The sequence below is a fragment of the Pseudorca crassidens genome, chromosome 2 (assembly GCF_039906515.1).
Source record: "Pseudorca crassidens isolate mPseCra1 chromosome 2, mPseCra1.hap1, whole genome shotgun sequence".
NCBI lineage: Eukaryota > Metazoa > Chordata > Mammalia > Artiodactyla > Delphinidae > Pseudorca > Pseudorca crassidens.
The window spans coordinates 77,739,414-77,974,861 of NC_090297.1; the positions used below are offsets into that span (position 1 = coordinate 77,739,414).

The following is a 235,448-nucleotide window of genomic DNA, read 5'->3' on the forward strand; positions in this document are numbered from 1 at the left end:
ATGAACTGACAGTGAAAAAAATTATGTTTAAATCTTAGTTTTGTCCAGTATGTACCCATGGCAAATTCTGGACTTCGATTCATAGCTCATACAATGAAGAAAATTCCTGCCCCACTTAACTCTCATTCTCTCATCATTATTACAAAGAGCAAGTTACTTAACTTCTTGTAGCTTTAATATCTCATCTATAAAATGGGAATAATAATAACCATGTTTAAAGTTGTTATGAATATAGGAGGAGACAAAACATTTGAAATATCTGGCCACACCACCATTCAAAAAAATATATTAGTTCTCTTTCACTTCTGAATCCCAAATTCAACTTCAAACAATACTGCTATATTTCACAGTGTACAATCCATGCTATGATTTTCTCTCTCAGGTATTCACAACAATCTGGAAAAGTAAATAGCTCAGGTGGTGTGTAATCCAAGGCTCAGAGCGATTGACAGACTTGCCCAAGTGCACAGATGTTAAATGATGGAACCAGAATTTGCATAGAAAAAGCTCCTTAATCTCCTGTGTCTCTTCTTCTTTTGAACCTGTGACATCAAGTGAAAGCTAAGTTTTACTCTGAATGTTCGTTCACAGAGGCAGGTATATATAATAGTCTTAAGGAAAACTTCCATCTAAAATGATTATATATTTAAAGTTTTTTGAACTAATGGAGAAGACTAAGTTATCTCAGAAACTCATTTCTTAGGTGTTCAGGACACCAGAGGTTTCAGTTTTACTCTATGTGAAAAAGAGCCATGTGAAGGTTTTAAAAAACTTAATTACATTGAAGCTCAAGTGTCCAATTGGTTACATATTTAAAGTGCAATTTTTTAAAGCTGAATGTCTATTGGCCTTAAATAAATAATCACATTTTAAATCTATCAATGAGAGTCCACAATGATTTTTAATTTCTTAACAAAAATGCCTATATTTTCTCGTAAAATAAAACTAAAAACTATTGCCTGCAAGGAACACCGCAACCTGACCGAATGCTCATTATAATTAGCATGTCTATTGTAATTTGGATTGCAGTAATTTGGGTTGTAATTTGGGATACCTTCCAAATACATCTTGATTTGGTGTATCTAGAAAGTAACAAGTCACAAAGTGGTGTGGCTTCCCAACAGCAGCTCTTCCTCTAGAAACACCAGCATCCGTTTGCTTAACTCACTCACTATAGTGCCTCCTGGGTGAATGCTAAGTCCTTCTCAGCTACAAAACCTGTAAAAAAATTATTTTATAGCTCAATAGTCCTGTATTTTTCTTTACATGAGTCTCACATGATTCTTCTTAAGGTTATTGCTAGGTATTTTATATAGTTTGTTGCTATGTGGATGAAATTACTCTAAAGGAATTTTCTCACTGATATTTGCTGATATGTAGGTAAATTATTGCAAACTTAGTGTGAACCTGGGTGAGAAGATAGAAGTGATGCTCCCAAATATCTCTGGTTCAACATCATTAATCATTAGAGAAATGCAAATCAAAACTACAATGAGATATCATCTCACACCAGTCAGAATGGCCATCCAAAAAATCTAGAAACAGGGCTTCCCTGGTGGCGCAGTGGTTGAGAGTCTGCATGCTGATGCAGGGGACACGGGTTCGTGCCCCGGTCTGGGAAGATCCCACATGCCGCGGAGCAGCTGGGCCCGTGAGCCATGGCCACTGAGCCTGAGCGTCCAGAGCCTGTGCTCCGCAACGGGAGACACCACAACAGTGAGAGGCCCGCGTACCGCAAAAAAAAAAAAAAAAAAAAAAAAAAAAATCTAGAAACAATAAGTGCTGGAGAGGGTGTGGAGAAAAGGGAACACTCTTGCTCTGCTGGTGGGAATGTGAATTGGTACAGCCACTATGGAGAACAGTATGGAGGTTCCTTAAAAATCTACAAATAGAACTACCATATGACCCAGCAATCCCACTACTGGGCATATATCCTGAGAAAACCATAATTCAAAAAGAGTCATGTACCAAAATGTTCATTACAGCTCTATTTACAATAGCCAGGAGATGGAAACTACCTAAGTGTCCATCATTGGATGAATGGATAAAGAAGATGTGGCACATATATACAATGGAATATTACTCAGCCATAAAAAGAAACGAAATTGAGTTATTTGTAGTGAGGTGGATGGACTTAGAGTCTGTCATACAGAGTGAAGTAAGTCAGAAAGAGAAAGACAAATACCATATGCTAACACATACATATGGAATCTAAGAAAAAAAAATGTCCTGAAGAACCTAGGGGTAAGACAGGAATAAAGACACAGACCTACTAGAGAATGGACTTGAGGATATGGGGAGGGGGAAGGGTAAGCTCTGACAAAGCGAGAGAGTGGCATGGACATATATACACTACCAAACGTAAAATAGATAGCTAGTGGGAAGCAGCCGCATAGCACAGGGAGATCAGCTCGGTGCTTTGTGACCACCTAGAGGGGTGGGATAGGCAGGGTGGGAGGGAGAGAGACGCAAGAGGGAAGGGATATGGGAACATATGTATATGTATAACTGATTCACTTTGTTATAAAGCGGAAACTAACACACCATTGTAAAGCAATTATACTCCAATAAAGAAAAAATATATATGTCTCTGGTAATGGATAACCATTAGCCAAAAGGTTGCATCAGAATTCAAAATGACTTTGGATAATTAGAGAAGTGTTAGAAACAAAGAATATAGTATTAAGTGGAACAGGTGCAACACAAAACAGCAACAACCAATTTTTTAAAAAGAAAGGGATTGTGGCTATACAAAAGCATGTCAGCAAAACATGTAGGGTCAAAGTGAATGAGTAGCTGACCATGAATAAGCAATGAAGCCCTCCACTTCTTTCTGATCTGTAAACTGGAATCTGGTACGTGAGGAACACCAGGCAAACTCCCTGGTGTGTTCGGTGCTAGTGCAACCTCTACCACGAGACACACTAATGCTGACAGCCACCACTTTAAGAGCAAGGTAGAGATGTTAGAACCTAAGTTGACGTGACAACTCTGAGGATGCATATAAAGTTTAAAAAAAATTAGAAGATGGAATTCCCGAAAAGATAAAGGAAAGGTCCTATAATAATAGGACAGAGACCAACTGTAACCATGTACACTAATGACAAAAGATAAAACAGGCTTAACCTACAACTTGAAGTCTTGCCATAAATGGCAATGTTTTTGGATAGCAGGTTTATTAGTTGTTAAAATGGATTAACTCATGAGATGGTCAAATTTTCTGTTCTGGAAATGTAATTTATTAAAGTTTTCTACTGTGCTCCTCGATTCTAAGAATACTGACAACTTCAGTGACCTCAGGCTGTTTTTGAAGATGCTAGTGGCTAAGCTATCCACAGCTAAGAAAGTAAATAATTCACCTTGTTCCTGAATACAAACAAAAGGACTTTATAGTCCAGCTAGTGAGTGACTGGTAAAGAACAGAATGTTTATCTTACAGTGCTTAGTGGAAGAGGGACACGGGGTTTTGTTATACCCAGCAACCATCCAGGTCTAGTCTGTGGTGTCTGCTGTGTTTCACAAGAAAAGACAAAGAGAAGCAACTTGGAAGAAGGTAGGACCTTACTGGGTCAAATACACACCTACCGGGCTTCCCTGGTAATACAGTGGTTAGGAATCCGCCTGCCAATGCAGGGGACATGGGTTCGATCCCTGGTCCGGGAAGATCCCACATGCTGTGGAGCAAAGAAGCCCAAGCACCACAACTATGGAGGCTGAGCTCTAGAGCCCGCAAGCCACAGATACTGAGCCCATGTGCCACAACTACTGAAACCCAAGTGCCTAGAGGCTGTGCTCCACAACAAGAGAAGCCACCACTATCCACAACTAGAGAAAACCCACATGCAGCAACGAAGACCCAACACAGCCAAAAATAAATAAATAAAATTTAAAAAAAAAAACCTACCTGCTAACCAGTTCAGAGAACAGGCAAAAAAAAAAGAGACCCCCAGCATGTGAGAAACAAGCCCCTAGTTGAGAGGGACAAATTCATTCAAAGAGATTTGGGACCAAGGTATGTGAGTTTAAGGTTGGTGTAACCTCTTAGAGAAAAATGCTGAGAACTGGCAGGGGAAGACAACAGCAGTGCTAAAGATGATAAGAGAGCCTAGGGCTTCCCTGGTGGAGTAGTGGTTAAGAATCCACCTGCCAATGCAGGGGACACAGGTTCGATTCCTGGCCCAGGAAGATCCCACATGTTGCGAAGCAACTAAGCCCTTGCACCACAACTACTGAGCCTGCGCTCTAGAGCCCACGAGCCACAACTACTGAAGCCCGCATGCCACAACTACTGAAGCCCGCATGCCACAACTACTAAAGCCGGCGCGCCTAGAGCCCGTGCTCTGCAACAAGAGAAGCCACAACAATGAGAAGCCCAGGCACCGCAAGGAGTAGCCCCTGCTCACTACCACTAGAAGTAGCCCCTGCTCACTATCACTACAAGAGTAGCCCCTGCTCACTACCACTAGAGAAAGTCCACACACAGCAACAAAGACCCAACGTCGCCAAAAAATAATAATAAATAAACACAAACAAATAAATAAATTTATTTTAAAAAAAGAGAGAGAGAGAGAGAGCCTAAAGAATTATTCTATGCTCCATTTAAAAATAAAAGGATTGTACCTTTTCTTTGATGGTGTATTCAGGATTATTTGAGATATGGCATCTTGAACTGCCCTAGGTCAGTACTGACGCTTTTATTCACCTCCTTCTAGACCCCCATGATGACCATTGTTCAATTTTTTGTACATACTAGTATATTTTCCTTTCCCATAGTCCTATATGTTCTTTCGTTTGCAATATGCTCTCTTTCCTTACTTACAACTTATTCCACAATTCATTACATTTATGCTAAAGGCTGCTTCCTATTGTCTTAAACTTAGCCTCATGAAAATGTGCAGACAAATCTGTAATGCAAACTGACTCTTCCTAAATTGGCTATCTTACACTGTTCCCACTTTATATCATGTCTTGACCTATAATTCACTACATTAGCAGTGCAGAGCAATGACACTGGGTAAGGCTGGATGAGAAACTGGAAATACATGTGGAAGAGTCAGTCTACTACTTACAGAAGGAAACTGTACCTAGAAATCCTACAGTACAGAGGCTTAAGTTGGTGTAGGTTGGAACAGAACATGTGTTCCCATCTTGAATACATTTCTTTCTCAAACTTTTCAGAAGACATCCTTAGAATATCAGATTAATGCTGACCTGAGACAGCAGAGAAGGGTTTCCAGTTCTTACTTCCTGCTGACAACAGATCTTTACACAGGGATAAATTATAGGATGTCAACATAACTTTTCTGCATAGGTAACAGTGGCACAGTTTTGTTTTGTTCACAGGGAGTCCTTGGTTTGGTATGAGTTAGGCTTTAATCATTTTCAAAACATTTTATAAAAGCCCCAGATTTTACAATTAATAAACATTAACAAGATATTATTTTAGGGCCATTTAAAAAAGATGAAAATAATACAATATTTGATAGTTCCATGAACTTTAAAACTATTGTATTTGAATCATTTGAGATTTGGCAGAAATAGCAATAGATTATTACTCTGAATAATCTAGATCACAAGGGGCCTTGTATGACATACAAATGAATTGGACTTTAACTGGGAGGTAATGGGGAGCCACCTTAGAAGGAGTAGCAAAACCTGATTTGCATTTTAGAAATGCATTTCCAGCGGCAGTGTAGAAGATAGATTACAGAGAAAGTGAGGCTAGAGACAGGAAACCCTTTTAGAAGGCTACTTCAGAAGCCCAGAAGAGGCAACAAGCATCTGAGGGAGGACCCAAAGGCAATGGCCATGAGGATTATGAGAAGAAAACTAATCTGAGGCATGTTAGAAGAGTAGGTTTGACATGACTAGTATTAGATGAGAGGTAAAACACAGAACTGAGGACAATTCTGAGTTTTCTGGCTTGCCCAATTAGGTGGCTAGTGGTGCCGTTCACTAAAGTAGATAATACAGAAGGAAAAGCAGATTTGGGAAAAACAATAAAATGAGCTTGGTTTAAGATATGTGGGGTTTGAGCTAGAAATACTTGGTTGTTCTTAGAAATATTGTGTTGATTAGAACAAAAGTACGAGCAGGATACAGATATGCATAAGTATTAGCCTAATTAATAGGAGTTGATGAGCTGGCCCAGGTGTGAAACACTGGTTCCTAGCCATTTCCCAGCCCAACACACCTGCATGATATATCACAGCCCCATTGGTGACTGTGGCAATATAGTGACTTTATAGGCACATGCTCTCAGCAGTCTTCCCTTTGAATGTTGAGAAACATAAAGTGACAGAATCCCTAAGACTGGCAATACTTAAGGCACTACTGCTTCAACTTCAGTGTGTGTAGAACACCCAGTAAGCTTGTTAGAACGAACATGCTTAGACCCACCCCCAGAGACTTTGACTCAGTGGTGTAGGACTCAGGAATCTACATGTTTAAAAGGCAACTTCTGCTGTGTCTTATACACACCAAAGTTTGAGAAGTTCTTTTGGAAGACCTAATAAAAAGGAAGAAGAAAAAGTAGTCAGAAGTTGGATATGTGAGTTTTGCCTTTAAAATGACCATGTATTTTACTTGAAGCAGATTATTTCTCTTGGTTTTAAAGTTCATGGTTTTAGTCAAAATCTAGAGATTATTTTTCCTGGAAAAGTTTATCACAAATAAATTTGCCTGCTTTGATTCATAACAGCATGATTCCATAGGCTTAACAAGGAAAAAAAATCTAAAGTTAAAAACAAAACAAGCAGTGAAATGCAACTGGTTTGCAAAATTTGAAAATGACTAATTTAAAATTTTGGACTCATTATGCTTAATGGAAAGGGTGCTGGACTGAAATTCAGAAAACCTGCATTACTTGGCATTAGTAACCTTGGACAAGTCCTTTGAAGTTTCTGGGCTTTCATTTTCCCATTTATCACAAGAAAAAGTTGGGTTGGAAAAGTCTCATAAGATTCTGGATAAAATTGAAGTGTGGTCTTTTAACTTGTATAGTAGGTTGAGCCAAATGAAAATGATGATATTTAGCCATTTTGACCTACAAATGGTAATTTCATATGGTTCAACATATCTAGGATCGAGCTGACCCATTAGGCATGAGCAGCCCAGGGGCTCTGTATCACTCCATCTCACAGTCAGCTTGCTTTATGTTCTCCAACTACAACTAGTCTTTCTCCATGGCCATAAGCAGACCCACCTTTCCATCCTTCATCCTCTGTGATTTCAAAGGGCAATAACCTTCTTATCTCTAAACTGAAGACTCCTAGAGAAGGATTCAGATTGACATGGCTTGGACCATACCCTCACCTCAGCCAAATGCTGCAGTCAGAGTACTATTACTAGCTGGAAATGGATCACTTTCCTACCCTAATGACCAGAGGGGTAGAATAGCATGAATGGCCGCCTTTAGTGCCTTAAAAGAGGTGTGGTACTGAACAGGCAAAAACTAGATATCCTCTACATGTCTACATGTCTCTGGGTGTGTCATGATTTAAAACATAGTTTATTCATTGAAAGTAGACATTATGGCTAAACTAAGCCAGAAAGAAGAAGATTTGGATTCAAAATCTTTATGACTTGGGAAGTTATTTTCTTCTTTTGAATCTATTTTCTCATCTGAAAAAATATATTATAAATACCTCAAAGTGTTATTATGGGATCACATGAAATCATGTGTGTGAAATTTTGAAAATTGTAAAGCACTGTAGAATTTAAAGAATCTTTCATTCCATAAACATCTATTGAGTGTCTACTGTGGCTTGTGAACCTTATTAGGTGCTGGGAATATAAAGATGAATACAATATGAAATTTTTGCCCTCTGTAACATCACAATAGGTTAGGATAACATTCAGTATGTAAACCATCTCAGTGCATCTTTTTAAATATTTTAAATAAATCAAATGCTTGACAGTCAAGTCAGAGAGTACAGCAGTTTAACAAATGGAGGAATAGTCAACATATTAAAGAATAGAGATACTACTCAAAATTGAGTATAAAATGAATTTCTTCAAAGCAAACTTTTCACTTGTTTTACCTATATTGACAACACTATATTTGGTTCTGCTCACCTCTTCAACAAATGATTTCTTCCTCAAGATTAACACTTATTGCCTCAAAACTGGCTTTTCTCAAAAATGATCCTGTAGCTAATATTCTACCCAATGTGTCTTGTCTCTATACACACTTAACCTGAATACAGCAATTCTTACCATGTAGTCTCCCTCACACACTATCTTCAAACTCTTTCCCGAACAAGTCAATTTCGAACTTGATTCATGTTAGCTTTTATTTTTATCTTTTCTTGGCACAATTCTCTTACTAAATTATGTTGTCCCACTCAAGCTCATGCTTTGGGAAAGGGTTGATAAAACTGAGACTTGTCTATAAAATGATCTTACAATTGTCCTGCCATTCTGAATCTAAAATTACCAGTTTCACTTGGGGCAGTCAAACATTTCTCATGTTGGTTTACATTCCCATCATCCTAAAATACATTTTGAAACATGACTTATTAAAAATGTTAACAAGATTAAACAATAAATTATTAGAGACTTTTCAGGAATGTCCTGCTAAAAAATATTTGCTTGTTCTGCACACAGTTTATATGCCAATCACATATTTATTCAGCATGAACTGGCCACATTGCAATGAGTTCCTGTCACCAACAGAACTGTATAAAATTCCCACATTGAAGGCTAGTTTAGTGGTCATAATGCCACTGTTTATTGCTGGTACTTTATACCTATTGCTCAAAGTTTTGTCATGGGTTCCTAGCCTGCTCTTCTTGAAATTCTTTGCCTGGCTTTCCTTTTTCAATTCTTCAGCAAATACTTACTATATCTTCGTTGGGAAGGTACAAGATTAATAAGGCACAGTTTTTGCCCTCAAAGTCCTTACAAAGCAGTAGAGGAGACAGAGAACTAAAAAGACAATTCCAATGCAGGAGACCAGTGGACTATGGGAAGTACTGTTTGTGTTTGTCTCCTCCTAGTTCCTTTAGGCAATTCTTCCTCAATGCCACCGATCTGAAAGAGCCAATCGCATGGGTTCAGGGATGGGCATGAAACTGTCCCAGGTCAATGAAAGTCCTCCTCAGAGCTTTCCTGCTGGAGTTAGAATGGAAGTAGTATACCTATATTGCTTTTGGGTCACAAGCTCCAAGTGTGGAGCCTAAAGCATGCAGATGGTTGCACTGTTCATGTTAAGTGTGAAATGAGAAGTAGCACTTTTCCCACCATATGGAGAAAATAATCCAAGAGATACCAAAGGTAACATTCCAGGAGGAGCAAAGGAAAGCAAGACCTGAGAGATGAAGAAAGCTTGTGGATCCCTGGGTCTGGTATGCCTGAAGCTGTCACTTGCCTAGACTGACCAGTTATGTGAGGAGGTAGGCAGTCCTGGGACAGTATGGTGACTCCATAATCATCAGGGATCCAGGCTCCTTCTGCCTTTCTGCTCTGCAATCCTTAACATTTGACTTCCATCCTCAAATAGCAACTGCACTTTTAGATGCACTTTTACTGATGTCCCCATCATTTCTTAATATCTCCCAGATACTGTGTTCTGTGCCAGTTGTCATTTATCCTCAAGCTTATAGTATTGTTTTCCTTATGCTCTGCCTAGATCACTCATAAACATAATCCACTTAGCCCCTGTAAGCTTTGAAAATATGGTCCCTGATCAAAATCAAAAGGGACATCTACTTAAGTGCATCCCTACTGAGCTCAAGCAAGAAGTCTAACCACTCCTTTGTTGTAAATCTTTTGAAGAAAATAAAGACCCACCAATGGCAATGTCCTCAACCTCAAGGTCATGGGACAATGGTGTATCTACCTATTGTGAAGGATATGCAGTATATCTCAAATAATTCTTACCAGATAGAGATGTGCTTTTAAAGTTTGCTAACAGTGCTCTCTTTTTTTAGAGATTTAAGGTCATTCTTATGATAACATTATTTTCTTTCTCTTGCACTCTTGTATGCTTTATAAAAGGGGAAGAAAAATGATCAGAATTACTGGTTAATTCACAACATTGAATTACTGGTTAATTCACAACTGGTTAATTTCACAACATTCACACAAGCTTATTTAAACATATTAGCAAGTATGTCACAGATTTGAACTTCATCCTTTATATGTAGCAGCAGCAGAATGCCTAAAGTGTAACCACAAAGCAGATGGACACTATGGTAAAGCTTTGAAGGGGACAGGGAGTAGAGACCAACTGTCATCACTAAACATGCAAGTGATTTAACTATTCATGTTAAGTGCCAAATGGAATTCGTTTGTTTGGCCAACTGGGGGCCTATGTGAGCTTTAGTATATGTCAGTAGTCTCCAGGGAAAGAAAGTCTCACTTTATAGTTAGGAAGAGAAGATTGAAGGTAGGTTAGGGATGGGGTGTTTTGAGTAAGAAAAGAGAATGATCTTCTTTGAGACCATGGCTCACTCCTCTAGTAATTCAGAAGGAGCAAGCTGTAACCACAGGGGATTTAAGACTAAGTGAGAATTTCCAATGAGAGATGGTGCTGCCAGAGATGTGGGCTCTGCTACAAGATTTGTCATAATAGAAAAACAGAAGGAATCTAGGCCTTCAGGTGTAGCTGTTAGCCCCAAATGATGAAAAAAGAAAACCAGCCAAGAGAAAAGTGCTGGAGAGAACGTAGAGAACAATATGATGGTGGTGTTGACAGCAATAAGCAGATCCTAGCAGCAGAAAATGCAGCAGCCAATTTTGTAGGAACAGCTCATTCAAAAATCCTGTGATTTGGGAGAATACTTAATAAGAGATATTATGAGCCTATGAGATATATTGGAGACCATGACTAGGGAAGTGATCTTAGGAAAAAAATAAAGATGGATGTAAGAAACACTAATGAAGTAATAAACAGACAAGACTTCGAAATTGACAATGGGTGAGGTGGGAAAGGAGTAGAGAGTTAAGGAATCAAAAATCACCTTGTGATTTTAGGCCTGAATAACTAGAAGAAAGAAAGTAATCTTCATAGAAATAAAGAAACCTGACAGAGAGACTATTTTAAGGGGAAAGGTGATGTGTTCAGCTCTAGATAATTTGAGTTTGAGGTGAATGAGAAATATTCAAGTGGAAATATTCAGAATAGTCAGTAGGTGATAAGAGATGTGAGGCTGAAGTTAAATGAGAGAGGTCAAGTCTCCATTTCTAGAGTGGCAGTTATCTCTCAGTGAGGTCAGTGGAAGCTGGAAAAGTAGATGAGATAACCAAGGGAGGTGCTAGGGACCAAAGTTTGACATGTGAGGGTGTCTTTTCCTACATATTAATCTCAAATATGTGAACTGAGGATATTCAATTACTGCCTTGAACTGGTGCAAATGAAATATGCCTTTTCAAATACCATGTTGAAGAGTTTAGTATACTGTATAATCCAAAGTATCTGTGTTGACGTTTAATTGTATAAAGAATGTTATGCAAATATTTAACTGAACAAGGAAGTAAGATATTATTAATGATGACTTGTGAGTATAATTAGAAATGAGTAATTAGGAAAAATACAATAGTAATAAAGAGTTTATTTCAAAAGTAGTACACTGGTGATATGAAAATAAGCCCATTATATGTCCTTTATGTACCAGTAGAACATACATGTGGTGTTCCTGCCTATGAAAATGATTTGAAATGAAAAGGTAGGAATGAAAGGATCATAATGGTCTCCTATTCTCTAAGTAATTTTAATATTAAATACTATATTCTATCTTTTACACAGATTTGAATAGACTAGAGATCAAATAAAATACATTCCTAGAGAAAGCCTTATCCTCTGTAGAGCAAATTATAATCTTATCTTCCAAAATCACATATAAAAAAGGAGTTTTGAGGCTGGTAGATCAAGATGGAAGAGTAGGAATATTCTGAGCCCACCTCCTCCCATGGACACACCAAAACTACAACTACCTATAGAAAAATTGTCTCTGAGAATGACCTGAAGTCTAGCAGAACAGATTTCCTATAACTAAGGATATAAAGAAAAAGCAATACCAAGAAGGGTGGGAGGGGCAGAGATGTGGTCTAGTCAGAACCCGCATGCCCAGTACAGCGACCCACATGTGGAAGGGTTATCACAACTGTGGAGGTCTCCCCTGAGGAGAAAGGGGTCTGACCCTCACACTGGGTTCCTCAGCCTGGGGAACCTGCACCAGGAGGATGGGCCAACATAACATCTGGCTTTAAAAACCAGTGGGGCTTACATCTGGGAGAGCCAGAGGGCTGTGGGAAACCAAGACTCCACTCTTGAAGGACTTGCACAAAAACTTATTCCTTCCAAGTCCCAGCACAGAGGCAGCAGCTTGAAAAGCACATGGGTCATATGAGAAGGAACCTCAATGACTAACTTTAGAGCATGTGCCAGAGGGGCATGGATCTGATGGAACTCTCTCCAGGGATGGAAGCATTCGTGGCACCATTTCTTTTAACTCTCCTTCCACCTAGCTGGCATAGTGCTGGTAGGTGCCATTTTCGTCACTTTCTATCAACCTAGCTAACACCATGCACCTTGCCCCAGCATTCTTCTGAGGACCAGCCCTGCCCAACACACCTGCCCAAGCAGGCCCCTCCAAAATGGATCCTGCCCCTCCTCACCTGGTGGGCAGCACTGGCCGGTGCCAGCAGTACCCCTCCAAAGTAGCTCCTGCTCTGGGAGGTCTAGCCCACACATCAGCATTCCCACAACAGTTGCAGCTGGACATTGCAGCCAGTCATGCTGGGGACTAGTCCAGCATATCAGTGTGCCCACAGTCATAGCAGGGCTTCTCAGCCAGCCAACCTAAAGGCCAAACTCACCCACCAGCATGCCTACAGCACTCACAGCCTAACCACAACAGAAGGACACATGCAGCACACACAAGGGATACCCCTGGAGCACCTGGCTCTGGTGACCAGCGGGGGTTGCACCACTGGGTCCCACAGAACACTTTTTACATTAGGCCACTATTTCAAGACCAGGAGACATAGCTGACTTACCTAATATTGATACATAGAAACAATCACAGAGAGTTAGGGAAAAATGAGCAGACAAAGCAATACCTTCCAAAGGGAAAAATAAGACAAAAACCTCAGAAAAGGAACTAAAGAAATGAGGATAAACAATTTACCAGAAAAAAGGTCAAAGCAATAGTCATAAAGATGCTCACCAAACTTGGGAGAAGAACTCAGTGAAAGTGTTGACAAAGAGATAGAAAATATTAAAAAGAGCCAATTGTAACTGAAGAAAACAATAACTGAAATGAAAAATACACTAGAGGGAATCAACAGCAGATTAGAGGATGCAGAAGAATGGATTGAAATCTGGAAAACAGGGTAGTGGAAATCACCCAATCAGAACAGCAAAAAGAAAAAAGAATTTTAAAAATGAGGATAGTTTAAGGGACCTCTGGGACAACATCAAGCATACTAACGTTTTCATGATAGGGGTCCCAGAAGGAGAAGAGAAAGAGACACTAAATCTATTTGAAGGAATAATGGCTGAAAATTTCCCTCTCCTGGCAAAGAAAACAGACATCCAAGTCAAGAAAGCAAAGAGAGTTCCAAATACGATGAAACCAAAGAGACTTACACCAAGACACATTAGAATTAAAGTGTCTAAATTTAAAAAATAAAGAGAATCTTAACAACAGCAAGAGAAAAACAACTAGTTATGTGCAAAGGAACTCCCATAAAACTATCAGCTGATTTTTCAGCATTAACTATACAGGCAAGAAGGGAGTGGCACTATACATTGAAAGTACTGAAAGGAAAAAAACTTACAAATAAAAATACTCTACCTGGCAAGGTTATCATTCAGAATTGAAAGACAGAGAAAGAATTTTCCAGACAAGCAAAAGTTAAAGAAGTTTGCCACCACGAAACTGGCCTTATAAGAAATATTAAAGGGCCTTCTTTAAGTGAAAAAGAAAAAGCCGTAACTAGAAACAAGAAAATTATGAAGAAAAAATTTCACTGGTAAAGGCAAATATAAAGTAAAGGTAGTGGATCAACCACCTACAAAGCTAGCATTAAGGTTAAAAGGCAAAAGTAGTAAAAAATTATGTATATCTAAAATAACTGAGTATATACAAAATTAAAAGATGTAAAATATGATATAAAAAACATGAAACAATACAAGTGCTTTTTAGAATGTGCTCAAACTTGAGTGACCATCAACTTAAAATAGACTGCTATGTACACAGGTTGTTATATAAGAACCACATGGTAATCACAAACCAAAAACCTATAACAGATACAAAAAAAAAAAAATAGAGAGAAAAGAATACAAACATAACACTAAAGAAAGTCATCAAATCACAAGAGAACAAGAGAAGAAGAAAGGAACAGAGAAGAACTACCAAAAAAAAACAGAAAACAATTCACAAAATGGCAATAACTACATACCTATCGATACTTACTTTAAAAGTAAATGGACTAAATGCTTCAATCAAAAGACACAGGATGGGTGAATAGATTAAAAAAACAAGGCCTGTATATATGCTGACTACAAGAGACTCACTTCAGATCTAAAGACACACACAGATATACACACAGAAAGTGAAGGGATGGAAAAAGATATTTCATGCAAATGGAAATAAAACTGGGGTAGCAATACTAATATCAGACAAAACATACTTTAAAACATAGACTGTAACAAAAGACAAAGAAGGGCATTAAATAATGACAAAGGGATCAAGCCAACAAGCAGATATAATACTTATAAATGTATATGCACCCAACATAGGAGCGCCTGAATAAATAAAACAAATACAGACATAAAGCGAGAGATTAACAGTAACACTTTAATAGCAGGGGGTATTAGCGAATTCTCTAGTGGTCCAGTGGTTAGGACTCCACCCTTCCACTGTAGGGGCCATGGGTTTGATCCCTGGTCAGGGAACGAAGATCCCACATGCTGCTCAGTGCACCAAAAACAAAACAAAACAAACAAACAAAAATAGTAGGGGATTTTAACACCCACTTACATCAAAGGATGGATCATCCAGACAGAAAATCAATAAGGAAACATTGGCCTTAAACAACATGTTACATCAGACAAACTTAATAGGTATATGCAGAATATTCTACCTCAAAAGAGTAGAATACAGATTTTTTTCCCAAGTGTAAATGAAACATTCTCCAGAATAGATCACATGGCATGCCACAAAACAAGTCTCAATAAATTTAAGACGATTAAAATCATATCAAGTATCTTTTCCAACCACACAGTATGAAACTAGAAATTCATTACAAGTAGAAAACTGGAAAAACACAAACACATGGAGGTTAAACAACATGCTACTAAACAACCAATGGATCAACAGAGAAATTGAAGAGAAAATTAAACAATACATTGAGGCAAATGAAAATGGAAATACAACATTCCAAAATCTATAGGATGCAGCCAAAGGAGTTCTAAGAGGGAAGTTGATAGCAATAGAGCCTAGCCCAGGAAACAAGAAAAGTCTCAAATAAACAATCTAAACTTACACCTAAAGGAATTAGAAAAAGAACAAACACAATCCAAAGTTAGTAGAAGGAAGGAAATAATAACAATCAGAGTGGAAATAAATGAAATAGAGACTAAAAAAAACAATAGAAAAGATCAATGAAGCTAAGAGCTGGTTCCTTAAAAACATAAACAAAATTGATACTCCTTTAGCCAGACTAGAAAGAAAAAAAAAAAAAAAGGGCCCAAATAAATAAAATCAGAAGCAAAAGAGAAGTTACAATCAACACCACAGAAATACAAAGGATCATAAGAAATTTCTGTAGACACTTATACACCAACAAACTGTACAACCTAAAAGAAATGAATAAATTCCTAGAAACATACAATCTTCCAAGACTGAATCAGGAAAACACAAAAAATCTAAACAGACAAATCACTAGTAATGAAATAGAATCAGAAATCAAAAAAACTCCCAATAAAGGGAAGTTCAAGATTAGGAGGCTTCACAGGTGAATTCTACCAAACATTTAAAGAAGGGTTAATACCTATCCTTCTCAAACTATTTCAAAAAATTGAAGTGGAAAGAACACTTCCAAACTCATTCCAGGAGGCCAGCATAACCCAGATAAAGACACTGCAAAGAAAGAAAATTACAGGTCAATGTTCCTGACGAGAATTGATGTAAAATCCTCAACATATATTAGCAAACAGAATTCAACAATAAATTAAAAGGATCATACACTATGATCGAGTGGGATTTATTTCAGGGATTCAAATGTCAAATGCCGAAGTTCAGTATTCACAAATCAATCAATGTGATATATCACATTGACAAAATGAAGGATAAAAATCTTATGATCTTCTCCATAGATGCAGAAAAAACATTTGAGAAAATTCAACATCTATTTATGATAAAAACTCTCAACAAAGTAAATATAGAGGGAACATACCTCATCATAATAAAGGCCATATATGACAAATCCATAGCTAACACCATATTCAATGGTGAAAAGCTAAAAGCTTTTCCTCTAAGATTGGGAATAAGACAAGGATGCCCACCACTGCCATTTTTATTCAACATAGTATTGGAAGTCCTAGCCTTGATAATCAGAGAAGAAAAAGATAAAAGTCAGCCAGATTGGAAAGGAAGAAGTAAAACTGTCACTATTTGCAGGTGGCATGATCCTATATAAAGGAAACCCCAAAGACTCCACCAAAAACTATTAGAACTAATAAATAAATTCAGTAAAGTTGCAGGATACAATATCAATATACAGAAATCTGTTGTGTCTCTACACACTAATAGCAAGCCATCAGAAAGAGAAATTAAGAAAACAATCCCATTTACAATTGTATCAAAAAGAATAAAATGCCTAAGAAAAAATTTAACCATGGAGATGAAAGATCTGTACTCTTAATACTATAAGACATTAGTGAAAGAAATTAAAGACCACACAAACAAATGAAAGATATACAGTGCTCATGGACTGGAAGAATTAGTACCGTTAAAATGTCCATATTAAAATGTCAAAGCAATATACAGATTGAATGCAATCCCTAACAAAATACCAATGTTATTTTTTACAGAACTGGAAATAGTAGTCATAAAATTTGAACGGACCCACAAAGACCCTGAATAGTCAAAGCAATCTTAAGAAAGAAGAAAGAAGAACAAAGCTGGAAGTATCATGCTCCCTGATTTCAAACTGTACTACAATGCTATAGTTATCAAAACTGTATGATACTGGCACAAAAACAGACACATAGTTCAAAAGAACAAAACAGAGCCTAGAAATCAACCCATGCTTATATGGTCAATTAATTTATGATAAAGGAGCGAAGAATATACAGCAGGGAAACGACAGTCTTTTCAAATAAATGGTGTTGGGAAAACTGAACAGCTACATGCAAAAGAATGAACCTGGACTATGTTCTTATGCAACATATAAAAATAAACTGAAAATGGATTAAAGACTTAAATATAAGACATAAAACTTGTAAAAGAAAACCTAGACAGTATACTCTTTGACATTCACCTTAGCAATATATTTTTGGATTTGTCACCTCAGGCAAGATCAGCAAAAGCAAAAATAAACAAATGTGACTATATCAAACTAAAAAGTTTTCCGCAGCAAAGCAAACCATCAATAAAACGAAAAGGTTGCCAACTTCATGGCAGAAGATATTTGCAAATGATATATTTGAAAAGGGGTTAATACTCAAAGTATAAAAAGAACTCAGACAACTCTGTATCAAAAAAAAAAAAAAAAAAAAGGTAAGACGCGGAGATCATCTTCCTCCCCACAGATACACAGACATACATCTACACGTGCAACAACTCCTACAGAACACGTACTGAACACTGGCAGAAGACCTCAGACCTCCCAAAAGGCAAGAAACCCCCCACGTACCTGGGTAGGGCGAAAGAAAAAAGAATAAACAGAGACAAAAGCATAGGGACAGTACCTGCACCAGTGGGAGGGAGCCATAAGGAGGAAAGGTTTCCACACACTAGGAAGCCCCTTTGCGGGCAGAGACTGCAGGTGGCGGAGGGGCAAAGCTTCGGGGCCTCGGAGGAGAGCACAGTAACAGGGGGGCGGGGGGCAAAGTGGAGAGATTCCCGCACAAAGGATAGGTGCCGACCGGCACTCACCAGCCCGAGAGGCTTGTCTCCTCCCCCGCCGGGGCGGGCAGGGCTGGGAGCTGAGGCTCAGGCTTCGGTAGGAGGCAGGGAGAGGACTGGGGTTGGCGGCGTGAACACAGCCTGCAGGGGGTTAGTGCTCCACACCTGGCCGGGAGGGAGTCCGGGGAAAAGTCTGGACCTGCCGAAGGCGCAAGAGAATTTTTCGCCCCTCTTTGTTTCCTGGTGCGCGAGGAGAGGGGATTAAGAGCGCTGCTTAAAGGAGTTCCAGAGACAGCTCGAGCTGTGGCTAAAAGCGCAGAACGCAGAGACGGGCATGAGACGCTAAGGCTGCTGCTGCCGCCACCAAGAAGCCGGTGTGCGAGCACAGGTCACTATCCACACCCCCCTTCCGGGGAGCCTGTGTAGCCCGCCACTGCCAGGGTCCCGGGATCCAGGGACAACTCCTCCGGGAGAACGCACGGCACGCCTCAGGCTGGTGCAACGTCACGCTGGCCTCTGCCGCCGCAGGCTTGCCCCGCATCCGTACCCCTCTCGCCCCCCGGCCTGAGTGAGCCAAAGCCCCCAAATCAGCAGCTCCTTTAACCCCATCCTGTCTGAGCGAAGAACAGACGCCCTCCGTCGACCTACACGCAGAGGTGGGGCCAAATCCAGAGCTGAGCCCCTGGGAGCTGTGAGAACAAAGAAGAGAAAGGGAAATTTCTCCCAGCAGCCTCAGAAGCAGCGGATTAAAGCTCCACAATCAATTTGATGTACCCCTGCATCTGTGGAATACATGAATAGACAACGAATCATCCCAAATTAAGGAGGTGGACTTTGAGAGCAAGATTTATGATTTTTTTCCCTTTTTCCTTTTTTTGTGAGTGTGTATGTGTGTGCTTCTGTGTGAGATTTTGTCTGTATAGCTTTGCTTCCACCATTTGTCCGAGGGTTCTATCTGTCCGTTTTTGGTATTTTTTTTTATTTTTTTCTTAATAATTACTTTTTATTTTAATATCTTTATTTTATTTTATTTTATCTTCGTTCTTTCTTTCCTTCCTTCCCTCCTTTAGACAACGAATCATCACAAATTGAAGAGGTGGACTTTGACAGCAAGATTTATAATTTTTTCCCCTTTTCCTTTTTTTGCGAGTGTGTATGTGTATGCTTCTATGTGAGATTTTGTCTGTATAGGGTTGCTTCCACCATTTGTCCTAGGGCTCTATCCGTCCATTTGTTTTTTTCTCTTAATAATTATTTTTTTATTTTAATAACTTTTATATTTTATCTTATTTTATTTTACTTTACTTTATCTTCTTTCTTTTTTTCCTTCCTTCCCTCCTTCCTTCCTTCCTTCCTCCCTCCGTCCCTCACTCCTTCCCTCCCTTTCTTTCTTTCTTTCTTTCCTTCTTTCTTTCTTTCCTTCTTTCTTTCTTTCTTCCTACTTCTACTAATACTTTCTTTCTACTTTTTCTTCCTTTATTCTGAGCTATGTGAATGAAAGGCTCTTGGTGCTGCAGCCAGGAGTCAGTGCTGTGCCTCTGAGGTGGGAGAGCCAACTTCAGGACACTGGTCCACAAGAGACCTCCCAGCTCCACATAATATCAAACAGCAAAAATCTCCCAGAGATCTCCATCTCAACACCAGCACCCAGCTTCACTCAATGACCAGCAAGCTACCGTGCTGAACATCCTATGCCAAACAACTAGCAAGACAGGAACACAGCCCCACCCATTAGCAGAGAGCTTGCCTTAAATCATAATAAGTCAACAGACACCCCAAAACACACCACCAGACGTGGACCTGCCCACCAGAAAGACAAGATCCAGCCTCATCCACCAGAACACGGGCACTAGTCCCCTCCACCAGGAAGCCTACACAACTCACTGAACCAACCTTAGCCACTGGGGACAGACAACAAAAACAACGGGAACTACGAACCTGAAGCCTGCAAAAAGGAGACACCAAACACAGTAAGATAAGCAAAATGAGAAGACAGAAAAACACACAGCAGATGAATGAGCAAGATAAAGATCCACCAGACCTAACAAATGAAGAGGAAATAGGCAGTCTACCTGAAAAAAGAATTCAGAATAATGATAGTAAAGATGATCCAAAATCTTGGAAATAGAATAGACAAAATGCAAGAAACATTTAACAAGGACCTAGAAGAAATAAAGATGAAACAAACAATGATGAACAACACAATAAATGAAATGAAAAATACTCTAGATGGGATCAATAGCAGAATAACTGAGGTAGAAGAACGGATAAGTGACCTGGAAGATAAACTAGTGGAAATAACTACTGCAGAGCAGAATAAAGAAAAAAGAATGAAAAGAACTGAGGACAGTCTCACAGACCTGTGGGACAACATTAAATGCACCAACATTCGAATTATAGGGGTTCCAGAAGAAGAAGAGAAAAAGAAAGGGATTGAGAAAATATTTGAAGAGATTATAGTTGAAAACGTCCCTAATATGGGAAAGGAAATACTTAATCAAGTCCAGGAAGCACAGAGAGAGCCATACAGGATAAATCCAAGGAGAAACACACCAAGACACATATTAATCAAACTGTCAAAAATTAAATACAAAGAAAACATATTAAAAGCAGCAAGGGAAAAACAACAAATAACACACAAGGGAATCCCCATAAGGTTAACAGCTGATCTTTCAGCAGAAACTCTGCAAGCCAGAAGGGATTGGCAGGACATATTTAAAGTGATGAAGGAGAAAAACCTGCAACCAAGATTACTCTATCCAGCAAGGATCTCATTCAGATTTGATGGAGAAATTAAAACCTTTACAGACAAGCAAAAGCTGAGAGAGTTCAGCACTATCAAACCAGCTCTACAACAACTGCTAAAGGAACTTCTCTAGGTAAGAAACACAAGAGAAGGGAAAGACCTACAATAACGAACCCAAAACAATTAAGAAAATGGGAATAGGAACATACATATCGATAATTACCTTAAATGTAAATGGACTAAATGCTCCCACCAAAAGACACAGATTGGCTGAATGGATACAAAAACAAGACCCATATATTTGCTGTCTACAAGAGACCCACTTCAGACCTGGGGACACATACAGACTGAAAGTAAGTGGATGGAAAAAGATATTTCATGCAAATGGAAACCAAAAGAAAGCTGGAGTAGCAATTCTCATATCAGACAAAATAGACTTTAAAATAAAGACTATTAGAAGAGACAAAGAAGGACACTACATAATGATCAAGGGATCAATCCAAGAAGAAGATATAACAATTGGAAATATTTATGCACCCAACATAGGACACCTCAATACATAAGGCAAATACTAAGAGCCATAAAGGGGAAATTGACACCCCACTTTCACCAATGGACAGATCATCCAAAATGAAAATAAATAAGGAAACACAAGCTTTAAATGATACATTGAACAAGATGGACTTAATTGATATTTATAGGACATTGCATCCAAAAACAACAGAATACACATTTTTCTCTAGTGCTCAAGGAACATTCTCCAGGATAGATCATATCTTGGGTCACAAATCAAGCCTTAGTAAATTTAAGAAAATAGAAATTGTATCAAGTATCTTTTCTGACCACAACGCTATGAGACTAGATATCAATTACAGGAAAAGATCTGTAAAAAATACAAACACATGGAGGCTAAACAATACTCTACTTAATAACGAAGTGATCACTGAAGAAATCAAAGAGTAAATAAAAAAATACCTAGAAACAAATGACAATGGAGACACGACGACCCAAAACCTATGGGTTGCAGCAAACGCAGTTCTAAGAGGGAAGTTTATAGCAATACAATCCTACCTTAAGAAACAGGAAACATCTCGAATAAACAACCTAACCTTGCACCTAAAGCAATTAGAGAAAGAAGAATAAAAAAAACCTTAAAGTTAGCAGAAGGAAAGAAATCATCAAAATCAGATCAGAAATAAAAAGAAATGAAGGAAACGATAGCAAAGATCAATAAAACTAAAAGGTGGTTCTTTGAGAAGATAAACAAAATTGATAAACCATTAGCCTGGTCGGGGAACTAAGATCCCACAAGTAGTGCGGTGCAGCCAAAAAAAAAAAAAAGAGGGCCTGAATAGACATTTTTCCAAGAAAGACACACAGAACACAGATGGCGAACAGACACATGAAAAGATGCTCAGCATACTCGTGTGCACTGTTGATGGGAATATAATGTGGTGCAGCCACTATGGAAAAAGTATGGAGGTTCTTCAAAAAATTAAAAATAGAACTACTGTACCATCCAGCAATTCCACATTTGGGTATTTATCCAAAGAAAATGAAAACACTAATTTGAAAAAACATTTACATTTCAACGTTCATTGCAGTATAATTTACAATAGCCAAGATATGGGAGGAACCTTAGTGTGCATCCATAGATGAATGGATATAGAAGATGTGATATATATACACAATGGAATATTAGCCACAAAAAAGAATGAAATATTGTCATTTGAGACATTATGGAGCCACTGGGAGGGTATTATGCTAAGTGAAATAAGTCAGACAGAGAAAGACAAATACTGTATGATTTTACTTATATGTGGAATCTAAAAGACAAAACAAATGAACAACATATCAGAACACAAGCAGGCTCACAGATTCAGAAAATAAACTGGTGATTGCCAGAAGGGAGGTGGTTGTGGGGTTTGGGAAATAGGTGAAGGGAATTAAGATGTAAAAACTTCCAGTTGTAAAATAAATAAGTCATGGGAATATAAAATACAGCATAGGGAATATAGTCAGTAATACCACTATAACTTTGTATAGTGACAGATTATTACTAGATTTATCATGGGCATCAATTTCTAATGTATATAAATGTTAATCACTATGTTGTACACTTGAAACTAATATAATATTGTATGTCAACTATACTTCAATAAAACATTTTATTTTTAATTTTTAAAGGAGTTTTGCTGCATTTTGTCCAAAGAGGAAGATTTTATTACTATCAAGGCATAATATGTCAATAAATATTAGGTATCAAAATTATGGCCCATCTATCTGATACTTAGCCCTAAGACTGAACCATTTGGTCAGGAGTCAGAAAATAAAGTTTCTGGCCTATCATTTTTTTGCTCTCTTCTAGCTCTGAAAGCTCTCAGACCTCCCAGACAGTGAATCAACAACCAAAAAATTTTTTGAATGACTATTATGAGTAGGTGTAACAGGAAGAACAAAATAACCCAAAGGAGGGACTTCCCTGGTGGCGCAGTGGTTAAGAATTTGCCTGCCAATGCAGGGGACACAGCTTCGATCCCTGGTCCAGGAAGGTCCACATGTTGCAGAGCAACTAATCCCGCGTGCCGCAACTGCTGAGCCTGAGCTCTAGAGCCCGCGAGCCACAACTACTGAGCCCACGAGCCGTAGCTACTGAAGCCATGCACCTAGAGTCCATGCTCTGCAACGAGAGGCCACCACAATGAGAAGCCCGCGCACCGCAATGAAGAGTAGCCCCGGGCTTCCCTAGTGGCGCAGTGGGTGGGAGTCCACCTGCCAATGCAGAGGACACGGGTTTGTGCCCCGGTCCGGGAAGATCCCACATGCCGCGGAGTGGCTGGGCCCATGAGCCATGGCCGCTGAGCCTGCACGTCCAGAGCCTGTGCTCTACAACGGGAGAGGCCACAACAGTAAGAGGCCCGCGTACCGCTAAAAAAAAAAAAAAAAAAGAGTAGCCCCCACTCGCCACAACTAGAGAAAGCCCGCATGCAGCAACGAAGACCCAATGCAGTCAAAACTAAAATTGTTTTTTTTCTAATTAAGGAAACCATCACATTTAAAAAAAAAGAAAAAGAAAAGAAAGAAACCCAAAGGAAGTATTCAGTATGGTACCACTCTCATTAAGAACGTCACAAAAATATCTGGAATTAATTTAACAGTGTCCCAAATCCTCTTTTCTAGTAACTGCCTCACACTACTTCTTTGGTTTCTGTACACGTGTTCTGCCTCAATCCATTAATAAATAGATTTTAGTGTTCATTGTTGGATGAGTGAGTGTTAGCATTACGAGAGCATAGGCTCTGGAGCCAGACAACTTTGAATCCTGGTTCTGCTTCTTACAGCTTTGAAGCCTTGGGCAGTTCACTCAACTTCTCTGAGCCTCAGTTTCCTCACCTATGAAACATAAGTACTAGTAGTATTTACTTTGTAGGGCTGTTGGGGAGATAAAATATAAGCATTCAGAATAGTACTTCGCATAAATGTTTATTATTGTCATAAGAAATATATTCAAACCATGCAAATATGCATACATACATACACGTTATATTTTGTCGTATGTGATGGTTGGGTACAATGAGTACCAAGGCAAACAGGTAGACAGAAAGATAATCTTCACTTCAGTCTCGATGAGTTGAACTTAGAGCTAGTATAGGTCCTCTGGAGAGAGGTAAAATTGAATGTGTGTTTTATTTAACTTCTAAGTTCTGTTGTTGTTTCATCCTCTTTGCTTCTTTGTTCTTTACTGTTTTACTCTTTGTGGCTCAATTAAATAGATGCCAATATAATCACACAGAGAAATACCAAACAGTGCAACACAGTCATGTAAAAACAATAACAATAAAATTGTAAGAGCAATTTGAACTAAAGCTGGAACTCAAATCTTAAAATCTCCTGTCTGAAATGAAAAGAAACAATTTTCTTTTCTGCAGTTTGTCTGGTCATATTGATAAGGTCCACAGGATAATTCAAATTAAGAAGCAAATGGGACCCTAATACATTCCTTTGATATTTAAGAAAATTAAATTTGGATCACATGTAAACAGATTGACAATTGCTGGACAGAGAGTTGAATAAGTCATCCAATTAATTTAATTCTAATATATGCATATATCTGTAAATTATTTCTTTTGTTTTCAATTGCTAAATGTAAAAATCAGATAGTTATTCTATTTTTCAAGTTGAGAATGGAGAACTGACAATTTGACTGAAAAAAATGTGTAGATTTGACAAAAGGAAGAATTTTAAGATTGTAATTTATGGGGAACAGATGGATTATTTTCTTTTGGAAATTTTAAGGTTAGGATTATTCTCTTGGGATAGGTTATGTACAAAACTCTTTAGAATTAATAAATTTTTTAAAGTATATATATGGACAAAAAAAAAAATCCAAACCCTGAAATGAACTGATGCCGTAGCTGTGGGATATTACCCTTATTCTACATGTCTTACTTCACCAATCCATTGCACCTAATTTCTAACCATGTGAGGTAAAGAAGGAGGTGAGTAGGGGAGGGCAGGGCGTCTATGTCAGAGGAAAAAATGATGGTATATTGAAAAGCATATTTTGCCACTTATAGATATAACTACAATTTGTCTACAAGCCATCTCCATCAAAGAGACACATCGATATCACAGCAAGTGTAGAAGGAATGAATATGTAGAAAAACCTGACTATCTCACTTCATATCTTTCTCAGCAATGTTCTATCTTTCATCAGTTAACACTGCCTTAGACAAAGGATGTTCTGTATGAACTGCATATAGATAACAAATCAAATCTTTAATATTTTTTAGCTTTGTTTTTCATAAAAGTTTTTATAGCTTCTGGCCTCATTTACTTTTCAAAAAAAAAATGAATTGAATGTATTATTATAGCTAAGAAATTTAAGTTATCTCACATTTAAGGGATAGGAGAAGGGCCAAACTGAAATCACCTTTCACTTGGTACCTAGGGCAAGTAAAACAGGTGCTAATGAAAAATGATTCACTCAGAGCTGTCATTACTGGCATTGTTAATCTATATCACACGCCAGTGGGAGGAGAAAGATGTATTAGAAAGTTGATAGTTTTAGAATGACAGTTCAAAAGTGAAAATTTGAGGTACCATAAAATCTGCTAAATAATCAATAGGCTATAAAAAGTTATTTGTTTTATTATTCTGTTAACTATACTCATGTAATGCCAAAGAAAGAAGTTGAAAATAAAATCTAGCTTATCTGCTGGCTTTATTAAACAAATATAACTGATTTTTATCATTGTATAGTTATACCCGAATGATGTCTACACAGTGAGCTATAAAATATAGTCATAACCTAAATAATATCTTTTAAATAACTGAAAAAAGTAAAAAATGAGCATTTATTTCCCCTTATGTATCTCCTCTATGTATCTATATTCCTTTGTCTTAATTCATATATTGATGAATATATCATAGTGAATTTCAAATTTTAATATGGTTTGATCAGTATCAAAGGTTATAATGTAACTGATTAATGTAACATTTTATTAACTGTCTCAGTACAGAGAATTGTTTATGAAATGTGTTTCAAGTCAGGAAGGCATGCATTTCTTAGGTGAATAATTACTCCAAATACAGATTTTATCAGCATAAGAAAACAGTGAAAAGGGATATTGATAATATAGATAAGCCATTTACCACTATATACTAAGTAAATATAACCTGGAAAAAAACTAAAAGTATGTCATGTTCGTTTGACTAAAAGCCCTTAAAATATGTTTATACCTAAAATAGGTTGTATTATATCATTGTATCTCCATTACTACAAACTTTGATAAAAACCTAATTTATAAGGTCAGTCATTTTCATTCTTTGTTTTAATATAAATAGTTCTGAATAGCTTTCCATTCTTAGCACGTAAAAATAGGAAGTGTTTTTCTATGCAGCAAATGAAATCGTGAGAATATCTTCTCTGCAGCCCCAATTTCAAATCAATAGATTAAGTGCCCACATTGTTTGCACCTAAGTCACAGCGGTCTAAAATGCTTCAGAAATGTTTAGCAGATTGCTTTATAGCAGGATAACACAGTTTGAACCATAGTTTCCTGAATACATCTTGCTGAGAGCTTATCTCATTCAAATGATGAAGGCAGCTGAAGCATGGTATTTGAATCATCGACATTTTGTTCTGATAAAGAGAACTTTAGGAAGCTCTAGTTGTGACAGGCAACAGAGTAAAGCAATTGAAATGTGGATGTTATATTTTACACCATTCAAACTGCTTGTGTATGTGTGTGTGGTGATAAGATACTTTAAAAATAAAATTTCATTCGGCGAGAAGCTTACAGTTAAACGGTAAAAGCATTACACAGATCATGTGAATTGCCAGCATGTAAAAATAAATATGCAAATGACTGCAGTACATACTCTTTTCCAAAATAGCATCTTTAATAGGAAACCCTTCATAAGAATCCTTATAAAGTGATATATTTTAAAGTCATTTTTATAATGCATAAGTACTTATAACTAACAGTTCTTATTTTTAATTAGAAAATACACATCTCTTCAGCCATACCTGACTAAACTATAGCCATAGGTATGAACACGAAGAATGCGTACATATATACACTTCTATTATAAATTTTAAAAATTCTTATAGATCAAACAAGTTCTTATCAAGTACTTTCTACTCATAATGAGCTTTACATATACTAGATGCTGTGGCGATTACAGAAGTCTGATATATATTAATTTCTTTTTCACTCAAGAAGCTTAAAATCTACTTGGGAAATATAAGAGTGAAAATAACACGGTCCTAAGGTGTGTGGCTTACAGATATAACCCCAGCAAGTGGTAGATGCTTCATAAATATTGTCAAATAAATGAATGAATTATATACAAGCTAAACTTTGTTTTTAACTGATTAGAGAATGTAAATTAAATATTTCAGAAAAATTCTATCAATGGGAAGTTTGAGAAGAAGACTTATCTAAATATCCAGCTTGAAATGTACGTTCCAATTATCTATTGCTATGAATATCTATTGCTCCCCCACCCCTAAAACAAATAATTTTATTATGCTCGCAAATTATAAATTCAGAAATTTGGACAGGGCATAGCAGGGATTGTCTCTTCCCATAATGTCTATGGCCTCAAATAAGATGATTCTAACAGCTGGTGGCTTGAACAAATAGGCGCTGGAATAGCTGAGACAAGATTTGTTACCAAAATGCTTTCTTCACTCACCTGTCTGGTGTCTGGGCTGAAATGATTTGAAAGCTGGGCTTAGCTGGGACTATTGACCAGAACACCTACATATAGCCTTTCGGTGAGGCTTTGGCTTCTCGCAGAATGGTGGCTGGGTTCTAAGAAAGCTCAGACTAAGAGGGAGTATTCTAAGAGAGCAAGTGTTTTAACATAGTAACACTTGCTATAAGTGTGAAAGAATTTATGGGTTTTTTTTTTAAACTGATACAATATATATTTACTCTAGTGACTGACTAAAGAATCTGATAGTTACAGGTACAGAGCTTGCATTTTAAAGCCTGAGAAGTAGAACACTTTGCTGATTACAAAAAAATCGTTGAGGGGCTTCCCTGGTGGCGCAGTGGTTGAGAGTCCGCCTGCCGATGCAGGGGACACGGGTTCGTGCTCCGGTCCGGGAGGATCCCACATGCCGCGGAGCGGCTGGGCCCGTGAGCCATGGCCGCTGACCCTGCGCGTCCGGAGCCTGTGCTCCGCGACGGGAGAGGCCACAACAGTGAGAGGCCCGTGTACCTCAAAAAACAAAAACAAAACAAAACAAAACAAAAATCATTGACTAGAAAGTCTATGTGATGGATACTGTGAATTGTCCATTAAAATCCAACTTGTTCCTCTTCTTCAGTAAAAGAGTTGTGGCTTGGCCCATGACTAGTTAGAGAGTACACTTCTCAGCCTCGTTTGGGGCTGTGTGGTCAAATTCTTACATTCTCAAATGGAACGGAAGCAGAAATGATATGTGCTAATTTTGAGCCTGCGCCTTAAAACACAGGACATATCATCCCTCATGAGGCTCTCTTTTCCTTCCTACAAGGTAGACCGTGGAGTTGCTTGACCCAGCTTCAACGATGCAGTTGAGAATAATGCCATGGTGGATGGCAGAGAAGTAGAGCAGAAAGCCCCTGAATCTCTGGATGGCCTCACAGTGCACAGCCAGTCTGATAACTTGGATTTCTTACCTTGTGCAGTCCTTGCGTGTGAGGGAGTAACAAATTTCAGTGTTCTTTAAACCACAGTCTTGTGTCTTTTTGTTAAAAGTTTAGCTTTACTCTAATTCAGAGAGTAGATGCACATTATTCAATAATAGCTGGAATGATGGTAGGGAAAGCCACCTCCCTGGTGTTCACCTCCCAAACCCTTTAAAATGTTTGGTATGACTGATACTACGTTCTTTGTATCCATTAATTTTTATTGGCATTTTGCAGTTTCAGAAGAGTTTTCCTCTAGAGGAAGTGCCGGTAGTAAAACTGTCATGATTTACACAATTTTTTTCATACTATATTCCTCTTTCATTTTGACAAGGACAGACACATTTTTCATGTACCACAGCAATATTTCACTTGAAAAGTCCAGAAGTTTGTAATTATTTTGGCATGGTAGTAGATCTTAAACTCCGGAAACACAGAAATCACATTCCCATATTCATATGCAGAGAAACTGTACTAATTCAGAATCATCAGAGGTAGCCTTATAGATTAGAACAGCACTTCTCAAAGGGGGTCTGCAAGGTCAAACCTATTTTCATAATAATATTAAGATGTAACTCACCTTTTTCACTTTTATTCTCCCACAGACATAAGGTAGAGTTTTTCAGAGGCTAAGTTCATGGGATGAGGTCATCACTCTGATGGCTAATGAAATGTGAGCTTGTATATTCTTGTGCTTTAAAAACTCTTCAGTTTTAACTTCTAATACAGTAAACATTAGAAGATATAACCCACATAAACGAAAGCTCTTTCGAGTCTTCAGTAAGTTTTTTTGGTCAATAGAATTTTAATTTTTAATTATTAAAATGTATTATGGAATACTTTATACATTCCAAAAGAACAAAAAGTTAACAAAAATCTATATGTTAACCACCAGCTGGTTTGCTGATTGTAGAGTACATTTTACTTAAATTATGTAATACATATGTAATACATGAAACATCTACTTTTTTGCAACAGGCAAATGAATGCCTGCAGACTAAATTTTTTCTCCATTAATTTCTTTTAATTGAGGTATAGTTGATTTACAATGTTATATAAGTTTCAGGTTACAACACAGTGATTCACAATTTTTAAGGTTATATTCCACTTATAGATATTATAAAATATTGTCTATATTCCTTGTACTGTGCAATATATCCTTGTAGTTTATTTTATACATAGTAGTTTATACCTTTTAATCCCCTGCCCCTATCTGGTCCCTCCCCCTTCCCTCTCCCCACTGTAACCACTAGTTTGTTCTCTATATCTGTGAGTCTGTTTCTTTTTTGTTATACTCACTAGTTTGTTTTATATTTTAGATTCCACATATAAGTGATATTATACAGTATTTGTCTTTATCTGACTTATTTCACTTAGCATAATACCCTCCGAGTTCATCCATGTTGTTGCAAGTGTCAAATTTTCATTCTTTTTTATGGCTGAGTAGTATTCCACTCTGTGTGTGTGTGTGTGTGTGTGTGTGTGTGTGTGTGTGTGTGTACACATTACTTCTTTTTTATTCATTCACTTGTTGATGGACACTTAGGTTGCTTCCATATTAGGTTGCTATGAACATTGGGGTGGATATATCTTTTCTAATTAATGTTCATTTTCTTCAGATAGACACCCAGGAGTGGGACTGCTGGATCATATGGTAGTTCTATTTTTAGTTTTTTGAGGAACCTCCATACTGTTGTCCGTAGTGGCTGCACCAATTTACATTCCCACCAACAGTGCACAAGGGTTCCCTTTTCTCCACAACCTTGCCAATATTTGTTATTTGTGGTGTTCAATAATTCTTAAGAGTATGAAGAGATCCTGAGGGTTAGAACAAAAAGTTTAACTTCTCAATGGTGGTTAAAACATTTGTTTTCCATTACTTCAAATACATAAAATTCAAAATGTTACCATTCATTTGATGTCATGTACCGAGCTAGGAAAATGGTATTTTCTGGTATCCTTTTCAGGAGGACATTGCATATTCGGGGGAGAAATTTCCAAACAATCTTGTTTGGTATAACAGTTGAGAATCAGAAGGACCATGAGTATGGTCAAACTCTAAAAGCCTGGGAAAGGAGCAGGATTTGCTTGTTAATCTGTTGAGGGTGGAAAAAGAGAGGTAGACCCAGCGTCAGGGGGAAAGTCATCATATCCTATAGTGTGACCCCTCTTAAATCTTTGGTACGAGGTTAATGAATTAATAAATGCTTGAAAACAGCTTGTATTGAGGATAACTTGTCATGGGTTGAGCTTTAGGTCCATGTAAATATAGGCAGAAACAAGGGCCATGGACAGTAGGGAGTGGTTATGGGAGTGTTTGTGGAGGGACAGAGAAACAGGAAAGCATGTGTAAATAACATGTCAGAGTCCCCAAAACTGGATTGGGAGAAACAGAGTCTCTTGACTTTAGAGGCTATGAAACTGGGCATTCACGGTAAGCTTACCTAGCAGACAGTTATCCTAAAATATTTCTGCAATACATACATAAACACACCTACATACATAATATCTATGCATAAGAGATACTATACTAGGCCCTATAGACACATGGACACTCTTTAGGTGGGCTTAAGTCTAGCAGGAGAAAAATATTGTATACAATGACTTGACAAAGAAGAAATTTAAGTGCCCAAATAGATGTATCAATGAAGTGCTGTGGGGAGGTTCATATTAGGTTTAATATATACTTGTTTATAATTTGTATATTTGCTGAATATATATTGTCAGAATGAATATATATATATATTGAATATATATATTGTCAGAATCTTTTGGGAATAATAAGTAGACTGGATAGAAAATGAGTCATTGAAAGAGGAGACAGCAGTATTTAACTTTTATTGCTTGTCCTACCCACTTCTACCCTATAGCCAGAATGGTGGTGTCATTCGTTCTCTGATGGTTCTCACCTTGGCTTGATGTCTTAACGTCTGCTTTAGAGTGTGTGTGTGTGTGGGGCACATACACACAGTAGCTTTAGCAAAAAGAAAGACTTATTAGGGGAACACAGGAGACTCCCAAAACACGAGAATAGAGTAGCTGAACTTCCCAGAAGACTGGAGCAAGCAAATGGTAAGACACTGGGAACTAATTCACGTACATTTCTTCCACTGTCCTGGTGCCACAAAGTCTCTCACCTCTGCTTCTCTTTCCACATCACCAGATTCTCCTGTCTTTTAAATCTCTTGGCTTCTCTCCATTTCCAATGCCATGACCCCAGTCTAAACTACTATTCATTATTTAATCCTAATTTTTCTCCCCCAGTCTACTCTTGCCCATTTCTAATCTTGTTGTCACCATAGCCAGAGTGATTTGTTAAAAAATGGAAAATTTATTCAATGGTTTTCCATTGCTCCTAGGATAAACATCAAAATCTTAAACATGGTGTGGAACTGGATTACTATTCACCTACATTCAGTGCCCATCGTTGTGGTGTCCCTCTCTGTAGGAAGATTATACAACCCTGCCCCTTGTTGCTTTCAGGCACAGCAAAAGTTTGGCTGATGAAATGTGAAAGAAATATGACCAAACACTTTAAGAACCAGTGGGTGATTTACCACTTTTCTTCTCCTTCTGACATGACAATGGCAATACTCCAGATAAAGACTGCACTGTTAGCCTGAGTCCAGAGTGAAGACGGCATGGAGCAGAACCTTGGTGGCCATGTAGCATGAAAGATAAATAAACCTTATTGTTGGCCACTGAGAATTTTTGGAATCATTTGTTACTCAACATAACCTAGCCCATCCTAACTGATACACATGATCTATAAGCTCCTGCTTATTGCTTTGTTTCTTTGCTATAGTTCCACTGGTCTTTCAGTACTTAATTAAGATGCTCCCTCCCCTTCTAGAACATTTATCTAAGTTATTCTTTCTCTTTGGAAAGTTCTTTACACCTTTTTTGTCCAGTTAACATATACAAGTGAGATCTCAGCATAAGTGTGAAGTACTTAGGAAAGAATTGCCTGACCTGTGTTTAAAGTACCCTGAATTCACCTTCTTTGTCATTACGTCTCTTTAACTAACCATAAGCCCCATCAAGACAAAGGCCAGTTATGCCTCAATAACCATTATATTCCCAGTGACAGGGAGGAAGGACTTCGTTTCTCTTTCCAAAAACAGCTTTTTCTGCATGTTTGGACACATGGCAAAAAATAGCCATTCTAGCCCTACAACCATAACCCTCCCACCATTGCTGGTCTAGGGCCACCAACTGACCAACATTTCAATATTCTATTTTCAAATTCTTGGGGAGGTAATCTGGTTAGCTAAACTTGGACATGTTCTATCATGGCCCACCCATAATTTGCTGAAAGATCTAGATTAAGCCAAATCAACATGGCTACAGAGACTTCTTTTCTTGTGGCAGAGGTAATTCTCAGAGAAGTGAATGTGGGCTGAGCAGACACCTCCAAAAGTATCTGCTATGGTCGCTACAACTTACCTCTACTGTGTTCTCAACTTTAAGAATCTTGTTCTCAAAATTATCTTCATAGAGCTTGCAAGGGAACATTCCTGCAAGGGGTTTCCTAAGGAAGAAAAAGGTGGTGACCAAGTAGTTCTGACTGTCTCTCTGAGTTTGCCTCTCCTTTGGGAGTCTCTTAGTTTGATTACCACTGCTACTTTACTTTTATCCCTTGGGAGTAGGGAGTTACTTTTTTTTTTCTTCCCGCTAACTTGCAAAAACAACAATAACAGGGGCTTCCCTGGTGGCGCAGTGGTTAAGAATCCGCCTGCCAATGCAGGGGACACGGGTTCGAGCCCTGGTCCGGGAAGATCCCACATGCCGCAGAGAAACTAAGCCCATGCACCACAACTACTGAGCCTGTGCTCTAGAGCCCGTGAGACACAACTACTGAGCCCATGTGCCATGAATACTGAAGCCCGCGTGCCTAGAGCCCGTGCTCCGCAACAAGAGAAGCCACCGCAATGAGAAGCCCATGCACCGCAACGAAGAGTAGCCCCTGCTCGCTGCAACTAGAGAAAGCCCACGCGCAGCAACAAAGACGCAGTGCAGCCAAAAATAAAAAAAGTAATAATAACAAACAAATCACTATTTCTACATGTTTGGTCATCTCTACTTCTTAAAGACCTTTAAAATATCTATGAAAAATTTTAAAAGCTACCTGCAAAATTAGTGACACAATTCAGATTTTTTTTATGTCTTTAATTTCTTACATGGAAATTAGTAAAATTAAAAAAATTCCTCTTTTTCATTGTTAATATAAATTAGAACATAACTTGAGGTGAACTATATTTAGGATTCCTCAAAAACATCTGCAAGTAGGGACTGAATATAGCTCATCTGAATCAACATGATATACGTTTCCATTAAAACTTTTTCAAGTATGCTTCATTTTGATAAATATATTCCATGTCCTATTATTTGTTCTTTTCCCCCACTTACCACCCCCCACCCCCTGAACATAAACTGTGATCTGGGTAGTAGTTTTCAGCTTAAGCTAATTTACTGTTTAAACCATCACATTTTCCAGATTCTCAGGCAGTTTTATATTGTCTTCGCTCCCTTTTGTATTGTACCACTTTCCCCGACATAACTAATCTCATAAATAATTCCTATAATTTAAAAAACTTTTTATGCTGGTTGCTTACATTTACACGTGATATATAAAATTAAAATTACTATTAATACTTGATTTAGCACTAGAAATATGTAAAGTTTGAAATCTTTTTCTATGGTAAAAAATTTGAGAGACTATAATGCTTTGAGTTCATTTTTAAATCTATTTTAAAGTACTTATAGCAGCATGGATTAAGTTTAAAGAAGCACAGGATTGGCAATTAGGAGATTTAGATTCCAGTTTCCATCTCTGCCACTAAGGGTAATAATGTTCCCATGCTCCTAATAGTTAAGTAAATTATGGCTTATTTTTCTTCTACGTATAGTAAGTGTCGGACTCAACATTTTAAGTCTCTTCTACCTTTAAAATACCATGGTACTAAAAGGTGAACATCTTTCTCTTATATCTACACTTATTTTTAAAAAGAATGCTCATTCACTATATTTCTAACTCCTTACATAGGTACTTTTAAATTACATCATTATTAAGCACCTACTATGTGTGCCAGCTATCTCAAATCCATTCTGGAGTAAGGCAAAAGAAAAATAAGCAAAATATATCTGCATGCATTTAATGCCACTGAATTGTATACTTAAAATTGTTAAAATGGTAAATTTTATGTAATGTATTTTTAGTACACACAAAATATGTGTATCTATCTATCATCTATCTGAATGCAGTGGTCCCCTAACGTTTTGTGACTATCATTTAAAATTGCACTATAGTTGTTTGGACACAAGTCTGTTTCTCCAAAGGACTCAATCACTCCAGGGACAAGGACTCTTTCTTAATCCTAGCTGTAGCTCCAGGGTCTAGAACACTGTCTGGCTCTTACCAGGGAGGGCATTTTTATCCTGGTTTTTCCAAGTGTTGTTGTAGCATATGTTTTAATTATCATTTTCAACCAAGGCTATGTATTAAACATATAAACAGTTTTTAAACTTTTGAAAGACTCACCAGAAAAATTCTCTATCACATGAATTGGAGTTCAGAAAATGTGATCACAGAACTCTAGACAAGTGTTTGTCAAATAAATGCATTAGACTTTAGAAGGTAAAAAGATAAACTTAAGTCCTAGCATCAGCCCAACAGATCTTACATGCAGCTTAAGAGGTTCATGATAGCATACTTAAGAAGTATGCCTACTAAGCCATTCTTCAAGTAGCTATCTAACTAAACTATCCGTATCACTTTCCCTAAGTAGTTTTTAACAAAGCCATGGCATCTCAGCCTCAAATAATCAAAAGTTAAGCAGGTGCCTAGAATATGCATTCACTCCTCAGACAAAAGCTACGGGATGGAGATTTTGTTGACATTCCTGAATATTATAGTGTCATTTCTTAAACCCCCAATTTAAGACTACTTAGCTACATGTTACTAATAGGTTAACCTGGATGTTTACTACAACAGGGAAAGTTGGCTTTTTCCCATTCATGGGGCTAATCCCGCCCCACCGCCTTCACTTTAAATTCAGTAAAAACAATTCAAGAAGCCAACTAATTAAATTCTAAACTCAAAAGCCCAAACCACAGTAGTGCAGCGCTTGGGAAAAGGTATCTTTAAAAAACTGTGCATTAGGGCTTCCCTAGTGGCGCAGTGGTTGAGAGTCCGCCTGCCAATGCAGGCGACGCGGGTTCGTGCCCCGGTCCGGGAAGATCCCACATGCCGCGGATTGGCTGGGCCCGTGAGCCATGGCCGCTGAGCCTGTGCGTCCGGAGCCTGTGCTCCGCAACGGGAGAGGCCACAACAGAGAGAGGCCCGCGTACCGCAAGAAAACAAAAACAAAAACAAAACAAAACAAAAAACTGCATTCAGTTGCCAGAGGTCGAGAGCCGCTAACATTTCTTGAAAAGTACAGACCACACCCCACTTTCGCCAGCTGTGCACCTTACTGGTCGCAGAGGCGCGCAGAGGGTGGGTGCGAGCAAAAGGCAAGATAAATAGCTTGGGCTGGGGAATATTCTATCAGGTTTGAGTCCCGAAACTCTTTGGGTTCTGGAGGTTAGAAAAGGGTCCGTTTACGTTAGGTCTAAACTGTGGCAAGCAAAGAGAAAAGGACCTGGGGAAAAAATCAAAAAGAAGCGAGTAGTTTCCCGATTTCCAGCGTTCACAGCGGGGCAGTTAAACAAGCAGGAAAGCGGGCGTGTGTTTTCTTCTTCCTCTTCCCGCTTCCCAGGAGACGCGAGCCCAGCCCGCTCCCCCCCTTTTCACCCTGGCTGGGTCCAATGGCAGTCCCCGCCGCGGAGCCTGGTCGGAAGCCGCCCCGCCCCGCTCCCGCCCTCTGGGTCCCCTCCGCCCCACCTCCTTCGCCCGGCGGGAGGCGGCGGCCGCGGCCGTCACGTGCCCTGGCAGCCGCCAAGTGAGGCCGCTTTTGCGACGCGGTGACAGCCAAATGGTGCGACAGGAGGAGTTGCCGCCGCGGCCGCACAGCCCCGCACCGAGAGGTTCGAGGCGGCTCCTGGCGTCGCCCTGAGGCAGCGACTGAGCAAGAGAGTCCAGCACGGGCGGGCGGCGGCGAGGGGGAGCCCGCTACGAGTGTCCCGGCTCCCCGCCGCTCTCCAAGGACCGGGCGAAATAAGCCGCGCCTCCAGCAGGGGCTGCGCCTCCATGAATCCCTAGGTTTTTTTCTTTCTCTCCCCGCTCCTCACCCCCCACCCCGGATCCCGTCCCGCCTTCTCCCTTCGCCCGCCAGCAGCGGCCGCGTCCAGGTGTGGAGTCCAGAGCGGAAAGCAATGGCGTCCAACCCCGAACGGGGGGAGATTCTGCTCACAGAGCTGCAGGTAAGGGCCGCGGCCCGTGCACGAGGCGCTGGCGGAGCAGAGGGAGAGAGTCTGGCGCGGGGTAGGGGGCCTAGGGGAGCCGTGCGGCCGCCGCGCCCCTAGCCCGCTAAGTGAGGAAACTCGGGGATGTCACTCGGGAGCCGCTTCCTTCTGGAGCCAGAGCCTCTGCCCCCGCCGGAGCCGTGGCCTGCCACCAACTTAATTTGACTCTGCCTACCAGAGGGACCCCATCCTGCGGCCGGCGTCTGCTCTCACCCGGTCTCCGGGGCGGCCAGTTCGCCTCCCCCTCTCTTGTGTCAGAGCCGCCCGCGGACACCCCTGGCGCCCCCTACCTCCTGCGGGCCGGGCCCCGCCCCGCCTTTCCCTCGAACACCGCTCCTTAAACTCCTTTGAATGACTCCCAAGCTGTTTTCTTGTCCCTCCCCTTCCCCTCAGACTCTGCACAAAGAGCGCCCCCATAACTTCCAGTCCCCAGACAAGTTTTTTTTTTTTTAAAGAAAAAACAAAAATAAAGTGTCTCACCCAATGCTGGCTTCACTTCACCAACCCTCTTTAGGTGGCTAGATTTCTTTCTTTTATTTTGAGGGCTAACCCATTTATTTTTTTTTTACCAAGTGATAGTTACATGGTCCCCTTCTCAGCTACTCCCGGCTCAGATCCGGAAGCTCAGATGCTGATGCTTTTCAGGCTTTCATTTTCCCTCTTGTTTGAATACCAAAAAAAGAACTACAGAAGTTGTTTACAAACGGCAAAGCAGTCGACTAAGGGAAAATGTTGGGCACCACATGCTTGCAGAAGATGTGAACAAAATAGATCCCTTAATTAAAGTCCACGTTGATTAGCAGTATTATTCTTCCCATTTTCCAGCTAAATATTTGATGATGTAGGCACGATATTGGTGTTTAGGTCTCTTTGATGTGCAGGGTACGTGCGCTACCTTGTTGGGTTTATTTTTCTTTACTTTGGAGTGTCCCAGAGATGTTTACATCTGGATTAAAGTTTCATGCTTGTTCTTTGACTTAAACTTATTTTGGTTTGTTTAAATATAGTCGTCTTTTAGCTACTCGAAGATTGAGATGGGAGTTAAAAGAAAAAAAAATAGCCTACGTACATTCGTTTTTGTGTGTTGGGCAGTTAATTTTTTTTGAGAAGGCTGAATCTAGACACTCTGAAGGGTTCATTCTTGATGATATCAAAATTCAGTTGCTTCTAAGTTTTTTGCTGTTTAAATGTATTTTCGATAAATTCCTATATTAGCTTGGTTTATTGTGCAGTTAGATGTAAGCTTGAAGGCATATAATACTCGATATTTCCTCCATAAAAATAGATTTCAACAAGGTATATCAATGCACTTTTGCAAATTTGGAATCCTTTGGAAATGCAAGGCTGAATTTCATATTATTGAACATGTTGCTATATAGTGTTTTAATTACTCTTAGTCTTTTCTAAGGAAGTCTTCCAGCATACCAGTTAGCTAAATGAATGGAATTTATTGTTTTATTACTTTACGTGAGCTTTTGAAAAGAAGTTTGAGGCACATCAGAAATGCTTTCCATTGCCTAGTCTTGAAATTTGAAAAGCATATTTTACTTCTGACTGAAAAAAAGCCATGAAAATAACAGAATTTTTCCTTGAGTGGAGTGGCTTCAGAATCATAAAGTATTTGGCATCCTTATTTGTATTTTATAGAAAGTTGATGTAAAAAACTCTTATTTTGGTACTGAATGTGAAAATATATTTTCATGTATATTAAAATATAACATTTAGGGACTTTTAATAAAACCATTTTTTACAATAACAAAGAAGCAAGTCAAATAAATAGGAATATTTAAATATGAGTATTTTAAAAATGGGACCAGACTAGGGGAACGTCCAATCAAAAGTTAGACTTTTAAATAAACTAAAATGTAACTCCCTCCAGTAAAAGAATAGTTTTTAATAAGTGTTACATTTTAGGTTGTCATGTATATCCAGGACATTTTTCTTGGTGTATTTGACTCCCAATTCTAATAAAAGTTATTGCATTTGGACTTTATCATGTTTATTAAAATAATTGAAAATATTATTTATATCAGCACTCAAAGATGAACCATGATAAAATTTGCTTCACCAAGTATATGCATCTGTTCAAACATTTTATTATTTCATTGGGTCATGAAACTAGAATATAGTAACCAAATATTTATCAAACTTGTTTGGAGAACCAGTTTTTAAAAACCTTCTAAGTTGTTTGAATTTATTTAAATTGAAAAGTTGTTTAATGTGAGGTTCTTAATGCTTTTCTGCCATACAGATTTTAAGTAATTAAATAATAATTTGTGTAGCAAGTTTTTAAATTGTTTAGTTGAAATTGTTACTTTGCCATATCTTTTCTCACTCTGAAAGTTACATGTTACAACTTCTTTTAATGAAATTTATACTTTATTTAGAAACATTGTACATCCAACATGTAAAAAATTATTTTTCGAATTATATGGCAGAATTTGAAATACTTTACTTGAGGTGGAATTGGCTTATTAATAAGTTTTGATTGTGGAAAGACAAAGAAAATCTGAAACCACAGTCTTGTTAATTGTAATATTTCTATATAATGTAATGTTTCTAACTCTTGTTAGTAATTTAAGAGACATTCAACAAGGAATCATTAATAAAGTATATACAAACTTTGAAGGCTAGAGGCTTCAATGTGTAAGGAAGAATATTTGCTGTGGTAAAAATAAAAATAGGCTGTTAAAAAACATAAACTTAGTTGGCAATTTCTAATTTTTATGTCTTGTAATTAACTTGTTATGTCAAGTTCTCTTGTTTTTTATTTGAAGTGTAGTGGGAAAATGAGTGTGATACTTTCATGAGGCCAAAGAAATTAAAGTTTATTTTCAAGGAAACTGAGTTAATAATGAAAACGATATAAAGAATCTCAAAATGAAAATGTTGGCTACAACAATAATTTTGTAGAGTGTAGACCCAGATATCGAGTAGCATACTTATAAAGTTACCTTGTTGATTATCGGATATTCATCTTCATCAAAATAGCTAATAAAGTGTTGGGAATCTTGAATTCCATTCTCAGCAGAATTTATTTAAGTAGAGGTGACTTGCTCATAGTGGAAGGTTGAGGTAGCTGGTCTTAAGTTACAGGGATTCATTTCAAGAAACCTTTATTGAGTAGCTACCAAAGGTATATTGGAGGGCATAAAGATGACAGGATATGGCTTTTACTTTCTAGAGGAGAGTACAAATAACGTTTATTGATTATCTGCTGTATGATAGACATTGTACTTGGTACCGTGTGTACCTTATGTAATCTTTAAAACAATCCAATAAAGTGAGTGTTGTTATTTCCATTTTACAGATCAGGAAACTAAGTTCAGGAATAGTTAAGTCAGTCATTCATGTTCACAATGTTAAGTCTGAGTTTGAATTTGGATTTATATCTTTTCCACTACACCATTTTGTAATATGTGGACCCATAAATGTTTTGCATTCCAATATTGTAAATGTGTGAACTTTCTAAAAATTGGCCCAAAATGTAGTTAACCAGAGTTAACTTTAATATAAACTTTATACTACTTGTTAGGTTCCTCTCGAACAAGGAAAAGTGATTTCCACATTTTATTTGGTAGTCTATAATTTTTGTTTGTTTGTTTGTTTTTGTTTTTTTGCGGTACGCGGGCCTCTCTCTGTTGTGGCCTCTCCCGTTGCGGAGCACAGGCCCCGGATGCGCAGGCTCAGCGGCCATGGCCCACGGGCCCAGCCGCTCCGCGGCATGTGGGATCTTCCCGGACCAGGGCACGAACCTGTGTCCTCTGCATCGGCAGGCGGACTCTCAACCTCTGCGCCACCAGGGAAGCCCCGGTAGTCTATAATTTAACAGTGCTTTATTATTGCAAATAAGGTATAACATTCTACAAAGAATAACAGTACAATAACATTTTTGCAGGTTTTCTTCATTTAACAATTAATGTTTCTGATGAAAGTTGTCAGATGTTCACCCAAAACCTTCCAAAAGATTTCACGTTTCTCTGTAGACTGTCCGTAAGATAAACTTTGCTTTAAAATTTTAAGCTATGTAACCAAGCTGTGTGTTTGGCACTGAGTAGGTACACAGTACATTGATGAGAAGGCTCCATTTGTTACCTAGGATGAGAAATGTCTTGACTGTTGAAAGTTGACTATGATCATTGACTTAAGAAATTACTTAGTTTTCTTTATTTTACATTTCTAATCCCTTGTCCCAAAAATATTCCCTTAAAAAGTTCAAAAGGGATTTCTGCACTAGTTATGTTATATCTACATACAGCACCCTCTTATTTTACACATTTGATGGGAAATTAGGAGGTGGCATCTAATTTTGCAGTGATACTGGAACGTAGAAGGTGTCTGTGTTGGGAGGATTAAGACTAGCATGAGTTGGGGGAATGTAGCATGAGAAAGTAGGTAGATGGTTAAGACACATTTTACAGTTTTTTTTCAAATTATCAATGTAATACAAGTGTATTCTAGAAAATCTGGAAAATGCAGAAAAGCATCAAAGTAAATAGAAAGTGCTAATAGTTCTATCAGAGTAATTGACAAGCTTTTCCAACTTATAAGTCCCATGGCATTTGAGTCCATTTCCTCTTTTTCCTCCCTTTTGTAAAAAAATTGAGATATATTTGACATACAATGTGTGATTTTAAGGTATACGACATACTGATTTGATATTTTTCCTCCCTTCTTATCCTATTTTACTTATTAGAATTGTAAAGAGAAATGAGGTTTATAGAGTTTTAAGATAGAAATAGCTGTAGGTAAAAAAAAAAATTGCCACTAGTTCTAGATAAGTGGATCAAAGTAGCTTTATTGACTTTTTTATCTCAAAATATTTTTATTTTGAGTAAATCTTTGTGCTGAAACTGGTATTATAAAATGATGGCTCTAAAATGGTCATGTTTTTCGATCATCTCTAATTAGTTAATAGAGAGATGAATATCACTTAAAATAATGTTACTTCCAGAAACATATATGATATTTGAACAGAGTAGTTAATTTTACATCATTTTCTAGTACTGTGTACTCTGTTGAACAATTGTCAAATGTCTACTCTATTTCAAAAACCAATTTTACTCTCATCAGAGTATGACAGAAATCATGTAACATTTAATACGAATAACTTTTGGTATGCAGCAGAGTTCAAACTTGGCAACAAAGAAAGTCGAAACTAGTTAAAAGCTTTAAAAAGATACTTAAAATCTTGACTGAGAAAAACATACTAATGAAAAAGTAAACTTCTGATATCTTTGAAAAGTAAAAATAGAGAACATTTATTTTGATACATGTCTAGTTTCTTTTAATTTTATTTAATGAAATCTTATTTGAAACTAGCTCTGTTGTCACATTCAGTTTTTCACAATCTCAGAAAAATTAAATTTGTGTAATATTATATACATAAATATTGTCTGTTAAAAATGAAGAACGGGAAAGCCTGGGAGGAGTGTATTTGATGATAAATACCTTAGATTTGAAGGTAACTGTTGGTGTCATGTTTTAGAGATGAACTGATAGACAAGAATTACATAATATATACTGTTATTAGGATATATCTATTTTAGGAACTTGGCAATGTTTACTTTTTCTTATTGGTTGAAGCTTTACTGCCCTGGCTTACAAACATCATAATTTATTGGAAAGTTGTTATTACAGAATTTAGAATTTATTTTAGATTATAGAAAATATACTTACCACCCAATACGTATGCTAAATATCATATATTTTACAATTAATCATATTGTTTTCCCTTTCCTGTAGTTGTTTCCTTAGAGATTCTCTAAGGAGGTGCTTTTTTTGTCTGTTTCAGAATTTTCATTGAATAAATTTCATTAAATTTTCAGATTTTTTTTCCCATTTATTAAACCTTAGGTACACTGGTTTGGATTAATCATTATCCATCCATATATCATTGTAATAAACACCCATGGACCAGCACTCACTCCCCAAGTCCCCCTAAAAGCTAGGAACTTAACCTATACATGGTTTTTCTTCATTCCATCCCCCTACCTCCACCTTCTTGTCATCCAAAGTAACCATCATCCTGAGTCCTGTGTTCATTCTCTTTTTTTAGTTTTGTTGGATATACAATTCTAAAAGTTATATCTTTTATTTTAGTTGTTTTTATATAATTGTGTTCAATATAATCTCTCTAAACTTGATTTTTCACTTATTATTGCTGATTTAACCATATTATTGTATGTTGTTGTAATCACTCATTTTAATTGCTGTGTGATATTTCAATGAGTAAAATATTCAACTCTCCCCTTATTGGATATTTGGATATTTATCCACTGACTTTTCCTTGTTGGGCCTTTATTTATTTTCTGGTTTTTGTAATTGTGAACGATGATACTATGGATGTTCTGTGCATTCTTTCTTATTGCATATATGTAAGAGTTTCTATTAATTATATACCCAGATGTAGAATTGTTGCCTCACAGGGTAATGCCCAGCTTGCAGTGTGGTTGTGCCAATTTATAGTCATGTCAGCAGGTAAGAGACAAAAGATCCCTTGGTCATCCATCCTTTCTGACATTTGCTGTTGTCTTTTAATTTTTACAAATCGGAAGAGTGTAAAATGCGATCTCATCAAATGGTCTTGATTTGCATTTTCCTGATCATCACTGATGTAGAATATATTTTTTTTAATGTTTACTGGCCTTTTATGTTTCCTCTTCAGTGAAATTTCTGTTCATGAATCTTGCCTATTTTTCTGTGTTTTTTAAATTGATTTATAAGAGTTCTTTATATTCCTCATATAAATCCTTTGTGTGTATTGTGAATGTCTTATCTCAGTTTGTAACTTGTCTTTTCACTTTCTTTTGGGGGTTTGTGGGAGGGACAGTTTTAAGTGTTTTACCTTTTTGGCAAATATTGAAAATCATTTACATCATTGTGATCAGCAAGCCTGCACTTAATATCTAGTCTAGGTTTGGTATAGAAAGGGTAAAGTTATACAGTTTATGACTCACGGATTTACAAAGTTTCCACAGGAATAACTATAGGAAGTTGTATAAAATATTGTATTGTTTAACACATACTAGGCACTCAAATGTTATTTGACTCAAAGGGTAAATTTAGAAATAAATAGTGTAAATTATATATGTAAATAGTTCATCAGTTGCTTATTTTCCCATTCCATATCTTTTCAGTGCAAATTTATTACTATTACTAATTATTAACATTCTTTCATTTGAAGGACAATATATTCCAAGTCTAGAATTATGTGAATTGGTCATTCAGTCATATGCATAGCTTGTCAATAAAGTGCTGTAGCTGATCAGATTTAATACTGGATATAAAATAGAAAATAATCATCTCTTGCAGAATTTACTGGTATTTACAAACCTGGAATCCTAAATGCAGTTCTTGCCATTGCTGTGATATCTGTTGATGAAAAAAAAAACTAAATTTAATATTTGTTAAATTTATTGATGGTATGCCTAAAAAACTTTTGACTAATTGGACACTCCTTAAAATTCCACTGAGAAAAATGTATTTGTTGAATATATAAATATATCATATAATCAAGAAGACTTTTACTTAAGGTACATTTTTAATAAATAAGTGAATTTAGTGGTTCGTCATGTAGCATTTTGATCCATTGACAAATTAGCCTACTTCTCATTTTGCAGCTCCTGTGATTGAATATATCATCCAATATGGCAGTTAATTGTTAAATTATATGTGTGTCTCCCACTTTCAGGACAGGAACTAGGTCTTACTCAGTTTTATGCCCCTAGCACCTGACATATGGCTTTCACTTGATATATGCTTGAATAAATAATGCTTAATAAATAAATGACTGATTTCTGTGACTAATTCTATGACCCGTTTACTACATCTGACTTTTCTGTATTTCTGAAGGTGATCATTCTTTTGTTGCCCGTGTTAGAAAGATCTGCTGGTCACTATCATTTGACTGCAGTCTCAGCCTCTTCAGTTGATTCTTCTATTTATGTAAATTGAATTCATTCATTGCTTTGCCACTGCCCAAGTTTGGGCTCTCATTATCATTTGGATGATTACAGTATCTTGATATTCCACCTCTACTTCTTCAGTCTCATTCTGTTTTTGTTTAGACTATGTACAGCTGCTAGATTCAGAAGTTGTCTGCAGCATTCAGTGACTCCTGACTGCTTGTGAGATACAGTCCTAATTCCTTAGCTCAGAGCTGAAAGCTGTCATTGCCGTGGCCCCAGAATACCTTTTTTTCTTTTTAATTTATTTTTGACGCAGGTGCAAAGGCAATCCTGTGGAGGATTTTCTTTCTTTCTTTCGTTTTTCTTTTAATTAATTAATTTATTTATTTTTGGCTGCATTGGGTCTTCATTGCTGCTCGCGGGCTTTCTCTAGTTGCGGTGAGCAGGGGCTGCTCCCCGTTGATTCTCATTGCAGTGGCTTCTCGTTGCGGAGCGTGGGCTCTAGGCACACGGGCTTCAGTAGTTGTAGCATGCAGGCTCAGTGGTTGTGGCTTGAGGGCTTAGTTGCTCCACGGCATGTGGGATCTTCCCAGACCAGGACTTGAACCCATGTCCTCTGCATTGGCAGGTGATTCTTAACCACTGTGCCACCAGGGAAGCCCCCCAAAATACTTTTTTTTTTTTTTTTTGCGGTACGTGGGCCTCTCACCGCTGTGGCCTCTCCTGTTGCGGAGCACAGGCTCTGGACGCGCAGGCCCAGTGGCCATGGCTCACGGGCCTAGCCGCTTCGCGGCATGTGGGATCCTCCCGGACCGGGGCGCGAACCCATGTCCCCTGCATCGGCAGGCGGACTCTCAACCACTGTGCCACCAGGGAAGCCCCCCAAAATACCTTTTAATTCTTAACTCTTTTCATGCAAACAGCCTGTGTTTTAGGCATACCATGATTAGTGATTTTTCCTCACCTATATTCTGTCTGTATTTTATTGTTTTATTTTTTTCAACTGGAATGTTTCTTTAGGGCCTAGTTTAGATTTGCTTTTTAATTTTTTTTCTTATTTTCCCCTAGTCATGTATAATGTCTCCTCAAAATTTACGTAGGATATTTTCTATATCATGACTTTTACCATACATTGTATTGCACCATAGTTGTTTGCATCCTACCTCATTTTCTCTGCTGTGTTGAATGCTTAAAATCTTTGACAAAAAGAACTATATGTCCTGTCTTCACCTTTACGCCTTTAGTCCTTAGCAGAGCAACTTATAAATAGTAGCTACTTGTTAGTGTCTGTTGAATAAATAACAGGCTCATGTCCAAAAGTCCCCAGATTTTAAGTTTATTACCTAAAACTTTTTTCTTGCTTTTGTTATGGTCTTTTTGAGGGAGCAGAACTGCATTGTGTCGTTTTTCTTTGGGTAGGGCCACTTGACATGTACATGATTTTAAGTTTATTACCTTTAGTCGTAATAATTTAGTTCCTCATCTCAGACCGAGAATTTTCTACTGACAGAAGGAACAAAGTCTAGATACAACTGAAGCAAGTAATAATAAATAGCAATTTTTTATATTATTAAAAACAAATTATAATTAATTTATATTGATGTTATTTCACTGAATCCTTAAGACAATTCTACTGAATTTGTACTATTATCTCTACTTATAGGCAAGAAAGCAAAAATTTAAAGGAAATAACCTCCATGGTCACATAATTGGCATGAACCAAGATGCTCTCTGACTTGAGAGGACAAATTCCTCTTAACCCATATACTATAGTTTCTCTTTCTTCTTTTGGCATTTTTCTCTGCTCCTCCTTTTCCCAGACTCACCCCACTCCAGTAACCACCCCCTATCTCCTGTCTGCTCAGGTTCTTACCCTAGCCTTTCACTTTGTGCAGCATCTCTTATATCATTCCTTCTCTCTCAACAATGCCTATGTTTGCTTTTTCACTAGGATTATTCTTGATGACTAGCTAGTTGATCTGAAGGACAGATCTTACCTTCAAGCTCTAGGTAGGATAGGCTTGAACCCACAATCTTATGGCCTATGGAAATCCTAAGTCTCCCCAAGATTTGTTTTCCTGGTGGGAAGCTCTTAAATTCTCAGGGCACCCTCTGCTTCCTGGGTTTCTGTTTCTACATATGTTTATAGGCATGTAACAACTTAATTGGTTTCAGCAAAGATACTTATATTTCACTTAGTCCTCTCCCCCATAGTATACCCAGTTTCATATCCCATGGTTGGCTCCTCTCTCCTCAACTTCCTGTCTGTTCTTCAATCCTTTCTTTCTTATTTGCCATCAAAACTCCAAATTCTTCTCTCCCTGAAGAAGAACAGTTCAGTTCCCTCAAATTCTTCCTCTCAAAAGGCAGAGCCAAGTTCCTCAAGTGTTCATCAAACAAGACCTTACATATTAAAAGAATCAGTCCTCCTTAGAAAACAGGTATAGCTGTAAACAGCAAAACTTATTTCTTGCTGTGTCAGTAAAAGTTATCTAATTTTCTGTTCTCTTGGGAGCCTTGAGGAGCGGGGAAGTATTCTTTTATCTACTAATGAGCCTGTCAGTTAGAAGTGCCTGTGACAATAAAGATACTTGACCCTATCAATTCTTGATGCATTATCAGTTTGATACGTAAAGAAAAGGAAGCGTTGAGTTTTAAAAGTAGGCATTTTTTTTTAAGATACTTAAGCATGTTACAACTAGCAAGTCATGGACCAGTGCTGTTCATGATGATATTTTCACCCTAAGAACAATGTTGTATGAGTATGTATTCTGTATATGTCTATATAAAGTTGCCAGTTTATAAGTAGAGATGCGGACTGTACTCCATTCTGAGATTTTGCTGTTTCTGCTTCTCTTTATATCCTTCCATTCTTGATGTCAAAATGTACTCTCTTTTAAGAAATGATTAGAATAATTGATAGTTATATTCTAACTGGCAAAATAATAAATCAGTAATCTTATATATATCTGCCAAATTTCTTTTTGGAAATTTACTGATCAATAATTTTAAGGCCTAGTTGAAATCACTGGTCTAGCAGGTAAAGTTTTGAAATCATACAGATCTAGGTTTAAATCCCATATTTAGCACAAATTAGCTGTCTGACTTTGTGGGTTATTTAGCTCCATGAGGCAAATTTTCTTATAAAAGTGGTGATAATTTCTGGCTCAGGGCTATTGTAAGGTTTTTTTTTTTAATTGAAGTATAGTTGATGTGCAATATTATGTAAGTTACAGTGTACAATATAGTAATTTACAATTTTTAAAGGTTATACTCCATTTATAGTTATTATAAAATATTGGCTATATTCCCTATGTTGTACAGTATATCCTTGTAGTTTATTTTATACGTAATAGTTTGTACCTCTTAATCCCCTACCCCTATATTGCCCCTACCTCCTCCCCCTCCCCACTGGTAACCACTAATTTGTTCTCTATATCAGTCAGTCTGCTGCTTTTTTGTTATATTCACTAGATTGTTGTATTTTTTATATTCCACATGTAAGTGATATCATACAGTGTTTGTCTGACTTATTTCACTTAGCATAATACCCTCCAACTCTATCCATGTTGCTGCAAATGGCAAAATTTCATTCTTTTTTATGGCTGAGTAGTAGTCCATTGTATATATACCACAGCTTCTTTATCCATTCATCTGTGGATGGACACTTAGGTAGCTTGCATATCTTGGCAATGGTAAATAATGCTGCTGTGAACACTGGGGTGTATGTATCTTTTAGAATTAGTGTTTTTGTTTTTTTCAGATACATACCCAGGAGTGGAATTACTGGGTCTTGTGTAGTTCAATTTTTAGTTTTTTGAGAAACCTCCATACTGTTTTCCACAGTGGCTGCACCAATTTACATTCCCACCAACAGTGTATGAGGGTTCCCTTTACTCCACATCGTCGCCAGCATTTATTTGTTTGTTTGAAATTTATTTTATGTTGGAATATAGTTGATTAACAATGTTGTGTTTCCGGTGTACAGCAAAGTGATTCTGTTATAAATATACATGTATCTATTCTTTTTCAAATTATTTTCCCATTTAGGTTGCTACATAATATTGAGCAGAGTTCTCTGCACAATGCAGTAGTCCTTGTTGGTTATCCATTTTAAATATAGCAGCTTGTACAAGTCAATCCCAAACTCCCTAACTCTCCCTCCCCCACACCCTTCCACCCTGGTAACCGTAAGTTAGTTCTCTAAGTCTGTGAGTCTGTTTCTGTTTTGTAAGTAAGTTCATTTGTATCATTTTTTTTTTTTTTAGATTATGCATGTAAGCAGTATCATACGATATTTTTCTTTTTCTGTCTTTTGTTGTTTTTGTTCTTTTTGATGATAGCCGTTCTGACCGGTGTGAAGTGATATCTCATTGTGGTTTTGATTTGCATTTTTCTGATGTATTTTTTTAAATGATGTACATAAAGTTCCTGGTATATAATAAACAGTAATCCTTCCCCTGCAGGTTTATGTTTTAGGATTACTTCATTTTTCTTTAAATATTTAAGTTTTGTGGTTGACAGGCTGGCTGAAGTTGGGCATAAGAGATCTAGAGAACTGATCATGCTTCATAGGTTGTTTTCCCCTCTTTTCTTTCCTCTTTTGCTTCATAGAGGGTGTAATGAGAATAGCTATCTGAAAGATGTGTGTATTTCCATGATTGTCTTAATTTAAATTATCAGTATGCTGCAGTTATGTGTGTAAGAATAATAAGAAAATGATAGTTTGATAAATGATGAACTTCTAGGATTGAGCTTTCATATAAGAGTCTGTTATTTGTCATGCAAAAAATATGCATTGTAAATATTGAGCAATAGAACAATTCAGAGATTTCATGAAGCAGTTTAAATAAGTTCAGATCCTTATTTTGTCCTTTCCTAGAGGCTTTTGGACTTTTTATAAATTTGAACTAAGATTATATATCTGCAGATTCCAAAATGGTCCCTCACATTTCAGCACTGGAGAAACAGACTTGTGGTAATATACTTCTGAATATTAATAAATGATATCAACTCTAATTGAATATGTTTGAGCTTTGATGTGTAAGTTATAGTAAATGTCCAATTGTTTGTTGCTTATTGGTTAGAATAATTGACTTTTCATTTTGTTGCTGTGGAAACCTTGTCTTTGCACTCCAGCATCAGGAGAGTTCATTTTACTATAAATTTTTGTTCTGGTGTATGTTTTCATTGTGTTAAAACCTCATAAAACTCTATATAAAATTCTACACTTAGTTTTGGTTTGTCCTTTTAAGGATTGGAAATCTTAAATATCAGATCTAAAGTAAAATTCTTACTTATCAAATCCCTAAAAAAAACCACTTGACTAAATCTTAAAAAAAAAAAAGTGGACCTTTCCTTTCCTTTCCTTTTTTTTGAAGTTAGCAAGATGGCAGATAGTCTTTATTTTACTGTACTGTAATGGTAATTATAGAAATGAAACTGGTGTTGGTTGGTTACCTCATACAAAATAAAGGAAGATGTAGAAAAAATATGAGTAATATTACTAATAGCAATATCACTCTGTTTGTGAAGCATTTTTGAGTTATAAAGCACTTTTATATGTATTATTTCAGTTGATTCTTAAGATGACCCTTTTAGTTAGGCATAGGGAGGAATTATTATACCCAGTTTACAGGTGTTCATGTTTACTCAGCCAATGCCTGCTTTAACCTAAACTGTTATCTTCTGACTCCTATCCCTCATTTTAGTACTCTATACAATTCTAGTTTTATTAACTTTTAAAGTTGTAATCTTTTTCTTTACTATGCTTAAAAAATGGTTAACATTTTTAAAGCTATTTTAAAAATGAATGTCATTTTTTTTCAAGGGAACAGAACAGCTATAAAGGCAATATATAGTTTGCCACCTAGTTGTGAGTATTCACGGTAGTATCAAAGTCCTTTGTAGAATTTTTATAAGATAAAAATATTGTAGAGGCATAGTGATTCCAGCAGTAGTAGTGTGTAACTTCTGGAGAGTTTATCATGGTTTAAAGTTTATACATAATTTAAAAATCATTTAAAGAATTTATTACTAATGAAGTTGAATGATATTTTCTATATTTATAAATTATATATGTTTAAATAGGCCAATCATGTTACCCACAATATCGACTTGCAAAGTGAGTATTTTATATGCATGAGACATATTAGTGCACTGAAAAATTACTCATTTTATATCTTTTAAAGGAATAATATATATCTCTCTGATGTTAAAATTTAGTCTGCACTTACTTCTAGTTTGTTTGTGGGGGCAAATATCTTATAGTAATAAACTGCTTTAAATAAAAAAGTTTTTAAAACACCTTAGAATAAACTTCATTTTATAAGCCCTTTTCCACTTGAGCATCTAATAACTTTCCTAAAATATTTTGTTGTAACATGTTAACACTTCTAGTGATCATAGCATTTGGGCCTAAATACATTCAGATAGATTTGTGAGAAAAAGGATGATCTATTTGTTTTTGTTATCTACATTAATTTTATCCTCCTTTCTTGTGCCTAAGTAATTTCTTATTAGTGGTAGTATTCTCATCCCTACCCTGGTTTTTCCTTGCTACGCTCTTTACAGTCTGAGAACTGTACTTTTATTATGCCCTACCACTAAAATAGAATTCATTTTATCTTCTAAGGAAGTTAAAAATAGCTATACAGTTAACTGAATGTATTTCTGGGTTTTATTTTTCTTGTTGCTCAATATGTGACTCACTCAAGGCCAGCTCTATTGCCAGTGCGTAAAACCAAACCAAACCAAACAACAAAACACTAAGTATCAATACTTTGCAATTCAGCTTTGACTTTACTCTGTCTAACCTTGTGCCTTCTTAAAAAAGACAATATTCTCTGTCCACCTAGATCCTGTAGAAGTAAAATGCTCAGCTCTTGGCTAGGCTATAATGGGATAATGTAATACAACTTGATTCCTAATGGGGTTACTATAACTTTTTTTCAGCAAATCTGATGTTTTCTTCTGTAAAAAAAAGCACTGTATTTCCTTTTTTGGTGACTTTAGATTTCCAGTTAGCTCTTTTATCAGAAGTACTTATTTGATCAGATTATGATGCTTTTAAAAAAGTTTTTTAATTGTGGTAAAATGCACATAACATTTACCGTGGTAATCATTTTTAAGTATATAGCTCAGTGGCATTAAGTACATCCACCGTGTTGTACAACTATCACCACCATCCATCTGTAGAACTCCTTTTATCTTGGAAAGCTGAAACTGTACCCATTAAACACTAACTTCTCACTACCCCCTTTCCTCAGGTCCTGGCAAAAACTATTCTACTTTCTGTCACTATGAATTTGACATATAAGTGAAATCATGCTGTGTATATCTTTTTGTGACTGGCTTATTTCACTTAGCTTAATGTCTTCAAGGTTCATCTTTGTTATAGCATGAATTTCCTTCCTTTTTAATCCTGAATAATATTCCATTGTATGTATATACCACATTTTGTTTATTCATCCATTAATGGACCCTTGGCTTGCTTCCTTTGATGATCTTTTTTTAATATATATTGCACTGAGGTATTGTACCTAGTTGTGATCGTTTGATAGGGTATAACTGTTCAGTGCAGTAGCCGCTAGTCATATGTAGCTATTAAAGTTTAAATTAATTGAAATTAAATAAAATTTAAAATTTAATTCTTGGGGCTTCCCTGGTGGCGCAGTGGTTGAGAGTCCGCTTGCCGATGCAGGGGACGTGGGTTCGTGCCCCGGTCCGGGAGGATCCCGCGTGCCGCGGAGCGGCTGGGCCCGTGAGCCATGGCCGCTGGGCCTGCGCGTCCGGAGCCTGTGCTCCTCAACGGGAGAGGCCACAGCAGTGAGAGGCCCGCGTACCACAGAAGAAAAAAAAAAAAAAAAAAAAATTTAATTCTTCATTCACATTAGCCACATTTTTAAGTGCTCAGTAGCCACATGTGGCTAGTGACTGCCATATGGGCAGCATTGATATATAGAACATTTGATCATCACAGAAAGTTCTATTAACAGTGCTGTATAATGAATGCACAGGCTTATTTTAATACCTTGAATTTAAGGAAGACAGAAAAGTCTCTTGTGGATTATGGAAATATTTTTATTTATATTTGAATAAAGAAATGTTTTAGTTTTGTTTAGAAAATAATTATATCTGTTTAAAGACATTTTTTGCAGTGAGTCAAGAGTTTTGGGTTCACACTCTTGACTGGAAAGTATTAAAGTACTTTGTGCTGAATGAATGTTAAATTGGTTTTCAAGTGAAGTAAAACAATGTCTTAGAAGTTTAATATATTAAAAATATGTAAAGTGTATATATCTGTATATATCAGAGATTTACAGGAAAGTAGACTGAGTTTGAAATCATATTTTATATCCATTATTCTCTTAGTTAGGAGAGTATGTGTTGTGTGTTTGCTTTTAGGAGTTGGAGTTAATTGATCTCAGGTGTAGAAGACAGCAAACGATGATTAGTAGTAATTTGTCCAGTTTCTTCATGTTGAGATCTTAAAACAACTTATTCTAGAAATTCTGTATTTTAAATTTTATTTTTTTATCGAGATATAATTGCCGTATAACATTGTAATAGTTTTAGGTATACAACATAACAATTTGATACATGTATATGTTGCTAAAAGATTATCACAACAATTCTAGTTAACATCATCATCACACATAGTTACAAGTTTTTCTTTTCTTATGATGAGAACTTTCATAAGCTCTATCTTAGCTACTTTCCAGTATACTATACAGTATTGTTAACTAGAAATTCTGTACTGTATTCTTAAGCATTTTTACTATCACTGAAATTAGATGAAGCTTTTTTTTTTGCTGACAACCTCAAATGCCATTTTTAGAGAACTGGTGGGGCAGATGGTGTGTGTGCGTGTGTGTGTGTGTGTGTGTGTGTGTGTGTGTGTGTGTGTGTGTAGCATTCCCTTTATTACTCTGTGTTGTGTGTTTTTATTAATACCAGTTTATCAACTTATCTTTTTAGATTACTTTTTAAAAATGTATCACAGTATATTTTAAAATGCATGAAACTGTTTTTGAACCTGCTGGCTATGTTTAGAAATTAATTTAATTGCTGAATAAGTGCTTGAGCTTGAGCTGATTTAAATCTAGCATTTTAAAAGTAATTTTTTTAACTTTTTATTAATTCTATGAGCATCTTATTTGAAAGACTGTAAGCCAAAAATAAAATTCCTCATTTCTTAGAATAATGGTTCATGTATTTCTTTTCAGAAGTAAAAGGAAATTGATCTAATCTCATTTTTAAAAATCTATCAAATGACTTTTTCCATATCAGAACTTTTAACTGTTATTGCATTAGTTTAAAAACAATCTTTAGTTAGAACTAGTATTAAGGAGCAAAAACTTAGGCTGTTGTTTGTTCTGATCTTGTAGAAAGAGAAGGGAGTGATTATTGACAATAAACAACTCTGGAAAAGATATCCTTTTAGGCTTAATTATTGGAGTTGAGCTAAGAAAGGATACCAGTTCACATTCCAGCTCTTTGTAAAACAGAAACTTTTGTTTTTCTGTTAATAACTTGGGTTTCTGCAGTTACAGATAATGAGCTGATGTGATAATGAGAAGTGGCTGAAGCTGAGGAAAGTAGATAATTTTTAAAATCTAGTGTATGTAGATACCATAAAACACCTACAAATAGCAAAAAACAAATAACAAATATTTAGTTCAGGAAAGAGTTATAAAACCAGTATTTCACAGTTCACTATTTGAACACTAACATTTTGTTTTTATCTGATGATACTTGCAACAAGTTTTTTCATATCTAGGCAAGGATATAATTTATTAATTCAGTCAATAGGAATGCCATTGTGTACCTACTGTTGTAATCATATTTGAGCAAATGAATTTTGGTATTATTGTGAAGTTAAAATAGACACATTCTCTTTGTTTCAGTAGTCCCCAAAGGAACGTTTTAAAGAAGTTAACTTCAAAAGTTGCATTATTAAGACATGTATTTGAGAGGCTCTCCCTGAAAGGCGATTAATTCTTATGATTCAGGCATTGCCAACTAGACACCGTATGAAAATTTCTTACTCAGAACCTTTCGTTTATATAAAAAGAACAGTTTACTTAAGGGCTTGCATTGTTGAAAGGATTATGTATCAAACTGGAGCCATTCAATTTAAAGTACACTATTTATAGCTTTAGAAAACTGATCAAAATTAATTCTTATATTAATAAAAAAATAAATTTTTTAAAAAATTATTTATTTTTATTTTTGGCTGCATTGGGTCTTCGTTGCTGCGCGCGGGCTTTCTCTAGTTGCGGCGAGTGGGGGCTACTCTTTGTTGCAGTGGGTGCTCATTGTGGTGGCTTCTTTTGTTGCGGAGCAAAGGATCTAGGTGCGCAGGCTTCAGTAGTTACAGCACGCGGGCTCAGTAGTTGTGGCTCACGGGCTTAGTTACTCTGTGGCACGTGGAATCTTCCCGGACCAGGGCTCGAACCTGTGTCCCCTGCATTGGCAGGCGGATTCTTAACCACTGTGCCACCAGGAAAGCCCAAAAAATAATTTTTAAATGTCCATAGAATATAGAGCAGACGTCGCAACTAACATGCCTTCAGGATCTAGGCAAGTAACAAAATAGTGAAGCAGGTGAATGTAGGGAACATATACACAATGTGGAATTGACAAGTATAAAAGCAGCTGGTGTCAGTCATTTCTTGGCTGTGGTTGTTTCCATATGGGCTCTCATTGCCTTTTTGTGGGGAGATATACTCTAAATTTTAAAATATTTGTTTAAATTCTTAAAAGACTTCTAATCAAATAAGACATGTTTGTAGGATCATCTCTGCCACTACAGTAATTTGTCTTTATTAAATCAAATATTGAAGTGCCTACCATATTCAGGTACTATGTTAAGAACTATGGTATATACAAATGAACATTGGACCTGGCCACTACCCTTTAGAAGAGCATTCTTCAATAATACTTCCTGGGATGGTAGAAATGTTATATATCATTTTGTTTATTGCCCTATATAGTAGCTACTGGCCATATGTAAATTGTGGCTAGTGCAACTGAGGAACTGTCTTTTTAGTTTAATTTAAATTTAAATATACACAGCTGCATGTGGTTAGGGGCTGTTCACTGACAGTGGTGCTCTAGAAACTAAATTCAGTTGCTAAGACCATCATGGACCATCAGTACAAGATTGAAGTTATATTTCAGGATAGCAATGGAAGAGATGACTGGAGGTCCATTTCTCAGTGAGTTGTACAGGCAGTTGCTATAGGACTTCCGAGAAGGGAGTGGTCACTTTAAGATAAACTTTAGGGAGCAGGTGAAATTTAAACTGGCTCAAGGGATAGGTGGAATTTTATTAAGAGAAAAAGATGTTCTAGGAGAGTGGGATAATGGGACCCAAATGCATGCAGGCAGGGAAAATTAAATAAAACTTCCTATTTTTCGTTTAGAAGGCTGCCCAAAATTATGTTTCTTGTTTTTTTTTTTTGTATTTTAACAGGCACATTATTTAATAATTGAAATTGGCCTTGATATATTTGCTGGTTCTAAACTTTTGTCAACAGCTCGAGAAATAAGGCATCGTGCTGTTTTTATTCTTTGAGGTCAACAGCCAAGAAGATGTAAAGAATGTGAACTTTTAAAAAATAGCTTTATGAACTTCGACTCAGTTTTGCTGTGAACCTAACACTGATAAAGCCTATTTTTTAAAAAATAGCTTTCCTTTATATCATATTTACTCCTTTTACTTGGAATATGCAGATTTCACCACTTACAAGTTTTTTAGTCAGTTATGACTTCTTTCTCGTATGATGAAAGATATTTTAACTCAAAGAGCTAAGAGAAAAGCAAATGAAAGCTCTCAAATGTTTAGTTTTCATGAGGTATCGTAGTTTCAGTTGAAAACTTTTTCTGTTTAGTAGTTGTTGGATCTTTTCTTTGGGGGAATTTAACTTGCAGCATGGTGTTTGAAATATTTTGTATTCTGTTCATGCATACACCAATTTAAAGGGATGACTTCTTAAGTAGTTTAGCCGGGGAAATCTTTGACTACTGATGCAGTGATATTTTGAGTAGGAAAATGATTTCTGAATTAAAATATACTAAAATCCCTGTTAAATAATCCTTATGAGAGAGAGAGCATTTCCTTGATTATCTTATATAAAAGTAGCAGTACTTCCCACCCTACCTTCCAGCACTCCTTATCCCCCTTCTGTTTTCTTGGTTTATTTATGTAGATTACATGAAATAAAGCATTTATTACTTTATGTGCCTGATACTTAGTGGGCACTCAATAAGTATTCTTGTCTAACCTTCCTCCTCATCATCATGAGTAACCAAATTCTTGTCTTTTAAAATGTATAGTGAGAGATACTTTTTAAAGTGGTAGTTTTAATTTATGCTAATAAATGGTAATTATTTTCATGTATTACAATAAAGTCTAAAGGATGCAAATAGTTTTATAACTTTTTAAAATAACTTTTCTCTCTCCTTCCACCCCTCACCTCTGGTAACCACAAATCTGATCTCTTTTTCTATGAGTTCATTTCCTTGTTTTGTTTTTTGGTTTTTCTTTGTTTCGGTTTTTTTTTTTTTTTGCGGTACGCGGGCCTCTCACTGTTGTGGCTTCTCCCGTTGCGGAGCGCAGGCTCAGCGGCCATGGCTCACGGGCCCAGCCGCTCCGCAGCATGTGGGACCTTCCCGGACTGGGGCACGAACCTGTATCCCCTGCATTGGCAGGCGGACTCTCAACCACTGCGCCACCAGGGAAGCCCCATTTGCTTGTTTTTGAAAATATAATTGACCTATAACACTATGGTAGTTCTTGTTACACAACGTAGTGCTTCTGTACATTTCAAAGGATCACAGCAATAAGTCTCGTTAGGATATGTCACCATACAAAGATATTACATAGTTATTGACGATACTCCCCAAATTGTACATTTCATACCTATGACTCATTTATTTTGCAGCTGGAAGTTTGTACTTCTTAATCTCCCTCGCCTATTTTTTCCCTCCCCTCTGGCAACCACCTGTTTGCTTTCTGTATCTATAACTCTGTTTCCATTTTGTTGTTTGTTCATTTGTTTTAATTTTTAGATTCCACATATGGGTGAAATCACATAGTATTTGTTCTCCTCTGTCTTATTTCACTTAGCATAATACCATCTAGGTCCATTCATGTAGTCAAAATGACAAGATTTCATTTTTTATGACTGAGTAATATTCCATTATACACACACACACACACACACACACACACACACACACACACCTCATCTTCTTTATCCATTCATCTATTGATGGGTGCTTGAGTTGCTTCCATATCTTGGTTATTGTATCTTGTATAGGCATAGAGAAATAAAATTACTTGTTCATGTTACATAGCAAGTTAGCCCAACTGGAATTTGAAACTAGCTCTATCTAAATCTAAACCAATGCTCTTTTCACTATACAGTTTATATTTTAATATTTTAAACAATTACAGAGGTTTACTGTTGAATTTTGTAATAAACATTTTCCCCCATCACAGATGTGATTTGATTTACTATAGAATTCTTGGAACAACATAATATGATAAAAAGCTGAGGCTACTAGTCTATAGATCCATAAAATATTAAGTGAGATGGGCATACAACATAATATAAAAAGCTGAGGCTACTGGTCTATAGATCCATAAAATATTAAGTGAGATGGGCATACAACATAATATGATAAAAAGCTGAGGCTACTAGTCTATAGATCCATAAAATATTAAGTGAGATGGGCATACAACATAATATAAAAAGCTGAGGCTACTGGTCTATAGATCCATAAAATATTAAGTGAGATGGGCATACAACATAATATGATAAAAAGCTGAGGCTACTAGTCTATAGATCCATAAAATATTGAGATGGGCATATATCAATTTAGCCTAAACTCATTTTACAGATAAGAAAAATGAGACCCAGAGAGGTTAAGTGATTTGTCTGCCATCACTAAGTAAGGGAGCTGAGACTAGAACCAAGATATCCTAACTTGAGTAGAGATTTTTAATGAACAACCTTGAATTTAATAAAAGGAAAATATGACCATGTCTACAATAAGGAAATAAGATAATTAAAAAGACTTTCTCTTTTAAAAAAAAAAAACCTTTCTTTAATGAAATCTAATTGACATTCAATAAACTGCACATATTTAAAATACAAAATTTGATAAGTTTTGGCACACCTCTACACTCATGAGACCATTACTGCAATCAACAATGAACATGTCTATCACTCCCTGAAGTTTCTTTGGGTCCCTTTGTAATCTTGCCATTATACCCTCTTCCCCAATTCCCAGGCCTAGAAAACTGCTTTCTATCACTATAGATTCATTTGCATTTTCTAGAGTTTTACATGAAAGGATCTTACAGTGTGTACTTTTTTTTTACCATAACTTCGTACACTCCACATAGTGATTTTTGAGATTCTACCATGCTTTTGTATATAGCAATTGTTTGTTCCTTTTTATTGCTGAGTAATATTCCATTGTATGGATATACCACAATTTGTTTATCCATCTACCTGTACATGGATATTTGGGTCGTTGCCAAGTTTTGATTATTACAAATAAAGCTTCTATGAACATTTGTGTGCAAGTATTTTAGTGGATTTATGCTTTTATCATTCTTGGGTAAATGCCTGGGAGAGAAATAATTCATTTTGGTATGAAAAATATCTCATTATTTTAACTGCATCTCCTAACAGAGGTTTGGTAGTTTTTCATATGCTTATTGTCCATTCTGAATTCTACCTGGTTGTATTTTTTTAACCAAAATATTGAGGGAAAGCGACTCTAACATTTCACATTTGTTTACCCCAGAGTGCTCTAGATAATGGCAAAAGTAATCCATGAATAATTTACATTTGAATTACTACAGTACTTGGGTCAATAACTGTTCTTATATTTTTCTTTTGATGCATTTTTACTTGTTTTGTATATTTGAAGGAAATCCAGCTTATTGGACAGTATATGGGAACAAAAGTTATTGCCATTTGGTTACATTCAGTAGCATGAGTAACACTAATGCTGATTGACAACCTGGAGTGGGGGAGGGGAATCTCAAATTATTATTATTGTTATTAAGTGTTTCCTTTATACATAATGCCTTAGTGAAATTCTGTAGATCTTCAGTTATAGCCTACCTGTTATCCTCTATGTTTTTGTGGTTAAGCCTGTCTAACCTGTAGTTCTTGTGTTAATGTGAATAGATAAAAGGAAACTAGTTACGGCTATTGACTGGTTCTCTGTAGGTTTTTGTTATCTAACCCCACCCATAATGGAACATGTCATTTTATAAACTCTGTTCTATTTGGTAGTAAAGAATAAGATAGCTTGAAGTCTTATTGTGACTATTTATCTTCCTTTGGGGTGCTCCTTATACCAGCGGAAAAGTTGGTTCTTCACTTTGGAGAATGTGACTGAATGTGTTGTGATACGATATCAAGTCATACTTCAAAATTACCAATTTTAAATTGTGATTAAAATGTAGTTTTCTTTTATTATGTATTCAGTCATATTTTAATGTCTCATCAATGGGGAGTGAAGTATATTTTCCAAATAAAGTATTCTTAACCCTTTAAACATATGAAGCACTGATTTTTAACATTGTTTTTAGAAATTACATTTATGTAGTGTATGTCACATTTTGCTGCCTGATTTACATAACATACATAGAAAGTTTGACTCTTTCTTGAAATATGTAGTACTCCTTATTCCTGTACCAGATGACTTTAGTGGTTAGTATGATTCTTTTTTTTTTCTTCTTCTTCTTTTTCTCTCAGGTATTACTTCTCACTCAGTATGTCAACTTTGAGCAGCCATTTCTCCATTCAACAAATATTGACTGAGCACTTTCTGTATTCGAAGCATTATTCTGGGGCCTGGTTATAAAATAAGGTTCAAAATGTTTAATAGTGATCAAATATACTTCCTTCTCTCAGGGAACTTAAATTGTGGAAGGGAAGATACACGTTAAGTAATTATACAGGGATATTGGGACTTACTACTAAACTTAAATAATGAATGGGGGAAAAAGGAAGCATACAATCCCAAATCATCATGACAGCAAAAGTTGTTTATAGGATTCATAATGGATATAATGTAAAGTTTGAGTTAAAATTAGAGCTAAATGACTGTTTTAGAAAAAAAAGATTGAAACACAGTTTAAGAATTTGCCATGGGTCTTATAGCAAATCAGTGACAGAACCATGACTAGAATTTCGGTTTTCTTATTCATAATCTCTCTCTCTCTCTGTTGCCTTTAATATCCTACCTTTGCTTAATCATTATGGATAGTTTTGGTTGTGAAAAGTGTTTCTGTGTTGGAAGCATGTGAGAGCCTGAGATTTGCACATGCTATTAAAATAGGTATGATTTTTAACTACATTTTTTAATTGAGATGTCATTTTTACCAATAATAATTTTAGTAATATTAAATAGGAGATATGATTGAGCTGAAACAATGATTTCCATATTAATGAAGTGATTAAATCATAGATGTTTAAGTTATTACTTTGGATATACAAGGCATTTTAATAAAATGTATATACTTCTAGAATGCTTATAAAACACTACAATTGTAGATAGAAATGTGATCATTTTTATTGCTTAAGAAGTAGAGAGATGAAATCTCCATAATTTCAAACCTATTGGATTAAAAGGAGGTTTGAGGAAGGTAATCAAAATTTGGGGAGGAAGGAACTGTGTTTTATGTAATTTTCTACAGTTCTAATATAAACATATTTATGATTTGGTTGGTTTATAAAATTATTATACTTGGTATATTTATATATGTGTAGGCCTGGTAAGAAAATGGATACAATGTGGAGAAATTATTTTTAACCTACTTCTTTTTCCTGTGCCTTCATAATTCTATTGCTAAGATGAGTAAACTTTTGTGACACATTATTGGTTTAAAAAGTTATTTCTGTTTTACATATACTTTAGTGGCTTAAAATTATGCTTTTTAAGATAACATGACTAAAGTTTTTAAAAAAGTTATATTAAAGTGGATAACGCTTCTGTGAACTTAGATCTGAGCCACTACTTTATAGGAAGATTGGCTTGATCATCTTTGTATCATCAGTGTCTAGAATAGAACTTTACACATAGTAGACATTTAATAAATTGTTGCTGAATGAAACAGATTTTAAAACACAAACTTGTATGCTAAGTTGTAGGACAGAAGGTATATGAGAGTTCCTACCTGTCAAGACCCAAATTATGGTTTATATCTGAACAGACTACTGTTGGCTACTGCTACTTCTTCCCATGTATGTTTTTGTAGTACCTCATGGAATATGACTTTTGTAGGAGGAACATGGTTGCAATTATGATTATTATATACTACTATAAAATTAAGAGAACTAAGCACTCCATATTCTGAATTGCTAAGAATGTAATATGTATGATTCCTTCAGATGGGTAATAACCAGGGTTTGTTATGAATTATTAAAAACAGTGTTATTAAAATAATATACCATAAAGTATAAATATTTTAAATTAAGGCTGTTATTCAGAATCCATTTAAGACACGAACTTGACTCGTAATACATTTGTGCCATTTTAATTGTTTTATCTGATATATTAATATTTGTGGACACCAGCTTTATAATATGAGAAAAAATCAGTGAGATAATACTAAAAATGTAGTTAAGTAATAGCTAAGAAACTTCATTTTTAAGAATTATAAAAGAAGTTTATGTATTACATTGGTCACAAATTTAAATATATATTTAATGTTTCTTATGTATTGAAATATACCCAGTAACATGGCATTTAAACTTAAAAATTCTTATCATGTTTTTAAGAAAATGTACTCTCAGAGTAGAACAATTTTAAGAGGTTGGGAGGCCATTACCTTCAAAATTCCAGACAGGGGACTATCCTACATTAGAATTCTATAGCCTTCCGAAACTACTTTCTCAGCAATGAAATCCAGTATCTTTACTGTTAGATAGTGCTCTCCTTTAGTTTCTTGTATCATTCCTTCCTCATTTTTTAACAAAATGTTATAGGCATACCAAAAGGTACATAGGGAGTAATAAAACACCATTGTATTCACTACCGATTTAAAGAAATACACATTACCAATGCAGTCGAATGAAGCTTTCTGGATACCTCTCTCTGACATTTCTTTCCTTTCCCATCCCTCCACCCCCAACTACTATACCATATCTGGTATATTTATAAATCATTTCCTCACCAGAAGTGGTTTCTTGATGAAATCTCTAGCTCTGAAACCCTCTTTTCCTTGTGTCATCAGCAGACATGAAGGCCAATATGAAGGACAGTCGGAAGGTTGCTCTTGTTTTCTTTCATGTACCACATCTCTATCAATTTGCCACTAAAACACTTTATCACTCACTAATTTTTAACTTGTTTCAACGAAGTCTCTTGGCTCTCTTATTGTTTCTATTTGTAAACAGCTGTTACTTATCTTGCATTGACTAATTAGTTTTACTTCCTCGAGGACCTTCTTTTGTATTCTGTATAGTTTCATTGCTGTGTTCCCAGGCCCAGCTCTGAGAAACTGACAACTTGTTCTCTATTTCTTCGTCCTAATCAGTGAAATAAAGCATTTAATGAGAGCCCCAGTCTGATTCCCTCCTTCCCTTTTTCCCTCCCTCCCTTTTTCTCTCCATATTTGTCTGTCCGTCTATCTGTCTGTTTAAAGTCTTAGTTTGGTTGTCTTTTATTGTATACTTTCAAACAACAAGAGCATCTCTGGGCTTTTCCTTTGCAGTCTTTTTTCTCTTAATATCTCTTTATTCTTAAGCTTCCAAATTCTTAACACTGTGCTTGAAGTAGATATGCTACATGTTATCTATTTCATTTATGCTTAGTCATTCTAAAAAATATTTAACACTTTAGCACATTGGAGTTTTTGTGTGATCTGTCCTAAATTAAGCATGACAAATAAAAATTAATTTTTGTCCCATATTTTCTTCATTTTGATATCCTACTATCCTTTGCCCACTTTTTGACTGTTTTTAGTCATAATGGTAATAATTGACTAAATGAGAAATGTCAGATACTGTGACAAAGATTTTTATATTTTACTAATTTAATCATTTTATATTCCTTTGAGACAAAATCTTGATTGATCTTGATTGTTCTGATGTGCTTGTAGGTGTTATTATTTTATTGGAGTTTTTTGGCTTTCTATTTCATAGTATCTGGCTCTGCCTGGTCACTTCCCTGCCTGTCGTCTGTCTCTATCCTATTGTCATCTTCACAACCAGAATTTCCAAATATTTCCAAAATGATCCTAGGAGGTGGTGAAGTCCCTAACAGAAGCTCTGGCTAGGGGAAATGACATGTGGTTCACATTTAGAGATGAAAGAAAAATATAATGTGTAAATAGCCCTTTAAAATTTTTTTTTTACCCTTTGTTTTTAAGAGTTTCAGTTAAAGTATAATGGTCAGTAATAGGTGTTTGAAACTATTATCATTATTTCTTATACTGTTAGGACTGTGGACACAAAACAGGGTTTGTATGTTTTATCTCCTGGGAAGCTCAGGAATGGGGGAGGTTCAGAACGAAGATCAACTGTTTTACCTTCAGAAATGTGAGAACAAATAGAATCTAGGCACTGAGAAGGATTTGTTTCTCTGGTCATCTGGAGCTCTGCTTAATATAATTTTTGAAGTTGTTTAAATTTTTAACATGGTTAATTTTATATAAAGGAGGTATTCTGGGAAATCAGTTAATCAAGGTCTTATTGTATGCCTTTTTTGCGAATATGGTATATTTTCCTTAAAAGTCTTTTTTGCATATTAGGTTCCTAAGAAATAGCTAATAGCTGGAACTGGTTGACAAAAGGCTAGACCTACATAGGTTCTGAACTTGGTGTGCTTGGATGGGCTTAGGGATCTGTGAACCCCTTAACCTCCTGCCACTGTGTGTGTGTGTGTGTGTGTGTGTGTGTGTGTGTGTGTGTGTGTTGCACACATAGAATTTTCTGAGAGTCCATTGCTTCCATCTGGATCCCAGAGTAGATCTGTGATCTGTGCCCCACCCCCCACCACCTTCACCCCAGTCCACATAAACAAAAAGATTTTGAGAACCACTGTTGGAAAATTGGTAAAATTGATCAGTGGAATGGTGATTACACTATACTAGTTTTTCATAGCTCTAATGTCTATCACTTGATAATGAAACCTAAAAGGTTCTAAGAATTTGAATAAATAAAGGAAAAAAGTAACAAAGGAAAATTAACCTAAGTCATTAAAAGAACAGTTACTAACAAAATTCAGATTTTACTCGCTGTATAATTTTTTTTGTGCTTGAATATATATGACTTAATTGAAAAGAACAAAGACTTGTGTCTGAAAGCCCTTTCCATATTATAAATGTGAGGATTTTCTTGATTTTTGACTCCAGCTGTTTGTGTGTTTCAATACCTTCCTTTTCTTTTTGCCTGAAACTTTTTCTATAACTAGAGCTTTTGGTGGGGGAGGGTAGAGTTTTGGGTTTGGATATGGGGGATTGCTATTCTACTTAGGAAACTTGAAGCATATACTTCTTTTTTTTAAATTCCCTTAAAAGTATTTATTAATTACCTATGATGTACCAGATACTATGCTGGGGACACAGTAATGAACAAGACAGATAATGCCTCTGTACTTAGAGAGGGCTTGTCTTATTGTCAAGCAGGGAAGACAAACTAAGTTGTTCTAAGCAATATGATAGGGTATGTGCATGCGTACTGTGGATCATCTCACAGGAGCATCTAAGCAAAAATTATTAGATGGTATTGTGTTTTTGACTTTGGTGTCCACATGGTCATTGTCAGTACACAGAAGTATGATTGATTTTTGAGTGTTCTTGTATCCTGTGATAGTACTGAACTCTTTTATTCTAGAAGTTTCTGGTAAATTTCTTGGGATTTTCTATGTAGATGACCATGTTATCTTCTAATAGGGACAGGACAGTTTTATCGCTTCCTTTTCAATCCGTATGCCTTTTATTGTCTTACTGAAGTGATTTGGATGCCCAGTACTGTGTTGGATAAGAGTGCTGAGAGTAGACATCCTTGTCTTGATCCTGATCTTAGGGGAAAGAATTTAGTCGTTCAGCACTACATATAATGGTAGTTGTAAGTTTGTTGTAGATGTTCTTCATCAAATTGAGGAAGGTCTCTATTTCTAGTTTACTGAGAGTTTCTAATTATGAATGCATATTGAATTTTGTCAAATGCTTTTTCTGCATCATTATGAACTCATGTTTAGCTTAATGTAGATACGGATGTCTTTTTTTTAAACCACTGTATGTCCAGTGTTGAGTACAGCATCTAGCACATATAATAGGTATTCAGTAAATATTTGCAGGATGAATGGATCAATCATGTTTGGCCAGGATGTGGGACAACTCTGGTTTAATTTAGTGAGGTGTCCATCCTTAGATCATTCAACTGTGGCCACAGATCTGTAGGATCATGTAAGAGCATTGAAGACCTCACTAGAAACACATGGTTTGAGTGAGATAAGAAATATTTCCCAGGGCTTCCCTGGTGGCGCAGTGGTTAAGAGTCTGCCCGCCAGTGCAGGGGACACGGGTTCGAGCTCTGGTCTGGGAAGATCCCACCTGCCGCGGAGCAACTAAGCCCCTGTGTTACAACTACTGAGCCTGTGCTCTAGAGCCCGCGAGCCACAACTGCTGAAACCAGCGTGCCTAGAGCCCGTGCTCCACAACAAGAGAAGCCACCGTGAGGAGAAGCCCTCACACTGCAATGAAGAGAAGCCCGCGCACTGCAACGAAGAGAAGCCCGCGCACTGCAACGAAGAGAAGCCCCTGCTCACCACAACTAGAGAAAGCCCACTCACAGCAACGAAGACCCAACACAGCCAAAAATAAATAAATTTATTTAAAAAAAATTCCCAGAAGCTCAGGGGAGAAGAGTATGCAAAATAAGATGAAAAATTACTAGTGGCATCCTTTGGAACAAGGGTGGAAATGTGACCCTAAATTCAGTTCTGTGGTATAAAATGAGATTAGAGTGGTAGAGAACACAAACACTTATAGGGGAACATTGGTCTTGATATTGGAAAAAAATCATATATATATAGATCTGGAATTGCATGTATCATTACTATATTACAGAGATAAAATTTAATGTTTCGGGGCTTCCCTGGTGGCGCAGTGGTTGAGAGTCCGCCTGCCAATGCAGGGGACACGGGTTTGTGCCCCGGTCCGGGAAGATCCCACATGCCGCGGAGCGGCTGGGCCCGTGAGCCATGGCCGCTGAGCCTGCGTGTCCGGAGCCTGTGCTCCGCAACGGGAGAGGCCACAACAGTGAGAGGCCCGCGTACTGAAGAAAAAAAAAAAAAAAATTCATGTTTCAGAGCAGGGAGATATACCTATCAATATTATTTGGGACTCTTATTTGTGGTAAGGGAAAACTTAAGTCAAACCAACTTAAGCAAAAAATGAATTAGTTGGCACTATGACTAATGAGTTTAGGGGCATGAGGGTATGTTTGCTTTAAGCATGTTTAAAGATTTAAGGATTTAGATGCTCAACCTGTGTCCTTACTGATTTTCTCTATCTACATCTTCTCAAAGTGTTGGGATGGAGAGGTATAAAGTGGGAAAGAAGGAAAATTGTTTTTTCTTTTTTAACATAATGATGTTATTAACGCCCGCATCCCTTTATCTATTGAGAGTCAACAAAAAGTAGTTAATAATCAAAATTGAAGAGACTGCTTAGAGCTATCATTATGGCTCTAAGAGCTATCTTGCCTGGATTGCTACAGTAGCCTCTGTATCATATGTCTCTGGTAGTGTAATAAACTCATCTCAGAATTCTGTGGGTATAAGAGGTGTTTCTTCTGCTAGTCTTGCCTGTGCTCACTTATGCAGCTGCATTCAGCTGGTGGCTAAACTGGACTGGAATGTCCACTGTGGCCTTCCTCACAGGTCTGTTGCCTCAGCTGGAATGGATGAGACAGCTGGAGTACTTTGGTTCTTTTCCACATGGCCTCTCTCCACATGGCCTCTCTCATCCTCCAGGGTCCTCTCTCTCTAGCAGAATAATCTGGACTTCTTTAAATAGTAGTTGAGTTTTCAAGAAGGAAGACAGAAGCTATGAGTCCTCTTGAGGCGTCTTCTTGAAGCTCCCTGCCCATCATCAGAATGTCACTTCCATTACACTATTAGAGTAAGTCAGAAGGCTAGCTTTGAGTCAGTGTGGAAGGAGGCTACATGATGATATGAATGTAGGAAAGCAAGATTCATTTGAGTCCATTTAGTAACAATCTACCATAGCTTCATAGCAGTTTTCCCTGCCCCCTCAAATCTGTTAACACAGGAGGTCATACAACATTACTTCTCTCCCTAAGCCCTACACCATTTCATTCAGAATAAAAGCCAGTCTTTATATTCGCCTACAAGGCCCTATATGATCCTTAGTGAGAGAGGGATTTATAGTTCATCTGAGATAAGAAGTCCAAAGTAGGCAGTCTAGGACTTGTGTAGCAGTTCAGTAAAGCCATTGGGGTCCTAGGCTCTTCCACACTGCTTTGTCATCCTTGTTCTGTTCTATTTGCCTGTTACACCTTTAGGCTTTGGGTCTGCATTCTAGGCAAAAAGAAAGGGAAAATTGGAAGCTTTCCCCAAAATCCTGGGCTTCCCTTTGCCAGGAATTGTCATGTAACTACCTCTAGCTGCAAGGGAGTCTGGTGAAGTGAGAATTTTATCTCAGCACTTTGTTGCATCTACCAAAATGGAAATTTCCTTAGTGAGGAAAAGGGGGAGGCTGAATATTATGTAGGCACCCAGCACTATCTCTCAGTACTATGTGCTAGGAAATATACTATTGCTATGAAAGCATACTTCTTATTCCTAGCACAGCCATTATGAGACTTAGAAATAATACAGTCAAGGTAGTTGTAATAATTCCATTTTACAGAAAAAAGAAATTAAAGCTTTAGCATGGTTGCAGTATCAGAATTTATACATGGCCAGTCTGACTCCAAATACTTAGTTCTTTCCATCATACTACATTCTAACTGAGCTTTCTGTTAAGACACACACACACACATACACACACACACACACACACACACACACACACACAAAATATAGCCTACATTTGTTTAAAGCTTTACTGCTTCAGATTTTGTTTGGTTTTCATGTCTGTCTTCTTTAGTAAATTGAATACCTGAAAGAAAGCAGGATTGTGCCATTTCCATTACCTAGCATTCAGTGAATATTTTGAATAAAGAAGTTTTAAAGGAACTAAAAGATGGGAGAACCAAACATAATTTTGCAGATGGGTGAACAGGTACAGAGATGGAATAACATGCTTGGGTTGCATAGCTAGTGACAGAGAGCTGGTGTAAGAACTGGTTTCTTGCTTTCTGGTGAGAGCATTCTCCCCTTAGACACAGAAGGTTGGATTAGGGTGATATGAGAGAATTAAGAGGAAATATGTCCTGCCAGTACCCCTGAATTAAGGCACATAATATCCCTTAATTAATGCAAATCAGTTAGGTCAGGGTATAGTTCAAATAAAGGGAAGTGGATAAGAAGGTGGTATGGAGTAAAAGAGCGCCAAACTAGGAGTCAGGAGACTAGTATGCTAAACCCAGCCAGTTCACTGACTTTTCTTTGTGACCTTAGGCAAGTTGCATAGCTGCTTTGAACCTGCTTTCTTCAAAACTAAAATCAAGGGAGTTACACTACATGATCTTTGAAATTCCTTCTAGCTAAACAGTATATGAATCATTGTACCCACTGAGTTTTTATGGGTGCTCTAACATTTCTTGGCATCTATCAGGTCAGACTGTTTTATATTTCTATAATATAAAGAAAGTAACAGCTTTTTCACTTCTTCTCTGGGAACTTGGCCAGTGAGAAGTAAACATCCTTTCCTGTCTCTCCCTAAATGAAGTACTTGGTCATAAGTGACAGACTTTTTTCTTCATTTTGTTCTTTGAATCTGATCCTGTTCTTATTTTAGTGTTTTTCTTAACTTCACTGTGAGTTTGTTGAAATGTAGTAAATAGAAAATGTCAGTTTATATTTTATTCTACAGATCAGAATTTTGTTATTTCATAAAATAAAAATAGTTGTATTTATCAAATACATATTAACACATTTTCATACTTGGAATACTTGACTGGCATATGACGTGGTCTAGTTATAATGAGTGGAATGTGTAGTCTCATCCTTTGCAGTGGAACTGTATTGACTCAAAATAACCTAGTTAAATAATAGCAAATATACTGTAGAGTGTAAAGTATCATTATAAGCTTTTGCATTTACCAAAATTGAAATAAAGTGAAAGTTACTTTTGATGTCTTTAAAAAATGTAATTCCCTCCTATTAGACAGGCAGTATATATTAATTGCTAAAAAAAAATTTGAGAAAATATGGAAAACTTGGAAGAACAAAATGAAAATCTTCTTAGATTTTTTTACCCAGAGATAATTATTGTTAATATTTTAATCTCTTTCCTCCCAGTCTCTTTTTGTCCATTCTTATTTTAAACATAATTTGAAATAAAACTGTGTACATAGTAGCAGTACATTGAGCTGGACATACTGCTGAGGAATAATAAAGAGTATAAATAAAAGAAACCTTTCCTTATTCCCTAGACTGTTTGAAATTCTTTTGTTATGACACTTATATCCTGAACTTTCTCTTTTCTATAAGTTGGTTTAAAGCCCTGCTACTTGTAAGTTTTGTAAGGGAGTCTGTCTGTGCCCAGCATATATTATTTTAAAAATTATTGTATTTACCATTCTATATAGTTAATAATTCCTAATTATCTTATTAGTTTACATTTCTAGAATTAGAATTACTGGGCCAAAGGGAATCACTATTTTAAAGATTCTTGTTATATAGTTCCAACTTATAAAGCTTTACAGCTTACATCTGGATTCTTGCCAACATTATGATTAGAAAACTCTTTGTCAATTTAAGAGGTAAAAATGGTACAGTCTCTTATTCCATAGCACAAGTTTTTTTTCTTCAATAGAAGTGAACATACACAGGAGAGTAAGCAGGGGAATGATGTAAGTGTAACATGGGCACTGGGTTAGTTCATCTGTCATTTCCCCAAGAATGTTAACATTTGAAGCAGCTGGTTTTTAATTTTTTTTTAATTTTGGAGAAAGCCTTAGCAATATATGAAGATAAAGGCTGAAAATCCTGTAGAAGTTTGCTAGTTTGGAGCCTCTGTTGTTATTAAGAATAGTTTTCTGTTGATCTAATTATCATTCATTTGTAGATAAAAACGCTTTTTCTCTCTATTTACTTTGTAGTTGCTGCGTTATTTTCATTTATCTTATTTGCAACTTGGTATGACCTTCCAGTCTAAGGATATATCATGCTTCAACTCTGGAATATTCTCATCCATTTATCTCTTCATGTAGCGCTTCTCCCCCATTGTCTTTATTCTGTTATTCTGGAACTCTTACTGCGAGGATCTTGGATCCTCTCATTCTGTCTTACATACCTTTAAATTTCTCATATTGCTGTATGATGAATTCAGAGTAATTCCCTCAAGTTATCTATCTGCCAGGATACTAATTCATTAGCTTGGTCTAATCTGCTATTTTAACCTGTCCACTGAGTTTTTAATTTATTTTGGTTCCTTTGAACTCCATCTAATTTTTACTCTTTGTTTCTTACTCATTGAAGTCTCTATTCCTTCTTTTATTTATTTAGCTGCTCGAAATCTACTTAACCTAAAAATCATTTCGATGGTACTACTATAAATCCTGAGTGTATTAATTTCACTAATGGTTTCCTTGTTTTTGGATTTGGCCCATCTGATTTGAAAGGCTGCATTAAGGATATAGATGATATAAAATACATTAAAAATAGGTAGGATTAATCATGAAAGAGTTGAAATATTTTTAAACATGATGGTGGATTTCGATTGATAGTGAAAGGAATAGGGTATAAGAAAGAAAGACATGGATGGGTAAGAGAATATAACAGCAAAGTGTTAGATTAATTTGACTAGAATGGAGTGGCTAACTAAGCTTGTTGATTTCAGTGACAAAAGGTTTGAGAATTAATGGGGTTTCTTTTATGTATATATGATTGGTAGAGAATCATGAATACTACTAGGAGTTTAGTTTTATGTTTAGGATTACTTTTGTGTTTTTTTCCTTTCTTTTTTTATTTCTTTCTGAGCATATTAATGAATTTAAAAGGGAGTTTGTGATTAGAGGTTGGATCTTACTTTGCTTGGTTTTGAAAACATGAGAAAAGGTATCTACTGTTTACTTTTGGGGGAGGTGTGAACTATAGAGTACAAAGAGTTGAATGGTGGATGAAAGGGTAAAGCTTATAAACATAAATTACTATAATGTTACTACTGCCTCTAAGAGAACCTACTGAGACAGAGATTATCGCTGAAGATTTTCACTGCTTAAATAGCTATTTTTTTTTTCCTGAGGCTGATTTATTTTACTGTGTCAAGAATATTATTACATTGCCTAGTACTGATTCCATTTATGATATAATTGCTCTTTTTTTTTAAGGGTAGAGACATAATTTAATAGATGGAATATCTCATTTCAGTTGTTCCAAATGCAAGAAAATTATATTTTCCAATAACTTTCACAGTTTATTGCAACTAAAATTTTTAGGAAAAGAGTAATAGAAAGTACTGTAACCTTTCCTATCTGCTGTCAGGGGGCATAGTTTATCTTAAGTTATTGATTATGGTGTATGTATCTCCTGCTCCTTTCCAAAAGGTATTTGAGCCATGTCACAACAAAAGATGGGAGTAAAAATATGGTTACTAGAAATTCAGGCCTTTTAGGAAGAGGAAGCAAACATGCTAACCATATACGATTTATATCTAATATCTAATTTTAGCCAGTATAGTTGCCATGATTGAATATCAGTTTTGCCTTAGAGCTTCCTGGAGTATGAGTTCTCTTTACCAGAAAGAGGAAATCATGACTTCCTTAGCAGTGATAGACTTTCCTGAATTCTGAAATAAGAATATTAAATAATGTAATCAAATCATTAAGAAAATAAAACAGAACCGCTCTGCCCTCAAATTGCTCACAGTCTTTGGAGTTGTCAGATAAGGAAAGGAATACTTGTTTAAATAAAATCCACATTATCAGAACACACAGGAGAGAGGCATTTAATCTAAATTCTAAGAGAGGGCATAGGCAGGAAATTCTTTCCTGGGGAAAAAATTATGGTAAACTTTGAAACAAAGTAAAAGTTAACTAAGAAAAGAAAGACTAGGAAGAGATAGTTGAAGAAAGAAGGGAAAATGATGCATCCCATGATGCATCCGAAAGGTGCAGCATGCGTAGTAGCTGAGCCAAAAGAGATTGTCTCTGGCAGTAAATTTCTGTAATTTGATATGAGTGGCATTTAGGGAGCAAGTTGGAAAGTGGAAGTTGAAGTAGCCAAGGGTAACAGTGTTTTTTGGTGGTTGTTTTTGTTTGTTTTGTTTTTAACAGCCTTTAAATATTAGTACCATGATTTTCAAACTCTGCAACAAGGCTCTCTGGAGTGCCTCAGCAAGCTCTCAGGGTGCTGCAGTATATTTTAAAAATTTCAGGGAAACACAGTGACACCATTTGTTGGATACCATGTGGACTAACTAGAGTCAGTAAAGTTTCAATATTAAGGATATTCTACAACCCCTTTGTACTGGCCGTATAGGATGAAGGTGGGAATGTGCAACTGATTTCAAGTTTTGAGAAATTGTGAAGTACCCAATAGCAGACATATATCCCATTAATAAGTAACTGTGGCTATTAAAGAATGAAATACAAATGTAATTTTCTTTCAATGTGTATTATTTCAAACAGCTACTAAGTTGTTATAAGTATTGATTAAGTTATTTGGACCTTACTACTTAATAAATGGAATTGTTAGGTATTTCTTTTAGCCTATGCATCATAAAGAAAAAATTACTGAGACACTTAACGTTCTGGCTTAGTACCTAATATTAAAGTACAGATTTGTGAAAGCAATTCATGTAGTGTTTTCTAAGTTTATAAAGATAGAAATAAAACTATCTAGAGGAATGCATTTAGCTTAAGCTTTCTCATTTAAGAATTGTTTGCCTCCGTTCCCTTTACCTGAAGGTAGACAATAGAAATTTGGGATTTTATCTTTTGACAATAGTCATATGTTTTTGATAACCAGACAAAGGTGGATTTATAAACTTTGGAAACCGAATAAATGGATTGATATGACTTATAGTCCATTATAAATAGTGAAAAGCCTCGACATTATTTTGGCCCAGATAGGAGATCATTCTATGTTCGTATAGATAAGAATCAGAAATTTAAGGCCAATAGATGTAGATCACCAGTTTCAGGAATTTTGAATCTAAGATCTGTGGTACCTGGAAATAGTACATACAATAGTACATACAAACATGAATTTTCTTTGTTCTACTCTTTTTTTGTCAATTTCAGAGGCGTTGTTGGCCCTAAAAAGGTTAAGAACAAATTTATGCATCAACTACTTCATTTTTTGCATAGTATGCCTGTTGGCACCAGGTAAATTGGTACCAATGCCAAGACTAAATCCTGTATCTTCCCATCCATTGTCTCACTGTTTTGCAAAATACATGTTTTTCAGAGGTGAAGAATTAGACGTAAAGAGTATTTGCACCAAGTATTTAAATAGAACTTATTTTATGGGTGTGATGAATTCCCAAAGAAGTCAAAGAAAATCTTATAATTACTTAGGTCTGTGGTTCAAAAGATACATAAAGGGTGCACAGTGAAATATAAATCTCTTTTCTGTGTCCTTCACAAGCTCGATTCCTCTTCCCAAAAGCAAAAGTTAACTCTAGTTTCTTGTGTTTCAGAAATTAAAAATGTAAAACCAATAGTATTGTAGTAATGGAGTTTAAAATAGTGAATGATATACAAATAGCCAGAACATAACTTTGCCTGTTTTAAATGTAGATTAGATGTACTTACCTGATTTGATTTTCATTTTAAGTTGAATAACTGATACTGTGTACTCTCTTAGCTTCTGTCAGTAGGACATAATTTAGACATTTTTTAGTAGTGATGTTTATGTAGTCAGTCAACCAAATTATCAATTGGGATAGATAGTCATGAAATATATGAATAGAATTCTGAAATTAGTCTTCCCAAGCCCTAACGCATTTAATTGCTTAACTAAAAAGTGGTTATAAGGATATAATTTTATTTTATTTTTGCCAATATTAGTTTATTTTTAAGAGGTTTCTTATAGAAGATAAAATAGAATTTTATCTCACCTATGGAATTTAATAATCATCTTCACTTATTAAGTGACTATAGTGGGCCAAGAATTATATTTGGAGCTTTACATACAATATTTTGAATTACCACATTATCTCTGAAAAGTGCCTAATACTATTATTTAGATTTTACACGATTAGATTGAGCATTTGAAAGGTTGAATAACTTGCTCAAGATTCACAGTGTAGGTTTTGGAATCTAACTTGGGTTCACGGAATATCAAAAATTCATTGTCTGTTTATACAGTCCAAAGTTGTCTTTGTGTATAGATGTGTTTATTTTAATATAAAATTGTCAGGTAATGCTATTTAGTGAGTGGGCAGAGTTTTTGAAGAATTGCTTTAAGTACAGTTGTATTCTTATATGGCCTATTTTACTGAGCAGCTAACTTTCCTAAACTCCCACATTTGTGTGTTTATTTTTCTTCTGTAGGGAGATTCCCGAAGTCTTCCCTTTTCTGAGAATGTGAGTGCTGTTCAAAAATTAGACTTTTCAGATACAATGGTGCAACAGAAATTGGATGATATCAAGGATCGAATTAAGAGAGAAATAAGAAAAGAACTGAAAATCAAAGAAGGAGCTGAAAATCTGAGGAAAGTCACAACAGATAAAAAAAGTTTGGCTTATGTGGACAACATTTTGAAAAAATCAAATAAAAAATTAGACGAATTGCATCACAAGCTACAGGAACTAAATGCACATATTGTTGTATCAGATCCAGAAGATGTTACAGGTATTTTATTTGATGTTTATATAGTATACTAATAAGAAATGTATTATTTTAAAAATAATAAGATTTGTGACATGTATAGTCTTTAACTTTTTTGAAAGTACAGGGACTGTATTTTCTCCTACAGTTAAGGTCTTATTTATATTCTATTCAGAAGGTGCAGTGAGTTGATGAATATGAAAATTAAAACGTTTACTTAGAGATGAGTAATTCTCTGTCTACTCTCTTACCTGTCACTAAGACATTACTTAAAGTTATTTTCCAGTATTTATGTTTTGTATTGAGTCAACCATATGCTCTTACCTGATTCATCCTTGAGATCAGCAGCACGAGTTTGCCAGATGACTTTTTAAAGTTAAAAATGCATTCTGTGACCAAGGGATATTTTTATTTTTTGCAAATATAGTTAATCAAACCTATGACCTCTGTTCTTTGAGCTCTAAGCAACTGAATTAACAACTACACTACCAGGCATTTTGTTTAAAAAAGAAGAAAATTTAAAAAGCCAAACATTACTTTTTTTTTTTCTCCAGTATAGAAAATGAAAGGAAAATACAACCTATAAGTCTAACCTAAGAGCATAATTTTTAAACAGTAGAATTAACAGATGTTCATGTTGGAAATTTTTCAATGGTACAGAAAGTAAAAATAGAAAAATGACCTCTATCCACTCTAGGCCCACTCCCTAAAGGTAGCATTACTAAGTTTTTTGTTGTTATGTCCTTCCAGAAAAAAAATTCTATATTTGTATCAATGTCCATCCATTCATATATACATTCTTTCTAAACCTTTTTACTTAACAAATTGTATAAGACACATTTGATCTAATAGTTTTGTCTTTGCAGAGAGGATATTTTGAGCTAGTTATTTAATGTCTAAATCCTTAATTTCTTCATTTGCAAAGATAAGGAGTGGTATACGTAGAATGATGTATCTAGCACCACAGAAATTTTAGAAGAACCTGTATGATTAGCCAAGAAAAAACAGATATAAGTAAAATTAAATTTGCTTAAGGAAGTACATAAATCTGACCAGGAACCACAAATTTCTAATCTTAAAAGTTGTGTACAATGCTTCTGATATTCAGTGTACTTATAGAGCTTGTTTTAATGCATTACTTTCAACATCTGGGACTTACCTTAGGGGTTTCAATTGGAGACTGTCTATGTAGAGATTTCAATCTTGTAAGAATAATTAAATCTTAGAAGTGAAAGAAATCATAAAGAAACCAGCCTTCTTATTTTATAGCTGAAATAATCCCAAAGATGTGAATTAATTTGCCCAGAATTACAAAACTAGCTAAAGAACTCTTCAATCTAGTATTTTCTTACCCACAAATTCAGTAATTACATTATAAATGGAAATTTGTATTATGAAATGCTTTTTCTTCAGCAATATCATATAAACTTAGATATAGCCTATTCTGTTGGAACTCTACCGAGCTCTACATTCTTTGCCCATTACTTGTTTAGGAGAGGTCTAAAATAAGAAACTGTGCTGGAGCTTTAAACTCAGTTTAGGGAAAACATTTTTGATAATCACGGAATACCAATAACTACCTTGTAATTGGAATATAGAAGTGTTTTTGCCACCCAAAGAGTAGCCCATTTGGTTTCCCCAGTCCCTTGTAAAAAATTAACTTTACTGAAGTATGTAAATTACATATGATAAAATGCACATATTTTAAGTATATGATTTGATGAGTTTTAACAAATATATATACCCAGGTAACTATCACTACAACTAGGGATCCTGACCATCACTTCAGTTCTCTTGTATACATACTTGCAATCAATCTCCAGTCCCCATCCCTGGCTTTAGGTAACCACTGGTCCGCCTTCTATCACTTTAGATTAGATTTGTCTTTCCTAGAGTTTCCTATAAAGAAATGACCTTTTAGCCTACTATCAAATTCCTTTTCTACCTCAAAAGCCAATTTGGATATCTCTATGAAACCTTCCTTGACTTTCTCTGATTATCTTTCTATTCTACTTTGTCCACTCATTGTTGTATTACAGTTTATTTCTGTACATTTTTATATCACTTACTAAACTGTATGATCCTTGAGGACAGGACCATGTTTTCATTCATTTATTTTCAAGGTTTATCATAAAGCCTGGAGTATAGTAGGTATTTAGTTGAGAGTATTATATCTCAAAAAAAAAATCCCAACAAATAAAAACCTTGTATTAGTTTTTGTAATTAATACCAAAGCATAATTTATCATGGTACTTTAAATATTTAATACTTAGGGAATAAAGCCTTAAATAAAAGTTTTAGGAGAAATAATTCCAGAAACTTTCTTTGCTGTTATTGACTTATCAGATAACTGCAGGGCGAATGTTATATGAAATATAACTCTCTACTGTGACTTCTTAACACTTCAGTTTGTTTGGAATGAACTTGACAAGTTGGTTACAGTTTGAATATATTAAAAAAACAGTTCTCTTTGCAAATGGCATATTCACACATCTTGGTAATAAGTTGTTTTTTGGTTTGTTTGTTTTTTTTCTCATACTACTTATTTGACTGCATTAAAATGAACAACAACACAGAGGGTTAAAGGTCGTTCAATGTTAATTTTAGGTCACATTGCCATAAAATTTTATGTTTTACATTGTGTACTAAAGTAGGCAAAATCATTTAATTTGATTAGATCTGACATAAAGGGTCAAGGGCCTAGCATTTTGCTTTCAGTTCTCTAAAGTATGTAGATTAATAAGTATGTGCAGAAGTATTCGGCTAATTCCTGTTGTCTTGTGGGTATGTAAGCAGAATGAATGATTCAAGGAAAGAGGGACAGAATTTAAATTTGCATTGTATATATGATTACCATGTAAGCAGTTAGGAGGCCTGTTCTTAACTCACTTCTGCAATAATTAACTCTGTTAACCATTAGGTTCTAATTTGTAAAATAAGGACTTTTATCAAATGAACTTTAAGACTTTTAGCTATAAAACTCTCTGAAATGTTGCTTATTATAATGTCAAGATCAGATAATTTGGGACTATTTGATGTTCTCTTCATGCCCATGATACTCTAAGCTTCCTGTTCACCTTCCATATACTTCAAGAATAGTCTCATAGAGTATTATTATTATTCCCACATGGAAATTATAAACATATTATAAAATGAGGCTGAATGCACCTTGTGAAAAAAGTTATTGGAGCTCTGTAAAGTGGATTAGTAATCTAAGCCTTAGTTGATACCTGAGACTCTGAAAGGAAATATTTAAGAAAGAAGTAATTTTCTGAATCTTTGGACTCAATATATCATCCCTAAAGAAGAGGACAAGAATATTTCTCATATTTTATTAGGTATAACTAATAATTTGTGGAGTGTAATTCCCTCTGTTTTTATCTTACTTCCTTCTCTTGTACCTCTTCCCATTTCCATTTTCTCAGACCCCACCAAGCTTAGATTGATTTTTACCTTTTGAGGTAATGAATATTTTCTTTAATATATAGTGTTCAGAAAGAAAATATTGATTTAGTATTGGAATTTTGTGTGTGGTTTTTTTGTTTTGTTTTTGTTTGTTTGTTTTGGCTGCACCACACAGCACGTGGGATCTTAGTTTCCTGACCAGGGATCGAACCCGTACCTCCTGCAGTAGAAGCGTAGAGTCATAACTAATGGACTGCCAGGGAATTCCCTGGATTTTTTGGAGTTAACCTTGGAAATTCTTCTAAATCCCAGAGATATATCTATATTGGGGGAGTCTTCTTAATGACTAAAATGTAGTTTATGAAGTCTTTCTTGAAAGAGAGGAAGTGAGAATTTAAATTTCTTTTTATTATTGGCCTATCCACCTAAATGTAGCATAGAAATTATAGTTGAATTTTATATTTATTAAAATCTGTGTGGCCTGGTTTATTATACAGTTTCTACATATTCCTTATTTCTGATTGAATTTCTCATTTTGAGGTAAGCACATTTTGTATTAAGTTGTGTACTCTTTTTTTTTTTTGCGGTACGCGGGCCTCTCACTGTTGTGGCCTCTGCCGTTGCGGAGCACAGGCTCCGGACGCGCAGGCTCAGCGGCCATGGCTCATGGGCCCAGCTGCTCCACGGCATGTGGGATCTTCCCGGACCGGGGCACAGACCCGTGTCCCCTGCATCGGCAGGCGGACTCTCAACCACTGCGCCACCAGGGAAGCACAAGTTGTGTACTCTTAAGTAAAGGATTGCTGTTAAGTAGGTAACTGTGATCGTTAATTAACAAGGCACTTTTAATGCCCCTGGGTTTGTTTTCTAATCTTTAAAATCATGAAATTAAATGATTCATAGACACCTAATACTTGAATTCTTTGGTATATATTTTTTTTAAGTTAATACACAGTAAAATTGATTCTTTTTGGGTACATCATTCCATGAATTTTAATATACATATAGGTTCATCTAAACACCACCACAATCAGGAAAAGGAACAGTACTATCCCTTTGTGGTCACACCCTCTTCCTATTCCATATCTCCTGTCAACCACTGGTCTGTTCTCTGTCACTTATAGTTTGCTTTTCAAGAATAACATATAAATGGAATCATAAAGTTTATAACCTTTTGAGACTGACTTCTTTCACTCAACATATTGCTTGTTGAGATTCATCCAGGTTGTTGCATTTATCAATAGTTTATTCTTTTTTATTGCTGAGTGGTAGTCCACTCTATAGATGTACCACAATTTACTTATCCATTCCTTCACCAAGAACATTAGGGTTGTTTTCCAGTTTTTGGCAGTTATCAGTAAAGCTGCTGTAACTGCCCATTAACAGGTTGTTGTGTGAACATGTTTTCAGTTCACCATGGTAAACACTTAGGAGTGTGATTCCTAAGTCATATGTTAGAATATGTTTAATATTATAAGAAACTGCCAAAATGTTTTCCAGAGTGGCTATATTATTTTTCATTCTCACCAGCAATATATGAGAGTTCCAGTTGTTCCACATCTCCTCCAGCACTTCGTACTTTTTACTTAATGTACTTTTTAACCAGTCTAACAGGTGTATAGTGGTTGATGATATATATTATTGTAATTAGGAGGAGGAAAGAAGAAAAATAAAATAGCACCATCTTAAGGAGAATTTATGAAAGAACTGCGCATGCCCTAGGTACAGAGTTGTGTACAGAATGAAGAAGTCTTTCCTACCAGAGATATGCAATATGCAGTTTTTAAACATTAGAATGTAATGTAGCATTGATCTGTATTTCTGTTTTTGTACCAGTACCATACTGTCTTGATTACTGTAGCTTTGTATTATAGTTTGAAGTTGGGGAGCCTGATTCCTCCAACTCCGTTTTTCTTTCTCAAGATTGCTTTGGCTATTCGGGGTCTTTTGTGTTTCCATACAAATTGTAAAATTTTTTCTGATTCTGTGAAGAATGCCATTGGTAGTTTGGTAGGGATTGCATTGAATCTGTAGATTAACCCACACACATATGGTCACCTAATTTATGACAAAGGAGGCAAGAACATACAATGGAGAAAAGACAGCCTCTTCAATAAGTGGTGCTGGGAAAATTGTACAGCTACATGTAAAGAATGAAATTAGAACACTCCCTAACACCATACACAAAAATAAACTCAAAATGGATTAAAGACCTAAATGTAAGACCAGACACTGTAAAACTCTTAGAGTAAAACACTCTTTGACATAAACCACAGCAAGATCTTTTTTGACCCACCTCCTAGAGTAATGAAACTAAAAACAAAAATAAACAAATAGGACCTAATTAAACTTGAAAGCTTTTGCATAGCAAAGGAAACCATAAACAAAACAAAAAGACAACCCTCAGAATGGGAGAAAATATTTGCAAACGAAGCAACTGACAAAGGATTAATCTCCCAAATATACAAACAGTTCATGGAGCTCAATATCAAAAAAACAAACAACCCAATTAAAAAATGGGCAAAAGACCTAAACAGATATTTCACCAAGGAAGACATACAGATGGCCAAGAGGCACATGAAAAGATGCTCAACATCACTAATTATTAGAGCGATGCAAATCAAAACTACAACAAGGTATCACCTCACACCAGTCAGAATGGCCATCATCAAAAAAGCTACAAACAATAAATGCTGGAGAGGGTGTGGAGGAAAGGGAACCCTCTTGCACTGCTGGTGGGAATGTAATTGATACAGCCACTATGGAGAACAGTATGGAGCTTCCTTAAAAAACTAAAAATAGAACTACCATATGACCCAGCAATCCCACTACTGGGCATATACCCCAAGAAAACCATAATTCAAAAGGACACATGTACCCCAATGTTCATTGCAGCACTATTTACAATAGCCATGACATGGAAGCAACCTAAATGTCCATTGACAGATGAATGGATAAAGAAGATGTGGTACATATATACAATGGAATATTACTCAGCCATGAAAAGGAACGAAACTGGGTCATTTGTAGAGATGTGGATGGACCTAGAGTCTGTCATACAGAGTGAAGTAAGCCAGAAAGAGAAAAACAAATATCATATATTAATGCATATTTGTGGAATCTAGCAAAATGGTACAGATGAACATATTTGCAGGGCGGGAATAGAGATGTAGATGTAGAGAACAGACATGTGGACACGGGGGGTGGGGGAAGGGGAGTGTGGGACAAATTGGGATATTATGATTGACATATATACACTACCATGTGTAAAATAGTTAGGTAGTGGAAACCTGTATAGCACAGGGCACTCAGCTTGGTGCTGTGTGATAACCTAGATGGGTGGCCTGGGGGAGGGGGAGCAGTGGCAGGGAGGTCCAAGAGGGAGGGAATATAGATATACATATAGCTGATTCACTTCATTGTACAGCAGAAACTAACACAACATTGTAAAGCAGTTATACTCCAATAAAAAAGAAAAGAAAAAAATCTTCATTATATAAAAAGCCAGTTTTAGGCACAACACTGTAAATCAACTATACTTCAATAAAATAAATTTTTTTAAAAATATAATGTAACATATATAGGCAGTTCTGAAATTTTAATGCCTAGGTTGCTTATTTTACCTTAAATAAAAACACTACAACCCATAATCTTATCCGTGCTATTTTTGTAAAATACTAAGAAAGCTTAACCAAAGGTTGTGTTAGTTATAAAATATTTCAGCAAAATTAGTTCAGTTGGTGACATCTGACATAGGTCATCCTGAGTACACAAAATAACTGATTTAAGAATCCATTAATAATTAGCATTTATTATAATCTGAGCAGTTTCCAGATGACTATATAAGGTAAGCATATCTGTTTAAACAAGAAAGATGGATTTGGGGGGAAATATAAACAGTTAATATAATTGTAACACATGTCAAGAATCTGGAGCAGCTTTTTTAAAAAATATCTGTTTGTAAGTACTAAGTGAAAACCAAAATGTTGACCAGTGAACAGTAACTACGAGACTTATAGATGGACGTTTGTGGAGATAGTTAAATAGTAAGATAGTGCGTCAGCATACTCATACTACTACCTTTATTAATTTAGATTTGGCTAGATTTACTTCAGTTATATTTCCTCTTATTTTTTTGTGAATGAAATAAATAGCCTTGTTCCATAAACAGACATTCTGGCTGTACAGGTACCACTTTATGAATATTGAGCATTGGGAATCAGCTGGGTATAAACTAAAGAACAAAGTTTCTATAATCCAAGGTCTTATCCCAGCTGGATCGTTACATAGTTATGTGTTTGTATATCACTTGCAACCCCTCCAGGCCTTGTTTTTCTCGTTCATAAAACAGAGAATAGAGACTGTATATGCTCTCTCTATGGTGTTTTGTGAACAAGGGTTTTAATAGCTTGAGGAAAGGTCAAGTATGAGGCGTTTAAGCTTTTCTAATTCTGAACATGAAACCTCTGGATGTAAGTAAAATCTGAGGAAGCTTTCCTGGGGCTAGGAAGTAAAGATTCAAGGTCAATTACGTTACTAACCTCCACGAGAATGAAGTAACCAGTTTAAGGCTAAACCTTATTTAGGAGCCTTCTAGGGATCGGGACTGCTCCTGTTTTCTAGAACTCTTAACTCATTTTGGAAGCCAATTGCTCAGTTGTGGATTTAGAGAAAATACAAAATACCAGAAACAGCATATCTGTTGCTTACACATTGTTGGGAAAACTACTAACAAATTCAGTTTTTACTCATCCTTCTAGCCTTGGAAAATCTCATCCCTGAGGAGATTTTAACCACGTTGTATTTTCTGCTGACTTTCAAAGTGGTATTTCAAACCAAAATGGATTTTCTGGGCTTCATCTCATAATTTACAGCCTTATAACCTTATGGATATTGCCTGAATATAGGTATTATTATCCTGTTGGCTTTGCCTCTTACCATGTTTAAAGTTGAACTCTTCCTTCCTGGGACACTGCCTCTAAATCTTTCCCTTTTGTTTTCTGTCCTGTTAATGGCATGACCCCTATAATCTGTAACTAAAATCTGACTTTTACTGTAGATGTCTGTCTTTCTTTACTTTCACTGTCCAGTGTAAGTCAAGTCACCAAGCCCTATAGATTCTACCTCTGACATAGGTCTCAAATCTGTATCTCTTCTCCATCCTTACTGCTAAAGCCTGCAAGTTAAGTATTTCTCTAATCCAACCTAAACACTACTACCAATATTTTTTACTTAGTATTCAGAATTGATCCTGTTACTTTCTTGCTTTAAACCTTTCAGTGGCTCTCCATTCCCTACAGAATACAGTACAAATTAATAGCATTACAGAGATGCCCTTCATATAATCTGGCCTCTGCTAATAACTTCAATTTCTGATTGAAATTGTTCCTCCCAAATCTAATTTTCCCATCTTTCTTCGTACCATTTATGTTTGCTCTTTTTTTATCTTTCTACACGTGTGTGTGTGTGTGTGTGTGTGTGTAGATTGGCAAATCTAGGTGGTGGGTTTATGGGTGCTCACTATACCATTCTATCATCTTCTCAGTATATTTGAAAATGTTCATATATACACACATACACGGTTGCATGAATAGACACACATACCCATTTATATAGGTACATAGAGGTTGTACCTGACTCTAAGCCCTTTGAGAAAAGGAATTTTTTTCTCAAGTCCTTTGCACAATACCTGAATATGTATGATGTAACCAGTTCCCTGCGTTAAATTCCCTTTGTTCAAAATATCTAGTGTGGTTTCTGTTTGTCAACTAGACTGAATGGTATACCTTCTTTACATACCATATAACAAACTTAGAATACTTTAATTTCAATCTACCTAACTCCAGTTGACCTAAGTGCTGTCATTGTTCATATTCTAGTTCTATCATTTTATCTTCAGTTCCACAAGTTACATTAATTATTATTGTTTTATATAGTCATTGTTGGTTTATAATTACCCATGTGTTTATCATTTTCTTTGTTCAACATTTCTTCATGCTTCTCAGGCCTTCCTTCATCTTGTTTCTTTTTCTTCCTAAAGGTGTAGACTTTAGAAAGATATTTCCCCGGGTATATCATTCTAGGTTGACATTTATTTTCTCTCAGTACCTGGAAACTATTATTTTATGTCTTCTGGATTCCCCTGTTGTTTTTGAGGGGGCAGTTACTGATCTAATGGTTAAACTATGCAGATATTCTGCCTTTTCTCCCTAGCTGTTTTTAAGAAACTCTTTTTCTGCAGTGTTCTGCTGAATGGTATAGATTTCTTTTCATTTGATCTGCTTGGGATATGTTGGGCTTCCTGGATCTGAGATTTGTGTATTTCATTGATTGTGGGAAGTGCTTAGCGCCTATCTTGTTGAATGTTGCGTGTCTTGTATTCCCTCTTCTCTTTCATTTTGGAACTCCAGTTAGATGCATGATAATTTCTTCAAGTCTATCTCCATTTCTCTAATTCTTTCCATGTGTCCAGTTTGCTCTTGACCAAGTACATTGTATTTCTAATTTCTGTTTTGTGTATGTATTTTATATATATATATATACTTACTACTACAAGTTCTGTTTTGTTAATCTTGGTAATTTTTGATAGTCTCTTGTTTTAGTCATTCTTTTGATGCCTTTCTATTTAATTTTACCTATAAAATGTACTTTTTCACATTTTGTGTGAGGTAATGACAACAAATGAAATCTTTACTGTGCTACTCCTGTAGTTTTTTTCTAACTCACGATGAATTTTTTTTCTGCCGGAACTTTGTGATTTCTAGTTATGGGACCATTTTCATTGGAACTTTATCTGTGGGAATTATTTTAGGTCTGGATTTAAAGTGCTTTCTTTCAAAGAGGACTTGCATTTGTTTCTGTAAGATGCCTGAAAGCATTATCAACCTGAGGTCAATTAAAATAAAATTTATGATTAATTTTTGGGGGGGCACATAGTATGATTTCCTGCCTCAAACCTGTATGAGAGCAGTAAGAATTTTTTTTTTAAAGAATATCCATTTCCCCTCCCCGCCAGTCACCCCAAGCCAAAAGCAAGTCAACAAATAATTCACCTGTTATGGATGACAACTTTTTAGGTTCCTGTCTTTAATCATGTTTTTCCTGATCTGACTGCCTACTTTCTAAGAGTCCTTGGGCCTTTTCTTGGGCTCTTATTAAAATCCAAGCTTTACTTCATCAGGATGATGAGAGCCTAATAAGTCTCTTTTGTTCAGAAAAGCAAAAACATTCTCAGAAGCACAAAGGTACAAATGTCTACGTATATCTGTCCCGGGATTGTGTCACATGCACCATGCATTCACTGCCTTCTCCCTATCCCCCAAATGCAAGTAAGTCTGAGAAATCTTGTTTTTTTGTTTTCTTTGTCCCCTTAACCTGCTCTTAATTTAAGCAAGAGAGAAGGAGATTGCACATGGAGTATTAAGTTAGTCAACCCACCATTTTAGGTACTTAAAGATTGCAAATATCTTCTGACTCTATAACTTATTTGAGGTGCCTTGTAGCACCTTGATTTTTATAGGTAATTGTTATCTCTTGAGTTATTTTTGTAGAATTATAATTTCCTAGGATGTCCTCCAAAGACAAAGATATCACGAAAAAAGAAAATTACAGGCCAATATCACTGATGAACATAGATGCCAAAATTCTCAACAAAATACTAGCAAACCAAATCTAACAGTACATTAAAAGAATCATACACCATGATCAAGTGGAATTTATCCTAGGTATGCAAGGATTTTTCAATATCCACAGATCAATCAGTGTGATACACAGTATTAACAAATTGAAGAATAAAAACCATATGATCAGGGGCTTCACTGGTGGCTCAGTGGTTGGGGGTCCGCCTGCCGATGTGGAGGGCCCGGGTTCGTGACCCGGTCTGGGAGGGTCCCGCGTGCCACAGAGCAGCTGGGCCCGTGGGCCGTGGCCGCTGGGCCTGCACGTCCGGAGCCTGTGATCCGCAGCGGTGAGAAGCCTGCGTACCGCAAAAAAAAAAAAAAAAAAACGAAAAAAAAACCATATGATCATCTCAATAGATGCAGAAAAAGCTTTTGATAAAATTCAACATCTATTATGATAAAAAAAAAACTCTCCAGAAAATGAGGATAGAGGGACCATACTTAAACATAATAAAGGCCATATATGACAGTCCCACAGCTAACATCATGCTCAACAGTGATAAGCTGAAAGCATTTCCTCCAAGATCAGGAACAAGGCAGGAATGCCCATTCTTACCACTTTTATTCAACATAATTTTTAGGAAGTTCTAGCCATAGCAATCAGAGAAAAAAAAGAAAAAGGAATCCAAATTGGAAAGGAAGAAGCAAAACTCACTTTTTGCAGCTGACATGGTGCTATACATAGAAAATCCTAAAGATGCCACCAGAAAACTACTAGAGCTCATCAGTGAATTTGGTAAAGTTGCAGGATACAAAATTAACATACAGAGAGATCTGTTGCATTTCTATACATTCACAGTGAACTATCAGAAAGAGAATTAAGGAAACAATCTGTTTACTATTGCATCAAAAAGAACTAAATATCTACAAATAAACCTAACGAAGGAGGCAAAAGAACTGTACTCCAAAAACTAAAGACTGTTGAATGAAATTGAAGATGATACAAACAGAAAGATACACGGTGTTCTTGGATTGGAAGAATCGATATTGTTAAAATGACCATGTTAGCCAAGGCAATCTACAGATTCAGTACAATCCCTATCAAAATACCAATAGCATTTTTCACAGAGCTAGAACAAATAATTTTAGAATTTATTATGGAAACACAAAAGACCCCGAATAGCCAAAACAATCTTGACAAAGAACAACAGAGCTGGAGGAATCAAGCTCCCTGGCTTCAGACTATACTACAAAGCTACAGTAATCAAAACAGTATGGTACTGGCACAAAAACAGACAATAGATCAAGGGAACAGGATAGAAAGCCCAGAAATAAACCCATAAACTAACGGTCAGTTAATCTATGACAAAGGAGGCAAGAATATACAATGGGGAAAAGACAGTCTCTTCAATAAGTGGTGCTGGGAAAACTGGACAGCTACATGCAAAAGAATGAAATTAGGATGTTCTCTAACACCATATACAAAAATAAACTCCAAATGGATTAAAGGCCTAAAAGTAAGTCCAAAAACCTTAAAACTCCTACAAGAAAACAGAGGCAGAACACTCTGACATAAATCACAGCAGTTATTTTTTGGATCCTTCTCCTAAAATAAAGGAAATAAAAGCAAAATTAAACAAATGGAGCCTAACTAAAAAGCTTTTGCACAGCAAAGGAAACCATTGACAAAACGAAAAGACAACCTACTGAATGGGAGAAAATATTTGCGAATGATATGACCCAATGAAGGATTCATACCCAATATATGTAAACAGCTCATGCAACTCAACATTAAAAATAAATAAATAAATAAATAATGGGCAGAAGAACTGAATAGACATTTTACCAAAGAGAAAATACAGATGGCCAACAGGCATATGAAAAGATGCTCAACACTGCTAATCATCAGGGAAATGCAAACCAAAATCACAAAGAGGTATCACCTTACAGCTGTCAGAATGGCTATCATCAAAAAGTTACAAAAAACAAATGTTGGCGAGGAGGTAGAGACAAGGGAAGCCTTATACACTGTTGGTGGGAATGTAAATTGGTGCAAACTGTATGGAGGTTTCTCAAAAAACTAAAAATAGAAATACATATGAACCAGTAATTCCACTCCTGGGTATATATCTGAAAAAAACAAAAACACCAAAAAGATGAATGCACCCCAATGTTCATAGCAGCATTGTTTACAATAGCCAAAGTATGGCTACAACCTAAGTGTCTATCCACAGATAAATGGATAAAGAAGCTGTGATATATATATACATATGATGGAATACTACTTAGTCATAAAAATGGCCAACAGAATTTTGCCACTTGCAGCAACATGGATGGATTTGGAGGGCATTATGCTAAGTGAAGTAAGTCAGACAGAAAGATAAATACTGTATGATATTGCTTATATGTGGAATCTAAAAAATATGATGTGAATATAACATAAAAGAAGTAGACTCACTGATACAGAGAATAAACTAGTGGTTACCAGTGAGGAGAGGGAAGGTGGGAGAGACAATATAGGTGTGGGGGAGTGGAAGGTACAAACTGTTGGTGTAAGACTCAAGGATGTATTGTACAACACCAGTAATAGCCAGTATTTTGTAATAACTGTAAATGGAAAGTAACCTTTAAAAATTGTATTAAAATTTTTAAAAATTAAAAAAAAAATGGAAGGAAGAAAAATAGTTTGAAAGGGAAAATAGGTGAAATCTAAGGAAGACAGCAAAGTGTTTCTCTAATCTCTAAATGAGTAAAAAGTGGTCTTTATAAAACAAGACATTTCTAAAGTTAAATTTCTGGCTTGGCATATACTTTTGTGACCGTTGCAAATTACTTAACCTCTCTGAGTTTGCTTTCTTATTTCTAAAATAAGGTTACACTACAAACCATTGTTAGTTCCTTTGAAGATTAGATGGCAGAAATAGCTGCTTAACTGAGCCCTGACATGTAATTTTATTGAGCCCTACACTTTAGCCTAAGCACTGTACAGGATTTATCTTCACAGTAACCCCAAATTTGTGGTTAGATAACTATAACACATATTAAGTAAGTATCTGATCAAGATCACACGAATAAGTAACAATCACAGGATTTTAACCCAGACATTCTGACCTCAAGAGCCCAGACTCTTAACCGTTGTGTTATTTCTTATGTTCTTAAAATTCTTATTAAAACTGAAAGTATACTTTTCCATGAAAACAGTGTTAGATATTATAATATTATTACGAATTCACAGACCGATAGAATCAGTGGGTATTTCAGTGTTTTGGACAACCTTCTTTAATGTGCAAGAATTTCTTATATAGTATCTTTAATGGTTTGTAATCTAGCTTCTATATATATGCTTCCAGAGACAAGGGATTTTATTACATTTTTTAAGGTAAACCATTTAACTTTATAAGGAACTTCTCTTTGTCCTGGGATGAAATTTTTGCACTCACTACATTTACCCTTTGGTTCTAATTCTCTGCCCTGTGAGGAGATAGTAAGAAGACAGCTTCTTTTATGGACAGTTGTTTAAATGTTTAGGCAAGAATCATTTCTCTTACCCTAGGCTAAACACCATCAAGTATTTTACAGACAACAAATTTCCATACTTTTCTCAGCTGAGGTCCTTCTACTCTGAATGCATTCCAGTTCTTTTTAAAAATGTGCTTGCTATAAATTAACTTTATGTACCAAATTTTGTATAATTTCAGTTTCTTCCAAGAGTCTTGTATCATTTATGTTAAAAAAAAAAAGCAGGAAGTGGGGGAGAAAACCTATCTGTTCACAGATCTGAATGCACTTTTCAGTCATTGCTATAAATGTGCACTTCATTTATGGACTCAACAGAGATATACTTGACACTTGTACACTGACTAGTACTAGTTACTGTTTACTGGATATTTACTATGCACCATGGCCTTTTCTAACCTCTTTATACATAAATTATTTAGTCACAATAATCCTGTGAGGTAGATGTTATTTTCACTATTTAACAGATGAGAAAAATGAGGCACAGAGCTGTTAAGTAATTTATCCCATATCACATGGTTTGTACTAAATCTCAGTGCCAAAACTGAGATTCAGACTTAGGCACAGCCAGTAGAGAGAGAAAGAGAGAGAGAGAGAGAGAGAGTGTGTGTGTATTTATTTATGTCTTAGTTTAGGCTGCTTTAACAAAATACCATAGACAGATGGCTTAAACAACAGAAATTTATTTCTCATAGTTCTGGAGGCTGAGAACTCTGAGATTAAGGTGCCAACATGGTCAGAGTTATGGTGATGGCCCTCTTCCTGGTGTGTAGACAGTGTCTTCTCACCATATCCTTACATAACAGGGAGACTGCCCTTATGACCTAATTACCTCCCAAAGGCCTCACCTCCAAGTATCCTCACGTAAGAGCTTCAATGTATGAATTTTGGGGGTACACAAACATTCCGACCATAGCAATATGTTAAGTAGTTCTTTTGTGCCTGATCTGAAAGCTTGTCTACCTTTTATAGTAGTTTTCTTTAAGCATATGTCAACTTATAAAAATCAACTTTTGGAGCAGCTCATTTGTAATTTGGGAATTCAGTAGCAATAGAAACCTTTCTTGAATTTGAATCCTAGTTAATAACTGTAACTTCCTGATATGTAAAGTGTGGATAATATCTGTCTCAAAATGTTATTTTAAGGATTAATATGCATACATACACATTTGTGTGTGTGTATAATTATACTGTTATATATGTAAGTATACACACATACACACAGTGTTTAGTATAGCTGTTTACAAGGCTTTTAAATGGCAAAGAGGCAGCATAGCACAGCAGTTATTAAGCTAGACTTTGGAACAGAACTGACTTACTACCTGTATGACTTTGGGCAAGTTTCTTAACTTCCCTGTGCTCTAGTTTTCTTTTCAGTAATATAGGTGTAATACTTGTTTCAGGGTTGTTATGAGGATTAATGAGTCAATAAAGCCCTTAGATCAGGACTTAGACCTTGTAAAGTAGTATGTAAATGATAAAATAATATTATTTTATATCAGTATCTAACATAGCATCTGTATTTTTGTAAGTTAATTAACAAATTATGTTCAAATGTTTTTGAACTAGTGACTTTTTTTTAAAGAAGTATAAAACCAAATATGAAACATATTTATTAAAATTGGTTAGTCACACCATCTTTTATTAGAGAGAGAAGGGAACCCTGAAGCACAAAGGTTAAATGACTTGCAGTTTAAGCAGTTTTCTGGTGATTACCAAGCTATTTATAACTAAACCAGGTCTATTACCCTAGTCTTGTAGCTTTATTTATTTATTTATTTTTTTAATCTAGAGACCTGGTGTGGATAAAACACAAAATAACTTCAATATGAAGAAATTTAGTTATGTGGTAGAATTATTAGATGTGTTTCAACACTAATGAATTACTGAGAATAGTGTTCTATTTTGAAGTTTTTGTTTTTGTTTCAAAATAGAAGCACCATGGTATGCTTTATGAAAAGCAGTGGACTATACCCCCTACCATCATAGTAGAAAGCAAAATGTGAAGACTTTTATGCATACACTTAGATTATTTTCATTAATGCTAGCATTATATTTGAAGTACCCTTAGTCCTATTTATAGGTAATTATTTTAGTATAATTTGTATAATTTTGAGTATGCTTTGTTCTCTAATCAATCAGGTAATAAGTAGGGAATTTAGTTTAATTCTTAAATACGCTAGTCAAATTGATTTGATTTAATTTTAAAGAAATTGTGTTAGAAAAACTTTGGACAATGATCTAACTCAGCTTCAGACTCAATGTAGTCACTTCTGCAGTATCCCTGGCAGATAGTTCTACAACTCTACTTGAATATTTTCTTGACTTGAATTCTTGTATTTTCTGTAAGCATAAGGAGATTCCATTTAAGTGACTTCAAGCTCATCTCAAACCTTGTAATTCTTTGAAAATATTAACTTCCAATTTTAAGCAGCAATTGGTCCTAGTAAATAATTTTTAATATACTATTTAACTTACAGATTGCCCAAGGACTCCAGATACTCCCAGTAGTGACCCTCGTTGTTCCACCAGCAATAATAGACTGATGGCCTTACAAAAACAATTGGATATAGAACTTAAAGTAAAGCAAGGTGCAGAGAATATGATACAGATGTATTCAAATGGATCTTCAAAGGTAAGTACAGTAAATAAATGTAAGTGTGTATACAGTCAACCCTTGTTATTCACCGATTCCACATGTGTGAATTAACCTACCTGATAAAATTTATTTGAAACCCAACATCAGTACTTGTGGTACTTTCACAGTCATTTGTGGGCAATGCACAGAGGGGTAAAAAATTTGAGTTATCTGATGTGAACGTTCACAGCTTATGTTGAACAAGATGATACTCTTCTTGTTTAAGCTCTTATGCTGTAAACAAGTATCCTTTTCATCGCCTATTTAGTACCACATTTTTTGCGTTTTTCTGCTTTTCATGATTTTGCTGTTTAAACGCTGTATTAGGATTTCTGAGATCATTTTAGCCTCCAAATCTGTGTATTGACAATACAACAAATTGGAAACAAAAGATTTCTAAAATATTATTTTTAAAATTATTTCTACCAAAATCAATCAATAAAAAATTTTTAAGTAAAATTGTGAGTAAAGGGTACACAGGAACTCTCTACTCTCCACAGAAAACTACAACTTTCTGTAAATCTAAAATAATTCTAAAACAAAAAATTTATTTAAAAACGTTTTGGCTATAATGAGTTTTCCATCACTACATACAGATCTTTAAGAAAGGACAAATGAAAAGAGAAGACGTTCTGTCATTAATGATTGTTTGGACTAGATCTTTGGGTTCTCAGGGAATCTGGTATGGGCATGTAACTCCTAATTAAAAACCAGTGTTACGGGGAACACTTGTTACTAATAGGAATGTGTCCTTTTTCTGAGATATAATGTGGAAGAGAAAATGATAGGAACAACTGAACCGGATTAACATGAAGGTCCTTTCCAATCTAAGGTTCTATAGTTTTATAATTTGCAAAACGTCTTAGAAAGGTTGATTTATTATAAAATCCACCATTCTACTTTCAACTCATTTATCTTAAAGACTTTTGCCTCTGCAAATCAGTTTCTTCCATATTTTAATAGATCTTAAGTAATTTCAGAATAAAAGTTTTAGGTATTTCTTTTTGTTTTTTAAGTTTAGGAAGAATTTGAAATTGGGGGGAGTGGAGGGGACAGTAGGAATCTTTGCTTGGAGACAAGTACCCTATGTACCCATTCAGATGAAATTTGTGAAGATGCTGAAAAGAGAGAAATGTGTATATGTATAAGATTTTTTTAACCTTATTTATGAAAATTAGTTCAATTGTATGCCATATTTCAAAATAATTTCTAAATTATTTTTAGAGAAATGTATTTATTCCTACTTGATGTATTACTTACATGATCCGATACTTGATAGTATACTACTTCACTAACTTTGAACATTTATTATGGGACTTCAATAACTTTGAACATTTATTATGGGATGGTAGAGTTGGTTTTTCTATTGTTTTTAATATTGACCTTTAGTTTGGGGTTTTTTTTTTTTTTTTCATTTTTATCAGATGTTATTTTGGGCTTTTTTTCTTTTTTTAAGGCAAATACTGTGTTCTTGGAACTGTGAATGCACCATATTATGCTGAGTGTTTTAAAATTAAAACACCTCTGGAGTAAGGTTTTTTAACCTACGGTTGCTGGATTAGATTGAGAGGTTCATGAATCCTTTGAAGTTATAGGAAAAGTGAGTGTGTATATTGATAAATGGATGAATAAGAGGGCCATAGGTTTCACTGTATTCTCAAAGTGGTCTGTAACCAACACCCCCACTTCCCAAATTTAACAGGTTTATGGATGTATTAAAAGGGAAATAGATAACTTACAATAACCACAAGTCCAAAATAAACAGGGCTAATAGTAAGCCTGCTAAAACAAATAGATAAGTTCCAGTAGCCTTTTATTTTTAATTAGGAGATCCATTAATTTGAGAAGGGGTCAAGTGGAGGTCCAGAGCATATTAACAGCTGCTATAGTCTCTGAGGTAGGCCTGCCAGTTATTCTTGTCGAGATTTGGTGGTAACTGTTTCATTTCTCATCTTTAAACTTCTCATAGGATCAAAGTATATCTTTATGAGAATAGGGAAAGTTGTACATTGAAGTTATATAGAATATTAATTTAGTCATTACGTAGTTAACAGTTTGATAACTATTATGTTGGGCTCTGGAGTATGAATATTATAAAAGTAGTGTCTTATACGTAGTAGGTACTCAACAGATAATATCCTGCTTTCAAGAGACACACTACCTAAAAAGCAGATCTCATGTATAAATAACTACAATATATAATAGTGGTATGTTCAAGTTACTTAGAAGCACAGTGGAGAAGAATCACTTAACTATCAGAAGAAATAATTAAAGTCTTAGTATAAGACTTGAAGGATGATTTAGAGTTTAAGAAGGAATTACTTTCTAGGGATAGTGATGTGGGTAAGCCCAGTATATACAGGGTAAGGAACTGTGGGATAGAGTGGCTTGCTCTAAGGATGTGCTTTCGTATGGCAATTTCTTATCTGACATACCTGAGGGAAGGTAGGATGCACTTCTAATGGTAACAGTCATCAACTCTAGCAGTTATTTTCAATGAAAGGCCATGCCCTACTGGGGTAACATCTGAATCTGCAGAAAGACACCTTTTATTTGGGAAAAGTCCTTCAGATGAATCCAACAGGACTTTTTCTGTTCCCCACCAGAAGAGCTTTAAGCACATGAAGTATAGTGAGAGGTGTAGCATAATGAAAGACAAACCAGGTTATAAAGTACTTTGTACAAAATTAAGCAGTTGAGATTCTATCTTAGAAGGTGTAGGGAGTTGCTGAAAGACTTTTAGCAAAGAAAATACACGATCAGATTTACAGTTTAGAAAGTTCACATCCATCTTCCTCAGACTTGAAGAATTAATTAGAGAGGGTCAAGTCTACAGGCAGCAAGTTTAAGGAGGCTTCTGTGGTAGTCCAGGTTAAACATGCTTAATGCCTTTTGTAACAGCAATGAAAGCAAAGAAGAGAGAGTCAAGCAGTTTTGGTAGAATAAATGTGTGGTGTCTGGATATGAGGAAGAAGGAAGAATTGAAGATGGTTCTTAGATTGGTTATGTGAACAGACTGATGAATGGTGGTACCCTTCACAATGATAGGTAATTCATAATGGGGAGCAAATTTAGTGATAGGTATGATTAACTCAGCTTGGCAGTAGATAGTCCTCTTCAGAACTCTGGTTATTGGATTCTGTATGATAAAATTATTACCCCTGAACATTTTATAGCCAAAGTTGTCTTTTCAAAAGTTAAGTCAGATATTTTCACACGCTTGTTCAAAACCCTCCAGTGGCTTTCTAGCTATTTTAGAACAAAATCCAGAGTCCTTACTGTGATTCTGCAAGTTCATACATGATTTACCCCTGGCTACCTTCCAATCTTATCTTCCAAAACTCTTTCATTCTCTCTCATTACCCTCTAGCCATATTGACTACTTTGCTATCTTTTGGACATACCAAGGACACTTTTACCTCAGGGCCTTTGCATTTACTGTCTCTGCCTAGATAGCTCTTCTCCCAAGTACTTTCATGGCTTTCTCTCTCACTTCATTACAATCTCTACTCAGATGCTGCCACTTCAGCAAGCTCTTCATTACTATCCTATGTAAAATAGCAACCCATGTCTTTCCTTATCCCTTTCACTGCATTACCACTACCTGAAATAACAATCAATTTCTTTATCATCTATTTTCAACATTAGAATGTAAATTTCATGGCTAAGTAGTACCACTGGTTTTCAGAATAATCTCTGAGGAGTTGATAAGACATGCTGAAGAAATGTTTCCTGTTCATATATTCATATGACAAACTAAGCTATTTATTAATATCTGGGGTTCTTTCTAGCCTCTATCACTTTTTTTTTTCTTTTTTTAAATGCTTCCAAGTCTTTTCTTTTTCCTCATTTGAAAGTACTGGACCATCTATCTAGGCCTCCCTTTCTCAGATCTTCCAAAATTGACATATTCCAGTCTTAACCTATATTACAAGCTCACAAAATTTTTCTGGATTCCGTCCACTAAAACTGATCCCATCTTCCTGTGAATTTTTCTGTGACTACTTTTAACATTCTGTTACATGTAATAATATCTGTATCTCTTCAAACTATAAGTTTTATAGGGTAGCATTCTAACTGATTAATCTTTGTATTTTTACTGGATGTGGCAACATTTAATTCATGCAAAGTAAGCCATAAATATGTAATGGAAAAATAAAGATAATTGGTTTATTTATTTCTGAAAGCTGTGTGTATAGTGTAGTTTATTATTTATAATATCACACTATGACTTTTAAAACAAAAAGTTATTTTTTATAAAGTAAAAAAGTATAATTTGAAAATATAAAATGTACTTGATTTTTATTTATAATTGTAAAATATTGTACATTTGAAATATAATTACTTGTAGAATGTAGTATGCTAATTACTAATAGTTAACGACTTTATCTAGTCTGTTAGTTTGAACCATATGAAATTGCTGTTTTTTTAGTTTAGAATCAGATATTGGCATGTTCATATGGTTCAACCTATATATGTAAAAATCTTCTCATAGTTTTAGCATAAAAGCCAGTATTTCTCTAATATATAAACCAGTTCATATGCTTTGGATCTAGCTTTCCTCTTCAACATATTAGGTGCGCAACACAAAAATCCATTGAATGCCTGAAAACATAAAACTGACAATAAAAATTCATTGAATGCTGGAAAGCATAAGACTGACATGTAGTAACTGTAAATTGCCTGTGATAGGTAATATCCAATGTCAGTTTTAAAAACCTTTATCATACTTTGACATCTATGTACATCTTCCAGAAATATGTGTGGGAAAAATCATTTACTTTTTAAAATGAAATACAAATGCTTTTCCTTGCACGTTGAATTGAAATAGTTAAGAAGGGCATTTCTAAAGAAGTAAATGACAGAACTACTGTCTTTTCGCATAGTGATAAAATAATAAAAGGAGTAGCTTAATTGAAAAGCATATATAAATATTTATACTTTTACATTAGAACTTCATTGAGATCCTATAATTAATCATTATTTTTATTCCTCTAAAAGAGAACATTTTAATGCCAATCATATGCTAGGCAATATAATTTTAGTTTTATCTAATGCTTACAGAAGCTCTGTATTTTAGAGAATGGTATCCCTGCTTACATAGTTTCTTCAAGAAACCTATTTGTCCCATTAAATTTGTCCCATTAAATTTGAAATACTAACTTTTTCTCTTACTCTAATCTGGTCTCAGAGAAATAGAAAAGTTATTTCATATCTTCAGTTTGATGTTCCTGATACTGGATAACAAGAGGAATTTAAAAGTATTTTTATTTTAAATTTGGAAGGTTAATAGGTATATTCATAAAAGTATATCTAATGAGTCATAGACAAACACCAGATTCAAGCTAATGTTCTTAATGGTAAAGCATAATTTTAAAAAAGTATAGTGTGTGTGTGTGCTTCATGTTGTAAATGAATATTTAAGGGACTTAGTAAACTATTTAAGCCCAACTCAATGTGAAATCCAAATATTTTATTTAATAAAGAACAAAATCTGACCAGAAACTCTCTCCTAAATGAGTGACCATGGGAACAGGAGAGAAATGAAAGAAAAATTCATAAGTTTGCTAATTGCTTTTTCCTCCACTGTATATAACATGTTTAACTAGTTATATTGGTGTTTAATGTGATATATATCAGCTCACTTTTTTAATGTGTTGTATTGGTGTTTAATGTGATATATTTCAGCTCACTATTTTTTCCTCGTATATATTGTCTCTCCCATCACAAGTATCTCCATCCTCCCCTTAATTCAGTGTCATGATGTACTGTGTGTGTTCGATTTATTGATATGATGCTGCACATCTGATGCTTGTCTCTTAGCTAGTAGTTTTGAGTCTTCTGGAGAATATAGGTTGATTGTATGCTATTTTATTTCCAGATTAATACTGACTGCCTCAGTGATAAAAGTAGAGATGCTTAAATAATATGCAAATATTGGTCTTTCTTGTGAATAAGTGCTTCCTAACTTGATGCTTAGTTTTATCATTTCTTTTTTGTGGATTGAAGCCTACTAGACTTTGACAACTAATATAACTAAGTAGGAGATGGCATTAACTTCTGTTACTTTTCTCATGAAACGTTTGAAAAAAATTCTGTTAGTTTTCTGTGGTTGCTGTATCAAATTATCAAAAATTTAGTGGCTTAAAACAACACAAATTTATTACATTACAGTTTCATAATTGAGAAGTCCAAAATGGATTTCACATTCTGGAGGGCATAGGAGAAAATTTGTTTCCTTACCCTTTCCATCTTCTAGAGGCTGCCCATATTCCTTAGCTCGTGGCCCTCTTCCTCTGTCTTTGAAGCCAGAAACCGTGGCTCCGGTTCTTCTCATGTGACCTCCTCTTCTGCCTTCCTCTTCTACATTTAAGGACCCTTATGATTACATTGGGTCCATCTGGATAATCCAGGATAACCTCTGTATTTTGAGGTTGGGTGATTAACAACCTCAGTTCCATCTGCTATCTTAATTTCCCTTTCACATGTAAAGTAACATTCACAAGGTTCTGGGGATTGCCACATGGACATCTTTGGGTTGGGTCATTAAATGGTAAGTTTTTTGTGATTCAGTATTACTGGAACTAAACTGGGAGGTAGGACAGTAACATTATTTCACTTATATCAGGACCTTTCTTGAAGTCTTTAGACATGATAGAAGTTTATTCACTATAACTTACTCCCTAACTTTTAACTAATGGAGTTGTTTTTCTTATTTTTCACCCTATCAGTTTGATGCCTTTCAAAATAAATGTATCTACCCCAAGTATATATATTATAGTGCTCACAGTATTCTTTTGACCCTTGTTTTTCACTTGCTGATGTCATTTGATCTTACTTAGAAGTTATAAAAATGGTTTATTTGTCTCTGTAGCTGCTTACCTTTTCAAACTTATTCTTAATAGGATCGGAAACTCCATGGCACAGCTCAACAGCTGCTCCAAGACAGCAAGACAAAAATAGAAGTGATACGAATGCAGATTCTTCAGGCAGTCCAGACCAATGAATTGGCTTTTGATAATGGTGATGGAACAGAGATAAATTGTCATTCTTATTATTATGGGCATGTATAGTGGTAAATAAATTTTAAGGAAAGAAGTGGTGGTTCAAAATTAAGGAGGAGGAGGCATTCTTGAGTTTTTATCTTGAGTTTTTATCTTTGAGTTTTTATCTTTGAGTTTTGATGGCTAAGATGAAAGACTGTATTTTAACATTGTGTCTATTAAGTATTACTTCAGTGTTTATTGACTTTTAAGAACTAACTTTTAATGTTGTAAGAACTTATCTCTTTTTCTTGAGTTTTAATCCCTACGTATTAGAAAGTCAAACAAATGGTTCAATTAAGTTTGTTTTTTTTTTTGTCCCCCTCTAGCCAAACCTGTCATAAGTCCTCTTGAACTTCGGATGGAAGAATTAAGGCATCATTTTAGGATAGAGTTTGCAGTAGCAGAAGGTGCAAAGAATGTAATGAAATTACTTGGCTCAGGAAAAGTAACAGACAGAAAAGCACTTTCAGAAGTAATTTTAAATAAAAATTTTAACTTAATAAATATGTTAGTCAAAGAATATAACTATTTAAATGACACCATTGTCTTTTCCCTGTTTAAGGCTCAAGCAAGATTTAATGAATCAAGTCAGAAGTTGGACCTTTTGAAGTATTCATTAGAGCAAAGATTAAATGAACTTCCCAAAAATCATCCCAAAAGCAGTATTATTATTGAGGAGCTTTCACTTGTTGCATCACCAACACTAAGTCCACGTCAAAGTATGATATCTACACAAAACCAATACAGTACCCTATCCAAACCAGCAGCACTAACAGGTACGTAGCATATATCATCCTGATTTTTTTTTTATTTTTCGTGCATTTTTAATCTACATCTGGTTCTGGTTTAATAAATGAATAAAAATGTGTTTACAGAATTTTTAAATATTGTGGTAAGATACACATAACAAAATTTATTATTTTAACCATTTTAAAATACACAACTCATAGGCATTTAGTATATCCAAGCTGTTGTATAACTATAACCAGTTTCTAGTTCCAGGGTATTTTCATCACCCCAGAAGGAAACTCAGTACCCATTAAGTAGTCATTCCCGATTCCTCCTTTCCCTTCAACCCCTAGCAATCACTATTGGCTTTCTGTTTCTATAGATTTGTCTATTATAGATGTTTCCTATAAATGGAGTTATATAATTTGTGGCTTTCTGTGTCTGACTTCTTTCACTTACTGTACTGTTCAAGGTTCTTTCTTCTTGTAACATGTATGAATATTTCATTCCTTTTTATGGCTAAGTAATATTCTGTTTTACAGGTATATATCTGGTTTTATTTATCTGTTTGATGGACATTTGGGTCGTTTCTACCTTTTGACTACTGTGAATAGTGTTTCTATGAATATTTGTGTGCAGGTTTTTGTTTGAACACCTGTTTTCAGTTATTTAGGGAATATACCTAGATGTATAATTACTAGGTCATATGGTAATTTTATGTTTATGTTTTTGAGGGACCATCAAACTGTTGTCCATGGGGGCTGCATCATTTCACATTGACAGGGGTTCCAATTTCTCCACATCCTCAACAACACTTGTTATTTCCCCCCCTTTTTTTTTTTATTATTGCCATCCTACTAGGTCCATTATTGACAGTGAGGTAGCGAAGTTTCCAACTATTTTTGTAGACTTTCCTATTTCTCCTTTCAGCTATGTAAATTTTAGCTTCATATATTTTCAGGCTCTGTTAAGTGCATATATGTTTATAATTTTTATATCTTCTAAATGTATTGACTATTTTATCAAAATATAATATCCTTTTTCTCCTGTAACAATTTTGGATTTAAAGTATTTTGTCTGACGTTAGAGTACCCACTCCAGCTCTCTTTTGGTTACTGTTTACATGAATATCTTTTTCTATTCATTCTCATTCAGTTGATTGTGTCTTTGGATCTAAAATGAGTCTCTTTTGGACAGCATATAATTGGATCATAGTTTGGGTTTATTTATGTATTTTAATCCATTCTGCCATTCTCTGCCTTTAATTTGAGCCGTTTAATCCATATGTGTTTAAGATAATTACTGATAAAGTGTAATGCAATTCTGATGCTGACTCCGCAGAGTTAGGTCAAATTTCATAGGTTCATGGCACAGTCCCCCACAAGACTGTCCTCGTTTCAGACACAAGCTGCCAGGTTGGAGTTTCCCCAAACACTCACACTTCTGACCAACTGGCTGCAAACTCGGGTTCCTACTACCACCTCATGCTCAGTAATTCCATAGAACAACTCACAGAACTCAGGAAAGCTCTGTATTTACAGTTACAGTTTTCTTACAAAGGCTACAAATTAGGACCAAAGAAGAGACACTTAGGGAGAGATCTGGCAGGGTACCTAAAGTTTCCTTGCTTTCAGCATGCAGCACCCTCTGAGAACATCAATTTGTGTCCCCAGCCAAGAGTCTTACTTTAGCTGTGAGTATTCAGAATTTTTTTTGTGGCTTTATTACATAGGAGTGATTGAATCATTGGCCACTTTGATTGAAGTCAATCTCCAGCCCCCAACCTTTTTCTGAAAGACCAAAGGTCAGGTTGATATGTGGCTCAAAGCATGAGCCCTCTAACTATGTAGTTGGTCTTTATGGTATAGCCAGCGCCCATTCTGGAACTGTGTATGGGCCTACCGAGAGTCACTTTGTTAGCATAAACCCACATGTGGTCTGAGGAGTCCACCATGAATAAGAAAGATGCTGCTATTACTAGGGAAATTGCAAGGGTTTAAAAGCTCCCTCTTAAGAACCAGGGAAATAAACCAGCCAAATTCATTATTATAGAACAAAGAAGCTTACATCGGCCGTTTTGCTAATTGTTTTCTGTAAGTCTTAATCTTTATTTTCCTGAATTCTTTTGCTTTCTTTTGTGTTTGATGGACTTTTTCTAGTTTACCTTTTTTATTCTCTCCTTGTTTCCTTTTCTGTGTGTGTGTGTGTGTGTGTGTGTGTGTGTGTTTCAAATCTTTATTGGAGTATAATTGCTTCACAATACCGTGTTAGTTTCTTTTGCACAACAAAGTGAATCAGCCACATGCATACATGTGTCCCCATATCCCCTCCCTCTTGAGCCTCCCTCCCATCCTCCCTATTCCACCTGTCTAGGTCATTGCAAACCACTGAGTCGATCTCCCTGTGCTATGCTGCTGCTTCCCACCAGCCAACTATTTTACATCCGGTAGTGTATATATGTTGATGCTACTCTCACTTCATCCCAGCTTTGCCCTCCCACCCTATGTCATCAAGTCCATTTTCTATGTCTACCTCTTTATTCTTGCCCTGCAACTAGATTCATCAGTACCATTTTTTTTTCTTTTTAGATTCCATAGATATGCATTAGCATATGTTATTTGTTTTTCTCTTTCTGACTTATTTCACTCTGTATGACAGACTCTAGGTCCATCCACCTCACTACATATAACTCAATTTTGTTTCTTTTTATGGCTGAGTAATACTCCATTATATATATGTGCCCGATCTTCTTTATCCATTCATCTGTTGAGAGACATTTAGGTTGGTTCCATGTCTTGGCTGTTGTAAATAATGCTGCAGTGAACATTGTGGTACATGTCTCTTTTTGAATTATGGTTTTCTCAGGGTATATGTCCAGTAGTGGGATTGCTGTTTCATATGGTACTTTTATTTTTAGTTTCTTAAGGAACCTCCATACTGTTCTCCATAGTGGCTGTATCAATTTACATTCCTACCAACAGTGCAGAAGGGTTCTCTTTTCACCACACCCTTTCCAGCATTTATTGCTTCTAGCTTTTTGTTTGTTTTGTTTTGTTTTGTTTTGTTTGTGGTACACGGGCCTCTCACTGTTGTGGCCTCTCCCATTGCGGATCACAGGCTCTGGACACGCAGGCTCAGTGGCCATGGCTCACAGGCCTAGCCGCTCAGCGGCATGTGGGATCTTCCCAGACCAGGGCACGAACCCATGTCCCCTACATCGGCAGGCAGACTCTCAACCACTGTGCCACCAGGGAAGCCCGCTTCTGGCTTTTTTGATAATGGCCATTCTGACTGGTGGTTGGTGACACCTCATTGTAGTTTTGATTTTCATTTCTCTAATAATTAGTGGTGTTGAGCATCTTTTCATGTGCCTCTTGGCTATCTGTATGTCTTCCTTGGTGAAATATGTATTTAGCTCTTCTGTCCATTTTTTAATTGGATTGTTTGTTTTTTTGATATTGAGCTCCATTAGCTGTTTGTATATTTTGGAGATTAATCCTTTGTCTGTTGTTTCATTTGCAAATATTTCTCCCATTCTGAAGGTTGTCTTTTTGTCTTATTTATGGTTTCCTTTGCTTTGCAAAAGCTTTTAAGTCCCATTTGTTTATTTTTGTTTTTATTTCTTTTTCTCTAGAAGGTGGGTCAAAAAAGATCTTGCTGTGGTTTATGTCAGAGTGTTTTTTCCCATGTTTTCCTCTAAAAGTTTTATAGTGTCTGGTCTTACATTTAAGTCTTTAATCCACTTTGAGTTTATTTTTGCGTATGGTGTTAGGGAGTGCTCTAATTTCATTCTTTTACATGTAGCTGTCCAGTTTTCCCAGCACCACTTATTGAAGAGGCTGTCTTTTTTCCATTGTATGTTCTTGCCTCCTTTGTCATAAATTAGGTGCCCATATGTACGTGGGTTTATCTCTGGGCATTCTATTCTATTCTACCATTGATCTATATTTCTGTTTTTGTGCCAGTACCATAGTGCCTTGGTTACTATAGCTTTGTGCTATAGTTTGAAGTCAGGGAGCCTAATTCCTCCAGCTCCGTTTTTCTTTCTCAAGATTGCTTTGGCTATTCAGGGTCTTTTGTGTTTCCATACGAATTGTAAGATTTTTTGTTCTAATTCTGTGAAGAATGCCCTTGGTAGTTTGCTAGGGATTGTATCGAATCTGTAGATTGCTTTGGGCAGTATAGTCATTTTCACAGTATTGATTTTTCCAGTCCAAGAACATGATATATTTCTCCATCTGTTTGCGTCATCTTTGATTTCTTTCATCAGTGTTTTATAGTTTTCTGAGTACAAGTCTTTCTCCTCCCTAGGCAGGTTTATTCCTAGGTATTTCATTCATTTTGTTTCAGTGGTAAATGGAAGTGTTTCTTTAATTTCTCTTTCTGATTTTTCATTGTTGGTGTATAGGAATGCCAGAGATTTCTGTGCATTAATTTTGTGTTCTGCAACCTTACCAAATTCATTGATTAGTTCTAATAGTTTTCTGGTGGCATCTTTAGGATCTTCTATGTATAGTATCATGTCATCGGCAAATGGTGACAGTTTTACTTCTTCTTTTCCAATTTGTGTTTCTTTTATTTCTTTTTCTTCTCTGATTGCTGTGGCTAGGACTTCCAAAACTATGCTGAATAAGAGTGGTGAGAGTGGACATCCTTGTCTTGTTCCTGATCCTAGTGGAAATGCTTTCAGTTTTTCACCATTGAGAATGATGCTTGCTGTGGGTTTGTCATATATGACCTTTATTTTGTTGAGGTACATTCCCCCAATGCCCATTTTCTGGAGAACTTTTATCATAAATGAGTGTTGAATTTTGTCAAAAGCTTTTTGTGCATCCATTGAGATGATCATATGTTTTTTATTCCTTAATTTGTTAATGTGGTGTATAACATTGATTGATTTGCATATATTGAAGAATCCTTGCATCCCTGGGATAAATCCCACTTGATCATGGTATATGATCCTTTTAATGTGCTGTTGGATTCTTTTTTTTTTTTTTTTAAGTGGCAGTAAAAAATATATGTGGTCAACATTGTTACTTTCACTTGCAAATAAAAGAGTTGGGATGTATAGAAACCTGTACTTAACTTTTTATCAAGAGTACTTATCATCAAATTACTCCCATCCAGGCTTCTGCAGGTCTGGAATTTTCTTTCCACTGGATAGGAGTATGTGGTGGGAATTCCAGTTAACATTTTTATTAAAAAAAAAAAAAAAAAAAGAATCAGCATAGTCAAGTTGTCTTAGTGTTAAGGATTTCTGTTTGCTAGTATTATGATCATCAGTGATATTGGTCTATAATTTTATTTTTTTGTGATGTCTTTTTCTGGTTTTAGTATCAGGGTGATGGTGGCTTTGTAGAATGAATTTGGGCGTGTTCCTTCCTCTGCAATATTTTGGAAGAGTTTGAGAAGGATCAGTGTTAGCTGTTCTCTAAATGTTTGATAGAATTCACCTGTGAAGCCATCTGGTCCTGGACTGTTGTTTGCTGGAAGATTTTTAATTACGGTTTCAATTTCATTACTTGTGATAGGTCTGTTTATATTTTCTAATTCTTCCTGGTTCAGTCATGGAAAATTGTACCTTCCTAAGAATTTGTCCATTTCTTCGTGGTTGTCCGTTTTATTGGCATATAGTTGTTTGTAGTAGTCTCTTATAATCCTTTGTATTTCTGTGGTATCAGTTGTGATTTCTGCTTTTTCATTTCTAATTTTATTGGTTTGTGTCCTCTCTCTTTTTCTTCATGAGTCTGGCTAAGGGTTTATCAATTTTGTTTATCTTCTCAAAGAACCAGCTTTTAGTTTTATTGATTTTTGCTATTGTTTTATTCGTTTCTATTTCATTTATTTCTGCTCTGATCTTTATTATTTCTTTCCTTCTACTGACTTTGGGTTTTCTTTGTTCTTCTTTCTCTATTTGTTTTAAGTGTAGGGTTAGATTGTTTGAGATTTTTCTTGTTTACTGAGGTGAGATCGAATTGCTATATAAACTTCCCTCTTAGAACTAACTGCTTTTGCTGTGTCCCATAAGTTTTGGGTCATCATGTTTTCATTGTCATTTGTTTCTATGCATTTTTAAATTTATTCTTTGATTTCTTCGGTGATCTCTTGGTTATTTAGTAGCGCACTGTTTAGCCTCCATATATTTGTGTTTTTTCCAGGTTTTTTTTCCTGTAATTGATTTCCAGTCTCATAGCGCTGTGGTCAGAAAAGATGCTTGATATGATTTCAATTTTCTTAAATTTTGCGAGGCTTGATTTGTGACCCAAGATGTGATCTGTCCTGGAAAATGTTCCATGTTCACTGAAGAAGAAAGTGTATTCTGCCACTTTTGGGTGGAATGTTCTATAAATATCAATTAGATCCACCTGGTCTATTGTGTCATTTAAAGCTTGTGTTTCCTTATTTATTTTCTGTTTGGATGATCTGTCCATTGGTGTAAGTGGGGTGTTAAAGTACCCTGCTGTTATTGTGTTACTGTCGATTTCTCCTTTCATGGTTGTTAGCATTTGCCTTATGTATTGAGGTGCTCCTATGTTGGGTGCATAAACATTTATAATTGTTATATCTTCTTCTTGGATTTATCCTTTGATCTTTATGTAGTGTCCCTCCTTTTCTCTTGTAACAGTCTTTATCTTAAAGTCTATTTTATCTAATATGAGTATTGCTACTCCAGCTTGCTTTTGATTTCCATTTGTATGGAATATCTTTTTCCATCCCTTCACTTTTAGTCTGTATGAATCCCTAGGTCTGAAGTGGGTCTCTTGTAGACAACATATATATGGGTCTTGTTTTTGTATCCATTCACCCAGTCTGTGTCTTTTGGTTGGGGCATTTAATCCATTTACATTCAAGATTATTATCGATATGTGTGTTCCTATTACTGTTTTCTTAATTGTTTTGGGTTTGTTTCTGTGGGTCTTTTTCTTTTGTGTTTCCCACCTAGAGAAGTTTCTTTAGCATTTGTTGTAAAGCTGGTTTGCTGGTGCTGAATTCTCTTAGCTTTTTTTTTCTCTCAAAAGCTTTTGACTTTTCCATCAAATCTGAATGAGATCCTCGCTGGGTAGAGTAATCTTGGTTGTAGGTTTTTTCTCTTTCATCACTAAGTGTATCATGCCCGTCCCTTCTGGCCTGCAGAGTTTCCACTGAAAAATAAGCTGATAACCTTTTGGGGATTCCTTGTATATGTTATTTGTTTTTCTTCCCTTACTGCTTTTAATATTTTTTCTTTGAATTTAATTTTTGTTAGTTTGATTAATATGTGTCTTGGTGTGTTTTTCCTAGGGTTTATCTTGTATGGGACTCTCTGTGCTTCCTGGACTTGGGTGACTATTTCCTTTCCCATGTTAGGGAAGTTTCCCACTATAATCTCTTCAAATATTTTCTCAGACCCTTTCTTTTTCTTTTCTTCTTCTGGGACCCCTATAATTCGAATGTTGGTGCATTTAATGTTGTCCCAGAGGTCTCTGATACTGTCCTCAAGTCTTTTCATTTCTTTTTCTTTATTCTGCTCCTTGGTAGTTATTTCAACTGTTTTGTCTTCCATCTCACTTATTTGTTCTTCTGCCTCCGTTATTCTGTTACTGATTCCTTCTAATGTATTTTTCATTTCAGTTATTGTGTTATTCATCTCTGTGTGTTTGTTGTTTAGTTCTTCTAGATCTTTGTTAAACATTTCTTGTAGTTTCTCAATCCATGCCTCCATTCTATTTCTAAGATTCTGGATCATCTTTACTATCATTACTCTGAATTCTTTTTCGGATAAGTTGCTTATTTTCTCTTAATTTATTTGGTCTTGTAGGTTTTTACCTTACTCCTTCATTTGTGACATATTTTTTTGGCATCTCATTTTTTTATTATTATTATTAGTGGGATTGTGTTCCTGTCTTACTGGTTATTTGGCCTGAGGCTTCCAACGCTGGAGTAGGCTATTGGGTAGAGCTGGGTCTTGGTGTTGAGATGAGGATCTCTATGAGACCTCACTCTGATGAATATGCCCTGGTGTCTGAGGTTCTCTGTTTGTCCAGTGGTTTGGACTCAGAGCTCCCACTGCAGGAGCTTCCACTCGACCCTGGGCTCGCAAATCAAGATCCTGCAAGCTGTGTGGGGTGGCAAAAAAAAAAAAAAGTAACAAAGTAAAAAATAAAATTAGACTATGAAACTAACAGATATGTTATTAGAAAGAATGTAAAAATAAAAATATAGATGAATCAACACCCAGAAGGTACATCAGTACCACAATCATAAAAAAGAGGAGGAGGGAAAAGAAATAAAAAAAGGGGTGAGGGGCGTGGGAGGCCTTGGCTGTGGAGAGTGGAGCCTAGGCAAGGGTGAGGTTTGGGCAGTGGGTGGGGCCAATGCTCAGGACCCAAAGGGCTAGAAAAGGCCCTGGGGGCTGTGGGGGGTGGAGCTTAGGTTCAAGGAACAGAAGGGGCCCAGGTATGTCCCCCACCCCTGGCCTCAGAGGTCAGGGCACCTCACCGGGGAGCCCAACAGGCTTCCTGCTCGAGTGGGCAGGACAAACGCCCTCTCCTCTCCTGCTCCTCCAGTCTGGAGTCTGGGAGGGCTCCTCCCGCTTGCCTCTCCTGATCCCCCCATCCTCCCTCCTATGCCCCCAAGGACCCACATAGCCTGGAGGGGCCCTGGAGGGCAGGTGATTGGCCTGGGAGTTCCGCAGGCTCCCCAAACCTGAGTGGGCTGGCCAATTGCCCTCCCTCTTCTCCCGCTCCTCCCAAAGGGCACCTCCTGCCTTCTTTTCCTTTCCTCCCCTTGGCCTCCTTCCTATGCCCCCAAGGACCCAGGCAACCTGGAGGGGGCTTTGAGGGCAGGGGATTGGCCTGGGAGCTCAGCAGGCTCCTGGGGCCCCAGTGGGCAGGGCAATCGCCCTCCTCCCCTCACCCACTCCTCCCAGGGTGCCCCTCCCACCTGCCTCTCCTAATCTCCCCAGCCTCCTTCCTATGCCCCCAGGACCCACGTTGCCTGTATGGGGCTTTGGAGGTGGGGGAACCGGCCTGCCTCTCCTGATCTCCCCGGCCTCAGGAGGGCTGATCTTGTCTGGCCTCTACTTCTTCTCTCCCCTTGGTCCCCCTACGTCCTACCAGTTCACTCTGGGGTTCCTCCCATGTCCTTGAGGGTCAGAGTCCCCCACCAGCGACTGGCAGGCACCCTAGTTGTGGGAAGACGCTAACTCTGTGTCTTCCCACAATGCCATCTTGACTTCTTCCCCCTTTTCTGTGTATTTTTAAATTACTTTCTTAGTGGTTACTCTAATGGTTACAGTTAACAACCTAAATTTATCACAGTAGCCTACAAAAGCTCTGCTCCTATACAGCTGTGCCTCCCCATCGTTATATTTTTGTTGACACAGATTATGTCTTTATACATTGTGTGCCCTTTATATTATATTATTATATATTAGATTATAATCATTGTTGTATGCATTTGTTTTTTAAGTCATACAGGAAACAAAGTTACAAATTGAAAATATAGTAATACTGGCTTTTTAATTTACCTAGTTAGTTTTACTGGTGTTATTTTTTCTGTGATTTCAAGTTACTGTCTAGTGTCCTGTCATTTCAATCTGGTTGACTTGTTTTAGCATTTCTTCTAGGAAGGTCTACTAGTGATAAGCTCCCTTAACTTTTGGGAATCGCTTATTTTCTTCATTTTTGAAGGTTAGTTTTGCATTTATAGAATTCGTTGACAAGCTTTTTTCTTTCAGCATTCTAAAAATTTCCTCCCAGTCCCTCCAGGCCTTTATGCTGTCTGATGAAGAATCAACTTTTAAACTTATTGAGGATTCTTTCTAAGTGACGAGTTGCTTCTCTCTTGCTGCTTTCAATATTCCCTTTTGTCTTTGGTTTTCACAATTTGATTATAATGCATCTCAGAATGGTAATTTCTTTTGAGTTTTTTTACTTGAATTCTTTGAGCTTCTTGATGTGCAGATTCATGTCATTAATCAGATTTGGGAAGTTTTCTGCCATCATTTCTTCACATATTCTTTCTGCCATTTTCTCTCTTCTCTCCTTCTGAGATCCCCATAATGTGTATTTTTGTAGTCTTTATGGTATCCCAGAAATCGCCTAGTCTCTGGTTTTTTTTGTTTATTTGTTTGTGTAGAACAAATGTTTATTGATGTACAGACATTTTGAGGGGGGCTCAGAGACAGATGTAAACACAGAAACAAGCATCAGCTTTCATGAATATCAAATATTATGAAGCAGAGACAAGCAGCAGAACTCAGGGAGTCCTCCCACCAGCAACTTCCCATGAGCCTGTTCATAAACATGAACACCAAGATCTCTCCCAAAACCTATCTTTAGTAGAGCTCAAAGAGAAGTTCTCATGAAGTCTCTTAACATATTAAGCCAGGTATCAAATTAGTTAGGTCGATTGCAAATCATTTTTAAGTCTATTGAGTTTTACCTTCTGTTTGCTTTGCTTTGTCTTGTTTTTAATTAGTAGCATACACATTTAGTTTTATGTCTTACTGATCAACTTACTCTTATCATTATAAATATTTCCTTTTATCTCTGAAAATAGACTTACAGTTTACTTTGTCTGATATTAGTAGAGCCATACTATCCTTTTTATGCCTAAGGTTAACCTAATGAAGTTTTCCATCCTTTTATTTTCAACCTGTTTGTTCTTTTCTACTTAAAGTGATATATTTTATGTACATCATATAGATGTCTCTTTTTATCTAATCTGAAAATCTAATTGAAGTTGTTAGTCTTATATTTTTTAACAGCTTTATTTGTATACATTAACTGCACGTATCTGATATGTACAATTTGATAACTTCTGTCATATCAACCCTCAAAAGTTTCCATGTACCCTTTATAAACTGTCCTTTTAATATTATTTTTGATATTTATTTAACTCTTCAATTCTTGATGTTTGAATTGCATTTACTCTTTTTTCTCTGTTCATCCTTTCCTTCTCTTTGTAGTTGTTTTTGAAGCAAATAGTTCCATTATTCCTTTTCATGTCCCATAACAGTGTTTTAATTACGCCTGTGCATGTGTGTGGTGTGTTTATTGCTTACTTTAGAGATTCAAGTATGCATATTGAACTTATTACAGTCTGTGATCACAGTGTACTCTCTTACTTCCAAATCTGTTTAAAAATTTTATGGAGAAATATTTGCAAATTCTTCCACTTCACCCTGTTTATCCTCATTGTAATATATTTTACTTCTACCTGTGCCTTAATCTGCAGCTGACCCTTGAACAACACTGGGGTTAGGAGCACCAACCTTCTGTGCAGTCACAAATCTGTATATAACTTCACAGTCAGCCCTCCATGTCTGTGGACTCAACCAGCTGTGGATCATACAGTACTGTAGTTATGTATGTAGTGAAAAAAAATTCATGTATAAGTGGACCTGCACAGTTCAAACCCATGTTGTTCAAGGTTCCACTGTACATCTTCTAGTGTTGTTTTTACTTAAAGAGCTAAGAACTTTAAGGATATACATGATCCGTGGTTAATTGAATCTGTGAGTGTGGGATTACAGATATGGAGAACCTACTGTTAAGTTACATGTGGATTTTCGACTGCAAGAAGGGTCAGTTCCCCTAACCCCCACATTATTCAAGGGTCAACTCTAATTTACTTCGTTACAAAGTATTTTTCCAAAAACAAAACAAAACATTGTTCTTTATATCTAATGGCTCATTTATCCTTACTGTTATTCTTCACTTATTCTTGTTGTACTTGAGATTTCCTGTTAGAATTTTCCTTTAGCCCTTAGCCATTTCTTTTAGCATTTATTGTAGTGAAGATGTGGTAGAGTCTAATTTTTCCACTTTTTTCTTGTTTATTTCATCTTCATTTTTAAAGAATATTGTCGGTAGAAAACCTTTATAGGTGTTTTTTTCCTTTCAGCTCTTTAAAAATGTGATTTCATTGTCTTCTAGCTTTCCTCTTTGTATTGGGCTGGCCAAAAGTTTTGTTTGTTTTTTTCCATAAGATGGCTCTAGTAGCACTTAGTTGTCGTTAACTTCATTCAAAACAATTTTGTTAGCTTGTATGTGCAGCTGTTATATCAGCCTGCATTTTAAAAACGACTTATCAAAATTGGTGAATTTTTGTGTAGCCATTTTAATATTGAAGATGGAAGAAAAAAACAACATTTTTGGCATATTATCCTTTATTATTTCAAGAAAGGTTAAAACACAACTGAAATGCCAGTGCGGTGTATGGAGAAGGTGCTGTGACTGATGAAACATGTCAAAAATGGTCTGCAAAATTTCATGCTGGAGATTTCTCACTGGATGATGCTCCATGGTCAGGTAGACCAGTTGAAGTTGATAGCGATCAAATCGAGACATTAATTGAGAAGAATCAACGTTATACCACACGGGAGATACCCAACATACTCAAAGTAACCAAATAAAGTGTTGACAATCATTTGCACCAGCTTGGTTATGTGAATTGCTTTGATGTTTGGGTTCCACATAAGTTAAACAAAAAACCCCTTCTTGACCATATTTCTGCCTGCAATTCTCTACTTAAACGTAATGAAAGTGTTCCATGTTTAAAACAAATTGTGATGGGCGATGAAGAGTGGATATGTACAATAATGTGGAACAGAAGACATCATGGGGCAAGCAAAATGAACCACTACCAACCACACCAAAGGCTAGTCTTCATCCAAAGAAGGTGATGTTGTATATATGGTAGGATTAGAAGGGAGTCCTCTATTATGAGCTCCTTCCAGAAAACTAAACGATTAATTCCAGCAAGTACTGCTCCAGTTAGACCAACTGAAAGCAGCACTTGATGAAAAGTGTCCAGAATTAGTCAACAGAAAACACCATGGTCTTCCATCAGGATAATGCAAGACCGCATGTTTCTTTGATGACCAGGCAGAAACTGTTACAGCTTGGCTGGGAAGTTCTGATTCATCTGCTGTATTCACCAGATGTTGCACCTTCATATTTCCATTTATTTAGGTCTTCACAAAATTCTCTTAATGGAAAAAAATTTCAATTCCCTGGAAGACTGTAAAAGGTACCTGGAACAGTTCTTTGCTCAAAAAGATAAAACATTTTGGGAAGATGGAATAATGAAGTTGCCTGAAAAATGGCAGAAGGTAGTGGAACAAAAGGGTGAATATGTTGTTCAATAAAGTTCTTGGTGAAAGTGTGAAATGTGTCTTTTATTTTTATTTAAAAACCGAAGGCACTTTTTGGCCAACCCAATATTATGAGAAGTCAGCTGTAGTTCCTATCAATGTTTCCCTTCATGTAATGTCCCTCATTCCCCAGTTATTGAAGTAACATAGAATTACATTGAATTTTCTTCATTTTTTTTCTTTCTGTTCCTAAGACTGGATACTTCAGTTCAACTATCTTTAAGTTTTCTTATTCTTCTGGATGCTCAAATCTGCTGTTGAACATCTCTAGTAAACTTTTAAAATTCCAGTTAGCATACTTTTCAACTCCAGGATTTCTATTTGGTTCTTATTTATAAATTCTCTATTAATATTCCCTATTTGTTGAAATACTATTCTGTCTTTTTCCTTTTGGTTTCTTTTAGGTCTTTGACCACATATAAGCTTTGACCATATGTAAGACAGTGGGTATGGAGTCTTTGTCTAGTAAATCCAATGTCTTCCTGAAGGATGGTTTCTGTGAATTTCTGCTTTTCTTGTGAATTGGCCATACTCTCTTATTTCTGTGCTTGCCTCATAATTTTTTATTGAAAGCTGGATATGTTGAGTATTATAATGTGTAACTGGAAGATACTCCCCTTTTCTATAATTTCTTATTGCTCTTTGAAACAGGGTGTAGTTGTTTAGTGACTTTATTTGTTAAAGACTGTATTTTTTGTCATGTGTGGTCACTGAAGTCTCCATTAAGTTAGTGGTCAACTAGTGTTTTGACAGACTTTTTTTTTTTTCTTTAATTGGAGTATAATTGCTTTACAATGTTGTGTTAGTTTCTGCTGTAAAACAAAGTGAATCAGCTATATGTATACATATATCCGCTCACTCTTGGACTTCCCTTCCCCCCTCCCCCCCATCCCACCCATCTAGGTCATCACAGAGCACCGAACTGAGCTTCCTGTGCTATACTGCAGGTCCCCACTAGCTATCTATTTTACACATGGTAGTGTATTTATGTCAAACCTCATCTCCCAATTCATCCCACCTTCCCCTTCCCCCTCTGTGTCCACACGTCCATTCTCTATGTCTGCATCTCTATTTCTGCCTTGCAGAAATAGATTCATCTGTACCATTTTTCTATGTTCCACATATATGCATTAATATACGATATTTGTTTTTCTCTTTCTGACTGACTTTACTCTGTATGACAGACTCTGGGTCCATCCACATCTCTACAAATGACCCAATTTGGTTCCTTTTGATGGCTGAGTAATATTCCATTGTATATATGTACCATATCTTTATCCATTCATCTGTTGATGGGCATTTAGGTTGTTTCTGTGTCCTGGCTATTGTAAATAGTGCTGCAATGAACATTGGGGCACATGTGTCTTTCTGAATATTGGTTTTCTCAGGGTATATGCCCAGTAGTGGGATTGCTGGGTCATATGGTAGTTCTATTTTTAGTTTTTTAAGGGACCTCCATGCTGTTCTCCATAGTGGCTGTATCAGTTTACATTCCCGCCAATAATGCAAGAGGGTTCCCTTTTCTCCGCACCCTCTCCAGCATTTATTGTTTGTAGATTTTTTGATGATGGCCATTCTGACCAATGTGAGGTGATACCTTATTGTAATTTTGACTTGCATTTCTCTAATAATTAGTGGTGTTGAGCATCTATCTATTCATGTGCCTCTTGGCCATCTGTATGTTTTCTTTGGAGAAATGTCTATTTAGGTCTCTGCCCATTTTTTGATTGCGTTGCTTGTTTTTCTTGATATTGAGCTGCATGAGCTGTTTGTATATTTTGGAGATTAATCCTTCGTCAGTTGCTTCATTTGCAAATATTTTCTCCCATTCTGAGGGTTGTCTTTTCATCTTGTTTATGGTTTCCTTTGCTGTGCAAAAGCTTTTAAGTTTAATTAGGTCTCATTTGTTTATTTTTATTACTCTAGGAGGTGGGTCAGAAAAGATCTTGCTGTGATTTGAGTGTTTCAAACACTTCAAAACACTTCAAAGAGTGTTTTTCCTGTGTTTTCCTCTAAGAGTTTTATAGTCTCCAGCCTTACATTTAGGTCTTTAATCCATTTTGAGTTTATTTTTGTGTATGGTGTTAGGTAGTGTTCTAATTTCATTCTTTTACATGTAGTTATCCAGTTTCCCCAACACCACTTATTGAAGAGACTGTCTTTTCTCCATTGTATAGTCTTGCCTCCTTTGTCATAGATTAGGTGACCATGGGTGTGTGGGTTTATCTCTGGATTTTCTATCCTGTACCATTGATCTATATTTCTGTTTCTGTACCAGTACCATACTGTCTTGATTACTATACTTGTAGCATAGGCTGAAGTCAGGGAGCCTGATTCCTCCAGCTCCGTTTTTCTTTCTCAAGATTGCTTTGGCTATTCGGGGTCTTTTGTGTTTCCATACAAATTGTAAAATTGTTTGTTCTAGTTCTGGGGAAAATGCCCTTGGTAATTTGATAGGGATTGCATTGAATCTGTAGATTGCTCTGGGTAGTGTAATAATTTTCACAGTATTGATTCTTTCAATCCAAAAACATGGTATATCTCTCCACCTATTTGTATCATCTTTAATTTCTTTCATCAGTGTTTTATAGTTTTCCGAGTACAGGTCTTTTGCCTCCTTAGGTAGGTTTATTCCTAGGTATTTTATTATTTTTGTTGTGATGGTAAATGGGATTGTTCCCATAATTTCTCTTTCTGATCTTTCATTGTTAACGTATAGGAATGCAAGAGATTTCTTGCCTTAATTTTGTATCCTGCAGCTTTACCAAATTCATGGATTAGCTCTAGTTTTCTGGTGGCATCTTTAGGATTTTCTATGTATAGTATCATGTCATCTGCAAACAGTCACAGTTTTACTTCTTTTCCAATATGTATTCCTTTTATTTCTTTTTCTTCTCTGATTGCTGTGGCTAGGACTTCCAAATGCCTGCAAGCAGAAAGAAAATTTGCCATGTTTGCAGCTGAATTCTGTGTTTGTGTGCCAAGGCATACCTTCAGCATTCACCCAGGCATTTTGCAACTCTGCCTTTGCTTGCACAGAGCTTGAAGATCTGCCAGATGTGAGAGCTTAGGGCCTTTTCAGATCTCTTCTGAGTATGTCTCCTTTTGCATCTAGCCTTCTAGTTTTCCAGTAACACGTGGAAACATTGCAAAGCTCTTATTCCTTAAAACAGTTTACTCCCTAGCTTTTCGCCAAGACTCTAGGATGTCTATTAAACAATATAGACAACTGATATCCTTTGCTCCTGGCTTCAGTGGTTGTTTCATTTGCCTTTCATTTGCCTTTAAATGCCCTCCACTTAGCTATTTCTCTGAGAGATTTCTTAGGTGAAAAAAAGATAAACCCTTTCTGTTAGTCCTTCAGGGAGCCTTCAGAGAGGTCAAAGCAGGCATCCACAGTTCTTTGAGTATGAAGTCTTCTCTGCTCCCTCTGGCACTGGGACCCTGTACCAGGAATGCAGCCTGCTATCTTCAGGACTATCACCAAACCATTAGGGGTTGGGGGGAGGAGGGATGAAGCAAAGATAAAGTAAAATGCCAGAAAGCTCTCCTACCAAGTATTCATTGCATTGTTTGATCAAGCATTTGTTTGGTTGCAGTAAACCTTTGTTTCCCAGATTTTTGTTCAAGTTGATTATAAGTAGTTTCCCGGTTTTATTTGTTTGTTTTCCTGTGTTTCTGTGGAGAAACTGCCTTTGGAGTTTGCAACTCTAGCATTTTCTTACCATTACCTACAAAGGTTTTTATGGCCCATGTGAATGTGGCATATTTTTGATACACAGGCCTCCCTCTTCTCCAGGAATCCTTAAATTATCTTATCAATATGAATGTCAGAGAGGGCTTTACCTTAAAAACAATCGTCATTAAATATTTTGAGGATATGAAAGTGTTCTTCAGAATTGCATAGCATACTATCACATTTTAGTACTTTTGGGTACCATTAATCAGCTTTATATTATGGCAGACTTTTACATTCAACCTTGAAGGAGAAATTTACAGTTGAACAATGCTGTTGCCACTATTAAGATCAGTTTAAATCTGCAGTTACCAAATTGAGTTCCTAAATCTGAGGTACCCTGGGATGCCAAAATGAATTCACGAGGGTACAACAGGATATTTTAAGTTTTTGAGGGAAACACAGTATTACTTCACTTCCTACCATCATCATTAATCTACTGGCTTCAAGGTAGTTGGAGTTTCAGCATTAGGTCGAATGACATGCCTTCTGATTATGTCACATATTGATGAAGCTGGGTGTTCCTGGTTTTTCCTTCACTGCTATAATGATAAATACTATGGGAAATCAATGTGGAATAGAAGATAAGGGTGACACTTTCAAATCTAATCCCAAAGTTTGATAAGTTACACAGTGCCCAATAGATACACACATCTCATTAGGAAGTGATCATGGTTATTTAAGAATGAAATAAGATTACTTTTTTCTTTCAAATTACGTGTATTATTTTTCAAATAGTTATTAATTTGTTACAATATCTTATGAAACAGAACTGTTAGGTACATTGTTCAGACTAGAAGCACAATGAAAAAATTGAGACATTAGGGTATCATGAAACGAGAAAGCTTGGGAACCTCTGTTCTAAATTCTCCATTGTATTTTAAATATTTATTATTTAAAGCATTTATCTTATGAGGTATCACCTCACACTCGTCGGAATGGCCATCATCCAAAAAATCCATAAGCAGTTAATGCTGGAGAGGGTGTGGAGAAAAAGGAACCCTCCTACATTGTTGGTGGGAATGTAAACTGGTACAGCCACTATGGAAAACAGTATGGAGGTTCCTTAAAAAACTGAAAATAGAGCTACCATATGATCCAGCAATCCCACTGCTGGGCATATATCTGGAGAAAACCATAATTCAAAAGATACATGCACCACAATATTCACTGCAGCACTATTTACAATAGCCAGGACATGGAAGGAACCTAAATGTCCATCAACAGAGGAATGGATAAAGAAGATGTGGTCCATATGTACAGTGGAATATTACTCAGCCATAAAAAAAGAACGAAGTAATGCCATTTGCAGTGACATGGATGGACCTAGAGATTGTCATATTAAGTGAAGTAAATCAGACAGAGAAAGACAAATATCATGATATTGCTTATATGAGGAATCTAAACAAAGGGTACAAATGAACTTATCTACCAAACAAATAGAGTTACAGACGTAGAAAACAAACTTATGGTTACTGGGGGAAAGGGGGAGTAGGGATAAATTGGCAGATTGGGACTGACATATACACACTACTATATATAGAATAGATAACTAATAAGGACTTACTGTATAGCACAGGGAACTCTACTCAGTACTCTATAATGGCCTATATGGGAAAAGAATCCAAAAAGAGTGGATATATGTATATGTATAGCTGATTCATTTTGTTGTACACCTGAAATTAACACAACATTTTAAATCAGCTGTACTCCAATTAAAAAAATAAGTAAATAAAATAAAGCATTTATGTTTCCAGCCACATCTTCTATAACTCCTACCATGAATCTTCTATTACAATTAATCTGGTTAGTGCAGAGTGCCTATTTAATGTCTTTGACTTATTATCCATTTCTTACTATTTTTTTTTAAAATCAAAACTGGGATATAGACCTATGAAGACCTTGTCGTCTACCTACATGTAATCTTAACCCCTATCACAAGATACTTTATACACTCAGTAGATATTTGGTAAATGTCATTTGATAATAAGGCAGGGACTGTACATCCAAGTTTCACCATCTTATGGCTCAGGGCTGAACATGTTTTTAATATTCAAGAATTTCAGAATGATCTGTTGGTTAAAATATCGTTGTTACTTTAGAAAAGTAATAAAGCCGCATTTTTGAAAATCAGCTGATATGGCTGGAAATTATTTTCCTTTTCTATTCTGGTTGGCTGCTCTTCCCAACTCTTTAACCTCTTTTTAGTTCTCTCTTTCCTTGTTCTTCATTCCCTTAATGAACTTTACTCATAGTGATGTAAATCACCAGTCTAAAAGTAAGTATCTTATAATTCTTAAGATATTTTTTTTTAAATTCCTTTAAAAATTAAAAATTTTTTTTTTTAAAATTCCTTTATCTACCAGACCTTAAACTAAATATGGAGTTAACTAGGAAGAGAAATAGTAGTGGTATTAATAAAGGATTAGACATGATAAAGTGTTAGCATAGATAAGTAGTAGGAGTATTTACTGGCCTGAGTTTTTACTGTATGCTATTATTTGTGGTTTATCTCATTTATACTCTGGTTTCTTTCGTGGTTGTATGATTATAATACTAAAATTTGCAAATTACTTTGATATAAAGTATAATTTAATTTTTAGTCCAAATTTTGAGACATTTACTAGTTTTTATAAAAGAAGATTCCTCAGAATTAAAGAAAAGTTAATTGTACCAAGATGAAATACTGAATTAGTAAAATTGATATAAAACAGTTTTTCCAGAAAGTTAAAAGAAATAAAAAAGTATTTAGTCCTAATGGAATTTTAGCTATTGCTTATGAATACAAACATTTATTTTTTGGATTTGCTTGTTTTTAAAATTTCATATTATGGGTCATAAAAGTAAAAAATGTAATTTTAAGCCACTTCTTACATGGTTATATGCAATAGCAATTGTGTCACCTCATAAAAGAAAGAAACTTCTAGATAATAAAGATCTTAAATCCCTCCAGGTTTTATTCCAAATGAAAGCAGGTGTTGAACATTGTCATCTCCTAATACATTGAAATTACTAAAATCTTTAATAAGCTATATGCTACCGGGGTTTGAAGTAGTAACCAGATGTTTACAGTTTTCCCAGGATGACTTTTACATCTGAGCATTTATAGTGGAAATGAACTAAGTTTGCTACCTTAACAACAACAAAAAAACAAATAAAACACACAGACACAAGTTGCTTCTTTTGAACCAGAATTGAAATGATTTCCGTTATACTTAATCTGCCTTAATACTTTACAGTAAGATAAGATTTCCATAGCCTAACCAAACGTAAGATTGAAGTTTCCCCTCATGTTTAGAATCTTTATTGGGACATAATTTATACACTATAGTATATAAATTTTCACCGATTTTAAGTATAGTTTTAAATTTTTAGGAAATACATATACTTGAGCCACCATTATCAATATCCAGTTTTTAGAACATGTTTTATTGCACATATTTAAAGTGTATAATTTGACAAGTTTTGTCATCTATTTAAAGTCTTGAAACTATTACCACAATCAAGATAATTATATCCATCATCCCCAAAAGTATCCTCGTGTGCCTCTATGTAATCTCTCTTTCTTGCTCTTCTCATGCTTTCCTTCCCCACACCTGTCCCCAGGCAATCACTGGCTTGTTTCTGTCACTAGATATTAGTTTTCACTTTGTAGAATTGTATATAAATTGAATCATACAGTGCATACTCTTTTTTTTGTTGGGGGTGGGAATCTGGCCATTTCACTCTGAATAATTCCTTTGATATTTGTCTATGTTGCATGTATCAGTAGTTCTTTTCTGTTTATTATTGGTAGTATTCAGTTGTGTGAATATACCATAACTAGTTTATCCATTCACCTGTGATTGATACTTGGGTTGTTTCCATTTTGTACTTTTTTCAAATATAGCTGCTAATAAGATCCCTGTATAGTTTTTGTGTAAACATAGATTTCACTTCACTGGGATAAATACTTAGGAATTGTGTGGATGGATCACATGGTAATTTGCTGATAATGGGTTCTTTATCCATTTTTATATTTGAAAAAGCTTCATTTTTGAAAGAAATTTTCAGTAGACTTAGAATTTTAAGTTCATGGTTTGTTTCCTCAGTACTTTAAAGATATTGCTTCTCTGTCTTGCTTTCATTGTTTCTAATGAGAAATCTGCTGCTGTCCTAATCTTATATGTACATGTCATTTTTTCTGGCTGCTTTTAATACTTTCTCTTATTGTTTGTTTTGAGAAATTTGATTATGTTATGCTTTGGTGTAATTTACTTATTTTTCTTTTGCTCGGTGTTCATTGAACTTCTTGGATACTTCTTAGGTTTATAGTTTTCACTACATTAGGCAATTTTTCAGTCATTATTTTTTCAAATATATTTTCTGTTCCCTATCCTCTTTGCTTTTCATCAGGGACTTCAAGTACACATGTATTAGGCCACTAGAAGTTAAACTCACAGCTCACATATGTGCTGGGTTTTGCCCTCCAAATCTTTGCTTTCTGTCTTCTATTTTTGATCATTTCTGTTGCGCTGGCTTCAAGTTCAGTAGCCTCTACTTTTGCAATGTGTAATGTGCCACCAATCCCATCCAGTTTTGGGGTTTTTAAGAAGAATCTCAATGTTATTTTCATCTCTAGAAATTTGTTTTGTGTTTTTCTGACTTCTTCAGTGTCCCTGTTCAACTTTTTGAACAGATGGAATATATTTATAATAACTGTGTGAATGTGTGCTAATCCTAACATTTATATCAGTTTTGTATTGGTTTTCATTTTATTTTTTTAATGGGTCCCACTTTTCTGTTTCTTTGCTTCCCTGGTGTGATAGACAGAATATTAAGAATGACCCCCAGAATCCCTCCCCCATGAATATGATGGGGTATCACTTCTGTGATAATATTACATTACATGGCAAAGGAGATTTTTGCATATGTAATTTAGGTTACTAATCAGTTGACTTTGAGTTATCGTAAAGGACAGTTATATGGGTGGGCTTAATAAAATCACATGAGCCCCTTAAAAGTAGAAAATTTTCTCTGGCCAGTGGCAGAAGGGGAAGTCAGATATGAATCATAAAAAGGATTTTATGTGCCATTGCTGGCATAGAGATGGGGGGGCGGTCACATGACGAGGGATGCAGGTCCACTCTAGAACTTGAAAACAGCCCCTGGCTGTCAGCCAGCAAGGAAATAGGATCCCTATTCTTACAGCTGCAGGAAACTAGATTCTGCCAATACCCTGAATGAGCTTAGAAGCAGGTTCTTCTTTAGAACTTCCAGGTAAGAGCCTAGCCTGGCAGACACAATGATTTCAGCCTTATGAGATCTTTGACAGAGAATGCAGACCAGCCCACTCAAACTCTGGCCTACAAAACTGTTAGATAATAAATGGGTGTTGTTTTAAGCCACTACATTTGTGATAGTTGGTAATGCAGCAATAGAAAACAAATATACCTGATAATCTCTGATTAAATGCCAGACATTTGGAATTTTAGCTTGTTAGGTGCTGGGTATTTTTGTATTCCTACAAATATTACAAATATTACAAATATTTTTGAGCTTTGTTCTGGGTCATAGTTAGGTTACTTGGAAACAGTTTGATCTTTTGGGTAATGCTTTTAAGATTTGTTATGTGGGACTAGAGCATCATTTAGTCTAAGGGTAACTATTCTCTACTCCTGGGGCAAGACTGAAGACTTGGTCTGGAGAACCTTCTGCACATCTCAGGGATTCTGTCTCTGGACAGCTGTATTTTTTCCTTTACTCTGCCTGTGAAATCTCGCCACCTCAGTCAGTTCAGCCTCAATACTCTCAGTTCTGTCTCCTTAACTCAGGTAGTCCACTTGGCTCCACCTGAGTTCTCCCTCCCTGTGCTGTGTCCTAGATATTCTCAAGGTAGTAAGCAATCTTAGGACTCTTCTCTCAGGGATCACTGTTCTTCATTGCCTGATGTCCCTTTCCTTTAACACTGTTTTCTTCATATTTTTTGTCCGATTATTTTTTTTTTGGTTGAGTTGAGATTAAATACAGACTTTTTTACTTTGTTGAAAGAGTCCTTTGGTTACTTTTAAATAATTAAAAAATTAAGTTTTAATTATTTAAGTTTAATAGGACAGCTTCTACCAGGAAATACTCTTTCTAAAGTGCTATACTATGGGCAGTATCTAAAATTTTAATACTGAGGCACCATTTAAAATTTTAATACACTAAGTCTAGCCCAAATGATGACAAAGCCATATCTCCAGATGCCTAAGCTCACAGTTCCTCATTTTCATTTGAACACTTTTAGTTTGTATTTGCCTAAGGAAATTATAATTACTTTATGCTTAGATAATTATAGCCCATAATTATTTGACTAACTAAACTATTAAAGTGAGAAGATAATGTTATTTTACATCTCAAATAGAACAGAACTCCATCTACTTATGCCAAAAAAAACCCCCTATAGTCCTTTCCTGTGTTAGCTATATAACTATTAAACACAACTGTTATTTACATTGTCAGATTTCCTTGTTTCTAATTTCTTTATGTTTATTTTAGTAGGCATATTATTTAGTTTTATGTTTCCCTCCCACATGTTTTATCCACATAATTCTGTAATTTTTCCATGGAATTATAGAAATGAGTATTCAGATACACAGGAAGTTTAAGTAACTAGTTTTGTTCTATGCCCGACAGCTGGTGCTGTTCTTTCTATACATTTTTTATAGTTGTTTTAATTAAGAATTTTTAATAGGTTTCTCTAAATAAAGCAGTAAAGATGATAGTTACCTCGAAGATGCTCTGGAAGAAGAGATTTTGTTATTTTAGCAGATATTTTTCCCCCCTATTTCTGAATAGGTAACAACGACATCATTTTATATGTTGAGTATTGATGTTTTCTTATTTGATATTTGTTCATGCTACAGGTACTTTGGAAGTTCGTCTAATGGGCTGTCAAGATATCCTAGAGAATGTCCCCGGACGGTCAAAAGCAGCATCGGTTGCACTACCTGGTTGGAGTCCAAGTGAAACCAGATCATCTTTCATGAGCAGAACGAGTAAAAGTAAAAGTGGAAGTAGTCGAAATCTCCTAAAAACCGATGACTTATCCAGTTCAGTAATCAGATTTTTTTATCAATCATGTAACAAATTAAAGGACCTATACAAAGGGCTGAGCAGTGGGGACAGAGAAGAGTGAGACGAGTTAGAGTTGGACAACAAACTTTAAAATTATGATTTCCATAATTTAAATTTAAAATATCAAAAGCTATAATGACAGGAAAATTTAAAAGACTACAAAATTTACCCTGCTGAAAATATGTTAGAAAACTGAATGACATATAATATTAATTCTTTTGGAATAATGAAATATTGAACATCTTTATGTCAAACTCTTTGTGTCACATCTTGATTCTTTTAATGGTATAATGACACCTCTAAACTAACGTTGAAATTTTGATAGCTAACCACTGAACTAAACATGTTTAACTAGGACTGGGTCCCAGAAGTAAACTGAAATGGGGCAGTGGGTAAAGGTGGTAAAGTAAAATGGGAGAGGTTTATGAAGTACTTTGGAGACACTGTAAAGTAATCATAAACTATGATGTAATTATACAACTGGTGGAAAAGGCATGTGACAATTCAGCCTAGTACAGTATGTCTGTGCTTTCCTGTATCTAGAGAGAGACTTTAGGAAAAATGTGAAAATAAAAATTGTTTAAGGTAACAACATTAATAAATAGCAAATGTAGAGAGAGAAAAACTGGATGACTGATATTGACATATAAATATACACACACACCTGACAAACAATTACTGGTCACCTGTTAGTCCTTTCAGTTACATTTTAATATAAACGAAATAGCGATTACTATTTGTGTTTTTGTGAAACACAAAGGATAACTTGGGAGGGTCTAGTGGGAGTGTATATATAAAACTAGCCATTTAAGATTCAAAAGCTTCAGTAGTGAGTAAGAAAAACTTATTTTCAAAGGATCATAAGACTTTTGTTGATATTAAACAGTGGCATTTCTATTTTAAAGGTTTTAAAATATTTAAGCAAGTTTTAAATTGTAATTACAGATGATGTCTGTGCAGTTTTGAAGCTAGATAATACTGTGGTTGGCCAAACTAGCTGGAAACCCATTTCCAATCAGTCGTGGGACCAGAAGTTTACACTGGAACTAGACAGGGTAAGATGAGAAACTTTTTACTTGAATTTTCATTATATTTATAATTCATTTTTAATGTAAATTTTGTTTTAGAAGACTTTGGTAAGTTTTATTCTTAACAGCATATAAGAAGGACCTAGGTATTTTTGACATTTCTCATCTGATGAGGTATACATAAATCTACCTTATCAGATTGCTGCAGGAGTTTTCATTTGTGCAGTGATTTGAAAATGTATACTTTGTACTACCCTGAAAGATCAGCAATCAGGTGACATCTAATATTGAAATTTTTTTTATTTTAATAGTGTGCTCTCTGACAACTAAGGTGATTCTTCTGACTCACCACTTGTTGGTTATATTATCAAAGCTGGATTTGAAGTGAGCTATTGTGCTCAGACAACCATTCCTCCATGTATCTCAGTGGCTTTCATGAATAATGTGAGTGGCTAGAATGCAATCTGTAGCTGTAGAACCCAGCAGAAGTTAACTTGGTCCACAGTAGATTTAAATCCACGATGATAACTTTATTATTTAGATTCTAATCTATCCGTTGGGGTGTGGGAAGAAAATATTAAAACTTAATCATAATTTTATCTAAAAAATAAGAAAGATATTAAGCTTTTTATCATTTAGTATTCAGATTGATGGTACATATGTCATTTTAAAAATTACATATATGGGGGTGGCGGTGGGGGTGGAATGAATTGGGAGATCGGGATTGACATGTATACACTAATATGTATAAAATGGATGACTAATAAGAACCTGCTGTGTAAAAAACTAAAATAAAATAAAATTCAAATATAAAAAAATAAAATTAAAATTACATATATTAGTGAGAGCAGATTTACAGTGCTTATTGATGATGTGAGGTGGCAATTACTGCTCTGGCCTCTACTTTTAAAATACTTTTTCCAGTTTATTTTTTTCTGTCTCACAGCCAGTATCTTAATCAGGCCCTCATCATTGCTTTTCTTGGTTCACATACTGTGTCTGACACATAAATATTAAATGTACTTGAACAAAATGCTTAACTTTTTATGTATACCAGTTTCCTTATCTTTAATACTATCTACCTCACTGAAATGTGTGAGGATTAAATCCATGTAAAAATCTTAGGCTAGTGGTAGGAACTCAATTAATGTTGGCTATTTTTACTAAAGTAATTTACTAACTAATCTCCATGTGTCTGAGAACCAGACTGATCTTCAAAGAATAATACTTTCATCTAGGCATTCATTCTCTAGTTTAGGATCATTCATTTAATTCATTAAAAATTATTATGAAATTATTTGTTCATTTATTCCTTGATGCATACTGTATTCCAGGCACTTCCAGGTGATAGATTAGCAACAAACAATATAAACAAGATCTCTCCAGATTTCCTTAAGGAACTTATACCTCAGTGGCTTCTCAGTATATGTCTGATTATTTGCAGACTTTTTACCATTACGTCTGAAACTGTGTATGATTTCAGTTAAAAAGATATTGAGGACATTGAATACTAGGCTAAGGTGTTTATACTTGTTGGTAGTGGGGATGAGAGAGACATAATGGAAAAATTGATCTTGGGGTATGTATGAAGAATGAATTTGAAAGAATAGAGACTAAAGGCATATAAATTGGCAGGAGGTTACTCCAGTGCTACAACTGTAAGGTGAAGAGAACTTGAAGTAAAATGTGGCAGTAGGAATAGAAAGAAAGAGATATATATATAGGAATTGCTGTAATGGAACTCTTAGGCTTAATAGTCAGTGATTTTCTGTTCTGTGTCAGGCACCATTCTAGATGCTGGTTATGATTGACCAAAATAGTCAAAGTCCCTATATTTATGGACCTTATATTCTAATGAGGGAAGACAAATAGTTAACGAGTTTTTTTTTGTTAAATCTTCAAGTGCAATGAAGGAAGTAAATAAAGTATTGTAAATAAGGGGGTGGGGGCTATTTTAGGTAGAGGACATAATTAGGGAAAGTCTCTTTGAGGAGGCTACGTCTGACTTGAAACCAATGGGGGGAAAGTTGCCAGACTTACAAAGATCCAGGTAGAGTGTTCCCAGCAAAGGAGAAAAAACATACAACGCCTTGGGGTAGGAGAAAACTTGATGTGTTGCAAGAATAAAAATCATGAACAGAGATCAGTGTAAAGAAGTAAAAGAGCAGAGGCAGGTGGGTGTCAGATTACTAGGGTCTTTATAGTCAATAAATTAGAAGATAGTGAAGGACTTTTAATAGGGGATTTTTCATCTTCTGATTTAGATGATCAAATAGAAATAATATAAATATAGAAGCTAATAAAAGAGTTAGCAGCCCATAATGGGAAAGAGTTTATAAAGAAAGAATAAAAAGGTCTAACAATCAAATCTTAAGTAGTGTTCCAAGTATAGGAGGAGAAGGAAGGTTTGCCAAAGAGAAATAGAAAACTCTGGGTTGGATCAGATCATACCCTAGATCAGATCTTAACCTTATAAAAGCTTATCGAGTGAAGAGTTGCTGGAATGGTGAGGTGATGAAAATCCTGTTACATATGGAACTTTTGAAGGAAAATGGGATTTAAAATCTATTAAAGAAGAGATTTAACAAAGATTTGGTAACTCTTTAAAGTTAAAAGGAGGAACACGTAAAACAAGAATTAAACTAGTGATAGCAATGAGATTTCCTTTTGTGTGTGTTGACTCTGATGGCTTGGTGGTAACTTTCTGGAGCTCACTGTCAAGGTTTACTGGATGGGTCCTTGTTTATGCTGATCAAGTAGCAGTGTTTGCCAGATGCTTGGAAAAGGGGCAAGTGGTAAGCCGTAGTACAGGTTCCTTCCATCCTTGGATTGACTGTATACTTTGTGGGTGTGGAAGACAAAGCAGAAGTCAATGATGGCAGATTTCATTTCAGTACAAAGAATAGTACTATTAAAAAATGAACTGAGCTGCTGTAGTAAGTTCTCTCTCAGTAAAGTTTTTTTTTAACTTTTTATTTTATATTGGGGTATAGTTGATTAACAAAGTTGTGTTAGTTTCAAGTGTACAACAAAGTGATTCAGTTATACATGTATGTATTCTTTTTCAAATTCTTTTCCCAATTAGGTTGTTACAGAATATTGAGCAGATCTCCCTGTGCTATACAGTAGGTCCTTGATGGTTATCCATTTTAAATATAGCAGTGTGTACATGTCAATCCCAAACTCCCTAACTATTCCTCCCTCCCACCCTGCCCCCCGGTAACCACAAATTAGTTCTCTAAGTCTGTGAGTCTGTTTCTGTTTTACATAAGTTCATTTGTATCTTTTTTTTTATAGATTCCACATATAAGCAATGTCATACAATATTTCTCTTTCTCTGTCTGACTTACTTCACTCAGTATGACAGTCTCTAGGTCCATCCATGTTGCTGCAAATGGCATTATTTCATTCTTTTTAATGGCTGAGTAATATTCCATTGTGTATATGTACCACATCTTCTTTATCCATTCCTCTGTTGATGGACATTTAGGCTGTTTCCATGTCTTATCTATTGTAAACAGCGCTGTAGTGAACGTTGGGGTGCATGTATCCTTTCGGACCATGTTTTTCTCCGGGTAATGCCCAGGAGTGGGATTGCAGGATCATATGGTAGCTCTATTTTTAGTTTCTTAAGGCTCTCTCAATAAAGTTGAATGAGCAACTCATATAAGAGAGATTTAAGGGAATTGTTGTATCAGAAAAAGATTACACTTCCAAGATTTTTTTCAAGTCTGATATTTTCTGTTTTTCAACTCTGATTTTTTTTCAGCTCTGATATTTGCTAGAACTAGTATTGTTACATGCTGTAAATTAGCTGTTTAATTAAATAGTTAGACCAATATAATTCAGTCAAGCCCACCAGAGAGGGAAATGCAGTTGAGGTTGTTAGTGTATATGGATATCATTATATACATGTCTTGTTATATTTGCATCTTCCTTCTAAACTGTGAATACGTGTAATATTTATGACTCTAAAATGTTTCAGTTTCCATTCATTCTTAAATTAATAGGTTTGCTATAACATTGGTCTTGAAGCCAGACAAACTGGATTCACTTACTTATTAGATATTTGATGGTAGACAAGATACATAACCTTACTACTGGGCATTTATTTCACCATCTCTAAAATGGGGATAAAATATAATCCTTACAGGACTGTTAAGAAGAAATGCTTTGTGTTGCCTGGCACATTTAGCTACTCAGTGACTTTAGTTCTTTCTTTAGCCCTAGGCTGTGACATGTGGCTATGAATTTGAGTATAATGGAAGAGCATGTTAAGTAATGGGAAATTAACTGGTTGAATGTCATTTTCTTTCATTTCAGAGCCTATTTAAAGTAATTATAGGATTTTAATGAGTGTTATGATCAAAATGAAATTTAAGACATTTATTGTTAAAGGGAAAATGGCTGGTTAGAAGATTTCTCTTGTAGCCAGGTTATTGTGTTAGAGTTTTGTATTTAAAATAGAACTTAAAAGTAGTTAAGTGTCTTGCCATCATTTTATAATTAAGGAAACTGAGAACCATAGTGATTACATATTGATAAATTTCAGAGCTGGTACTAGACCTCGAGTGTCCTTCAAACCGCTCTTTCCTCTGTGGTGATTTGTATGAGATAGAAAGTTAATGGCAAAAAGGAGGAAACAGCAGAAGACGATGAAAGCCTGGTAAAGAGAAAATAATTTAATATTACCCAAGCTACAAGCTTAGAAAACTAGAAAGACTGATAACTGTTGATTGGTTGTTTTTACTTGCACTTTTAATTCTCACCTAAAATTGTTTTTCTTCTTCATGGCATCAGACTTTCTTCCCACTTTGGAGTAACCCTCCCTTAAAAACGTTGAAGACACTGCATAGCTAAGTAAAGCTGTTCTCCCAGAGGCCAGTTAGACCTTCTGGGTTCCTGATATGCATGTTATGTATCCCTAATTGGATTATAAGCTCCTCTTTGGAGTCCACATTCCTTATTGTGATAAATCCTTCTGTTTACACAGTACATTTTACTTTTCATGTGCTTTTTTTAGTCTTTTACTTTATTCCTTATATTTATAGAATATTTATTTATAGAAAATGTTTATAGAAACATTTATAGAAAATATTATTTTAAACTGACATGTTCATGCTCAGTATTTTGCCTCAAATGTCAAGTTTCTTTCCTATGACATTCTGGAACTAAGTTGTCTATACTGTTTCTATCCTTTCCAAAATACAAAAATTCATAGGACTTTTTATTTATTTATTTTTTATTTTTGGTCACGCCACGTGGCTTGTGGGGTCTCAGTTCCCCAACGAGGGGCTGAACCCAGGCCATGGCAGTGAAAGCCCAGAATCCTAACCACTGGGCCACCAGGGAACACCCAGATAGGTCTTTTTTGAGTTTTGAGATACTATAGAAATTATCTAGATCTAGAATGATCTAGAAAAGTTCAGTTATGTTCCTGGGAGCTCAGGGCTCTGCAGAATTATTTCAGATGGCAACACAGACCTTTTTTTTTTCTTTTTGTTTTGAGATTCTGGGTAAGATGTCATTTGGAATTTGCCGCTTTAAAAAAAAAAAGTTTTGAAAATTGCTGGTGTAATCCAGCCCCCTCATTTCACAGATTAATAAGGATATTATTATGGCCTAGGGGTTAAATAACTAGCCTGAGCTATAATCTAGGATTCTGAAGTGTCCTGTCAGTTCTGTGTTCTTTCTGTTATCAGGTTACCCTTTTTATATTTTCTTATAAAATTTGTTCTTTCTTAATGTTTATTATAAACACAGTAGCTATGTAATTTCACATTTTTTCTGAATTCCCGAAGCCCTCCTGCTGTAAAAGTTTAATCCTCCCATGAGAGATTGAAATAAAAAGCAGGACCCTTTATATCTAACCTTTTCCCATTCACATTTCCTTTTGATTTACTTTGCTAATGTAATAGAGAACAATCTTTATGAATATTAGAAACAGGATGAACTGAAACTTAGAAAAATTTTAGCAGGAGCCAGTTCTGTTAAGAGCAGAGTACTAGAGAACGTTCACTGATCAATGGAAAAGGAAGAAGAGAACATCCAGGAAGTGAGAGCCAGTAAAAATGTAATAGGGTTAATAGATTAGAAGTAACAGTGGCATTGAAGGACCAGTGGATGTTGAGGGACTAGAAAGAGTGAGCTAGTAGAATGTTAGGAGGTGATGGTCAGAGAGAAGGATTCAAACAGCTGAGATTGTGGAAAGATTGTAGATATTGGTAGGAGTGAGAGGCTAAGGTATCCAAGAACTCAAGGGATTCTTATTATTTATTGGTTTCACATTTTCAGAAATTGCCTATACATACTACTCTTAAACCATCCACACTCCTATCCTCATTCTTCCAAATAATTAGGTTAAATCAGTAACTCAGTGTTTATATTATTATGACTATGTAAATATTGTTTACAGATGAACCATGTTCCATACCATGATTACATTCTCTTTTTAGTACCAAGACTCACTTTGGGCAAATAATTGCCCTTTTTTTAATTGTTTATTTTGTTTTGCTTTGCTTAGTTTTCTATATACCTATCCTTTATCACCAGAATCTCCAGAAGGACTCTAGAATAACTCTATATAGGCAGTTGTATCAGCAAGCTGTCAGTCATCCTGGGACCCACTCTACTCCCCAGCAACATCCTTTCTGGAGCCTTACATCTTTCTGCTCCAATTTAAATGACTGCCATATAGCTTTTATCTTTCACCATAATCCTATTGGATCACCTGAGTCTTGAATTTCTCTTTCAGCTTTCTTGTTTTACTTCCTCATTTTGGTGGATCATATCCCACATTTACATGCTGAGAAAAGAGTGAATGAAAGTTTTAGAGATCTTGCATATCTGAAATATCTTTATTCTGCTGTCATGCTTGGAGTCTAGAATTCTAGGTTGGAGATTATTTTCATTAAGAATTTTAAGGAATTGTATTCTAGTATTGTAGTTGAGATTGCTTACGTGTCTTTGATTTCTAATCTTTGATTTTGATTTGCTTTTTCTTTTTTAAAGATTTAAAGATTTTTATCTTTTTTTCCCTGGGGTTCTGTGATTTCTTAATGGTGTACCTTAGGCGTAGGTGGTTTTCACTCTTTGTGATACTGTGTGGCACCTTCAGTTTTGAAAGCTCATTCTTCAGATTTGAGAAATCGCATTTATTTGATAATTTCCTCTTCATTTTCAGTGTCTCTCTTGCTAATTGAACCTTTTAGATTGACCCTCTGATTTTCTTATCTTTTATCTATTGTCTGTCAGTGTGTCTTTTTGTTCTGCTTTCTGGGAAAGTTTGATACTTTTATTTGCCAAGATTTGATTGACAAACTTATATCTGATATTATATTTTTAATTTCTAAAAGTTTATTCTTTTAAATATCTTGTTTTCCTCTCACGGGGATAATATCCTCTCTTACATTTTAGAGGATATCAGTTTTACGTTTTCTTCTCCCTGAATTAATTGTCTTTATTTATCCTGAGATCCATTTCATAATCTCTGTTTATCATATTGCAGATTTGGTGAAATATATGGCCACCCTTGGCTGTCTTAAAATGAGCCGTTAAGAAAATGATGGGAAGTTTTGTATGTGGGGCTCTTCCTTACCCAAGTTCTGAACTAGTTAAAATAAAGAAAGGTGTGACTAATGGAAAGTAAAATGTCATTATGAGCTGATATTTGAAAGTGTGGTTGGGTGTGCAACAATAATGGGGCTATACTCAGTCCCTTAGATCATTGTGGGCTCCAGCTCATATAAAACTTAAGGCATAGCAGAGAAAAACAAATTGTATACTTCCATTTAACAGCCCAGCTCTCAAGGAAGGAAGGAAGAAATGGACTGGATTATTCATGTCCAGTTTCTCTCCCAGTCTTTTATCAGATAACTCACTCCAGGAGATGAATAAGAGGGTTAAGGTGGAGACCTAGATATTTAGGAGAATAATGAAAATTATTCCTCATAGAAACCATGATAATGAGCAAGATGCTTTCCTCCCTATAAAAGGATAAAAATGCATGCAAACATCTAAATGGGGTGTGAAACATCTTAATATAGAACAAGCCATAGAATAGAAATACAAAGAAATTTTAATTTCTTCCATGTGTGAGCTAACATTCAGCATACTACTGTTGTTTTTGGCTGTACCACGTGGCTTGCAGGATCTTAGTTCTCTGACCAGGGATTGAACCCAGGCCATTGCAGTGAAAATGCCAAGTCCTAACAACTGGACTGCCAGGGAATTCCCACATTCGGCATATTGTTTAATCTGAGATGCTATTTTTTGTTTGTTTGTTTGTTTGTTTTAATATTTATTAGAGTATAGTTGATTTACAGTGTGTGTTAGTTTCAGGTGTACAGCAAACTGAATCAGTTATACATATACATATATCCACTCTTTATTAAATTCATTTCCCATATAGGCCATTACAGAGTACTGAGTAGAGTTCCCTGTGCTGTACTGTCCTTATTGATCATCTGTTTTATATATAGTATTGCATATATGTCAATCCCAATCTCCCAATTTATCCCACCCCCCTCCTTACCCCCTGGTAACCCCCTGGTAAACAAATAAGTTTGTTTTCTACATCTGTAACTCTATTTCTATTTTGTAGATAAGTTCATTTGTACCCTTTTTTTAGATTCCACATATAAGCAATATCATATGATATTTGTCTTTGTCTGACCTACTTCACTCAGTATGACAATCTCTAGGTCCACTCCATGTTGCTGCAAATGGAATTATTTCATACTTTTTTATGGCTGAGTAATATTCCATTGTATATATGTACCACATCTTCTTTATCCATTCCTCCATGATGGACATTTAGGTTCCTTCCATGTCCTGGCTGTTGTAAATAGTGCTGCAGTGAGCACTGGGGTGCATGTATATTTTCGAATCATGTTTTTCTCTGGATATATGCCCAGGAGTGGGATTGTTGGATCATATGGTAGCTATATTTTTAGTTTTTTAAGGAACCTTCATACTGTTCTCCATAGTGGCTGTACCAGTTTTACATTCCCACCAACAGTGTAGGAGGGTTCCCTTTTCTCCGCACCCTCTCCAGCATTTATTGTTTGTAGATTTTTTGATGATGGCCATTCTGACCAGTGTGAGGTGGTACCTCATTGCAGTTTTGATTTGCATTTCTCTAATAATTAGTGATGTTGAGCATCTTTCCATGTGCTTTTTAGCCATCTGTATGTCTTCTTTGGAGAAATGTCTGTTTAGGTCTTCCACCCATTTTTTGATTGGGTTGTTTCTTTTTTTGATATTGAGCTGCATGAGCCATTTGTATATTTTGGAGATTAATTCTTTGTCGGTTGCTTTGTTGGCAAATATTTTCTCACATTCTGAGGCTTGTCTTTTAGTTGTGTTTATGGTTTCCTTTGCTGTACAAACGCTTTCAAGTTTAATTAGGTCCCATTTGTCTATTTTTGTTTTTATTTTCATTACTCTAGGAGGTGAGTAGAAAAAAATCTTGCTGCGATAAAAGAGTGTTCTGCCTATGTTTTCCTCTAAGAGTTTTATAGTATCTGACTTTACATTCAGAATGGTCTTTAATCCATTTTGAGTTTATTTCTGTGTATGGTGTAGGTAGTATTCTAATTTCATTCTTTGACATGTAGCTGTCCAGTTTTCCCAGCACCACTTATTGAAGAGACAGTCTTTCCTCCATTGTATATTCTTGCCTTCTTTGTCATAGATTAGGTGACCATAGGTGCGTGGGTTTATCTCTGGACTTTCTGTCCTGTTCTGTTGAGCTGTATTTCTGTTTTTGTGCCAGGACCATGCTGTCCTGATTACTGTAGCTTTGTCGTATAGTCTGAAGTCAGGGAGCCTGATTCTTCCAGCTCGGTTTTTCTTTCTCAAGATTGCTTTGGCTATTCGGGGTCTTTTGTTGCTTCCATACAAATTGTAAAGTTTTTTGTTCTAATTGTGTGCAAAATGCCATTGGTAATTTGATATGGATTGCACTGAATCTGTAGATTGCTTTGGGTAGTATAGTCATTTTCACAATGTTGATTCTTCCAATCCAGGAACATGGTATATCTCTCCATCTGTTTGTGTCATCTTTGATTTCTTTCATCAGTATCTTATAGTTTTCTGAGTACAGGTCTTTTACCTCCTTAGGTAAGTTTATTCCTAGGTATTTTATTCTTGAGTTGCTGTCTTTTAACTTATAATGGAGCTATAATAATACTTACCCTTTTTACCTCTTTTGCTGCTTCCAATTCTATTACTATCAAATGACACATCATATCCTCTGAGGCTATATGAGTTCTCTGAGCCAATGAACTATATATATAATTCTCTTTTCCCCCCGTCCCTCTATCATCTCTTGACCACCAGGCACTTGCCAGTATCCTTAAGGACTTTGGTTCTTCACTCCAGCATCCCATCATCATTATGGGGGATTTTAAACATCTAACTATCTAAACAACAACCCATTTAACATATTATTTCAAACTTCTTTGAATGCATCAACCCCAGTATACCTTTGCTCCTTGTCATTTTAGCAATGAATCGTTCTGAAATCTTAAATTTAGTATCCTAAACTGTTACCAAATCTGCATAAAGCACCTAGTTTAACCCCTTGTACATAATGGTTTTGCTGTAAATGATAGCTTATGTTATTATTGTTACTCCTCTGGCTCTTTTACTTCTTTGTTACCACACAGCTAGATGTTTGGTCAAACATTTCCATTTCCTTGATTCTTCAGGAAGGAGTTTAGGAAGGGGCCATCAGAAAATTTCATTTTCTTCTCTGTTTACCCTAAAACTATTGTTACCCTTTACCATTTCCTTACTGATGCCCCCACAGCATCCTTCAACCTTGTCTTTATAGGTATGTAGGTTTTGGTTGGGAAATAAGATACATGATTAGAAATAGGAACTATATGTGTATACACTGAGGCAGAAAAGTTTGTAATAGGTTTGGAATAATAGTGAGTCTTTGGAACTTTTTCTAGGATGTGAATTGATATAGGGTGCAGTTATATATAACTGTTACAGCACTAAATAGTTTGTATCACAATTGTTTTCTTTTCTGCTCCCACATCTATAGGGGGCAGACTTTTCAAGCAGAGGTCATAGCTTTGTATTCTCCATTATCTCAGTCTCAGTCTTCTCTGTGTTTCTCATTTTCCCAAAAGATCCTAAGGTTTCCTTCTTTTTGTCACATTAGTTCCAGCTGAGAATCACCCTCATTGAACTCCTGAACTGAAAACAGATATTACTGTTTCCTGAGGTGGTAGTTTTCTCTTTGCCGCATAGTAGATTCTGATGGTCCCCTTCCCTGTCCCTCTCTTTGTCTCTGGAGGCTGATAGCTGCGGGTTTGAATCAGTGGGCTCTGACATGAAAGGGGAGACAATGTTAGACGATCTAAGGGCAGGAGGAGAGGGTAATCAGGGTGTTTGTTTCCTTCTCTCCTTCCCTTTTTTACAGCAGTGTTCATCTATGGCTACAGTTCCTGTTTGACAGTCCCTTTTCCAAGATCCAGTTCTCACTGAATTCTGATAACTGTTTCTTCTTGCTCATTCAGGCTAGGAGTGGTAATAGATTTCTACTGTAGCTAATCCTCAGATACTTCCATCCTTGTTGATTCCCTAACCTGAATCTTACCTTCATAAATAGCCAATTTTTAAAACTTAAACTCTTTTTGAGTGTGCAGTCTCTTTACTGCTGGGTTGATGTTTCCCAAGCCTATGTTGTCCTCAGAAGCCCATAGAAGACCAAATAATCAAAGGAAGAGACCAATTAATGTGACACCTGACATGTGCACCTTTACAAATCTCACCTTTCCTTGGCTTTTGAATTTTCCATGCTTTGAATAATTTTCTCTCTTTTAGTAGCTGCAGAAAATTTGCTTTTTGCCCTTTCTTTCCTTTTCAGCAGTGAAATCTCCCTCTCATTTTCACCTATCAGAGGTTCCCAAACTTTCTCGATTCACAACATCCTCAGTGTTCCAGTAATTTTTTTACAGTGCGTCTCTAGGCCAAAAGAAATGCCCAGTAGTTCCATTTATTAAGAAGTAGTTACTGGGAACTGCCTGACAACCAGTGGTTAGGACTCCATGCTCTCACTGCCAAGGGCCCGGGTCCGATCCCTGGTCAGGGAACTAAAATCCCACAAGCCGCATAGTGTGGCCAAAAATTAAAATTAAATTAAAAAAAGAAGTAGTTACTAACAAAAAGCTTGTGCACAGCAAAGGACACCATCAAGAAAATGAAAAGGCAATCTACAGAATGGGAGAAGATATTTGCAAGTCATCTATCAGATAAGAAATTAATATTGCAAAATATATAAAGAACTTGCACAACTCAATAGCAAGAACAACAAAAAAATAATCTGATTTAAAATGGGCAAAGAAACTGAATAGACATTTTTCTAAAGAAGACATCCAGATGGCCAACAATTACATGAAAAGGTGCTCAACATCACTAATCATCAGGGAAATGCAATTCAAATCCACAGTGAGATATCACATGTTAGCATGGCTGTCATCAAGAAAACAAGAGATAAGTGTTGGCGAGGATGTGGAGAAAAAGGAACCCTTGTGCACTGTTGGTGGGAATAAATTGGTTCAGCCAATGTGGAAAACAGTATGGAGGTGCCTCAAAAAATTAAAAATAGAACTGCCATATGATCCAGCAATCCAACTCTTGGTATATATTCAATGGAAATGAAAACAGGATATTGAAGAGATATCTGCACTCCCATGTTCATTGCAGCATTATTCACAATGGCCAATATCTGGAAACAGTCTGTGTCCATTAAAAGATGAATGGATAAAGAAAATGTGGTACATATATACAATGGAATATTATTTAACCATGAGAGGGAAGGAAAAACTGCCATTGTGACAACATGGTTGGACCTGAGGACATTATCCTAAGTGAAAGAAGTCAGACAGAGAAAGACAAATATTACGTGGTATCATTTACATGTGAAATCTTAAAAAGTCAAACTCATAGAAACCAAGAGTAGAAAAATGCTTGTACAGAGAGGTTGGTAAAAAGGTACAAACTTTCAGTTATAAGATAAATAAGGTCTGAGCATCTAATGTATAGTGCAATGTATAATGGTGACTAGTTAATAATACTATATTGTGTGAATGAAATTTGCTAAGAGAACAGAACTTAAATGTTCTTACCAAATATAAATATTTTGTGTGTGTGTGTGTGTGTGTGTATGTGTGTGTGTAAAATAGGTGATAGATGTGTTAATTAGATGGGAGGAATTCTTTATTAGTATATATATGTATACGTGTATCAAATCATCATGCCAACTACTTTAGAAAAAGTAGCTACTATTTACTTTTGGGCCTTACAGAGACTTCAGACAAACCATAGATTCCTTAGTTCTACCACAGTTTCTTCTTTGATCCTAGGTTCAGATTCATAAGACGACAAAATGAAACACAAGTTGGGACAGTTTGCCAGTATTGCCAATCTGTACTTAGCTCAGATCATACTGCTCAGCTATTTTGGCAGTGGTTTTACTCCATGTAGAATTTTGTTGCTCTTGAGGTTTGACATTACCTACAAACATGCCCTTGCTTTATGGAATGGACCTGCTTCATCTGGAAAATTGCCAGCAAATGAGCAGTCATACCTGCAGTTTAAATTCAATAAATATCAGTGGCATTTCCCTATATAGAGAGTACTTTGCTTTTCAGATACTATATCCCTGCTTTACTGAATTGCAGTAGATGTTAGGAGTTAAAGGAGGATTGGGGTTCCATGCAACAGTGTTATGAGTAGACATAAAATATCTTAATCTGCTTTGGACTGTAGCCACTCTCCCCCCTTAAATTGTAGAGAGAGTGATACAGGGAACAATGCAAAGTAACAAAAAGTGAAGAGCTTTATACCTAAAATTTCATGTAGAACTCCAGGAAAGCTAATGTAGGCCTTAAGATAACCTTCCATCCCAAATCTCAGGTGTTTCTAACATACTTCAGGTTGAAGAACGGAATAAACAGACAGAGGAAAGAGAAATGAGTTAATATGTGAGTTTTACCAGAGTGGCTAGAAAAAATATAAAGGAGGTGATTTGACCTTCTCTCATCCAGAGAAAGATATACTCTTACAATTTTAGCAGTGTGAAAAGTATAAGAACTTTTAAGAATTACTAATTTCGTCCCTAGTATCTATACCACTTGCATTTGCCTTATCCATAACAAGTTTTCCTCCCTGATACCGTGGAAGAAGATAGGAGAAAGTAGACCTCTCCTTTTCTAATCTAAAATAAAGTAGTCTAAATTACCAACCCCTGGTTCAGTTATGCAGTTTATTTCCCAAAATAACTGTTTTCAAAATACTTAAAATTTTAACTTGAATGGAATATTATAGCATTAATACCCACCACTTCTAAATGCCATTTGCTGATCTTAAAATAATTATCCTCTACTCATCCTTACCCTTTCCTGACAAGTATTCTCTCCCATAGTAATTATGTGTCAGAGAGAAGCAATGAGGTAGGAAGTCCTGAGCTCATATACTCACTGCCAAGATATCTTTTTCTAGTCCTTTTTTTCTGTCTATGAGACCTTTTGGCACATTGTGTCTTGACTCATTTTTTTCATGTTCTGTTTTTTATAAGTGTTTTCTGTGTTCATTTGCATCAACTAGTTTTATTATTTAAAGTCAAATGGCTTTTTATTATGCCTACTAGAAGCTTAGATAATAAGATGCATAAGTTCACAAATTGAAAGTTTTTATATGAAAGAAGTAATTTATTACTTTGTTGAGCCTAAAGGGAAAAACATTTATCTCTTTTTGTGGGTGATCCACAAAATCCTGAAAAACAAAATAATGGAGAAGTCTTATGCTTTATAATTAAAATATATGCAGATTATGACTTATATGTAGAGGTCAATTTATGGCTTGACCTCCAGCTTATAAACTGTGTCCTACAAGTACATTTAATAATTGATGGTTAAAACCTTAAATATATTTTCCACATAAGCATTATTTTTAATGACTACAGAATGTTCCCTCATGTAGATATGGTATAATACTCTTAAGTTGTCCCTGGTTTTGGGGGGGCTTTTTTGTTTCGTTTTGTTGTGTTTGATGTTGTAATAAATGAACATTTTTCTGTATAAAACTTAGTTTCCTGTTTGCTACCTACCTACGCAGGCCCCTGTAATCACTGGTCTTATTACCCGGTGGTATTCTTTAGAAGATTAAATGACCTAACATTCTTAAAGTGTTTGGCATAGTGTGTGGCACACTGAAAGTGGAGAATAAATGCTATTCACAGACCTTTTCCTGATCAATATTGGGATAAAGAAATAAGAAGGTTTGAAATGGGTTCTTTGAGGTGAACATTGAAGTCTAGCAACAGCACAGCCTATGAAGCCAATAGGAGAAGGAAAATCCAAAAGATTGAAGCTCTGAGATGGAAAGAGTTTCGGTGGTCATTCAAATGTATTGATTGTTCCCAGTTGTGTATTCTTTATCTAAAAGGAATTCTCCTTAACTGGAATGTTGGGATATGAATGTGTTCCTTTTAGTTAAAATGTGTAAGTTTGTTAAAGTAATATATAATAGAGAAACATTATAAAAGCACTCTTTAAAATAGTGCAACCGTTGTATATGTTATCTTTGTTTATTGTATTTGTATTTTATATATTTTATAATATTTTATTCACATGTGTGTCCAATGATGTGTTCCCTGTTTTCTTTATTTTTTATTTAATTATTCTAGTCACGTGAACTGGAAATTTCAGTTTATTGGCGTGATTGGCGATCTCTGTGTGCTGTAAAATTTCTGAGGTTAGAAGATTTTTTAGACAACCAACGGCATGGCATGTGTCTCTATTTGGAACCGCAGGGTACTTTATTTGCAGAGGTAATAAATGTATTTTATTAAATATGCATAACTACCATTGAAATTATATATGTAGGCAACATGATGTAGAAGTGGGAAGAGTATTAGGCTGAATGGCAGACACCTTGAATTCTTGGCTCAACTCTGCCACTAAATAGGTATGTTACCCTAAGACAAGTCATTTATCCTCTCTAGGTCTGTTTTCTCATCTAGAAAATGAGGAGATGGAACTAAATTATATCTCAGATTCTCTAAGTGTTCAAACTTGCAAGTTTATTGAATTTCGTGAACCATAAATCTAATGCTATAGTCATGTCAACTTGAATTTTCTTCACTGCAGGTTACCTTTTTTAATCCAGTTATTGAAAGAAGACCAAAACTCCAAAGACAAAAGAAAATTTTTTCGAAACAACAAGGTAATTACTGAGAAATCAAGTACAAAGTGTTTTGGTGTTATCTTAAATACTTTAAAAATGTATATACTATTTAAAAAGTGATATCCATCTTTTCTTTTTGTTTTCTTCTTATTTGTTCAATTATTTACTTCTAAATTTTGTTACGGAAAATTTGAAACATGCATAAGTATAGAGACTAGTGTGATGTGCCATCACTCAGCTTCAATGACAGTCAGGTTATGTCCAATTTTGTTTCATCTGTGTTCCATCACTCACAGCTTCCTCAGATTATTTGAAGCAAACCCAGACATCATATAGATTCATCCATAAATATTACAGTTAGTATCTCTAAAAGATAAGAATTCTGTTTTTAAAACCTTAACCACATACCATTACTAGACTTAAATGAGCAATTCCTACGTATTTATTTTTAAAACTGATTTTGCTTTTTTGCACTAGCCTTTAATAATGAATAGTTAGGAACTGGTTTTTTAAGTGACAAATATTGTTTTTTCTTCATAAGTTATAAACCGATGAATATGAATTCTTAAATTATGGCTTTTGGTAATATATTTAAAAAATACTTGTTCTGTTTTCTTTATTTACAATATCCACAGGCAAAACATTTCTCAGAGCTCCTCAAATGAATATTAATATTGCCACTTGGGGAAGACTAGTGAGAAGAGCTATTCCTACAGTAAATCATTCTGGCACCTTCAGCCCTCAAGCCCCTGTGCCTCCTACAGTGCCAGTGGTTGATGTACACATCCCTGAACTAGCACCTCCAGCTAGGTATGTGTCTTAAGATTTTTAAGCATTTCTTTTATAAAATAGTTATTGTGACATTTGTACATATTGATTACAGTGAGCCTATTAAAAGTCTCATTTTTTCCAAATAGTATTTTGAAACTAGTGCTCTGCTTACTTTTAAAACAATAAAATTGTTTGCCTTAATTGTAAAGTTATTTAAAATATATACTTTTGATTACTGCTTTTGGTGAATTGCTTTATCTTTTATAAGTGATTCTGCAGTAACCAAATTGGACTTTGATCTTGAACCTGAGCCGCCTCTGGCCCCACCACGTGATTCTTCCCTTGGAGAAATAGATGAATCTGCTGAATTAAGAGATTTGGATACACAAGGACAGGTAAGGCATTTTAAACCTTGTATAATTCCTTTTCACCAAATGAATTACCAGTAAAAGCATCATAGTGAATGAGATGTTAAAAACATCTCATTTAACATTTTAGTTAAAAAATGCCTGTGTGAACTGTGTTGTTTATGTTTCTTGTGAATGAAACATAAAAACCTCTGGATGCTCATGAGCCAGGAGAGATGGAATAGGCTGCTTAATCTAGGAGCACAGGAGCATGGCTGATATTGGATGACATGTTGCCTGAAACACTGTGCATCTTCTAACTAGGTTAACATGATTTTTGAAAATGCATGTAAGATGAAAGTAATGTATTCATTTTTTTAAATTGAAATATGGTTGATTTACAACATTGTGTTTCAGCTGTACAGCATAGTGATTCAGTATTTTTTCAGATTCTAGTTCATTATAGGTTAGTACAAGATAATGGATATAATTCCCTGTGCTATACAGTATATCCTATTGCTTATCCATTTTATATATAGTAGTTTGTATCTGTTAATTCCATACCCTTAAATTGTCCCTCCCCCCTTCCTCCTCCCCTTGGTAAGCACAAGTTTGTTTTCTAAATCTATGAGTCTGTTTCTGTTTTGTATATACATTCATTTGTATTATTTTTTAGATTCTACATATGAGTGATATCATATACTATTTATTTCTCTGTCTGACTTACTTCACTAAGCATAATATTTTCTACGTCCATCCATGTTGCTGTAGAGGGCATTATTTCATTCTTTTTTGTGGGGGAGTAATATTCCAGTGTGTGTGTGTGTGTGTGTGTGTGTGTGTATACACACACACACACATTTTTTAAAAATTTTATTGAAGTATAGTTGATTTACAGTGTTGTGTTTAATTTCTGCTGTATAACAAAGTCACTCAGTTATACATATATATATTCTTTTTCATATTCCTTTGCATTATGGTTTATCACAGAATATTGAATATAGTTCCTTGTGCTATGTTGTAGGACCTTGTTGTTTACCCATCCTATATGTAATAGTTTGCACCTGCTAATCCCACACTCCCAATCCTTCCCTCCCCCAAACCCCCTCCCCCTTAGCAACCACAAGTCTGTTCTCTATATTTGTGAGTCTGTTTTTGTTTCATAGATACGTTCATTTGTGTTTTATTTTTGATTCCACATGTAAGTGATATATGGTATTTGTCTTTCTCTTTCTGACTTACTTTGCTTAGCATGATAATCTCTAGGTCCATCCATGTTGGTGCAAATGACATTATTTCTTTTTAATGGCTGAGTAATTCCATTGTATGTATGTGTGTGCTATATATATATATGTATATATATATATATCACATCTTCTTTATCCATTCATCTGTTGGTGGACATTTAGGTTGTTTCCATGTCTTGGCTATTGTAAATAGTGCTGCTATGAACATAAGGGTGCGTGTATCTTTTTGAATTAGAATTCATCTGGGTATATGCCCAGGAGTGGAGTTGCTGGATCATATGGCAACTCTATTTTTAGTTTTTTGAGGAACCTCCATACTGTTTTCTATAATGGCTGTACCAATTTAAATACATTCCCACCGATAGTGTAAGAGGGTTCCCTTTTCTCTACATCTCTCCAGCATTTATGATTTGTAGACTTTTTAATGATGGCCATTTTGACTGGTGTGAGGTGGTACCCCATTGTTGTTTTGATTTGCATTTCTCTAATAATTAGTGATGATGAGCATCTTTTCATGTGCCTGTTGGCCATCTGTATGTACCACATCTTCTTAAACCAATCGTCTGTTGATGGCCACTTGGGTTGCTTCTGTGTAACTGGCTATATTGTAAACAGTGCTTCTGTGAACATTGGGGCTCGTGTATCTTTTCAAATTAGTGTTTTTGTTTTTTCCAATGTATTCATTTTTTTACCTTTTTTAGATAAGAGTAATATATAATTAATAACCATAAAAATGAATATCCAATATCTGAATTTTATTTTCTCACTCATATTTATATCAACTTTTAACATTTTTTTCTTTAACTATCCTTACCTAATAAGTTGTTTTCTGAATGTTTCTATGATTTAATGAGTGTTTAATATTTTACAGGTTTCAGAAACAGTTTTTGATACTGAGAATGACAGAAATAGACTACTTCCAAAATCTCAATCTGAATATGAGCCTGATATTCCTCAATCAGGCCTAGAATATAGTGATATTCATGAACTTGAGGACAGAAGGTAAAGAATATGTACACAGCTTTGCTACATGTTTAGTCCCATACTTTTGCCTTATTTTTGATTGACATTACTGTTTTCAGATCTCAACAAATGTTTCAGTTTAATCTACAAGACTTCCGGTGTTGTGCTGTCTTGGGTAGAGGACATTTTGGAAAGGTAATCTTTTAAATTTTCTTGGAATGCCTACAAAAGTAATAACTCACATGGGAAATAATTATTTTAATCTCATTTCAGGTGCTTTTGGCTGAATATAAACACACTAATGAAATGTTTGCTATAAAAGCCTTAAAGAAAGGAGACATTGTGGCTCGAGATGAAGTAGACAGGTTAGTTTTTTAAAAATGAAATTCTTTATTTTTCTGAAAATGTAGCTTATCGTGAAAAATCAGTGTATGTATTGCAACAACAAAACTTTCTATTTTCCTAATACACTTGACCGTCGAATAACATGGGTTTCAACTGCATGGATCCACTTAAACATGGATATTTTTCAACAGTAAATGCTACAATATTACATGGTCTATGGTTGGTGAATCCACAGATGTGGAGGAACTGCAGATACAGAGAGCCGACTATAAATTATGCACGAATTAACCCCCATGTTGTTAAAGGGTCAACTGTAATAAGTAAAGAAACTAAATAAATTAATGCATAAGGTAGGCATTAATTAAATGTTTTGCTTTCTAGCTAACTCCCTCTTCCCCTTCTTAAGACATTTTACTGCTGAGTGAATACCAAGGAAAGATGATGAAATGTTTAAATTAATTCTAATAAGCTTTTATACTTGGAAATTTTAAACTGTTTATATGGAATAGGAACTGTTATACATCTGTGGTTTGGTGAGGCTATTTCCCGTTCATACTACAGAAGTAATAAGATGTCATTTACAAATAATCTTCAGTTAACTGAATGGTTAATATATTTTGCTTTGGAAAATGCACCTACATCTATTTTTTGCTCTATGTTTCTGAAAATGGTATTTTTTGACCACAGCATCTTACATTTCTGGGTGTACATTGATACGGATACCTCTGCCTCTACAATTATTAAAACGTAAGGACTTTGGGGATAATATTGTAATTAGGTTAGAGAATATACTTTAAAAGACTATCTCAAATTAATGGAGTGGTTCAACATGGAAATTATTGTATAATAAAATGGCATATTTATTACAGAATGAGGCTTTCATTTGATATTTAGAAGCAGCAGTATTTTTCTTAAACCACCAGTTAAGGAAGAACCAGTTGATATTAATAGAAGACAGCCCTGTATAATGAGAACAGCCTGTGATTATCAGTGAGAAGACTTCTCTAGTTCTGATTGTTCCTTCTTAATTAATGATTTGATCCCAGGGCAATTCACTGAACATCTTTGAGCCTCAGTTAACCCACATATTTTTAAAATATATTTTTTGGTAATACTTGCCTTACCGAATTATATTAAGTGCCATATAGATATATCAAATTGCTATTTTTAATATTTTTTCCATGATATGGGAAGTTCTTAGAATTAGGATAGATCTTAAAAGATGCAGGTTTCTTTATATAAAAAAAATCTTTTCCTTTTGGATTTGCCTATTTGTTTTTTATCCATTTCTCATACTTCTCAATTATATCAAAATAAACTCCTCCCTGATCTAAAACTACTTAGAGAGATTTTGCATAATATTTTTGAAATATTCTGAACACTAGAGTATATGCTAACAACTGTATATTTCTGTTACATAAGTAGTTAAAGCAAACCTTTAATTACACTGTCAGTTTGTTTTAATTACAATAATAGTAAGGTCAAGTGTTTTTCTTTTCTGGAAGAATGTTTGCTTTATTCCAGATTCATATATGGTAAATTCATTTATATCCTAAAATAATAGGAGACTGGTACTACCCAGTTAATAATGGGAAAGTGGTAATTACTTGGTGGTTTATATAACTTTCTGCTACATTGTTACTACTTTGAGCCACGTCTCTGTAGGAAAAAACTTCCTAATTAAATATAGATAGAATAATATTAATATTACTATTAAAGAAGAATGTCTGGATTAGAGGATGAAGCTTTAGCCAGAACCTGGGACATTACCCCTACTTAAATTTAATCCAGCCTTAGTGAAAAGTTGATGAGTAATCTTTATCTAACTTCAGTTATAAATCCATATATTCAGTAACATAGAAGTAAAATAATCTCCAGTAGAACCAGAAAAACAGAGAAATGTAAAATTCAGAGTGAGAAATAAAACTCACTCTTAGAGGACTTTGAGGAAGGCAGCAGAAAAGAGAGCAATTAGAGGAAGACAAGAAAAAAAATTAATTTAGGAAATAAGAAAACAGACCAGCATGTTTTTAAAAGTTATATAACTTGCAAGTCTGAATAGTAAACAACTAAGCAGAAATCTTTTATATCCACTTTCTATCTCATCCTTTTAATAGATCCATAGAATTCAATGTTATTGCATATCAGTGGGGGTTTTTTTCCTATAGATGTTTCTGAAATACTTGATGTTTCTTAACGACAGTTTTCCTTTCTAAATTTTCTCTTTCTAGTGTGAATTTTATTATTTTACTTATAGAAAATTCCAAATCAACTTGTTTTTTGTTGTTATTTGGTTTGGTTTTTTCCCTTCTAGTTTTATTGAGATATAATTGACATGCAGTACTGTATAGGTTTAAGGTGTATAGCATAATGATTTGACTTACATACATCATGACATGATTGTCAAAATAAGTGAACATCATAGAGATACAAAATTAAAGAAATAGAAAAAAAAATTTTCCTTGTGATGAGAACTCTTAAGATTTACTCTTTTAACAACTTTCATATATAACATACAGCAATGTTAACTTCATCATATTGTACATTATATCTCTAGTACTTATTTATCTTATAACTAGAAGTTTGTACCTTTTGACTGCCTTCATCCAATTTCCCCTCCCCTCACCCCATCTCTGGTAACCACAAATCTACATCTTTATTAAGGAACACAAATTATGCACTAACTTCAAAGTAATGTAATTCATGTACAAAGATCACGTTTTCCACCTACCATTAGTAGAACTTCTTTCTGAGTGCCATCTTCCCCCACTCCTGAGTAGGAATGTTAAATGTGTGTTACTGTTATGCCTCACTCAGCTTCCTTGTCTTACCAGTTCACATTTCAAAACAACAGGATAGACTTGGAAGTATATTTTTGTAGTTGCAGAACAAAAACACAGCTAGCCAGATTTTCTATATATATCATATATATGTATATATGATTTAATCCTAAGATTAGCCTTATTAATGTTGTAATTTTCCACTGACCAAAATAACTATTTATATAGTTTTTAAGTTTCTATCATGTCTAATAGTGTACTGAAGGAAGTACACCAAAAAATGTTAGAATGGAACTAGTCACTTAGGGAGATAAAACATAAATACATTAGTTATATAAATAAAACAGATTAGATATGTTTGAGTTTAAGCTGAACAATATAGATAATCGCAGCTCATAACAGGGGGAACATCAAATGAAGGTGTGCTGGTGGATTTAGGTAAGGCCTTGTAAAGAAGATTGGATTTGTGCTGATCTTTGGCAGATGGAAGATATTTGGGAACATGGAGAGGAGAGAAATGACAAGATAGAGGAAAATGTTCTGGACAGAATGAAGTTTGAAATTTTGAATAAGGTTGGATTGTTTCATGGACTTTTAAGGAGAATGTACAATTTAGATTAGATTGGGAAAAGTTAAAGACTTACGGAGCAGCTTTCTGGTGTGCTGTATAATGCTTAAAATTAAAATTATTGTTCCTGTTGGGGTCTATAAAGATCCTTCCTCCTTTACCTAATAGTCCTAAAACATCTATCCAGCCCTCATCAATATTGTCAGTCCTCATCAAACAATTCTATGAATGGCATTAAAACCATTTTAAGAGGAATTCTGGTTAATCCTTTAGACCATTTACATGTTCAACACAGGTCTAACCTTATACTTATCCAGCTGAGAATTAGTAATTCACCCATAGTGGATTAGTAATTCACCCATAAACCATACACAGTGAAGAGGCCACGTTTGCCATCTAGTTGAGCCCAAAACATCTTGCCAGTTTGTCTTATTTCATCCGAATATTTTATCCTCATTAGCCAAAATTTAGATTGACATAGTAAATCAATTGTTTTAGAATCTGTCTTACAGATCTTGCCCAATTAGACATTGTTTTCCAATAAATTTAAATGGTGATAGTCAAAGCTGTTAACTGTTCTTTCTAATCTTCTGTGAATTTATTTCTAATAGTGACTTAATTTGTAGTAACATTTAGAAACCTTGCAAATGTATGGAGACATAAGCCCAACACTTTAGAAACAATTACAGTGGGGCTTTCTGTTTTGAGTATATGTAAAGTTGTAAACAGATTGTGTGAAATAAGAGGGTAAGAGTTCATCTAGAATGTGACCATATTAAATGGAGTTTAAACACTATTTCATAATAGCTGCATTTACTGTCAGTATTTAAAACTGAACAGGTGTTTTAGTTCATAATTCAGAATATAACTATATTAACAGAGCAATAAAAATTCCATGTTCCTTCTACACAACAGGTATACTCTTAAATGTTCATAGCAGTATAATCTGGATACCCAAACAAATGCTTTAATCTTTAAGTTAAACTTTTTAAAATTAACTCTGAAGAGATCCAAAAGAAGGGAGAATGGGTCTACCTCCTTCTAACATTAGAATTTTGGTTTGGTATTTTGAAATCAATAACCAAATACACGCGCGCACACACACACACACACACATCTAAGGAGTTCTTTAATTTTAAAAATGAAAGCATTATTAATGCTTTTCAACAAACGTTAATGTCAATTTTTGATTCCAGTCTCAAAAACAAACAAAAATGCCTATTTTGTATTAGAAACATAAACGTAATTTAATTGGTAATAAAATACGTCTGTAGGTATATTTATTTTGATCAGGTGTTTAAAGTGTTAATTCCAAGTTGTATTTGAATAATATTTGACCTGGTTTTCTTCTGCTTTGAGGTGTTTTTTGTTGTTGTTGTTTAGATTTTGTTTTCTTTTTTTTTGTTTTTCCCCAGTTATACATACACATGTATCTATTCTTTCTCATATTGTTTTCCCATTTACGTTTTTACATAGTACTGAACAGAGTTGCTTGTGCTATACAGTAGATCCTTGTTGGTTATCCATTTTAAATACAGCAGTGTGTACATGTCTGCTTTGAGTTTTAAGTCAGGTTGATTTACTAAATATTTTCAGGGGGAAGAAGAGTGGTATTTTTTGCTATTTAGGCAAAATTGTTTCAGAGTCAGTAAGTTTGACCACTGTTCTTTTAAGCAGCTTGTAAGAGTTCTTACAGGGAAACCTGTGATAGCTATAGATTTTATAGATAAATTGTATCATTCTCCAGGAGCTTCCTTGAAGTATGTTATAGAATTCTCCATGTAACCTCTTTATTTTCCAGTTAGCCTTCTAAATTAAAATTTTATGCAGTGTATCTTTACCTCTCAGCTTCATATATTATATGATAGAATATTTGGATACCATAGCTTGTGAATTATAAATATATACTGTCCTTGAAATTGCCTTGAGCAGAAAATTTGTATTTTAAAATTATGCTTTAGGCTGCTAAATCCTTTGACCAATTCCTGAAAATTTTTCACAATTCACTCCTAATTAAGCCTTTTTTATTAACTGTTACCACTAGCCATATGTGTGCTACTCTGATACTATCAATGTGAACTTACGTCATGCTAATCATATTTAGTTTTCATTAATATATTTCTATTAAAGTTATATGTATCAAGTAGCCCAAATTTTTCAAAGCATTTGTAGCAAAACTAGGACACGTTTTATGGTTTTAAAGTTATAATGGTTAAGAACTTTGCTCATTTTAGAGTTTAGTAATTTTTAAAGAATGTTATTTCCAACTAGAACTTTAAAAAAAAATACCAGTGATTTTTAAATGTTTTCTCTTACAGCCTGATGTGTGAAAAAAGAATTTTTGAAACTGTGAATAGTGTAAGGCATCCCTTTTTGGTGAACCTTTTTGCATGTTTCCAAACCAAAGAGCATGTTTGCTTTGTAATGGAATATGCTGCCGGTGGGGACCTAATGATGCACATTCATACTGATGTCTTTTCTGAACCAAGAGCTGTGTGAGTATTTAGCATTTCTCTGAGTTTCTTCATGACTGATTTCTTTCTGGGAAGGAAAAAAGCTCTCTGAATTTTAGATTTATTTTTTTCCCTCATATGGAAAATAGATGAAGAAATAATAGAACTCCTTACTTACCTTTTTGCCATAAATAAATGTATCTATTTTTCTCTGTTGTTCATGTTGAAAATTTCATGGATTACCCTAAATCACAATTGATAATTTAGATATACAATTTAGGTTTATTTTAGTAAAATTTCTTTTTTTCCAGTATATTTTCTCCCTAGGGAATGCCATCTAGGACCATGGCTTTAAATATTAACTATACTCAAAGTACACTGTTAAGTGAAAAAAGAAAATGTAGAAGAGTTTGTATTATATATTTGTATGACATATTTGTATTTGCATTTTAAAGGGTAATTTAAAAGAGTATGTCTTAAGTGTTTGCTTGCATGTGCTTACAATACCTCTAAAGAATGTAAAAGAAATTGGTATGCGTATCGCCTCCAATGAAAGGCATGGAATCCAGATATGATACTTAATAAATAACTGGGTATACTGTTTAAAATATATATTTCACTGAATGCTTACAGGATGTCAGGTACTGTGTTAAATATTTTAATTTATCACTAAACCCCTTTTTGTAGTTTTTGAATTTGATATTATATGAAGGTTTTACTTATTCAGATGCAAAAGAATAAATAATAGCAAACATTTGTGATTAAACATAATTATATATATTCTTCCCCTGTTGTTATCCCAGTTTTGAAGCTCTTAAGTGTTGGAGCTAGGATTTGAACCTAGGAAAATGCTCTTAATAGCTACACTGTATATGCAGGTGTTTACCAAATGTATATCTCCAGCCCTTACCTCTTACCTAAACTTCCAATTCCAATAACATTCAGCAGCCAACTTGACTCTTCCCTTTATATGGCTAATAAGTATTTCTTGTTTAACATCTCAGAATGAACGCCTGATATTTCCCATTTTCCCCCACCTCACCCACCACTCCCCAGCCTGTTACTCTTCTAGGCTTCTCTGTTATTAAATGGCAATACCATCTACCAGTTGTTCAAGCCAAAACACAGGAGTCATTCTTGATTCTCTTTTTTCCTTACATGCAACATCCATTCTACCTCCAAAACATAACCCAAATCATAAAAATCATAAACCAGTAGTAAAACTTTATTGAATTTTTATCACTTGTCTGTATTCTGACAGCTGACATTTGTGTAACATTTTTACTTTCATTCCTTTGTTTGATTCTCATAACCATCAGAAGTATAATACAGCAGATAGTAGTACTAGGGCATTAGTTCTGATGGATAGTGAAGCTTTCAGAAAAGGAGGCAAAAGCCACAAAATAATAGAAGGCTACTAATAATTAATTCCCTGCATATTTAAAAATTAATATTTAAAAATTAAAAGCAGGGCATCTAGACTACTACTACTAGCCTTGTGCTAACTGCCTTGGGAATTTGTTTTGTTATGCCTTTTCTTTAAAAAATATAAAATCCTATTCTGCCTTAACAAACTTTTTATTTTTGCTGAGAGTACAAATTATATAGTACCAATGAAACAATTAAGCCCAGTGAAATACAAGAATAAAACGCTTTATTGCAATACTTCATATCTAAAGTACCTCCCTCTAATCATTCAGATCTCACCTCAAATGTCATTCCTTTGGAGGTCTTTCCTCATTACTTTAATTAAAATACCACTGTATCACTAACGTCTAAATCAGGCCACACTCTATTCTATTTTATATTTTATATTCTTCATAGCACTTTATACCTGAAATCACCTTATTTATTTTTTACATTTTTATTGTCTGTCTCCCCTCACTAAAGGGGAGCAACAAGGACTATGTGTATTCTATGTACTAGTGGAACACCTAGAAGGGTGACTCACATATGCTAGGCAAACATTGTATTCTTATTGCTTGAGACGAAGGAATCGAAATTAATTTGAGTCCTAGCTTTGCTGTGTTCTGGCTATGTCGCTTTAGATAAATTAGTTACTCTTTCTGAGAGCTTCATTTTCTGCTTCTGTAAAATATTTATCTTAAAGGTTTGATTTGATGATACCCAGTATACCCAGTTATTTATTAAGTATCATTAGGACAATCTGTTTACAAATAATGGAGCAAAAGAGAAATCAGGTATTTTTATGATTGTTACAGTATTGTTTTGCCACCAAAATAAGTTTGCTTAAAAAAAACTACCTTAAGCAATTTTAGAATCACATTTGTTTTAATGGACTTAAGCTAAATCTTTTAAACTTATGATAAATAATTACATAAGATCTAATGTATAATCAAATATTTATAAATAGTTGCATTTAAAAAATCTCCAAATTATGGTTCCATTTTTGTAAAAATAAAGAAACACAAAACATATCTACATGTACACGTAAATGCATTCTAAAATTTGAAGGACATTCACCAAACTAACAAAAGTAGTTACCTTTATGGATAGTAGTGGCATCAGGGTGAAATGGAGATGGATGAATGAAAAATTGTGCTTTAGGGTAGGGGTATTATGTGTATTTTATAGAAGAAATATCCATGTGTTACTTGTAAAATTAAGAACTGATTCTCCGAAGTGTCTCCTTATAGGGTATTCTACACTGAAGACAGATCTGCATTTTTTAATTCATTCATTTAGTTATTACCTACCTCCTTATTCAGTAAGGCTATTGTGTATCAAGCATTTTGCTAAGCATTTAGGCTAAACACTGAAAAAGACAAACATGGTCCGATCCCTCAAGAGTTAATATTCTAGCTGGGTTGAAGTTTTTCTAAGATCTAAACCTGTTTATCCAATTTCTAGACCTCTTCACCTGTCCCAAGGCAATTTGAGGTCAATATGTGTAAAGGCAAACTCACTTTCCCCACAAAACTTTGGCTACTTCTGTATTTCTCCACCTATTCATTACAATAAAAAGGAAACCTTGAGAGTTATCTTCATCTTTTCCCTTTCCCTCATCCTTTATAGCTAATGAGACACCAAGTCCTATCATGCTCGTTTTAAAGTTTCTCTTGAATCCATCTCTTATTCTCTTTGTTGCCACTACATTAGAGGTACTCATGATCTTTCATCTGTACTATCATTTTAGCCTTATCTGTTCCTTTTCCCTCTGGATATCTACCTACTTCCACTCCACTTCATACTACTATCAAGAAAGTTCTCTAACATAAATCTGATTATTCTGCCCTGATTAAAATTGTTTGATTTGCTATCACTAAGAGAAGAATTTTCAGTACAGGCATACCTCATAGATATTGCAGGTTCAGTTCCATACTGAAACAAACATCATAATAAAACAAATATAATAAAATGAGTCGTGAATTTTCTGGTTTCCTGGTGCATATAAAAGTTACATTTACAGGGCTTCCTTGGTGGCGTAGTGGTTCAGAATCCACCTGCCAGTTCAGGGGACATGGGTTCGAGCCCTGGTCTGGGAAGATCCCACATGCTGCGGAGCAACTGGGCCCGTGAGCCACAATTAACTGAGCCTGCGCGTCTGGAAGCCTGTGCTCCGCAAAAACAGAGGCCGCGACAGTGAGAGGCCTGCGCACCATGATGAAGAGTGGCCCCTGCTTGCCACAACTAGAGAAAGCCCATGCACAGAAACGAAGACCCAACACAGCCGTAAATAAATAAATTAATTAATTAAAAAAAAAAAGTTACATTTACACTATACTGTAGTCAATTAAGTGTTCGATAGCATTATGTCTAAAAAAAACCAATATACATACCTTAATTAAAAAATACTTTATTGTTAAAAAATGCTAACAATCATCTCATCCTTCAGCAAGTCGTAATCTTTTTGCAATAATAATGTCAGAAATCACAGATCACCATAACAAAAATAATAATGATGAAAAACTTGAAATATTGAGAGAATTACCAAAATGTGACACAGAGACCTGAAGTGAGCAAATGCTGTTGGAAAAATGGAGCCCATAATGTTACTCCATTCAGGGTTGCCATAAACCTTCAATTTGTAAGAAAACACAGTTGTCTGTGAAGCAGAATAAAGTAAAAACACAGTAAAACAAGGTATGCCTGTGTTCATAATATGACATTCAAGGTCCTTCACAACTTGATCTCAGGCTATCTTTTCAGCTGCATCTCCCGCTACTTCTTCCTCATCCTTTACTTCAGCCACAACAAACTCATTATGGTTGTCAAACAGGTTATGCCTTTTACACGCCTATTCCTTTCCCTCTTAGGAGCATACCCTATATTTCCCATACAAAAGTTCTACCTTTCATACCGTCCTGCCTTTATGATGGCATATTGTACTTTCTTCGAAGAACCAGATCAAATGTCTACCCCAAGGGCTTCAATGACTCCACCAGGCAAAGTTAATGGCTTCCGTTTTAGAGACTGCATTTTTCTTATTTTTAAATTTCACCCCTAATATTTAGCACATATCTTACTTATATTTCTGGCACATAGTAAGGACTAAATAAATACTTGTGAAATTAGTTAACTACAGAGTTCTGCTTTGAAGCATAAAAGTATAAACTGGGATTCATGAGTAGTGGAATTTATTAAACTTCTTTTGATTTAATTCTTAAAACAGATTTTATGCTGCATGTGTAGTTCTTGGGTTGCAGTATTTACATGAACACAAAATTGTTTATAGGTAAGTAAAGTTTTGATATTTTCTAATTGCTTATTTTGATATGAAGTAGAATTAAAGATAATTAAGAAGGATATTTTGTTTAACCAGCTTCTTAATTTTCTCTTTTGTATGATAACTGATCACTAAAAAAGTTAAACTCCAATTTTGAAAGACATGGTTAACACAATAATTAATGATAAATTTCTTTGTTACTGGTCCTCTGCCCATTACCTAATTAGAATAGTCAAATTATAAGTTGACCTATGATAACACAATTTACCAACAATATTCATCCTGGTGAATACTTTATATTCAACTGATCCACTTGTGCCAGATTATAAAACATCACCTTGCTTCCTTCATTAAGCCTTGCTGTCAACTAGACAGTGTACTTGGTGACATATCTGATTTATGTACTGGCACAAACTCCTTACCAAATTGCAGACTAGTTCGAAATAGTTCATAGCCCAGCAATTAGTCTATGGTTAACACTTTGAACAACATTGCTCTAGATCAGACACATTATGGGAAGGCCAGTAAGAATTAAAAGACTGTAAACATCAGTTTATTCAAACATCTAACAATGTTTCCAAGATAACAGTTTCCTAATGGCCCTATTTAACTTAAAGAATAAAATATTTTCAACTTAATTTGTAATCATTTAATATGACTTAATAGCTTCCTCTTTATTTTGAATTATTCTCTTAGAAGGTTAAACCTGCTCCCTTATACCTTACTTATACTGTTTGTTTGATAATTCATTCTTATGGATGGCGTGTAGGCAAACTTCAAAGTTAATCCAAGTCCGAGAGCTCCCTGATGGTCTTGTGCTTTGGATTTGGCTCTTTCACTGCCGTGACCCAGGTTCAGTCCCTTGTAGGGGAACTGAGATCCCCACAAGCTGCGTGACATGGCCATTAATTAATTAAAGAATTAATTAATTAATTAAACTTGAGTTAAAGATCCATGAACTCCTTCTGAGCTTTAAAATATATATTTAAATAGATCAAACATTTCTCTTTTAGATACATTCTTCCTTTTCTGCATAACGGGGAAAATATTCAGAAATTATTTTTTGTAAAGTAATAAACTTGCCAAAAGGAAGAAAATGAACATTTGTAATATAGTATTTAAATCTCAAACCATAACTTGAAAAAATTCATTTTTAGTAAAGAGAAAGTACGGCTCCTATTAAAATGATATTTTTATTATATTATCTACTGATTTTATTGATTTTTTTTTCATTTTGCATTTTTTTTTATCCTGAACAGAGATTTGAAATTGGATAACTTATTGCTAGATACAGAGGGCTTTGTGAAAATTGCTGATTTTGGTCTTTGCAAAGAAGGTAATTGGGTATTTTAAAGTGCCTTTTCTAATAGATTACTATTCCTTTGTACTTTGGAAGTTTTCAAATTTGTCTGTGGAGAGCAAAATGTATTTTTTAATTTATTAAAAATTAAACTTTAACTTATTCTTTATTGAGACTTACAGGTTGTTCATATAACCTAATTATCATATTATTAAGAATTTATTCTGTGAATATGAATAAGGTTAGGTTTTCAGAAATCATAGTATAAAAATAAGATTCTCTTTGTATGATTAATAATTCTCTCTACTCTAAGAAAGCATTGGTTAAGCACCAAATTTTTTGCTTTGCTGAGATTGTGCAGAGTAAATTATGCGTGCCTAAAAACTTCTCTCCTGCTTCTTAAAACTTTTAACATTTAAAATAGGAAAAATATATGCATATGCCTCAAGAATCTTTTATGTACCTATACATGTGTGAGTCCACACACAAACATATGTAAATAAATATGTAAACTGGGGAAATTTGAATCAAGAGGTAGCATAAGAAAATATAAAGAGCATGGGCTTAGGCACCACACAGTCCTAAGTTTGAATCCTGGCGCTGCCACTTATTTGCCCTGTGTCTTTGGACAAGTTACTTTTAACCTCATTGAGTCTGTTTCCTTAGCTATAAAATAAATATAATCCTTCTTGTTTAGGAGTATTATGAGAATTAGAGATAAGTATGGAAATAGGTACACTTAATACACTGTATTGTAGCAAACATTGTCTGTCTCCCCCTCTACTCTGATAGCTTCCTGTTTCTTATTCAGCTTTCTTTCCATAGTATATAGTATAGTGCTTGGCACAGCTTAAGTATTCAGTGAATGCTTAATTAATAAGTAATTGGATGAATTAATGAATGAACTTTATAAATCTGTGTCCATCAGTTACCAACTGACCTCCTAATTATTGAATCTAATGAAAGTTTTTTTTCTTTTTTTGGACACTATTGACTTAAATGCTTTTGTTCCTCTAGAGTCTGGCCTTAGCCCATTGCTTTTCTCAGGTAGTTTTTAACTAGCAACTATATTCTAATGATTTCCAAATCTATTATTTCCTTTCCTGACATATATAGTCAACTATCTACTAGACAGTTTTACTTGGTCAGCAGGTACCTCAAACGCTGCACAAGCAAGTTTCTTTTCCTCAGTCTCGTTTGAAGTTGATGGTGCCACAATCCTCTCAATCTCCCAATTTGAAAATGTGGAATTATCCTGGACTCTCTCCTCTTCACTACTTTCTACATCCTGTTAATCACCAAATTGTGCTGACATCTACCGCCTTAATATTTCTTAAGTTTTTCATCTTCCCTCTACCTCTGCCAACCATCATCTTGTTTTGAAAAGACTACTTTAATAGCCTTTTAACTTTTCTGTCTCTGTTCTTTTTCTCCCTCAAATCAGTCTGCCATGTAATTGCTAAAATGCAAAAGGGGCACATATAAATACAAATCTGACCATGGTACGCCGCTACTGAAAACCTTCAGTGGCAAAGATGTGATATACATTGCCCTTCCTGATCTGCCTGCCTCCTTCTCCAGCCAGATCTCTTGTAGCTGTCTGCCTAGTACTTTCTGTTGCAACAACAATAAACTGCTTACAGTCTTTGTCTCTCCACCACTATCACTCATCTCAGCTCTATTTGCTGACTAATGTCTGCTCATCCTTCACTCAACTCAGGTGTCACCTCTGCAGATAAGTTACCTGAGGCTCCTCTCCTCCTATCCCAACTAACAAGTCAGCTTTCATAAGATGATGTGTATAATGTGCTTTTAGCAGTTTAGAATACAATGAGACATTTTCTTCAATATGTAGAATGTATATTTGACTAATTTATTACTAAATTTTGAGAAACATATTTAGAAAACGAGTTAGCTAAAGTCTTTAATGTATTTTGAGTTTGATTACCATGCACAAATGTACACCTTTAATTTTGCTTCCTAAGGATATCTTCTAATTTTTTTGCCAGATTTTTTTCTTTGCTAACAAATATTTGAATTTTACCTTTTTCAGGAATGGGGTTTGGAGATAGGACAAGCACATTTTGTGGCACTCCTGAATTTCTTGCCCCAGAAGTATTAACAGAAACATCCTATACAAGGGCTGTAGATTGGTGGGGCCTTGGCGTACTTATATATGAAATGCTCGTTGGTGAGGTAAGCAGTATAAAATAGGTAAAAGGGAAACGTGATTGAAAGAACAAAGCATGTCACTTATAAAACCACTTAATATGTTTCCTGCGTAAGTAGAACTTAAGCTTAATAAATATTTATATATATATTAGTAATTGCCTATGATCCTATATTACCTTCACCATCTTTTTTAGATTTTTATATTATCTGTGGAATGTTTACCAATGCTTCAAAAATAGTTTCTTATATTTCAGTGTTGCTCTGGTTATATTTTTAAACACAATCACACATAACTGATTGTTTCATAAGAAATAGAAAGCAAGAAGACTGATAAAAGGAATGTACTCTGTACCTGTAAAGAAAGGTCAGCTATATATTAGTCAAAAATAAATGTTACCTTCAAAAGCGATACAGTAGAATTGAAAAGATTAACATTTTTTTTCCTACTATTTTCTTTAGATTAACTTAAAATAAATTTCTGGGGGTAACTTAGTTGTATACAGAAATTGTTACACTTAGAAAACAGTGAATTATATCTAATTAATAAAGCAGTAAGAAGAGACTAATCTATTTTGTTATAAATTTTTGGAAATGATAAATTAGGGTGGAATTAAAAAAGAGTAAATATTTAGACAAGTAATTGAAAATTACTTAGATGGGTTTGATGATCTTGAGATGCAAGAAAAATTACCTTGCATTGGTTCATTGTTCTGCCGTTTCCCTGATGCCAATGACCAACCTTGAACATTCTAGGCATGAAAAAACTAGTAGCTGAATGATGAATGACTAAATTATTGAATGTCAGACATTTCTGAAGTTTTGCCCTGTGATTGTCATTTAGTGGCACTTATACCAAACAAGTAAATAAATGAATTTAGTTCATCCAATGACAGTACCTTTTGATATGTCAAATTGGAGTGGAAACTTGGAAAAGGAGGAAAAGAAATAGCAAATTAAAACGTTTACTGTGTGCTAGGCACTATTCTATGTGCTTTATAAGTATTAGCTCATTTCATTTTTCAGCAAACTTTAATGAGCTCAATAGTAGTCTTATGTTTATCTCCACATGCATAAATAGAGACACAAAGAAGTTAATAGCTTGCTTAAAGTCACACAGCTCTCATATGGTAGAGCTGGGATTTTAACCTGTCTGTAAACCATTGTGGTTTGCTGCCTGCAGGATAGGGTATTTAATATACCCAAATTTATTTCTTTTCTTAAGACCATGGGTTCAGATCTGAATTTTTCACCTCTATTTAGAAAAGCATAAAGATGGAAAGATATATTTTATCCCTAATCCACAGTGGTCTTTATTTTCTGTGAGTGCCAGAAGTACTCATACTAGTTGTTTCTGTAAGCTCTGACATACTTGAACTTTTTTTTTTTAATAGGTTTATTTTATTTATTTACTTATTGATTTTTGGCTGCGTTGGGTCTTTGTTGCTGCATGCAGGCTTTCCCTAGTTGCGATGAGCGGGGGCTGTTCTTCGTTGCAGTACGTGGGCTTCTCACCGCGGTCACTTCTCTTGCTGTGGAGCGTGGGCTCTAGGGCGCAGGCTCAGTAGTTGTGACACATGGGCTCTAGAGCATAGGCTGAATAGTTGTGGCGCATGGGCTTAGTTGCTCCATGGCATGTGGGATCTTCCCAGACCGGGGCTTGAACCCGGGCTCAAACCTGTGTCCTCTGCAATGGCAGATGATTCTTAACCACTGTACCACCAGGGAAGTCCCGGCAGTTACTTCTAAGTGCAGTCATTATGCCTGCAGTCTCTAATTGTGTTTTGCCACCATTAATTTGCTGTTGACTGTGAAATTCAAACCACATCCATGTCTGATGTATTTCTACAAAGTCTGTGCTTCCCTCTGTAGTAACATGTATTACTGTATTTGCCTTACCCATTTCCTTCTGTCTTTCCACAAGAAGATTTCAATAAGAGTATATGGTGTATCCTCTGGTTAGTAGTTACCTATCTATTGTGTGTCTATTGTGATTTCTTGTAGTCCTTATTTGATGTTTTGGTGGGTCTGTTTTTTTGTTTTTCCTTTTTCTTATTTTCCTCACTATCTGGTTCTTGATTGTACTTCGGAACTTTGAATAGATGATTTTACTGTATTGAAACTCATTTTGACTGACTCAAGGATATTTCTTCTAGTCTCCCTTTCCTGGTGATGATGAAGAGGAGGTTTTTGACAGTATTGTAAATGATGAAGTAAGGTATCCAAGGTTCTTATCTACAGAAGCCATTTCAATAATGAGAAGGGTAAGAATTAATGATTTATAAAACTACTGAAATTTTTTAAAGAACATTTCCCAGTAGAATTTTAGAAGTTGTTTTTCAGGTATAGATGTTGCATGGTTTAGACAAAAACATACCAAAAGAAACATCTAAAGCTTTGCAAGTTATGAGAGTCCTTGTCAATGAGTCCCTGGTCTTATATTAACTTTCTTCCTTTATATTGTGTTAGTTATTAAGAAGAAATCCTGAGCGGCGCCTTGGAGCTGGTGAAAAAGATGCAGAGGATGTAAAAAAGCACCCATTTTTCCGAGTAAGTATGAAAGTTTAAAATTTTTTATGAAACTGTAGCAATTAGGAGTAGGAAACTAAACTGGTCATTTTATATTTTGTAATCCAGCTAATTGATTGGAGTGCTCTGATGGACAAAAAAGTAAAGCCGCCGTTTGTACCTACAATTAGAGGGCGGGAAGATGTTAGTAATTTTGATGATGAATTTACCTCAGAAGCACCTATTCTGACTCCACCTCGAGAACCAAGGATACTTTCAGAAGAGGAGCAAGAAATGTTCAGAGATTTTGACTACATTGCTGATTGGTGTTAAGTTGCTACACAATGTGAAACCAAGCAGACTGACTCATAAGAAGACCTCCTAAAAATAGCAACCCTTCATTTGCTCTCTGTGCCAACAAAAGCTTCTGAGTTTTTTTTAAACATATGAAGATGTGTTTAAAAATACTATTCTAATACCTTCTTGAAAAGTGGCTTCTCAATGTATTTTCAACGTAAATCTGAACACTGGAAACAGTTTCATGGAGTTTAAGCTGAATGAACATCGGCCATGAAAATCTATCAGAAATGAATACTTTTGGATCAATAGTCTTATTTTTTAAAAAAAGGAAGAAACAAAAAAAACCACTCTTCTACAGTCCCTAGCTTTGCTGTACTCCTGTCTTAAATGGAAGGAAAATTAATCAGTTAACTTTCCTTAGCTGTATTTTACAAAAAGAGGAAAAAAGGGCTTGGGATGCTATTACTATTCACACATAGTATGATTCTGTTTGAATAAGGCAAATGCTCTTATTTTTGTAAAGAAATTACTGTAATATCAAAAAAATTAGTTTGTGCACATTTTGGGGCTTTTTTTCTTTAAAAGAATGAGTTGATGTATTATAAATTTTCTATATTTATTAGGAGAAAATTTTTATTGCCTTATCTTTACCAACCGTGTAACAGAGCCTCATAGCTTTCCAACAGAGCTACTTGCCAAACAATTATGTTTATTAAACCAACTATGCTGAAACAAACAGGAACAACTAAACATCTACATTTACTTAAAATTTTAAGAATGAGGACTTACTATCAGCCTGAACCAAGATACTGTTACCTGTATGCATTCCCAAAGTCTAGATACTCAGTATGTTCAGTCATACCTTTTTCCCAAACCAGTGAACTGATTACTCCTTTTTTTGATATTGTACGTTTATCAACCTAGTTCATCTTGTTCTTGTGTCTACTGTAGAAGGGAACTATATCTTTGTTAAAACATAGGGATTATCATTGTATACATGCTGTGAACATGTATATGTGCAAGTTGTAATGTATTCTATGTTGTAGGTTTATTATTTAATTTCACCACTTCATCACTTTTGTACAGTGGCCAAGCAGACACCTCAGACTCCAGCATTTACGTTAAGTGCATTTGTACATTTTAGGCCACTGGATCCAGATTTTATATTGGCAGTTACTGAGGGCAAAAGCAATATTTTATAACAGAATGTATAAATATTTTTGATAAAACAGTCTATATTTTATAAAAATTATTATAACACTAAAGCTGTACCTCAAAAGTCTCAAAAATAATTTGATCAAATACTTTTTTACAACTCTTCAGAGGATCCATTTGTGGCTTTTTAATGCTCTTATAAGGATAGGGAAGTCTTTCTGCAAGCCATGACTTTTCTACTTGCCTGGAGTTTTGGGTTTTTTTGTTTTGTTTTAATTGTTTTCCCTCCTAGTCTGACTTTATTGTTTTTCCCTAGTTCAGTAATAACATCTTTGATTCTGTGCTTAGCATGTTAGGGCCATCATACCTCAGGAATAGCAAGTTGTTAACTAACCATACTGAGTTAACCATTTAATCACTATGATCTCATGTCTCAAAAGTTGTTCAAGTTTAAATCCTATGAGAAAAATGAAAGCACATTGATTTATAGAGAATTAAGCTTAAAACATTTATGAATATTTCAGCCTTGCCAGGATGTGTTGGCATGTTTTTGCTATACTCTGAGAACAGTTAAATTGTTCAGAGATAATTCCTGTTTCCTTACAAATTGATTATTACCCATGATCCTTTTGGGGAAAATCTTACAGGAAGAGGGAGCAGCAATATGTTGTTTAAAATTCTTTTAAAATGCCAGTTAACTTCCTTGGTGAAGGACAGTAGAGGATCTTAGCTTAATTGTCTGGTTTTAATGTAAACAGTGTTAACACAACATTAAAAAAAACACTAAATACTTTTGAGGTACAGTCTGCTCACCTTTTCTGGTTCTCAAATATGCATAGAAAGCAATGTCTAAAATAGGCGTTTAGCATTAAAAACTGACATAGCATTTTGTAACTACACAGTGTACAGAATTTTTTTTTTAATTGAAGTCAATCACTAAAAAAATTAGAGGGCAGGGTATATTCACTAATTAAGCTGAAGAAAGCACTAATTTTTTTCTGTAGTTTCAAAAATATATATATTTTAGTCAGATTAAAAATTTTTAAACTCTATAGAATGTAAATATATTTTGTTATTACTGTATGTGTAAGTGACTGCTCAAGCACTTTGTAAGGAAATTAAGATATTTTAGAATGGTACACTATGCATTCAAATTAAATGTGCCTTTATGTCATTTTAAGAAAAAGTGTTTTGCAGTCATAAATTACCACAAATGCACAAATTAAAGTTTATTAGATTGTAATTTGTAACTTTGTTTTTAAGTATTATTTCCTTTTGGAAACTTCCTATTGGTCAGAATATGTATTAGCTTTCCTAGATTCAAGATCTCAAAGACTAGTTAACTTTAGTTAGCCTTCTTGCAGGTACTTTTTGTCCTAGGGAAGGGTAAAATCATTAAGAGTCAAACCAAATTGTCTACTTCACTGGTAACAGTGGGGAAATTTTGCATTCTGTTCCTGTAAGTTTAGTAGCATCTTTCATTCAGTGGTTACTTATGGGACGTCTTCTGTGTGCTAGACACTAAGGATAGAAAGGTGATAAAAAAAGGCACCAAAGTCTTCATAAATGAAGAATGGTAAACATTAATGCTAAAATGCAAGCACTAGTACTATATGTACTTTTCTCTTGTTTGAGAATAACTTATTTAATTTTAGAATCTGACCTTTCAGAAAATAGGTAAATGAAAACAGAATACTAGCTATTTTATAGTCATCTTATTCAAAAATTACAAATGGAATATTTCAGAAATGTAAAAAGAACCCTGCTATCTCTGTGACACAGATTAAGGTCATAATGTAATCACCATTGTATGTTGACTAGGTGAAAGCTGCATTATAGATTCAAATCTAACAAAATTTTTACAGGTGCTGCTGATCTTCCCAAAGCAACTGAGGGTGAGTATGAGAAACCCAAAAGAACAAATGCCGGATCATATTTTTAATATAGAATTCTTGTTTACCTTCTAGCTATCTTTTGAGATCTAGTGTTTCTCTGAGATATAAGCTTTATATGTATATACATATATAACTACATGTGTTTATAAATATATGTATGTAAATATATACATATATAAATAGAGGTAAGTTTGTAAAGTAACTTCTAAGTGTCAAAAATCTTGTGTAATTTCTTCTAGTATCTTGACTAAGTAGAAACTCTCAGACATCCAGTACGAAACATAATTTGAGTCATTGCTGGTCTCATTAAAGATAAGAGTGGTCTCTGGCAACCCCTCACCCCAAAGTAAGCAAACAAACTTGAGCATGAATCTGCACACACTAGGGCTTCAGCACCTAAGAGTTAGGGAATATCCAAGCACAAAAGTGAGAATACTCAGAGGTTGGGATGGAAGCTTGAGTCCACAGATTAGGCCAGAGAAGTAGGAAGTTGGAGAGGATAAGAGCCAAAATGGCAGGGAGCTGACTTTGGAAATGCAGACACCCAGAAGTGGAGTTGCCAAGAATGGATTTCTATAGCAATACCTTTATGAGGATAACACACCTTGGAATTGCAGTAGAACTTATATGTTCTGTGCTAAAATTCTCTAGAGGAGCTCAAGTTCTACTTTGCAGATCACTCTCCATCTACTAGTAGAATCAAATACTTTCTCAATGAAAGCTTTCCTGGATGGAAATATATAGGATTTCAACAGGTTAAGATCAAGTAATACACTATCACAGATCACCAAATACATGAGAGACAGCAAGTTATCTTGAATGAAGCCAATAAAAATAGTAAATATAGACAGCCCCTCCAAAAGATTGCAAATATTAGAATTCTCATATACAAAATTTAAAATAACTATATAAAAAAGTTTATATACCTAAAATTTACCAGGATAAATATGTAAAATGAAATTTGAAAGGAATTAACAAACATTTTTTAAATCCAAAAATTAAAAAAAATATATAAATGACCAAATTTGAAACTCAGTGGAAGCATTACAGCAGATTACACAGGTGAAAAAAGAACTGGAGAACTGAAAGATACATCTGAAAAATAATCCCAAGTAAATCAAATAAAGAGATAAGGAAATGGAAGATATCAAAGGAAAGTTAAGAGAGATGGAAGATGGAAGGGAGACACAATTGGAATAAATGGAAGAGAGGCAATATGTAAAGACATAATGGCTGCAAATTTCCCAGAGAAGAAAAATATTTAATAAGTACAATATTCTCCATACAGAATAAATATAAATTTATGCATAGAATCATTGTAGTGAAACTGCAGACCACAAAGACAACATTTTGAAAATACCCAGGGAGAAAGGAAAGACTAACAGCTAACTTTTCAATAGCAATAATAGAAGCAGTGGAATATTGCCTTCAGAGCACTGGAAAATAAAATGTCAACCTGGAATTGTGTAGGACGTAAACTTTTTTTAAGAATGAAATCAGTTAAAATATTTTTTAAAGGAGGCTTTATGATCAAGGTCCTACTCTAAAGGAAGTGCTTCAAGAACAAAGAAAATGATCCCCCAAGATGATCAAAGATACAAAAAAGGCTTGTGAGCAAATAAAATGGTAAACACTTAGGTAAATCTAAATAAACCAAATCCATACATAGAAGCCTTTTTTTTTCTATGTTAAGTCAACAGAAATTCTGGACAACAGATGTAAGAAAATTGAGATAGAGAAGATCGGAGCTAAAGTATTCTATTGTGTTGTTGGGGTGTCTAGGTCTTTTTTGTTTTAACATCTTTATTGGAGTATAATTGCTTTACAAGGGTGTGTTAGTTTGTGCTGTATAACAAAGTGAATCAGCTATACATATACATATATCCCCATATCTCCTCCCTCTTGCATCTCCCTCCCACCCTCCCTATCCCACCCCTCTATCAGTTTATCAGTTTAACCAGCTCGGTCACAAAACACCGAGCTGATCTTCCTGTGCTATGCGACTGCTTCCCACTAGCTATCTAGTTTACATTTGGTAGTGTATATATGTCCATGCCACTCTCTCACTTTGTCAGGGAAGGGTAAGCTGCGTGTCAAGGTATTGATCAGTTAAATGTACAATCATAAAATGTCAAGGATATTCACTGAAAGAATATAGTGTGTATAAATTCCAAACCAAAGGTAACATGGTAGAACTCTAAATGTATAGCAATATAAATGGAGCAGACTCACTAGTTAAAACCAAGGTATAGATTTTTAAAAGGAAATCTGATTTTATAATGTTTACAAAAAGATAAATCTAAAACATATGTACGCAGAGAAGTTAAAAGTAAAAGTAGGAGGAAATACATATAATGCGAAAACCAATCAAACTAAAGCTATGGTAGCTCTATTTAATATCAAACAAAACTGATTTTAGACCCATCTTGAAAAAAATGTGTCACTTAGAGTGTTTCTACACAATGATAAAAGATTCAATTCACCAAAAAGATATAATAATTCCAAGCATATATGTATCTAATAAAATAGTCTCTAAATACATAAAGCAAAAATTCTTAGAGCTACTTTAAAAAACTAGCAAATATCCATCAGGGTGGAAGAATTCAACTCATTATTGGACAACAGACTTGCTAATCAACAAAGATATAAAATGTTAGAAGAAAACAGTAAACTTGGTCCAGTGGACGTACATAGATTTCTGCCTCCAACAATTAAGGGATTCCACAGTTTTTTTCAAGTACATATGGAGCATTTACAAAAATTGAGCCATAAAACAAATGGCAGAAAATTACAGAGTATAGTTATACCAATTATATTTCCTACCTGCTTAGAACAAAAAAATTACATATATGTATATATATGTGTGTGTGTATATAAAGTATTTGAGAAAAAAATTTACCCTTTCAATAATGGAGAAAATGAAATAATAGTAATCATTAAATACTTATAACTGAGTAATAGTAAAAACATTGCATTACATACCAAAACTTGAGATGCAGCAAAAGTGGTTCTTCCAGGGAACTTTATAAACTAACTACTTATTAGAAAAAGGAAGGTTAAAAATGGATCAAATTGTTCAGTTTAAAAAGATAGGGAAAAAAAAACACCAATAACCAAAGTAAATAGTAAAAATAGTCAATATAATAGAAACAAAAGCCAAAATCTTGTTCCTTTAAAATGCTAACAAAGTAGACACAGCTCTGAAAAGATGAAATGAGAGAAGGCATAAAAAATACTACCTATTATAAATGAAAATGCAAGTGCGAGAAAGATTTTTTAAAATTGAAACGAGGGCTTCCCTGGTGGCGCAGTGGTTGAGAATCTGCCTGCTAATGCAGGGGACGCGGGTTCGAGCCCTGGTCTGGGAGGATCCCACATGCTGCGGAGCAGCTAGGCCCGTGAACCACAACTACTGAGCCTGCATGTCTGGAGCCTGTGCTCCACAGCAAGAGAGGCGCGATAGTGAGAGGCCTGCGCACCACGATGAAGAGTGGCCCCCGCTTGCCACAACTAGAGCAATCCCTCGCACAGAAACGAAGACCCAACACAGCAAAAATAAATTAATTAATTAAAATTGAAAGAAAATACTTCAGCATAACACAAATAAATTTGAGAACTTAAAATAGTGGAGTTAATCTTTGAAAACGATAAGAATACTAACCTAGAAAGAAATTAAAAGACTGAATAATCTCATAACAATTAAAAAAATAAAAGCAGAAGTTAAAAGTCTTTCCACAAAGAAAACAGTGGGTCTGGATTGCTTTACAAGTGAATCCTTCCAAATTTCAAGGAAGAAATTATTTTAACCACATAGAAAGTTTTTGAGATAATGGGGAAAAGTTATATTTTCTAGCTCATTCTATGAAGCCAGTATAATCTAGATAACAAAATATACAAGAAGAGTAAGTTACTAGCAAATTTCACTCATGAATATGGATATAAAAATACTAAACAAAATATTACCAACTCAGATTCAGTGATGTATGCAAAAGACACTTTTCCATTAGCAAATTTGGCTTATCCTGGTAATGTAAGGATGGCTTAATATTAGAAAATCTATAGTTGTCATTTACCACAGTAACGGATTAAAGGAGAAAAAGTAATAGATTTAGAAAGAGCTGATCACATTCTTGCTTTAATGGGGTGGGACAGAGCTGGTTAAACTGATAAGTGGTATCTATAGTAAAACAAAAAACACAAGTAACTAAAATCAATAGCATCATCCCATACGAGGAAACATTCTCTTTAAAATTGGGGAATAGAACTAGGATGCCTGTCATTACTACTTCTTTTCAACATTGAACTCCTTTAATATAAGGGTTAAAAGGAGGATATAAAATGGTTATTATTTGCAGATGATATGATTATCAACCTACAAAACTCAAAAGACTAAAATTTGCTAGCAATCATCGTTTATCCAAGATTCTGGTTATAAGATGAAGATAAAAAAGTCAGTGACTTATCTGTGGACCATCACGAAATAATTAGAATACATAATATTTTTAAAACACAACTTTTACATAGCAACAAAACTAAGTTACCTAGAAATAAATTTAACAAAAATGTGCAAGACTGGTTTTGTTTTGCTTCTAATTCTTCACTGGGAGACATTAAAGACCTAAGTGAATGTAGAATATCCCATCTTATGGTGTGATGTCAAGTGCTCCTCAAGTTGCTCTGTAGATTTAATGCAACTCCAGTCAGAATCTCAACATTTTTTTATAGAACTTTACAAACCCATTCTCAGATTTATGTAGAAGAGCAAAAGGGCAATAATAGTAAAGAACAGTTTAAGAAATTCCAGAAGAACAAAGAGGAGGAGAGGGAATTTGCCCTACCACATATCAAGAATTATGAAAATGTAGCAATTATTGTAGAATTGGTACATATTACAAATGGAGAAAGAGAGCCAAGGGATAGACCTACACATATATGAAACTGATATATAAAAGAAGCAATATGTTAATTTAGTGGAGAAAAAAGAAAATGTTCCATAGGTAGAGCTAGGAAAATTGTTTATCCATATGGAAAGGGAAAAAAACAATTTCTGTGTCACACCGTTATAAAAATTTCAAATGAAATAAAAAGTAAGACTTAAAACTTTGGAAATATATGTAGGAGAAGAAAGCACTAAAATGTAAGAAAAATTCATAAATTCAACTAATAAAATTCAAAATTTCTGTTTATCAAAAGACATCATAAAGTAAAAAGGCAAGTCACAAACTGGAAGTAGATTTATTTCCGTCACATGTAACAGAGAAAGAATGATAGCTAACATAAATTAAAAATTCCTGAAACTCAATAAGGAAAACAATGGGAAATTTCAAAAGATATGAACAGATATTTCACAGGGACAGTAAACATGCCCAATCTCAACTGTAGTTAGAAACTACAAATTCAAGACCATACTCACATACAATTGCACACATTCAATTGGCAAAAATTTTAAATTCACACCATATCAAGTCATGGAGATGGAGTGGAACAATGAGATCTCATGTAAATTGCTGTGAGGAGTATATAGAAATACCCACTCTGGAAAAACAATTTGGTATTGTCTTGTAAAGCTGAACATGATACCCAGCAATTCCACTTCAGTACTGTATCCTGAAGAAACTTTTTACATATGCACCAAGAGTCATGAACAAGAATTTTCCTAGCATTATTTGTAAGCAAAAACTGGAAACAACCCAAATGCTCATCAGTGGAAGAGAACAGTTTAATAAAATATAGTATAATTACACCATGAAATATTATAGGGCAATGAAAATCAGCTGCCCTTATAGTGAACAGTACAAAAGAGCAAAATGTGTGAAAGAAGCTAATTAAAGACTGTATATAGCCTGTTTTTTTTTTTTTACATCTTTATTGGAGTATAATTGTTTTACAGTGGTGTGTTAGTTTCTGCTTTATAACAAAGTGAATCAGTTATACATATACATATGTTCCCATATCTCTTCCTCCCTCCCACCCTCCCTATCCCACCCCTCTAGGTGGTCACAAAGCACCGAGCTGATCTCCCTGTGCTATGCAGCTGCTTCCCACTAGCTATCTACCTTACGTTTGGTACTGTATACATGTCCATGCCTCTCATTCGCCTTGTCACAGCTTACCCTTCCCCCTCCCCATATCCTCAAGTCCATTCTCTAGTAGGTCTGTGTCTTTATTCCTGTCTTACCCCTAGGTTTTTCATGACATGTTTTTTTCTTAAATTCCATATATATGTGTTAGCATACGGTATTTATCTTTCTGTTTCTGACTTACTTCACTCTGTATGACAGACTCTAGGTCCATCCACCTCATTACAAATAGCTCAATTTCATTTCCTTTTATGGCTGAGTAATATTCCATTGTATATATGTGCCACATCTTCTTTATCCGTTCATCCGATGATGGACACTTAGGTTGTTTCCATCTCCGGGCTATTGTAAATAGAGCTGCAATGAACATTTTGGTACATGACTGTTTTTGAATTCTGGTTTTCTCAGGGTATATGCCCAGTAGTGGGATTGCTGGGTCATATGGTAGTTCTATTTGTAGATTTTTAAGGAACCTCCATACTGTTCTCCATAGTGGCTGTACCAATTCACACTCCCACCAGCAGTGCAAGAGTGTTTCCTTTTCTCCACGCCCTCTCCAGCATTTTATTGTTTCTAGATTTTTTGATGATGGCCATTCTGACTGGTGTGAGACGATATCTCATTGTAGTTTTGATTTGCATTTCTCAATGATTAATGATGTTGAGCGTTCTTTCAAGTGTTTGTTGGCAGTCTGTATACCTTCTTTGGAGAAATGTCTATGTAGATCTTCTGCTGATTTTTGGATTGGGTTGTTTGTTTTTTTGTTATTGAGCTGCATGAGCTGCTTGTAAATTTTGGAGACTAATCCTTTGTCAGTTGCTTCATTTGCAAATATTTTCTCCCATTCTGAGGGTTGTCTTTTGGTCTTGTTTATGGTTTCCTTTGCTGTGCAAAAGCTTTGAAGTTTCATTAGGTCCCATTTGTTTGTTTTTATCTCCATTTCTCGAGGAGTTGGGTCAAAAAGGATCTTGCTGTGATTTATGTCATAGAGTGTTCTGCCTATGTTTTCCTCTAAGAGTTTGATAGTTTCTGGCCTTACATTTAGGTCTTTAATCCATTTTGAGCTTATTTTTGTGTATGGTGTTAGGGAGTGATATAATCTCATACTTTTACATGTATCTGTCCAGTTTTCCCAGCACCACTTATTGAAGAGACTGTCCTTTCTCCACTGTACATTCCTGCCTCCTTTATCAAAGATAAGGTGACCATATGTGCGTGGGTTTATCTCTGGGCTTTCTATCCTGTTCCATTGATCTATCTTTCTGTTTTTGTGCCAGTTCCATACTGTCTTGATTACTGTAGCTTTGTAGTATAGTCTGAAGTTAAGGAGCCTGATTCCTCCAGCTCCGTTTTAGGTTATCAAGATTGCTTTTTCTATTCGGGGTCTTTGGTGTTTCCATACAAACTGTGAAATTTTTTGTTCTAGTTCTGTGAAAAATGCCAGTGGTAGTTTGATAGGGATTGCATTGAATCTGTAGATTGCTTTGGGTAGTAGAGTCATTTTCACAATGTTGATTCTTCCAATCTAAGAACATGGTATATCTCTCCATCTATTTGTATCATCTTTAATTTCTTTCATCAGTGTCTTATAATTTTCTGCATACAGGTCTTTTGTCTCCTTTGGTAGGTTTATTCCTAGATATTTTATTCTTTTTGTTGCAATGGTAAGTGGGAGTGTTTTCTTGATTTCACTTTCAGATTTTTCATCATTAGTGTATAGGAATGCCAGAGATTTCTGTGCATTAATTTTGTATCCTGCCACTTTACCAAATTCGTTAATTAGCTCTAGTAGTTTTCTGGTAGCGTCTTTTAGGATTCTCTATGTATAGTATCATGTCATCTGCAAACAGTGACAGCTTTACTTCTTTTCCGATTTGGGTTCCTTTTATTTCCTTTTCTTCTCTGATTGCTTGGCTAAAACTTCCAAAACTATGTTGAATAAGAGTGATGAGAGTGGGCAACCTTGTCTTCTTCCTGATCTTAGTGGAAATGGTTTCAGTTTTTCACCATTGAGGATGATGTTGGCTGTGGGTTTGTCATATATGGCCTTTATTATGTTGAGGAAAGTTCCCTTTATGCCTACTTTCTACAGGGTTTTTATCATAAATCGGTGTTGAATTTTGTCAAAAGTTTTCTCTGCATCTATTGAGACGATCATATGGTTTTTCTCCTTCAGTTTGTTAATATGGTGTATCATGTTGATTGATTTGCGTATATTGAAGAATCCTTGCATTCCTGGAATAAACCCCACTTGATCATGGTGTATGATCCTTTTTATGTGCTGTTGGATTCTGTTTGTTGAGGACTTTTGCATCTATGTTCATCAGTGATATTGGCCTGTAGCTTTCTTTCTTTGTGACATCCTTGTCTGGTTTTGGTATCAGGGTGATGGTGGCCTCATAGAATGAGTTTGGGAGTGTGCCTCCCTCTGCTATATTTTGGAATAGTTTGAGAAGGATAGGTTTTAGCTCTTCTCTAAATGTTTGATAGAATTCGCCTGTGAAGCCATCTGGTCCTGGGCTTTTGCTTATTGGAAGATTTTTAATCACAGTTTCAATTTCAGTGCTTGTGATTGGTCTGTTCATATTTTCTATTTCTTCCTGTTTCAGTCTTGGCAGGTTGGCTTTTCTAAGAATTTGTCCATTTCTTCCAGGTTGTTCATTTTATTGGCATAGAGTTGCTTGTAGTAATCTCTCATGATCTCTTTTATTTCTGCAGTGTCAGTTGTTACTTCTCCTTTTTCATTTCTAATTCTGTTGATTTGAATCTTCTCCCCTTTTTTCTTGATGAGTCTGGCTAATGGTTTGTCAGTTTTGTTTATCTTGTCCAATAACCAGCTTTTAGTTTTATTGATCTTTGCTATCGTTTCCTTCATTTCTTTTTCATTTATTTCTGATCTGATCTTTATGATTTCTTTCATTCTGCTAACTTTGGCGTTTTTTTTTTTTGGTTCTTCTTTCTCTAATTGCTTTAGGTGCAAGGTTAGATTGTTTATTTGAGATGTTTCTTGTTTCTTAAGCTAGGATTGTATTCCTATAAACTTCCCTCTTAAAACTGCTTTTGTTGCATCCCATAGGTTTTGGGTCGTCGTGTCTCCATTGTCATTTGTTTCTAGGTATTTTTTATTTCCTCTTTGATTTCTTCAGTGATCACTTCGTTATTAAGTAGTGTATTGTTTAGGCTCCATTGTTGTATTTTTTACAGATCTTTTCCTGTAATTGATATCTAGTCTCATAGCGTTGTGGTCAGAAAAGATACTAGATACAATTTCAATTTTCTTAAATTTACCAAGGCTTGATTTGTGACCCAAGATATGATCTGTCCTGGAGAATGTTCCATGAGCGCCTGAGAAAAATGTGTATTCTGTTGTTTTTGGATGGAATGTCCTATAAATATCAATTAAGTCCATCTTGTTTAATGTATCGTTTAAAGCTTGAGTTTCCTTATTTATTTTCATTTTGTATGATCTGTCCATTGGTGAAAGTGGGGTGTTAAAGTCCCCTACTATGAATGTGTTACTGTCGATTTCCCCTTTTATGGCTGTTAGTATTTGCCTTATATATTGAGGTGCTCCTATGTTCGGTGCATAAATATTTACAATTGTTATATCTTCTTCTTGGATCAATCCCTTGATCATTCTGTAGTGTCCTTCTTTGTCTCTTCTAATAGTCTTTATTTTAAAGTCTATTTTGTCTGGTATGAGAATTGCTACTCCAGCTTTCTTTTGGTTTCCATTTGCATGGAATATCTTTTTCCCTCCCCTTACTTTCAGGCTGTATGTGTCTCTAGATCTGAAGTGGGTCCCTTGTAGACAGCATATATATGAATCTTGTTTTTGTATCCATTCAGCCAATCTGTGTCTTTTGGTGGGAACATTTAGTCCATTTACATTTAAGGTAATTATCGATATGTGTGTTCCTATTCCCATTTTCTAAATTGTTTTGGGTTCGTTATTGTAGGTCTTTTCCTTCTCTTGTGTTTCTTGCCTAGGGAATTTCCTTTAGCATTTGTTGTAAAGCCGGTTTGGTCGTGCTGAAGTCTCTCAGCTATTGCTTGTCTGTAAAGGTTTTAATTTCTCCATCAAATCTGAATGAGATCCTTGCTGGGTAGAGTAATCTTGGTTGCAGGTTTTTATCCTTCATCTCTTTAAATATGTTCTGCCAGTCCCTTCTGGCTTGCAGAGTTTCTGCTGAAAGATCAGTTGTTAACCTTATGGGGATTCCCTTGTGTGTTATTTGTTGTTTTTCCCTTGCTGCTTTTAATATGTTTTTGTTGGATTTAATTTTTGACAGTTTGATTAATATGTGTCTTGGCGTATTTCTCCTTCGATTTATCCTGTATGGGACTCTGTGTGCTTCCTGGACTTGACTAACTATTTCCTTTCTTATATTAGGGAAGTTTTCAACTATAATCTCTTCAAATATTTTCTCAGTCCCTTTCTTTTTCTCTTCTTCTTCTGGAACTCCTATAATTCGAATGTTGGTGCGTTTAATGTTGTCCCAGAGGTCTCTGAGACTGTCCTCAGTTCTTTTCATTCTTTTTTCTTTATTCTGCTCTGCAGCAGTTATTTCCACTAGTTTATCTTCCAGGTCACTTATCCGTTCCTCTGCTTCAGTTATTCTGCTATTGATCCCATCTGGAGTATTTTTAATTTCATTTATTGTGGTGTTCGTCATTGCTTGTTTCATCTTTACTTCTTCTAGGTCCTTGTTAAATGTTTCTTGCATTTTGTCTATTCTATTTCCAAGATTTTGGATCATCTTTACTATCATTATTCTGAATTCTTTTTCAGGTAGACTGCCTATTTCCTCTTCATTTGTTAGGTCTGGTGGGTTTTTATCTCACTCCTTCATCTGCTGTGTGTTTTTCTGTCTTCTCATTTTGCTTATCTTACTGTGTTTGGGGTCTCCTTTTTGCAGGCTGCAGGTTCGTAGTTCCTGTTGTTTTTGGTGTCTGTCCCCAGTGGCTATAGTTGGTTCAGTGGGTTATGTAGGCTTCCTGGTGGAGGGGACTAGTGCCTGTGTTCTGGTGGATGAGGCTGGATCTTGTCTTTCTGGTGGGCAGGTCCACGTCTGGTGGTGTGTTTTGGGGTGTCTGTTGACTTATGATGATTTAAGGCAGGCTTTCTGCTAATGGGCAGGGTTAGTTGTTTGGCATAGGGTGTCTAGCACTGTAGCTTGCTGGTCGTTGACTGAAGCTGGGTGCTGGTGTTGAGATCGAGATTTCTGGGAGATTTTCACCCTTTGATATTATGTGGAGCTGGGAGGTCTCTTGTGGACCAGTGTCCTGAAGTTGGTTCTCCCACCTCAGAGGCACAGCCCTGACCCCTGGCTGCAGTACCAAGAGCCTTTCATCCACACGGCTCAGAAAAAGGGAGAAAAACAAGAAAGAAAGAAAGAAAGAAAGAAAAAGAAAGAAAGAAAGAAAGAAAAGAGGAAAGGAAGGAAGGAAGGAAGGAAGGAAGAAAGGAAGGAAAAGAGAAAGGAGGGAGGGAGGGATGGATGGAGAAGGGGGAAGGAAAGAAAGAAAGAAGTAAAATAAAGTAAGATAAAATAAAGTTATTAAAATAAAAAATAATTAAGAAAAAAAATTTTTTAAAAAAAAAGAAAAAAAAAACAAAACACAGACTAATAGAACCCTAGGACAAAGCTATACAGACAAAATCTCACACAGAAGCATACACATACACACTCACAAAAAGAGGAAAAGGGAAAAAAATCATAAATCTTCCTCTCAAAGTCCACCTCCTCAATTTGGAGGCCTCTGCGTATAGGTCAGGTCGCTGGAGGGCGTCTGTTCTTCGCTCAGACAGGTTGGGGTTAAAGGAGCAGCTGCTGCGGGGACTCTGGCTCACTCAAGCCGAGGGGAGGGAGGGGCACGGAGTGCAGGGCGAGCCTGCAGCGGCAGAGGCCGGCGGGACGTTCCACCAGCCTGAGGCGCGCCGTGCGTTCTTCCAGGGAAGTTGTCCTTGGATCCCGGGACCCTGGCAGTGGCGGGCTGCACAGGCTCCCGGGAGGGGCGGTGTGGATAGTGACCTGTGGTTGCACACAGGCTTCTTGGTGGCGGCAGCAGCAGCCTGAGCGTCTCATGCCCGTCTCTGGGGTCCGCGCTGTTAGCCGCGGCTCACGCCCGTCTCTGGAACTCCTTTAAGCAGCGCTCTTAATCCCCTCTCCTCGCGCACCAGGAAACAAAGTGGGAAGAAAAAGTCTCTTGCCTCTTCGGCAGGTCCAGACTTTTTCCCGGACTCCCTCCCGTCTAGCCATGGTGCACTAACCCCTTCAGGCTGTGTTCACGCAGCCAAGCAGCCAACCCCAGTCCTCTCCTTGTGCTCTGATGGAAGCCGAAGCCTCAGCTCCCAGCCCCGCCCACCCCGGCAGGTGAGCAGACAAGCCTCTCGGGCTGGTGAGTGCAGGTCGGCACCGATCCTCTGTGCGGGAATCTCTCCGCTTTGCCCTCCGCACCCCTGTGGCTGCGCTCTCTTCCGTGGCTCCGAAGCTTCCCCCACTCTGCCACCTGCAGTCTCCACCCGCGAAGGGGCTTCCTGGTGTGTGGAAACCTTTCCTCTTTCACAGCTCCCTCTCACTGGTGCAGGTTCCGTCCCTATTCTTTTGTCTCTGTTTATTCTTTTTTCTTTTGCCCTACCCAGGTATGTGGGGGTTTCTTGCCTTTTGGGAGGTCTGAGGTCTTCTGCCAGCGTTCAGTAGGTGATCTGTAGGAGTTGTTCCACCTGTAGATGCATTTCTGGTGTATCTGTGGGGAGGAAGGTGATCTCCGCGTCTTACTCTTCCGCCATCTTCCCCTCCAACTCAGCCTGGTATTTTTTAAAACTTAAAAACTAAGCCAAACTAAACATAAATGTGATTTTTTTTTTAAAGCAAGTAATTGTTGAACGAAAATTAAGATAGGGGTTATCTGATGAGACAGAAGAATATGATAGTGGTGCAGAATATCCTGACAGGTAGAAGATGCTGGTAGTATTTTAGGTCATCAGTTTGGGTGGTGATTTAATCAGTTCGGTATATTAATATATAATATACTCCTCACCATCTTGAGTCCTCACTGTTCTCCTTTTCCACCTTAAATTGCCATATCCATCATACTCTCCCACGTATGTGATCCTCAGCTCCCTGCTCCTTTCTTGCTTCTTTGTACAGCCCTGTTAAACTCGCACCCAAACCCCTGTTAAATCTATTTCTGCATCTGAACAACCACGCTAACTCATCTCACTACCATGAAGTGAGTCAATACTAAATTTCCTTAGTCTAGTGGTTCTCAAACTTTACGGTGTATCAGAATCACTGGAAGGATTTGTACATGGGCTTCATCAAGCAGATTGTTTGTTTGTTTTGGTATTGAGTTGTATAAGTTCTTTTTTTTTTTTTTTTTTTTACGGTACGTGGGCCTCTCACTGTTGTGGCCTCTCCCGTTGCGGAGCACAGGCTCCGGACGCGCAGGCTCAGCGGCCATGGCTCACGGGCCCAGCCGCTCTGCGGCATGTGGGATCTTCCCGGACCGGGGCACAAACCCGTGTCCCCTGCCTCGGCAGGCGGACTCTCAACCGCTGCGCCAACAGGGAAGCCCTGTATGAGTTCTTTATATATTTTGGATATTAAGCCCTTATCTGATACACAGTTTGCAAACATTTTCTCCCATTCTGTAGGGTGCCTTTTCATTTTGTTAGTTGTCTCTTGCTGTGCAGTAGCTTTTTAGTTTGATGTAATCCTGCTTACTTATTTTTGCTTTTGTAGCTTGTGCTTTTGGTGTCATATCTAAAAAATCATTGCCCAGACCAATGTCAAAGAGCTTTTTTCCTATGTTTTCTTCTTGGAGTTTTATGGTATTAGGTCTTATGTTTTAAGTCTTTAATCCATTTTGAGTTAACTTTTGTGAGTGGTATGAGAGAGGTCCAGTTTCATTTTTCTGCATTTTTTTCATTTTCCTAACACCATTTATTAAAGGAACTATCCTTTCCCCATTGACTGTTCTTGGATCGCTTGTCAAATATTAATTGACTATAAATGCAGGGAATGGTTATTTCTGGGCTCTCTATACTGTTCTATGTCAATTTTTATGCAAGTACCATGCTGTTTTAATTACTATAGCTGTGTAGTACTGTTTGAGATGAGGACATGTGAATGCCTTTGGTTTTGTTGTTCTTTCTCAGGTTTGCTTTGGCTATTCGAGGTCTTTTGTGGCTCCAAACAAATTTTTAGGATTTTTTTTTCCTGTGGAAAATGTCATTTGAATTTTGATAGGGATTGCATTGAATTTATAGATGGCTTTGGGTAATACAGATGTTGTGTATAGAAACACAACTGATTTCTATATGTTGATTTCACATCCTGCAACTTTACTGAACTTGTTCATTAGTTCTAATAGTTTTTTTGGTTCAGTCTTTAGGGTTTTCTTTAGATCGTATAATCTTCGAACAACAATTTTACTTCCTCCTTTCCAATTTGGATGCCTTTTTATTTCTTGCTTGACATTTTTCTCATTCCAATTTTGATTGCTTGCTGATTTTGCTGTAGCTTTATTTTCCTTTACATTGGAGACAGAAATACTGTCTTTATGTCAAAGGAATAAGTTTGTCCTCTAGCATCAAAACACATTGCTATTCTTAAATTGAGAATAGGTGTAAATGATGGGCTAACATCTAGGAACTATGTTGTAAGAGATGGAGTAGAATGAGAGACAAGACTGGTTACAAAATTTATTTTTCTTTCTTTCTTGTGTGTGTGTGCATGCCAAGTAGGTATTTGTATAAATTAAATACCTATTTAATCTGTAAAATACCCCTCCTCCCTTCAGATAATCAGCACTGTATATCTCCTAGGCATGAACACACACAAACAGAAAGCCAGAAATCCAAGATATCAAGATCACCATCTTGGCCCTGGACTTTCTAGGGCAGTTTAACTGTTCCTATTTTCACTGACTTTTTAGACCTTGCCTTTTTTTTCCCCCTTTCTACTCAGATCTACTTTATTCACTTGCTTGTCATCCTGTATTAATCAGTTCTCTGACTTGAAACCATTAAGTGCTTGTGACATTAGTATTACCATCTTTTTCTGTTTTTAGAAGTAAAATAGTGTATTTTAAAACTTTAGTCTCCCATATATGATCTCATTTAATCCCCAAGACTACCCTATGAAGTTGGTGGAGTGAAGTAAGTTGCCCCAGCTCACACAGCTGCTAAGTGGCAGAGCCAGAACTACGACCCTTTCCTTGCCCAGTACCTTTTCTGTTACACTACAAACTTTTTGTTTAAGTTGGTTTTAAATTAGACCAGTCAATAGTTAACTCCCCCTGAAAGTAAGATGAAGACAGAATAAAGTTAAAACTCCCCTCTCCCTTCCCCCAGGAATACTAACTACATCAGTGGTATTACATCTTACTGCATCACATCGGGAGATAGTAATCTCAAATTTTTCCACTAAGTTTGATCACTTGGTTGAGGTGGTGATCATCAGATCTCTCTTTCTGAAGATACCGTTTTACCCTTATAACTAATAGACAATCCGAGGTAATACTTGAGGATCATTTGATTTCCAAAAACCTTCCTCCCAATACTCATCTGAGTAAATTATTACACTAGAAGTTGCAAAATAATTTCCCAACTCTAGTATTTCATCTACATGCATTAGCTGCCATTCTTGTTTTTGTTTTTTTTAAGCTTTTCCTTTTTCCTCATAACCTCACTTTTTTTTTTAAATTTGAGTATCACTATAGATGCAAGGACTTTTTAAAATCATTGTGTTATAATCCATTACTATTACTGCTTTCTTCTTGGATGCTTAAATTGTTCCCAGATTTGAGCCCATTTGTCTTTGAGTACCTCCTTGCTTTCTTGCACTATAAGATGTTCCAGGCCCACTTTTTGTGTTCCCTGCAAACCTGGAATTAGCCTTTTTTTTTTTTTTTTTTTTTTGCGGTACGCGGGCCTCTCACTGTTGTGGCCTCTCCCGTTGCGGAGCACAGGCTCCGGACGCGCAGGCTCAGCTGCCACGGCTCACGGGCCCAGCCACTCCGCGCCATGTGGGATCTTCCCGGACCGGGGCACGAACCCGTGTCCCCTGCATCGGCAGGCGGACTCTCAACCACTGCGCCACCAGGAAAGCCCCCTTTTTTTTTTTTCTTTTTGAGAAAGAATATTTAGGAACTAAAATCTGATTGCTATTGTGAAGTCATGATATCTAGACCCTTTCAGTTGATAGACGAAGAAAATAAACCTCTTTGAAAATCAGGAGTTCATGCTAATTTAAATGGAGCCTCACAGGATTCTTTTTCAATTTAACCTCATTTCATATTTTCATCTCTCTTCTGCCATTATAGACCCTCATTTTTAAGAGTCTATATGGTGATTCAATTTCATACTAGAAAGCATTATTTTTACTTGTTTTAGAAAAATTTGTTCAGTTTACCAAAGAGATCAGTATACTTTATTTGAAAATTAATAGGAGGGACTTCCCTGGCAGTCCAGTGGTTAAGACTCCGCACTTCCATTGCAGGGGGCACAGGTTCGATCCCTGTTCGGGGAACTAAGATCCCCCGCATGCTGTGCGGCTCGGCCAAAAATATATATATAATTAATATGAAAGTTTAAAAACCTCATGTCTCTACTTTCAACGCCTCAGTAGGAAATAGGCAAGCAGTGGTCCTAAAAAAAAATCGTTTTCAGGTGATTGTTGTTATAGTTCCTAATTTCTATTTTCTTTTTAGCTGTTTATACAAAGTCATCACAGTCACACATTTACTTCTCCAAGCGTACAGATTCACATTTTAGATTCTCAATGGAATCCAGTTCAGTATTTTTGACATTTACAGCAGTATGCTGAATTGTAGCATTTGCTTCTTCATGCTTTTATATTTCAGTGAGCTACTTTTGAGTTGTTGGTTTACTTCTTGAAATATGGACGTAATGCAATACAATAAAAATAATGAAAAATGCGTACTAACCGAAACTAAACAATATGCAAAAGACAAATACCTTATTGCCTTATCTGATAAACGCAGTCTGTGTAGTATGCATGAAATATTTAAGAGTGTAAGTATTAACAAAAGAGTTAGGTTTCTATGGAAATAGTAACTGCTTTTATCTTTTACAAATTTGAAATTGTGTGAAAAAACCTTAATCCCAGTAATTTTATCTCTGACCCCCAAACTGCATGTAAACCACTTAGTAGACGTCCAGGGATTTCTAGCATCTAAACACTGTAAAAAAGAGTTGTAGCTTTTTCTAATCCACCATCCTGGACTCATCAAAGTCCAGGATCTTTTGGATAAAGTAAATAAATTGCAATTCGATTTCTAAAGAACCCCTGATGCCTCCTTGGTACCTGCTTTATCTTTACACACTGATACTACTGCTTTACTCCTCCCTCAAGTTGTTTGTGTTATAGTCTAGTTAGAATAGGTAGAAAATAAATGCCAAAATGGCCTTTAAATGTTGTCATTTGAAGCTAACACTCCAAATTGGAGACCTTTGAAATGAGACCTTTGAAGAAAAGAGCAGTCTGAATTGAAGTGTGCATAACTGTTTTGAACTGGAAATTACCTCTAGTTTAGTGAATAAAACCTATATAAATTAAATAAAACAAGGCATATATATTTCTTTTTTCTGTATTATGTCTTATACTTATCCATATAGAGATGTCCAAGCATAGGATTCAGGAAGAGGACTGGGCTGGAGATATGAGGGTCGTTGGATGGTAACTGAAGTCACAGGGGTAGATGAGGTCACTTAGGGTTGAGTGTGGAGAGCAACAAGATAGAAGGGTCAACCAAGGACAAAATTCTAAGGGATGAGTAGAAGAGGAAGACTCAACAGAGACCTAAAAGCAGTAACCAGAGGTAGGAAGGAAATAAGGAGAGAATTAGTATTATGAAAGCCTAGGGAAAGAGAGTTTCAAAGAGGATTGAAAATGGACAACAATGTGAAGTGTTAATTGGTGAAGATGAGGTCTGAGATGTTCCACCTGCTTTAGCAACATGGATATTTTTGAGACCATGATGAGAGTAGTTTTACTGGTGTGCCCAGGGCTGAAACTAGCCTGCAATGCTTTACAGTGGGAATGAGGGGGAATCTTTCAAGAAGTTTGGCTATGAAGAGCAAGAAAGTGCCAGGGATCAAGGAGTTTAGGACACAGAAGACATTGGAATGTGTTTACATGTTGATGGGAGGGAGCAAGCCAGCCACACTGCTTGTAATCCCCACAGAACCATGCAGTATGAGGCCTCCTTGTTTAATTCATGGTGATCATCTTCACTCTTCCCAGAGATGGGGCTAAACCCAGTGAACTTAAGTGCTAATCATCTTCCAGATTCTGCTAAAGTAAAACAGTCTTTCTCTGACCATTCTCTCCCAACATAGAATTAATCAAATCCTCTTGTGTCCCCACCATAACCTGCAAAATACTCTCCATGCTTTATTGCATTTATTTGTTTACATGTCTCTTTTCTCCATAAGTTGTGTTTTATTCATCTTAGATGCCAAGTGCACAGCTCTGTCGCTGATACACTGTAGTGTTCAATAAATAGTAATAGCCTTTTATAAAGCAATAACCTTCATTTAAAAAAATCAGGTATTTTGTGTTACCGTATTGGATCTTCACAACAACTCTGTGAAAAAAGCACTGTAATATTCTCATTTTATAAATAAGAAACTTGAGACTTAAGAGAGCTAAGTAACTTGTGCAAAGTCACATAGTAAGTGGAAGAGACAGGACTCAAACCCAGTCTGTTAGCAAGATTCATGCTCTTAAGCTCACTATAGTCAATGCAAGATTGAATAAATGAATGAATGGATGGGTATCAAGGAATTCAGAAGGACAAAATTCCCACAAATGAACTACCACACCATTTGTTAAACATAACACATACTGAGAGTGTCCAGTTAGTTGCTCAATAAATGCTTTCTGTTGGGAAAAAAAAAATGGAACAGTTGCAAAACTGACATGTAAACTTCCAGACTGTTAACCACTGGAGCCTTCTTTCTTATTCTTCCTTTCTAGAAGACAAAAAGGATTAACATCCATGCTCTCTTTGTTCATCTGTGTACACCTTGCTCCAAGAGCTTAATGATACAGATGAAAGAACATGGCACTTTTGAGGAAATGAAACTTCACAGTAGCTGGAGTATATGTAAAAACTGCAATGGAGTAGGTGAGTAAAGACTAGGAAATGCAGGCATTGTGGGCTGTGTTCAGAAAGGTGGGTTTTTTTGCTCGTTTGTTTTTAATTTTTATTTTATATTGGCGTATAGTTGATTTACAATGTTGTATTTCAGGTGTAGAGCAAAGGGATTCAGTTATACATATACATATAGCTATTCTTTCTCAGATTCTTTTCCCACATAGGTTATTAGAGAATATTGAGTAGAGGCCCCTGTGCTATATAGTAGGTCCTGTTGGGTGTCTATTTTACAAATAGCGTGTATATGTTAATCCCAAACTCCTAATTTAGCCCTCTCCCAACCTTTCCCCTTTGGTATCCATAAGTTTGTTTTCGAAGTCTGTGAGTCTGTTTCTGTTCTGTAAATGAGTTCCTTTGTACCATTATTTTTAGAATCCACATATAAGTGATATCATATGATATTCATCTTTCTCAGACTTTATTTAGCATGATAATTTCTAGGTCTATCCATGTTGCTGCAAATGGCATTATTTCATTCTTTTTTATGGCTGAGCAATATTCCATTGTATATATGTACCACATCTTCTTTATCCATTCATCTGTTGATGGACACTTAGGTTGCTTCCATGTCTTGGCTATATTGTAGATAGTGCTGCTATGAACATTGAGGTGCATGTGTCTTTTCAAATTATGGTTTTCTTCAGATATATGCCCAGGAGTGGGATTGCTGGATCATATGGTAGTTCTATTTTTAGTTTTTTAAGGACCCTCCATACTGTTCTCCATAGTAGCTGTACCAATTTACATTCCCACCAACAGTGTAGGAGGGTTCCCATTTCTCCACATCAGAAAGGGTTATTTGTCATAGGGGCAGATCTAAATTTTGCGGGGCCAAAAGTATATACAATTTGGGGGGCCATCTTTAAGAAATCCATGATTTTGTATTTATAGCTACAGAATTAAGTTCAGAGCCTTGGAAGGGGTCTGTGCAAGTGCACCTTAAGTTTCATTAGCTTTCTGATAAATCACCTATGCCTCAGAGCCACTGAAGCATCTTCAGCTGGGAGAAATGTGGTTAGATTTGCATGGGGAGAATGGATCAGAGGGTTCAAGTCTGAAGCCTGGAGCAGTAGCTTGGAGCCACCTCAGCAACTGTGGGAGATGATAAAGGCCTAAACTAGGGTAAGGCAGTCAGGAGAGAGAAAAGTGGGTGAATAAAGCCTCTTCAGGTGGTAGAAACAAAGGACTAGGACTGACTACAGGTAGCCCATAGGGGCCATATACCAACCACATCACAGAAATGTCTCCCCAAGCAATGTGATTTCCACTTATCCTTTAAGGGCCTTTTCCAGTTAAGAAGTACTTTTTTCCTCTTTGTGCCCTGCTCTTTCCACACAGGTACAATGAATGTCTCCTTCTCTCTGACTCCCTTGGGCTTTGTACACACCTCCATCTTATACTCGCTCATAGCGTCAGGACAGGGCATGCCTTATTCACCTCTTGTATCTTGTATCTCCAGAGTCTTCATAGTGGAGGATGAAGGAATGGCCTGCTTTGCTCTATACAAAGACATTTAGAATAATATAAAATATTAGGAAGTTTCTATGAGTGATTGAGATTCAACCTACGATTAGTTGTTGATATGAATTGTAGTTGGGCTCCAACATAATAAAAGTGTCCCTCTGACAACCACCACAAGAGTCATCCCTTATTTAAGTTTAGTTCTTCCTAATCTGTAGAGAAGTTCCACATATAAGCTGTCACTTAAAACTTATAGCGGGCTTCCCTGGTGGCGCAGTGGTTGAGAGTCCGCCTGCCGATGCAGGGGACACGGGTTCGTGCCCCGGTCCGGGAAGATCCCACATGCCGCGGAGCGGCTGGGCCTGTGAGCCATGGCCGCTGAGCCTGCGTGTCTGGAGCCTGTGCTCCGCAACAGGAGAGGCCACAACAGTGACCTCTCCTTTTTGTGGCCCATGTACCACAAAAAAAAAAAAAAACTTATAGCCACTTGGAAAATCATCACATGGAGGTAGCAAAGAGACCTAGGACTAGCCCTTATTTTGCTACTATTAGTGTGACCTTGGACAAGTGATTTCACCTTACTAGTGATATGTGAACATTTCACCCTAATGTTCTCATCTGTAAAATGACGAAGTTATAGTAGGTCATTGATTTTTAACCTTCGTTTTCAAACAAAATCTTCAGCATTACTCCAGCACATAACAAAGTCAGAGCAGAAGCAGGCTGGGGGCCCAGTTTGTCACTCACTGGAACTAATTCTGAGGTCTTCCGTCAAAGCCCCTGGCCTACAGTTTGATGTCCATGCTACTAGAAGACCCTTAATTAAATGCCTTAGAGCTGTCATTGACCATCTCCAATATGATGGTCGACTCAAAGTCACTGAGCTGAACTGTGGTATAAGGGCCAAAATCCAAGCCCCTCTTTTGTACTGAAGAGCAAGACCTCTGCTCACAATGACAAATTAGGACAGTGAAAGAGGAGTTGTTCAAATACCAGATAATATTTGTTGGGCCACAGCAATGCAGGAGGATGTTGAAAGTTCTGAGTCCATCATTAAGTTTTCTGGTGTCTCATAGCTGTAGAGCTAGAAGGAACCACAGAGGCAGTAAGGTCTTTCCAGAGAAATCTCTTACAGATCAGCTAAGTCTCTGCTTAAATACCTTCAGTGAAGTCTTCAACCTGACCATATGGTCGTCTGGGAGCTCCATGCAACTTTTGCATCCTAGACCTGTCTTTCAGAACAGTATAGAACAAAGTAGCCTTTCCAACGTCTTTAAGAGCACTAAACCCAATTCTTTTGTGGTTTTAACTTTCTCAACTATGTCAATTTAAAACAAAATATCTTTTGACAGAATCTTAAATTCAACATAATATCACTCTTTGCTTGTTTTTATTACTCTTGTTAAGTACTTTACATACCAATGATCTTCTTTCCCAGATGTCTCAAAACATTTATTTCAAATAATGGCTGTCTTTTTCCCATTGTATATTCTTGCCTCTTTTGTCAAAGATTAATTGACCGTAGGTGTGTGGGTTTATTTCTGGGCTCTCTATTCTGTTCCATTGATCCATGTGTCTGTTTTTGTGCCAATACCATGCTGTTTTGATTAATTACTGTAGCTTTGTGGTATTGTCTGAAGTCTGGGAGAGTTATGCCTCCTGCTTTGTTCTTTTCCTTCAGGGTTGCTTTGGCAATTCTGGATCTTTCATGGTTCCTATAAATTTTAGGATTATTTGTTCTAGTTCTGTGAAAATTTTCATGGGTAATTTGATAGGAATCACATTAAATTTGTAGATTGCTTTGGGTAGTATGGCCATTTTAACAATATTAATTCTTCCAAGCCAAGAGCATAGGATATCTTTCCATTTCTTTGAATCATCTTCTGTTTCCTTTATTAATGTTTTATAGTTCTCAGAGTATAAGTATTTCACCTCCTTGGTCAGGTTTATTCCCAAGTATGCAACTGATTTCTGCATGTTAACCTTGTATCCTGCTACCTTGCTGAATTTATCAGTTCTAGTAGTTTTTGTGTGAAGTCTTTAGGGTTTTCTATATATAGTATCATGTCATCTGCATATAATGGCAGTTTTACCTCTTCCCTTCCAAGTTGGATACCTTTTATTCCTTTTTCTTGTCTGATTGCTGTGGCTAGGACTTCCAAAACTATGTTGAATATAAGAAGTGAGTGGGCATCCTTGTCTTGTTCCAGATTTTAGCAGGAACGCTTCAGTTTTTCACCAGTGAGCAGTATATTGGCTGTGGGTTTGTCATAAATATCTTTTATTATGTTGAGATATGTTCCCTCTATACCCACTTTGGTAAGAGTTTTTATCATGAATGGGTGTCAAATTTTGTCAAATGCTTTTTCTGTGTCTATTGAGATGATCATGTGTTTTTTGTTTATGTGGTGTATCACATTGATTGATTTGTGTATATTGAATCATCCTTGTGAACTTGGGGTGAATCCCACTTTGTTGTGGCATATGATCTTTTTTATATGTTGCTGGATTTGGTTTGCTAATATTTTGTTGAGAATTTTTGCATCTGTATTCATCAAAGATATTGGCCTGTAATTTTTTGTGGTGGTGTCTTTGTCTGGCTTTGGTATCAGGGTGATGGTAGCTTCATAGAATGTCTTTGGGAGTATTCCCTCCTCTTCAATATCTGGAAGAGTTTGAGAAGGATTGGTATAAGTTCTTTGTATGTTTGGTAGAATTTGCCTGTGAAGCCATCTGGTTTTGGACTTTTGTTTGGAGGGGACTTTTGCTTTGTAGGGAGTTTTTACAGATTCTATTTCACTTCTAGTGATCAGTCTGTTCAAATTATCTATTTCTTCTTGATTCAATTTTGGTTGGCTGTGTTTCTAGAAACTTGTGCATTTCTCCTAGGTTGTCCAATTTATTGGCCTAATTGTTCATACTATTCCCTTATGGTTTTTTGTATTTCTGCAGTGTCGGTTGTTATGTCTTCAGCAAGTGGTGTTGGGAAAGTTGGACAGCCACATGTAAATCAATGAAGTTAGAACACTCTCACCATACACAAAAATAAACTCAAAATGGCTTAGGCTTAAACATAAGACATGACACCATAAAACTCCTAGAAGAGATCATAGGCAAAACATTCTTTGACATAAATTGTACCAATGTTTTCTTAGGCCAGTCTCCCAAGGCAATAGAATAAAAAACAAAAATAAACAAATGGGACCTAATCAAACTTACAAGCTTTTGCAGAGCAGCAAAGGAAACCATCAACAAAATGAAAAGACAACCTACAGAATGGGAGAAAATATTTGCAAATGATGCAAATGACAAGGGCTTTATTTCCAAAATATACAAACAGCTCATACAACTCAACAAGAAAACAAAAAACCCAGTCAAAAAGTGGGCAGAAGACCTAAACAGACATTTCTCCAAAGAAGACATATGGATGGTCAAAAAGCACATGAAAAGATGCTCAACATCACTAATTATTAGAGAAATGCAAATCAAAACTACAACGAGGTACCACCTCACACTGGTCAGAATGGCCATTGCTAAAAACTCTACAAATAACAAATTCTGGAGAGGATATGGAGAAAAGGGAACCCTCCTACACTGTTGGTGGGAATGTAAGTTGGTATAGTCACTATGGAAAAACAGTATGGAGGTTCCTCAGAAAACTAAGAATAGAACTACCATATGATCCAGCAATCCCATTCCTGGGCATATATCCAGACAAAACTAATTCAAAGAGATACATGCACCCCTGTGTTCATAGCAGCACTATTCACAATAGCCAAGACATGGAAGCAACCTAAATGTCCACTGACAGATGAATGGATATACAATGGAATACTATTCAGCCATAAAAAAGAATGAAATAATTTAATTCGCAGCAACATGGATGCCACTAGAGATTATTATACTCAGTGAAGTCAGAAAGAGAAATACCATATAATATCACTTATATGTGGAATCTAAAATATGGCACAAATGATCCTATCTACGAAACAGAAACAGACTCATGGACAGAGAGAGCAGACTTGTGCTTGCCAAGGAGGCGGGGGCTGGTGGAGAAATGGAGTGGGAGGTTGGGGTTAGCAGCTATTATATATAGAATGAATGGATAAACAACAAGGTCCTACTGTACACCAAAGATTCAGTATCCTATGATAAACCATAATGGAAAAGAATCTTAAAGTATATATAATGGAATCACTTTGCTGTACAGCAGAAATTAACGCATTGTAAATCAACTTCACTTAAAAAAAGAGGAATGATGACCTAAAAAAACCCCAAAACGGCTATAGCAGCCATAGGCTGTTGCAGATCAGAGAAAAACCATGAGGTTGTGATACTCTGCAGAAGTTTCATGGTCACCTTTTCCCTGCTCCTCTTTCACCAAGTATAAGCTTGAGCGTCCTAGAATGGCAGTTAAAAGTCCCGCCAGCCAGAGAAATGCCAGTAAGGATTATGAATGGAAGTTTGTGCTTTTGAGAGATGCTGGCATCCCTGCGGCCTAGAGATCAGCCAAATAGTGGTTCTGCATGACACCTTAGGACCTTGAGATCCTGATGTAAGAAGTATGTATGTGTAATACCTGGGAGGGAGAGAGTGAGGTGTTCAGGGGGCCAAAAATCTCTCAGTAGCTCCATAATTTGCAAATGAGATTAAAACTCCAGCAACAGGAAAAGTCAGGGCCACTGACAATTGGAAATATTGGCATGGGGCAGAGAGGCCTCTTGGCTGGATTAGGACCAGATGGGTAATAGGCTGACCCCTCCCAGCTGTTCATCTTGATAATCAAAGTAAATCTTGCACCTGTGATACAAAATTAGCTCAGAAACCAAAGACAACCCTGGGTAAAGTACATTTGTTGCTTTGAACAGAGGCTTACTATCAAGACATATTTAGTTTAAGAAGCATTTCATTCGGAGGAAGAGCTAAAAGAACAATTTCTAGCTATTAACTCCTTGTCTCCTGAGCGGATTTAAAAATAATTCAAAAACTCACTCTGAAGAGCTTTCCCCAAAGAGCCAGATACAAGTATTGCACTGAATAATTCTGTTCATTTATAAACTGAAAAGAAGTCTATTTGAAAGCTACAACTTAAGTCAGGCCTGAAGCAGCTTCCTGTGAAGTAAGCTTCAACAGCATGGTTCAGTGGAAAGGAGCAGTGGATTGAGTGATCAAGAGACCTGAGTGAGTCCCATCTCTGCTAAGTGAACTTGGACAAAGCTTTTGGTTTCTCTAGGCTTCTCTGAACTACAAAATGGGGAGATCAGACGGGAGCAAACTCAGATTCCATGAAACTTACCAAATCCTTGAACTAGAGTAATAGAAATTGTTCATAAAAGTGGCTTCCAGCAAGTCTTTGTTTTAAATACCCGAATGGAAGGGGCCACAGTAACCAACTTTTCAACTCTTTGTTTAAAGATGCTAGCATGAACAGGATGGATCTACTTTATCTTCATAGAAATGGCCTTGCATAGCTCATTAATATTCCTAACCTGCTAAAAATGCAGGCCCCAAACAGAAACAGGCTTCACATTCTACGTATGATCAGCTCCCAGTGAGGTGGTTGCCCACCTATGTATGGGGAGTTTTTCCACACCTGGAGGTAAGGCTGTAAGCTCCACTCTCTAAAACAGCAAATACGCCCCTCTGCCCACAGATTACTCTTTAAAATCAGTTTTATTGATCCATGTTTTTAAAATGTATTCTAAAAATAGACCAAAATGTTGACATAGTTGAGTGGCAGGAGTAGGTCCCTCCCTTCCCTTTATGCTTAGCTGCATTTTTCTAGTTATCTAATACATTTTCGTAGCCAGGAAAATGAGAAAACTAAACAAATCACATTACTATACCTGAACTGCACCTATGTTTTAAAAATAAAGCACAGCAAACAGCTGGAAAGAAAAAAAATGCCAAAACGCTGGTGGCTATTTTTGGGTGGCTCATGGATGTTTTCATTATGCATTTCCCAAATGTTCTATAATGTGCATGCACTAACCTTCGATAACTGCAAAAATAACTATTTTAAGATTTACTTAACTGGTTGCAGCTTGCAAAGTCAGGCATTACTGAATGGGACTTTTGTGGTCAATCACTAGAAACTGGGGAGCATTAGAGGAGGGAGGCTACTGCTCTCAGTTCATACTTGGAAAGATGGAGATGTGTGGTGCTGGGGACCAAAACATTAACCTAGGGACATTAACCTAGGATTTCTTTCCTTCTTCGGTCTCACTCCGGGTAAGATGGGTTCTACGTGCCTGGCGTATACATTTCATCACTATCCTTGCAATCCTGTATTTGGGTTATATTGTTCTTGTGTTGGTTTGTCTGGTGTTCTTCCACAGCTTTAAGTAGTAGTGTTTGAGTGTCCTACATTTTGTGTAAGGGAGAAATACCATTTGTCTTCGTGGTCCAATACCTATCCCCCTCCCATGGTCAACAGAAATGACAGTGGAAGTCTGATCTTACAGAGGGGAAAGTTCCTCTCTGGACCAGAGTTGCAATCTGCCCACCAAGGCCACAATAGGAGATTGTCCTTTTAATCTAGTGCTAACCTTTTTACAAATGTGTAAGAACCATGACACCTGTTTTATAGCAGTGGGTATGTTTGTTTAGCATGGATTCAAGTCCCCTGTACAAACTACCTAGCTGGCAAAAGGGCAAAATGTTGTTGGTCTTCGCTTACATTGCCTACCAGTCAAGAGACCTTAAATCAGTGTTCCTCGGAGTGAGATGCAAAACATGTACACATCACAATCACCTAGGGGGAAGGTGCTGGTTAAACAAATTCCTGGACATCCTCAGGCCCAATAATCTCCATTTTAAATATTCTTTAGACTATGAGTATCCCAATTAGTAGAAATAACAAAGAACTGTAGATACACAGATTCTATACAGTGAAATGTAAACATTTGGAAATTGAAATCTGTCTCTGTTACTAATTATTTACTAGCATCATCTTCTGCTCAATAAGCTCACTGAGAAAAAAACACATAAACATTCTTATATCTCTAAAGCCAGTGCCTTTCAAGGCCCTGTTCATCACTTCTTGCTTTTTAATATACATATATTAAGAAATCACACACACACCTCCTTTTAAACTGCAAACTAAATATGTTCAACAGTGGTTCCTCAAAAGCCTGTTATTTCCATAACTTTATTAAAATAAGAAAATTAAATATATATGAAAAAATAATGGAAAACAAGGACCTCTATCAGCTTCATTAGCTACAATATGCATTATTTGTAATTATAAATTATATAAATTATAAATTACATGTAACATAACTGTAACAAAACCTTTAGTTTTGAAAAATGTTTTATTCAAGAATTATGTAATTTCAAATATCTTCCAAAATACAGTTTCCTAGATTGCTACAAAACGAAGCAAATTGAATAAGAAATGTCATTAAATATGTTTCACTAGTATATACATATGAATGCCAAGCAATTAATATTTAGCCCTGGAATGCGTACCATGTCTTTCATTTTTCCTTATTAAAGGCTCAATCCAGCACTTTGTATAGGCTATGTACAACAGGCAAAAGTTCAGTGTTCATAGGAGTTTCACATTAGCTGCCTCAATTTATAGCTGTGGTAGTTTGTCCACAGGGGTGTCAAATTTGAAGTCTGTAGGAAACAGATCTGGGGCCCGAGGATAGATTAGCCTGTAGGACTGTCTGATTGTAACATCAGCAACACCAGCAATATCTCCAATTTCTAAAAGACAAAAATCAAAATATTAAGTTTAACTTCCATCCTACCTCCCCTTCTACTACCTGCGTTTGTGAGACACGGTACTATAAAACGTCTTAAGTGAAAAAGAAAACAAAAATATTTTCAAAAACTAAAAAGTAGAAAGCAGGGCTACAGTAACAACAATAATAATGGTATTAGTACTTTTCGCAAAGCATTGTCGAATTAGTTTAAAAGGTTTACTATACGGAAAACATTTAAACAGTGTTCAAGGCATAGCACTATGTGTGATAGCTATTATATTGCTCATTGTATTTAGAACTGACTTCTTCACAATAAATTTTTTTGAGGATCACAGAATCTATGAATACATTCCTGTAAAGAAATTCACTTTATTAGTTCTGTGTTTAAAAGTTCCCCTGCAACGTCTCCCCTAGCTAAACCTCTATTAAGAGGTTCTTGTTAGGTTAAAACCAAAATGGGATCATGTTGGTATTTTTCTTTTTTAAAAAAATATTTATTTATTTGGCTGCTCTGGGTCTTAGTTGCAGCACGTGGGATCTTCGTTGCCGTGTGCAGGATCTTTAGTTGCGACATGTATGATGATCTAGTTCCCTGACTAGGGATCGAACCCAGGCCCCCTACATTGGGAGCTTGGAGTCTTAACCACTGGACCACCAGGGATGTCCCTATAAGTATTTTTTTACAGCCTCTTTTTTCTACTTAACATATCTGAGGTCAAACAGCTGTATATTATAGCATGATATAGATGTTTTTCACTATTATAAACACATACTTGAGCATATATATTGAGCTCACATGTGTTATTTCTACAGTCTATTACAGAATCCAAGGATCCACTTTTACCATTCAAAGTCAGTGTCATATTTTCCTTCCATTTTTTAAACCAAGTCCCAAAGGACTGCCACTTGACAATTATTTGGTTAGTTATACTTAATCAAAATAGATTTTTTAAACACACCCTTTAATACAAACTCATTTTACCATCTTTTCAGAGCCAGTTCAAATCAGTGAGATTTTACAGCTTTTCAGTGTGGATGCTGCCATCAGTGCACAATTAGCTAATTTTAAATTTCCTTATCGTATGTTGCATTATATTTTTCTAGACATAAATACCAATCAATGTCAACTATGTGAATGTCAACTGGGTGCTGGGCAGCAAGTAATTTCACTACCTCACTTTTAAATTTAGAATTGACTGCTCCCTTTTCTTTATAAATCTTTTTGAGGATCATGGAACTAATTAAGGAATGCATGCTTGTAAAGAAATTCACTTAATACTTCTGCTTGAAAGTTCTACAACAGTAAATTCAAGAATAGCTGCAGAAGGTTTAACTGCTTATGTTAGCATTTTCACGAAGAAATTGTGAATAGCATACAAAAGAAGAAAGAGAACAGGTTTCACAGAAAGTTAAAACTTGATGGTCAACACATATTTATAGTGTGCCTCTCTGTAGGGTACCATGCCAGCCAATGAGAAACAAAGCATGGCCACCTCCTCTCAAGATTTAAAAAGTTAAGTTTTGAGGGGAAAAACAGACTATTCAAAATAACCAGGAGAATTTAGGGCGAACAAATAAAAACTTCTAAAAATGAAAAATGTACAAACTAAAATTAATTACTTAATTCAAATGAAAAAAAAGTTAAGTCTGTACACAGGGTTATGCCTCCAAATATTTTTATTTATGAGACACTTAAAATGCTGTATTTTCTTAAGTTTTGATGCTAAGGAACTACCTCTTAAACATGGGCTCTAGATATTTAGTGGCATCCCTCAGACATATTGCAGGTTCAGTTCCAGACCACTGAAATAAAGCCAATACTGCAGTAAAGCAAATCACAGGAATTTCTGGGATTCCCAATACATATAAAATTTATATTTATACTATACTGTAGTCTATTAAATGTGCAGAAGAATTATGTCTAAAAAGATAATGCATATACCTCAACTAAAAAATACTTTATTACTAAAAAAATGCTAACCATCATCTGACAATTCAGAATTGCCATAAACCTTCCATTTGTTAAAAAAAAAAAAAAATGCAGTATCTGCAAAGTGCAACAGAACCAGGTAGGCCTGTACCTGCTTCGTACTTAAAATGGAAATACAATCACATACTACAGCCTTTATTAATTTCATCACTACCCTTCCTGATGAACAATCCTACCTTTTTGGGTCCTTTTCTCAGCTGATGCCTGTGAGGCCATGTAAATGGCGGCTGCTGCCACAGATATTGGGCTCCTTCCAGGAACCAAGTCCAACTCCACAGCTTTACGGGCTATATGTGTAGCTGCCATCTGTACTTGTTTAGGAAGACAAAGGTTGGAACAAAACCTGGACATGAAGTCCCCAGTTGTTATCAGATCCACACTGGTTTCTAAAGCTTTCAAAATAAGTTTAAAACATCGACCGATTTCTTTCTTAGAAATTCGTGATACGGCACATATTTCTAAAAAGAGAAAAAAAATAAATAAAGCAATCCACATAGGCCATGTAGTTCACTGTAAAATCTATCATTTCTGATTATAAAAGTAATATATTCTAATTGCAAAATTCAATCATGCCTTAAAGATCAATCTCTAATCCTCTCAGTGATACTTCTCATAGAGCTAATTTAAAATTTCTGTTAATTTAAATGTTTATTACACTTAAAAGAAGTTTTTAAAAAGTTAAATGTAGGTTTTAATATTTCAAAATATTAACTTCTCTTAAGTTTCAATTCATGCAAGTTTCTTCAACCAATCAAAAACTTCTTTGATATTTATGTATTAATCTGTTGTAAGGAGTATGTCAAGAAGATGAAAGAAAATACTCAAACTAAAGAAGGCTTCTCAAGTTACACAATGTCATACGTACATGCAATCCCTGAGATTACAGGCTATAGAAAAATGAGATCAAATATTTGACCCTGTTATTCTAAAAATTCAACTACCACTTTCAGAATAAATTTAACAAAAGCCTTAGTTTTAGCTGTAATAACCCAAAAGATGGTAATGATAATGGTCACTGCCTCTTCACTCTGACACAAGAAAACGTAAAAAATATTCATGGATGAATGAAGGGTAATTATAGTCTTAAGCTAAAATGTGTAAGTATCACAGCAACACTGTGAATAAGCTGTAATGTTTTCATGGGTAAACTACAAATTAGATGAAAAACACTGGTTCTTGCAAAGCCTCCAACCGAAGTGTGAAAATATAAACTGTCTAACTCAAGAGAAAAAGTTTCATTCATGCTTTCAAAGGCTTGACTCCCTCACCTGTAGAGACCTGTGCTGGGAGCGGAAACTTTTCTGTGCATCCAGTGTACAGACTTACTACAAAGGCTTCTGATGCCAGGCCTCAAAACGCACAAGATATAGTCAGAAGATCCTACTAGCAAAGAACAGAGGGCATACATGGACTAACATGACTTTACATGGGCAATAGCCTGAAAAGAACATGATCAGTATGATCACAGAATTTTTGTCAAGGAATAAAAAAAGGTGGTGTTTAGAAAGGTACTTAGGTGGATTACTGTATGTAACCAGGAAGACATGACTTATCTACCTACTGTCAAAGCTGCTTGACTTTGGTCTGTCACTTTAATATGAAATAGATAACACTTATATCTAAGCAACTAAAAACTTACCTTTAAATGTCCTAGGAACTCCTTCCTGTCTGCAGGCAATATAGAGACAAGCAGAAGCTATGGCATCATTAGCCCTTCCCTTCAGGCTCTTTTGTTCATACACTTGCTTGAACAGATTATTTGTTCGATCCTTCAAAGCAGAGAAACTAAGTTTAATTAATTCTAGGCCATTTAATTAGCCACAATAGCAAAATTTCATGTTTTCACTAAATTATGCTAAGTCAAAGCCAGCATGGCTTAAAGACAAGAACTTACAACTATATTTCGAGGGAGGTTGATTCTGTCTGCCATGGTAGTGATTTCTTTGAATGCATTCATCATTGCCCGATCAGAACTACTCATGGTTCTCCTATTCTGGTACTTAGAATTACCGAATTCATCAAAACTTGCAGCTCCTGTACCCTATAAAACAAAGTTTTATAACTTTACGCAAAAAACTTTGAAAACCTGAATGAACAATTTCTAAGAAAACTTAACTTATACAATCTGACTCCATATTACCCAAGAAATCTACCCTGAGCAACCTCTCTATTCCTCAAAAGAAAAAGTACCAGGTTAAGATGGTTTTAAAGAGGTTTTCTAGCAAATACTTTAAATGTAAATATATTATTAGAAAATCTAATAATATAAACCATCATATTAATAGACCTAGGAGAAAAGTCACATGATAATCTCCAAAGGTGCTTAAAAAAGTTAAGCAAACAAAACTCCCAAGTCCAAAGCCAGCACAATGATTAATGAAGAAACATTAGCAGCATTACCACTGAAGTCAGAAGACAAAAACACCTCCTACCGCTACCATTTTCTAACACTGTACTAGAAAAACTAACCAACATGATGTAATTTTAATTATATAATGTTATTATATAACAATTATATTAATTACATTAGTATAATTATATTAAAACTCAGCAAGAGAAAGATTAGAAGTACAAATTTGAGACAGAAGTGATAAACTATTTGCAGATACTACCTTTGTATTTACCTAGAATACTCAAGAAAATCACTCAAACTGCTATAAATAATAAGAGAATTCATTAGAGGGGCAAGTTCAAAATTAACAAATAGAAATCAATAGCCTACATATGTGTAATCAACCAGTTAGAAGATGAAAGAAAAAGCTGCAATTACAACAGCAACAAAAAAGATAAAATATCTAGGGATCAACTTAAGAAACATGCAAGACCTTGATGAAGAAAACTTTAAAACATCCACTGAAGGACACATATGACCTAAGGAAATGGAAATGCATACTATATTTCTGGATAACAAGATTTTTTCCTTAAGAAGTCAATTTTCCCTAAGGCAATTTGCAAATCTAACAAAACTCAGTTGAAATAATACCCAAGTTTTGTTTTTTGTTTTTAAACTAAACAAAGTTATCCTAACTTTAAATGGAAAAGACAAGTGAAGAAAATGCTGGAAAAGGACAATAAAGCCAGATACCAGAACAGTGTGGGGTGGCACTGGACTAACTAGACCAGGTTAGAGAAAGCATGCAAAGTCCAGAAATATCCCCAAATACATTCAGAAATTTAACATATGACAAATGTACCATCTTAAAAAATTTCTTTGCCATATAGGCATAAACAACTTTCAAAAGAAACAGGAGAACCTAATAGTGGTTACCTGTTCTGACAGGGAAAGGGGGCTGCAACAGAAACAGAGTTTAGGGGTCAAGGGTGAGGAAAAACCACTGTGGTTTTTTTTACATTTTTGTTTTTGAATCATGTATTTCCTATTGAAAAAAATTAAACATTAAAAAAGTCACAGCATTAATTAGTTGCAATCTTAAACATTTAAAACTGTCCTTAGTATACTTTTTTCCAGCCTGTAAAGCTAAAGCAAACACAGAAACCTCCTACTTTAAAATATTTCTGAATATTATAAACTTTTTAAATTAGCCTACACCATTTTTCAAACTTAATATGTAATTTATAGACCATGAAAAAATAATGACCTACTTTTGAATACTTTCTTAAAAATAGACTATGCAGTAATACAGATTCAGTCCTAAAATAGCATACACTTCCTTGATGAGGCCTTTGGAATAATGCCACTACTACTTCCAATTCAGATAACAGAGCAAAAAACAGCCAGGCTGCCAGGAAGATTATGCTCCTGCTTTATATAATAGCAGCAGGTACCATCTATTGAACACATTCTACACACTACATGTGTTATAGATACTTTACATACATTCCCATGTAACCCTCAATATCTCTATAAAGTAGTATTATTCTCACTTTACTGATGAGGAAAGTAAATTCACCAATATTAGAAAGTAGTCTATACTGAGATCCAATTTATCTTAGGTGGTATCGAGGGAAAAGAGAAAACATTCATATTCAAGGAACATGTCAATATGAACTCAAAGAACATACTACACTCAATTTTTTGTGCAAAACTGCTTCATGAAAACAAGGGCCTGTAACTTCAATCTATTGGTCTCCCATTTAAGATGGAAGAAATGCATAAGGCAACCATCATTCACAATAGTAGTACTGGCAAATCTTATTCTCAGATCAAGATTACTCACTGGGGCAGACTGATACTTTTGCGAAGTTCCCAAACAGGTCTTTAGTCAGTCTGCACCTGGTACTTCCTGCCAAATGGATTTATTACCTTGCCAATCATAGTAGACAAATCTCCATCACTCAGAAGAGGATTCTGAGAATCTCCAACTCGAGATGGATCTTTTGTTGCTTTATCATTGCTGAAAGTTCTCCACTCAGATCCTACATCGATAACCCGGTCACCTGAGAATATAAGTGCAAGTCTAAATTGTTTTGTCAAGATGGGATTTATTTAATGCTGCTTAATGCCCAACTCGGCCCTATTATTCCCAGAAAATCTCAACACAAACATCAGGTTTCAGCTTAAGTATCTTGTTTCAGGCATTTGTCCTATAGCATTCCTATTGTGCCAGTCCAATAATAACCCTCTTTAAACATTATGCTATGATTAATCATATTCTAACTCCTGGAACAAAGAATTAGTCAAAATAAGGACAAATAGCAAAATAAAGCTATTCATATGTGATGCAAAGATAAAGTAATATAACCATGAAGAACCAAAATGTGCAACAGGCATGGAAAAAAACAGAAAACACTATTCACAATCGTATTAATACACATAGTTTAACATTTAAAAAATTACAAAGTTTTCATGGGCAATGCTCTGCAAAGATCTAAGCCTAAGGGTATGTTTTAGTAACTATTTGATGAAAAAATATTTTGGGCCAAATAATTCATACAGAATAAACTTTAAGCCTAGAAATCAGTAAGCAAGAAGCCAGACATGGGTAGATCTGATGTAGATTACTGCTTTGGGGGGAATGCTCAATGGCTGGTAACACCTCCAACCACAGACAAGAGTTAACATGAACACATGCATATGCTAGTGATTGTGCCCTTTGTAAATGTTCTCTTTCAATACTGAAAGCCTTATAAAAGGTAGGTACCACTTTTATTGCTACACTAGAAATAAAACTAATTTGCCAAAGATCACACAGCTAAAACTGAAACGTGAATGGGATTCCAAAATCTGTTCTATACTGCATTCGTAAAACATGAGCTTTTCCACCAGCTGTGATAAAACTGAAAGCAAGAACCAGATCATTTTCATCTGTGCCTATACACAACAAACAAAGGAGAAAGGAATGGCAGAAGTAAGTTACCTCAGTAGTTAAAAGTCTGGTATTCGTAGAGAACAAAAGTAGGGATACCAAGGGAGGCGGGTGAATTCGGAGACTGGGATTGATTTATATACACTACTATGTATAAAACAGATAAATGATGAGAACCTACTATATAGCACAGGGAAATCTACTTGGAGCTCTGTGATGACCTAAATGGGAAGGAAATCCAAAAAAGAGGGCATATATGTATACACGTGGCTGATTCACTTTGCTGTACAGCAGAAACTGACACAGCAGTGTAAAGCAACTATACTCCAATAAAAAAATAAATAAGGAAGGAATTAAAAAAAATAAGTCTGGTATTGACAGTCAATTAATATAATGGTTAACAGTGTGGACTCTTGCTGCTTAGCTTTGGACAAATTTCCTCATTTCTGTGCCTTCACTTCCTCAGCTTTACATTTCCCCAATAACCTCATTTTAAAGATTTAAACATTAAATAAGCTCATACAGGTTCAGTACACATGAAGTGCTTAAAAACCAGTTCAAAGTAAGTTGTTTGATATTAGCTATTTATTGCTATAAAAATAATAAGATAACATTCTGACATTTTGACATTCATTCTAAGAAGAGCACCAGTTGTAAAATATTAATCTCCATATTAGACTTTTACAGGATCAATATCAGAGTGCTTTGCTGCAGTACTTGATCAGTAGGATCAGTAGGACAGCAAAGGAGGCAGGGAGAGAACAGAAGGAAGGAACTACATGTAGATTGTGCTAAATCTTCTAAACGTTTTTATATATGGTACGTTAACTAAAATGCTTATAAATAGAGTACAGTGATCTGATCTTAGTGTTATATTTAAGAAAACAGGTAAATACACAACAGAATCATTCATTCCTGATGGTTTGGGGAAAATCTGTTTTTCTCTGAACGCTCAGGTCACTTGGGAATAACCAGATCTCACTTGGACTATCGTGTGTCCCTGTCACTAGGGAACTGGGATAGAGCTAGGATCCCCATTTGTCATACCTTATGCAATAAGAATGACCAAGGAAAGCAGAAGCAGGGAGATCAGTTTAGGCAACTTCTGTGGATCAGAGATTGGGCAGGTGGCCCAAAATAAGGAGAAAAAGTTAAATTGATGGGATGGTCATGATGGATTTCACTGCTTCCTCCTCATAAAAGCAAACATCACTAAACTTGGGAAGCAATTCTAATTACATAAATTAATAATGATTTTTAAAACTTACCTGAAAGAAACATAAAATCTGTAACTGTGCACTGAACTTTACTATAATACTAATAAGCAAGGCCCATGTCTCCAAGAGACCACTCTAAAGAGACTTGACTGTTCTTCCTTTTTACAGAATAGCTGCTTACAAAAAATAGTTACATAAGCAAAACAAAATTACCTGTATTACCAACATCCAAAGACAGCCACTGTAAATATTCTGGCATATATTCTTTCTGTCTTTTAATTCATGTGTATATATTTTTTTTTTGTAAGATTAAAATTATATCATATTGTGCCTATTCCACTACAAGCTCTTTTCACTAAATTTCTATCAAAACACCAAAACAAGATTTTTATTTTTTATTTATTTATTTATTTTTGCGGTACGCAGGCCTCTCACTGTTGCGGCCTCTCCCATTGCAGAGCACAGGCTCTGGATGCGCAGGCCCAGCGGCTATGGCTCACGGGCCCAGCCGCTCCGCGGCATGTGGGATCTTCCCGGACTGGGGCACGAACCCGTGTCCCCTGCATCGGCAGGCGGACTCTCAACCACTGCGCCACCAGGGAAGGCCCGATTTTTATTTTTTGAAAGTATTTATTTTTATTATTTATTTATTTGGCTGTGTCGTGTCTTAGTTGTGGCATGCGGGATCTCAGTTTCGGCATGCGGGATCTAGTTCCCCAACCAGGGATCGAACCTGGGCCCCCTGCATTAGGAGTCCACAGTCTTAACCACTGGACCACCAGGGAAGTCCCCCAAAACAAGATTTTTAGACAAAGTTTAGTCTCTTTAATAGCATCCACTGATCAAAGTGATACCACAGTGTCTCCATGCTTCATGTTTTCAAAGGGAGAAAAGTGAATCCAACTTTCCTAGTCAGTGAAATGAAAACACAAATGTACACAAAACAAAAAACTACTGTGGCCTTCAAATCTACAGTTACTTAAAAAATTTAAGTTAAAAAAAATCAAATGTCATCATTAACTTTTAATATCTTAATTAACACAATGGCTGTATTAAGAGAATATTTTAGGGACTTCCCTGGTGGTGCAGTGGTTAACAATCCTGCTGCCAAAGCAGGGGACACAGGTTTGAGCCCTGCTCTGGGAAGATCTCACATGCCGCGGAGCAACTAAGCCTGTGCGCCACAACTACTGAGCCTGCGCTCTAGAGACCACTAAGCCACAACTACTGAAGCCCGCGCACCTAGAGCCCATGCTACGCAACAAAGAGAAGCAACCTCAATGAGAATCCCGTGCACCACAAGGAAGAGCAGCCCCCCACTCACTGCAACTAGAGAAAGCCCGCACGCAGCAACAAAAACCCAACGCAGCCAAGCAGAAACTTAACACACCATTGCAAAGAAATTATACGCCAATAAAGATGTTAAAATTTTTTTTAAATTAATTTTAAAAAAAGAGAATACTTTATCTTTACTAACTCACATCTTTTAAGTCCTTCTGGGACTCTAAATATGATAAAATATTAGTTAGCCAACATGCTTCACTTCACAGCATTTCCTTTTGGCCCAAAAGTAACTTACCATGAGTTTTTTTTAGTGCTTGCTTTGTACTGCCTCAAAAAAGACAAGCTGGATTAGGGAGAAAATAAATTTTAAAAAAAGCTGGCCTAGGACAGTATAAATAGAAAGACCAGAACTGGGTAGTGATGTAATTTTTCCACATACGTGGGAATGATCTACATGACTCATTCAACAATCTGTGGTTTGTGCTAAGAGCCATTCCCTCTTTTTATATGTTACTGCTCAAAACATAGCATTTGTAAAAAATAAAATTTCCAAAATAACTCAAAAAGCACATCATGAAACTACAACTAGACCACCAGATTAAGTGCGTGAGTAACAAGAAATAGGGCAGATCATTCAGAAAAAAAGTCAGAATATATAAAGGATTTTCTTGGAAAACATCTAAATGGTCGCACTTTTAAAAGCTGCTCTGGAAGCAAACTGCATTACAGAATTTTTCAAGGAGTAAGTGTACAAGGCAGCCATACTGTTTGGGCATAATCAACCTTTGACAAGAAGCTGCCTGCCAATTAGCACATGTGCGCATAACACACAACCTCACAAAGCCTTCCACGTTCTAGAAACAGAGAAACACGCCAACTTTCACCAGTTCCTTTCTTAACCACACACTGATTTTTGTAAAATTAACACCAGATAGAAAGTCTATATATAAAGGTTTTTAATAGCCAAAATCATAGCAGGACTGTTATGTACATAATAGCACTACTCCTCCCTCCATCTATAGAGTATGATCTCTAACACTCTGATCAAGTTCCTCATCCAAAAAGGTAAACAGATTCAATATGTACATCTAGGTATTACACACATGCACAGTTCTCAATCCACGTATCAGTGGTGTCTAAAGAGTATTAACTAAGATATTATACTATATTCTACAACGAGTTTCATCTATTTTTTAAAGAAGAAATTGAGAATAATTGCCAAAATCATTCACACCAGTTTAAAACCGTTCAACTACTTTGGCACCTACCCACCTTATGATCTGGCAATTCCACTCCTAAGTATTTGCCTACAAAAATCTCACACAAGAATATGGGACTTCCCTGCTGGTCCAGGGGTTAAGAATCTGCCTTCCAATGCAGGGGACACAGGTTCAATCCCTGGTTGGGCAACTAAGCCCGTGAACCTCAACTACTGAGCCTGAGCACCACAACTAGAGAGCCCGCGCGCTCTGGAGCCCGAGCACCACAACGAGAGAGAAGCCCACGCGCCACAACGAAGAGCCCGCAAGCAGCAACCAAGACCTGACACAGCCAAATAAAATAAATAACTAAATATTTTTTAGAAAGTCTCATACAGGGCTTCCCTGGTGGCGCAGTGGTTAAGAATCCACCTGCCAATGCAGGGGACACGAGTTTGATCCCTGGTCCAGGAAGATCCCACGTGCCGTGGAGCAACTAAGCCCGTGCACCACAACTACTGAGCCTGCACTCTACAGCCCGTGAGCCACAACTACTGAGCCTGCGCTCTAGAGCCCATGAGCCACAACTACTGAAGCCCATGCGCCTAGAGCCCGTGCTCCGCAACAAGAGAAGCCACCACAATGAGAAGCCCCCGCACACCGCAACGAAGACCCAACACAGCCAAAAACAATAAATAAAATGAAATAAAATAAATTTATTAAAATAAAGTCTCATACAAGAATGTGCACAGCAGCATTACTCATATTAGCTAAAAACTGGAAACCCAAATGTCCATCAATGGGAAAACGTAAACAATGGAAAACTCAGCAAGTAAACTACTAATAATGCAGTAACAAGTGCATTTCGAAAACACTATTTTGAGTAAAAAAAAAGTCAGTCACACATAAGAAAAACCAACCATATTATATGATTTTATTTGTAGGAAGTTCAAAAACAGGCAAAACAATTTCTGAGGATAGAAATCAGTACAGGGATTGCTGGGTTGGGTTGGGTTGGAGGTGGGGGGCGAGGTAGAGGTGACTGACTAGAAAAAGGCATAAGGGAACTGCTGAGATGAGGGAAATGGTCTAATCATGTTTTGTTTGTCTGTTTGGTTTTTTTTTTGGCTGCATCGTGAGGCTTGCAGGATCTTAGTTCCCTGACCAGGGATAGAACCCATGCCCCCTGCAGTGGAAGCCCAGAGTCTTAATCACTGGACTGCCAGGAAGTCCCTAAATATCTTGATTAGTGTGTTGGTTACACCAGTATATGCAATGACAAAATTTAAGACCATACATTTGGGATCTTTGAATTTTATTGTCTGCAATTATACCTTAATAAACTAAAAATTAAAATTCACCCCCACCAAAATACTGCTGAATTTGAATTAAACTGTATCAAACCTATACACTTTGGGGGGAGTGACAGAACAATTTTTATCTATCTTCTTGGACAAGGGAGTATACTCTTTCTCAAGGTCTTCTTTCAGATTACATGTATGTCACATTTAGACCTTTTTGTTGTTAAGAATCTCATTTTCTAACTAGTAATTGCTATAGTATTTTATATGCTTATATTCAACCACTTTTATAGTCTATTAATTTTAAACAATTCCCTGGTGGCACAGTGGTTAAGAATCTACCTGCCAATGCAGGGGACACGCGTTCAAGCCCTGGTCCGCAGCAACTAAGCCCATGTGCCACAACTACTGAGCCTGCGCTCTAGAGCCCGCGAGCCACAATTACTGAGCCCAAGTGCCACAACTACTGAAGCCCAGGTGCCTAGAGCCCGTGCTCTGCAACAAGAGAAGCCACCGCAACGAGAAGCCCGTGCACTGCAACGAAAGCCCAACACAACCAAAAATAAATTTTTTTTAAAAAAAGAGAATACTTTATCTTTACTAACTCACATTTTTTAAGTCTCTCTAGAACTCTAAAGATAAAGTATTAGTTAGCCAACATGCTTCATTTCATAACATTTTCCTTTTGGCCCCAAAGTAACTTAGCATGAGTTTCTTTTAGTGTTTGCTTTGTACTGCCTCAAAAAAGACAAGTTGGATTAGGGAGGAAAAAAAAAAAAAAGCTGGCCGAGGATGGTATGAATAGAAAGCCCAGGACTGCTTTCTATGCAGTCCTTATTCAAGTTGATGGAATTCCTACCACTTGAGACATGCCAGTCACCATGCTAGGGAAATAGGTTTCTAATAGTAACATTTCTACTCACATACCATTGGCCAAAGCCAGTCAAGTGGTGATGTTTAACTTCAAACCGAGTGGGGAAATACAATTGCACCATGTGGCCCAAAAGAGAAGAACCAGAAATATCAGGGAATAGTCATCAGTACTGTTCCACATGACAATTAGCAAATAAAACTCAGCTTTGTATTTTTGTGGATTTATGTATAAATTTATTTGAAAAAGATTGTTCTATGACCTCCTTTCTGTATCACAAGACAAACAGGAATCAGACTTAACTTCATTGTATTCCATCAATAAAATTTTAGGTCCCTTCAAAGTAATGTTTTTACTGGTTGGTTGCTTGCAAATTTTTATTAATAAAACTTTTTAAATGTTAAAAGGATACATTCCCCAGTGGTGCGTGGGAATCTTGATGTGCAACCCTAAGGGTCTTCTGTGAGGAATGTCAAGTTTTCTTCTATTGCACCTTTAATATTTTATCATATTCAGCTGGATCTTCAAGTAGTACCATAGTGGCTATCTTGTCTTTACCACTTTCCAAAATTCACTCTTTATATTCTCAGGTTTGTTTTCTGCTTTACTGATTCGATTTTCTAGAATGTTAAGTCAGCTCATTGCTATCGAAACAGTTTTACTGTGTTTGTCTCCTTGTACTATCTTCTTTATTTCTGACCACTTTTAGTAGAAACATTAAGGAAGCTTTATTTCACTGATCACAAAAAGCAGTTATTTTCTATAACTTTTTTCTAGTAAACTGTATCAGAATCAGAATTTTCTGTTAAGTCCATAGGACCACTGTTCGTCTTTACTGTAGTTTGTATTCAAAAGCCTCAGGCTGATGTTTATGCTTATTCATCCTGAAATAAAGAATTATCAATCCAAGTCCAGTGGTGGCAGTGATGTTGGAAAACCTTCCAATCCACCACTGTTAAGTACTCCCAGCCTCTCTGGGTACTCACAAATCCCTGGCAGACAACAGAGAATCCAAACAAAAATAAACTCCCAATATGATTCCAAAAATATATTAGGAAGGATACAGGTAGGTCTGTAATCAAAGCAAAAACAACAGCAACTTCAACGAGATAGAACTTTCTCAGGTTACCATAGTTAATTGTTTTGGATTAGTGTGACTCCCAGGCTCCTCCTATCTTTTTTGATAAGCCATCTTCATCATGACTTGCATTTTGTAGTGTATGATGGCTGCTGGTAGTTCCCTCCATCATGTCTGCATTCTAGCCAATGGGAAGGAGAAAAAGGGAGAGCACATCCCTTAGGGCAGGATCTAGAATTGCACAAATCTCTTCTACTTTACAGTGCACTCTTAGAACTTAATCAGGTGGCCATAACCAACTGGAAGGGAAGCTGGGAAATAAATACAGTCTAGCTGAGCAGCCACAGGCCCAGTGGATTCTTATTATTAAAGAAAGAGTTGGGTAATAGATACTGGGAAACAACCAACATCTTCTGCTACAAGGAATAATGCCGGAGCAGGGGAGAGAGATAAGAAAGGATGTCCTGTAGAAACAAGGTACTTTGCTTGATAGTATAAAGGAAACAGTACACAAAGACAAATTAAACAGACATTTAACCTTCTTACCAGGCAAGCTATAAATGGTAAATACAACCAAAGATATTCTGTAGTACAATATTAAAATCATAATGGCTTAAGGTAGCAATTTTAACAAAGGGGAAAACTGCAACATATCAAAAGCAGCCAGTAAGCCAATACTGAAGATAATCTGACTTTCCAACCTGACCTAGACTCAGGATATTTTTGTTTTCTGTTTATTATTGTAAATTAATAAAGAAATTTTTTAAAAAATATTTATTTATTTATTTGGTTGCGTGGGGTCTTAGTTGCAGCAGGCAGGCTCCTTAGTTGTGGCATTTGAACTCTTAGTTGTGACATGCATGTGGGATCTAGTTCCCTGACCAGGGATTGAACCCAGGCCCCCTGCATTGGGAGCGTGGAGTCTTATCCACCATGCCACCAGGGAAGTCCCAATAAAGGAATTTTTAAAAAGGGAATATTAAGAGGAACTGCCCAGAATTTCAATTCTTTCTGCCATCTTGTAAGCATTTTGGCATACCACCTTTGGTAGAGAATTCAGAAGTCTTAGAACAATATCCCCCAAGCTACTTGTTTTCATAGGCTAGATTTATCTAAAACCATTTAGTTTAAAACTGCAAAAGTTTTCAAAATGTGCTAAGTCAAAAACTTCAATAATCAAAATGTATTATTATTCAAGATGGATAAATCCAAAGCACTGAATTTTTTAATTAAAAAAAATCAAGGTGCTCTGGGAAACTGTTTAAGCCAACACACTGTATTTGTTAAATCTAATGCTGAAAATGAAATGCATCATTAGTTTCCACACCTTCCTCAGTCACCTAACCCTTCCTACCATTCCTTCTCACATTTCAAAGAATCCTGATTTTTAGTCTAGGGTTACTACACATTCTTATCAGAAATCTTGCATTAAAGATAATTTTGAAGGGAACTTTGATCAAGAGATATTTTATAAAGAAATACTATTAATAATATAGTCAGTCTCTAAATCAGTTTATGTTCCCACAATGTAAACTGGGTACCAACCCAAAATGAATTATCCACTAGAAACAAACCATATCATGGTTAATTTCCCAGACCAGCCCATAAAATCCTATTTTATCCATGTTTAGACCATTAAAAAACAATAAAAACAAAAAAAACCCTGTACAAGTCAACAGTGTAACTACCATTAGGAAAACAGTTTGTAAAGGAAAATACATTATAAGTTCCATCCTTGAATATGTGAACAGACCTTGCTTTTCCTGAAATACGGGCAGGTCTGCAGCAAGCAGCAGCAGCAGCAGCAGCAGCAGCAGCATCTAAGCTAAGGAGCCCTGGCTCTGGTAGAAGATGCATCTTAACTTAGTCACAATACATTTAGTCCTTCACATACTAATATTGATACTTTCAGGCCTCCATCTTATGGCACATGTTTCTTTTCCCCTCTACCTGGAATGACTTTCCCTCCATAAACCCTTACTCATTCTAATGATCATGTTTTCAATGTAAATTCAACAGTAATTTCCCTAGGAAGTCACCACTTCCTTCCTACGTGTTCTCACCAAACTTGGAAGATCTGTAATAGAACTTTTACCACTCTTTGTTGTTTTAATTTACCTTCCTCCTTTCCACACAGTAGACAAAGAATTGGTCCAGAGCTTGGTTATAGCATCTCATCTTTCTATCACTCTCCTTGACCAGCACAGTGTTTAATGGAAACATGCAGTACAAAGACCAAAGGCTTTTCAAGTCCAATAAATCTGGATTTAAGTGGCTGTGTCACTAGGTGTAGAATCTTGAGCTAATTACCCAAACACTACAAGCCTCAGTTTCCCTTTCTTTAAAATCAAAAAACTACCTCAGAGTGGTTGTGTTACCCAAGTAAAATTAGTGGTTCTCTGATGCTTAAGAGAAAGTAGCATCTAAATTAAAGATTTCTGAATTAGGTAAAAAAGGCTGTGTCTGAGGGCTTACAAGAGACGACAAAGCAAGAATTTGAAAGTGAATACAAATATTCCTTAATTTTAAAATATAACTTGGCTATAGTAAACTAAAGCTGAATATTTTCCTTTAGGAAACACTGCTAATGCAAATTTAAAGATGGTAATCCGATAATGTTTAAAATACTACAATTGCAGCATTAAATATGCCAGACCCATAACAATCACTAAAACACATTTTGCAATTGACTTGCTAGGAAGAATGGCATCTCAGATTTGGAATCACCCTTTTTTTCTACAAGGTTAAGAAAAAAGGAGTACTTATATCCCTAAAATACGTTTCACTGAAATCTCATACTAAAATTATACTATGTATTTTATACATTATCTCATTTTATTCTTAACAATTCCTAACAAATCTGAGATGTATGGTACATGTCCTTTTGGGGGGGGGTACTTATTTTACACATAAAGAAAGTTAAGCTTGGAGAAATTATGTAACTTAACCTTAGTTACATAACTTATTAAGTAGTAGAGTCAAGTCTAGACTCCAGAGCCATTGACTCCTAGTTACCCTAGGAACTATGGACACACATAGATATCTGTCTTATAGGAATTTGCAGTCTAGGTCTGGAGACATGGGAAATATGAAAGCAAAGATGAGAAGCCTAACTGTACAGAGATCACAAAGAATATGCCAAATTATAAAGTTTACAGGATAGATCTGTGTTTCTTAACATGTTACCAATGTATGACCTGAGCTAGGGTTTCTGGAAGTGGGGCCTGGAATCTTTTAAAACATTTCTCAGCTGATTCTTAATGTACATTCACGTTCATGTCTCAGATTCACTAGTATAAACAATATCCAGAATGAACTTAGGAGGGGAAGGTCAAATCGACTCATTTTTCTCTTTCAAATTCATCTAAACTATTTTCCGGTATTTTCCTTATATTACTTTTTTTTTTTTCTTGCGGTACGCGGGCCTCTCACTGTTGTGGCCTCTCCCGTTGCGGAGCACAGGCTCTGGACGCGCAGGCCCAGTGGCCATGGCTCACGGGCCCAGCTGCTCTGCGGGATGTAGGATCTTCCTGGACCGAGGCACGAACCCGTGTCCCCTGCATCGGCAGGCGGACTCTCAACCACTGCGCCACCAGGGAAGCCCTCCTTATATTACTTTTAAAATCAATGGAAGAATTCCATTTTAAATGCTACACAAAAAGTGGCTTTAAGTAGAAATGATACCACTAGTTCTAAACAACACCTCATTGTGAAATCCTAATTTATAAAAGTCTTGATAACCAATTTCATGTTTTAATAGCTGTTACGACAGCTTACTAACCTTACACTTTGCAGCCTATAAATCATGCCCAAACAATATACAAGGTCAAACTTATGAACAAAGTGATAATCTAAATATGATTATACTGCCACCTAGTGCTCAACTTTTAAAGTGTCATTATCACACAGGATTTGGGGGAAAAAACCCACACAGTGCTGTTACAGCCAACATGGTAGAAATGACAAAGCTTTGCTTTAAAAATTGGCCCTATTTTAGAGATCACTACCAATATCTTAAGGGTCACTGATGAGATATCCAATGACAAATCATAATACTTCATACGTCTAAAATAACAATCTTATAATTCAAATACAAGAGGAAAGTCAATTAAACTATTACATGTTATAAGTAGTACTACAAACAGCTACAAAAAATTGGAAACAACCTAAATTACCTGAGAGACTAAATACTACACAACCATTTAAATACTGGGGAAAAATTAAACAGGACATCAAACATGTAACAAATTGTATTTTCCAAAGATGGCAGCAATAATATTTCCCATCCACATGTTCTTCTGCAACATGACCTTGTCACCCTCACATTGAGGTGGGGCTATTTCTCCTCCCCTTCCAATCTAGGTGGGTCCTAGGGCTGCTTTGACTAATAGAATGCAGAAGTGACCCTGTTCCAAGGCATAGCCCTTAACTACTTGAGTCCAGCTTCCGTTCTCGCTGAAAACACTTGCTCCTGGGATATTTCTCGTAGAAACCAACCACCACGTATGAAATATGACTACTCTAACACAACTATGGAGAAGCTTTAGAGGATGACAAACCTCTGTGGGGAGGTCAAGGAACAGAAAGGCATCAAAATGCAGATGAAGATGCCGTTATGGAAGTGGATCCTCCAGGTCTAGCCAGTGCCGAAACAATGGCCCAGATGAATCCTTCCCAAATTAATGACCAATAAAATTATGAGCAAAATGAAATGGTTGTTATAAGCCACTGAATTTTGAGGTGATCTGTCATGTTACTGAATCAGAAATTGGTTCCTGAAAGTACAATGTTGCTTTAAGAAAGTCCTAAAACACATGGCACTGGTTTTAAGACTGAGTGGTGGGCCTCAAGGAGTCTACCAATGAAGGTTTGAAGGACAGTGAGAAAGGTGTTATTAGAGACTAGAAAAAAGGTATATTATATAAAACATTTTTTGTATTAATTTCATTTAAAAAGATAATAGTAATGGGCTCTCCTACTTGATAACTCAGTTGAGAGGGATAATATATGGCTCTGAAGGTAACAGTTGAGCAGTATCTAGTCTTGGGTTTAAAATTAAGGGGAGTTAGTGACAACAGGCTGCTTTAAGTTTCAAGAACATATTAAATATTAAGTAAGTACAGAGTGGTCCAAAAACAATTCTAAAAGAGTTTGTTTCTAAGGTTGTCTGGTGATTATTTAAACAGAAAGCTATTCAAAATGCTTATTCAATAAATATAATATAAAAACTTTCAGACAATGTAAAATTTCATGGCAAGTACAATCAAACTATGTACACCAAGATTATTTATTAGGAAACACATGATGATGTTGTCTAGATATAAATCTCCATGAACATCAATATCTCAAACATGAAAGAAGCCACAAATTTTATGCCCTCAATGGACTGCAGAATATTTGTCCAGCTTAATTTCTTCCCCATTTCCATAGTATTAGAGATAAAGGTTGAATTGAGCTGGCAACAAAGCATATGCCTTTAAACCAGCAAGATGATGCAAATCTAAATTTATTATTGATATATGACAATGATATACATTTGTGTGTGTATGTACGTATGTATATGTTATTTTTAAAATTCAGACCCATGGAATGTCATGATCAATTAAACTATTCTCAACATAATTTGACTGATGATATCCCTAGCAAAACAGAACTTTTTTAGCAGACTCTTGCCTGCCTCCCCTTGTCTAGTCATGGAATAGATTCTTCACTTGCAGGACATCATATTACACATTTAACCACAATATCTGTGAATAAGGCTACTGTATATTTTAAATCAAGTGTTTGTTATATTTTACATCAAAAGAAACAGTATCATAAACAGGTATTTCTATATATAGAGAAGTTTAATCAGATTATATTTTTAAGTTTTCAGGTCTTAAAATTTAGCCTAGTAGGTTTAGTTAGATTGAAAAATAGTAGTTTTGATGCTGTTCAAGACTAATAATAAAGCAAAACTAAAAGAAAATTAACTTCCCTTGGTTTGATATAACAGAAAAATGCAACTAAAAATTAAGGATTCCAAGCACAAAAAAGCAGGTAAGCCTTGAGAATTATATCTTCCTTCTCCAGTTGCTTAATTTTATTTACCCAACTATCTTGCTAGTCAAAGTGGAAGTGAAGCTGATGGAAAGACTGGAAATATAATGCAATATTTTTGCACTACTTCTTTTTAAGTGGCTACAGAAGTTAGGAGAGCCAAGAATCTGAAATTATCTTCAGTCTTCTGTCTCTGTCTCACTCTTACATATTATCAGTTCAATCTTAATACTTTGGAAGAGACAGAATGCTCTCATTTAACTTAGGGGTCAGCAAACCTTTTCTTTAAAGGGCCAAAGTGAATATTTTAGGCTTTCCAGGTCAAGAGGCCAAACTGACTTATTTTTATTCTTTTATTTTTGTGAAGAAATTCTGCTGTGATGAGATATTCCACTATATATTTTCTAAATTTTCTGACCATTGTTTTCCTGAGTTAGTAGTATTGTGATAAGTGCTTAGTCTGGTAATGTCAACGTCTGTTGTATTCTTCTGGCACATCTACAGTATCACTGCATAATGAACACAATGCTTTGCCACCTAATTCAGTAACAAATAACCTACGCTCCACTGTGCCTTAAAAGCATGACATTCAGAGTTCAGCTTTTTTTCTCATTTTGACATGATGGGTATGCAATGGTAACAAAATAAATAAATAAAATGTTTCAGTATGGAGATATGCCTGGCACTCAAAAATGCTGTGGGTTTATAACTGCTTCACTGGGATTTGTAGTGCCCTAAGCAGCAGTGTGATGTGATGAGAGCACCACATGTGGTTTCTGTTGCAACCACTAGATTCCGCTACTGTAACATGAAAGCAGCCATAGACAATATATAAACAAATGAGTGTGGCTATGTTCCAATAAAACTTTATTTATGTGTACTGAAGTTTGAATTTGATAATATTTTCATGTGTTCCCAAAATTATAAACAAATGAGTGTGGCTATGTTCCAATAAAACTTTATTTATGTGTACTGAAGTTTGAATTTGATAATATTTTCATGTGTTCCCAAAATTATTCTCATTTTTTTCAAAATTAAAAAACATAAAAATCATTCTCAGCACACACACCATATAACAACAGGTGATAGGTCACAGTTTGCCAATCTCAGATTGAACTCATTTTATTACAAAAGACAACGGCAGGATAGAAATTTGGCTCCCATGCAGGCAGTGGAGCTAGACTGCCAGACTACTTAAACTCCCGTTTCTGCACCTCTAAAATGAAGACACCTCACAAGTGTCTCCAAGGATAAACTGAGTGAATATGTAAGTCACTTAGAACAGTGCCTAGCATATAAGTATATTAACTGTTAATACTGCTTACTGAGCAGAATATAATTGCAAATGGATTCCGATTCCTATTAACAACTCTGTATGACTTAAAACTCCCACTGGAGGTCTGAGGCAAGCAGTCTATTTGCATGAATATTACAGATGTCCTCCAAGCAAGACACTTCCACAGTATATCCCCACCCATGTTTCTGTTATACTTCCCACAATCCTACTAGCAGTTTCAACCTTGAGTATTTCAAACTTCAAGTAGGACTCCTTTTCTCAGGTGCTGGCGGCAACCCCACCATAAGAAAATTTTTGAACAGACTATCTCTATCCTAAAGTTATGCTACATATCTAGATTAGTGAGAAAGTAGAAATAAAAGTGATATTTTAAGAAGTATTATTTTGACACTAACAATTTCACACTAGAAATTCATAAACAAATCATTCTGTATGAGCAAATGAAAATTAAATCATTTTTGATGACTAAAAGGCCTTGGATGACACTCAGTACCTTTATAAAGATATACCTTTATTACTCCAAAATAAATCATGCTTATCTACCTTTATTACTCTAAAATAAATCATATTTAAATATACAAAAGTCGCAAAAGTTAGATTACATTTATTCATTATTTCATATGCACAAGAGTGCAAATGTTTAAGACTACGGATACAGGAGACAAAGGACTAAGGGCCTTTTCTTCTGGATCAGCTGTCTCAATTTTAGATGTTCCCTCCTACCCCACATTATGAAATATATGCGTTTGTACAGACAATAAAATATGGTGTCTCTGATTTCACTCTTACTTATTTCCTTTTTTCTAATTATTTTTGTTTTACAATAAATATGAATTACCTGTAGGGGGAAAAAGTCAGAATGTATTCATTAAAAGAGAGTTTGGAAAATACACAAAAACAAAATGCCCCAAATAGTGATTTCATTTAAAACCATAGTAACTGCTCACCTACAACCAGGCCACATTCAGGACAGATCATATCACCAGCTCTGTAGTCCTCCACTAAGATCGCATCTGGATGATTTGGACATGTGACTCTTGGAAGAGCATCCAAACTAAATGAAAAAAAAATTTTTTTAAATATCCTCCTAACCAACATGCAACAAAGTACTAATCTTTTGGGGGGGAAAAGAGGAGGATTCTGAACATTTTTCCAATAAATTTATAATACATTTACATTTATAATACATTTAAGCTAAATTCTCAAAGTAAAAATCCTAGGTTAGGTTACTTTAAATCCTAGCTAGTATTAACAGATACAATTGGAATTGTTTTTTGTAAGAACAGTTATTGGTTTGCAGAATGGAAGGCTTTAAAAACTTAAATGGAAAACAAGTGTTTTTTTTCTTTTAACATGTAGGCTACTAAAATGTTTATAAACCTTGATTAACATAGAAATGACTAGCTACCATAATAACGGTGCAACATTTACACATAACCATCTGGGTTTGTGACCCTTGCCACTTATTTCTATGGTCAGATAATGAATTTCAAGTCTTTGTTTTCTACATGCTGCATACCTTAGTAATACACTTAGAATAGTACACTGAACCTAAAAGGTATACAAATGAGGGTGGTAGAGGTGGCTAGGACCTGATGATTTCATTTAGACCAGAACTAAGTTTGTGAGCCCTCAAGAAATTGTTTCAAGATCTACTTTTTAATCTATCTGTGATATTAACAATTTGTTTGATTAATTTATTTTGAAAATAAGGCAGTCTGGGGAAGACACATCAGCCTTAAATGACCTAACAGAATCAGTTCTAAAAAGCATCAAAGATATTTAACATAGATTTAGTAATTATTTCTGTGGGTGTGGCCTTACAATCACAAATGTCTGGTATCACTGAAAATAAGCCCTTTTTAAAAGTTCACCTGAAGTTAATACAGAACAAGGTTATGTTATGACCACCACAAATATACACATAAAAGACAACATCAAGCATTCTTAAAGTATGTAAATAGGTATCTGTGGTTTTGGATAAAGTTTCTCAAAGTAGCAAACAGTTCAGAATGTTAACTTTCAACATAGGTGATACCCACAGAAAAAATGATAAAGTAATCCATATTCCCAAAATTTATATATTCAGATTAACCAGAACACATCTTGGATCTTTTCACTATGGAAAGAGGGAATGGAGATTTGTTTTATATTCACATTTATTCCATAAATTTCTACTAGAAAAATATTTTAATAAATTATGACAAATAAAACATTAAGAAATTAGTATAAATTATTAAAGAAAACCATGTAAAAATAAAGGAAAATGTTAGTAAAGTAACAGTAATTACAAATGCATAAAATGGGCAGCCATGCGGCACACAGCATACCAAGGACTGATATATTTCATACTATTAATAAGTAGACATACCATTGTGTACGTGTATATGTATATAAAAATGATATGGAAACATCTCAAAGATATCCTAAGTGAAAAGAGTAAGGTGGGGATTTTACAGAAAACTGAAAAAAAGTATGAACTACAGTTATATGCAGTAACATGAATAAATCTCAAAATGCTGATAAAAGAAACCAGACACAGAGAAATACATATACACTTATATATAAAGTTTAAATCAGGCAAAACAAACCTATGGTGTTAGAAGTCAGGATGTGGTTACGTTTGGGAAGGGGTAATGACTGAGGGCATAAAGGAGGCTTCCAGGGTGCTAGTGGTATTTGATTTCTAGACCTGGGTGGTAGCTATGTGTATGTGCTCACTTTGTAATTGAACTGTACACTTGTGTGTGCTAATTTCACAAAAAAGGTAAAAAGCAAGGTAGCACACAGTGTTTATATTAGACTACTTTTTCGAAGAAGAGAGGTTAGGACTATATGCATATGTTTGTGAAACCACAGAATCACTATGAAAACACCAAGAAACTGGTTATAATGACTGCTTTGGAGAATTAGATGGCTAGGAGCTAGGGAAAGAAGGAACTGCTTTTCACTTTTCTTCTTGCTTTTCTATGATTTGCCTGTGTTACCTATCCAAAATAAAATGAAACTGTGCTCAAGCAGTCAATTTTAATGAAATTACCCACAAGGGTAATACAAAAGAAGAAGCACAAGAGTGGGGTGGTGGGGAAGTAAGGGAGAGAAACAAGAGGGAAGGAATGGAGTAAACCACCACCACTGAGATTAAAATAACTCAGGCTGCCTAAGAAGCCACATAATGCCAAACTTCACTTTATAGCTATCATGTATTAGGTGCCTACTATGTGTCTAGTACTATACATATATTATTAATCTTCATTAGCAATTCTGAAAATTAAGCATTACCTCCATTTTAAAGATTATGCTCAGAAAACGATTTTCCTAAAATCACAGAACTAGTAAGTGGTGGAGTTTAGATTTTAAGTCACAACATTTGTGTTCTTCTCTGTGAAAACACCAAGCAGTTTCATAGCCTAGTCACTGTACATCTTCCTCGGGGGGAAAAAAGCTAAGGACAGAAATACTAACATTTACCTTTGTTCTCACTGGTAGAAAAACTCAACAGATGGACAGCAATGACATACATTTAAGAGCTGGACATGCCTAGAAAAAATTTACTTCAAAGAAATATTTCAAAGATTTTTTTAATGAAGAGAATAAAGGCACACAAAGGAAATGTATTCTTTTGGTAAAGAATCTATCAAGTGAATTTACTATATTTAACTATTACAACATTTCTTACAAATACCATTTCCTGTTCTATTATATACAAAAGCTTAGCCCAAATATGACCACGTTTACCTTTCAGATCTACTGCCATGAGAGAATACAAGTCATAGATAAGTGGTTTGGGAAGCTATTTCTCCATTTACCTACAAGGAAGCCTTACCTGGCAGAGCCACACCCAGTTAGAATGACTGAGCATTCAAACACTGAATTAGCAAACAAGTGTTTACTAATTCAGTAACAAGTGAACAAGTGTCCCTGGCTTTAAGAGCTGTGTCCAAGTAGTTTTAGCTAAGGCTGCCTCCTCCCCCAACCTTTTAAAAATACAGTAACATAAAGCAGTAAGCCTTGGTAGTTTACCAGAAAGGGCCTGGATTTCTCCAGCTTACTATTTTGTGATAATGGCTTTCAGCGCGAATTCAATTCCAGAGATGATAACAAGCTCAAAAAAATTATGCCAGAGCTACCTTGCCTTCCAGAAGCTACAGAAGTTAATTTGATACTTTTAATACATGAGTTAACTAGAGGCCAAGTGTGACAACAGGAAATAGATATGAGACTCTACACTCTGTTCTAACACTAACCTTGGATAAGTCAACATTGGCATGACTCAGTTTACACTTACGCAAAAATCCTAACATATACCTCATGGTGGTCATGAGAGATATAATTAGGGTCTGCAAACATTTTTCATGTCACAGGATTAAAGGCTGTCTCTAACGGCACTGTATGCACTTCCTGTAGATATGGGTACATCACATTTTTAAAATATAATATTAAAGAGTGACTACCCAGCATACATAATTTTCTGCAGGCAAGATCTTCTTCAAGAGTATGCAGACGACATCTGTAATGAAATCTCTTAGAAGAGAACTTATCAACTCTTCAGAAATGCCCTAGCTTCCACTTCAAAAGGCCTCGGGGATGGCAATCAGTTTCTCTCAGCCTTACCAATGCTGACGTCCCTAACTTTCTGGCTTGTCAGATCAATAGGGGCCTAAAATTAACCCTTTCCCTTTAGAGAGGAGGATTCACGGACCCTCGGGCTTGTTGAGCCACAGATGGAAAACCAAGCGTAGAAAAAATTAACAAGAAAAAAAGGACGGGTGAAATATCCGTAAAAGACGCGAGGCCAGGGGCTGGGGGTACATGAGCCTTCACACGGTGGTGCCTGGGTGAGAAAACGGCCTAGGACGCTGGCGGAGAAATGCCGGCGGTTCGGTACCCCCTGCGACACCCCTGTCAGCCCTGCCTCTGGGAGTGCCTTTGTCCGGGGCGGCCGGCCGGTCCTGCCGCCTCTCCCCGCACCTCCGCGGCATTTCGCCCGGCGCTGAAGTGCCGGCGGCCACCTTGCAAGCCCCCGCACTCGCCGCCCGCCCCTCAGCTGCCCAAGCTCGGCTGGACGTACTTACCGGCTGGTAGACGCCATCTTCACGGCCACTGCAATTCCAGCCACCAAGGACGACGGACGAACCGCAAACAGGAAGCGATTGTGACGGAGAAACGCTGCGAGACTGGCTTTTATAGGCGAGTCGCCCACGCAGTCGTAATAGGGCGCGGCTACGGGTCGGGAAAAAGGCCAAGAAAAGTGAGCTACGCCACGTTCTTTGCGTTTTCTTATTTTCCTATTCAGTTTCGGTCATTTACTGTGGTGCCTGAGCCAATCGAGGAAACTACCTAGGAAAATTCACAAGGGCACCCTGCAAACGAGCTACACCAGAGGTACCCTCAACTTGACTGAGTTAAAACACAAAGATAACCCGGGCATCGTGGAGAGGGCAAAGCCTGCATTCCCGATGGCTAACCACCCTTCCCCCCGCCCGGAGTCAGCTACTCGAGTTTGAGCGCAGTTCTTACTTGTCCAGAGGGGTGATTCCACCAAGGTACTTGGAATAAAGAGAAATTCACTTGGGTCAGCCCGAACAGGTGTCAATTCAGGCTCTGTCATCAGCTAGCAAGCTGTGTCTTCTTAGGCACGTCCCTTTGCGTTTTGGTGCAAGGGGTAATAGTATCTGCCTTGCAAACCCTTTTAGAATTGGCAGGAGATGAAACAAAACCATGTAAGAGCACTACACCGTGAGGCAGGGAGATGTGGGCCCTAACCTGACTGCTGTTTTCATGGTCTTTGCAAATTTGGCATAGCTGAAATATAGAGAACTTAGCAAAAATGGTTAGATACTGCAAAAGCTCCCTAGATTTATTAATTAGCCAAACTAATGTCAGAATAGTACTAAAAATAACAGCAACACTATCACTACTTGGCTGAAAACAAACCACCCTTGGCCCTGTGGGAATCGGAGGAAAAAGGGTTTCTTTGGGGATGAGAACTTAGGATATAGTGGCTGCTTTATTCTTTTGGGCATGGGACTTAAATGCCACTGAGCCCCCATTGTTTTCTTGAAAGGTGGGAAAGACTCGCTTCCTTAGAAAGAACAAGAGGCAGAAGTTTAGGAACTGAAATCCAGATGGGGATGGGAGAGCTTTTTTTTTTTTTTTGGTCTTCCGTGCTGTAATTTAAAAACTTGACTGTACTTTTGTACTTTTATGGGGGGTTTTCTCCCTCAATATCTGGTAAAGTTTCAAAATGCCATTTTATTTCAGCTGTGCCAAATGCAACCACGAAAGAGCTTGGGGGTGCTGCACCCCAATCCAGCAGGAAGTTTTCATAGTAGAGCATCTTGGCTTGGGAGAAGAGGGAGAGGAGGAGGAAGGGAACTGGGCACCTCTTGAGAATCAAGATAAGGACCTACCACCTGATGGTTTATGGTAGGCATTCAATAATGTTTGTGGAAGGAAGAAACCATCAGACAAATTGAAACCCCAGAGGATGGAAGCTGGGCAACTGGTTAATTACTCCTGCCCGCCCCCGCCCCAGAATGTCTGTCATAACCTAGTTAAGATTTCTTTTATATTAAAATAGAAGCAGCTTAGGTAGGCCATTCCTCTTTTTGTTGTTAGTACAGCATTGGCAATTTATAAAGCATTTTCATCAACATAATCCCACTGAATCTTTGTATCTGATCCTGAGATTGAAACACACACACAGAGGTGGGGTTGTGTCACCTAGGAATCAATAACCCAGACTATCATTTACCAAAACTTCCGGCTTGTTAATATCATCATTTTTATTTAACTTAACTATATGAATTAAATAAAATTATTTATTTAAATCAATTATTTAAGCGAACTCATCTTTTTTAAACTTTTAAAATAAAATTTTAAGTTTATGTCACTGCTGTAAAATCACAACTTGATAGGTTATAATTCTTCCCAAGTATAAAATGCTTTACATACCTAGTAAATGATTTTTTAAAGTTTGTGACCCAACTAGATATATATTTTTTAAATTTATTGAGGTATAATTACATACCATAGAATTTACCTGTTTAGAAGTCAGTGATTTTTATTAATTTTACCTAGTTGTGCAACCATCCCCATAACCCAGTTTTAGCACATTTCCATCATCTCAATAAGATCACTCATGCCCATGTACAGTTAATGCCCATTCCACTTCCAGCCCCAAGAATCACTCATCTACTTTCTGTCTCTATAGATTTGCCTTTTCTGGACTTTTCATGTAAATAGAATCATATGATATGTTGTCTTTTACATCTGGCTTCTTCCTCTTGGCGTAATGTTATGGAGGTTCCTTAGATTTACCTGTGGCCTTGCTTGTGGAAACACTGATATATAAAAGTATGCTATAAAAGTGTCTGTATGGTGATATTGCAGAAGATGACAATTTCCTAACTTAAGCAAGGTTTGACAAATACTTGATTGGAAATTATAGAATATTTGAAATATGTCATATGACATATTCTGCTGGACTAGGAAGAATAGAGGATTCACTGAAATGTATGACCAGCTCTGACTGGGACTCTTGGAAATGAGATGAATTGTCTAGAATATTAGACAAACCTCATTTACTGGTGGCTGAGGGGCCATATGTATTACTTCTAGAAATGTGAGGGGTTTGTATTTTAATTTTTCAAATGTTTTTTTATGTATGAAGATTTTCAAACACTAAAAATTAGAGACAATAATATTATGATCCTCATATACCTATCATCCTGATTAAACAATTATCATGATTTTGCCAAATTTGTTTGTGTATACTTTTCTTTCCTTTTTTCTCCCTTTACTAAAGTATTTTAAAAATAAATCCCATATATCACTTTGACCCATACATACTTTAGTCTACATTTCTAAAAAACATGGACTTTTAAACCTTTTTTATAAAGCATTATAATACTTCCTAAATTACCAAAGATATTTTTACTCACTAAGTTTTCAGTTGGTGATTGTCCTGGGCCTGCTTCTTGCTGGTTTGGCTTCACTGGGCAGAAAGGTAAAACCCTGCTGAAGGTGGCAGAGAGCCAGAGAGGGAAAGGGAGGGCCCCGCATGGAGCTGCAAGAACTAGGTGAGTTCTTGAAAGTAGGCCTGAGGTCCTTTTGCATGAGGCCATTTGTCAGGCACCTCACATTCATTATCTTATCTAATTCTTCGTTATCTTGTCAGGCAAGTATTATTATTCTCCTTTTAAAGTCTTAGAGAGGTTGAATAGATAAATTGCCCAGTGTTACACATAAGTTAGTGGTGGTGATAGAATTCAAAGCCAGGAATGACTGACTCTAAAACTGTCCCACTTCTATGCATGCCTACTATGTAACTGTTATTGCAAGACTATATTTTTAAGCCCAAATTTCTGTGCCCTGGGAAATACAGATTATATTTGTAGAAGCATTCATTATTCTTTTAGTCTTTAATAAAGGCATAAAGCTTTATTTGAATACGGGTAGAAGTAGTAATAAACAATAATCATGATATTAATAGTATCAGTAAACACTCATATAGTGCTTACTATGTGCCAGGTACTATTTTAAGGCTTTGCATATATTAACTCATTTAATCTTCCCAACAACTCTATGAGTTGGATACTATTATTGTCCCCACTTTATGGATGGAGAAATTGAGGCCCAGAATGGTTAAGTAACTAGCCTGAAATCACACAGCTAGTAAATGGTAGAACTGGGATTTAGACCCTGGCAATTTGGCTCCAGAGTCCAGGCAGTATGCCTCCTATTAGAAACTCAACATACAGAAACTCACCTTATAGACCTTAAGATCAGGAAATGGATTCAACAAGCAGTGCACCTGCAGCTATCATGTGGGCTGATTTTGTGGGGCAGCTGTACTCTAAAATATTCTGGCCAGCTGTCTGCCTAAGGACACTTGTGTTTGTCAGTTCATGTGCTACCTAAACTGAAATGTGCCTGGCTCATATCCCATTGCTAAATGTACTTGCATATGTGATCCTGAATTGAACTTTTCAACTTGTTTGTTGATTTATTTGAAATCTTTGATTCTCCAGTACTGGCAGCTTGTTGTCCATTTGAGAATAAATCTACTTGTTCACTGAGAAGAGAAAGTAGAAAGTAGAATATAGGCTTAAAACATTAATAATCTATAAATAGAAAACTAGAAATTAACTCACTTTTTAATTCAATGTTCAGTGGGCAATAGTTTTCTTTTAAACTTCTAAATTACTCTGCTAAAAACAAAACAAAACAAAATAACTCTAAAGGGTTCACGCTAGTAGTTTGTGACTTTTAAAATCAGTATTTTTTCCAAAAAGATATCGTTTGCCATTAAGTATGACTTCAAAAGTTATGCTATGCTATTTAGTGTTGTTTTATTAAATGTTTTGAAGCTAATATTTTTTCCCAAAATAACAACGTTCTCATTTTATAATAAAAAACATGGGGAGATTGAATGATATATGAGAGTATAATTTCCTAAAAATGTTTTTTAAGTATATTTATTTTAGTGTAAATGAAATTTGTCTTTAAAGTCCTATTAATGGTTTTCAAGTAATGAACTGTTGGGGGAAAATGAGAACATGAAACATTCATGTGACCCGTTACTTGACACTTTCTTAAAGAGAGAATTTTAACATTACTGTTTCCATGAAAATCACGTGCTAAAAATCTTATTGTGTAAAATAACTACCTATTTTCAAGAAATCTCATATTATTTGTGTATTAAATTAAAACTCCATATTAATTATAAAGTATGACCATGTGATGAGAATGTAAAATTGTTCTCATTACTGTCTCTCATGATGGCCACATATTGCTCACAGTATTATAAATTGATACAACCCTTTTAGAAAGCAATTCAGCAATACTCCAGAATGATTTAGATGTGAAAACCTCTTGAGCCAGTAATCCCACTTCTGAGAACTGGAGTAAGGAAATAACCTAAAATATGGGATACTATATTCATGAAGATGTCCATTGCAATGTTTTTTACAATAACATTGGAAGCAAGATAAATGCTAAAAATAGGAAAATTGTAATTTTGGTTATAACGTTATGAAACAGAGGCAACATTTACCTTTGAAATAGGAAAATGATATACACACAGTTCCTAAGGTCTTAGTGCAATTTAGGTGGTAAAAACCAATTCATGTACCAAGACCCTTTTCTAAGCAATGCTTTACCATGCTTGATTCTACTACTACAGGTGCTTGAAAATAAATGGTGGTGAGCTCACTGAGGGCTGAAGAATCCAAATTTTTCCTTTGGACCTCTGTGACTAATCTTTTGCATAGAGAAGACATCCAATAACTGTGGTTTGTGTGAGTTATTGATTGATTGAATGAAATAATGTATTTTAAAATATCATTATTCTGACTGTTCTTCAGAGTAATTAAACCAAATTAGTGAGGTTTATGAAGAGGGTTTTTCCATTAAGGCTAGCTTTTCCTTTCTTTTTACCCTAGTGTCTTCTCTCCTCTACAAAATTGTCCATTATACCTGCTCATTCTCACTATTTTCTGACCTTTCCTACCTAGGATTTTGCTCTTTCACATTAACGAGATGAAAGGACCCGCCCCACACTTGTGAAATAAAGCATTTGCCACCCACTGTTCTGCCACTGATCTTAGCCAAAATGGGTAATCTCTACTCAGTGTCTCATGTTCAGACATCACAAGAGTCCACGTTATCACCACTAGTATTATTTTCTGAGTATTAACAACATGCCCACTCTTGAGTGTTTTAAATGGCAGTAAGATAAGCAGTTCCCATATATAGCTTAATAGAGGTGGTATTCAGTACACCATCAGTTACTTAGAATACTTTTATTGGGATGGGTTTTTTCAAGTTAAAAAAGAAATGAAAGTTAACTTGAATGTAGTTTTTCTATTAAAACCACAAAACCCACAACGGTTTAGCAATCTTCCACTGTTTAATGACTTTATGGCATTTGCAACCAAATGCAGTATAAAAGCTGCATAGGAAGCCCGTGCCACTCTTTGCATTCATCTGTTCCCACCCAATGTTTGGACCTTTCAAGCTAATTTTGTAGCATTCTCATCAAAATGCACACTCCTAATATGTCTTTGGACTATCATCTTTACTTTTTCAGTTAGGTTAAACTCTGGCTGTAGTCTGACATGATTGTCTGTTTTGCAAATGAGGGATTGGTATATCTTTCTGCTTTCTTTTCTGGTATGTGGAAGTTAATGTTAAAAAAAAAATCCCCACAAACCTAAGGTCAGTAGTTTGATTTTACAATAGAGATCCTAAGAATTTCCCACTAAACTAAATGGTCGCAACTTTCTACATTTAAAATAACTAAACTTGCTTGAGTCTTTCAAATTTTCAAAAAATTGTTCCAGAGTAAAATGATATGAGCTACACTTTAAGTTAATGAGAATTTATTTATGGCTTGCTTTCAAACAACTACATACTCTGTGATAGATCATTCCTTTTATTTGAGTACTTTTATTTGGAACTCAAAAGTATTTGTATGTATTAATATGGAAATACACTTCCATTTAATTGATTATGAAATAAAGAGAAAGACTATGTGACTTCTTAAGATAATTTGTTGAGTGCTGTAGACAGCTACTCCCATTTCCTGAACAAAAGGCTATGCATGAGGGTGTCACACCACACTGGCAGTCATTCAGTTCCTCTGACTTTCCAAGCTCCTTCAACCTCAGCATTTTAGCCAAAAGATGGCACTGTTTACAGCTCAGGTGACACTGCCATATTGCAATTGTATAAGCAAGAGGCCTGCCAGTCTTGAAGTTATGTACTTTTTCAAACAAATTTTTTATTTGAGGAAATGAAAATTATTTAAAATTCTGAGCATAAGATTGTATTAATATTTTGATGTGGTCTAACACCTAATTTGCATAATTCAAATTCATGTAAGATACATCCATATCGTGCCCAGGGATAATCATCTATTAATGTATTTTTGTTTTGTTTGCACAAGCAGATCACGTTCAAGAGTCTATTCATTTTTTTTCAAGTAACAGAGATGAACTGCATTCTTTGACTAGATACCATAATTTATTGAACTATTACGCCAATAATGGAGGAATTGATTGTTTCCAGTTTTGTGATATTATAAACAACGCTGTCATGAACATTCTTGTTCACATTTGTGGGTGAAGGTTTGCATGTTCAAAGTGTAAATACCTAACAACAGAATCGGGGCATCAAAAGACATGCTCATACAACATTTTGATAGATATTGTGAAATGGCCCTCCAGAGATGTTGCACCAATTCAAGTGTCCATTTCCCCAGGTTTGGAAGTCAGGGGCTGAGATAGCGTTATCAGCATCATTTCAGACTGAGAACCAGGCCCTCATTAGAAATATTTATTTGCCAGGCAAAAAGGAGATAGATGTAATTCCAAGCTTGTGTGTGTGTGTGTGTGTGTGTGTGTGTGTGTGTGTGTGTACATGTGTGTACGTATGCATGTGAACATATGCACTCCCTGGCTTAAAAATGCTTGCATACCACTACTCTATTAAATCTAATTGTCTTGGAGCCAGGAGCCAAGTGCAACTTTGAGTGCTGTATCCTGGGATTGGGTTTCCAGAGGTCAGATAGAGTCCCACATTATTGATTAGCTGAAGCTTTCAGCACAGGTGATTCAGAAGCCTGGCTAACCATATCTGCAGTTTTAGGAACAATATTTGGCACTTCAGGAAACTATTAATAAGTGAAAGACATGGGCCAAACAGAGACCCAAGGTTAAAAACAAAACAACATCAAAAAACCAGTGGTGTTCTGAGGGCCAAATTCCATTTGCAGAAATTCATTTATTCAGTGCTACCTTATGCCAGACTCTGCTTTAGGTGTTGTGGATACAGCCATGAACAAAACAATAAAAATCCTTGGTCTCATGGTACGTATGTTAGGAGGGGATAAAAATGATAAATAGAATGAGAGAAACATTTTAAGTTCAACGGTAGTAAGTGCTAAGGAGAAAAATAAGGCAGGGAAAGGGGATGAGGAGAGCCAGGATTTACAATTTTAAATGGGAGGTCAGATAAGTTCACCTGAGATGACATTTGAATAAAGATTGGAGGTAGCCAGGTGGACACTGGGTGGAAAGTATCTAGGCAGAGGGAACCTCAGGTACAGCGGACCTAATCTGTAACAGCCCTGGTGATCAGCAAGCAGTGCATGGAGGGAAGGGCGGAGTAGTAGATGAGGTTAGGGAAGAGCAGGGTCAGGTCATGCAGGGCTCCAAGGTCAGAGAGGCAATTTTGGCTTTTACTCTGAGACTGAGTGGCATTGAAGGGCTTTCACCAGCGAAGTGTCATGCACAGATTTTCCTTCAAAAGTGGTCAGTTCCCAGGGTAGAGCAGGCAGACTAGTGTTTACCAGGGCATTCCAGAGAGAGAAAAATCTTTAGAAAACTGAATGGTTTTCATGAGTTTTGTACCCTTTTGTACATATATTGGTCAGCAGAATGCTTCAAGAATAATTATAGGGACTTCCCTGGAGGTCCAGTGGTAAAGAATCTGCCTTACAATGCTGGGGATGCGGCTTCGATCCCTGGTCAGGGAACTAAGATCCCACATGCTGTGGGGTAACTAAGCCTCCGTGCCCCAACTGCTGAGCTCGTGTACCTCAACTAGAGAGCCCGCGTGCCGCAAACTATAGAGCCCACGCATCCTGGAGCCCATGTGCCACAACTAGAGAAGAGAAAACCCGCATGCCACGACTAGAGAGAAGCCTGTGTGCTGCAACGAAAGGTCCCACGTGCCTCAAGGAAGGTCCCGCATGCTGCAACTAAGACCCGATGCAGCCAAAAAATAAATAAAATTTAAAAATAAATAAATAATTTAAAAATAAATAAAATAAATTTTAAAAAAATTAAAAATAATAATTATAAAAGTGGTGTTATAATAAGTCATCTGGGGGAATTCCCTGGCAGTCCAGTAGTTAGGACTTGGCACTTTCACTGCTGAGGGTGTGGGTTCAATCCCTGGTCAGGGAACTAAGATCCCGCAAGCCATGCAGTGTGGCAAAAAAAAAAAAAAAAAAAGTCGTCTCAGTAATTTACACAGAAAATGAGGTTATGGTATTAGAAGCTATAGCTCTAAGGTTTCAACTAAAATACGATGTTTATACTTTCAATGGATAATTAATGAGAGGGGTAAAGATTTTAAAAAGTAATAGTTCAGGATAACCACTCTCATTGACAAAAGGACAAAATTATTATTCATCTTTTTTACTATGAGATTTTGCTACAAATGACAAGTTTTACATAATATAAGAAAAAAGATGCCGTATTAAATGTCAAAGAAAGTAGCAGCTGTATAATATGATGAAGTTAATATTGATTAGAAAATCTAATTATTTCTACAATTTATTTTGATCTATCCCAATACAGCTGTTTGTCAGCAGGTGAAGTTACTATTTAATTGGTATGACTGAGTAATTAGATGTATTCTCAGAGCAGTAATAAAATGAAATTCTCATGTCTCATGAATGTGGTTGAGGTTTTTGTTTCATTTTATTTTATCCTTGGGTTTAACCAACTGAGACCAAGAAGACTTCTTGTTTTATCTGGAGACAATTTTTGATTTAAAATATTTGGTAACTGTGTAGTTATATAATCGTTTTTATCATAAAAATGATGGGAAAAATGTATGAGTTTGACAAATATTTGTGATGATTTACCTTTCTCTCATACTAAATCCTTCAGGACCTCACCATCTCCTTCCTGGGCTCCTGCAGGAGCCTTCTGATTGGTCTCTCTCACTACCTCCAGGCCCAGGTCAGTTTATCTTCTAGAAGAAAAATTTGATCTGCGTACCATATCTTCTGTATCAGGTAGTAATTCATTCATCTGTAAATAATAAAAAAACTCTATTCTGGTGGCTTAAAAAACAGGGGTTTATTTGTCTCACGCATTACAAATTCTGGGGTTACAGTAGCTCCAAATTGCTTCCAGGGTCTGTCTCTTCTTTCTGCTCTGCCATCCTTATTATGTAGGCTTTCACTCTGATGCCAGTTGCTTCCTGAATGCAAGATGGCTGCTGCACCTCCAACCCTTACTTCTATAATACATTCCAGGTAGGAATAAAGTAGAAGGATGAAGAGGACAAAAAGACGAAGAAGTCTCAGGATAACTTTGCCTCATCTTTTTCCATGAAGGGAAGCTCTTCTCAGGCACTTTTGACTAGTTGCAAGGGAAGCTGAGAAATTGGATATTTTGGCTTTTAGCCTCCATAGTAGAAGTAGTCAAAGGAGAAGGTGGATTATTATTGGCTTTTGGATAGGCAAACCTATCTTCCAAAAAAAAATCTTTAAAAATTCATTATTGTGTGAAGTCCATATCTCATTATTATAATATAGTATAATGTCATAAAATGAGTTCTTACATAACTTTGGGAATTTGTAGACAGCTTATGGTCATTTTTGCTAATCTACTTGTATTAGAATTCTTCAGAGAAACAGAACCAATAAGGGGTGTGTGTGTGTGTGTATGTATATATATATATATAGAAAGAGATTCATTTTAAGAAACTGACTTACATGATTATGGGGCTGGCAAGTCCAAAATCTGCAGGGTGGGCCTGCAGGCTGTAGACCCAGGAAGAGACCATACTGCAGTTCAAGTCTGAAGGCCCTCTGCTAGAAGGATTTCCTCTTGCCCCAGGGGCGGGGGGTGGTTAGGTTGGGGAGGGGAGGTGGGGGAGGTGTGTCAGTCTTTTGTTCTGTTAAGGCCTTCAACTGATTGGATGAGGCCCACCCACATTATGGAGAGCAATTTGCTTTACTCAAAGTCTACTGATTTAAATGTTAATCTCTTCCAAAAACTCCCTTACAGAAACATCCAGAATAATGTTTGACCACATATCTGGGCACCATGGTGCAGCTAAGTTGACACATAAAATTAAGCATCACCAATATACCACCTACATTAACCATGCCTGAATGTCAGGAAATAACATCCGCTAAAAGGTAGAGAGCATAGGGCTCATTTAGAAATTGAAATGAGTTCAGTAAGACTAGACATTTGAGTAGGAAAAGATGGGAAAGATGGACTGGAGGATTAAGAGGGAGACCATATCATACGGGGCACTGTAAGCGCTGATGAGGAGAGTCTAAGTGACTGAGGAGAAATGACCTTCAGGGGTGATTCCCTTACCTGACTAAGTAATGAACTCATTCTTTCCTCAATCAAGAAGGGTTTGTGGCAGGGAGATCAGCTCGGTGCTTTGTGACCACCTAGAGGGGTGGGATAGGGAGGTTGGGAGGGAGGGAGACGCAAGAGGGAAGAGATATGGGGATATATATATAACTGATTCACTTTGTTATAAAGCAGAAACTAACACACCATTGTAAAGCAATTATACTCCAATAATGATGTTAAAAAAAAAAAAGGTTTGCGGGACTTCCCTGGTGGCGCAGTGGTTAAGAATCTGCCTGCCAATGCAGGGGACATGGGTTCAAGCCCTGGTCTGGGAAGATCCCACATGACGCAGAGCAACTAAGCCCGTGCTCCACAACTTCTGAAGCCCACGTGCCTAGAGCCCGTGCTCCACAACAAGAGAAACCACCACAATGAGAAGCCCTCGCACTACAACAAAGAGTAGACCCCGCTCGACACAACTAGAGAAAGCCTGCGCGCAGCAACAAAGACCCAACACAGCCATCCATAAATAAATAAACAAATAAATAAATAAATAAATGGTTTGCATCAGAGAATGATCGTCTAAAAACCCCAACACCAAAATAACCCAAAACAACAGCAACAAAACTCATTTATGTTAAGAGCAATGGAGAGTAAAAGATTTTAAGTCACTTAAGACATTTTCTCATCCATTTCCTCCCTTCGTCATTCTGTTCCTTCTTTCAACCAATGTAGTCCATGTGAAGTTGACCTTGGATTGGCCTAAGTTAGTTAGCATGTCCAATCCCCTTGGCCTCAGCGGTTAGCTCAGGAATGAGCCAATATGACACAATATATCATTTGCTGGAGCTTCGGAGAAAGTGTCCTCTTTTGCTGGATTTGCTGGATTTGTCACCATATGATGCTCAGAAACTGCTGTAGCCGTGTTTCTATCCAGGAGGTACAACGTGGAGATAAAGCTGACACAGAGAAGACAGAACTACGAAATGGAGCTTGGTGATATATTACAATATGAGTCTTGGATCAAGCTGTAACTGAAACTAGACTACTCCTAAAATGTTGAGGCAGACAATTCCTTTTTATTTGATTTAAACCCATACAGGTTAGGCTTTCTGTCACTTGCAACAGGAATAATCTTAACTAATCTATGTAACATGATCACATTTGCATTTTATAAAGCTTGTTTGGGCCACAGGGATAAGTTACAAGGAGCAAGACAGGGAGAACTGTTAAGAGTTGACTAGTAATTTAGTTGAGAAATGACATTGGTTGGTGCCAGAGTGGGGGCAATTGGAGCAGAGAGAAGTGATGGATTGAAGAGAGGCAGGGTACTATATAGAGGATTTGGATGTGGGGAGAAAAGTTAAAAATGACTTGTAGGTTTTCTGACTTGAGCAACTGGATTGGTGGCACCATTCACTGAGATAAGGAACCCAGATTGAATAGGGTTTGCCTATAAAATGTCTATGTGAGATGACGAATGGGATACTGGATGTGAAATTCAACAGATAGAACTAGGCTGTTACAGATTTAGGAGTCACTAGCATATACAGAGTAAATGAAGTTATTTAGTGAGAAAGACAAAATACCAATATCTAAGAAACAGGCAAAGGAGATGAAGGAAGAAGGGCAGAGTACAAAAGGCAACTGATGAACATGCAGCACCACAGGATCTAAAAAAAAAAAAAAAAATTAGGGTTTAGGAAGGCCCAAGCGGCCTGCAGTGGTAAATACTGCAGGTATATTACTAGAGGTAAAGCCAGATGGAACTGAGACGTTTCCTTTAAACCTAAGAACATGGAGGTCATTAGAGAACTTAGAACAATAATGGGTATGGAATCCAGACTATAGCGGGTTGAGGGTAAGTGAGGAGTGTGTGTTTGTGTGCGAGAAAGTGAAACCATCAAATGAGGAAAACGTTTTCAAGTTATTCCATTTCGCAGTAAAATTTCTCAAAAATCTAGAGCGAGGTCATCAGTCCCCTTTAGTTGCTAATACTGACATATTTGGCGCTCGTACCCAGTCTCATGTCTTTTTGGTTGTTCCTAGCTTGGAGGAATTATAAACCATGCTGCAATAAACATTATTTTACATAACAACAACAACAAAAAAAGGTACGGATAGGTTAGCACGAAACCATTATCCTTACTCCAGTCCTTGAGGTCCTATGTTACTTCTCTGGCCTAATACCTGCTACTCCATCCCTTGGTTATTCCATCCAGCCACAGCAGACCTTCGGTATTCATCAAATATAAGACACCCTCCAGTTATAGAGCCTTTGCACTGGCTATTCCTTGTGCCTGGGATGTTCCTCCCTAAGATCGTCACAAGGCTCTCTCCCTCTCTTCTTCTAAGTCTGCTTCTATGTCCCCTCCATGAGACCCACCTGACCACACTGTTTAAAATTCCAATTTGCTTCCCTGAAACTCTCATTCCAACCTCTACCCTGCCTTACTTCTTTTCTTCATACAATTGCCATGTATAAGTTTTACAATATATTTCATTATGTTTATGATTTAGTTATTGTCTCTCCCCTATCTAGGGGAGCCCTAGAAGGCAGGGATCTTTGGTTCATTTGTTCACTGATATATCCTAAGTGCCTGAATATCTTAGGACAGTGCCTGGCACATATTAGGAGTTCAATGAATATTTGTTAAAGGAAAAAATGAAGCATGGAGGGAGGCCAGGAGGGAGAGAGAAAAAAATGGAAGGAAGGAATTTTGCCCTGAAGAAGAAGAGATAATAGGGTTGTAGATAGAATCAGGGAAAGGATTTTCTAAGATGGGAGAGATTTGAAAGTATCTTACTGTTGAGAAAGGGATCCAGTAGAGGCTGAAGATATAAGAGAATAGGCTAAACCAAGTCCCTGAGAATGTGAGAAGACATGGGATCCAGAGTACAGGTGGTGGGATGAGCACTGGACAAGTCCAAGGCTGCAAAGAGTGGATTTAAACCCTGGTGAAAATTTTATCAAGTCCCCCACACGAGTGGACAGGCACAATTTTCACGTGGAATTTGTTTTGCTATGCAATAGTTGACTCTTGAGGTCCTGGCCTCCTTCTGGATCTGCTTAACCACCAATCCTCCCCACTGTCCCCAGGCCCTGGGGGCAATAAAGAAAGGATGGATGCTGATGTAGATGTCATAGACTCACTTATTGGTAGAATCCCAGCTGGGAGTGCTGGTCTGGTGGTTCCTACTTTTTCATTTTTTAAAATTTTGCTTTTCACAGAAGCAGGAGATTAGGTCATTTAATAGTACTGGCAGTGGTGGGCTTTGAGGTGTTAGGAGAATGGAGAAGCCTGGATATTTTTATTATGGAGAATGGAAGAATATTAGGAATTGCTGTCGTGGTAAAATGTAGAGAAAGCTCACTAGGGGAACACAGAAGAATTAAGTCAAGTTAAGGTC

The 235,448-nt window shown here is 36.0% G+C and overlaps 2 protein-coding genes and 1 non-coding gene across 4 annotated transcripts; 1 reads left to right on the forward strand and 2 right to left on the reverse strand.

Annotated features, from left to right (window-relative positions):
• The first annotated feature begins 36,975 nt into the window (after positions 1 to 36,975).
• Positions 36,976 to 165,284, forward strand: PKN2 (protein kinase N2). 2 transcript variants are annotated; one of them, XM_067726795.1, is made up of 22 exons: positions 36,976 to 37,376; positions 76,003 to 76,303; positions 93,300 to 93,454; positions 100,363 to 100,480; positions 100,830 to 100,975; positions 101,066 to 101,279; positions 124,997 to 125,182; positions 126,153 to 126,262; positions 141,942 to 142,085; positions 142,405 to 142,480; positions 143,077 to 143,251; positions 143,481 to 143,607; positions 145,678 to 145,808; positions 145,889 to 145,964; positions 146,043 to 146,134; positions 151,781 to 151,957; positions 156,549 to 156,611; positions 157,862 to 157,938; positions 159,956 to 160,098; positions 162,228 to 162,335; positions 162,541 to 162,621; positions 162,709 to 165,284. In XM_067726795.1, the coding sequence occupies exons 1-22, from the start codon at positions 37,329 to 37,331 to the stop codon at positions 162,910 to 162,912; spliced, it is 2,952 nt and encodes a 983-aa protein (XP_067582896.1). In that variant the 5' UTR covers positions 36,976 to 37,328; the 3' UTR covers positions 162,913 to 165,284. The 2 variants fall into 2 exon arrangements, with proteins under 2 accessions (XP_067582896.1, XP_067582897.1); XM_067726796.1 differs by lacking the exon at positions 76,003 to 76,303.
• Positions 165,285 to 193,955: 28,671 nt separating this feature from the next.
• Positions 193,956 to 221,139, reverse strand: GTF2B (general transcription factor IIB). The gene is made up of 7 exons (XM_067726811.1): positions 220,992 to 221,139; positions 216,864 to 216,970; positions 200,628 to 200,761; positions 198,258 to 198,404; positions 198,003 to 198,132; positions 196,540 to 196,821; positions 193,956 to 194,374 (listed from the first exon to the last, which is right to left on the reverse strand). The coding sequence occupies exons 1-7, from the start codon at positions 221,006 to 221,008 to the stop codon at positions 194,241 to 194,243; spliced, it is 951 nt and encodes a 316-aa protein (XP_067582912.1). The 5' UTR covers positions 221,009 to 221,139; the 3' UTR covers positions 193,956 to 194,240.
• Positions 203,560 to 203,632, reverse strand: TRNAR-CCU (transfer RNA arginine (anticodon CCU)). The gene has a single exon. It is a non-coding gene; the product is annotated as a tRNA-Arg (tRNA).
• Positions 221,140 to 235,448: the final 14,309 nt, after the last annotated feature.

What these genes read in the sequence shown, in the direction of transcription:
- PKN2 (XM_067726795.1), top strand. Translation starts at nt 37,329, where the DNA reads ATGGCGTCCAACCCCGAACGGGGGGAGATTCTGCTCACAGAGCTGCAG. An exon ending in CAAACCAGCAGCACTAACAG is followed by an intron (nt 101,280 to 124,996) that starts GTACGTAGCATA and finishes TTCATGCTACAG; the next exon opens with GTACTTTGGAAGTTCGTCTA. An exon ending in ATGAAATGCTCGTTGGTGAG is followed by an intron (nt 160,099 to 162,227) that starts GTAAGCAGTATA and finishes TATTTCTTCTAG; the next exon opens with TCTCCCTTTCCTGGTGATGA.
- GTF2B (XM_067726811.1), bottom strand. An exon ending in AGTTCCTAGGACATTTAAAG is followed by an intron (nt 196,822 to 198,002) that starts GTAAGTTTTTAG and finishes TTCTCTTTTTAG; the next exon opens with AAATATGTGCCGTATCACGA. An exon ending in TGAGAAAAGGACCCAAAAAG is followed by an intron (nt 194,375 to 196,539) that starts GTAGGATTGTTC and finishes TTTGTCTTTTAG; the next exon opens with AAATTGGAGATATTGCTGGT.